The sequence below is a fragment of the Lutra lutra genome, chromosome 7 (genome assembly GCF_902655055.1).
Source record: "Lutra lutra chromosome 7, mLutLut1.2, whole genome shotgun sequence".
Taxonomy (NCBI): domain Eukaryota; kingdom Metazoa; phylum Chordata; class Mammalia; order Carnivora; family Mustelidae; genus Lutra; species Lutra lutra.
In genome coordinates this window covers 133,506,314-133,751,750 of record NC_062284.1, presented here as the reverse complement: position 1 = coordinate 133,751,750, position 245,437 = coordinate 133,506,314, and the positions used below count along the sequence as shown (strand labels likewise).

Genomic DNA, 245,437 nt, shown 5'->3' with positions numbered 1-245,437 from the left:
AGGGTGCATGCGATCACCGCCCAGTCCTGGGCCCCCTGGGAGGGAGTTGCTCAACCAGTGTTTGGTGAGTAAGTGATGTAACGGGTGGATTAGGGGTCCGCAGGAGGGGATTTCCACGCAGGATCACATAAACAGGCCCGGGTGGGGACATGTTTTAACTAAGAGCAAACATTTACCAATTTTGCCTTTGTTTACAAGGCTGTGCTGGGGAAGACCACTTGGCCTTATCTGCTTAGAGACCCCGTATTTATAAATAGGTGGTCAGAGTGGAATCCAAACAGAATTCCTCCCCCCAGCACGCTTGTGACCTTGAGAAATACATGGGTTTGTCCCGAGTCAGTGTCACCACGTTGAATGTGGAAGGAATAAAGGATAGTACTGTTCTTAATACGTTTCCTTAACCTTCATTTTTTTAAATTTAAATTCAATTAACCAACATACAGTACCTCACTAGTTTCAGATGTAGTGTTCAATGACTCATCAGTTTCATACGACACCCGGTGCCCATCCCATCACCAGTTACCTCATCGCCCCCCAGCTCCCCTCCGGCAGCCCTCAGTCTCCTTCCCAGAGTCAAGGGTCTCTCCTGGTTTGTCTCCCTCTCTGATTTCTTCCCATTCAGTTTTCCCTGTGGTCCAATGCGCTCTTTCTTATATTCCATATATGATGAACTGTCATTTAACCAAGAAAAGCCCTCGAGAAAACTACGTGCCCCATATAGCCAGTACCATTGGGCACTTACTAACAATGCGCCTCCCACGCTATACTGAGCCCGTCACAAGCACTGTCCCCCAGGTCATCCTCATGCCACCTCCTTTCATGGTGAGAAAATGCAAGCTTGGAGACCACAAGTAGCAGCCCCACACTCACCCACAAGAAAGCAGAAGATGTGCCCTGCCCAGAGCCTCCACTTCTCCCCTCCAGGATGGAGGCACCTTGCAGACCTGTTTCTGTCAAACTGGGTCACCTCTCTGGGCCTCTGTTTTCTCCTCTGTAAAATGCAGAGTCTGACAATATTCCTCACATTTTCTAACTAAAACTGGACAGGGGAACACGAGACCATGAGAGCCTAGGACCCATCCCACGGTGGCTGTCCCAGGCAGAAATGTTTGGAGTTGGAAAAAACAGAGAGAGAGAGAGAGAGAGAGAGAAAGAGAAAACATTTAATTTTAGGATGCCTGAATGTCTCAGTGGGTTAAGCCTCTGCCTTCTGCTCAGGTCATGATCTCAGGGTCCTAGAACTAAGTCCCCCATCCGGCTCCCTGCTCAGGGGGGAGTCTGCTTCTCCCTCTTCTCCCTGTTCATGATCTCTCTTGTTATCTCTGTTGCTATCTCTGTCTCTCTCAAATAAATAAAATCTTAAGGAAGATTTTATTTACTCAGTTGAGAGAAAGAGAGCATGAGAAGAGGGAGGAGCAGAGGTAGAAGCAGGGAGCCAGACGTGGGACTCCATCCCAAGACTCTGGGATCATGACCTGAGCTGGAGCCAGACACCTGACCTACTGAGCCACCTGCGTGTCCCCACCATCTGAAGCACTTTCACATGTACGATGCAGTGGTGTTCAACACATTTATAACGTTGTGCGGCTCTCATCAGCACAGATCTTCAGGACTGACTCCCCCCTCCTGCCTCCCCGTGCCCTGATAACCCCCATTCCGCTTCCTGTCTCTATGTATTAGACTGTCCCAGGGACCTCCCATCAGTGGAATCATGCATAATATGTCTGTTTGTGTCTGGTTTATTTCTCTGAGCACAATGTTCTCAGGGTTCATCCATGCTATTGTAGGTTTGTTTTATTATAAAAATAACCACAGCACCATCATAAACCAATATGAAATACATTTCACCCCAACCCCCAACATAGCATACTCCCAATTTCAAAGTGGATGTTCCCCAAATCTGTGCCTTGTGTATTCTGTGTCTTTCAGTGTCCCCAAGACCACATGCCCCACTCTGAGAAACACTTCCTTCCCCACTCAGGCCACCTATGTGGCCACCTCACAGCTGGGCTTGAGGGTCTGTGCTGAGTGGAGGCCTGTGTGTGTGTGTACACAAAAGCACACCACCCCTCATCTCTCTGCTGTCCTCCTTTGTTTTCAGCCCCTAGAGTTGTTGATTCTTGGAAATTCTCCATTTTAGCATTTAAAAAAATTTTACATTAATCCATTTTCTTCCTTTTAAAAAGGAAGAAACAGCCATGCAGGCAAGTTAACTTCCAGACCTGTCCCAGCCAGTGAATGGAGATGCCAGACTCCAGTCCGGGGGTTGGACTCACAGACTCATGCCTTCTCCATCCCCACCGTCTCCCATGCTCCGACACTCATGCCCCCCCCACCCCACGGAATTCAGCAGGCCCCTGGGCATCTGTCACTGCCATTAACATTGTGTTAATGTTGGGAACCCCATTGGTAGTTGCATCATGTTTCATTTTCACGGGTCTCCAATCCATCACAATTATGCAATTATGAAATTCAGAGGGCTCGGAAAACTGAAAGGTCTCTCCTAAGTTTGTAAGTCCGGGCCTGAACTGGCGTGAGGCTATGTAGAGTCTTAATTTAGCCTGTTTAGGTGAATATTAGTGTGTTTGGCTGTAAAGCTCTAATAGGGTGTGGTTTTGTTGTTGCTTTCGGTCGTTAGGTTTGATTAAAGAGGGCTTCCAACCCGAATGTTTATAGCAGCAATGTCCACAATAGCCAAACTATGGAAAGAACCTAGATGTCCATCAACAGATGAATGGATAAAGAAGATGTGGTATATATATATATACAATGGAATACTCTGCAGCCATCAAAAGAAATGAAATCCTGCCATTTGCGGCGATGTGGATGGAACTAGAGGGTATTATGCTTAGCGAAATAAGTCAATTGGAGAAAGACAACTATCATATGATCTCCCTGATATAAAGAGGTGGAGATGCAAGGTGGGGGGTTTGGGGGGTAGGAAAAGAATAAATGAAACAAGATGGGATCAGGAGGGAGACAAACCATAAGAGACTCTTAATCTTACAAAACAAACTGAGGGTTGCTGGGGGTAGGGGGGTCGGGAGAGGGCGGTGGGGTTCTGGACATTGGGGAGGAGGGTATGTGCTATGGTGAGTGCTGTGAAGTGAGTAAACCTGGCGATTCACAGACCTGTACCCCTGGGGCTAATAATACATTTTATGTTTACAAAAAAAATTAAAAATTTAAAAAAAAAAAAAAGGGCTTCCAGACATCCTGGAGGTCATGGTATCACATGCAGTTTAGGAACTTCTAAGAGCTGAAAAATGTTCAATCCTCCAAGAGTATTGAGCTCCAAGAGTTTCTAATAAGGAATTGGGACCTAGATATGTATCATAGGATTATAGTTATATAAAGGCTATAAAAATAAAAAGCCTAGACCTGGTTTTATGTGCTCCCATTGCGTGGGGTCTGTGCCAGGGACCTCTGATCAGTGGTGTTATACTTGAAAATAGGGTCAGGATAACAGGTCCACAAATTACAGAATTTAGAGAAGCCCCCCCACAAAGTTAGTAGAATATCCCTCTTTGTTTAACTTGAGCGTTGGGGAGTCCATTTCTGAATTGAGAGATGCTGGTCCTCTGACTTTCTGGGTGATGTTTCTAGGCTTTCGGTGAAAGGCACAGACCCTCCTCGGTTTCCCGGCTGAGAATTATCCAAATCCACAGGCTGAAGCAGCAGAGGAGATAAGTAGCGCCCTGGGAGAGTGGCGGAGAGAGACCAAGAGGAAGGGCTCTACAAGCCTTGGCAGCTGGTCTGTGGGGGTCCCCATCCAGGGCCCCTCTCTGGCAGCTGGCGGGGACAGCAGCCACAGAGCAGGAGATGCTGAGCCAGATGGGCAGGGTCTGCAACGAGGGCACGAGGACTTGCCCTCTGTCACTCTTGATCATTGATTGGGACCCCCAGGCCACCCGCACTCAGCTACTCTGGAGGCCAGGGCCCCCACCCTGAGCTGAGAGGGACCCTCTAGGCTGGTCCCATACACCACACTGAGCTTTGTGGGGGCCTGAGCCCCAAATCCTTCTCCCGCTCAGGAATTGGAGGGTGGGAGAGGGGGCGCTCCTCATACCTGCCCCCCAATGTCTTCAGGAGTTCAAGCAGTTAATTTCCACAAAGGGTAATGTAGCCCGATCCCTACAGTGTATGTGCATGTGTGTGCATATACGTGTGTGTGTGTGTGTGTTCCTGGGTGGAAGGAAAGGGATGAGCTCTCAGGGTGGAGCTGCTGGGTGGGAGGCAATCAGGACAGGTTTTCTGGAAAGCCCCCCTTCTTGCATCTGTGTACCTGCTGTCTGGACTCTGCTCTCCCACCCTATCTCTAGTTTCCTCAGCTGGGCTCCCCCTCCCTCCTGATGCCCTGTCCCAGGATCTGGATTGAGAATGGGGCAGATAGGGTGGGTCCATGTCCGGCCTGATGGCACTGAAGGACACCCCAGGACCTGTTCTTTCTGGACAGCCCTCATGTTGCAGGAAGGGTCGGGCGGTGGGGGGGCCTCTAATTCTGTCCCAGCTTTGAGGATAAACCTCCCCTCCAAAGGCCAGCTAGCGTATCTTATGACAGCCTCGTCAGACATACTGAGCATTGGACTTCTCACTCTGGCGGTTTTGCTTGGTGTTTAAAGGTCCCGACTTGGATATAGCAGCAAGAGAGGCAGGGGAAGAGATTAGTGTGGGAGCTGGAAGCACAGTGTCAAGTTGAGGGGCAGACTGGGAAGGAGCCTTCAGCACCCCCGCTCCCACCTTCCCCCAACTTTGACTCTATCAAGGGAAATGGATATATGTGTGGGCGGGTGAGAAAAAAGTAGAGCGAGAAAAATGGAGAAATCCTCAGATGGGAGGTGTTCTTTTTCTTTTAGATTCCTAGTGGGCTGTGGCATAGTGGAAATATTTGAATATTTGTAAGATTGTTTTGTTTTCTTCTAAATTCACTCGCAGTGCTCCCATGCAACTAGAATGTGACCTCCCCAAGGGCAGCACGGTGTGGGTGTTGGAGTCATGGCTTGGGAGAGCTGACTGCGTCTCTTCCCAGCTCTGTGGCTTGTGACTTCTCGTTGGCGGCTTGAAAACAGGCGTGGAGTATTTATACCATGGAAATGGACACCTGCTTTTCCCCTCCAGAGAGCCGGTTGGTAAACGTTTAGCAGCACTGGACAGGTCTGGCCCCAGCTTCCAGCAGCATAGACCCTCCAATGTTCAAGGAATGACTAAACAACCACCAGAAAGAGAAGAAAGAAGAGAAGCAGCGCCCTCTAAATTCATTTCAACAAAGGCCGTGCGGCGGGTGCTGCAGGGAGATGGCGGACGTCTGGGGGTCACCCAGCATCTGAACGAGGTTCCCATCTGGGGAACCTGCCAGTTCTTGTTTCTCAGGTGGTGGTGGTCAGGGTGCAGGCATATTCCTGGTGGGCTTGGCATCTACAAGCAGCCTTCAGGCCTTTTCCCCGGGGTGATCTGGGTTAGTGTAACCTGCATGAAGGTGGTGGGGCCGCAGTCGTGTGTCCAGCAGGACGGCCCTAACCAGAACTGTCCCTGGGCCATGGTCTATGATGCTGGAAGGGACTTCAGCCCTTGTCTGTGCCTGATTCTCTAGCCTTCCCGTCAATTCCATGAGCTCTCATGTCCTTACTCTAGCCAACTCTTCTGTGTAAGTGAACCACGTCTTTTTCTGGGGATTGCAACCACGATGCCTGTGTGTCAGGTCAGATTAGATGTGCGAGACATCTACCAGGGGAAACGCTGCGAAGATAAGCAGGTGGGAGCAGGAACAGAGCCGGCCTCCAGAACGTGATGCAGCCCGGATGTGTGGCGACAGGACACTGTCACCAGCCGAGCTTCCTACACCATGCTTCCTTGAGGGACACCCTCACAGCTGTCACCAGCCTCCGGTACAGGGCTCAAGGGCGGTAGGGGGACAGATCCCTGACTCTGCAAAGTGCACAGCTGAGACGAGAGAGACAAAGGTATTACCACAGCAGTTCCAGAGCGCAGACCCCGCACAACGGAGCTCAGGGGCAGGCGGAAGGGAGGGCTTCCTAGAAGTGGCGCATGCAGGGAGCCCTGGGACTCTTGGGGTTTTACTTTCTCCTTTCCCTCTCCAGTTTTCCATCCCAACCCAGCCTTACAAAAAGATTTGGCTCCTTGTTTCTAGGTGGGGGTCCCCTGATCTGCCATCTGCAGAGATAATCTGGGTACACTGGATCCAGACTGCCCGGAGAGCGCACGGGGCGGAAGGAACTCACTCCTATGGGCGCTTACTAGGGGCTTTAGAGAAGCCACTGACTTCCCTCTACACTCCAGTGAGCAAACTGACGCTTGAGGTGACATGACTTTCCCAGGTATGTCTGGCCCCTGCCCCCGGGCTACTCAGCCCCCCAGGTGGAAGGGAGTATCTGGTGCCCGTGGGAGGGGAATTTAGAATGAAAGGGAAGGTCTCCCACTTTTTCCTGGAATCTTCTTTCGACATCACCATTTTTTTAAATATATACACTGATCATGCCCACCAGTTTTTGTGGGTTTTTTTTAAAAAAGATAGATTTATTTATTTATTTATTTATTTGACACACACAGAGAGAGAGAGATCACAAAGAGGCAGAGAGACAGGCAGAGAGAGAGGAGAAGCAGACTCCCTGCTGAGCAGAGAGCCCGATGAGGGTTATGCTGCCTCGATCTCTGAGCAGAAGGCAGAGGCTTAACCCACTGAGCCACCCAGGTGCCCCTTTAGCCACCAGTTTTTGATGAACCATTATGTGCTGGGCCCTGAATTCACCATGTCCCTCTCGGGGAGCGGAACTGAGGCTTGGAGCTAGGGACTACTTGCCCAAGCCAGTAACCGTTGGGGCCTCACTAGGGGGTCCAAGCACTGTGTGTGGGCTCTGCCTCCCCACACTCAGGGTCTCCTTTGCAGCTAGGGTGGGGAGAAGCAATCACGGGCTTGGGTGTCTGAGAAGGGATCACTGAGGAAAATCACGAAGAGGCCAGGAAGGAAGGTGGTGTCTCAGCTACTCAGCCCAGAGCCGGAGAAGTGGCTTCCTCCTCCTTTATGGAGACCTTTGACCACGCTCAGAAAATTCCTGGCTGATGGGGGCAGGGAGTGGGGCTTCTTGAATGGAAGAAACTGTTTTCCTCTTCTAGACAGGCTTTGGGTAATTCCACTCCTTTTCTCTGCCAAGCTTATCTTTGCCTAAGAATTCACACCAGTCCCCAGGGGCCCCCTGCTTACACAGCTGCTCCCGCTTCTCTTTTCATTGATGGGTAAGAAATGGGACAGATTTAAAATGTTTATGGTTTAATAAGCATTTGTCTGAATACCAGTGACAGCCTAGAGAAATGACTTACAGGAGCTGGGGGGTCTGAACAAGGGTTGGGCCTCTCACTCATGACTTATCTCTGTCCCCAGTGGAGGCCTCGGGGGAAGAAATGACCAGGGGCCCGGGATAAGCAAAGGCCTGAAGGTTTAAGAGGGTAAGGGAAAGGGACCCGCCTTGTGAACTTCCCACCTCCCATGTGGCCCAGGGCCAACGCTATTTTCAATTTCAAAAAAAATTGAAAGGTAGGTGATTTTCAATTTCAAAAAAGGGGTGGCAGGCAAGAAATGCCTTTGTTGAGAAAAAGGACAACTAGGAAAGGAAATTAAATTTATCACATTTCTTAAGCCCCTACCTTGATCTTCCCTAGCGCCCTAGGCACAGGTGACCGGGAGGCAAGATTTATCTTCTGCTGACAGCTGAGTGGAGAGACTCGGATTCCCACAGGGCATGGCACCACGATAAACCACTGCAGACAGGGACAGAGACTGAGGGAGCCCGCTGGGCACCAGCTTCGCCTGCCATGGTGCGGGGAAGGCTTCTAGAAGAGCTGACGTTTGGCCAGGGTCTTGAGGGGTGAGTAGGAGTCTGCAAGGGAGAACGGGCTTCCAGAGTGCGTTCTCCGCAGTGGGGAAAGCTGGCTAGGAGGGTAGGATGCAGCAGTGCATGCGTGGAGAAACTCAGCCGTGCCTGAAATCCAGGCTGACCTTGGAGATACTGCAGGTGTGGCTCCAAACTGCCACAATAAAGTGAATATTGCAATAAAGTGAGTCGAATTTTTGGTTCCCCGCTGCATATAAAACTTACGTTTACAGTATACTGTAGTCTATTAAGTGTGTGATAGCATGACTGAAAAACCAATTATTATTATTTGGGGGGGGGTAAACTGTATGCCCAGGATGCAGCTCAAACTCACAACCTCTAAGATCAAAAGTCACATATTGGGGACGCCTGGGTGGCTTAGTTGGTTAAGCGGCTGCCTTCGGCTCAGGTCATGATCCTGGCATCCTGGGATCGAGTCCCACATCGGGCTCCTTGCTTGGCAGGGAGCCTGCTTCTCCTCTGCCTCTGCCTCCCACTCTGTCTGCCTGTGCTTGCTCTCTCGCTCTCTCTGACAAATAAATAAATAAAATCTTAAAAAAAAAAAAAGTCACATGTTGTACTCACTGAGCCAGCCAGGTGACCCTAAAAAACCAGTTTCTCGAATTAAAAAAAGTACCTTATTGCTGAAAAATGCTAACCCTTATCCGAGCTTTCAGTACGTCATAATCACTGATCACCATGAAAATTTTTGAAATATTGCAAGAATTACCAATATACGACACAGAGACACGAAGCGAACAAACGCTGTTGGAAGAATGGATGCCCACAGACTTGCTCCAGGCGGAGTCGCCACAAACCTTCAGTCTGCAAAAAAAAAAAAAAAAAAAAAAAAGCGATTTATCTGCAAAGCGGAATAAAGCAAACGGCAAACAAGTCCCAAAACAAAGAACCCCAGGAAGGTAGGATAGAGTGAGGTCTGCCTGCACGAAATCCGAGGTTGGAGGAGGAGCAGACGGCAGGACGCGGAGGTGTGTTGTGAGGAAGACGGGGCATGGAGGGGCGACGATCCAGAGGTGGGGGCTTAGCACAGAGGAAACGGGCCCGGGTGGGCGACTGCTGCCCGCCCAAGAGCGGAAACAGAGTGGAGGGCAAGCCAAGCCCTGGCACCGACCCAAGGGGATGCGGCACCGGTCCCTGTGGGGGACCCTCCTCTGGGACTGGGGATGCGGTCTGCGGGGCCGGGCGGGGGGAGATGGGGCGGGGAGGCGGCCAGCGGGCGGCAGGGAAAGTCCAGCCTCCGCAGGCGTTCCTCGCCGTCCGGCCAACCTCCCCTTCCCGGGGCGGCACCGACGGAGCGGCACTGCGGGCCCTGCGCGCTCGGAGACAGGTACGAGAGCGGAGGGACAGGGACCCGGCGGCAGGGGCGGCTCGGCCCGGGGCTGCTGCGGCAGAGCCGCGTCGGAGGAAGGGGCGGGGGGGGGGACCCCCGAGGAGACCCCGCCTCTGGCTGTCGGCCAGGTCACCGCACCGCACCGCGCGCGCTCGGGCGGGGCTGGGAGGTCACCGGCCGGCAGGAGAGGCGGGGAGCCCCGGGGCCTCGTGCTGGGCAGCCGGGCGCGACCCGGGGCCCCGCGCCCACGCCGCCCGCCCCCTCGGCCGTTGCCTCGGCGGGACGCCGTTCCCGCGCCGCCCAGGTACGCGGCTCGCAGGCCGAGCGCGCCCCTCCCCGAGGTGCCGCCAGGGCCAGCACGTGCCCGGTCGCCCCGGCGCCTCGCGTGGGAAGCGCACCTTCCGCCTTCCGGGACTGCACCGGCCGCGTTCCCGGGCCGGGGGCGGGTGGGCCGCACCCCGAGCGAGGAGTGCGGGTCGCGGGCGCCTCCTCGCGACCGAAGCCCGGAAGATTCCTGAGTAGGGGGCGGCCGGGGAAGGGCGTCGCGCTGGCCTCGGGCGTCCGGGTGTCCGCGGGGGGCGGTGGGGGGCTGCGCAGGGACCCCGGGCGCGGGTCCTGGGCTGACCTCCCGGCGAGGAGGCGCAGACCCGCCCGGCCGCGGAGCTCTGGTCAGGCCGCGCCGTGTTCCTCGGGGACACAACGTGAGAGGAGCCCACCCTGCCGGCCGGGGAAGCGGGGGGCGCAGCGGGCCGGGCCCTCAGGGAGCCGTGGGAGCCCCCGGGAGTAGTCCGATGTCCGAGCCGCAGGGCTGGCCCTCGTGTCACACGGGGTCTTTTTTCTGTTTTTCTCCCAAGTGAATTGAAATAACCTTCTGGCTTTCGCGACCTTGGGATTGCAGCTGCGGGTCTCGATCTGGTGCGGTTGCAGCCGTGGTGGTAGAACTGGGCAGCAATCACAAGCCTTCTCTTCTGTCTTAAGTCTCTCCCTTGGCTCTGCTCACCTCCCTCCCTAAAGTCTCCTCTAGAGAAGCAACCCTTGTCGTTCATCTTGTCCTAGAACAAGACTCGCAGAGCCGCGCGGGCCTCCGTCCCGCACGCTGCTCTTACAGGAGCTGCGGGCTCAGGCGGCACTCCTGTCAACCACCCCCCCTTCGCCCCCGCCCCTAGTCCCAGGAACCTCTGATTTGTTTGTGAAAGTAATGGCTAAATGAATCACTGTTTGTGCTAAATTAACGAAGCATGTACGTCGCTAAATGTGCCAGATTAAATTTTGCTGAACTTGGCTTAGGTATGCTGCTTTGTCCTTGTAAAATGAAGTCATTTTATACTTGAATAATGAATAACATTGGTAGAATTACAGATTTTAAATTTTTACATGCAAGTCAGTACTTGTTTAATGTTTTGTACTGAAGGAGCATATTACTTATGTCATTCTCCAGTAGTGACATGTACGCGCATGTAGATACATACTGTGCAGACAGAACCCAGCACACTGCACACACACACACACACACACACACACTCCTTGCACACTCACTCCACACTGCACACATACACTGTGCACACCCACATGCTACACACACTTCCTTTCACCCATGTCCTCCAGAGTCACCCACAGCCTGCACACTCAGAAACCACAACGCATGCACACACACACACACACACACACACACACACACTGGTTACAGAACCAGCTTGTGGAGCTTTTCTTGTGCAGAGAAATGCTGGCTTGGGCTTAAGGTAGGATACAGTTGACATCTTTTTTTTTTTTTTTTTTCAGATTTTATTTATTTGAGAGAGAGAGAGAGAGAGAGATCACAAGTAGGCAGAGAGGCAGGCAGAGAGAGAGAGGGGAGGGGAGGAAGCAGGCTCCCTGCTGAGCAGAGAGCCCGAGGTGGGGCTCGATCCCAGGACCTGGGATCATGACCTGAGCTGAAGGCAGAGGCCTTAACCCACTGAGCCACCCAGGCGCCCCCTACCGTTGACGTCTTTAAAGCTTTTGAGTTTTTTGTTTTGTTTTGTTTTTTTGTCAGAGAGAGGGAGAGCGAGCGAGCACAGGCAGACAGAATGGCAGGCAGAGGCAGAGGGAGAAGCAGGCTCCCCACCAAGCAAGGAGCCCGATGTGGGACTCGATCCCAGGACGCTGGGATCACGACCTGAGCCGAAGGCAGCTGCTTAACCAACTGAGCCACCCAGGCGTCCCAAAGCTTTTGAGTTTTAACGGCATCTTGGGAGAGTTTCTTTTAAAAAATATATATTAACGGGCGCATGTGTTAAGCAGCTGTCTTCTGCTCAGGTCATGATCCATCCTGGAGTCCTGGGATAGAGCCCCAAGCAGGACTCCCTGCGTAGCGGGTCATCTGCTCCCTCTCCCTGCCATGCCCCCTGCTTGTGCTCAAATAAATAAAATTTTTAAAAAATATATTTTATTTATTTATTTGACAGCGAGAGATAGAGACAGACAGACAGAAAGAGCAGAGGGAGTCAAGGAGAGGGAAAGCAGGCTTCCCGCTGAGCAGGGAGCCCAATGCGGAGCTCCATCCCAGGATCCTGCGATCATGACTTGAGCCGAAGGCAGACGCTTAACGACTGAGCCAGGGCGACTAACACAGGCGCCCCTAAATAAAATCTTCTAAAAAATAACAAATTAAAAAAAAAATTTAAAAACCCCACAAATTGTGCTTAAAAACAACAGGTATAATGGCTTTTTTAAAAAGTGAATCTCTTGCTAAATTAAAACCCTTGAGACTGATTGCTTTGATTCTGAACCTGGCCTTCAACAAGTGTTCTTTTTTTTTAAATTTTTTATTTGACAGAGAGAAATCATAAGTAGTCAGAGAGGCAGGCAGAGAGAGAGGAGGAAGCAGGCTCCCTGCTGAGCAGAAAGCCCGATGCGGGGCTTGAACCCAGGACCTGGGATCATGACCTGAGCCGAAGGCAGCGGCTTAACCCACTGAGCCACCTAGGCGCCCCTCAACAAGTGTTTTTAATGGCCCCCTTTCTTTCCCTTTTCAAATCCTGAAAGAAGGTACTCGTGAACATTTAGAAGCCGGTAGTAGACGGGCCTCTTCTCCCGCACCTGAGTGCCATGGCCTCTCGTCCTCTGCGGCTCTGCAGTCTCCTGTGGGCAACGGGGAGGAAGGGACGCGCCCCTGCCCGCGAACCCGCGGACCGGGCCCTGCCCCGCCCCCTCCAATCCCGCCCTTTCCCGCAGGCAGAGATGCGGCTGCTCCTGCTCGTGTCCCTGCTGCTGGCCCCGGCGCCCAGGTCCTGGGTGAGTGCGGCCCTGCTCACAGCTCTGCCTGGGCCCCCAGCTGGAGTGCAAGCGGGGGGAGGAGGGGGATATGGGTGGTGGGGCGCAGGCCCTCAGCTGGGAGGACGCCCTGGGGTTTAGGACGCCACAGCTTGGAGCCCCCTCTCCCAGTCGCGACCTCCTGTGGGAAGCTGGGGTAAAGGCAAGTCCTGCGACCCCCAGCTCTTTCAAAAAGGGGTGCAACCTGAAGCTGTCTGACCAAGGGGCCCAGAGCAGCCCTCCCGGCTGCAGGGCGCAGCACTGGCAACTTCCCCCCACCGTCCTCCTTCAGAAGGTGCTGGGTGCACCCTAATGCCGGGACTCCCCACTCCCCGTGTTGTCTTCCAAGAAGGAAGGAAGGGGAGGGGGCAGTGCTGGCTCCAGCCAAGGTGCAGGGCGACCCGCCGGTTACTCTGCAGATGAAATGAGTCAAGGGGTGCAAAAATGCCCTGAGTCCTCTTAGGGGCTTTCTGCCTTAGAAACACCTGAGTGACCCCCTCCCACCTCTTCCCGCCCACAGCATGTGAGCTGGGGGCTGCGGGGGATGCTGAGCTCTCCTCCGCAGCTCTGCAGCTTCCTGTCGCTGTCTCTGGCTGGGGTGGGGACAGATCCCCCCCCCACCCCCAGGGTCCCTTCTGGGTGCCGACAGTGGTGAGGGAGGCAGAAAGTGCAGATGCAAACCCAGGCTGGTCAGGGTTGGTTTCCTCTGCCTCTACTCCCACCCCCTTACCCCCCCTCTCACACCCCTGTGCAGGGCAGCCCTGGGAACAGCACAGCAAGCAAGAGGGTCCCTGAGTTGCCTTGCGGTGCGGTGCGGGGGGGCAGCTCATGGTTGGGGTAATTATGGGGAAACAAAACATGCCTGATGCGAAATGTGCTTTCTTTCCTCAGCCCGTGTGGAGGGAATCTGGCCGGCTGGCTCGCTCCCCCCATCCTGCCCGCTGGTACCCCTCCCCGCAAACAAGTGGCTAGCTGCCTCAGGGGTGCTGGGTGCAGGAGGCCAGGGTGGTTTGTAAGGCTCTCGGCTCCTTGTGCTGAGAGGGGCGCCTGGTGTTTGCTCTGGGGGAGAGAATCCAGGCTCCCAAGCGGAGATAGGGGGATGTTTTTAGGTAGGGGCCCTCTGAGTACCAACTCACACCTCTGAGGGTGTCTTTTCCTCCAGGCTCCCAAGGTGAGACGGCAGAGTGACACCTGGGGAACCTGGGGTCCCTGGAGCTCCTGCAGCCGGACCTGCGGAGTGGGCATCAGCGTCAGGGAGCGCCCCTGCTTCTCCCAGAGGTAGGGGGGCTGGGCGGGGCCAGCCTGGACGGGGTTGCGGGGGGTGGTGGGGTGGGGACAGGCTGCTCAGGGGTAGCTGGGTCCTGCCACGGCACTGGCAGAACCCATGGAGCCGTGGGTTTGCTGTGGGAGCAGCGTGCCTGGAGTATTGAAATCGAATACACTCTGATTCTGACAGTCAGCCTTGTTTTAGGGGAGCTAGAGCTGATCCTGCTGCCCCCAGCCCCGAGTCCCTAGCTCCCAGTGCTACGTCTGGCATGTGGCAGGTGCAGTAAACTCTTGGCAAACCAGTGAACAATCTTCAATTCCTAACATGCAGAGTTTCTCTACCTTCGGTCTCTGTTGAGTATAGACGTCTCCCCCTTCAAGGGAAGTTTTAAGCCCCTGCTATGTGCCCTGCGCTCTGACACGTGCTAGTGAAGGCTGGGGCACAAGCAACGTGGGGGTGACCTTTGTCAGTGGTTTGAACTCGGTCTTCCTGAGCACCTCGTGGGAGGAGGACGAGCCTCGAGCTCTTACTCCAGGCATCATGTGCTCCCTAAACTGCAGAATGACCTTGGGGGGGGGGTATATATTACATCTTACTTTCTCTCCAAAGGCCAAAGTTGGGTCTTCTCTGGAAGTTTGCTTTAAGAGGCAAGGTAGCCCCAAGTTAGAGGACCTCCGGGATACGCTTCTGAGTCTAGCTTTAGTCTAGTATAGACACAGGGCTCACCGCGTCTGCCTGAGGGGATCTGTGTGTGCAGGTCCCCCTCCTCTGCCCCGAGTGGCCTGCAGGAGAGCCCGAGGAGGAGGAAGGGGTGTTGGTTCACGGGGTTCAAGTCTTCCTGGTGTTCTTGTCTTCAGGAGAGATGGGGGCTCCAGCTGCGTGGGCCCTGCCCAGAGCCACCGCTCTTGCCACACCGAGGTAAAGCCTGCAGGAGTGGGGACCCCAGCTTCCGGGACCCCCTCCCTTCCTCCCCTCCCAGTTCCAGGGGCATCCTCCTGCAGGTGCACAGTCTGGGCTGCGGGAAGCCCCTTGCTCCCCTCCCACCCAAAATGACAGCCTCCTCTCCAGCAGCCCAAAGCCCCTGCAGGGGAGTGCTCAGGAGGCCTGGGGGCCCACACCCCCAGTCCTGAGCTGCTGGGGTAAAGGGAATGGTTGGTGGGGACCAGTCACACCACCCCAGGTGCAGTGGGGTAGGCGGACCCCTGTGGAGGCCCCACACGTCCCTTCCCTGCAGAGCTGCCCGGCGGGTGCCAGGGACTTCCGGGCGGAGCAGTGCTCCCAGTTCGACAGCCAGGACTTCCAGGGAAGCTGGTACAAGTGGCTGCCGTACTACGGAGGTGAGTGGAGGTCCCAGCGCCCGCACCCCTGCTGCCGCGCCCAGCTGCTCCAGATCTCTTCTGCACGCTGACTTTCCACGGCGTGGTGCTTACCACCATATTACAGACGCTCTGTCAAATGCATTTTAAAAAACTCACAGGACCCCCCCAGCCGGTGCTCATCGCGACACAACGGGGTCGGGGGCCGGTGTCATTTTGAGTCTCTCCATCCTTCTATACATTTTCAAACAAGGCCACTAGGCCGTGTCTGTGCCACTTGGAGCCCTGCTCTCTCTGGCCTGCTCCGGAGGCGTTCCTTGTTCCTCGTGCTGCAGAGGCCATGGGGAATTAGGGTGCCGGTCAGGGCAGGCCAGGTGGGGGCCAACTGAAGGTCAGGGCTGCCGGGGGCTTGGTACAGCAAGAGTCCATTTACTCAGGATCCGTGGGGCCCACGGGCTTGCTCTGAGTGGCTTTGAGGAGGGTGGTTAATTTTTAGAGCAATATAGTTTAAGGAAAAAACCCGTGTATGTAACTAAAGCACTTCAGATGTGTCAGAAGATTCCTTGGGCTCCTCCTTCTGAGTAATAATGGTCACTGCTCATTGCCAGTGACTCCTGAGGAGTATGGCATCTGGCTGCATGACCATTTATATTCTGTGTGTGCTGCTGCATGGGGAACGGGGTCTTGGCTGGAGGGTGGCCCCAGGGGAGTCTGCGGCATTCACTGCTCCTCCTGGATAATTTGAATGTATCCATATTTAAAAAAAAAATTTATGGGCGCCTGGGTGGCTCAGTGGGTTAAGCCGCTGCCTTCGGCTCAGGTCATGGTCTCAGGGTCCTGGGATCGAGTCCCGCATCGGGCTCTCTGCTCAGCAGGGAGCCTGCTTCCCTCTCGATCTCGATCTCTCTCTCTCTCTCTCTCTGCCTGCCTTTCTGTCTACTTGTGATCTCTCTCTGTCAAATAAATAAATAAAATCTCTTTAAAAAAAAAATTTATGTATTTGACAGAGATCACAAGTAGGCAGAGAGGCAAGCAGAGAGAGAGAGAGTGGGGGAAGCAGGCTCCCCGCTGAGCAGAGAGCCCGATGCGGGGCTCGATCCCAGGACCCTGGGATCATGACCTGAGCTGAAGGCAGAGGCTTAACTCACTGAGCCACCCAGGCACTGCCATCCACATTTTGTAAAAGATTTATTTATTTGAGAGGGAGCGATCATGCAAGAAGAGGGAAGGAGGGAGGGAGAGAGAGAATTCCAAGCAGACGCTATGCCCCGCGTGGAGCCCTGCTTGGGGCTCAATCCCACAACCTGAGATCACAATCTGAGCTGAAATTGAGTTAGATGCTCAACCGACTATACCCCCCATGTGCCCTAAATACACCCCTGTAGAAGAACCAGAACACAGAGGAAAGGGTCACAGAGGGATGCCTTCTCTGAGGTGCAGGTGACTGCGTTCCTAGTAGGACTTTTGGCTGTTTAAACAATGTGTGTATAATATTTAGATGGCTATAAAGATGAAAACTCCTAAGTGACCTTGACCCCACGCCTCTCCTAGGATTTGGCCTAGCATTCCATCTAGCCCTTTTCACATTTTTGTCTCTATAAACACATACATATTTGTAATTATTACATAGTCCCATTCTGCATTGTGTGGGAGAAGCGTCTCCCCATGTAACCGTATGGTCCAGTATGTTACAGCACAGCCCACCTGCCTGCTGGTCTATTAGGAACTGACTTTGAGGAGCGGATTGGTTTTTTTTTGTTTTTTTTTTTTTAAAGATTTTATTTATTTATTTGACAGAGAGATCACAAGTAGATGGAGAGGCAGGCAGAGAGAGAGAGAGAGAGGGAAGCAGGCTCCCTGCTGAGCAGAGAGCCCGATGTGGGACTCGATCCCAGGACCCTGAGATCATGACCTGAGCCGAAGGCAGCGGCTTAACCCACTGAGCCACCCAGGCGCCCCCGAGGAGCGGATTGTTAACACATGGGCTGATTATAAGGCTGCCACAGACCTCTCCAAGGGGCTAGCTTTTTCCCTATCCTGGGATTTTTCTTCCACTTGATCCCCAGGGAGGCTGCGGTTTTGTAAACGTTTCCAGCGGGGGTGGGGTGGAGTGGGATACTCTCCCACTGGGAGAGCCCATGCAAGGGCTTTCTCTCCGCACGCCCCACCCCACGTGTGTCCTTCTGGCCCCGCCCACCCTTCACTGTGCCCAGGAGAGGACTTGCTGCTTGCTTGGGATCTCAGTTTCCCCCTCTGTCTGCCTCAGCCCCGAACAAGTGCGAGCTGAACTGCATTCCCAAGGGGGAGAACTTCTACTTCAAGCACAGGGAGGCTGTCGTGGATGGGACACCCTGTGAGCCTGGCACACGGGACGTCTGTGTGGATGGCAGCTGCAGGGTGCGTGGTGCTCCTGTCCCCCGTCCCCTGCGGGCTGGCCTGGGGCGTATTGTGGGATGTCTCCCTGCCCTGCACCAGAGGCTCACAGGAGCTTAATGTCTTCTCACGGGCAGCTTTGAGGTGTCTTTGCATCACAGATGCCCTGTGACCTTCTCCCCTTTGCCCTTTGCGACCAGGCACCCCAACAGGAGCACCCCTCTGGGTGGCAAGTTATAGAAACCCCATGAAAACTGACAAAGGGGAAGAAAGCCCTCCAGGGCTGGGCTGGCTGGCTGCAGGGGCTGGAAATGTCTCCTCACCTCTGGGCTTTTCTCTCCTCTGGGTCTGCGCTGGGATCCTGGGAGGTATGCAGAGGGCCAGCAGCAGCTCCCAGCTCTAGCTGGAAAGGGCACCCACTTCTCAGGGATCCCAGCGACCCAGAGTTGCCCCGGATTTGTCTGGGCTGGGGGATTCCTGCGAACGACTTACTTGGAGCATGGCATGGAACCCACTGACTTGCCCCACGTTCACTGTTGGGGAGTCTGTCCAACCTGGGAGGGGGAGGGCCCCAAACGAAAATGTATTGTTGCCAGAGAAGGGGAGACGGGTGCTGAGCTGGGGGAAGGGGTAAACTGTCAGCCACAGGCCAGATCACTTGGCCTTAGTGGGCAATGAATAGCTACTGCCCCCCACCCCCCGATCTGAGCAGTGATTTGGGTTCAAATCTTCATGTGTCCGTGACCTCTGGGGTCTTTCTTCTCCTCTTCGTCTCTGCCTGGTAGGTCGTGGGCTGTGACTACAATCTCGACTCCTCAAAGGAGGAGGACAAGTGTCTGCAGTGTGGGGGTGACGGCAGGACCTGCTACCCCGTCACAGGCACCTTTGATGCCAATGACCTCAGCAGAGGTGGGGGTTGTGGGGGGCGGGGGCCACAGGCAGTTGCTATCGCCTGTCCCTTCCTTGCCTGACTTCCGCTCCAGCTGAGTCACCCTGGTGGCCCTGCAGGCGTCCGATCTGGCCCTCAGGTCACGCCTTAGGGTGGAGGTCCAAGCCTTTCCCTGGAACCTGTGGGCTTGGGCTAGTAAGGACCTCTGCCTCCTCACCCAGTGCAGGCTCACACTGCCAACGCTAGGTACCCCTCCTCACCCCTTCTCCCTGGCCCTCAGCTGTCCCCTCCCCCTTCCCAGTCAGGCCTGCCACTATCCCTGACCCTGGCTATGCTGCCAGGGGCGTGGGTGGTCCCAGAGTGTCTCTGCCCCCGCAGGCTACAACCAGATCCTCATCATTCCCGCGGGGGCCACCAGCATCCGTGTGGAGGAGGTGGCGGCCAGCAGGAATTTCCTGGGTGAGTGCGGACTGGGGTGAGTCTGGGTTGGGGTGAGTCTGGGAGGTGGCCGTGGGGTGGGTCCCTCCGCGGCAGCTGACCTGGGGCTCACACGTGCGCAGCGGTGAAGAGCCTGCGGGGAGAATACTTCCTCAATGGGCACTGGACCATCGGGGACGCCTGGGCCCTGCCCGCGGCCAGCACCGTCCTGCACTACGAGCGCGGGGCCGAGGGGGACCTGGCCCCTGAGCGGCTCCACGCTCGCGGCCCCACCTCCGAGCCCCTGGTCATTGAGGTGAGAGGCTGGTGGGCGGCAGGGGTGGGGGCACTCGGGAGGCCAGGCTGAGGGGGGCGGGTCCCAGGGGGGGCCCGGCCTCAGCAAGGACCCTCCCGCACAGCTCCTCAGCCAGGAGCCCAACCCCGGTGTGCGCTACGAGTACCACCTGCCCCTGGGCAGCTCCCGGTCGGGCTTCCGCTGGAGCCACGGCTCATGGAGTGACTGCAGTGCCGAGTGCGGGGGAGGTGAGCCATCTGCATGTCCTGGGAGCCACGTGGGGTCACCCAGGGCTCAGGGAATCCACAAAGGGTCCCCCTCCACGCACCCTCCAAGCTCAGAGAACCAGAGAAGGCTTCCTGGAGGTGGTGGTATCTCAGAGGACACTGTATTCCTTGGGCAGCAGAGGCTCAGCCCTGAGTGGATGACCAGGGGTTAGAGCAGGGCACCAGCACCTGCACATAACACCTCTCAAGCCTCAGTTTCCTCCTCTGTAAATTGGGGATAATGATGGCATTTATCCTAGGAGGTCATCTAAGGCTTGATCAAGATGACACTTGGAATGCATGCAGAACAGTACCCAGCCCAGAGATTGCCTTTGGTGACTGTTGACTGATCACCTGCCCTTGATGGGCGGGCCTCTGCAGGTCACCAGTCCCGCTCGGTGTTCTGCACCACTGACAACGAGGTCTACCCTGACCACATGTGCCAGCATCAGCTGCGGCCGGCCGACCGCCGCCCCTGCAGCACTCACCCCTGCCCGCAGACCAAGCGGTGAGGCCCTTGCCAGCGCCCCCACAGTGGGGCCCAAGCACTTGGGTGGGTAGGCACTGGGGTCTCCTAGGCTACTCTAGGTGTTGAGCAAACAGGTGGGTGTCCAGGGCTCCCTACAGCTGGGGCAGAGTGGGGAGGGTGGGGAGGAGGCAGCTGTCACTGTGGGAAGCAGCGGGGGGCGGCGCATGAGCGTGAGGTCCAGGGCTATTGTGTCCACCCATGTGTGCCCACACAGGGCCCAGAGCGTCCAGGCTGGTGGTGGGCAAGTGGGGGGAAGGTACTGGAAGCCCTGTCCGAGCCAGCAGGGGACTTGGCTCGACAGATGCCAGGAAGTGGGCCAGGGGGCCTGTGGGCATCAGCAATGCCTTTGTTCATGCACGAAGGACCGCTTACCTGCACCGGCCCAGAGCGTGGCACCTTGCCGGGGCCCAGCGTGCACGCAGGAACAGGTAATCTGCAGGCCGCAGGTTCCCTGCTGGGCTGGTGCAGTCCTTCCGCCCTCACGGCCTCGGTGGCAGCTGGCCTTGCAGGATGGTGGTGGGCTCGGCTTTGCACGGTGCCGCTGGGGCTGTCCTTTCCTCCCGTGCCCCAGGGCCGCTCTGGGAGATGCTCCCAACAAGAGCAGACACAGAGGCAATGGAGTCTGGCTGGGGATGACAGGGGCCCTGGTGAGGAGGGCAGGAAAGCTAAGAGGGGGGCAGCCAGGCTCTGTGTTGTAGGGACCAGTGCTTGGTGGCGAGAGATGGCAGGCAGAGCGGGCGCTTGGCCTTTTATGCAGAACTTTCTACCCCCGCACCTGTGCAGGCCCAGATGTTAGCATGGGCCAGGCTTGGGGGATCCCTAGCACACTCCTGTGTGTGACAGCTGGGGCTCCCTTGGACCTGGACTCTAGCCCCTGCTGCTGGGCCAGCCTTACCGGATTCCTCTCCCCACCAGCTGGAAGACGGGGCCCTGGTCGCCCTGCTCGGCCTCCTGTGGCGGCGGCTCCCAGTTCCGCTCTGTCTACTGCGTCTCATCTGATGGGGCAGGCAGCCAGGAGGCCACCGGGGAGGAGGAGTGTGCAGGCCAGCCTGGGAAGCCCCCTGCCACCCGGGCTTGCAACCTGCGGCGCTGTGCAGCCTGGAGAGCGGAGCCCTGGGGAGAGGTGAGCCTCTGCCCGGCAGGGTGGGGACCGAATCAGGCATGAGTGGGGTCTATGGGCTGGGGCCGCAGCAGAGCTGGGCAGGGAGGCTTGGCCTCCGCTAGGGAGGTAAAGGGACCTGCTAGGTGGCCTTGGAAGCTGTTGCCAGGGCTGGGACTAGGAGCAGGTGTTTGGACTCTCCCTCCTTCTCCAGGATTCCAGGCAGGGTGGGATAGACTTTGTCTTGCCACGAAGAAGCAGCCGGGCACCTTGCTGGGGGTGGAGGGGCGAGGGAGGAGCTGGCACCGTCTAGGGCTGCTGGTCTCTGCTTCCAGCACCTACATATGTTCAAGTCTCGAACAGGGGAATGTGGAAAATGTCCCTAAGCTTGGTGACCGCAGGCGTGGTGTAGGCTATATGACCTCAGAAGAGGGGTTCAGCTTCTCTGAGCCTAGGAGCTGGACGTGGGCCGGGGGTGCGGGGGGGGTCCGGCTGTCTGACCTGGCATGGCCCCTCTGGGCCGGGGAGGACAAGCAAGCTCCCGCCAACAGCCTGGTCCTTGTAGTGCTCTGTCAGCTGCGGTGCCGGGGTCCGGAGGCGAAGCGTCACCTGCCGCAGTGATGAGGGGTCTCTGCTCCACGCCGCAGCATGCCCCGTGGAGGACCGCCCCCCCATCACAGAGCCCTGTGTGCGTGAAGACTGTCCCCCCATCCATGACCAGGCCTGGCGTGTAGGCGCCTGGGGTCTGGTGAGTGCTCCTCTTCCCCGCCTCCTCCCTGCCACCCGGTCCTGGTCCTTTGGGTCTCTGACAGGCGGCTGGACACGTGACCTCCCGGGGTCTGGCCTGCCTCCCAGGCATCTTCCCCCTCCCTCTCTTCCTTGTGGGGACCCCCAACCCCGGGGTCTTGCTCCTTTTCTGAGCCTGTCCTTTCTTCCCCCGCCCACTGCACGGGTCCTAGTGTTCCAAGAGCTGCAGCGCGGGGACCCGGAGACGCCAGGTCATCTGTACCCTCGGGCCTCCCAGCCACTGTGGGAACCTGCAGCTGTCCAAGCCCAGGGAGGCCGAGCCCTGTAACACACAGCCCTGCCATCTGCGTCCAGGTAAGAGCAGGGACGCCGGCCAGTCTCCCCATGCCACGGCCATCGTGCCTGGCTTGTCTGGCCTCCTAGCTAGCGGCTCCTGGAGGGCCAGGTCCTTGACTTCCTCCTTGCTATTGACACCCCCCTGGCCCCCCCAGAGCTTAGCATGAGTGGGGTATTCAGTAAACGTTCACCGAATGACTGAGTGAGTACGCCCCGCTCCTGTCCTTGTCTTCCCCTTCTCACCCCCATCCCTGCTGGCAAGAAGATGCCCCAGGCCTGAGGAGCTGCAGGGGGAAGGGCCCAGAGGCCGGTACTTGCTTGGTGTGAGGTTGTGATATTGAGGAAAAACATGGGATGCAGCTCAGCTCAGGGGGCGAGTGGGGTTGGCGGCCTCCTGCTACCACAGGGAGGTGTGTCTGGCCCGGATGTGCTCCTGCTGGGGGCCCCCCCGTGAGCCAAGCTGGTGAAGCTCCAAGGGAAGCACAGGGCACGGTGGCTAAGAACCAGGGGCTTGGACTTGACAGCGAACCTAAGTTTAAATCTCTGCTCCATTGCTGACCAGTGGTGTGGCCCCGCGGCAAGCGCCTCTCCTCCTTGATTGTCGGTTTGCCCATCTGTACAATGGGGTTAATAGTGCTTTTCAGGCCAGACTGAATTGTAAAATAAACTTAATGGTTATTTTTAATAAAATAATCTAGGTATCGTGGAAAATTTGGAGAAATTAAGAAAGCAGCATAGAGACAAGTGAAATGGCCCTGATCCCTGCTTTAGTGGGAACATTAGTTAGCGTGCTGCTGGATCATGTGAGCGGGCTTCCGTATGCGCTTTTCCCCCTTAAAGCCACTTGGTGTGTGAACATTCTCTAGCCCCGTGATTCCTCTACAGAAGTCCATGATGGGCGGGAAGGTAGAATTTAGGTGGTTTCTAGGGTTCCTGGGTGGCTCAGTTGGTGAGGCATCTGACTCTTGATCTCAGCTCGGGTCTTGATTTCAGGGTCCTGAGTTCAAGCCCAGAGTTGGGCTCTGTGCTCCGTGTGGAGCCTACTTTTAAAAAGAAAGAAAAAAAGAAAAGAATTACACTGAAGGGGCTGCCTGGCTGGCTCAGTCAGAAGAGCGTGTGACTCTTGATCTTGGGGTGGTGAGTTGGAGCCCCATGTCAGGTGTAGAGATTGCTTGAAAATGTTTCTAAAATTTAAATAATGTTTTATTTAACCTTAAATATTTTTAACATATAATCAGTATAAAAATTATTGAATAGGCTATTTTATATTCTTTTTTCACATGATTAAAATATCTTCTGAATTGAATATATTTATTGTTCAGAGCATTTCTTAATTCAGATGCAGAATTTCAGTGGCATGCTTGATCTATATTTAGATTTTATAGGATGTGCAGTTGGAAAAGTAGATTCATACACCCAAGTTGTTCCCAACATACTGAAGCATCTTCTAGTAAATGAATTGTCGGTTTTTAAGTTTAAAATTAAATTAATTCTAATGAGAATAAATGTAAAACGTGGTTTCTCAGTCACTCTGGTCACATTTCAAGTACTCAGTTGCTCTGACTCAGGCCAGCAGGGACCCCCGAACCCGCCCTCAGCCAGGATGGGGGGGTGGTGGCCAGAGTTCTGTCCAGGGGCTGGTGCTCTTAGGGCTGGGGACCTCGGGCTGGGCTGCAGATCAAATTGTCTGATAGGGGGCGCCTGGGTGGCTCAGTGGGTTAAAGCCTCTGCCTTCTGCTCAGTCATGATCCCAGGGTCCTGGGATCGAGCCCCGCATCGGGCTCTCTGCTACACTGGGAGCCTGCTTCCCTTCCTCTCTCTCTCTGTGTGCCTCTTTGCCTACTTGTGGTCTCTGTCTATCAAATAAATAAATAAAATCTTTAAAAAAAAAACAAAAAAACACAAATTGTCTGATAGGCCCAGGGGAGCCCCTGAAAGCTTTGGAGTTCAACAGTGACAGGGTGAAAAGATCTTGAGGAGGACAGACAGGCACCTGCCTGAGGGCCAGACTGAAGGGGAGGCAGTTGGAGCGGGAGCCTGCTGGGGAGCAGGGCTGCAGAAATCCAAGGGCCCCCAAAAGCCGTGAAAACGAAGGGTCAGGCACTCGCCCAGCAGACCCTGGTGCCTAGAGAGTGCGTGGGAAGCGGAGCAGGACTGGAAGCCCGAGAAGGTGGAAGGGAAGAGTCCCAGGAGGGGAAGCTAGGAGCATATTCCCAGGCTGCTGGGGACTGGGACTGCAGTGCTGGAGGTGGGCTGTGTGGCAGGAGATGGCGGAACAGGGGAGGGAATGGGCCTCTGCCTTGTCCCAAGGTTTGGCCTGGGCCGGAGAGGCAGTGAAATGAAAACAGATTTTACCGTTTATCTACTAGACTTTTCCAACCCTAAATTATTATTTTTTTTTTAAAGATTTTTATTTAATTATTTGACAGAGAGATCACAGGCAGGCAGAGAGGCAGGCAGAGAGAGAGGAGGAAGCAGGCTCCCCGCTGAGCAGAGAGCCCGATGCGGGGCTCGATCCCAGGACTCTGAGATCATGACCTGAGCTGAAGGCAGTGGCTTAACCCACTGAGCCACCCAGGCGCCCCCCTAAATTATTTTTTAAATATTCCCTGGGGACTGGCAAGATATAGTCCAGAGGGGGATGGAATTTTTAAATTTATTTGAGAGAGCGCATGAGAAAGCATCAGTGGGGGATAGGGAGAGGGGGGAAGCAGGCTCCCTGCTGAGCAGGGAGCCTGATGCGGGACTGGAGATCATGACCTGAGCCGAAAGCAGACACTTAACCCACTGAGCCACCCAGGCGCCCCTTCACTTCTTTTACATAACTTTCCTCCGTTATGTAGTAGTGTGCTCATTGTGGAAAATTTGAAATGTGTTAACAAATAGAAGGGACGCCCCTGCCACACGCTGCCTTCCCCATCCCCCCCAGGTGCTCAGAACAATGAGCATTTTGGGGCATAGCCTGTTATACATCATTATAAAAATTCCTGTCGTCCGTAGTTTTTTGCATTTTTTTTCTCCATTTTATGATGAAAAATCTTTTTAGTAACTTTGAAGTGGTTAAATATCATAGACCATAAAATTCACCTATTCTAATGGTAACTCATGATTTTTAGTAAGCTTACCAAGTTGGACAATAAGATGGTGAAAAAAAATTTTTTTTTCACATTTCTGAGCAGCCCCTAATCTGATTCCCCAAACTGGGAAGACAGGCCTGCTCGTTTGTGTTAACTGCACTGGAATTAAACAGAGTGTCACATTAATTGCAGATTACAATATAGTGACTCAGCGATTCTGTACTCATCATGACAAGTGGATCTTAATCCCCTTCACCTATTCTCCACCCACCACCCCTCTGGTAACCACCAGTGTGTTCTCTATAGCGGAGAGTCTGTGAGAGTCTGGTTTTTGTTTGTTTTTTCTTTGTTGGGTTTGTTTCTTTTCTTTCTTTTTTTTTTAAGATTTTATTTATTTATTTGACAGAGATCACAAGTAGGCAGAGAGGCAGGCAGAGAGAGAGGGGGAAGCAGGCTCCCTGCTGAGCAGAGAGCCTAACGCAGGGCTCGATCCCAGGACCCTGAGACCATGACCCTAGCCCCGGGTTTGTTTCTTATATTCCACATATGAGTGAACTCATTCAGTGTTTGTCTTTGACTCAATTTGCTTGGCATGAAACCTTCTAGATCTGTCTGTGTTGCACGTGGCAAGATTTCATTCTTTTTCATGGCTGAGTAATATTCCTCCGTGGTGTGTGTGTGTGTGTGTGTGTGTGTGTGTGTGTGTTTACACACACCACTTTGTCTTTATCCATTCATCTATAGATAGACACTTAGGCTGCTTCCATATCTTGTCTATTGTACATAAAGCTGGTAGGGACATAGAGATGCACATATTTTCTTGAATTAGTGTTTTCGTATTCTTCGGGTAAATAGTAGTGGAATCATGGTGTTACGTGGTAATTCTACTTTTAATATTTTGAGGCAGGATGGTGAAAAATCTTGAACATACAGAACAGTTGAAGAACTGCGTAGTAAGCAACCACATATCCACACCTAAATTCTACAATGACTGTTTCGTTATATGTGCTTTTTTTAAAAGTTAGTAGTTTTTAAGAGTTTTTATTTATTTATTTGACAGAGAGAGACACAAAGATCACAAGTAGGCAGAGAGGCAGGCTGAGAGAGAGGGGGAAGCAGGCTCCCTGCTGAGCAGAGAGCCCGATGCGGGGCTCCATCCCAGGACCCTGAGATCATGACCTAAGCTGAAGGCAGAGGCTTTAACCCACTGAGCTACCCAGGCCCCCCTTTATTTTTTAAAAGATTTTTAAGTAATCTCTACACCCAGCATGGGGCTCAAACTTATGACCCCAAGATCAAGAGTCACATGCTTTCCTGATCAAGCCAGCCAGGCAGTCCACTTTGCCCATTTCCTTAATTGGATGGCTTGTCTTTTCATCAGTTCTATCTATACATATCCTTTTTTGTTTTATGTAGTTGGGATCAAACATAGATACGAATTTTATATCTGGCTTTTCTTTTTGCTGAATTTTCTTTTAGCTTTTTTAAGTAACTAAAGACTCTTGAAACTTGGGAAGGGTGTTTTATGGACTCATAGTTTGTTCTCACTTCCGCTGTCCCGGGAGCCCTGCCTGAGCAGTGGGGTGGGGGCACATGGAGGATGAGGTGGCCACTGCTCAGGCCTGATTGCCTGCTCCCTGCAGAAGTCCCCAGCGTGGAGGACGTGCTCACTGGCCCCAGGGATCCCCGGATGTCTTTGGGCCCTCAGGTGGCCGCCAACCCAGGTGAGCCGCTCAGTGGACGCCCCCGGCCCAGAGCCCGGGAGCTGGAGGTTGAAGGTAGGGCAGGTGGTTTGGGGGGGGCTGGAGAAGGCAGGTCAGGTGTGGACAGATGCAGGTGAGCAGCCAGGTGGCGACCTCACGCGTCTTTTCCTTCTTCCTTCTAGATTCCAGAGACCAGTGGTGGCTCCCCCAGGAGCAAACCTTAGTGCAGGGTAATTCCAGCGGAGCCCAGGGCCTCCACCTGCCAGGCCTAGCCCCCTCTCTGCCACAGTCCCTGCACCAGCAGCCACTGCGGTCTGGCTTGGCACCCCAAGACTGCAGACACAGCCCCTATGGGTGCTGTCCTGATGGCCACACCGCGTCTCTTGGGCCGCAGTGGCAGGGCTGCCCAGGAGCCTCGTGTCAGCAGAGCAGGTAGCGACCTCTTCCCAGTCGGCTAGGGAGGCGGTTTGCAGAGCTCCGAACGGGACTCTGCAGGTGTCTCCCCGCTACCCTGCTTGTGCCTCTTGGAGACTCAGCTTCCTGTGGCTGATCTTCCTGATGTGCAGAGTGGGGGTAAAAATCTCTGCTCTCACTACAGAAGTCGGCCTGAGCTCTGGGAAGGCGCTTGGGATAGAATTCTAGCGTTCAGATCCAAACCAGTCTACCAGTCTCTCGGGGCGTGGGGTGCTGAGCGCCCAGACTTTGGGGCCAGCAGCCTGGGGGCAGGGCGGGATCCCCTGCTCAGCCACTTACCAGCCGTGTTCTGGTGATGGGGGCAAGTTCCTTAACTTCTCTGATCTTGGCTTCCTCTGCTGAGAGGTGGGGACAATGACAGCCACCGGCTAGGGTCCTGAGCCCGGAAGGTGCCCCGAGACGTGCCTCCTTCCCCTTCCGTTCCCACTCCCGGCCAGCGGTGCTGAAGCAAGTGGTGGGCTCCTCTGCTGTGATCTTGTAAAACCTCCCTGGGGACTTGCTCTGTGGGCAGGCTTAGCGAGCTTCCGCCTCTGTGTTGGGGGGCAAGGCTGGAGTCAAGGACCCGTCAGGTATCAGGGCGACGGCTCTGCCTACTCAGTTCCTGCTGCCTCCCAGGTGGTTGGCGGACATGGCAGAGCCTCGGCAGGCAGAATGGTCTGCCCTGTGTGTGGGGACACGCTGTCTCCCGCTCGGGTCCTTGACTACTCAGCCCCCAGCACGGGGAGCCTCAAAGCCTGGGTCCTGGGATGCTGGTCGCTTGGGGCCCTGGAAGGGTTGGGGACAGGGGTGGGTGGTGAGGAGACAAGTGTGTGATGCCTGTCTAGGTACGGGTGCTGCCCTGATGGGGTGTCTGTGGCTGAGGGGCCCCAGCACGCAGGCTGCGCAGGGTCTTACAGCAGTGACAACACCGGGAGAAGGCCGGGGTCAAGAGCGGTGGCTTCTTTGGTAAGTGTCTGGTTCACACGATGGGGCTGGGATCCAGCCCCCAAGCCTGCTCAGGGCCACTATGATCCAGGCTCTCTGTAACTTGGGCTTTGGAGAAAGGAGGTCCCTGAAGGCTGCTGGCCAACAGGGCCTCCGAGATGGGCCTGGGCTGAAGAGTGTGTGTGTGTGTGTGTGTGTGTGTGCGTGCTCACGTGCCTTTATCTGACCTTCCCCTGGCCTCTCATCTCCCCTGAGGCTCTGCATCAAGGCTCATAATTCTGTCCCTCTCTCTTCCTGTCCTCCTTCCCCAGGCAGCCTAGAGTCCCTAGCAAGAGCCAGACCTATCCCCAACATCCCAACTCTAGGCTTCCTCCCCAGGGCCCCAAGACCCACCAGCCCCGGGCTCAGCAGAATGAGCCCAGTGAGTGCCGGGGCTCCCAGTTTGGCTGCTGCTATGACAACGTGGCCTCTGCTGCTGGTCCTCTTGGGGAAGGCTGCGTGGGCCAGCCCAGCTATGGTGAGTGGGTGTCCCTCCATCCTTCCTGGTGATACGCTCTGGTCCCCCTCGGCCCCCACACCTCTGCAGAGCCCCACCTGGAGCTTCCTACTAGCTCAGGGATTCATTCATTTCTTCAGATATTTGCTGATCACTTACTAGGTGCTGGGTCAGAGAACAGTGCCACGTTGTTCTTGTTTCCCGCAGTTTGCCCTTGAGACCACCTGCGAGCTTGTGAGAGTCGGGGAGAGCTGTAGGCAGGGCCCCCACAGAGAAGGAGGCTCGTCCTCTCCCGGCCCCCGCCCCGTGGGGCTCCGCCCCCTCTAGAGGCAGAGGTGGAATGGTGGTCAGTGCCAGGATGGACAGGGGTGTTGCACCCGGCCTGGGATGAGCCCTGGAGGGAGGTCACTGAGGCTGACCACGGACCGTGTGGGCGGCACTGCCAGGGACTGTCACCAGGACTTCAAAAGCCAGATGGGCTGGTGGTCAGGGTCTGCGGGAGGCTGGGCCCCTGGGTGGGCTTCAAGCAGGAGCCAGCCATGGTCACGCAGGGAAGTGGAGTGGGCTCTGCTGGGGAGGTGGGCGGGTGGAGCAGGCAGGTGCGGGCAGCCGCGGTGGGTTCGAGGCCAGTGAGGGGTCCAGGAGCAAAGGTGGGCCCGCACTGGGCGTCTTCACAGATGTTCCCGGGAGCTGAGGGCTGGGTTCTTCTCGTGAGCTCAGCACGTCAAGGCCAAGCCCTTGGGCTGCTCGGTGCATGCGCTCTGGTGCCCCGGGTCAGGCATGGGGAGGTGAGGGGCATGAGGGGGCCAGTCCAGGTTGCTCACGGCCCTGGCCTTCTGGAGGGCTCTAGTTCTGTGGGTGGAGCCCAGTAGGTCTGGGCCGGGAGCAGACTGGGCCAGGTGAGGAGCCCGGGCAGGGGTGTAGACATGTTCGGTGAGCTGGGAAGGGCCTGGCTCCGAAGTCCGAGGCAGAGGGGATGGGGGGCCCTTGTGGGCGGGGCTCTGCTGGGCCACGTCCGCGGCTTGGTGACACTCACCCTTCTGGCCCCTCAGCCTACCCTGTGCGGTGCCTGCTGCCCAGCGCCCATGGCTCCTGCGTGGACTGGGCGGCCCGCTGGTACTTCGTCCCCTCTGTGGGCCGGTGTAACCGGTTCTGGTACGGCGGGTGCCACGGCAACGGCAATAACTTCGCCTCCGAGGAGGAGTGCATGAGCCGCTGCCGGGGGCCTCCGGCCGGGGCCCGCGGAGATGGTGGGGGCAGCGGTCCCTGGGGCCAGCAAGAAGCCACATGGCAGAGGACGGGGGCCACGGTCCAGACGAAGCCCTTGCCTTCCGGTGGCGTCTCGTGGCGAGACCGAGAGCCTGGGCCGAGGGAGGAGTCCCACGCGCAGGCCTTTGGAGAGCGGCCCTGGCGCGGGGAGCTGGGGGCCAGCGCCCCTGGCCTGGGCGGAGATGCCGGGCGACCAGCGCCGCCTTCCCGCAGCTCTTCCTACAGGTGAGCCCCCCCCGCCAGGGCTGCACCTGTCGGAGCTAACACCCTGAGGTCAGCAGCCCCCCTCCCCCCACCTCAAGTCCTCCAGACAGCCCTGCGGGGAGGGCCTCGTTCCTTCGTTGCACACATGGGGAAGCTGCCTTTGGAGACGGGAGACTTGCCAGCAGATGGTGGTGCCATCTCGGTCAGACCTCGCTCCTACCCCAGGCCTGTGTAGTCGGAAAAGCTTGCAGGCTTCATGGCCTCCGGCGAGTCCTCCAACTTCTCTAAGCCCCCGTTTCCTGACGTGTGAAATGGCGATGTTCTCTGAGGTTCACTGTGGGTTCCAGTCTTGGGACTGTGTCATGAGAGCTTTGGGGAGAGTAAAAACCAAATAAGTAAAACTTTACATTCCAAAGGGGTCAAGCATGTCGTTTAGTTCCCCACACGGACCTGGCATGAGGGATCTCTCTGGGCCCCTCCATGCCCTGGGCTTTGCGCCCACCCTGCAGCTGTCACAGGACCAGGCTGAGGTAGCAACGTCCAAGGGCATGAGGGGTGGATGGAGACGAGCATTCCTGAGGCCACTGGCCTCCCGGGAGATCCCCTGACTCCGACAGTGCTGGAGACAGGACGGATGCCAAGCCTCTGGGGTGGGAACTGATGGAGGGGAGTCCCCGGTCGTGCACTGAAGCCAGCAGCACAGGTCCTCCCCTCCGCCCTCCCCAGGGTCAGCTTGGCCGGCCAGGAGCCATCCCTGGTACAGGCGGCCCCGGGGCAGTTGGTGCAGCTCACCTGCCGAGGTGATGACAGCTCCCTGGAGCCCCATGGCCAGTGGCAGAAAGACGGGCAGCCCGTCTCCTCCGACAGGTGTGTGTGTGGCAGCCCCCAATGTCCCCTGGGGTGGGAGGGTGCAAGCAGGGCTCCAGTCCCCTCCTGTAGGAGCAGGGGGGACCTCAGGCGGGCTGGGCTCGTTGTCGTCAGAAGCCAGAGCTCAGACCCCCACCTCCTCACTCAGGCACAAGCTGCAGCCGGATGGCTCCCTGGTCATCAGTCCCCTGCGGGCAGAGGACGCTGGCATCTACAGCTGTGGTGGCAGCAGGCCGGGTGGTGACTCTCAGAAGATCCAGCTTCGTGTCATAGGTCTGTCCTGCGCCCCACCCGCAGGGGATTCCCATGGGCCCCAGGCGGGAGGCCGCGGCTGGGAGGGCCTGAGCCAGGGTGCGCCCGCTCTGGAGTGGCCCTTCCTGCCGGCAGGGACCCTGTGCTCCAGTTGGGCCCAGGTGGAGGTCTCGCCCTTCGGGGCACTCATTTTTCCACATGTCCCCGGCCAGCTTCATGCCCCTTCCCCTTCCTTCCACCACATTCTCCGCATAGCTCACCTCTTCTGGCCCCCTGACAGGGGGTGATGTGGCCGTGCTGTCTGAGGCTGAGCCAAGGCACTTCCCTCGGACCAGGGACCCAGCTCAGCGCCACAGTCCTTGGGACTCCAGCCTAGTGGGGGACAGGGGGGGCCCAGGGGCCGTCTCCTCCTTGCAACCTCGGCCCACGACCAGGTAACTCCAGCAGTGCTGTCCTGCTCTGGGCCTACCCCACTTGGAGGCCCAGGGGTGATGGGGGGTCTTCGTGGTGAAAGGAGGGGGTGGGGTGGGGCACAGGGGTCTGCTCGGTGAGGATGAGAGAAATGAGGGGGAGCCCTCCGCCCCTCCCCAAACAGGTGAGGGGGATCTAAGGCCCAGGACCCAGGGGCTGAGGGAGGGGAAGTTCACCAGGAACTAGAGGGTCTGCAAGGCCTTGAAGGAAGTTTGTAGAAGGGTTGCAGAGGGCTGGAGGGCCCAAGTCAAGGACGGAGTAGCAGAGGTGCAGGGCAGGGAGGTGACAGTCAAGATTCTGGGGCAGGGGTGGGGGCAGGCGGCGGGGAAGGCAGGAAAGTCCCAGGAGGTTGTGGTGGCGTCCTGACCCGAATGAAGCAGCTGTCAGGAAGCTGAGTCTGGAAGGAGAGAAGGGGGCCTCGGGCTTGTGCAAAGGGTTCCCCTCATTGCTGTGGGGGGTGTGTTCTGCAGGCTGCTTCTGGACAGGAACCAGCCCGGGGTGGTGGACGCCCAACCAGGCCAGCGGGCCCGGCTGACCTGCCGTGCTGAGGGCTTCCCGCCCCCCGCCATTGAGTGGCAGAGAGATGGGCAGCCCCTCTCTTCCCCCAGGTTTGTGTTCAGCTCCTCTCTTAGTCCTCCTGTCCCACCACCAGCCCCTGACCCCGTGCAGACCGTGGGGGAGGGAGTTGCCAGGCGCCACCTCTGTCAGTCCTGAGCAGGACCCAGTGGCTCATGAGAGATGCTGCGGGGCTGCAGTGCTCCTGGGGCCAACTGACATTTGGGTTTCTGGGTCTTTCCAGTGATGAGTGGGCAGGAGTAATGGGCCGGCTAAGGAGGGGTGATGGCTGAGGGACAGAACAGAGACAGACTCATTTCTGGCTGTAATCACAACAGCTGACATGTACCCGTTATGAGCACAAGGCTTGTTCTCCGTGGTCCCCTCTGCCCAAGAGCCACCCTGAGGTAGGCGCGTTCTTATCCCTGTTTTACACACGGGCGCTTACCACCACAAAGCTCCTAAGGGGCAGAACCAAGATTTGGGCCTACTGAATGAGTACAGTGAGAACCACAAAACCACGCCAGAATTATTTCGTATCCGGAAGCTTGAAAGGATTTTTCAATTGCCAGGCTTCAAAGTTGGGCACCTCCAAGTACATGAGAGTGCCAGCAGCTGGAGGACCTCAGGGCCTAAGGTCAGATGGCCCTTTGCTCAGACCCCACGGAATAGTAGGGTCCACTCGGCCCTTCCCCAGGGAAAGGAAGACCCTGCCAGCCCCCTCGGGATGGAGCCACCTGACTATGCTTTGTCCCTAGACACCAGCTGCAGCCCGATGGCTCTCTGGTCATCAGCCACGTGACTGTGGAAGACAGTGGCTTCTATGCCTGTGTTGCTTTCAACGGGCAGGACCGAGACCAGAGATGGGTCCAGCTCAGAGTTCTGGGTAAGGTGGCAGTCCTGAGCGGAAGGGTGAGTGGGGCTAGTGACCTCTGAGGTCAGGTGGCGCAGGTGGGACAGGATTAGCGAGTGGCTGACCGTGCTTCCCCCTTGGGCCTAGGGGAGCTGACCATCGCAGAGCTGCCCTCCACTATGATGGTGCCAGAGGGGGACACGGCCAGGCTGCTGTGTGTGGTGACAGGAGAAAGTGTGAACATCAGATGGTCCAGGTAAGGCTCTAGTCCACACTGGCCTGGCCCTCAGACCCATACTCCTGAGGCTGTCCAGCCCAGGAGGTGGCCCAGCTTTTGCAGGGATAATGCGGTTCCCACCCTTCATTCTTCACCTCCTGCCTCCGGTGGCGGGGGGCCGCAGCACCCTCTTCCTGACTGCGAGGCCCCGTAGGACCGGTCTCTCTTGGTTGGGCTACACCAGGATTTCTCAACCTCGGCACTATTGATATTTCAGGCTGGATAATTTTTTCTTTAAGATTTTACTTGAGAGTGAGTGAGCGGGTATCTAAGTCTTGTGGGGTGGAGAAGGAGAGGGAGAAGCAGACTCCCCGCTGAGCAGGAAGCTGGGTGTGGGGCTCAGTCCCAGAAGCCCGGGATCATGACCTGAGCCAAAGGCGGCCGCTTAACCCGCTGAGGCACCCCGGTGTCCCGACTGGATAATTCCTGATTGTCAGGGCTGTGTTGTGGATTGTGAGGTGTTTGGCCGCATCCAGGCCATCTACCCACTTGATGCCAGCAGGACTCCCTCCCGTCAAGACAAAGGACGATGTCTAGAGACTGCTCCTGATGTCCTCTGGGTGGCGCACTCTGCCCCTGGGGTTGAGAACCCTGGGCTAGACTCAACTTTGTGGAGACTTCAGGGTGTTTTACTCCACGTTAGTTTCTCTTTTATTCATTCCCTCAGCAAACGTTTTTTTGCCCCCTTCCTCCTTGCCATGTGTCAGGAATTGCCCAGGCTCTGGGGCTCTTGGTGTGCTCTGAGCCCCCCCAGACACCCCCAGGTAGGAGAGGGCCCAGTGTCCGCTGAGCTCTAGAGATCAGCCCTCGGTGCTATCAGTGCATGGAGGATGGGGCTGCCTCCTCTCTGGAGCCATCAAGGAAGGGGGGCCACACACGTGACTTTGTCTGGGCCCTGAAGGCTGAGGAGGGAGGGGAAGGCTGTTCCTGAACAAGCCTCAGAGGTGGGTGTTGGAGATGATGTCAGGCTGGGAAGGGGCCTGTGCAGCCGGGAGCCTCTGTAGACTTCGAGAATCTGTGCTCCATGCAGGCCTGCCCTGACCGGGTCTGGCCTTCGCTGCTTCTAGCAGGCCTCTATCTTCTTCTTTGCTTCTCTTTGGTCTTCCTAGCAGCAAACATGTCCAGGATTCCCCTCTTCAAAGCAAAATGCTCTGACCCCCATGTACCCTCAGACTCTGGCCTCTTCTGGAGTCTCCCCGTCACAGCACGGCTTTTCGGACTGGTGGTCTCCACCTGCTCACCTCCCGACTCACCGCAGCTCACATCACCCCCGCTTCAGGGACACTGCCCTGTGTCTGACAAATCTCAGCCCCCACGTGACCTGCTCTTCCGCGACCGCTTGCACTTCCCGACATGCTCCCTCTCCTCAGCTCCGGGAAACTCCTGTCCTCTGGCCTTCGTCCTCTTTCTTTGGTCACTGCTTCCGTTTTCCTGGCTGGCTCATCTCACACCAATCCCTCAGAGGCTGGTGCACCTCAGGGGCTGTCCGTGGTTCTTGATCTAACTTCACCTTGGGTAACATTTTTGGCACATGGCTTCCTGGGTCATGCGGTGCTGATACACTGTCTGGGTCTAGACCCCAAATCCATCACCTCCTGGTATCTCACGGGCACCCGAAATGCAAAATAGTGGAAAAGAGCCTTCACCATTCAGCCCTCTTCCCCACTCCAGATCTCCCCGTGGTGGAGAGGCGCCACTATTACCCAGCAACCCAAGCCCCGAACCTCTGTCATCCTTCATCTCTTTGCCCCCCACCTCACAAATCAGACCCTCCCCCATGTATGCACGTCTGCCGTGGCCACTTCCCGGCTCTCTGCTTTCAGGTTTGTCCTTGACCCAGGAAGCGAGCCTTTCCAAGGACAGATACTTGGTCCGTCCTGCTTAGCTCACACATACCCCCCCCATTCCCCGCAGGGTCCAGGCCACAGTCCTGTTGAGGCTGTGCCCACTTCCCTCCCTGCTCTGACCATGGCCACCCCTTGAGCTTGTGAGTCCCCTTGTTCTCCCTTTCACCAGCCGGCTGCTCCTCCTCCTCCTCAGGTCAGGGCTCAGCTAGGTCATCCTCAGGGAAAACCCCCTAAACACCTGTACCCTAGCCCCGTGCCCTCAAGACAGGGAGTGCTTATGTCCCTCACTGAGCACAGGGCCTGGCCTCATGGCTGCTTAAAAGAACTTAAAAAAAAAAAAAAAAAACTTACTTGAGAGAGAGAGAGATCACAAGGAGGCAGAGAGGCAGGCAGGGAGAGAGGAGGAAGCAGGCTCCCTGCTGAGCAGGGAGCCCGATGCGGGGCTCGATCCCAGGACTCTGAGACCATGACCTGAGCCAAAGGCAGAGGCTTAAGCTAACTGGGCCACCCACATGCCCCTTAAAAGACCTTTGTTGATGAAAAGTGAGAGCAGGGTTCCTTTGTGGATCAAGAGGCAGATTCACAATAACTTAGATCAGCGTGCTCAGTTAGAGTGAGTTCACCTCACTTTTGAGTGACTTTGCTTTGAGAATGTTCTTTTTGGCACCCTGACCCATCTGTTTCTTGAGGTGAGGGTCATCTGTCCACAACGATTACCTCCTCCCTTTGTCTCCTCCTGGGCCCTGGCCGTCTCTCCCAGCGTCCTCTCCCCCACCAGGAATGGACTGCCGGTGCGGGCCGACGGGCATCGCGTCTACCAGTCCCCAGATGGCACCCTGCTGATCCACAACCTGCAGGCCAGAGACGAGGGCTCGTACACGTGCAGCGCCTACCGTGGAAGCCAGGCAGTGAGCCGCAGCACCGACGTGAGGGTGGTCCCGCCGGGTAAGGGGCTTACGCCAGGGCCTTGCTCGTTCCTGAGTTGGGTTTGTGCTGCACGGGGCGGGGAGGGCAGGCTCTGTGGTCTGGGGGACCCTAGCAAGAGTCCTGGCTCACTCTGCCAGTTCCTGGGAGCGTCACCTGTGGCAAGGGGCTCAACCTTCCTGAGCCTCCCTCCTCCCCGGTGCAGCAGGCAACCTCACCGCCTGGGAGAGCTGTGGCGAGGGTGAAAGAGATGTGCAGAGGGAGGCATCTGGTAACAACAGGTGATGTCAAATATCACTCAGACTTACCGATTCCGAGAAAATAGGATTGACTGGAATTTCATTATAGTACTTAAGGCGGAGAGGCTGTTAAATGCGTCCATTCTAATCAGTGCGGCAAAAAATGGTCCTAAGATTGAAAAGTGCCTTTATGGCTCTTTGACCATGTAACCCAGAAAGGGCAGGGATTAGTGTCCCCATCTTACAAATGAGGCAGATATCCAGAGACCGTATGTGGCGTTTCTGTAAGCCATACAGCAAACGAGGGGCTAAGCTGGGACTAGATCCTAGTCCTCATATTTACTATTCTTTTCCTTAAATGATTATACCAGTAACTGGCAGAATTTTACTTGCATTATTCAGCAGTTTGTGTTCTCCAGCTCTTGCTCAGAGTTGAATATTAGTGCACCTAAGGCCCATGTTGTAAAGTGGTGTCATATCACTAAGAAAAAAATGCTGCTCCCTCCATTCAGTGACACAGTGCTGAGACACCATCCATGCAGATGCAGTCCAATTTGAGAGGTGTTAAAATGGGAAAATCAGCACATCTCAAAATCGGTAAGGTAGACTGTGGTTTAATGTTGGATTCACAAAGGCTGTAAGGTTAAGTCAGAGGGCCAGGGGAAGGGGAAGGCCTGCCCTCCGCCTAGCCTGCCCTTTCATGGGTCCTTGGTCTGGACCCATGGACTGACCAGCAGGGCAGAGCCCCAGGCTGAGCCGCCAGCTCTCGTGAGGCCTGAAGCGGACTTTTCAGGAGGGCCTCTCCAGTGCTGTCTGCCTGGATGCTCACAGCAGTCAGGGCCCCCGCACCGCCCCGGGAGAGCTGCTCCCACCCTGGGGTTCTGAGGCTGCTATGCTGCAGGTGGGGAGTGGCCAGCGCTAGAGGCTGAAAGTCCGAGGTAGAAACGTTGCTTAGTGAATCAGACTGACATGCAGGCTTCCAGTTCCTGAGCTGCTTAGGACAGCCCCTGGGACAGCGCTAGGTGCTCAGGCTTGGTGACGCAGTGCAGGGGCGCAGGAAGGCCTGACCTTCACTAAAGTGCTAGACCGCCGGGGCCGGCTTTCTCTCCTCCCTGCCCAGCAGATTGATCTCTTGTCTACAAACCAACCGGACTTAACGAGACCCGAGGCAAGCTGGAACGCAGACTAGTGTGAGAAAGAGCAGTCAGAGGACCCAAGTGTTCGTGTTTGTGACTCACTGCAGACACGTCTACATGGGAAATTATAATCAGAAACCCATCTGACAGCAAAGTGTGGTGGGGCGTCTGCTGATGTGTGGTCGCGCGCTGCAGTGTCTGGCTTGGGCTGCCTCCTGGACAGGACACCTTTCTGCTGGGGGAGTGTTGCTTCTCTCCTATTTTGCAGGCACCTTTCTTGACTAGAAGCTGTCTCGCCCCTCTCTCTCTATTCATTTTGTTGATTATGCTTTCTGTAGGGTCTCACTGCTTGAGGCCGCCTCCCTGTGCCCGATCCGTGGTCTGGTGGCATACTGGAATTAGCGTGAGTGTCCAGGTAGCAGGGCTTGAGTTAGTCACGCTCTGGTGTAAGGGACACGCTTCTGTTGAGGATTTCTCAACCTTCTTGCCTAGAAGACCGGGGTGAGAAACAGAAAACACCGGAGGGAAAAAACAGAGGCTCGTTCCTTTTCTGAAGGAGAGGGAGTGGGGCTAGCACAGCACAGTTCAGCACTCAAATTCTAGCCACAGTCACTGTGTGCCCAAGGAGCTGTTCCTGTCTCCACTCAGGCAGAGAGCTGGAGTCACTGGCCCAAAGTCACCCCGCTGGGAAGCAGGAAAGCCAGGACCGAGCTCAGGCTTTCTGGCTCCAGAGCTGCTGTGTTTCCTCACCGTGCTGGGCACCGACCCTCGGGCCCTTGACAGGCCCCAGGGCTGCAACTGCTGAGAGCAAGTCGATACCAAAGTTACTGATTTCTTTTTTTAATGTATAAATGACTTGATACTTATATAAATGTGGGTACGATTGACTCCTGAGGAACGTCTGTGCAGTCAAATCCACGTAAAACTTTAACCCCCCAAAACTTTACTAACAGCCTGTTGGCTAAAGCCCTACTGGTAAGTTAGCACGGACTGTATCTGTATTACATACTGTGTCCCCAGCGAAGTAAGCTAGACGAATGTTAAAATCCTAAGGAAAATACATTTACAGTATTGTACAGTATTTAGTGAAAAAAAAAAATGTGGACCCGCACAATTCAAACCCATTGTTTAAAGGCGGGCTTAGTACTGTCATTATACTGATATCCCAGATCTGTATAGAATCAGGTACTGAGACCACCCAGGTATGATCTTCTTGTGTTCTGGGAGAAAGCAGGGGGAGAGGAGATGGAGATCAGCCCTATGAGGTCTGACTTTAGGGAAGGTGCTATTCAGGCCTAACCCAGCTGAGTCAGAAGAGCCCCTTCCAGAAAGAAAACGGAAATTAACCAGATGAGGCCACTTCAGTCCCAAGATGAAGCAGTGGGATAAAACTCAGAATTTTTTTCACTTTTTTTTCGCTGACCCTGAGATTGAGAGTCCTACAGCCCTAACTCGCCAGGCGCCTCTCTCACGAGGGTTTTTAAGGCACCGAAGCTCCTAGCACATTCAGAGGGGGGCAGCAGTGTTAGAAACATGGCTCCTAAGGCTGTTCTCTTCATCACCTTGCCTAAGAGCTCGCTGGCCCTCTCTGAGCGAAGTGGGAGAACTGGGAAGATGGGGAACGAAGTGAGGAGATAAACTGGGGCTGCAGAAGCCACAAACTCTTTGAGGTTAGAGGGAATCAGCAACGAGAGAAAGGAGACAGCTCTAGCCCAACTCGATTTTACTTAGGGCGGATGCCCCATCTTTCCTTGCCAATCCAAGGGCGAAGGCAATTGTCATCCAGCTCTGCAGGTCACAAGCTCGAGGGCAGGGAGTTAACTTCGAGGGATGAGTCATCACGTGGAGTCAAGGTTTGAGAGTCTGTCCTGGGCTGAGGCTGCAGGACCCCAGCCTGTCCCGTGAGGCCCACAGCCGGGGGCTACACAGAGGTGTTAGTACAGAGCGACTGTGCTTTTTGGAAACCTGGCATTCCTACTGTTGCTTTCCTTTTAAGGCAAAGAAAGGGCAGGTGGGACTTCTCAGCCTCCACAGCTTCCTTACCCCTCTCTCCCCCGTTGTTTCCTTCCGCAGCGCTGCCCGGCCAGCCCGGGGCCCTCGGCAGGGAGTGTGTGGACCAGCCCGAGCTCGCCAACTGTGAGCTGATCCTGAAGGCCCAGCTCTGCGGCAACGAGTATTACTCCAGCTTCTGCTGCGCCAGCTGCTCCCGCTTCCAGCCTCCCGCTCAGCCTGTCTGGCAGCAGGGATGAAGGCTGGCCGCGGGCCCGGTCCCGAAGCAGCCCTCGGCCTGTGGCCTCCGGCTGGCAAAGGGATCGGTCCTTTAGAGAAGGGGCCCTTTCAGGCCACCCGCCTGGCCAGCACCCACCTGGCGCTCCGCCGCCACAGGCAGCTGTCAAGAGGCATCTGCTTGGAGAAGACCACCCTTTCCGGCCTCCTCCCTCATTTCTGTTCCACAGGATCCGTTCACTGGGTTCTAAAGCAAGTTACCAGGGTTCTCAATTCATTGAAAGCTGGGTGGGGAGGTTGGAAGGGTTTCGAAGGTACCATATATCTCCCGGGCACACTAACTCCTGCCGGGTCAGGCCATTTCTCTTTGCTAGAACGCCCTCGCACATAGGGTCCGCTGCTCGGGTTGCGCTCACCCTTCTGGGCGGGCAGCTTCAACCCCCCGTGCGGACAGTTAACAGCGCGCTTGTGAGCGCTCCTGCCAAGGTGCAGCATGGCACATGCGGTCGGGACGGGGATGGGGTGAAGGAGCAGCAGCTGGTGCCGTCAGCATGGCCGAACTGGGGGAGCAGCGCCTTACTTTCCTTCGGAAAGATCCCCCTCCGGAGGCCGACGCGCAGAGCCTGGCTGTGAGGGTCCCCTCACCCTGCATCGAGCTGACCCGCTCTGCGCAGTGACCAGCGGGGAGCCCCTCCTCCCCCAGCAGGAATCTGTGAGGCAGAACCAGACCATTAAAAACTGGCACTGGCAGGGCAGGGGAGAGAAGAAGGGGAAGGCAACGTATGAACAACAAAGTGGTTTCAGAAATGGCTGGAGGCGGCAGAAGTCGCCTCCGTCTCTCAGAACCTCCCGTTCCTCGCTGCTGCTAGACGAGAGGCCTGGATTCAGCGAGCTTCCAGGTCCCTTAACACTTTAATCGTCTACACATCCTCCTGAGGACCGGCTGGACCTGACAGGTTACTCCCGGACATAGGAAAGGCAGGCATTACAGGGAAAGCTGACTTTTAATACCACCACACTGGCTGGAAAAGAGAAACTGCATCATGGGTGAGTGACACTTCTTGGTCTACCTCTCAGTCAACACAGGAAACGTGGATTAGGGGCAGAGGCATTTTTTTTCTTTCCGCTTAAAAAAAAAAAAAAAAAAAACAGAGGAGGATCCCCTTTCATTTACCATGGCTAGTTTTGCTATACAAACTGGAAACTAAGGGCTACTTTCTTGGACTCCCCAGTTCTCCCCAATTGGCAACATCATTCAGAAGTTAAGTTCGAGGGTAGCTAGCTCTTCTTAGAACTAGTCACAGAGTACTAGGCTAAGGTTATAGCAAAGAGTAACACTAACAAGCTGGACCAGTGGCTCTCAACCCTCTTCCATATTGGGAGCTTTTTTTTTGGTTAAAAAAAAACAACAAAAAACTTGGGGGTCCCCCCACCACCACTCTGGTTTATTGGCCTGGAGTAGGGACCAGGGTGAGGAGTAGGGACCAGGGTGAGGATTCAAAAAGCTCCTCAGGTGATTGTAGTATGTTTCCAAGGCTGCGACTCACCACTCCAGCAGGGCCTTTCAGGTGAACCTTGTTCCAGGGTATTTTCTGATGACTAGGCTGGGGGTGGAGAGGGTGGGGCTGAGATTCTGTACCTCTACTCAGCTCCTAGGTGCAGTCCAAGCTCCTGTTTCAGAACACAATCTGAGCAGCAAGAGTCTGACATCAGAGATATGCTTAGATCAACCAAAGCCTAAAGTATAAACACAAAAGTGAATTTTAAGAATATTCCAGTCCTGGGGCGCCTGGGTGGCTCAGTTGGTTGAGCGACTGCCTTCGGCTCAGGTCATGATCCCGGACTTCCAGGATCGAGTCCTGCATCGGGCTCCCAGCTCCTTGGGGAGTCTGCTTCTCCCTCTGACCTTCTCCTCTCTCATGCTCTCTCTCACTCATTCTCTCTCAAATAAATAAATAAAATCTTAAAAAAAAAAAAAAGAATATTCCAGTCCTGATGGACAAAACAGATGAAGGGGATTAATCCAGAGGTACAATCTTCCAGTTGGGAGTCACAGAGAGGAAAAGTCTAACGCAGGGAATATGGTCAATAATACTGTAACAGCACGTGTGGTGACAGATGGTGATCACACTTGGTGAGGCTGTGTGATGTACGAACTGCTGGATTGGTATGTTGTGCACCTGAAACTAACACTGTGTGCCAATTACACTTCAGTAAAAAAAGTACACTAGTCCCAATACAGGGTCTTCTAGCCACCAAACCAGAGTTCTGTAGCAGCCGCTGAAGAGCAGAACAGACCACAAAGAACTAAAAGGCAACATATTTGCTGATAAAGAAAAGGGGAAAGACCAGCCCTTCATGGGCAAAAGCTTCTACCACGAACATTTATTTTTGTTAAAGCAGATTATAAATTCTCATCAGTACAAATATATATAACTTACATTTGATTGTAAGGCCAACGTTCAAAAGTAAAAATGAGATGGGATCTCATGTTGTTACCAGAGGTCAAGAGGCCGCAGCTGGCAACGGATGCTCACCACAGGTTTGGGGGGCGGGGGTGACGCACACATGGCTAATGAAACTACAGTCTCCATCCCCACGAAACTCCTGGGGACAAAACGTAAAGGACAAAACAAAACCCACCAAGACCCACATGACAAACCAACACAGTAACCTGCGCTCCCGTCAATGGACGTGATTATGTCATTGTCACCTTAGTGTTAAGTAGAGGACTAACATCACCTGCAGCGGTATGGAAAAGAAAATACATATTCTCTATAGAGTGTACTTAGATTGAGTCCATTAAAATAATGACATTAGAATTTCACCACAGGTTCAAGACCAGGACAATACTGCTCTTTCATTTCTTTAAGACTACAACCTAGTGACTGGATTGGTCATACGCGTGCTGGCTGCTGCACTGTGCTACTTACAATGAATGACACCAAGTAAGCTAGGATCCCATCTGTACCTCCCCACCTTTCCTCTCTCCGCTTCGATAGGCATCACTGATAAATCAATCTTATGTACAATTTCTTACAGCTAACCCTTTTACCTTTGGCAAGATTACTTACAACTCATACAACTTTTTAATATTGAGAACTATTTAAAATATTCTAAATGCATAAAAATAAAGATTTTGGCTTTTTTTGATATATATTTATAATATTTATTCTTACTCAAAGTGGAAGCTCAACTTTGCCCCTAAAATATAGCTCTGTTGGGCAGCTGCTGATATGCCCTCCTGGGAATTCTGGTGGCACAGCCTGCCTCTCGTCCCCAGCCCAAGCACAGGCCACCATGTTCTTGACCTGACAGGCCAGTACTGAGAGGCGGCACGTGAATGGCCTGAAAAACAAAGGGAGATTGTTTTGCTTCCCGTTGTGTTTTATATTCCAGTAAATGTGCTTTGAATACAAATTCCTGTTCAGATACTTCTGCCTCTCTGTTGCCAGAGATTTGTAAGGGGCTGAGGGAGAAAGAAGGGGACAGAGGGCAACATTTCTTTGACTTCTTTAGCCTAACTGCAAGACAACTCTTCTCTAGGAATGTTTTTTCAATTTTTTAAAAAAATCACCTTTCCTAGCACACTCTGCCTGGACATGCTCCTTGGGACCTTTGGGATTAGTGAAAAGTATACTGATTGGGAACACAAAGTTCCCTTTGCTCCTTTGACCTCTGCCCCTGCCCTTGCCTAAGTACAGACAAATACGTAAGCCAGAGAGACGGCTTAAAGTTCAATTTCAAACGTCTTCTGTAAATCGCTGGAGAAAGGATTGGTGGGAGAGGGGTTAGTGCGCTGCTTGGACTTGCTTTCTAGTGCAGCCCACTGGGCTTCAAAAGGATCCACGGGGCAGGTGCCCGCAGGAACCTCTGCGTGCTTATCTCCGGAGGCCAACCTGCCTTCGTCTACACCATTGAAAGCTGCAGAACCATTGAGATGCTGAGCAGGCGGCTTAAAGAAGGGACTGGCAGTAGCACCGCTCGTCTCATACTGAGGGAATGTCTGCTGCTTGACCAGGCTGGGAGACTGATGGGGGTGGGTAGCCTGAGGGTGGCCTGCAGTGCCAAACACGTTGGCTACCATCTGGGAGGGAGTGATGCCCACCACAGGCACATTAGGGGCTGGATAGGGCATCCCATTGGCCACAGGATAGGACTGGGCAGGGACAAAGGCTGGCTGCAGGGGTGGGCCCACACCCACTGGCACGGGCTGAGAGGTGAGGAATGCATGCCCTTGGAAAGGCGGCGCCGGCTGGGTCATGGCAGTGGGTGGAGGAGGCTGGAGAACTGGCTGCAGCGCAGCGGCGGAGGCCTGGGGCTGCTGAGCCCGGACGCTCTTGGACACCTCTTCTAACCAGCGGTCAGCTTCAGAGGGTGTGCGTCTGTGACCAGCCTGGAAGAGACCTGGAGATGCAGCACCAGAAGACTGACCCCACTCGGTCCCTGGGAACAAACATGATGGAGAGAGACAAAAGAATCAATCTTTAGGGGCTTCTTTCCTTACCTGGTAACCTTGGTTACCTGACTGATCCTAACATGTGGATACTTCGTGGTTCTGGCCGGTGGGAGAAAAGTCTCTTTAACCAGGTGAGGAGGTATTGTTTTAGGACAAAGGGAACGTGTCAGACCATGCTGCTGTCTCAGCCATGCAGAGGAGCTGTCTAGATTGGGCTCGACTGCATGCAACGAAGGCAACTGGCTGGAATCAGAAACGCTTTCCTACTGTTGCACTTACTCCATGGCCCAGAGACCAGCTTGCACATGCTCTACAGGGCCCAAGGCGATTCATCTTCTGCTCTAACAGAATAAAAATAACCAGTGACTTGGCCATATGCCTCATGGCCCCTGTCTCACTTCAAGACACGTTATCCTTCAGGTGAACTTCATTACTATTTAAAATTTGTTCTAAAAAAAAAATTTGTTCTGATTTTAGAGTTAACAAATGTTCACTATAGGAAAACTGGGAAGTACAGAAAAGCAAAAATGAAGTACTTCTGGCAGCCCTTTCTATAGGCCTGCCACCATAAGAAGTGGGGTTCCCAATTGCTACAGGCATGTCCACACATACCCAAATTCAGTGGTTGCCTCAGGGTAGGGCACAGGAATCTGTATTTTATGAAAGCTCTAGGGGTTGGGTCTATTTCGAAGCCCTAAGAACTACTGAATCTAATCTCTGGAGTTTGTCTCCTTCAACATCTATTTCTGGGGGGATCATACTGTTCCTGAAAGGATTCCTCCCTGGTTCCCACTCAGGTAAATGGCTGATTCCTGAACAGGTGTCACTCATCTGATCCCAGAATCCTCTCCACCATCCATGGCCACCTTACCCGAATGTGTGGCTGCAATTCCCTTGTTAGCAGCATCAGGGGCATGGGCCCAAGGGTTGGTTTCACGCACAGGCATTGCTACGGGTGCTAGAGCGGTATGGGCTGGCTTAGCAGCAAGCACATGGAAGGCTGAGTCAGTGCCATTAGCTATAATGGGAGCAGACAACATCGATGGAGTTAATTCATGCAGGGTGGACGGGCGACCCCCCGGGAGCTGGGTCAGTCAGGCCAATGTGTGATACTGGTGGAACAGATAAGACAGAAAAGTTGATGTTGCGATAACCATGCCATCTTGCAATGGATACACAAACCTTTTGGCGAGAGGGAATTAGAAGTTGTAATTAAGATAGCTATACTGGGGGGCGCCTGGGTGGCTCAGTGGGTTAAGCCACTGCCTTCGGCTCAGGTCATGATCTCAGGGTCCTGGGATCGAGCCCCACATCCGGCTCTCTGCTCAGCAGGGAGCCTGCTTCCTCCTCTCTCTCTACCTGCCTCTCTGCCTGCTTGTGATCTCTGTCTGTCAAATAAATAAATAAAATCTTTAAAAAAAAAAAAAAAGATAGCTACACTGGGGGCACCTGGGTGGCTCAGTGGGTTAAGCCTCTGCCTTCGGCTCAGGTCATGATCTCAGGGTCCTGGGATCGAGTCCCGCATGGGGGGGGTTCTCTACTCAGCAGGGGGCCTGCTTCCCCCTCCCCTCTGCCTGCCTCTCTGCTTACTTGTGATCTCTCTCTCTCTGTCAAATAAATAAATAAAATCTTTAAAAAAATAAAAAATAAAATAAAATAGCTACACTGATTAAAAAAAAAAAAGTCAATGACCGTTCTAGGAAAATATGTGTACAGGGGGAGAGGGAATGAAACCTAGAAAACAATTTCCAATTAAGCTGAACAAAGCTGCTTTGTCTAACAAGCAGCAAAAATCTATTCCAGATATAGCTTGGCCTCTGGTATACTGATGTAGATAAAGCATTTCCTTCTCCTACCACTCTTCCAAAAGTTCAAATGATGCCAACAATAACAATGGGTTAAATATAATGATCCCTTATGATCATTAATATACTTCATTAACATTACTTGAGAATGCATCATCCTATCTAATTCTCTCAAAAACCCCCTAAGGCTCGTATACTCATGCTATAAATGAGAAATCAAACTTGGTATATGTTTTCATTTGGTTAATAAATTTGTAATTCCCTACAGAATTAATCTCATCTCTCTTTTTTGAAGATTTCCCCCCTCAGTAATTGTCATAATATCTCAGAGTACTATTATTCTTTCCTCTCTATTAAAATCTCTTAACCTTTGCCCCTTTACTCCAGATATCTTTTCCAAGAGTTTCTGTTCCTTAGCCCAGCTCTCTATCATATTTAATACAGAGCAGACAAGCAGGCACTGTTCCCTGCCCTTTGCTTTTAATCACTCCCTCTTTAAGACCAGGCAACCATGCTTACAGCATTGGTACTATTTACCCCAGGGCTTGTCTGAAAGACTAGCTCATCCACAGACCGGTAGTTCCTTAAAGGCAGGGAAAGGACTATGTTCTATTCAGTTCTGTATATCCCACTGTAAACAGGCACAGAGGCAGCAGAATGTTAACAGGTAGGATATTCAGAGAGACCTGGGTTTGAATCCTGGCTGCGCAATTTGGGCAATTTACACAATCTCTCTGAGCCTCATTTTCCTTATCTGTAATGCTTACCTCAAAGGGTTGTTGTGGAGATTAAATGAGGTGAGAAAATGCATGAGTCTTTACCAAGATGTGGCAGCCACAGTGCTAATAAGCGCTCAACAAATTGTGCCTACTATAGGTATTATAAATATTTGTTATATGAAATGAAAAGCCATTTGGTGCGCATGATTATAATGGACTTTTTTTTTCCTTTTGTTATTAAAAAGAGACTCTGAAGGAAAGCATGTAGTAGCTTCCTCTGGTAGGAACAAGGTACTGTCTCCAACAGCAAAACTTCTTCTGGGGGCACTTGGGTGGCTCCATGGGTTAAAGCCTCTGCCTTCAGCTCGGGTCATGGTCTCAGGGTCCTGGGATCGAGGCCTGTGTAGGGTTCTCTGCTCATCAGGGAGCCTGCTTCTCCCTCTCTCTTTGCCTGCCTCTCTGCCTACTTGTGATCTGTCAAATAAATAAATAAAATCTTAAAAAAAAAACCAAAAAACTTCTGAGCTCTTTCTCAAAAGAAATAAAGAAATGGTGATTATAAGAGTTCAAATTCTAAAAGTCTGTAATTTAAATTATATATAGACTCTTTGCGGACTTCAGAGTCAAAACCAGCTATTAACTCGGCATCTATGAAAACAACTTTTAGTAACTCTTCAATGCCTTTACAAAGGCAAATTTTAGGACACTTCTTATAGAAGATGAACTAAAGAGCCAGAAGAAGTGCCTTTTTCTTTAACAGCCTCTTGTGACAGGAGGAAGATGAGGTGAATCCAGGGCTTCTCAGCCTTGGCACCACTGACCACTTGGGCCAGATGACTGATTTCCTTGTCACAAGGGCAGCTATCGGGCACACTGAAGGATGTTTAGTACCATCCTCAGCCTCTATGCAGATGACAGTAGCAACCACCCCTTCCAGGTTGTCACACCCAAAAATGTCACCAGTGAATGCCAAATCTTCACTGAAGGGAGTAAATTCGCCCCGGATTGAGAACTACTCTGCTAAGAACGCATACGCTGTGCGGCGCCTGAGTGGCTCAGTTGGTTAAGCGTCTGCCTTCTGCTCGGGTCAAGATCCTGGGGTTCTGGGACTGAGCCCCGCATCAGGCTTCTTGCTCAGCGGGGAGCCTGCTTCTCCATCTGCTGCCACTCCTCCTGCTTGTGCTCTCTGACAAATAAATAAAATCTTTAAAAAAATTAAAAAAAAAAAAGGTATACACTGGAACCAACTCTGATGACAGCTGCTTCTAGAGAGCTAGCTGGAAACGCTCTTAATGGTTAAGTGGCAAATAAAGCAGGGTGTGGGGGACTACAAAAGCTCCTAACAGAAGGGGATCAAAGATGACAGGTACATGCAGAATGATGAATGCAGACATTTTAGGAAACAGGACTGGGACAGAGAACAAAGACATTGTGGAACAGGGAAATTAAGGCATCTGAGACATCATCAGACAGGGAAATTAATGGGTCTGACCAGCTCTTGGGAAGCTCAGGGTGCCAACCAGCAGTCAGTGAGCTGTGCCATAGAAGTACAAGCTTCAAGGAGAACTGAGCAGGCCAAGAGGGTACCAACCAACCTTGAAAGGCAGGAGACTGCGGTGCTATCACGGTCCCTGGTTTGGTCATTGGGGCAGATGAGAAGGGATCCTCGGAGGGTGTGCTGAAGGCATTGGTGATCTGTGAGCACAGGGAGCTGATACTCTCTGCCTCTCCTTCTACTTCTGGCACTGCAAGGCAAACAAAAAATGGCTCCAGATAGCAAAACTGAATAATTCTAAAATAGAACAGTATGACACTAGGTGGCATTTTTATAATGCATCCCTTATTTGTGAAAGAAAAGTATCAACCGTCAAGTGGGACTATAAAAACAGCTTTAAAAATTGATATAAAGGGGAGCCTGGGTGGCTCAGTGGGTTAAAGCCTCTGCCTTCGGCTTGGGTCATGGTCTCAGGGTCAGGGGATCAAGCCCCGCATCAGGCTCTCTGCTTGGTGGGGAGCCTGCTTCCCCCCGCTTCTCTGCCTGCCTCTCTGCCTACTTGTGATCTCTGTCAAATAAATAAATAAAATCTTCAAAAAATTTGATATAAAATGTCAACAATTCATGTACTAAGGACTATCTTCCTCCCTGCCAATCCCCAGACTTCTTTATATCCTTTCCTGTGTGAAAGTACTTAGAACTTGGTGTTCTCTTTTTCTGCCAGTTAGATCTTTCTGGAAGACATCTCCAACCTGTTTTTCTCCCAACTAGTTCCCAAGGTCTGGGTACAGTTCTAGAGCCACTTAGTAACTCTATCAGGAAATGGGTTAAAGTCAGGGGCAGCAGTGCAGCTCTTTTTCTCTGTAAGAAGCTACGACCGTGTCATCACTCTTTTTCCCAAAGTTGCAAGTATAGGGGCACCTGGATGGCTCAGTCGGTTAAATGTCCAACTCTTGGTTTCAGCTCATGATCTCAGGGATGTGAGACTGAGCCCTGCATCAGGCTCCATGCTGGGCGTGGAACCTGCTCAAGATTCTCTCTCTCCCTCTCTCTTTAACCCCTTCTCCCACCTCCCCACCCCCTGCTCTAAAAACAAAAACAAAAAACACCAAAGTAGCAAGTATATGAACTGTGATAACATGAAAAAGCAAACTGGGGTTCAGGACTCCAGAGGCTTCATTCTTAATAATGGCTCTGGGATACTTCTACATCACTGGAGAAGCTGATAATATGTGAACCTTTCTTTCACTCAGCTATGAAAAAAAAGAATGCTTTTTGTTTCCCATCTGCTTCAGAGGAGAACTGAAGACAAGGTCCTGAAAGCATCTGGAGTTTCTGTGTTTACAGGAGCTGAGAGCTGGAAAGACCCTCAGTAATCATCTAGTCCAACTGTTGGGTAGGTCTAGTTTCAACAGTCAAAAAAAACTGAACTCTCTGAACTTTTATATATCACCAGTGGGAGTGTCTTAGGGAAACACCTTCCTTATATCCTGTTATGGCACTGGCTCAACATGTCTCAGAGCAAAGTTAAAAAGAGCCCAAAAAAGCACTGACCAGATCTGACACTTTAGCTCCGGATCTTATGATGAGGATAGAGCTACCAGGGCTGGCTCAGCTGTACAGGGGCCACACAAAGGCCTGTGTGGCAGTTCTGAAAGGTAATGGATATGTGTGAGCAAGCCCACTGTCTCTGATGAACAACAGATTTTCGATTTAAACAGGAAACCCGTTTAGAGTTTCCTCTGTATGGAGCCAACGAGCCACAAAGACAATGAGCACTTATCCATTTCTTCTGGTACATCTGACAGTAATACCATTTGAAGAGATGTGTTTCCAAAGCCTTTTAAATTAATTCTCTGTTGGGTCCCAAATGGTAGAGTAAGAACGGAAACTCGAGACCCTTGATGTTTGGAAGTAGGTTGGCTGAGAGGTAGTGTACTTCCATCAGGACAAACTACAAGCCTTGCAGCTCGGTCCACGAACTCCCATCATGGCTCTGTCACCTATCTGTTAAAGAGAAATGAACAATTCACGTCTCCCTGCATGAACCTTAGTGATCTCCTAGGGGGTAATGACACAAGATACATATAACCAGCAACCAGGTTCAGAGTGAGAGTGGTGGCTAGCCTGACTGGATTAGTGTCTCCACCGGAAGTGATGATAACGCTTCTGTGCTGGAGCACCGGTGAGTGAGGCAGATGCTGCATTACCTGCATTTTTTATGGGGAAATCAGTCTTCCTCTGCATAGTGGAAGGCAACTCGTTGATGCGCAGGGAGAGCTGGCGTTTAAAGGGTGACATCTTCTGGCTAAGAGCAGGAAATCCTCGGAAAGAGCCTTGGCGAGCAAGTTGTTCAATGGGTGCGTGGCGGCGTGGGATGGCATGAGGATTGTTCGTCTCCAGGGAGGCAGTGGCATCCGAAGTGGGAGAGGTGGGAGAGGACGGGGATGGGGCAGTATTGCCAGGGGCCACTGATGAACCAACAACTGTCTTATCTGTTTCAGCTCAAGAAAGTCAAGAGAAAGAGGACCTTAGCAGTCTTCAAATAATTCCAGCTTATACAGTGGAGGAACTCCAAACCCTCCTAGGTCCTTTTACCCAACTCCTTCCCAATGTATCTCTTAAAGGACAGGTTAAAAGCAGCGCTCAGATCTCCTACATCTCAGACAAATAAAAGGTTTAATATCCTACTACATGTCATGGCATACCTACTAAGACACAAATATTAGATCTTTGATTCTCATGCAGGGATTCATAACTTAAGACTTGAAGACTGACCAAGATTAAAAACAAAACAAAACAAAAATAACCCAGCACCTATGAACTCCTATGTGAGGTCCTTTAAAGAATGATGATTCATAGTTTTCAATGCTTGTTCACTTGCTTTTTGGGGGAGAGAGGACTCTGGGAGTGCCAGGGACAGAAAGGTCCAAGCAAGTGTTAGTTAGATTAGATGTTAAAGAATGTCATAAAGCAGTCTTTTTAAAATCATAAATAATGTGCATCTGTGGCTCATCAGAATAAAAGCATACAAGAGTAAAATTTTAAACTGGATTACACCTAAATACATAACCATCTCCACGTGAGCACCAGCTGAGTCCCATTCTGGTGGTGGTGAATCTCTGTCTGCCTCTGCCCATAATCCTCTAGACGCTAGGACTCAACCACTTCAGCAGGTGCTATGTTTACTGAGGAGGAGTATTTGGTGTTATTAAAGAATACGCTCCTAGTCTGAAAAATCACTGAAGCCCACTAAATAATAGCTATACATACTAAATTTTCTGTTAAGAATAGCATGGTGTTTTTTATTCTTTGGTATCTGGTGCAAATGTAATGTTCATAAGACATTTTAAAAAATCATAATCAAGAATTTAATTTCAAATAAAAATATATATATATTTTCTGGCTTAAGAATTAGAGTTGTTTGAGTCAGTAGTAGACTAATGGTATTCTCTATGATGGCTGGTTTAGAACTAAACAGAGTAAAAAATGAGCAAGTTTTTATTAATGTAATATTTAAACTGAATGGTTTAATTCCTCGTCGGTTTCAACTCTAGCTGTACACAAGAATGCGCAGCATTTTTCCTAAGCCCTATCACTTAGTTCTACAATACACTCAAATCCGACTTCGGACAACAGACTCCTGAATAACTTGCACAGGCATTTCTGCTATGCTGCCATGTGTACCTGAAAAAAATTCACCAACTCTGCAAAAATCACACACTAAAGTTAACAGAAGCTTTGGGAAGAAGATAGGTTAGCTTCTCAAAATCTATAGACTTTTTTCACTAAAGCACTAAAACACAGCTATCATCTAATACGAAGTGCACGGCTGTGAACTCTCTGCCCGCCCTGCACCCAACATCATCATCAGCAGGCCCCTTGTAGCCTGAACCTGGAACCTGCACTTCCTCCTTCAAGATGTAGGTCGTTGGTAGCATTTGCTTCTCAGAGAGATCAGATGCATCACAATTAGAAGTCTGTCCTAGGATGTGGATTTCCCCAATTTTGTTTTTAAACAGGGGGGGTAACAGAAGGTTTAAAAAACTTTTTTAGAGTTATAGTACTGGTAACTACAAATTAGCCTGAACCACAAATAAGTCTGTTTGTACACAAGGCAAAATGTTAGGGACTCCAGCTTAAAATTATAATTTAATATATAATTTAATATATCACTGTGGCAAATTAAATGAATAAATTATCCTAAGTAATGCTTATGATACTTCATTGTAGTGGGCACTGTGCTTTTGTGAGCAGCCCCTGAGACCTCCTTATCAGCCAGGCTCCCTCAACGTAGCTTCTTCAAATGTCCTCTCAGCCTCCTCCCCAGCTTCCGGTAATGGAAACAGTGAACACCTCAGAAGCCACAAAACAAGCCACTCTAATGGAAAGGCCTTTGTTTAGGTTTTCAGCTTTGTTCTGAAGGTCTTCATATATTACTAAGAGTTCTCTCTGACTGTGAGAAAGCTTACTTACCCCTGTGAGCTTCCAAATGTTAACTTGCATAAATGCAAATTGTAGCAGAACCGACTGTACCTTTCTTGGCGTCTTGGATTTGTTTCATAATCTCCTCTCTTTCTGCTTGTTCGGTGGCTGTTGTAACGCGGAATGATCCTTCTCTTGTAAAAGTGGTCCGACTGGCATCAAAAGTAGCAGTCACTCCACATTCCTTCTCCCTCTTCTGCTTCCGTTCTAAACAGGCTGCAAAAGCACAGCCTACTGCATGACTCAATCTTTCACCCTGTACGTAACAAAAGGTTTAAAAAACTTTTTTAGAGTTACAGTACCAACAACTACAAATTAGCCTGGACCACAAATAAGTCTACTTTTCACACATGGCAAAATGGAAACTCCAGCTTAAAAATTGTAATTTAACATACCAATATGGCAAATTAAATGAATAAATTATCTAAGGTCATGCTTATGATACTTTACTGTGGTGGGCACTGTGCTTTTGTGTGCTGCCCCAGAGACCTCCTTATCAGTCAGGCCCCCTCTGTCACTCATGTTAGCTCTGGCCATCAGCTTAGGAGACACTATTCAAGGTCTGAAGCCCTAAGTCCTGACACAATCCTGCATTTGCCATTTAGGGGAACAGTGGTAATAGGTACCAAGCATTTCTAAAAAACTACTGGAAAGGCAGGGTAAGTTTCAGGAGGCTAAACAGACTGTCGACAGGATGTAAACTTAAAACTTTGGCTAACTAAATACAACTCCAGAGATGACTCAGGAATTATGAAAAGGAAAGCTTAGCTTTCTCAGTCTGCCCTTTCCGAATACTCCCTCCCTAAGCACCCTTCCCCATTCTAGGCCCTCATCACTTTGATGCTTTCCCCCTTACCTTCCCTATCTTCCAGCTCTCTCTTACCTCAACTCTCCCTCCCACTCCCACACAGGCAGAAGTTAAAGGAGGATTTCGTCCACACTCCCTACTTATAAAGGAATTAAATAAATAAAATTGATTTGTTCGTGTGTGGGAAGAGAGGAGAGCTTATACAAACTAAATATCGTTTTAAAGATAAACTGGATAACCTAGAGTAAATTAATAAACTCAATGGATTATTTTTATCAGGGTTATCTGTATTTTAAACCACATATCTAATTGTGGAATAAAAAAATTAGAGATGATACAGTAACTGCTAGTATCACTAACAGTGAAAAAAGGTATTTGAGAACAGGGAACCCTCTGTGGAATTTTCAAAATCACACAATATAGGCAGCTACTCCTACATTTGGTTCTGAGCAACTTCCTGCATTTTACATGCCAGTATCAGATACAATAGGAAGTCATGTATGAAATGCCTTTTGTCACACGATTATAAACTGTAAGATTTCACATAACTGCCTACTAAGAACGGACAGTTACTTTTTACTCATCCACATGAGTTTCCATCTAACTTCTTAGGAGGATGATATTAAGAGTACAGCACTGAAGCATGAAATAGGAGAGCACTGAAAAAATTTCAGAACCTGTCTGCATCTGAATAGCTCTATTTTAAGAATAGAGCTACAGCCCAAAGAAGATTACTTCTCCTAGGCCTAGGGCAGAAGTTCTTGAACAGAGACCCTCTCCAAGCCCCTGCATCTGCAATCCACCGAATTTTGAAAAACTCTGAGGGTGGGGCCTAACAAACTATTTTATTTTTTTGAAGATTTTATTTATTTGTCAGAGAGAGAGACAGAGAGCAAGCGCACACACAAGCAAGGGGAGTGGCAGGGCAGAGGGAGAAGTAGGCTCCCAGATGAGCAAGGAGCCCAGTGTGGGACTCAATCCCAGAGCCCTGGGATCATGACCTGAGCTGAAGGCAGATGCATAACCGACCGAGCCACCATGACATGCACCCAGACATCCCAGCTAACACAGTTTTATTTTGTTTTGTTTTAAAGATTTTATTTATTTATTTGACAGACAGAGATCACAGGTAGGCAGAGAGGCAGGCAGAGAGAGACGAGGAAGCAGGCTCCCCACTGAGCAGAGAGCCCAATGCGGGGCTTGATCCCAGGATTCTGGGATCATGACCTGAGCCGAAGGCAGAGGCTTTAACCCACTGAGCCACCCAGGCGCCCCGAAAACACTGTTTTAACAAGCCCTCCAGGTGATCCTGATACAGGATAACCACTGGCCAAGGAGATTCAAACAGCCTGAAGGACCAGGATTTGACAATAAAACAGTGTTTTAATTAATGTAAGGGAACTCTTTGGATTTTGTGTAGTAATAGCAAAATACATTGCTTTGTGACTTACTGAAGTCACAGAAGAAGAAAGTGTAGTTTATTTATTTCAACTTATTCTCAAAGCACTGTGTCAAACAAAGGAGGAACATTTGACAATATTAGCCACCATTTTTAGGGCAAGTGACCCTGTGAAAAACTCTATACTAAAAGTACTTTTATTAACTTAGTCTTCACAACTGTTATCTCCATTTTATGAAAGTGGAAAGTAAGGCTTTAAGAATATTAAATGACTTGCCACAAATCCCACAGTTACTAAGAACCAGAACTAGACCTGAAACCCAGATCTGAGTCAGAGCCTGGACTCTTAATAGTTTATATCACTGTCTCCAAGAGCTTTTTCTTTTTTTTTTAAATTTTATTTATTTGAGAGAGAGAGCGAGAGCGCTCGAGCAAGCCACATGAGCAGGGGAAAGGGCAGTAAGAGGGAGAAGCAGACTCCCGCATGCGCAGGAAGCCTGATGCAGGGCTCCAACACAGGACCCTGAGATCATGACTTGAGCTGAATATCAGATGCTTAATCAACTGAGTCACCCAGGTGGCCCTCTCCAAGAGCTTTGAAAAACATTTTGGAGGGGCACATTGGGCTCTCTGCTCAGCAGGGTGCCTGCTTCCCTGCCCACCGCCCCCAACCACCCCCGGCCTGTTTGTGATCTCTCTCTCTCTCTCTCTGTGTCAAATAAATAAATAAATAAAAGAAAAACATTTCGGTGAATTTTACAGTATGGCCACCTCTTTCCTTTCAGATAAACCCTGGAAAGAATTTACTGAGTTGTAGCCTTCAGGAATGGCTATACTGCCTTATTCAGTGTGGACTTTAAAAAACTCAGTAATTATAATGATAAACTCAATGCTCTACTCTAGTAAGATCATCATTATCTAAGAGATTTGTCTTTTGTCAGAATTTTGGGTACTTTATGTGAAAGATGATAGGTTAATTCTTTTTTTTTTAAGATTTATTTGACAGAGAGAGTGAGAGGGCACAAGTACGGGGAACAGCAGAAGGAGAGGGAGAAGCAGGCTCCCCACTGAGTAGTGAGCTCAATGCAGGATCATGACCTGAGCCGAAGGCAGATGCTTAACCATCTGAATCATGCAGGCACCCCTAATTATTCTTTTTTTTAAGAAGACTTTATTTATTTGAAGGGGGAGGCAACAGAGGAGAGAGAGAGAGAAGCAGACTCCCCACTGAGCAGGGAGCCCGACGATGGGCTATCATAACCTGAGGCGAAAGCAGATGCTTAACCAACTGAGCCACCTAGGCACCCTCAATTTCCCCCTATTTTTAATCAAAACTAGAAGTTTCTACTATGCAACAATTTCTGCAAAGTTCACCACACCGTAATTTCAGTATGTCCTTTTTTTTTTTTAAATAATCTCTACCCAACATGGGGCTTGAACTCATGACCCTGAGATCAAGAGTCACATATGCCGCAAACTGAGCCAGCTAGGCACCCCAGCGTTTCTATTTTTTAATTAACTGAAAATATATCTCAACTCAGTTCATTCATTTGTAGTAGAATTCCTCTGCAAATAAATTTATAAGCACCTTAATGCCAATGTCTTGTTTTTGTTTTGTTAGATTTTTAATAATTTTTTGAGAGATGCCTGGGTGGCTCAGTCAGTTAAGTGTCTGCTTCAGCTCAGGCCATGATCCTGGGGTCCCGGGATCGAATCCGGCATTGGGCTTCTTGCTCAGTGGGGAGTCTGCTTCTCCCTCTGCCTGCAGCTCCCCCTGCTTGTGCTGTCTCTCTCTGACAAAAATAAATCAAACTGTTAAAAAAAAAATTTATTTGAGAGACAGAGAAAGTGAGAAGAGAGAACAGGGTGAGGGACGGAGGGAGAAGCAGACTTCCTACTGAGCAGGAAGCCCAAAGCGGGGCTCAATCCCAGGATTCTGGGATCATGACCGGAGCCGAAGGCAGATGTCCAACCAACTGAGCCACCTAGGCATCCCTAATGCTAATATCTTCTACCTAGATGTATTAGCAAACAAAACCATGTAAGAATCTTGAAAATAGTTCTTTTTTTATTATACTGTTAGCCAGAATATAGTACATCATTAGTTTTCGATGTAGGGTTCAACAATTCATTAGTTGCAGATAACACCCAGTGCTCATCACAACACATGCTCTCCTTAATACCCATCACCCCAGTTCTAATAATTAAAAATTTCAAGTAAAGTTTAGCAGCCACCATCACCGGAGCACTTTTACTTTCCTTTAATGACCTTGGCTCTCAGCTAATCATCTTGCTCTGTGAGCTAAATGAAAGCAGGCTCGTTTAGGCACTTCCAAGTGCTGTAAGAGCAGGTACTTATAAAAAAACGTAGTGGGAATTGCTTAGCTGAGCCAACCCAGAGTGAGTTTGGCTAGCTGAGGCTAGTCATGATGAAGTCTACACTGCTGGACTCACCGTGTCCTTGACAGCCATGAAGCAATGACAGATCCAGCGCCGAGTGGTGCCATCACGGCATATGTAAGAGAATGCTCTATCAAAGTTCCTATCTGGGGCACAGAAAGAAACTTTTTCTATTGTCTGGTCAACTATGAGGTCCTGGAAAAAGGGAAACACAAAGAAATAGAGGATTTACCAGGTTATTCAAGGTTCTCAGAATAAACACGGATGCTCATTTCACAATATAGAGTCTCTAAAACTAAAGCATCAAAACTATGAAATAGTGATCTGAGGCCAGCAGTCTGAATACTAAGAATTTGATGAAGAAGAGATCCCAAGAGGTACTCTGCTCAGATGCCTTTCTCACTTCATCTTTGTTCTAAAACAGATGCTTGCTGATTTTAGTTTTATCACGTACATTGTATGTTCAATTTGAATATATGTAAATCAATAAACTCCATCCAATTCCCATATAGTTTGTATTAACTTAGTGATCATTTGATTTTGAGTATGACTTTGTATACTTGCTGAATGGCATTGTATCTACACAGTATAAACATTACACAAAATGTTTTTTTAAAATCTTGAGGCTCTTCTTTGTGAATCTCCCATAGCCCAGAATCCCTAGATGCTGAGGTGGGGCTACAAATGCTAAAACAAATGATTTTTTAAAAATGGCTTTTATAAATCATCACTATGAGAATTTATGTTGCTCCACAAACTTGCCAGCCAATTTTTAAAAATTCTGCAACTCTGGTGGCTCATTATGATTTTATTTTTCATAACCTTGATTATTATGAATTTCCTCTTTAGCAATGTAATTCTTCAAGTCTTTTGGATTGTCTGTCATTTTTCTTATTGACATGTGTGAGTTCTTTATATATTCTAAATATGAGCCCTTTATAGATTATACACACTGCAAAACTTCTTTTCCATTCATGATGGGTCCAAGGGTGAAAAGCCACCAATTACTATTATCACTAAAGTGGGAAGAACCAAACTAATTAATGCCAGTGCTATACATAGCCACCAGGGGGCAATATCACCTATGAACTGGTATAAAACAAAAACTGCCTCCATGTACAACACATTTCATCCAAAACACTAAAGAAAAGTATATAAGTTCTTAACAATAAGCTAATTAAGATGATCACGGTTTCCAATAATAGTAATAATGTACATTTAAGACTATCACTTCTTCTGAACTTAAAAAAAAGGGGGGGCCTCATATGAAGGGCAAAAGAACAACTGCAACTGTATTAATAGTTATACCTAAAATGTATCAGATAAGTTATCCATCAAAATTGCTCTTTAGCTGCCAGACTGTCTCCCTTTCAGTGACATATGAAGTTTTTTGAAAAATTGCCTGCTTGTTAAAATTTCTCCAGACTTTAGGTCTCTTAGGAAATTTAAATTAATGATCCAATGTGCTTATATAAGACTTAATGCTCTCTAATGTCAGAGTCTATGTCTCCGTTCTTCTTCAGGCATGTAGGATCACTTTCTTTCAAATGCAAAATGCCATCTCTGATATAAGATATTGTGCAGATTCTAAGTAAGTGTTAACCAAATGAACCATTTGCTAGTCCTTAAGATTTTGCTTAAATTGGCTTTTTAAAGTTAAACAGTAGGTTAATCATTTCAAATATCATTTTCTAAGAATATAGTTCCCTTTATTAAGGAACAAGAAGAAATTTCAGATGTGGTCTTTTTTTTAAACTTTGGTAAAAGGTCCATTACATTTTACATCAAATTTGTGGGAGTAAACATTTTCTTAAAATGTGTAAGAACAAAATCCTAACATTAAATGCAAATGTTTACTACACTAAACATGCTGTTACATAGAGCAAAATGTTGTGAGAATTCTGTTTTTCATAAGGTTAAATGAGTAACTGAATTTATTTTAGGAAAACTAGTATCTCCAAAGACTCTGGACAAAGTGGAAGGATACAGAGTGACTACAGCAGCTTCACGGCATTATATCTGATCATTAGGGATTTTAAAAAAATGAACAGTAACATTCACGCTTATAAAATTTTTACCTTAGTTTTCTCATCCACAACTCTCAGTCCATCTGCTGATACCCACAGGACTGCCTTAACTGCTTTCTTTCCAGTCTTTTAAAGAGAAAACAAAAAGGAAGGGGGGGAGGGGGACACAAACATACATAACATTAAAAAAAAAAAGGTCATCTTCCATAGAAAACATTGATTTCTGCCTTCCAAAAGTCACAAGTACAGATGGAGTCCAAGTTCAGGAGGGGTGCCCAAAGCCAGATACTCAAACCAAACTGTAGAAACATTCAGGAAAAAACAAGCCAAAGCCATTATTTTAGAAACACAATGCAAAACAATAAGATAAAATTAAGTAAAGGGGAAAGACAGGTGGACTCAAAACCAAGATATCACATTCCATAAAGGGCAAAGAATTCATAAGTAGATTCTTCACCCCTTTAAAAAGTCAACCAAGAAAACCAAGAGTCAGATAAATATTAAATACATAAGGAGTTACACCACAAGTAGCTTCTACAAATGTATTTACTGTAAAAAGTAATAGGTCTAAACTGAGATGTTGACCTATCCTTTGACTCATAATATATATAGCAGAACCCGCGGTCATCTGAAATTTTCATGTTAAACACCCAAGAAGTCTTCATTATTCCTTTAACAATCTTTAAAGACCATTATTTCTTCTGTCAGGATTAACACAGAACTCGGTTAGTTTTTAATTTGATATTAAATGCATGGAGACATTCTGTGGACATAGGAGGATTAAAAAACTTTAAAAATACTATTATTATTACATGAATTCTTACTGGCTGAGAAAAGACTTCTTTTGGCACACAAGAATCATGTGAGAGTAAGCTGATGTACGCTTCCTCCTGTGACGGAATGAAAATGGGAGAGTGGGACTTCGTAATAGTAATTTAACAGCTTCCTGTCTCTTCAACGGCTTTAAGGATACAAGCAAAATAAAGGCTAAGAATAGGTATCAGATTATAAAAAATATAAATCAAAAGGAATCTGGTAGTAAAACTGCAGCAGCAGCCTGTAGAAGGGACAGAAGGGGATAAAGAAATATCTACCACTCTCCTCTGTATGTGTCCAAGCCCAGTGTTCCTCCATATTTGTTTAAATGAACTGCGTACTCCCCTCCAGGCTCATCATCCACCATCACCAGGCATTTGATAAGAGCCTATTACATGCCAAGCAGTGAAAACTGTCCACTGAAAGGCAACATTTTGATAAACAAAAAATAAATAATATAATACAGTAGTAAGTGTTATAGTAGAGCTGCAAACAATGTATGATGTCAGAAAGGAGGCATGGTCAAATCTAACTGTGGAATCAGGAAGGTTATTCAAAGGAGAAGATCAAAGTAAGTACTGAAATAATTTTTCTAGATGCACAAGGTAGGAGTAGGGGGGTAGGGAAGTGACAGGTAGTGGATATGATAGGCAGCAGCGGCAGCAGCAGCAGCATAGGACATGGAAGCAAGCAACGTGGCAAACCTGCACTCCATAAATACTTCAGTATGACTCGAGAGTAGGATGGGTGAATAAAGGAGTAGTGGGAGGAAAGGCTAGTCACGGAGGGCCATGTATGCTTACTGAAGAATTCTATCTGAATTTTTTTGGCAATTAGGAGCTGATAAACGAATTTTTAAATGCATATTTAAAACATCACTGTGGCAGCAGTGTAGATGGACTGGAAAAAGGCTGACAGGAGGCAGAACGACCACAATACGATTCGAGATGATAGAAAATGAGGGTTAAGCTCTCTTCATTGAGAAAAGGATAGAAATGAGAGAGTTTTAAATGGAAAACACAAGGGAGAAGTCAGAAAATGCCTCTCAGATTCCTGGCTTGAGTAATTAGGTAGAGAAAGTACTACAACTAAGAGAACAGAAGAAATGCAAAAGTAAGTTTAAGGGGATAAGAGTAAGAGTTCGGTTTTACATAAACAAAGTTTGGAATGTCTACACAATATCCAGGCAGAGATGTGTAACAAGTAACTGGATACACAGATCTGAAGCTCAGCAGAGAATTCTAAGATGGAATTTTAGTTCTGGGAAACACCAATCATGGGAGTAGTAAGAAGACCAAGGGCAGGAGAGTTTATCAACAAATAACTGGGAGAAGATGAGTCTTTGAAATATTAGAAAAGGAAAAACCAGAAAGACAGGAGAACGGAGAGACTAGGGTTATTGAAACTAAGGGAGAGGGGTTTCAAGAAGTAGTGGGGGTCCAAAATGTCAAATGTTTCAAAGCAATCAAGTAAGAAATGATGTGCAATGTGTCCACTGGATTTAGCAATGAAGATGTGGTAGAGTGATAAAGCTTGTAATGGTTAATCTTATGTGTCAAATTGGCTAGGCTACGATTGCACAGGTTTTTGTTTGTTTTTGTCAAACAGTAGTCCAGATGTTGCTTTGAAAATATTTTGTAGATGTGATTAACATTTATAATCAGTTGACTTTATTTTATTTATTTAATTATTATTTATTTTTTGTCAGAGAGAGTGAGCACAGGCAGACAGAGTGGCAGGCAGAGGCAGAGGGAGAAGCAGGCCTCCCGCTAAGCAAGGAGCCCGGTGCGGGACCCGATCCCAGGACGCTGGGATCACGACCCGAGCCGAAGGCAGCCGCCCAACCAACTGAGCCACCCAGGCGTCCCCAGTTGACTTTAGATAAAGGAGATTACCCTTGATAATATGGGTGGGCTTTGTCTAATCTGTCGAAGACTTTAAGGTTAAAAACAGGTTTTCCTAAGAAGAAATTCTGCCTCAAGTCTCTGACATAGAAATTCTGCCTGAGCTTCTAGACTGCTCGCTGGCCCTACAGATTTCAGACTTGCCAGCCCCAATAATTGCATGAGCCAATTCTTAAGTCCCTCCCTCTCTCTATATGTATAGACAGATACCTAAATGTATACATATACATATGTGTGTATGTGTATACACACAAACACACACATGCACATAAAGAGAGAAACAGATGGTGGTTCTGACTAATACAGAAGTGTAAGTCAGACTAGGACAAGTTGAAAAGTAAAAGGCAGGAAGTGTCTGTAAATATTACTCTCTTTAAAAAAGCTTTCCTAAGCTTTTGGGCAGCAAAAGAAACCATCAACATAATGAAAGGGCAACCTACTGAATGGGAGAAGGTATGTGCAAATGATAATATCTGATAAGGGGTTAATATCCAAAATACATGAAAAGAATTTATACAGCTCAACACCAAAAAACCCAAATAATCTGATTAGAAATGAGCTGAGGGCTTGAAAAGACACTTTTCTAAAGAAGACATACAGATGGCCAAAAGACACATAAAAAGATGATCCACATCACTAATTATCAGGGAGATGCAAATCAAAACCACAACGAGATATCACCTTAGACCTGTCAGAATGGCCAGAATCAAAAAGACAAAAAGTAACAAGTGTTGCTGAGGAGGTAGAGAAAAAGGAACTCTCATGCACTGTTGGTGGGAATGTAAACTGGTGCAGCCACTGTGGAAAGTAGCATGGCAGTTCCTCAAAAAATTAAGAATAGAACTATCATAAGATCCAGCAATTCCACTACAGGGTATTTACCCAAAGAAAATGAAAACACTAATTTGAAAAGATACATGCAGCCCCATGTTTATTACAGCATTATCTGTAATAGCCAAGACATGAAAGCAGCCCGTGTCCATCAATAGATGAATGGATAAAGAAGAGGTAAGATATACACACACAATGGAATGTTACTTTGCCACAAAAAACAACGAGGTCTTGTTATTTGTGACAACATGGATAGACCTACAGGGTATTTTGCTAAGTGAAATAAGTCAGATAGAGAAAGACAAATACTATATGATTTCCTTGTATGTGGAATTTCAAAAACAAAACAAATGGCAGAAACAGATCCATAAATTCAGAAAACAAACTGATGATCAACAGAGGGGAAGAGGATGAGGGTCTGGACAAAACGGGTAAATAGGAGTGGGAGATACAGGCTTCCGGTTATGGAATGAGTCACAGGAGAAAAGGAGCAGCGCAGGGAATATAGTCAATGGTACTCTAACAGCGCAGTAACAGATTGTAGCTATGCCTGTGGTGAGCACAGCTTAACGTAGAGATTTGCTGAACCACTGTGATGCATACCTGAAACTCATTAGCACTGTGTGTCAGCTATAATTCAATGAAACACAATTTAAAAGTTGAAAAAAAAAGTTATAAAAAGGTGCTGGGACCCAGCAGCCACACAGTAGTGGGTACCTTTACAGAACAGGTCCGAGTGGGGCTCAGGCAGTCACCTTTGGCTTTTGCACCCAACCAGATGATTTGCCTTCAGACTCTGAGCCTTCAAAGCACTCCACTTGATTTTCTTTTAAGATTTTATTTTTAAGTAATCTCTACACCCAACGTGGGGCTCAAAACCCACAACCCCCGAGATCAAGAGTCGCACCCTCCACTGACAGAGCCTGCCAGGTGTGCCACACTTCCCTTGATCTTTATCTGTATTGGTCCAGGGTCCTGAGTCAAGAAAGCTTATAAGGCAGCTTTGACTAAAGATGACTTCCTTATTTGGTTAAGAAATTCTCCTTTCAAAAAGACATGAAGAAACAGTATCACAAAGATTATTACTTTGACAAATGGAGAATAAATCTGTAGATGAAAATAAGGAAAAGGCATCTCAGATGCAAACAGCTGAGACTGCTTTTAAAAGGAACCTTAGTCTTTTTATTTATTTGACAGAGAGAGATCACAAGTAGACGGAGAGGCAGGCAGAGAGAGAGAGAGAGGGAAGCAGGCTCCCCGCTGAGCAAAGAGCCCGATGTGGGACTCGATCCCAGGACCCTGAGATCATGACCTGAGCCGAAGGCAGTGGCTTAACCCACTGAGCCACCCAGGCGCCCCTAAAAGGAACCTTAGTCTTTTAAAGGATATAGAAGCAGCAAAGAAGTGTTTCCAGACCAAGACTGACCCGATTCCACCACCAGAGGTGGTTTCTCTTGAGACTCTTCACTGGGCATCAAAAGAGTATATTCTCAAATGGGATCAGTTTCTTTTAGGAAGAGCACCATATCCTACTGGTGCTGAAAATGAAAATGACACAGAAAGTACCATTCAAGATGAGGCGCAGTGGTAACTTCTTCACACACTCCTTCAAAAAACCTATTTAGTACAGTTGAATATTAAAGAATATGCAGGTCATTTCAGGAACTTTAAGAATCAAAAGGCTCATACTGTCCCATTACCTCAAGGACAATGAAGATTGGAGAATCTACTGACAAGTCTCAGGTCAGACTTTGAGACTCTGAGACCCACTACTACTTCATGGTCATGAATTTGCTTTCTTCCAAACCTATGGAAGTGTTAAGAGCGAATACTGAAAGGTAGACTATTTACTAAATAAGTCACTAAATGAAAAAAACTATGATAAAAAATAAGTTTTTCTGGGTGCCTGGGTGGCTCAGTGGGTTAAGCCTCTGCCTTCGGCTCAGGTCATGATCTCGGGGTCCTGGGATCAAGTCCCGCATCGGGCTCTCTGCTCAGCAGGGAACCTGCTTCCCTTCCTCTCTCTCTGCCTGCCTCTCTGCCTACTTGTGATCTCTGTCAAATAAATAAATAAAATCTTAAAAAAAAATAAGTTTTTCTACAAAAAGGAGAGCCATAGGGCAATGGGGGACAGGCAGAGGATCAAGGGAAATCTTTAAGAATTATGATAAACTAGCATGATATACTAGAGACAGAATGGGCTTTGGTGTAAGATAAGCAGTCTGAATTCAGTGCCACTGTTCATAAGCTAAGCAAGTTGTGGAGCCCTCTGAGCTTCCAGTTCTTCATCTGTAAAGTATCTGTAGGACTGGTAAAAGGATCAGAGATACATTCAGTACTTGAAATTGAAAGAGGGTAATAAGGAACTGGTAGCCATTTATCATCAACAGTAACTTTAAAAAAGTTCTAAAAACTTCTCCCAACAAAGTAAAGCTTCTTGAAAGACACACTTTGAACAAGAACAGATCATGCTTACATGATGAGTGAGAAAAGCCAGTAGAGAACGGAGACTGAAGGCCCGAGAAGGAGAAAGTCCTCTAGGAGGTGGGATGGGATGGGATGGGGCTAGAATACACGTTTTGGACAGGAAGAGGGATGTCCTTTCCGTGAAATGGAGTGATAGAGTGAAGCTGAGTAAAATGACACAGATTTGTAAAGGAGTGAGTGGCAAGTTGAGGAAGTTCACGCTGGAGACATAAATTCATCTGCAAAGGAGAGATTACCTACTTTACTTTGCTGGGGAGAGGACGGTCGACAGGCACAGTGAGATGGTCAACACGTATGAGAGCAATACAGGGGCAGCAGAGCAGAGTAACTCAGAGCATCAACTCTGGAACCAGGCTGTTGTCTAGGTTTGAATTCTGGTTCTGCCACTTACTAGTATGACCAAGGGCACATTACTTCCCTAAGCTTCAATTTCCACACCTATGTAATGATGTTAACTTCACATACCTCATGGGATTATTATGAGAATAAAAGAAGCTGATACATGTAAAAGGTTTAGAACTAGGGAGGTCATATAATGTACTGTCCAAACTGGATCCTCTGGAAGTGAAAGGGGGCACTATTAAAACCCAGAAACAGGTGTTATACTGGGACTACTTCAGACAATTTGGGGCTGTAGTTACCCCACCGCCAAGAGCAACTGCCCATATTTAAACAACTCCCATGCAGCACTGAGTGTTTTGCTACAAGGGAACCTCCACGATGGCCGGGTTTCCCACCTTTATTGCTCACTGCTGGATCCTCAGAGCTTAGAACAATGCCTGCACAGCACAGGAGTTTAAGAAACATTTCTTGAAGGAATATATTTGCCAAATATCTATTGTAGGGGATACAGGACAGTTGATCAGTGACACAGAAGACTGCCAAATGGCACTGAAGATCCTGGTAAGGAACTGAAATTCGCAGCTTCATCAATCTATTCTATTCGTTGTGCAACTGCTGCCTGCGGAGTTCAGCGTCTGAGGCAACGGACGGGACTAATTCCAGACTTGGGAGAACGAAAATGGGGGGGAGGGGAGGTTATTTGATTATTGATTCATTTTAAAAAGTTTTTATTTAAGTAATGTCTACATCTAATGTGGGGCTCGACTCATGACCCCGAGATCAAGAGTTGCAGGCTCACCTGACTGAGCCAGCCAAGTGCACTTCAAAGGTCATTTCTGAATGGAACTGTTCCGCGTTCAGTCTCCTTACCATATACAGCCAAACAGACATCTTCTTGGTCCAATTATATAGTTATGAAAACATCTTTGCTTTTTGAGGTATATCTACATGATAAAATTTTTTTTTTAAGAATTTTTTTTTTAAGATTTTTTTTTTAAAATTTATTTGACAGATCACAAGTAGGCAGAGAGGCAGGCAGAGAGAGAGAGGAGGAGGCAGGCTCCCTGCTGAGCGGAGAGCCCAAATTCGGGACTCGATCCCAGGACCCTGGGATCATGACCTGAGCTGAACGCAGAGGCTTTAACTACTGAGCCACCCAGGCGCCCCAATCTACATGATAAATTTTATGGTGTTGTACTGATGTACCACTGAGGCACTGTATTTGTCATATTTCATGGCCTTTGATTTTCTAACTGGGGGAAGAAAACAGATAATACGAATTCTTCTTGCTTTTGTTCCTACTTTGGGGGCTGATTCTCGGATGTCACAATAGTCGGCCACAATATAGTTACTTCCAACAGGTATTGAGACATTAACACTCAAAGATACCTGCAGTTAAATTCAATTCAGACTTCATCATACAAATTCTACAGTAGCAATGCTCCTTCCTGTTTGTGCCTTTACAGTCTTTCATTCCAATCACATCAACTGAGGTTCTTAAGCACTTTTCAGAAAATTATAAAAGTCATAGAAGATGAAAGTTTTTGCCTTTGTTTACCTTAAAACTATCTATTTAAGCCAATATCTTAGGAAATAAGTTGAAGCTAACAAAAAGACTGAAATATAAAGCTAACCCAGAGTAAGTATGAAATACAGGATTTAGGTACATCTTAGTGACACAAATACCTCTTTACAAAAAAAGACTGCATAATACTTCAGAAACTAATAAAATGTAGTAGCTAGGGTAATGTAGATGTGAGACATGAAGAATTATTTCATCACTTGTTCCAACACTTTTTTAAAAAAAGATTTTATTTATTTATTTGACAGAGAGAGAGCAAGAGAGGGAACACAACCAAGGGGAGTGTGAGAGGGAGAAGCAGGTTTCCCGCTGAGCAGGGAGCCCAATGGGGGGCTTGATCCCAGGACTCTGGAATTCTCCCCTGAGCCAAAGGCAGACGCTTAATGGCTGAGCCACCCAGGTGCCCCAACACTTTCTATTTTAAAAGTAATTTCATGGTTGGGGTGCGTGGGTGGCTCAGTGGGTTAAGCCTCTGCCTCCGGCTCAGGTCATGATCTCAGGGTCCTTGGATCGAGCCCCTCATCGGGCTCTCTGCTCAGCAGGAAGCCTGCTTCCCCCTCATCTGTACCTGCCTCTGCCTACTTGTGATCTCTCTCTGTCAAATAAATAAATAAAATCTTTAAAAAAAGAAAGTAATTTTTCGGTTATAGATAGAATTCACACTGACTAGTTAATTATGAAAAACATACTTTTAAAACAAAAAGGAAACCGCTTATTCTTCAAGGAAAGAAGACAGAGTTAACATGGACAGAACTTCAATAACTTCGAATTTAAACTGGTAGAATCTGAAAAGGATCAGGCTAACCTATGAGTGAAAGAGGATAAATGTCCAATATAACTTAGCTAGTAGCCACTCAACTTTCTATATATCCAACTTAGAATTTTAAAATTAACATCTGCCATAAACATCTCTTATTTTGGGTAGACAAAAACCAATATAGAAATCAATCAGGCTCTGACACTGGAGAAAATGATAGCAGGTAGTGGATCTATTACAAATTGCTGAATTAGTAAACTTGTACTTGCAAGTAAGAGAAATGCACAGCTAATCTTCAAATGAAAACACCAGTGAAGAAACATAAAATGGTTGCAAAAATGACACAGGAACAGTAACTTTAGCTCAGTACACTGAAAGATCACTTTCCCTTAAGTATAAAAGGTATTCGCAATAAAAGGCAATTGAAATAATTACAATAAAGAATCTGATCTACCTACCTATCTCCAGAGTTTTGTTTTTGTTATTTAAAGTAGATCCTGGGCGCCTGGGTGGCTCAGTTGGTTAAGTGACTGCCTTCAGCTCAGGTCATGATCCTGGAGTCCCAGGATCGAGTCCCACATCAGGCTCCCAGCTCCATGGGGAGTCTGCTTCTCCCTCTGACCTTCTCCTCGCTCATGCTCTCTCTCTCACTGTCTCTCTCTTCTCTCAAATAAATAAATAAAATGTTTTTTAAAAAAAAAAAAAAAAAAAAAAAAATAAAGTAGATCCTGCTTAAATCAGAAATTGGCAGACCTTTTTCTATGAGGGACAAGATATCAAACATTTAAAGCTTTGCAAGTTATAAGTCTATGTTACAACTACTCAACTCTGCCATTGTAGCACAAAAGCAGACAGACAATATATAAACAAATGGACATAGCTTTGTTCCAGTAAAGCTTCAGTTACAAAAACAGTGGGCCATAGTTTGCCAATTTTGGATGTAAATCTTCAAATCCCTGGAAAGTGAACATTAATTAAATTTTTTTGGAAAGACAATTTATTATATTGAAATAACAGACCCATTTGAAATTATGCCCTGAATTATTCTTTTTCTTCCTTCCCTCCTTCCTTCTTCTTTCCCTCTTTTTTCTCCTCCTCCTTCCCCTCCTCCTTCTCCTCCTTTTTTTTTTTTTAAAGATTTTATTTATTTATTTGACAGACAGAGATCACAAGTAGGCAGAGAGGCAGCCAGAGAGAGAGGAAGGGAAGCAGGCTCCCCGCTAAGCAGAGAGCCCGACGCGGGGCTCGATCCCAGGACCCCGGGATCATGACCCAAGCCAAAGGCAGAGGCTTTAACCCACTGAGCCACCTAGGCACCCCTCCTCCTCCTTTTTTTAAACAAATGTGCTTATATGCTATCTAATGTTTTAAACTGCAACTCAGGGGGCTCCTGGGTGGCTCAGTTGGTTAGGTGTCTCCTTGATTTCAGCTCAGGTCATCATCTCAGGGTTGTGAGATGGAGCCCTGCCTCAGGCTCTGTGCTGGGCATGGAGTCTGCTTAAGATTCTTTCTCTTTCTCCCTCCCTTTGCCCCTCCTCCTCCCCTCCTTTAATTTATGAAAATAAATTTTAAAAATAAATAAACCACAACTAGATCTCAATGCTTTTCAACTCCAAAGTCCTTTAAGTCCCAAGATCACCAATGAGATACGAATGTGCAATTAACATAAATAGAAGTGATATCTGAGGGCAAGATAATTCTGTTGGGCATAAGACAGATAAGAGCAAAAGGTTAAGCAGCTGTTCTAATGCTTAAACCTAAGCAAGAAATGCTATAAAGACATATGGGAAGCATAGTATGGCATAACTCTGAAATGTTAAGAAGCAACTGCAGCAAACAGACCAATATGGGCAGGAGAGGCGAGCAAGTTGCTCTTTCTGAGCAATAGTGATCTGCCATTCTATGGTGCAAAGTTCTTTCTGTACAAACCAAAATGATTTTCAAGTGTACCCAATGTGTGAGGAATCACTGGTCAATCTTTCTGTCACACCCACACACAGAGATTACCCAGTCACTACAGAGTAAAGAGATAATGACACACTAACAGGCAACATGAGACGGTGCACCTTATAATAAATGAACAAGAAGCTTCTTTTCTTTCACAGGAAAATTGGCTTCCTTTCTTTTTTAATCTCAATAGGACCTTCAAGTCTATCAGTTGATATTTGAATTTCTGAGCAGAATCATGTAAGGAACAAATTTTGTTTTTTAATTCCCAGATACAGTGAATACTCCCTAAAGAACAAAGCAGCAAAGGGAAAGAAACACAAATTCACCCGTATTTGAGACTGGCATTATCTCTAATGGCCGCTTCGTTAACACTACAGTAACCGTTTAATCTGGGACACTAAGATACACTATATTTCCTGCACTCTAAGTAAGAGGAGACTTGAAAGGCTTTCAGGAAAAAAATAAGATTGGTAGCAAATGGCATGAAAGATGAAGCAAACAGCAAAGGAATGATTTCTGGAGGTAATTCAGCTCTTCTGGTTTGCTGCATCACTTTTAGTCGAGGGGAGAGGGGAACCCAGGGATTATTCTAATATAAAGTTCGTATTTCAAATATACATAATAGTAGACATGAAAATTCCACAGGTTTCTCAAGCTCAACCTGTCCACAATCAAATTCGTCATACCCCTCCTCACAATGAAGGGTTCCCCGATCCTCTTGGTCAATCATACCCAAAAGTTGGGTCATATCTTCTGATTTTTTTCTATATATCCCTAGTTTGACTGAATGAATGAGTAGGTGCATATTTTTCTCTCATCCCAGTGGTCCTGTGAATGCTGTTCCTTCTGCCTAAAATGCAGGTCTCCTCTGATTTAGTTTAACTAGAAGTCACTGCTTTGTGTCTCAGCCTTAGGTGTCACCTCCTCCTAGAAGCCTTCATCATAACCTCTCACATTCATTCTTTGCTGCTTTGGTAATACCTGTTCCTGTCACATGATTTGGTAAGCATTTCTTTACCTGTCTGGTTCCTCCCACTACTGGGTGAACTTGAAAGCAGTGCATCTGTCATTCATTCATTTGTTCATTCACTAACCCAAATATTTTGGAGTAGCTACTATGGAACTCATATCATTTTAGGCACTGAAGATTCAGCAGTGAAAATAGGTGAAGATTTCAATCATAAGAGAGTCTATGTTTCAGTAAAGAAAGAGATGAATAAGTAAACTGTATGGTATGACAAATGTTGATAAGCCTTATCAGAGAAAAATAAGGCAGGGAAGAGGAATACTGAGTGTGTATATATGGAGGAAGGTGGTATTCGGAATTTGAAATAGGGTTCTCAGTGAATGTTTCATTCTCAGTGAATGCCTCACTGAGAATGGGGCTTTTGAACCAAGAATGAAAAGAGATGAAGTGAGCCGGGCATGTAACTGGATGATGTGTGCTCCAGACTAGCGGCTACAGCAAGTGCAAAGGGCAGAAGCATACCTAGTGTGCTCAAGGAATAGCAAGGAGGCTAGTGTGGCTGCAACTGACAAAGTGAGAGCAGAAGCTAGGAAAAGAGACAGAGGGAATTCATGTACAATAGCCGATAGGACCCAAAGACGTCGGCTTTTATTCTGAGTAGAGCAGGAAGCTAATGGAGGATCTGGGGCAGTGGAGCAATATAATCAGCCCTTTGTCTTAAAAAGATCACTCAGGCTGATATCTTGAGAACAGATGGTAGGAGGGACAACAATGAAAGCAGGGGAAGTAGAACACCACTGCAATGACTCAGATGAGAGGAGAAGCTGGCTTGGACCAGAGCAACAGTGTGGCAGCAGTGAGACAGGAACTACTGATGGGATATGGATACAGGGTATAACACAAAGGAGTCAAAATTAGATCCAGGATTTTCGGCTAGAGCACAGGTATAGAGTTGCTCTACACTGAGATGGGGAAGACTGGGGAGAGTAGTCTGGGAGGGACAGATTAGGAATTTGTTTTGTGACATGTGAGTGTGAGTTGCCTGGTGTAAAGTGTTTAATGATGATGATGATGATACCTAAGACTGAGCCGCTATGGCAGGCTACTTTGCACACTTTGCTTATATTTACTTATTTAATATTCACAATAATCACATGCAGTGGGTATTAGTATTATTCTTTTTTTAATAGGTGGGGAAAAGTAGGTAGCTGAGCCAAGATTAAATGCAAGCACCTGACTCCCTAGAGTCTAAGCCCTTAACCTATGCTATACTGCTTCTGTGACAGAAATACCACGATGGAGGTCAGAGAAGATGCCTGAAGAAGTTTCAGTCATCAGAATAGCGATGGTACTTAAATCCATGACACTGGATGACATAATCAAGAGAGACATGTAGGTAGAGAAGAGTCCACAGACTGGGAAGTAGGCAGCAATATGAGGGAAAACCAAGACCATGATCTCTGAACTCCAAATGAACAGTGTTTCATAGCAGGAGAGGAATGGACTACGACAAATTTGCTAACAGGTCAGGTAAGGAGGCAGTAGGATCCTTGGAATAATGATACAGAAGAAAACTTAGTAAGAACAGCTTTGGTGGAGTGGTGCAGGTAAAAGCCTAATTAAATAGGTTTAACAGCGGAAGGGGGTGTAGAAACTGAGGCACCAAGAAACTTTTTTTTTTTTTTTTTTAAGAGGATCTGTTTTGATTCACCATAGAAAGAAAAACTGAAATGAAAAAGTGTGTGGGGGGCACTGCTGGAGTAAGGAGGAGCTGGAGTAAGAAGAGTCTAGTGGAGGAGTTGGCCTCGGCTGGGAGCACAGACAGTTCATCCCTTGCACACGAGGGGAAACAGAGCATACGGGCACGGACACAGACGGATGTGGTGGCAGCACAGGCAAGGGTTTTCTTCTGATTGATTCTAGTTTTTCAGTGAAGTAGGAAGCAAGGTCATCAGCCGAAAGAGAGAACAGAGTAAAAAAAATTCTGAAAACTTAAGGAAAAAGGAGGGGGTGTCAAATAGTTATCTAAAAATGAGATATTAAATGAGTTAAAAAAAAATGAAGATTGCCTTGCTCCTCCTTATATCTGGATAGCCTAGCACAGTCCCTAGTTTGTTTGAGACACTAAGACTTGTGCTTGAGAACCACTGTTTTTTATTTTCCAGGTTTTTAAAGATTTATTTATTTGAGAGATTGCCCGAGAGAGCACATGAGTGGGAGGGCACAGGGGAGAGAGAGAGAATCTCAAGCAGACTACGTGCTGAGCAAGGAGCCTAACGTGGGGCTCAATCTCACAACCCTGAGATCAAGATCTGAGCTGAGTTCAAGAGTCAAATGCTTAAGTGACTGAGCCATCCTGGTGCCCCATTCCCCCCCTTTAAAGAAAAGGATCCAGAATGAAGGTAAGCACAAAGTATGATTTGTTATAGAGAAGAAAATCTGGGAAATATAAAACAGAAAGTAGACGTGAGTACACGTATTTAAGAGCAGTCATAAATATCACATAATGTTTACTCTTTAGAATTAGGTAAAAACACTATAACCACACATTACTTTTCAACCATGCATTCTCTAAAACATAACCATTTCTAATGATGCCATTTGACAACTGAGAAAGTGTAAGAACATGAGAAAAATATATTTGGCAGTACATTAACAGGATCCGCTAGAACAGATATATTTTTGGTGATTTTTATAGAGTTAAAGCCCCCCCCCCCCCCCCCCCCCCCCCGCCGCTCCTCAAAGTGACATAATAGCTCAGAGAAGAATTCACAAACTCAAATGCCTTCAGGATTTACAGCAGGTAACAAAATGAGTGAAACCGGCTGAGGTAAGGACAACAGGGAGTTGCAGGGATTGTGCCAAACGGGCAACTGAAGGGTGCAGTGGCTACTCAGCAGAAGCTACTGTTGCCACATAGAAAGCATTCTATTTTGCCAGATCTTCTAATTCTTAAGATAGATACTCTACTTTTTATGTGAAAACTTTCAGTATTTGAAATTTTGGCAACTAATTCAAATTTATAAACTGTGCTCAGGGCATACAAAACATGTTTGTGGGAAGCATTCAGGCCCCTGAGCTACCGGGTGTACTTCTGAATGACAGAACATCAATATGGAGTAGGTGAAAAACGGCACCAACTTTCAGAAAAACTTGGTTTCGGGGTAGACGCTGCCCATTACTACTAACTGGGTGACCTTTCGGAGCTTGTTTATTCATTTGTAAAATGTAGTTTCATGAACTCTCCTGTTTAATTCATTGAGTGGTTATGAGTGGCAAGATTACAAAGTAGGTCAAAGCGTATCATAAAGCTCTGTGTACATATAAGCAAACAGCTGTGAGATAGTGGAAAATATATATTGGTCTCTGCTCCTGGTTCTGGGCACAAAGCTTCTGAAAACCTTATAATTTCCTAATTTCCCAAGTGAGAAGAGCACTGTGAGCATCCCTTGTTTTAATATTTGGTTTTTGACTCCATTCTGGACACAGAGCTCCTAAAACCCTGTAAATACCCAAGTGATAAGAGCATCTTATGTGATGCTCAAGTGATAGGAACATCTTTTGTTCGATGAGACAACTCTGGGTAGGCTCCTAGATAAGTACTGGTCATCAGAACAGAACAAGCCATGATTAAAGGCTCGGGTTTTTTGGCCCCACCTCACACTCCAGCCTTCAGAGAGGGAGAGGGGCTAGTAATGGAATTTATAATTGGCCATGCCTATGTGAGGAAGCCTCAATAAAACACCAACAGTACAAGGTTCAGAGAGCTTCCAAGTTGGTGAACACATCATACCAGGAAAGTGTCATACTCCCTCTCCACAGGGACAGAAACTCCTGTGCCTGGAATCCTCCCAGACCTCACACTACGTAGCTCTAGCTTTGGCTATTCTGTTTCTGTTATCGCATATTTTAAATAAACTAGTAAACATAAGTGTTTCCCTAAGTTTTGTGAACTGCTCTAGCAAATTAAACCTGAAGAGGAGGTTGTGGGAGCCTCCAATTTGTAGCCAAACTGGACAGAAGCTGTATGTAACCTGGAGACCTATAACTTATGACTGGCATCTAAAGTAGGGTGGGGGGCGCCTGGGTGGCTCAGTGGGTTAAGCCGCTGCCTTCAGCTCAGGTCATGATCTCGGGGTCCTGGGATCGAGTCCCGCATCGGGCTCTCTGCTCAGCAGGGAGCCTGCTTCCCTTCCTCTCTCTCTCTGCCTGCCTCTCTGCCTACTTGTGATCTCTCTCTCTGTCAAATAAATAAATAAATAAATAAATAAATCTTTAAAGTAGGGTGGGAGCAGTCTTATGGGACTGAGCCCTTAACTCGTGGGCTCAGACTCTCTCTAGGAAGACAGTGTCAGAACAGAGTTAAATTGTGGGAAAACTAGCTGATGTCACAAAAAATTGCTTGGTATCAGGAAAAAAAATAGCTCTACACATTTGGAGACCACAAATGAAGTATTTTGTATGAATAGTAAACACACAGGAGAAAGACTCACAGGAGGTAGACTGAATTGAATTTTTCCAGTATGATGGCTTTAAAGAGGCCTAATAGGGTAGGCTAAGAACATTTCATATCTCTGTATTAGATCAGTTCCTCATAAAATGTAAATACAGATCACTTAGCTCATGGAGTTCTTCAAATATCTTAAAATTATAACATCTTTTTCAAGTGTTAAGTGTCATGTAATTACTTGGTTAATCAAGTATTTGCTTGGTATGGCCAAACGCACTAATGAACCTGTATATAGTACTTCCTAAAAAGCTGAGTACCTTCTTGGCTCTCCTAACAATGGTGAGCAATTTAACGGAGCTAGCTTGGAAAAAGTTGTTTCAGGTTTTCAGGGTTTTTCCCTGCTTTAAGGGGAAAAGCTTACAATGGGCTAAACAGTAACAGTTCTGTAACAGACTCGGGTTCATCTGTTCCCTATTGTGAACGCTTGTGCAGACACTCCTCTCATTAAATGGTGACGCAGGAATAGAGAAGTGACTGGCTGGTCAGGTTCAGGAAATAACGTAGGAAAGCGAGGAAGCAGTCCTCCTAGCCATGATTTATAAATTCAAATTCAGAGCTTAAAATCCTTCCATCTACCTACTTTTGTACAAATATGTTTAATGGAAACACCTCTTGATAACTGTTGTTCTCTTTATCCTGGACCATTAAATGATACATGAGGGGAAGGCTAAGAAAGTTTCAAAATTTATGGGAAACTATCCTGGTTAAAAACTCCCTATAATCATATTGTAGTAACTTTGTATGGTTACAGATGGTAAGTACACTTATCATAGTGAGTGTCTCATAATGTAATTAATTATAAAATCACTATCTCATACATTTGAAACTAATACACGTCAACTATATTTTAATTAAAAAAAATAAACTTCTACCATATACTGTTCTATGAGATTCTTCATTTTCAGCTTTCGTTAAATCACAACTGGCCTGGCAAGTTTGACAAACCAAGTCTCTTTGACCAGCCTATTTCCTGTAGCTTAATGTGGAAATGAGCTGAACGATGGCAACTTGAAAGATTTAAAAGGCTCCATTTTAAAAAGTTTTTCAAAAAAAATAAAAGTTTTTCATTTAAAAGCACATTTCTGGTAAGATTATGGGTAATGCTCTTTTCCTGTTGGTTTTCCAAACTCTCAAAATGACTTACTATAATTTTAAAAATTTTATGTTAGAATAAACCTGCCATAAAAAGAATTCTCCTCCCAATAACAAAAGAATTCTGACAGTCACATTTGCTCATAGATGTTATAATGAGATTGTTCAGCATCATTTCCCCCCTTTCTTTAAAGTTTTTTTTTTTTTTAAGGTTTTAGTTATTTATGTGACAGTGAGAGAGCATGCACACACATAAGCAGGGGGAGCAGCAGGCAGAGGGAGAGGGAGAAGCAGTCCCCTGCTAAGCAAGGAGCCTGACACAGGGCTCGCCAATCCCAGGACCGAATCGGACCTGAGCCAAAGGCAGATGTTTAATCGAATGAGCCACCCAGGTGCCACTCCCCGCACACCTTTTTAAAAGTTTTTATTTAAATTCCAGTTAGTTAACATACAGTGTAATATTAGTTTCAGGTGTACAATTTAGTGACTCAACACCTCCATATGACACCCAGTGCTCATCTGCTTAGCATCTTTTATGAGAGTAAAACTCAGTAGTGTGATTTAGGTATCTCCAAATTAATAAAATGCTAGTTTGAACTACTGAAAAAGACTCCTTAAGACCTTAATAAAGAAGTAAGTTGACTAGAGATAAAATCCGAAATTAAATTATTACCCTCAAAGAAGAAAGTAAAATGAGTTTATAGGAAGCTATTTATTAACATCTTCTAAGGTTAAATCTTTTATTTTTTTTAAGTTTTTTTTTTCAAGTAATCTATATACCCAGTGACGGGCTTAATCCATAAACCAAGATCAAGAGTCACATACTCCACTGACAGAACCAGCCAGGCACCCAAGCAAAGTTAAATCTTTTAAACTTCGGTTGTAACTAATATGAAAACAGAGTAATTATATAGCACAGTGATTAAAAATGTGAGCTCTGGAGTCCAATTATCTGGGCCCAAATTTTAGCTTCTTAACTTACTCTGTGAACTTGGGCAGGTCACTTCCATAAACTTTAGTTTCCTCATTGTAAAACAGGGAGAATAATTATTTCAGCATTATTTTAAGGATTAAGTGAGAGGATTCCTGATTTTCTTTTTTAGGCCATATAAATTTATGTTGCAAAATACAGTGAAACAGCTAAGAAGCACAGTGTGACCTAGTTCGGCTATGCTGTAGGTGAACCATGACTCCACTCTGTATAGCAATAAATATTGCCACTTTGGGGTTGATTTCAAAATGAGAGCTACCTTTGTTCCCTAACACCATGTTATAAGTTCTTAATAAGTCTTCTTTTGGTATGTTTTTTCTATAAATTATATCAATATTTTCTATAATCTAGTCTTCTATACGAGGTCTACACAAGGTTGTTTTTACTAAAGTAGAGATGTTAAAAACTGATCACTTGGAATCTACTTTAAACTGTATAATAATTAGTGATGTGAAATTGCTTTGAGAAATTCTATTTGGGGGGCACCTGAGTGGCTCAGTGGGTTAAGCCTCTGCCTTCAGCTCAGGTCATGATCTCAGGGTCCTGGGATCAGGGTACCCCACATCGGGCTCTCTGCTTGGTGGGGAGCCTGCTTCCCCCTCTCTCTCTGGCTGTCTCTCTGCCTACTTGTGATCTCTCTCTGTCAAATAAATAAAAAATTTAAAAAAAATCTTAAAAAAAAATTCTATTTGGGAAAGAATATACAGCTACCAAAGAAACTTCCTCAACAATTCTACTGAGTATTTATACAACTGACCCTTAAACACACTGCCCTGTCAAATCTACATGTATCTTAATTTTTTATAACTACAGTACAGAACTGTAAATTTATTTTTTTCTTAAGATTTTCTTAATAACATTTTCCTTTCTCTGGATTACTTTATCGTAAATACAGTATGTAAAATATATAACATACAAAATATGTGTTGATCAACTGTTTACGTTATTGGTAAGGTCAACAGTAGGCTATTAGAGTTAAGTTCCTGGGGAGTAAAAAAAATCATACAGCACTTTTTGACTGCAGAGAGGGTTGGAGGCCCTGACCCCAGGCACTGTTCAGGGTTAACCGTAATGATGCAAATGTCTATAGGATTAATTCTTTCTAGATATGGACCTGTTAATTTAACTCAAACTCAAATGTCTACTAGAAATTTTATTGTGACATGTGGGTAAATTATATGACTCTCTATTTCAGATTGACAGCAGTAACTGAATCAAGCTACTCAATCTAAAGTCTCTTCAAATTTGTTTATAAACAAATCAGGTGGGCTATATGAACACATAAAAACCAGTCACAACTAAAATATTTACTTGAGAATAAAATGGAAACTATTTGATCTTTAAAACAAAATTTCAAAGTAACAAAACCACCCAGTAAAAAAACAAAAAACCCAGAAAACCAAAAAATGATGGGATTTTTTTTTTTTTTTTTTAATTTTTTTATTTTTTTCAGCATAACAGTATTCATTATTTTTGCACCACACCCAGTGCTCCATGCAATCCGTGCCCTCTACAATACCCACCACCTGGTGCCCCCAACCTCCCACCCCCCACCCCTTCAAAATTCTCAGATCGTTTTTCAGAGTCCATAGTCTCTCATGGTTTACCTCCCCTTCCAATTTCCCTCAACTCCCTTCTCCTCTCCATCTCCTCTTGTCCTCCATGCTATTTGTTATGCTCCACAAATAAGTGAAACCATATGATAATTGACTCTCTCTGCTTGACTTATTTCACTAATGATGGGATTTTTATATTCACATTAACTCTTAGTAATTTATACCCAATGACAGTAGTGTTTTCTTATACTGTTAAATCTGAATTATTTCCTAGCACTTACTTAAACAATGATAAATTCTGACAAAAATGTTAGAAATGTGTTTACCTATTTATATATATATTCTTAATTCTAAGGAAATAGGAACATTAAATAACAAATACTTGAAAAGCATGTACAGAAGGAATATCCCATATGTTGACAGATTATTTGGTAGACAACTAATTAAGATAGTTTTTTTTAGATTAGCAGCCCAGACTAAAAATGACAGAATCCCCAAAGATAAATTTCTGTACTTTCACTCACTTCACCCGAAATTTAATTTAGACTGGAAAAAAGCATTTGCAATGTAAAATTTGAATGTAAAATTTGAGGTACATTCAATTTCCACTTGAACTTATTAACATTTTCTCCCATTTCTGTCAATATTGAGCACTAAGTAAAACCCACTTGTTAAAAAATCCAGCTAATATGAACAGCTTTGCAAGATCAAATTAAACACCTAGCCTTGTGGAAATAATACTTTTTCAACCTATTTGCTTTCTTTACTGGACTTTAGTATAAACAGACACACAGTTAATATCATAGATAGCAACTTTCCAATTAATTTCCATATATAGTCAAATCAATTCCTGTATTATAAAGAAACAAATGTCTATTTGTACTATACTGGGGGTGTAACTCCTTATAAAGCAAGCACGAATGTGGCATCAAACTTACTTTTCCAAAGAAGCCTTTGAAGAACTTCCTTTCCTGGAGGAACAGGGGGACAAGTCGAGCGCTATTATTGTATGGGCTAAATGTCCCAGGGTTTCACACCAATAAGCACATACAGAAGTTGGGTAAAGGGCAAAGTAGGAGAAGGGGAGGGAGTGAGAGTTTTAAAGAGTTATCCATACCAGGAGTGACAGGGAAAAAGGAAGGGTGCATGAAAATGCAGGGAGACATACTGTATGGCCTAAGAATCCATAGGAAGAGAAGAAATCAGAACCTATATCCATGCAGAGCAACTAGTTAGTTTAGTATTCTCTATTTACTTCTGAAACAGAGATTATCCAAATTTGGCAGCAGAGAAAAAGATTAAGACATACTGGTTTGGGGGTGCCTGGGTGGCTCAGTGGGTTAAAGCCTCTGCCTTTGGCTCAGGTCATGATCCCAGGGTCCTGGGATCCAGCCCCGCATCGGGCTCTCTGCTCAGCAGGGAGCCTGCTTCTCCCTCTCTCTCTGCCTGCCTCTCTGCCTACTTGTGATCTCTCTCTCTCTGTCAAATAAATAAATAAAATCTTTAAAAAAAAAAAAAAGACATACTGGTTTGGTGAGATTTGTATTTTAAATTTCCTAATAGTGAGTAGTAAGTACATTTTTCAATTTCCATATACATCTTTCAACTTAAAAATCAGTGGTCTATGGGCGCCTGGGTGGCTCAGTGGGTTAAGCCGCTGCCTTCGGCTCAGGTCATGATCTCAGGGTCCTGGGATCGAGGCCCGCATCGGGCTCTCTGCTCAGCAGGGAGCCTGCTTCCCTCTCTCTCTCTCTCTGCCTGCCTCTCCGTCTACTTGTGATCTCTCTCTGTCAAATAAATAAATAAAATCTTTAAAAAAAAAAAAAAATCAGTGGTCTACTATATGGAAGTCATCAACTTAAAAAAAAGTCCACATTTGGATAACAGCATAATCACATAAAAATGCAATACATAAAATTAAATTATGAGTGTGCAGCAAGAATCTTTGTCAGACTTTTTCTTACCAAGTTCAAGATGTCACTTAGAGAATCTTTACTCATCCATTGGGATCAATTTGTAAGTATGAATATGTGTGGGCTGATCAATGCCACAACAATCATGGGGAAATAACAGATATGTTCTATTCTAAACAGAGAATACATTGTCTTTAAAGAACACAAAGGTAATGCTTTCACTGTAGGTGAAAAAAAATATATCTGTGGACCACAACTGAAATTTTTAAAACAGGCTTTTGTTTTCTTTTAAAATGATACTGTTTTAGAATAATGAAACTTGCATTGACAATTATAAGTATGTAACTCTGAAACTATGTAGATAAGAGAGACATCATCTCTGGTTCCAGTACCAATTTTTAAGCTTGTAGAAATTTTGAAAGTTGGCCACCATTTAAGATCAGAAGAACTTATATGAAGTAGATGGGTTCTAACCCAAGCTATCTTGACTTTATATTTCCTAATTTGGGTTGAACTATTTAAGCCTTTAGTTTTTATAATCAGTTTTTAATGTTGGATAAATGCCCAGAAAAAGACAAATGTACTGAAATTTTACTCTCTCGGACAATTTATAAACTCATTCACTACTCTCAAACACTGAAGAGTTTGTTTCCTATGTTACAAACAGCATCAAATATTTCCAAAAAATGTTTTGAATTTAAGCTGGAAAAACAATAAATAAAACAACAAAAAATAAGACTAAGTTTACTTCTACTGCCAAGTTTGGTGACCCTAGTTTTGTTAGATTGTGAGTGACCATCAGCTTTTAAAGATACAGCCAAAGATAAAAGATTCGCCATTCTTGAGGGAGAGGGAGGTGAGGGAAAGAGATCTGTTAATATTTAGTTCGGCTCCCATAAAATCTCTTGTTAAACATGTAGTATGCCCTCTTTTCTTCAAAGACCTCAGTTGTTAATGAAAAAAGTTGACGTGCAAAATGCATTAAAAGATAGTTATTAGAGAATATTAGTGCTTTTTTCTAAAAAAAAAAAAACAAGTTATGATTCTTTTACCTGCTAAAACAAGAACATATATTAAAGCAAATATATCAAATAGTGAATAAAAAAACAACATATTAGAAACTGTCAGTATAATGGAACTAGTCTAAAACCAAGACAGAGAGGGAAAGACATTTAGAGACAATGGGAAGAAAAGACCTTTAAAAGGAAAGAACATCTTGGACCAGTGTCAGCAAGATAACCAAAGGCCCGATACACCTTTTACAAAATAGACTAATAAATGATGTTACTACTCACCCTTCAACTATGTCAATAAAGGCACTGAAAATGGGCAATAGTTGTTTCTGCCATTTATCGTATATGATCTAAGTCCTAAAGTGGCTAATTTGTGCACGTATGTCACAAAACAAATGAGTTGAAAATAGCTGTAATTAACTTCATCATACAAAGTAAAAAGAATTTAAACATTTATGCTCTGAGAAGCAGGTTTAAAACTTAATCTTAAAAAAAGATGATCTTGGGGCACCTGGGTGGCTCAGTGGTTTAAAGCCTCTGCCTTCAGCTCAGGTCATGATCTCAGCGTCCTGGGATCGAGCCCCGCATTGGGCTCTCTGCTCAGCGGAGAGCCTGCTTCCTCCTCTCTCTCTCTCTCTCTCTCTGCCTGCCTCTCTGCCTACTTGTGATCTCTGTCTGTCAAATGAATAAATAAAATCTTAAAAAAAAAAGAAAAAAAGATGATCCTCTTTAGTTTTATCTTTTCATTTGAGAATATTAATTATGCAGGTAACTTCTAGTTGATGTTAAAGTGATCCTAAATTGTAAGGGATTACTTTGAGGATAAATAAGAACTATATTTGCAAATTATCCGGCTTCTTCAATTATTTGCAAATTTAAAAAGCTCCAGAATGTCACATTTTTAGTTCAAACATCATTCAAGTGATAGGTTTAAGATGTTTGTTTTGCTACTTAACTTGTACATCTGAGCTATGTAATTATTTAATTTAAAACTCTGGCATTCAAATTAGCTCCATAAACATGTTATTTCTTCTTTAATCTGTAAGCCTGTACACTTCCACATTTGCTTCCATTTATTTGAAACTCTAAGGAAGAAGACATAGATTTTGGCACAATATAAGCATCTGGTACAGCAGATTATAAATGTCAGATGAATGTTTGGTAAGGGTGGGGAGGCAATTAGAAATTTCTTCATAGTGAAAATATGAAAAGACAAAAATCGAAAATATTTGTGGACTAATATGGTCTGAGAAGAACAACATCCTGAAGACGTCCGACTTTCTGGAAACTTCTCAGTATAGCATTAGAAAGAGTATTTATAGGAGGAAGTTTCATTGGGTACAATAAACAGGAAATTGACCCCAAAATTCAATCTTATTTTTTAAATACATGTTTATCTACGTGAAACTATGCACAACATTTGCCCCAAGTCTCTTGGATAGCATTAGTCTGAAAAATTTTAAATAACTTCTTGAATGAAAAGTTCAGAAGTGGTCAATTTCCCCTCAGTGTTCAAAAGTTTAAGTATGTCCAGAAAAGCAATCAACATACTTATAAAACTTCGTATTAGTCATAAATGACCACATGGAAGTATGAACCATTTAGAGATAAACAAAAGGCTTTCATAAACTTTAAGACATTAAATGTAAGATAGGGTTATGATAATTGTTATGAGATTTGATTTGACCATATTGAGGACTGAATTGTTTTCTGTATATTCTAGAAATAATTTCTGAGTGGCTACTATGTGCCAGACACTGTTCCAGGCATAGGTATAATTTGTTAAATGGCAATTTGGTTTCTATTTCTGGTGAAAAACAAACTTCTTAAATTTTTTTTTATCTAAACAGTCCTACATCTCAAGTAGGACTTGAGATGTTTATAGTTTATAATCTTCATGATCAAAAAAAAAAAGGTAAAAAAATTCACTCAATTAAAAAATTCTTCTTTTTAAAGTTTATTTTAATTCCTACACCCAACGTGGGGCTCGAACCCATGACCCAGATCAAGAGTCACATGCATTTCTGACTGAGCCAGCCAGGTGCCCCTAAAAAAAAATTAGTTTTAAAACTAAATAGTGAATAGTGGCTATCTCTGTGATTACAAAAAATTTTATGTACTATTTTTACTCATTTGTATTTTACACAATGAACTTATACAATCTATATAATGAAGAGATGCTTCTAATTAAATGTAGGCTAAAAAAAACTAGTTAAGAGGATTCACTGCTCATTAAACTAAAATACCATTTCTTAATGTCTTCTGGGCAAATTAAAATCATCCCTAGTTTTCCCTTATTTAGACAGTGAACATGAAGCCATGCTCTGAATTAGAAGACTTTCTAAAGCTCATTCCACAATGACCATCTATCTGCAAGTTATGTAAGTTAAAATATTTTGGTAACTATTTGTAGTTTGTTTCAGGTCTATTTAATCTATTCACTGATTTGCCTGTTGTTTTCAGTAATTAGTATTATGATGTTTAAATATTCTTTAATGACTAGTAGGACAAATCATTGTATTACTTTAAAAATTTTCCAAGCTAAACTTACTCTTTTAGTGAAATTGGAATTATTCTGTTAAAGAAGAGATTGAATTTATGTTTCTTGGAAAATTACATTGTCCGAGGGTGTATTTAACTGGAGAATATATTCAGATAGACATGACAAGTCTATAAATTATAGCTTCACATACCATAACAGATGAAAGTAAGTCCCCTTAACATTAATGATGATTAGAATAGGAAGGGCTTCAATCATTTAAGAATTTAAATGACCATAATCTGAGGTAAATGGTATGTATGTATGTATAGGCAGTATACCATATGTCTACATATTGGGGGTTCTTTTTTGTTCCTTGCATACTATAATCAGTTATTTCTCTCCTCCTTTCCCTTTTACAACAGATTCACAGACATTTGTTCCAAAATATAATACACTTCTCTAAATTGGTTGCTTCTTTAATCTTGTATCTTTTATAATGAGGGATTATGGATGAGAGATCATATAAAATATACCAAGCAGAAAGGTTTTGATAAGCAAATTGAGGGGGGGAAAAAAAAGCACTCATTAGTAGCCAAACTTGTGGCAGCCTACCATACCAGCAAACCCAAAGCAAACAAGTATTTATGCTGTCTGGGGCAAGGGCATGCAGAAGTAATGGTTAAAGCTTTCACAGCAAAGAGTTTGGAAAAAGGCCACACATTGGAGAGAAGGAAGGTTGTGAAGAGGATTGTCAGAGTTTATAAGACATTTCAAACCTATCCAAAATATGATATTAACACTTCTATGTGAACCTTTGTGAACTCTGAATCCATTCTCTCCTTTTATTAAATACACAAGGATGTGCCTGGGATTTAGTCTAAGGTATAACAGGCAAAGAAAATATTATTCATCCTGGAAAAGGACTCTCCATTTCAAGTATGCTGAAGTTTGTGAAAAAGGCAGGGGAAAGACACTGCTTATGTTAGAGGGGTGTACAGAAGGAATCTGGAGAGTAGTAGTCAAGATAGTAAGTCCTGCCCCAACTGTAAGCCTCACTAGCCATCATCACAGATAACTCTACCTTCCACTGTTTCTTAGAGTAAATTTAACATCAGCAATTTATAACCCAGTTATCACAGTTAGGTTAAGACACTAACTGTAACAGTTTTCTCTTGGTTTTAGAACATTATTCACCTGTAAGATTTCATACCACTTGTTTCACATGGGTTCTGAATCCAAAGTACCTTTTGGATAATGTCTGGCCTAAACCGACGAAGTTGGTCTTTATAATTTACGCCTTTGGACAGATAGCATGAGATGCTCTTTACCAGAGCCCACATCTTTTGCCTTAGGAGAAACACTGATCTTACTGGATAGTGAATCACTAAAATTTACTGAACAAAATCTCTTCACAAAATATTTCAGTATATAGATCAACAGTGGCGACCATCAAATACATACAGCTTTCAATCTTTTCACAGCATCTTCGCAGATGTGCATTCCTCTTGACTCATCAACTTCTACATGGCCAAGGTACTGCAGAAAAGAAGAAAAAAGGGTTACTGCTATGCATATTGAGTAGCTACTATATGGTAGGTATTAGTTGGAAGAAAACTGAATATTAAAATTTCTGCACTCAAGAAACTGCCACTGTATAAGTTAAGATGCTACTTTATTTACCCTCAGTGTCCTCATAAGAATGAAATTCAGAATAAATGTCTCAAAAATTGTTATAGAGAAGTGAAAAAGTAATGGTAGGCACTAAACGTTACCTAAATTTATTGGATCTGAAGATAACAACAGCCTGTGTTAGACACAGTTACTGTATCTCTGAACACAAAAATAATCCTAAAACAAAATGTATACATATGTAAATATATATACACACATACTGAAAAAGGCACAAATAAAAATAAGTTATTCAAAGGCTGAAGAGATCACATATCCTTTTATGGGGAGCACATAAGAGCAGGGCAGAGAACTAAAAAGACAAATTTTAAGAAGACAATACATTTAAAAGATGTGTAGAATTTGAAGAGGCAAAAACTGAAAGGCTGGGAAACCATTTTAGGTAGAAAGAATTTAAGAAAAGTTATAGGTGTGGAATAGCGTAACTATCTATCAGCAAGTACTCCTGTCTGGCTAGGATTTGAGATATGTACAGCTGGGGAATCTGAACGCTGGAATGAGTCTCTACTTAATTCTAGAGTCAATAGAGAGATAATCAAGTTTATTTTTTTTTCCAAGACAGCAAAGCAATTCAAATTATACCTTTGTATGGGAATAGCCTTGGGAAAGATAAAGACAGGATGGTGAAAATATTACCAAAATGCTCTCTTTTAAAAAGGAAATTTGATCTGGTTCTGGGTACAACTGAGTAGACTCAATCTTCCCTGTCCCACCTATTGAATGAAACCATAAAACAGAACAGAACATATTTCAAGTCCCTTTTGTAAGAGCAGAAAAGTTGTCTGAGAAGAATACAAGGACTCAAGGTATTTCTGAACTGGCAAGGAGTTTACCTCCCACTCTCCTGCTCCATTTTCCCCCTTCCCCTTTCTGATACTTCCAACTTGGACTTAATACAGCCAGAAATCCAAAACTGTGTGCTGTCGCAAAGAAAGAATTCTAGAAAAAGCACTCTAGCTGTGGCTCAAGGATCAAATAAGGAAATGCCTTATCTTCAGAGAGAGTACAGGAATCTCTCTCCCTTTTACTTATCTCTTATTTTTCTTCTCACAGCCCAGCTCCCAAAGCTATCCTGTACTGGTGGTAGCAGTGGAAAGCTGCAAGAGCCTGAGAGCAGAACTTTCCTCTTGGTATAGTGAAATTGTGATTCCAGGAAGATGAACCCACGCCCTTTCTGCTTCTTTCCCCTCGCTGTATATCTCCCATCATTTGGCCCTGCGTGGATGTGAAATGGTGCGAACTCATGGGAGAGTAGAATAACTAGAGCCCCAGGACACACAGGCATAGAGAGTTTAAGTAACTTGCCCTAGGTCATTCAGCTAGTGAAAACTCAAACCCAAGTGGCCTGACCCAGAACACTCTTAAAATGCATACATGGAATCTTTAACTTTTACTCAAATCTTTCCAATACTGAGTAAGTGCATAAAACCCATGAATTAAAATAAATTTAGGAAAGTACTCAATTTCAGGTAACAAAATACTTGAGGAATCAATCATAACGATCATAAACTAAGACCAAAATATCTAAAGAATTGTAAGAGCTGTAATTCTGAATGAATATTATATAAACAGGAAGAATGCTCACTTTTTAGTGAATCAAATAATGTACTATATATATAGTTCTAAGTTGAAAGAATATAATCTTTCTGAATAACATGAAATCCAATCTGATTTCATGGGCAAATCTGAATAACATGAAATCCAATAAGATAAATATTTACATATTCTATTTTGGATTCTCAAATGCAATGAATTTGGCTACAAATTTTACACTTTCTATCTAGATCCACATTTAGTTACATTCTTTGGTTTTACAGATGATGTACAGTGGTAAAGTAATGTTTTCTCAAATTCAATACCACTGAATCCATTATGGATACTGAGTATACATAAGAACCTCAAATTTTAGAAAATTTCTAAACTACTACATTAAAAATAATAATGTTTCATATCAATAAGAAAGGATGCTGATAGCAAATTTTCATCAGTGTACCTCTGTCTGGCTCACTACAGGATAGCTTTAACACAGATTCCATACTTAGTCATCTTTGCTTATTTTTTTCCTATTAAATTAGAAAAATACTAACTCAAAATTTAGGCTAACAGAAATGTCAAGTGTTTGGTAGTTCTGTCAACTAGTTCTAGATTTTCAGATTGATTTCACACTCAAGAAATAACAGAGTACTCCCTCACTGAGGCTGGTTCTTAAAAGTCAGATGCTACAGTGACAGGAATATCACACTAAAATTATTATTATTATTTTTTAGGATTTTATTTATTTATTTCTCAGAGAGAGAGAGAGAGTACAAGCTGAGGAAACAGCAGGCAGAGGGAGAAGCAGGCTCCCCGCTGAGCAAGGAGGCTGATGTGGGACTTGATCCCAGGCCCTGGGATCATGACCTAAGCCAAAGACAGGCACTTAACTGACTGAGACACTCAGGCATCCCTACACTCAAATTCTGGAAAGCTCTATTTTTCAGCTTAGAAGACAATGATGAATGGATGTTTCAATACCTCTCTGGATGAATTAAGCTCTAAAAACGATTTCTTTATGTTTTGTTGATATCTGGCCTTTTTCAAATACCAAAAATATATTCTTAATTTCCTGGTCCAACAAGTAAGGAAAATAAAGCAGTGGAAAATAGTAAAACCTACACCACTGTTCTGACATCTTAAGAAATTCTGACATCTCATTCTTAGCAACTTGTTTTATATACTATTAAATTCTTTTAGTCTGTTGTTTTTTTAACTCTATCCTTAATCACTGACTTGAAATGCCAAATACATATTATTAAAAGTTACATTATCCTGGACATTCTATTTTGTTTTACTGTTACTCCTATTTTGACTTATTATAGTTTAAGACTCTTTTAATATGGGGGAGGGGCAAGATGGCAGAGGAGTAGGAGATCTAAATTTCGTCTGGCCCCAGGAATTCAACTAGTTATCAAACCATTCTGAACACCTAAAAACTCAACAGGAGATCAAAGAATAGCAGCAATTCTACGAACAGAAAAGCAACTACTTTCTGGAAGACAGGACATGTAGAGTAGTGAATCCTAGGCGATATACGGGAAGATAGACCATGGGGGCTGGGGGAGGAGGGAGTCTCCATCAGCCAGCTCCCGGCAAGTGAGTGGCAGAGCACAAAATCAGAACTTTTAGAAGTCTGCTCCATAGAATGAACATCACTCCAGAGGCTAAATGGGGAGTGGAATCCTCACTGGGACAGTGGGGGTCTCAGGTCCCTTGGGGCAACGGAAAGACAGGGGGTACCTGAGTGTGGCAGAGCTCTCAGGTATTGGAGCAGGGAAGCTGGCTGCAAAGACAGAGTTGAGGAGTGGGCTCTCAGCTTGGGGTTTTCATAAATCATGATCCACAGCACAACTAGGTCACTACTCTTCAATCAAGGACCCAACAAGTGACAGATCCAGGGAGACTCCCCTTCCTCCCCCTGGAGGAGCAGAATGGGAGTACACTGCAGGAATCTGCTGGGTTTGGACATTCCAAACGGGGTTGTGTGCCAGAGACAGAAACGCTCGGTCACAGTACAGGTGAGCACAGAGTCAGCCGGAGACCAGGGAAACAGGACTGATGGACTGCTTTTCTCTAAGGTCTCACTGAGGAGTGGGGCCCAAGCTCTCAGCTCCTCTGGGGCTGGATACTGGGAGGCTGCCATTTTCATTCCCATCCTCCAAAGTTATATGCAAAGCTTTCAGGAAACAAAAGCTACCAAGAGCAAACCCGAACCTGAACAGATTACTTAGTCTGGCCCCTGGCAAGGGTGGTGCAATTCTACCTCAGGGAAGGACATTTGAGAATCACTGCAACAGGCCTAACCCCTGGAAGATCAGCAAGAACATCCAGCCATGACCAAGTTTACTGATCAATGAGAACACAAAACTCCAGTGCTAGAATACAGCACACAGAATTTTTGGCTTTTTCCCCATGATTCTTCAGTCTTTCAAAATTAATTTTTTGAATTTTTAAAACTTTTTTTCCTATTTAAAAAAAAATTTTTATTGGGCAAAGTATGTGCTATAATGGTGAGTGCTGTGAAGTGTGTAAACCTGGCAATTCAGAGACCTGTACCCCTGGGGCTAATAATACATTATATGTGAATAAAAAAATAAATTTTTTTCTTCTTTCATTTTTTAACCAACATCTTATTAATTCCTTTTTTAAAATCTTTTTAAATTTTCATTTTCATAGTCATATTCTACCCCTTGATTGTATTTAACCTTATTTTTTGTGTATATATAAGTTTTTCTTTCTTTAAAATTTTGGGATACAGTTTTTTTTTAAGATTTTTAAAAAATTTATTTATTTGATAGAGAGAGAGATCATAAGTAGGCAGAGAGGCAGGCAGAGGGGGAGAGGGAAGCAGGTTCCCCACTGAGCAGAGAGCCCGATGCGGGGCTTGATCCCAGGACCCTGAGATCATGACCTAAGCCAAAGGCAGAGGCTTAACCCACTGAGCCACCGAGGCACCCCGGGATACAGTTTCTTCTAACAGACCAAAATATACCCTAAATCTAGTGTATGGTTTGTTCTAGTTTGCTGCCTGATCACGTTCTCCTTTTCTTAAAATTTTTTTCTTTTTTTCAACCAACTTCTTATCAATTCCTTTTTAAAAATATTTTTAAATTTTCATATTTATAGTCATAGTTCATCCATTCAGTGTATTTACCCTTATTCGTGTGTGTGTGTGTGCGTGTGTGTGTGCGCACATACGCACACGTATGATTTTCTTTCTTTAAAATTTTGGGAGGCAGTTTATTCTAACAGACCAAAATATAACCAAAATCTAGAGTATGGCTCTATTCTGTTTACCACCCTGATCATTCATATATATACATATATTTTCCCCCCTATATTTTCCCCCCAATTTTGGATCTCTTCTGATTTGGTTAGTGTGTGTTTTTCTGGGGTCATTGTTACCTTTTCAGCATTTTGTTCTCTCATTCATCTATTCTTCTCTGGACAAAATGACAAAAGGGAGAGACTCACCTCAAAAAAAAAAAAAGAACAAGTGGCAGTACTGACTGCCAGGGACCTAATCAACATGGACATTAGTAAGATGTTGGAACTAGTGTTCAGAATGACGATTATTATAAAGATACTAGCACGGCTTGGAAAAAAGCACAGAAGATATTAGAGAATCCCTTTTTGGAGAAATAAAAGAACTAAAATCTAACCAAGTTGAAATAAAAAAGGCTATCAATGAGGTGCAATTAAAAAAAGAGAGACTCAAAAAAAAAAAAAAAAAAGAGAGACTCCAACTGCTGGGATAAATGAGGCAGAAGAGAGAATCAGTGATACAGAAGACCAAATGATGGACAATAAAGAAGCTGAGAAAAAGAGAAACAAACTACTGGATCATAAGGGGAGAATTTAAGAGATAAGTGATACCATAAGACAAAACAACATTAGAATAATTGGGATCCCAGAAGCAGAAGAAAGAGAGAGGCAGAAGGTATACTGGAGCAAATTATAGCAGAGAACTTCCCTAATTTGGGGATGGAAACAGGCATCAAAACCCAGGAGGCACAGAGAACCCCCCTCAAAATCAATAAAAATAGGTCAACAACCTGTCATCTAATAGTAAAACTTATGTCTCAGAGATAAAGAGAAAATCCTGAAAGCAGCTCGGGGGACAAGAAGTCTGTAACCTACAACAACAGAAATATTAGATTAGCAACAGACCTATCACAGAGACCTGGCAGGCCAGAAAGGACTGGGATGATATGTTCAGAGCACTAAATGAGAAAAATACGCAGCCAAGAATACTATATCCAGCTAGGCTGTCATTGAAAATAGAAGGAGAAATAAAAATCTTCCAGGACAAACAAAAACTAAAAAAATTTGCAAACACCAGCCCTATAGGAAATACTGAAAGGGGTCCTCTAAGCAAAGAGAGAGCCTAAAAGTAACATAGACCAGAAAGGAACAGAGACAATATACAGTAACAGTCACCTTACAGGCAATACAATAGCACTAAAATCGTAGCTTTCAACAGTTACCCCCCCTCAATGTAAATGGGCTAAATGCCCCAATCAAAAGATACAGGGTATCAAGTTAGATTAAAAAAAAAAACAAAAACAAGACTCATCAATATGCTGTCTGCAAGAGACTCACTTTAGACCCAAAGACACCTTCCGGTTTAAAGTGAGGGGGTGGAAAACCATTTAGATGCTAATGGACAGCAAAAGAAAGCTGGGGTCGCAATCCTTATCAGACAAATTAGATTTTAAACCAAAGACTGTAACAAGAGAGGAGGAAGGACACTATATCCTACTTAAAGGGTCTATCCAACAAGATGATCTAACAATTTTAAATATTTATGCCCCTAACATGGGAGCAGCCAATTATAGAAGCCAATTAATAACAAAATCAAAGAAATACATCCACAATAATACAATAATAGTAGGGGACTTTAACATCCCCCTCATTGAAATGGGCAGATCATCTAAGCAAAAGATCAACAAGGGAATAAGGGCTTTAAATGACATACTGGATCAGATGGACTTCACAGATATATTCAGAACATTGCATCACAAACCAACATAATAAACATTCTTCTCTAGTGCACATGGAACATTCTCCAGAATAGATCACATCCTGGGACACAAATCAGGTCTCAACTGGTACCAAAAGAATGGTATCATTCCCTGCACATTTCCGGACCACAATGCTTTGAAATTAGAATTCAATGACAAGACAAAAGTTGAAAAGAACTCAAATACATGGAGGCTAAAGAGCATCCTACTAAAGAATGAATGGGTCAACCAGAAAGTTAAAGAAGAATTTTTAAAATTCATGGAAACAAATGAAAATGAAAACACAACTTTTCAAAACCTTTGAGATACAGCAAAGGTGGTCTGAAGAGGAAAAGTATATAGCAATACAAGCCTTTCTCAAGAAACAAGAAAGGTCCCATGTACACAACCTAACCCTATAACCAAAGGCATTGGAGAAAGAACAGCAAAGAAAGTCTAAACCCAGCATAAAAGAAATAATAAAGATCAGAGCTGAAATCAATGAAATAGAAACCAAAAGAACAGCTGAACAGATCAACCAAAGCAGGAGGTGGTTCCTTGAAAAAATGAGTAAGATTGATAAACCCTTGGCCAGACTTATCAAAAAGAAAAGAGAAAGGACCCAAATTAATAAAATCATGAAAGAAAGAGGAGAGATCACAACCAATACCAAAGAAATACAAACAATTATAAAAACATACTATGAGCAACTATATACCAGCAAATCTGACAACCTGGAAGAAATGGATGAATTCCTAGAGATGCATAAACTACCAAAACTGAACCAGGAAGAAACAGAAAACCTGAGCAGACTCATAACCAGTAAGGAAATTGAAGCAGTAATCAAAAATCTCCCAACAAACAAAAACCCAGGGCCAGATGGCTTCCCAGGGGAATTCTACCAAACATTTAAGGAAGAATTAATACCCATTTTCCCGAAACTGTTTCAAAAAATAGAAATGGAAGGAAAACTTCCAAACTCATTTTATGAGGCCAGCAGTACCTTGATCCCAAAACCACACAAACACCCCATCAAACAGGAGAATTACAGACCACTATCCCTGATGAACATGGATGCAAAAATTCTCACCAGAAAACTAGCCAACAGGATCCAATAGTACATTAAAAGGATTATTCACCATGACCAAGTGGGATTTATTGCTGGGCTGCAAGGTTGGTTCAATATCCGCAAATTAATCAATGTGACACAATACATTAATAAAAAAATAACAAGAACCATATGATACTCTCAATAGATGCAGAAAAAGCATTTGACAAAGTACAGCATCCTTTCTTGATCAAAACTCTTCACAGTGTAGGTAGATAGGGTACATACTTCAATATCATAAAAGTCATCTATGAAAAACCTACAAGTATCATTCTCAATGGGGAAAAACTGAGAGCTTTTCAATCCTAAGGTCAGGAACTCGGCAGGGATGTCCACTATCATCACTGCTATTCAACATAGTACTAGAAGTCCTAATTTCAGCAATCAGACGACAACAACAACAAAATAAAAAGCATCCGAACTGGTAAAGAAAAAAAATCAAACTCTCTGTAGATGATATGATACTTTATGCGGAAAACCCAAAAGACTTCACCCCAAAATTGCTAGAACTCATCCAGGAATTCAGTAAAGTGTCATGATATAAAATCAAAGCACAGAAATCAGTTGCATTTCTATACACCAACAACAAGATGGAAGAAAGAGAAATTAAGGATTTGATCCTATTTACAACTGCTCCCCAAACCATAAGATACCTAGGAATAAATCTAACCAAAGAGGCAAAGAATCTGTACTCAGACAACTATAGAATATTCGTGAAAGAAATTGAGGAAGACACAAAGAAATGGAAAAACGTTCCATGCTGATGGACTGGAAGAATAAATATTGTGAAAAGATCTATGCTACCTAGAGTAATCTATACATTTAATGCAATCCCTATCAAAATACCATCAACTTTTTTCCAAAAAATGGAACAAATAATCCTAAAATTTGTATGGAACCAGAAAAGACCCTGAATAGCCAGAGGAATGTTAAAAAAGAAAACCAAAACTGGTAGCATCACAATTCCGGACTTAAAGCTCTGTTATAAAGCTATAATCATTAAGACAGTATGGTACTGGCACAAAAACAGAAACAGATCAATGGAACAGAATAGAGAGCCCAGAAATAGACCCTCAACTCTATGGTCAACTAATCTTCAACAAAGCAGGAAAGAATGTCCAATGGAAAAAAGTCTCTTCAGCAAATGGTTTTGGGAATATTGGATGGCCACATGCTGATGAATGAAACTGGACCATTTCCTTACATCATACACAAAAATAGACACAAAATGGATGAAAGACCTCAATGTGAGACAGGAATCCATCAAAATCCCTGGGGAGAACACAGGCAACAACTTCTTCAACCTTAGCTATAGCAACTTCTTCCTAGAAACATCACCAAAGGCAAGGGAAGCAAGGGCAAAAATAAACTACTGGGACTTCACCAAGATCAAATGCTTTTGCACAGCAAAGGAAACAGTCAACAAAACCAAAAGACAACCGACAGAATGGGAGAAGATATTCACAAATGACATTATCAGATAAAGGCCTAGTAACCAAAATCTATAAAGAACTTCTCAAACTCAACACCCAAAGAACAAATAATCCAATCAAGAAATGGGCACAGGACATGAACAGACATTTCTGCAAAGAAGACATCCAGATGGCCAACAGACACATGAAAAAGTGCTCCACATCACTCGGCATCAGGGAAATACAAATCAAAACAACAATGAGATAGGACCTCACACCAGTCAGAATGGCTAAAATTAACAAGTCAGGAAACGACAGACGTTGACAAGGACGCAGAGAAAGGGGAACCCTCCTACACTGTTGGTGGGAATGCAAGCTGGTGCAGCCACTCTGATAAACAGTATAGAGGTTCCTTAAAAAGTTGAAAATAGAGCTACCCTATGACGCAGAATCTCACTACTGGGTATTTACCCCAAAGATACAAATGTAGTTATCCGAAGGGGCACATGCACCCAAATGTTTATAGCAGCAACGTCCACAATAGCCAAATTATGGAAAGGCCTAGATGTCTATCAAGAGATGAATGAATAAAGAAGATGTGGGGTATATAACAATGGAATATTATGCAGCCAACAAAAAACGAAATCTTGCAATTTGTAACGATGTGGATGGAACTAAAGGGTATTAAATTAAGTGAAGTAAGTCAATCAGAGAGAGACAATTATCATGTCTCACTGATATGAGGCATCTGAGAAACAAGAAAGAGGATCATAGGAGAAGGGAGGGAAAAATAAAACAAGACAAAACCAGAGAGGGAGAGAAACCATAAGAGACTCTTAATCTCAGGAAACAAACTAAGGGTTGCTAGAGTGGAGGGGGGTGGAGGGATGGGGAGGCTGGGTGATGGACACTGGGAAGGGTATGTGCTATGGTGAGTGCTATGAATTGTGTAAGACTGATGAATCACAGACCTGTACCCCTGAAACTAATAATACATTATATGTTAATAAAATAATTAATATAAATAAATAAAGTAAGTTTTATTATGTTTTGGCATGATCGTTTTAATTTTTCTCCCATAGAATTTTCTTGGTTATTTCCTGTCTTTAATCTTTGATATCAACTTTGGAATAATTCTGTTCAATTCCTGTCTAAAATACCCTTGGTGTTTTTGAGATTTTATTTATTTATTTGTGAGAGAGCAAGTGAGGGCACACAAGTGGGATGGAGGGATAGAGGGATAGGGAGAAGCAGACTCCTCACTGAGCAGGGAGCCTGACTCAGGGCTCAATCCCAGGACCCTGGGATCATGACATGAGCCAAAGGAAGACACTTAACCAATTGAGCCACTCAGGTGCCCCAAACCTTTGGTGTTTTAATTAAGATTGCCTTAAGTTCACTAGCTGAGAAAAACTGATAATACTGACCTATTCCATCTACAGTATTTATTCAAGTCTTTTGTCTCTGAAGTTTTATGGTAGCCTTCAAATACACTCTTGTACATTTCCTTCTAGATTAGCAAGTATATTCCATAGCATTGCACTGTTTAACATTCCCATCAAAATGTATGAGGGTTTCAATTTCCCCACATGCTCACCAGCACTTCATTTTCTTTCTCTTTCTAAATTATACCATCCTCCTAACAGGTGTAAAGTAGTTATCTTGTGTTTTTGATTTGTATGCTCCTAATCTATCTTTTCACATGCTAATTGGCCAATTGTGTATCTTTTTTGGGGAAACATCAATTTACACCCTTTGCTCATTTCTTTTCATTTTACCTATTTATATTTTATTTTTTAAGTTTTTATTTAAATTCTGTTTAATTTTATTTATTGTTTATTTAATTGTTTATTTAAATTCTATTAAATTAAAAATTTAATATTTTTAATTTAATTTAATATTTTTAATTTTAATTTAATATTTAAATTTAATATTTTTAATTTAATTTAATTTATATTAAATTAAAAAATTAAATTCTATTTAAATTTATTTAAATTCTGTAAAGTTTTATTTACATTTAAATATTTAAATAAAATGTTAAATTTTATTTAAATTAAATTTATTTAAATTTATTTAAATTTAATTTAAATATTTAAGTAATGTCATATCACTTTCAGTTGTAAAATATAGTGATGCAACACTTCTATACATCACCCACTGCTCATCACAAGAAATGCATTCCTTAATCCCCATCACCCATTTAGCCCACCCCCCACCCACCTCTCCTCAGATAACCATCTGTTTGTTCTGTATAGTTAAGAGTTTGTTTCTTAGTTTGTCTCTTTTTTCCCTTTGCTTCTTAGATTCCACATTTAAGTGAAATTATATGGCATTTGTCTTTCCTTATTTCACTTAGCATTATACTCTCTAGCTTCCCGTTATTGCAAATGGCAAGATTTCATTATTTTTTATGACTGAGTAATATTCCATTGTATATACATACCACATCTTCTTCTTTTTTTTTTTTTTTAAGATTTTATTCATTTATTTGACAGAGAGAGATCACAAGTAGACGGAGAGGCAGGCAGAGAGAGAGAGAGGGAAGCAGGCTCCCTGCTTAGCAGAGAGCCCAATGCAGGACTCGATCCCAGGACCCTGAGATCATGACCTGAGCCGAAGGCAGCGGCTTAACCCACGGAGCCACCCAGGCGCTCCCATACCACATCTTCTTTAACAATTCATCAATCGTTGGACACCTGGGCTGCTTCCATAATTTGAATATTGTAGATAATGCTGCTATAAACATCAGGGTGCATATATGCCTCTGGATTTGTATTTCTGTATTCTTTTGGTAAATACCTAGTAGTGCAATTGCTGGATCACAGGGTAATTCTATTTTTAACTTTCTGAGGAACCTCCATACTGTTTTCCAGAATGGCTGCATCTGTTTACATTCCCACCAACCCTGCAAGAGGGTTCCCTTATCTCTGCAACTTTGCCAACACCCGTCATTTCTTGTGTTGTTGATTTTAGCCATTCTGACAGGTGTGAGATAACACTGTAGTTTGGATTTGATGTGCATTTCCCTGATAATAAGTTATGCTAGTCACCTTTTCACGTGTCTGTTAGCCATCTGTATGTCTTCTTTGGAAAAACGTCCATTCAGGTCTACTACCCATTTTTTAATTAGGTAATTTGTTTCTTGGGTTTTGAGTTTCTTAAGTTCTTTTTTTTTTTTTAAGATTTTATTTATTTATTTGACAGAGAGAGAAAGATCACAAGTAGGCAGAGAGCAAGAGGGGAAGCAGGCTCCCTCCTGAGCAGAGAGCCCGATGCAGGGCTCGATCCCAGGACCTTGAGATCATGACCCAAGCCCAAGGCAGAGGTTTAACCCACTGAGCCACTGAGCCACCCAGGCACCCCTTTAAGTTCTTTTTAGATTTTGAATACTAACCCTTTGTCAGATATGTCTTTTGCAAATATCTTCTCCCATTCCATAGGTTGCCTTTTAGTTTTGTTGACTGTTTCCTTTGTTGTGCAGAAGGTTTTTATTTTGATGTAGTCCCAATAGTTCATTTTGTTTTTGTTTTCTTTGCCTCAGGAGACCTACCTAGAAAGAATTTGCTATGACCAATTTCAAAGAAGTTACCACCTGTGTTCTCTTCTGGAATTTTACGGTTTCAGGTCTCACATTTAGGTCTTTAATGCATTTTGAATTTATTTTTGTATATGGTATAAGAAAGTGGTCAGTTTCATTCTTCTGCATGTTGCTGTCCAGTTTATTCAACACCATTTGTTGAAGAGATTGTCTTTTCCCCATTGGATATTCTTTCCTGCTTTGTTGAAGATTAATTGACTATATAGCTATGGGTTCATTTCTGGGTTTTCTATTCTGTTCCATTGATCTATGATCTATTTTTATGCCAGCATCATACTGTTTTGATTACTACAGCTTTGTAATATAACTTGAAGTCTGGAATTGTGAGGCCTCCAACTTTGTTTTTCTTTTTAAAGATTGCCTTGGGTATTTGGGGTCTACTGTGGTTTCATATAAGTTTCAGGACTGGTTGTTCTAGCTCTGTGAAAAATGCTGCTGGTATTTTGATAGAGATTGCATTAAATGTATAGACTGTTTGGGTACTACAGACATTTTAACAATATTTGTTCTTTCAGCCCATAAGCATGAAATGTCTTTCCATTTCCTTGTATTGTCTTCAATTTCTTTCATCAGTATTTTATAATTTTCAGAGTACCAGTCTTTCATCTCTCTGGTTAGGTTTATTCCTAGGTATTGATTTAAATGAAATCCTCGGGGCGCCTGGGTGGCTCAGTGGGTTAAAGCCTCTGCCTTTGGCTCAGGTCATGGTCCCAGGATCCTGGGATCGAGCCCCACATCGGGCTCTCTGCTCAGCAGGGAGCCTGCTTCCCCCTCTCTCTCTGCCTGTCTCTCTGCCTGCTTGTGATCTCTGTCTGTCAAAATAAATAAATAAAATCTTAAAAAAAAAAATAAATGAAATCCTCTACCTCTCTCCTCCTGGAGCTCTCATTAGGCCTGTTAGTACTATGGGCCTTTTTAATTTGTTCAAAGGCTTCCTCATCTCTTTTTTGGATCTTCTCTTTATCACCTTGTGCTGCACCCTCGGTAACTTCATCAAATCTATCTCCAGTTTACCACCTCTCTTTTCAACAAGTCTAATCTGCTAAACTGAATCTACCCACTAAATTCAGTCATAGTAACAGTATTTTTCATTTTCAGAAGCTTAGATTTGATTCTTTGTCAGATCTATCTATTCCTTCTTTTTCACTGTCTTATTTTTGCCTTATGGTTTGAATTAATTAATGATTTTATATATACATATTTTATAGTGTCCTCTATAGTCTATTAATTCAAGTTCTTACAGTGCTAATCTTCTTGTCCTTTATTGTATAATCCTTATTATAACTGCTGATCACTTCCACATATGATTTATAACTTTCTTTTTTATTTTTATTTATTTTTATTTTTTTTTAAAGATTTTATTTACTTATTTGACAGAGAGAAATCACAAGTAGGCAGCGAGGCAGGCAGAGAGAGAGGAGGAAGCAGGCTCCCCGCTGAGCAGAAAGCCTGATGCGGGGCTTGAACCCAGGACCTGGGATCATGACCTGAGCCGAAGGCAGCAGCTTAACCCACTGAGCCACCCAGGCGCCCCATAACTTTCTTTTTTAAATTGTAAATTCATCTTTACTGAAGCTCAACTTTTCTGGAAAAAAATCATGCCTTCTGGATTATACAGTGGTTTTACATTTGCTTCTAAAAGGTACCACAGGAGTATTTGTAGCCTAAGACCTACTGTATATTAATCTCAGGATTCTTACACCATGCAGGTTATAGCATATAAAGTCCAGATCAATGGTTTCAATTTTTGGTGGGAGACACCTCTTTTTCACCCAGGGTGTGAGCAGAGGCAAGCATCTATTTTTTTTTTTTTTTCATTTTTGTTTTCGGGTTTTGTTTTGTTTTGTTTTTTGCTTTTTCTTCTAGTTCTCTATTTCACTGATTATAAATCCCACTGAAGGTTCTGGTTCTACAATGGGTTCTTAGTTCTAATGCTCTGCTTTTTATGAGTCTGGACCTATAGAATGAATGTTAAAACATCAGGCTCCATGCTCTGGGTGGAGTCTGCTTGACATTCTCTCTCCCTCTCCTTCTGCCCCTCATGCTTGTACTGTCTCTCTCAAATAAATAAATAAATAATAAAATGAGAAAGTAGGCTTTTAGGGTCTCAGAGTTACCTTTAGTTGCTGAGATACGAATATAGGTTTCAAAGTGTTTACAAGGGATTTTATTCCATCATTTTGATCAATTCAACTGGTCACTTATGGGTATTTATGCCAACAAAAAAAAAAAGGTGGGGGAGACTTAATGGAAAAGACAGAACAAAAATATCTCCTATATAGACTGCATAATCTATTTTGGAATGTGGAGATGGAAATCAGTGCTGTGCCTTCCTAGATGATGAGAAAAACATGCCCACTGAAATAAACATTATTAAAGAAGTCTCTTTTCTCTTCTGAGACACTATCTCACTGAAGAATTGCAGCTGATTTATGCTTTAATGGCTAAAATATTTGACACCAGGACTTCTTTTGTCTGTATGTCTTTTCCAAACTCCCTCTGAGTAAGGGACTTTCATTCACAAAAATGGACTTTAGAAAAATTAGTGTGTGGAATTTCATTCTTGGATGAATTAAGTCATTTTTCCTTTTCTTGAAAAGAATTATTTGAAAAGTAGACTTCCCCCCTTGTTTTGGTAATGTAGGCCATGAGAAGAAATGCACAGCTCTGATGTGAGCAAACATACAGTCAACAGTTCCCAACACTGGCAAAAAAATGACATCATAATCAATTTGTAAGGTATAAGGCATATTATCAGATATACATAACCTGTATTATATTCCAAATACAGGATGCAGATGTGTAGAACATGATATCAAAATTTGTTTGGGTTCTTTAATTAAAGAGGAGTAGTTAAGTCAAATTATAACAGATTACTTTTATGTATAAATTTCGAGTACGATTACATTGAACGAGTATATGTATTATACTAAGTATATGTATTAAATCTAATCACAGGAGTTTAAAGTTAGAAAGAACTTAAGGAGACTCAAAACCTTCACCTTTCAAATATGGCACTGGTATCAAAAAAGTTAAGTGATTTACACAAGGTCATGTAACTAGTAAATTAATAGAGCCAGGAATAGACCTTTGATCTTTTCACTCCTAGATCTTTCTTCTTTCAACTATCTATCTTCTTTTTACTATCTCACATTACTTCTGCAACTCTCCTATTTAAGTAATGGTTTATAATTTACTGGTCTTACATACATTAACAATGTTATTAAAAAAAAAAAGTTGATCAAATGAACAGTCAACCATTTTGGTAACGTTGCTTATGGCTCAATATTTCCCTCATAAATGAAATTACCCTAACTTTCTAGTTAAACTGTACCACTGCTAACCAAGCAGTAGATATGGGGATTTTGCTTTATAGAAATATTATAGCTGATAAGTGAAGAAAGGATGACAGAATTAAAGTATCACCATTCTGCAACGCTTAATAAATTAAACCTGATCAGGTGTCTAAAAACCAACTCACAAGAATTACAGGAAACAGATAAACATGTTAAAAAGAATGAATTTTTGGCATTTTCAATTTGCTGAAGAGTGAAGAATTAGAATTCCGGACCAACCAGAGGAATAGGTTCCAGTGAACACTAAAGTATCTCAGCTTAAACACACAAAAAGAACGTCCCCATACCAGAAGTAAACCAGAAGTAGAGTCTTGCTAAAAGTGTAATCCAGCCTCAGCTCATTTAACACAAAATCTAGCAAAGACAAAATGAGAAAGCAAAATTACAGTCCATTCTGACTCAAAAGCATAGATGTGAAATTTCTGAACAAAATATTACCAAAGAGAACCTAGAAATATACTAAATAAACTCAACTTGATCAGTATCTGTCTAAAATGAGTTGAGGGGCGCCTGGGTGGCTCAGTGGGTTAAGCCGCTGCCTTCGGCTCAGGTCATGATCTCAGGGTCCTGGGATCGAGTCCCGCATCGGGCTCTCTGCTCAGCAGGGAGCCTGCTCCCTCCTCTCTCTCCGCCTGCCTCTCTCTCTGCTTGTGATCTCTCTCAAATAAATAAATAAAATCTTTAAAAAAAAAAAATAAATAAAATAAAATGAGTTGAATTTATTCCAGGAATGTTAAGGTTAGCTGACTATTCAAAAAATCACAAGTATAATTTACCAACAGAATTAAAGATAAAATTTATGTAATCATCTCAAAATTTAGTTTCCATTCATAATTTTAATAATTTTTAAACCAAGAACAGAAGGGAACTTGTTTAATCTGATAAACTGTGGTAAGACTGAGAATAAGGCAAGAATTCTTTTTATCACCAATTCTACCCAAAGTTATAAACATCAGTCTCTGACCAATGCAATGAAGGACATACATACATACATATATACATAAAAGTATAAAGATTAGAATGTAAGAAATACAACATTATTCATAGATTATATAACTGTATTAGTAGAAAACCCAAAAGAAAACACAAATAAATTACTAGAATAAATGAGTTTAGCAAGGAAACTAGATACAATTTTAACATACAAAAGTCATCTGTAAAAAATTAAAAATAAAAAGTCAATTGTAGGGACGCCTGGGTGGCTCAGTTGGTTGGACGACTGCCTTCGGCTCAGGTCATGATCCTGGAGTGCCGGGATCGAGTCCCGCATCGGGCTCCCGGCTCCGCGGGGAGTCTGCTTCTCTCTCTGACCTTCTCCTAGCTCATGCTCTCTCTCACTGTCTCTCTCTCAAATAAATAATAAATAAAATCTTTAAAAAAAAAAAAAAAAAGTCAATTGTATCATTTTGTAATATATACAAATACCAAATCATTATGTTGTATACTTGAAACTAATATAATGTCATATGTCAATTATATCTCAATTTTTGAAAAGTCAATTTTATTTCTATAACAGCAATAAGCAGAAAATGAAATTTTAAAGTTACCGTTTATAATAGAATCAAAATTAAATGCTCGTATTATCCTTCATTCACGAATCTACTCTACTACCAACAGTCTTCCCCAAAATAATATATGGCAAGTCTACCCTTCCAACTGCTCAGATCAAAAATCTTTGCACTATCCTTGACTTCTCTCTCTTGATTGACATTCACAACTTAATCCATCAATAAATACTATCAGCTCTATCTACAAAATACATCCAGAATCTGACCCCTTCTTACCACTTCTATTACCATCACCCTGATGGAAATCATCATCATCTTTCATGTCTGGATTTTCACAACAGCTACTTAACTGATCTCTCTGCTTCCACCCTTGCTCTTCTCTACAGCTGATTCTCAGCACAAGAATCAGAGTAATCATTTAAAAATATAATTTATAGGGGCACGGGGGTGGCTCAGTGGGTTAAAGCCTCTGCCTTCAGCTCGGGTCATGATCCGAGGGTCCTGGGATCAAGCCCCACATCGGGCTCTCTGCTCAGCGGGGAGCATGCTTCCTCCCCCCTCTCTCTCTCTGCCCGCCTCTCTGCCTACTTATGATCTCTGTCTGTCAACTGAATAAATAGAGTCTTTAAAAATTTTTTTTTAAAAATAATTTATATAAAGTCATTCCCCTGCTCAAAATTCTCCAATGGCTTCCCATTTCACTCTAAATAAAAGCCAAAGTCCTTAAAATAATCTGTAAGGCCCTATACCAGTGGTTTCGCAACGGGGAGTGTTTAAGAAATATATGGAGGCATTTCTGGTAACAATAACTTGGAAAATTACTTGTAGGTAGTATGCATAGAGGATATTCTGCTTCTTGTAGGACATTTGAATGTGCTACTAGACACTTAGAATGAATTAAAAACTTGTCATTATTTAGATTGGACTCTAACTCCATTATATAAATATACACACACAATTAGGGTTAGGGTTAAATTAATAGTTCCCTTCGTATGTTAGGGGTGGGAGGTGGAAAAAAGGAGGTAGATAATTCTTTTACATATTACGGTATTTCTTCTACACGAATTAGTCTTTTTATATTTTTAGTTTTTGGGGGGAGGCAGTTTTGGTCATTTACATAACCCAAAGGTATTACCAATTTTATCCGTATTTTCAAGTTTATTTGCATAGAATCTTAATTTTAAAAATTCCATTAGTATCTGTATTTTCCCATTTTACTTTTTATTCTGTGCATTTGTGATACTGTGATCTGCAAGAAATATAGATTTGGTCATTCAGATGACCACAACATATTTCTCATATATATTTGCTCTTTGTCCAGTTTCTGACTGACAGTTCCCCCAATTCTTGGAATTTCCTGAGTATTAGAAGTGATAAAAGTGTCTTTTGTTATGTAAAGGGGCAACTTTGGGAAAGCATTTAAGGGAGGCAGCTGGTTGCCTGGAGGACCAAATAGTGATTAAAGGCGTGGGTTCCGGTGTGGCTCAGTGGGTCAAAGCCTCTGCCTTCAGTTTGGGTCCTGATCCCAGAGTCCTGGGATTGCCCTGCATCGGGCTCTCTGCTCTGTGAGGAGCCTGCTTCTCCCTCTCTCTCTCTGCCTGCCTCTCTCCTTACTTGTGATCTTTGTCTGTCAAATAAATAAAATCTAAAAAAAAAAGGGGGGGGGGGCTTGGATCTGCCAGTCCCACCTCCTAACCTCTGGAGAGAGAAGAGGGACTGAAGATTCAGTCAATGATTTAGTCAATTATGACTATGTAAAGATGCCTCCAAAAGACAGTTTTTGGCCTTTCTTTTTGAAGAGCTTACCTACTTGGGGAATCAGAACACTTCCACGTGCCACCCAGCCAGGCCCCAAGCTCCATGAGGGCAGAAGCAACTTTGTTCAGGACTTCATCCTATGTATTTCTCTCTCTTTTTAAAAAAGGTTTTATTTACTTATTTGTTACAGAGAGAGAACACAAGCAGGGGGAGCACGAGGCAGAAGGAGAAGCAGGCAGAGGGAAAAGCAGGCTCCCTGCTGAGCAGGGAGCCCAAGGCAGGACTCAATCCCAGGACCCTGGGATCATGAACTGAGCAGAAGGCAGATGCTTAACTGACTGAGCCACCCAGGGGTCCCCCATGTATCTCTTTATCTCACCATTGATTCATACACTTTATCATGTACTTTCATAAATTGTTAAATATTAAGTGTTCCCCCTGAGTTCTGTGAGCTGGCTCTAGCAAATTAATTAAACCTAAGGAGATCAATGGATCTCTAATCTGTAACCATTATTCAGAAACATAGGTAACAAACAATCTAGGCCTTGTGACTGGTATCTGAAGTATGGGGTGGGGGGCAAGGGGAAAGTGTTATAGGCCTGAACCCTAAAACTGAGGAATCTGATGCTATCTGCAGGTAAGACAGTGTCACAACTAGGTTGAATTCTCACTCTGCTGATGTCCAAGAATTGCTTGGTGTTACTGTTCTAATGGCCAACCCCCACAAAATCTGTTATTAAAATACTATCTCTTGCAACTTCTAGCACAATGGCAATCCTTATCTTTTAAAAAACATTGGGCCCCAGAACAACTTGGCAGAACATTTAATCAGCAATGTTAGTCCAGGAGGTAAACATATGCAATTCTAGCATTCATATGCTCAGTTCTCCATTTGGTCTACCCTATTTGTACATACTAGCACACTTCCATGTGTTTAGGATTTATAACTAAATATAAATAGTTTATATTTAGGGGCGCCTGGGTGGCTCACTGGGTTAAGCCTCTGCCTTCGTCTCAAGTCGTGATCTCAGGGTGCTGCGATCGAGCCTCGCATCAGGCCCTCTGCTCAGCAGGGAGCCTACTTCCTCCTCTCTCTCTGCCTACTTGTGATCTCTCTCTCTGTCAAATAAATAAATAAACAAAATCTTTTAAAAAATAGTTTATATTTATATAAATTTATATATAATTTTATATATTTATATATGTATATAAATATTTATATGATTTATATTTATATAAATTAAATATAAATATAAATAAAAACTAAACATAAACTAGGTTTAGGATTATAACCTTAAATGGGTTATTATATTATTATAACCTTAAATGGGATAAGAAGTCCTTCCATCTCTACAGTGAGTTAAAGTAGATCAACTTATAAGCAATACTAATAAGCATGAATTCTGTATCCAGTCCCTTAAGTCTCTATCCTTCCAAATTTAAAGATACTATGAAATCCACAATCTAACCAATAGAAGGTCCATTTTAGCATTCCATATATGTTCTACATAATCAGAGAATTAAGATTTTAATTACAAATCAAAGGATCGATAAACTGGCTTAGATTCCACTAATTTATTTTAACAACCAAAAAAAAATTTTTTTTTAAAGATTTTATTTATTTATTTGTCAGAGAGAGAGCGAGCACAAGCAGGGGGAGTGGCAGGCAGAGGGAGAAGGAGGCTCCTAACAGAGGAAGGAGCCCAATGCGGGACTTGATTCTAGGACCCTGGGATCATGACCTGAGATGAAGGCAGATGTTTAACTGACTGAGCCACCAAGGCATCCCAACAATGAAAATTAATACTAGCATCTTAAAATATAATGTTAGTAAGCAATTACAAGTAGTATATTACTTTAATTGATGAAGCATACTGTTTTAATCAGAAGGTCTCACAATTTTTGATCATAGGACCCATTACACTGAAGACTCCAAAGCACTTTTGTTTGGTCAGTTATATAATTTTACTATATTAGAAATTAAAACTAAGAATCTCACTTTTAAAAATTGAATTCATTGAAAAATGATAATAAACCCCACTACATGTTAACAAAAATGACATTTAAAATTTCTTTTTAGTTTATTTAAGTAATCTCTATACCTAACATAGGGCTCAAACTTATGACCCTGAGATCAAGAGTCATATGCTCCACCAACTGAGCCAGCCAGGCACCTCCATTTTTTAACTTTTAAAAGTTTTTATTTTTTTAAAATTTTAGTTCCAATGTAGTTAACTACAGTGTTATATTATCTTCTACTTTTTGAATATAGGGGATATTACGTTCAAGTTTTAATGTCCTTGTCTACTAATTCTAGCATTGGTTATTTCTGGGCCTATGTCTCTTTGATTTTTCTCCTTATTATAGGTTATATTTTTCTGCTGCTTTGCATGACTGGTAATTTTGAAGTGGATGCCAGACATTGCAAGTTTAACCTTTTTGGGTGCTGATACTATTGTATTCCTATTAAATATTCATGACCTTTGTTCTGGGATACATTTAGGCATTTTGATAATTCTAAGGCTTGATTTTAAGCTTTGTTAGGTGGAGTCAGAGCAGATTTTAGTCTAGGGCAAATTTTTATCCACAATGTAAATCTTTCTAAGCACTTTCCACAATGTCCCATGAATTAAAGTGATGCAGGCAGGTCAGGTCCGAAGACCCAGAGGGAGGTCCCGGAGGACCAGCCAAGAGGGTCCTTGGCTTCTGGAAGAATGGAAATCAGAGACAAGCCAGCAAGAAGTGAAAGCAGAGTTTACTGAAGATACATACATAGAGAAGGATACAGAGTATCTGGAAGACTTGTAAAGGAAAAGAGCATGAATCTCCCATTAATGACATTTTTAGTGAAAAATAACTGTATTTTCCAAAGTGAAACAATTTTGAGAGAAGAGTGGCATTGTTTCACATTTTTGCAAATCTCTCTAATATCTGGCTTAACAGAAAACTGGATTCTGAAATTTGCATCTACATTCAATCTGTCAGAATATGTTGTTCTGAAGTATATAAAGAAACAACGGGTAGGGCACTTGTGTAGGTCAGTCGGTTAGGCATTTGCCTTCAGCTCAGTTCATGATCCCAGAATCCTGGGACAGAGCCCCAGGTCAGACTCCCTGCTCAGCGGGGAGTCCGCTTCTTCCTTTCCCTCTGCCCCTCCCCCTTACTTGTGTGTGAGTGCTCCCTCTCACACTTTCTCATGCTTTATTCAAATAAATAAATAAAATTAAAAAAAAAAAAGCAAAACAAAACTATGGCTTCACACAGGTATATAGTTGGAACTGAAAGTATATCAGGATCCCACAAAAGATTTTGGGGACCTCACTTTGCGAACCACTACATTAATCTTTACAGGTAATATTTGACTTCTAACATCAAAATTCCTCCTCTATTATCCTAGCAGAATTGCAAGACAAGCTTTGAAACCCACTTTAATCACTACTGTAATACTAAATTATTATACTTACATAGGCACCAGTATAATTTATTATTTTTTTAAAAAATATTTTTAAGATTTATTTATTTGACAGACAGAAATCACAAGGAGGCAGAGAGGCAGACAGAGAGAGAGGAAGCAGGCTCCCCGCTCAGCAGAGAGCCCGATGTGGGGCTCGATCCCAGGACCCTGGAATCATGACCTGAGCCGAAGGCAGAGGCTTAACCCACTGAGCCACCCAGGCGCCCCCACCAAAAGTTTTCTTGTGAGCTTTGTAATACTTCCCTTCCACCCCTTCCCATACTCATACAACTTGGTCAAACAAACTTCTTGAAGTCGTAATCTCTAGATTTGTCATCTTCCTCTTTATTTTGCACCCATTCACTCCTCAATCTAACTCCCATCCTCATGACTCCCCGTAAGTGCTATCATCAAAGTCACCAAGACTTTCAGATTTTTAATCTAATGAAGTTTCATTTCTTTCTTGATCTCTTCATAGCATTTGACCACTTTCTCTTTCCTTGAAACCTTGCCTTCTGAGACCTCTCATTCTTATTCTCCTTTGAAGATACACATTTCACTGCCTATCCCTTCTACATTTGTCCTAGGCCTTCCCCTCCTCTTACTTCCTCTAGGCAATCTCACTTACTCATGACTTCAGTGATAAGTTATACATAGTCAACCCTCATTATTTAAGGATTCCATATTTGCAAACGTACCTACTTACTAGAATTTATTTGTAATCTCAAAATCAAAACTCACGGTGCTTGTGGTAAGTGGGGATCTGCATGCACACATCTCATTGGCACTTCAAAAGGAATTCATCTTCTCTACTCTCAAACATGTTCTTCCTCAGTGAGCATGCCCACCACCACCCTCCTAGTTGTCTACTTGGGTAAGTTTTTATGCCAACTCATTAGGTTCAGAATTCAGTGGTTCCTAAGGCAAGGGCAGATAAGACATTATTTGCCCAGCTATACTTGAGTGAGGAAATTTATCTATTTTTAGGCTACCAAAAATAATTTCAGGTTCTGGGGCGCCTGGGTGGCTCAGTTGGTTGAGCAGCTGCCTTCGGCTCAGGTCATGATTCCAGGCTCCTGGGATCGAGCCCCGCATCGGGCTCCCTGCTTAGCGGAGAGCCTGTTTCTCTCTCTCCCTCTGCCTGCCGCTCTGCTTACTTGTGCTCTCTATCTCTCTGTCAAATAAATAAATAAAATCTTTAAAAAAATAATAATAATTTCAGGTTCTGATTCTCCTAGCCAACCATGTGTCACTTGTATATGTGTGTGGGGTGGGAAGGAAAGGCAGATAAAGGATGGGGAGCCACAACATAGCAGAGAGGATGAATGTCTTGTAGAAAGGCTTACAAGAGGGCATTTGGAGAAGACTATACAAAAAACACCCTAAATAAGCTCCCCAGCCTGCATAACATGTAAATCTTACATCTTATATTTTTATCTCTAAAGTACATCCCATCAACTGTTTATTATGATAAATGACTGCAGCACTGAATGATATTGAATCTTACTAGTCTCACACAAAATACTTAAAAGCTGGGGTGCCTGGGTGCCTCAGACAGTTAAAATGTCTGCCTTCAGCTCAGCTCATGATCCCAGGGTCCTAGAATCAAGTTCTACAGGGAGCCTGCTTCTCCCCACCTCCACTTGTGCTCTCTTCGTGTCAAAATAAATAAAATCTTAAAAAAAAAATACTTAAAAGCTATATATTTCACAGCCAATTGAAAGTGCTTCAATTAACTTTACTTCAATTATTTCAATACTATAATACCAGCCTTTCAGAATCCTGTGAATGAGGTTTCTAAAACATACATATATGCTTATTACAAATATGATACGTGCTCATGAGAAATATCACTAGTTCCAAAAGATATACATTGAAAAATAAAAAGATCCCAAATCCTTCATTCCCATTCTATAATGCAGATTTACTTGTGTCTTCTTACAGATATTTCTTACATATATAAGCAGATATCTATATACCTGCTTTTCCTTGCTTTTCTTTTTAACTATAAACAGAATCATATTATATACATTGTCCTATGCCTTGCCTTTATGACCTACTAATACATTAAAGTTATCTTCCTATGTGAACATATCACAGAATATTTTTTCAATGTATCCTATGTCAATGATCATCACCTCCATCAGTTTGGGACAAAAAACTAGGTGTCATCCTTAACACCATTCCGTCCATTTCCAATTCTTGTTGGCTTTATCTCTTAATTATCTCTCAATTTACTTCATTTCTTTTCTTCTCCACAGTTATCACCCTAGTTCAGAGTAAACATTATCTCTCCTTTGGATTCCTGTAATAATCTCTCACCAAACTCTTCACATCCACTATGGACTACCTCCAAATAACACCACACCCAGAGTCCCAGTTTGGGAAGATGAAAAGTTCTGGAGATGGATGGTGTTGATGACTGCACAACAATATGAATGTCATTAATATTACTGTACTGTACACATAGAAATGGTTAAAATGGTAAATTTTATGTTGTGTATTTTACCACAATAAAATAAATAATGAAAAAAAAAAAAAACCACACCACGTAGTAGTTTCCTATTAAAGTTCCAAATCCTTAACATGGCCTATTAGGCCACACCCTACTTCTTTCCAGGTTCATCTCATAAACTTCTTAAACTACAGCCTTCCCTTTTTAAAAAGCATTTATCTCAGTCTAAAATCATATTTTTTAAAATTATTTTTAAAAAAAATTTTTTTTAATTTATTTGACAGAGAGAGAGAGAGAGATCACAAGTAGGCAGAGCAGCAGGCAGAGAGAGAGGAGGAAGCTGGCTCCCTGATGAGCAGAGAGCCTGATGCCGGGCTCAATCCCAGGACTCTGAGACCATGACTCAAGCCAAAGGCAGAGGCTTAACCCACTGAGCCACTCAGGTGCCCCTAAAATCACATATTATTAAAGCAAATACCTAATTTAAGTCTGTACTCCCATGGGGAGACTATAAACTCTACAAGAGCAAGAAGTGTCTTTTTGTTCAGCACTTAGCATATGCCCAGCACACAGCAGATATTAAAACATTTTTACCAAATGTATGAATATAGGTATACCTTATTCCTTTTTTAAGAGTAGCAAAGAATTCCACTTAATGGATTTCATAATTTCTTTCTTTTTTTTTTCAAAGTTTATGGAGTGATACAGTACAAAGTACAAAGTTTATGGAGTGATACAGTATAAAGCTGCCAAAGAGGGAAGGGACCTGAGAGGGCTGCCCTGGATGTCATAATTTCTTAAGCGACTCCCAGAATGATGGGCATTTAACTTGTTTCCAGATTTTTGCTATCATATTTTTAAGACTTTATTTATTTGACAGAGAGAGAGAGATAGTGAGAGAGGGGGAATGGGAGGAGAATCAGGCTTCCCCCTCATCAGAGAGCCTGAGGCGGGGCTCAATCCCAGGATCCCAGGACCCCAGGACCATGACCTGAGCCAAAGGCAGATGCTTAATGACTGAGCCATTTAGGCGCCCCAGGTTTTTGCAATCAAACAATGCTAATGACCATTTGTGCCAGTGTATCTATGAATGTACTTAAATGTAATTCTTCTTTGTTTGTCTCAAGTTTTTATTTAAATTCCAGTTAGTTAACATATAGTGTAATACTGGTTTCAGGAATAGAATTAGTGATTCATCACTGATATATAATACCCAGTGCTCATTACAAGTGCCCTCCTTAATCCCCATCACCCAGTTAGCCCACCTCCCCAGGCACACCTCTCCTCCATCAACCCTCAGTTTGTTCTCTATAATTAAGAATCTCTTATGGTTTGCCTCCTACTATTTTTTAAAGATTATTATTTTTTTTTTAATTAATCTCCATACCCAGTATAGGGCTTGAACTCACAATCTGCAAGAGTCACACGCTCTTCTGACTGACCCCACCAGGGGCCCCTTAAATGTAAGTCCCTTCTTTCTTTCTTTCTTTCTTTCTTTCTTTCTTTCTTTCTTTCTTTCTTTCTTTCTCTCTCTCTCTCTCTCTCTCTCTTTCTTTTTTTTTTTAAGTAAGCTCCATGCCGAGCACGGAGCCCAGCGCAGGACTTGAAGTCATGACCCTAAAGTTAAGACCTGAGCTGAGATTAGCAGTTCAGATTAGAAGATCAGATCTGAGATTAGCAGATCAGATGCTTAACTGACTGAGCCACCCAAGTCCCCCTAAACGTAGTTCTTAAATGTAAAATTTCTGACCAAATGAAAAGTGCATTTAAAATTTTAACTGAGGGACACCTGGGTGGTTCAGTGGGTTAAGCATCTGCCTTCAGCTCACGTCATGATCCCAGGCCCCTGGATGGAGTCTCACATCAGGCTCCTTGCTCTCTGGGGAGCCTGCTTCTCCCTCTGCCTGGTGTCCCCCGCCACCCCTCAACCCCCCACTCATGCTCACTCTTTCTCTCTCTCCAACAAATAAATAAATAAATCTTTAAAACAAAATGTAAACCCCAAGTTTTAAAAATTAAATAAAATTTTAATTGATATTTTCATATTGCCCTAAGAGGTTATAACTTATACTCTAAGTAATCAACAATGTGTAAGAGTACCCATTTCCACAATACTCAACTTGTACAATCAAAATGAGCCTACTCTTTGGGATGAGGTTGGGGAGATAGTAGAGAACATGTTAGTATTTATGTATGAGGGGTTTTTAAATATTTTAATATCATAACCAAAATTTTAAATTAAAATATTTAAGTTTTTTATTCCTATAAAAGAAGAACAGCAAATGAGTTAAGTAGACAAAGCTCAGTGATTAGGAAAATGCTTAGTTATTGACAGACTGTGGGAAAATTTGTGTATTTTATTTTATTTATTTATTTTTAAAGGTTTTTTTTTTTTTTTTTTTTTTTTTTTGATAGGTGGAGATCACAAGTAGGCAGAGAGGCAGGTAGAGAGAGACGAGGAAGCAGGCTCCCCACTGAGCAGAGAGTGCAATGCGGGACTCGATCCCAGGACCCTGGGATCATGACCTGAGCCGAAGGCAGAGGCTTTAACCCACTGAGCCACCCAGGCGTCCCTAAATTTGTGTATTTTAAAAACCATGTATTCACGTGGCACTGGGTGGTGCAGTTGGATGGGCATCTGAATCTTGGTTTTGGCTCAGGTCATGATCCCATGGTTGTGGGACTGAGCCCCTGTGTTGGGCTCCTTGATCAGCATGGAATGTGCTTGAAATTCTCTCTCTCCCTCTGCCCTTCCATGTGCACATGCACTCGCATTTTCTCATAAATAAATAAATCTTAAAAAAACAACATGTATTTACTTAACCTGTAGATTCTACAAATCTCTTTTCCTGTCATACAAAATTTTTCCCTTTCTGAGGCAGTACAAGGAGAAAAATCACAGTAAGAATACTCATACATAAGAGTATGTAGAAAGTAGGGGAAAATGTTAATATTTTATATTAGAGTAAATTTTTTCTTGAAGACATTAACATTTTGGTCTAGTACCTTGTATGTTTTTGCGCCCATACTTAACACATCTCATAGAATGCTTATATATTTATAAATTGCTTCTTCTCACTGAACAGTGTAGCATGTACATTTCTTTTGTGACTTTAAATGTTACCCCTTTTCTCCAGAGTGTCAAGAAGTAGCAAGAAAAAACACCTACATGGCACCCCCTTCTTTACATCTTCACTATGGTTCTTAACTTCTTTGAGCTTCCATTTTCTGATCTGACAAATGAAGGCATTAGTTTAAATGCCCTCTGTACAGCAAACAGTTAAAAGATTAGAGAGAAAATCTCTTTTAACTCTATTAAGATTTTCTAAAACATACCAGGCCTGTATTTAAGAAAATAGATTCCTGTTCCCTCTGCCCTACCACTTAGTAAGCCCATTACTCAAAATAATTTGATTCTTGATAATTTGGAATTTTTAGATATTTCAGGATCAGTTTCTCATCAGAAGTGATCTTATTTGTAGTGATTCCAGATTATATATCAGAAATTCTTATTTAAAATATAGAGAGAAAAAAAACCACTAATATTTTTCTTATTAATTCTACTTTGAAGCAGGAAATGAAGGGATTAGTTTTTACAGGGTTTCCTTTTAATGGTCCTAATCAATGGGATTTCACATATAATAGGCTGTCAATTCTTTTCCATGTCTAGAATTACAGAAACACGAGCTCTTACCTTAACTGGGAAGCTACATTTTCCAGTACGAACCCCTTCTTCATCTGTCTGCCACTGATGTGGACGACTGGCCTCTGGAACATAAACATCTTTCTTTCTCCTAAAACTTTGCCGTAGTTTGTTCATTTTAACTTTTACAACCTGTAGACAGAGTTAAAGAAATATGAAAAAGAGGTTATTACCTCTCATATATTTTAACTTTGGATTACCATGCTGATATAAAACTAATGTCCCAAATGAAACATTTTGGTTTAACAGAAAATGAACAACTAGTAGCCCTCCTATTAGATTAACTCTAAGCTCAAATAAATCATTTTGTTTTTCAAAAACCCCCACAAAACTATAATAGTTCTTATAAAACTACAATAACCTCTAAGTTTTGGAAAAGATGTTATTCAAAGAACTTTCAAGCATTTTAATTGTAATAATCCAATGAGTGTTCCTACTGACCTACCCCTCAAGTCCATTCTATTTTCTGAATAAGGAAATCTGTACATGTAGGCCAAATTACAGACTGCTGACAATGTCTGAAAACATTCATACTTTAGGAAAAAAAATTCCTAAACACTAAAATTTAGGGACCTTTTGGCTTAGTATTAGAAAACATTAAACAAACCAGGGACTATAGCCTGAATATAAAACATCTTTATAAAAAGGAAGCAAATAAAGTTTCTTTTAAACATAAAGAAGAGGGGCGCCTGGGTGGCTCAGTCAGTTAAGTGGTCTGCCTTTGGCTCAGGTCATGATCCCAGGGTCCTGGGATCCAGACCCATGTCAGGTTCCCTGCTCAGTAGGGTGTCTGCTTCTCCCTCTGCTTCTCCCCTGGCTTGTGCTCACTTGCTCTCTCAAGTAAGCAAGTAAGTAAATAAACAAATCTTAAAAAAAAAAAACCATAAACATAAAGAAGAAAAAGTTCTACTAGGATTAATTTATTCTAAGGAAAAAATTCCTTGCAAGTAGTATAACATCAGAATATACCTTCATATCTATAATCATTACAGAATGAAAGTGAACTAACAGCTTTCAGTTATAAAGGTATAAGTCTTACCATTAATACTGTAAATTAAAAGGTATTGAACTATCGTCTATTTTTGTTTTTGTTACTGGAAGAGGTAACTCTCTAATGCTTTCAAAGGTACAGAAGAAATCACAAATCTACAGGGAAGGAAAACCTAACTGATAAGAAACAACAGAACATTCAAGAACCAATGAATAAACATAATGAATGCGTCCCTTTGCAGAGCAGATCTCAAAATCTGAAACCAATACCTCTAGTTTTCTGTTAAGGAGCACAGCATTGTTCATTCCTTCCTTGAGGGGATTTTACCACCTCAACAAGCCTAAGACAGATCTTAACTTTTAAAAATGATGTGACAAAGCTATATACAGGAAACATCCTCTCTATTAGGAATGTTAAAAAGCAAGGGATTAAACATTAATTCCCACAGGACACCAATCAAAGACTTAAAAAACAAAGTTTGCATTCTGATGAAAATCATTTTGTATCTTAAAATGCATAATGTCACACAAGAACTATTACTAAATTAGCTAGTTTATACAGACAACCCAATCCTACCACACATCGTCTTAAAAGGTAAAAATTCTATCAAACAAATGGAAAGGAAAAAACCCTGGATTTTCTAAAAATGAATTTATTCTCAAATTGAAATTGATTTATAAAGTATATGAAATAGATAAATAATCAAATGACTGGACAAAAGGTAGTCCATTCCTTTCCCTTTAAGTAGATCACTCATTCCTAAACTATCTTAAGAGTCTATCTTACTCTAATAGATTTGAAAAAAAAATTCCATACCCTTCCCTGATAATACATCCTGTTATTACTTCTTCATATACATTTGAAAAACATATACAAACATAAATATAAAGAAATAAAAAAGCACCTATATCCTTGCTCAAGTTGGCACTCTAAGAATCTTGGGGCAAAAAGCCAATGAGATTCCTTTCTTCTTAACTTCTTTCTCTTTGTAGGGGGACAGCCCTACTAAGAGTCATCCCTGAATTCACTCTTTCTCTGACTAATAACTCTACTGCTCTTGCCTCCTTAGTATATCTTGAATTCATTCCCCCACCCACATCAGTTCTACTATCCTCAGACATTTTTGTGTAAATTACTACAAAAGTCAATTACTTAATGGTTGCTTTGCTTCTAAGAAAGGTTCATTCTAATCTGTTCGCTTGACTACTGCCAAAATGCTTTCTAAAACATAAATCTGACCATGGAATTGTTCAGCTTAAAATCCTTCACTCGCTTCACAACACTTTCAAGGTCAAGTCCAAATTTCTAAGCTTGGCAAAACACAGTCCCTTTTCATCTGGTTTCATTCACCAATCCCCAATCACATGCTAAGCTCCAGCCATACTAAACTACTTACAGGTCTCCAAACAAGGCATGCCCTCTTCTGAGCCTATTTATATGTTCCTCTCTCCCTAGAAAGATCTTTCCCTATTTGCCTCTGGTTAAAGTCTACTCATCTTTCAAGTAAACTTGGGAGTCTACAGGGAAACTAGCATTTTTTCTGACAAGTTCCTAGCTGGTCTGGGTTAGGTCCTTTCATTTCATAGGACGTCCATTAATATCTTCTGCTTTTACTGTACTCATCAAACCTTACAGCAATTTTCTATTTCCTTAATAGTAAACTGTATCTCATTTAAATACTACCCCGCATTTTAACACAGGACCTCTCATATTTATGGCACACTATGAATTTGAAGAAATAAAAGACAACATAGATCCCCATCATATTTAGATAATATTTAATAGGTAGGATGAATGTAGACATACAAGGCCAAAGAGAATCACTGGTGTTGGAAGGAGACTACAGATGTACTGGAAGTCCAGGATCACATTGACAAAGGAACAACCTGGACAACTTCCCTTAAAGGAAGCCATACAACCTCTGTCTAAATAGTTTTAGTACATTTACTTGCTCTCTGGGCAGCTATTTATTGTGGCACATTCTACTGACCAATAAGACAACAGAGTAGAAGTGCCAACTGACTTGACATCTAAGTATCTTGTGACTTTCAGTATCAATATGGTTACCAGCATTTCCACAAAGAGTATTACGTATCCGTGATTTTCAAACTATGCTTTAAGTAGCCCTAGGATTTCCACAGAGGAGGACCACTGGCTGGAGAAAAAGAGAAGGCTAGATACAACATACGAGGGACTTCAGGTCCCTGTCACAGCTTCATACAAACTCCATTTTATCTGATTCATATATTGGGATTCCATTTTTTTTTAAAGATTTTATTTAACAGAGAGAGAAATCACAAGTAGGAAGAGAGGCAGGCAGAGACAGAGGGGGAAGCAGGCTCCCCACCGAGCAGAGAGCCTGATGTGGGGCTCCATCCCAGGACCCTGAAATCATGACCTGAGCCAAAGGCAGAGGCTTAACCCACTGAGCCACCCAGGTGCCCCAGGATTCCATATATGTTTAAGGAAAGGGTTTGGTGGCCAAAAATTTTTTGAAAATGAGTGATATAATCACAATAATTCTAAAATGAACTTGATAAAATGAAAATACTAATGATAATATCTTGCTTGCTTCTTTTTTTTTAAGATTTTATTTATTTATTTGACAGAGAGAGAGAGATCACAAGTTGGCAGAGAGAGGCAGAGAGAGGAAGGGAAGCAGGCTCCCTGCCTAGCAGAGAGCCCGATGTGGGGCTCGATCCCAGGACTCTGGGATCATGACCTGAGCTGAAGGCAGAGGCTTTAACCCACTTAGCCACCCAGGCGCCCCTTGCTTGCTACTTCTTAATGGGTAATTACCAATGGCCTGTAAATAATCTAGTAATTAAGGTAAGAATTAACACATCAAGGGAGAGACCAAACATTCTGTTTTCAAGTAATATATATATATATATATATAATGATTTTGCTCACAAAGACAAAAGAGGTAACAACCAAAAAAAAAAAAAAGAAAGAAAGAAAACATGTTAATTCAAAGTGACATTTACTTCAGACCCTCAATAAAGTTAAACTTCACTCCCAAATAAAAAAGAAAGAAAGAAAGAAAAGAAAAGAAAATCACAGCCCCTGAGAAAGTCCTGGTTGAACACAGGTAAAGAATATATTTTTGCCAGTTTAAAAACTGAGAACAAAAAATCTTACTTTGTCCTACAAAAAAAAGAAGGAAAAAAAAAAGAAATGAAATGAAATCCCCATTCTGCTAGCTAGATAATAGGCAAATTCAAAAAATCTTTCCACAGTTCTCATACTACTAAACTGCTCTGCAAATTTTAGAGATTTTTTTTTTTTTTAACAGAGAGAGAGAGAGAGATCACAAGCAGGCAGAGAGGCAGACAGAGGGGGAGGCGGAAGCAGGTTTCCTGCTGAGCAGAGAGCCCGATGCAGGGCTTGATCCCAGGACCCTGAGATCATGACCTGAGCCGAAGGCAGCGGCTTAACCCACTGAGCCACCCAGGCGCCCCCTGCTCTGCAAATTTTAACACCATGACTCCAGCTCGCCTCTGTACACTTCTTTCCTCCTTGCCTCTCCTTACCCCAAAATCTCTATGCCTCTGGTTTATCTTCTTCATCTCTGTTGCTACTGATACCTCTGAGGGCTTCCTCTACTCTCTCCCACCCACCGAGTGTACTTCCCAAATACCAGTCCTCCGTCTGTACTCTCCGGTTTACACGATCACCCTTGGTGAAATAATTCAAACTATTACTCCAAAGTGACGATTTCCCAATAATACTTCTAAATCTTGCTCTTGTATTTAAATTTCTCTATCTGGGTGCATTGGTATTGCCTCAAATACTTCAACTTAAAGTTAAATCATCACCTCTTATCTCCCCTTATCCTCCCTTTCTGACCCAAGTTGTTTGGGTTAGTAAAAACAGAACTTACTATGTCCTGAGTCCTACTGCAGATGCTAGTGGATACAGAAATGAATAGGACAACTTGCCTTTAGGTGGCTCTCTCCCCTCATAAAAGGTGATTTCTGCACAATATGGTGAATGTAATAACAGCATTATATATAGTATGTTCTCGAAGCACAGTCTAGGTTCAGAAAACATTTCCTATAGGAGATATCGACCAACTTAACTTTTTAAAAGACAAATGAAAATTAGCCACGTACAGTTAAGAAGGAAAAGATATTTCAGATGGAGGCGACAGTATCAACAAATGCATAGATGCAGGAAATCAAATGTCAGACAGCAATGCAAAAAGAGTGCAAACAAGATCAGGTGCCAATTTTATCCTACAGACAACCAGAAGCCACTAAAAGTTTTTTTTTTTTTTAAGATTTTATTTATTTGACAGAGAGAAATCACAAGTAAGCAGAGAGGCAGGCAGAGAGAGAGGAGGAAGCAGGCTCCCCGCTGAGCAGTAAGCCCGATGTGGGGCTCGAACCCAGGACCTGGGATCATGACCTGAGCCGAAGGCAGCGGCTTAACCCACTGAGCCACCCAGGCGCCCCGCCACTAAAAGGTGACACACATCAGTGTCAGAGTTGCAATAGAGTTACATTACTTTGGTGGCAGTATGGAAAACAAATCTGGGGACAAAAGACTACAGAGGAGTTATAAGGCATTTTAAATAATCTAGGCAAGTTATGATGAAAGCTTGAACTAGGGCAGTGGTAATGGTGTCGGTAGAAAAAGGCGACTAAAAAAAAGGGTGGGGGGGGGGACTAAAGAAAAGCTTAAAACTAAGAGTAGCAGAGAGAATTAAGTCAATATGATATAACTGTGCCCCAGGAAACTGTTTTTGCCCAGGATGGTAAGACTAAACCAGTAATTAGCTTTACTGTTTGCCTCAAGAAATTCTTACAAATAAGCTTATCTGAGCAAAGAGTGTGTGCATCGGGGCAAAGAGCTCTCCTGACAGGGTAACAAATTACTTCAACAGCCTTTTTTTATTATGTCCACTAATTCCAAATACCATGTCACATACTTTGCCCACCCCAACCAGTTCCCCATCTTGAAGGAAGTGCTTTAAACCTTATGAATCCCAATCTTAGAACCATAGAAATACCCTTTCCTAACTTCCCCTACCAAGACTCTGTCAAAGTTGTGCTTTCCCTTGTTGAAGTAAGTTTAATAACCTCAGCTTTGCTGAATCAACAGGATTCTCTTTGTGGGAAAAGTCAACAGCAGGAATTGGTGACTGACTATAGAAGGTGGGGAAGAGAAAGAAATCCAAATGTGACTCCTAAGTTTTAGGCCTCAGTGAACTGAACTGTTGAATTTGAGGGGCTTGTTAATAGGGCTTTGAAATAGAGATGTGTGTAAGCCTTGACGCTCAGAGGAGAGGTCAGAGCAACCATATTCAATCATTGTAGGTGAAAACGTTTCCTGTAATGATCTCTTTATTTTCCTCTTCTTTCCTAATAGGAGTTAGGATACAGTAATTAGAATTAAACCCAGAATACTCAAAAATGATAAACAGAGGTGTACACACCACCTAACTGGCTGGTATGTACTAATACAGCCATACATTCTAGATGGTAAACAGTCACTATGCTGAGCTCCTCTCCCAGGATCCACCACTGGATCTTCCACAACTCAAGAACTAATAGGTTAACACCTGGTTTAACAGAGTACTAAGGCCACTGAAGGTTATGATTGGTCAGCAACAGTGCAAGTCAAGATTCCAAAAGACCCATCTCTCTCAGGCACAGTTGCTGGCTCCCTTTAGGGTCCCCAGAGGGTTGCCCTAGTGGAGGAAAATGCAGTAGCCCTCCATTCTGTCCACCAAGTTGGCCCCCATCTCTACATGTTCCCCCATGAGATCAGGAACATACCTGTTAGAGGAGACAGCACCTTAAGCAGTGACACTAGCTCCCCAGTAGTCAAACAGACCAACCAGTTCTTCATTAAGAATGAATAAAACAGGAGCGCTTGGGGGGCTCAGTGGGTTAGAGCCTCTGCCTTCGGCTCAGGTCATGATACCAGGATCCTGGGATCGAGCCCCACATCGGGCTCTCTGCTCAGCAGGGAGCCTGCTTCCCTTCCTCTCTCTCTGCCTGCATCTCTGCCTACTTGTGATCTCTGCCTGTCAAATAAATAAATAAATAAATAAATAAATAAATCTTCAAAAAAAAAAAAAAAAATAAAACAGCAAGATCCAATCATATGCTGCCTATAATTAACCCACTTTAAACATAAAGACACAAACAGGCTGAAAGTAAAAGGACAGAAGACAGTACGCCACATTAATACCAGTCAAAATAAAGCTGGAATGGCTATATATTCCCTTCTCAATAATCAATAGAAATATCAGCAGAATAAGCAAAAATCAGCAATGATGTAAACAGCAAAACTTGAACAACAGTATCAATCAACATGACCTGACCGACACTTATAGAATTCTTCTCTTCAATGGTAACAGAAATACACATTCTTCTCAAGTGCATATGGAATGTTTACAAACATAGACCACATTCTGGGCCATAAAACAAACTGCAAATTCAAAAGGGTTCAAACCATACAAAGTATGATCTCTGACCACAATAAAATTAAATCACCAAATATATGGAAACTACACTTCAAAATAGCCCATGGGTAAAAGTACAAATCAAAAGGGAATTCAGAAAGTATTTTGAACTAAATGAAAACACAATATATAAAAATTTACAGGATGCCACAAAAGCACTACCTATTTATGACACTAAACCAGTGGTTCTCAATCAGGGACAATCACTGCCCCTGAGGACACATTTGGCAATATCTCGTGTTATTATTGGTTGTTGCCAGGGGTGCTATTGGCATCTAGTGGGTATTGACCAGGGATTCTCCTGCATGTCCTATAATGTACAGGACAACCCTCACAACAAAACATTATTCAGCTTAAAATGTAAATAGTGCCACTACGGAGAAACTCTGCACTAAATGTCCGTATTTTTTTTTTTTTAAAAAGATCTTACTTAAATCCATGTTCTCAGCTTCCACCTATAGAAACTAAAGGGGCAAAGAAATGCAAACAAAGTAAGCAGAAAAAAAGGAACTAGTAGAGATCAGAACAGAAAGCAGTAAAGTAGGAAAACAAAGACCAAGAAAAAGAAACCAAAAGCTGATTCTTTCAGAAGATTAATAAAACTGATAAACCTGTAGCTGCACTAATGGGGGAAAGACACAAATGACTGATATCAAGAATGAAAGATGTATCACCAGTAGAGATTCCAGAGATATGAAAAAGGATAATAAAGGAATATTATGAACAAGTTTATGCTAATAAACTCATGGACAACATGGAAAAATGCTTTCCAAGACCCAAACTACCATAGCTTACTCAAGAAGAAACAGATAACCTAAACACCTACACCTATTAATGAAATTGAGTTTATAGTTTAAAATCTTTCCACAGGGCGCCTAGGTGGCTCAGTGGGTTAAGCCTCTGCCTTCGGCTCAGGTCATGATCTCAGGGTTCTGGGATCGAGCCCCGCATCAGGCTCTCTGTTCTGCAGTGAGCCTGCTTTCTCCTCTCTCTGCCTGCCTCTCTGCCTGCTTGTGATCTCTCTCTCTCTGTCAAATAAATAAAATCTTAAAAAAAAAAAATCTTTCCACAAAGACAACTCCTAGGCTAAATGCATTCATTGCTGAATTCTCCTAAACATCTAAGAAATACCAATTCTATACAAACTCTTCCCAGAAAGTTGAAGAGGGAATATTTTTAAATTCCTCTATCAGGCTAACATTACTCTGATACCCAAACCAAACAAAAACATTATTTAAAAAGTAAGCTAGAGACAAGTATCTTTCATGAGTATATATGCAACAATTCTAAACAAAAATTTAGCAAATCAAACCAAACATTAAAAGGCTAATACATCAAGACCACATGGAGTTTTTCTAAGAAATGCAGTTAGCTAATATTCAAAAAGCCATGTAATTCACCTTATTAGCAAAATTTAAATGTCCCTATCAATATTTAACTTTACAGCTATATCTTTCCTTCTTTGAATTCAAAGATTATATACTAAACTGAGATTTTTAAAAAAGAGTTAAAGTCAACTAAGTTTAAGCGTATTTTTTCCTACATAATATATATATATATATGTGTGTGTGTGCGTGTGTGCGCATGTGTGTATATATATTTTTTTTCAGAGAGAGTTAAGATCTAGCCCTGATGTTTTTTTGTGTGAATTCCAGTCTTATACTTTCAACTCCAACTCAAGATGTCTCTAAATCAAATTTATCTTCCTTTCAAACAAGCTCTTCCTCTTCCTGAATTTTCCTACTTCTACATAGCATTTTTACATCGCTCAAAGCTTTAAAATGACGACAAACTCTAGGTTCATCTCTGACACTTTTCCATAAGTCTTCTATACCTAGTCCATCAATCGACGCTACTGGATGACAGTATCAGTATCTCTAGCATTCAGTCATCCCTTTCTATTCCTAACAGCCTTGGTTAAACAAACAAACAAACAAACAAACATCACTTCATCCATGAACTTTGCAACAACCCCTGGACTCCAAGCTCTCTTTCCTCTAATCTTCCTACATGGTTGTGCCAGATCAGTATTCTTAAAACTCATCCTTGATCCTGTTCAAAAACTGTTGAAGATTCTACAATTCAATTTGTGACTCTGGCATTCAGGAGCCTCTACAATCCGAACCCAACCTTCTTCTGGCCTCATTTCCCACCTCCCTATAAAATCCTACGAAAATCAAGCCTTTCAAATATGCTGTGGCCTTTTCATTTCTCTTTGTTTCTTCACACTGTATTTTCTAATTTTAATATTTTACTTTTGTCTTCTTTCAACTAAAATTCTACACCATTGTATGATAATGAAACTTGCTTTGGGGGATGCCTGTGTGGTTCAGTCATTAAGCATCTGCCTTTGGCTCAGGTCATGATCCCAGGGTCCTGGGATCGAGCCCCTCATCAGGCTCCCTGCTCAGCAAGAAGCCCGCTTCTCCTTCTCTCACTCCCCCTGCATGTGTTCCCTCTCTTGCTGTGTCTCTCTCTGTCAAATGGATAAATAAATCTTAAAAATAAATAAAAATAAAGAGAAGTTTTCTGACAGCTCTTTAAAAAGAAAGAAAGAAAAAAACTTGCTTTTGAAGTAATTTTACCAAATAATAAATGTTACTTGTAAAGAGCACAAAAAACCCCGAGAAGTCCAAAGAATGAAATACAAATGGCCTATAATCCCACTAAGCAGAAAAAACTTCCAGTGACACTGGAATTTCTTCTTTGTTCTTTTCTACACATATACTTTTATTTTTTTCTTTTTATTAAAAAGGAATTGGGGTGCCTGGCTGGCACAGACAGTAGTACATGCAATTCTTGATCTCAGGGTTGTAAGTTCGAGTTCCAGGTTGGGTGTAGAGATTACTCAAAAATGAAGTCTTTAGGGGCACCTGGGTGGCTCAGTGGGTTAAGCCTCTGCCTTTGGCTCAGGTCATGATCCCAGGGTTCTGGGATCAAGCCCCGCATCAGGCTCTCTGCTTGGCAAGGAGCCTGCTTCCTCCTCTCTCTCTCTCTGCCTGCCTCTCTGCCTACTTGTGATCTCTGTTCAATAAATAAATAAAATCTTTAAAAAAAAATTAAAAAAAAAAAATGAAGTCTTTAAGGGATACCTGGGTGGCTTGGGCAGTTAAGGGTATGCCTTGGTTCAGGTCATGATCCCAGGGTCCTGGGATGGAGCCCCATGTCATCTTGGGGGGCAGGTGCCGCTCAGCAGGGAGTCTGCTTCCCCTTCTCCCTCTGCCCTCCTCCCATTTGTGCTTTCTCTCTCAGTCTCAAATAAATAAACTCTTTTAAAAAAAATTAAGTCTTTAAGAATAAGTAAATAAAAAAGTGATCACATAGTATCTTACTCTAAGCAAGGCCAATTTGAAAGTTTTTCTGTCCTTTTCAGAGCAGCATGCTTTTAGATCTAATAATTCAGAAAAATAAGATTTATATGCTTTTATTAAAATCAAAACTTCATATTTGAAAAGAGAGAAAAGGTTTCATATTTCTTTAAAGACAAGATTTGTTTCACTCAGCACCTAATACAGGCATTTGCTCATGTAAATTTTAATTTATATATAAAAAGCCTCAAATATTTTCATTAAAATGTATTCAATAGGTATTTATTGACTACCTACCATGCCATGAAACAATAAACAATATAGAACAAAAACCCTGCCTCTATGAAGGAGATAGACAGAAAATAAATAGGTAAATTATTTACACTAGTGTGCTAGTGGTAAGATCAAATGATAAATTTTCATTTACTCATTGATTATTTCACTCTTTGCAAGTTTGCAAACCAGGTGTTAAACACAGCCTTTATTAAAAAAGCATATAAGTGTATAACTAAATAAATTATTTTAAAACAAAGGCAATAAATACTAAAAACTCATCACTTCCTAATCATTTTACTATGTTTTATTATATATGCTGCTTTGAAATTATTTATGATTTTTGTATCTGTATGGTGGAAGAGCTATGTAATGCTGAGCTACTGTACATCTGTCCACAACATCATATTCACAGACTTCCATGCTGGTGGCTCGAAGTCGGCCATGGTGGCAGTATTTATACCATAGAACTTGGCAAAAATTACCAATCATATCTTGAGTATTTTTTGATGGTTTAGATCTAAGAAAATGTTTCTGGAGAAAATGTTGACTAAATTAAAAAATGTGTGCTATCTATAACCATCACGTTATGAATAGCACAAAAAAATTGAGAACATAGTCTTCTAGTACTAGAAAACTATTATCCAATTCCGTAAAGAAGTTTCTCACCCGACTGACACATCAGTGAAATGCTGATGCACATCTTCATTGTTTCACTTCCCCTTACTCATTACCATAAACGGAAATACCAACCATCATACCTACACTCAGAGAACTAGTAGTGGAACACTTAGTAGCACACCACTGACTTGTATGTGAGAAAATGCTAAATGTTATGCAGAAAAAGATGAACAGGATAAAGAGGGGAATTAGAAGTGCTGGAGGCAGGGATAAAGTTTTAAGAAAGTAATATATGGGGCACCTGGATGGCTCAGCTGGTTAAGCACTGCCTTTGACTCAGGTCGTGATCCTGGAGTTCTAGGATGGAGTCCCGCATTGGGCTCCCAACTCCATGGGGAGTCTGCTTCTCCCTCTGACCTCCCCCTCATGCTCTCTCTGTGTGTGTCTCTCTCTCTTAAATAAATAAATAAAATCTTAAAAAATATATATATACACAAATATATATATATGAGCAAAGAATTGAAGGAGGTAAAAAAGGGAGCATCCAAGTAGGATGAGAATTCCAGAAAAAGAAAATCAGTGCAATTTTTTGAGGGGGTGGCTTGCCTAGAGTATCTGACAAACAGAAAGTTAGTCAGTGTGTCCAGTGCAAAATGAAACAATAGACTAGGAGAGATGAGACCAGATGGGCATAGGGCAAAGTCATACAGGGTCTTGCAGGCTAAACACTTTGATTTTTTCTTCTGAGAGAAATAGGAAGCCATTGAAAGGTTCTAAATAGAACTTATGCTTAGTGTTTGGCTGCTACAAGGCAGGGGGTTGTGGGGAGTAGGGAAAGAAAAAATGAAATAAGATGGGATCGGGAGGGAGACAAACCATAAAAGACCCTTAATCTCACAAAACAAACTGAGGGTTGCTGGGAGGGTGGAGGGTTATGGACAGGGTGGCTGGGTGATTGACAATGGGGAGGGTATGTGCTATGGCGAGTGCTGTGAAATGTGTAAGACTGATGATTCACAGACCTGTACCCTTGAGGGCAAATAATACATTATATGTTAATAAAAATAATTAAAAAAAAAGAATGGACTAAAGATTTCCTTTTTGATTTTGTGGTTGACCCATTCATTGTTTATAGCATGTTATTTAGACTTCCCTTATTTGTGCTCTTTCCAGAGTTTTTTTTCCTGGTCATTGATTTCTAGTTTCATACCATTCTGGTCAGAAAAGACGCATGATAGGATTTCAGTTTTTGTTAATCTGTTGAAATTTGTTTGGGGGCCTAACATGATCTGCTCTAGAGATGTTCCAGGCACTTGAAAAGAATGTGTATTCCACTGCTTTTGCATGGTATGTTGTGAATATATCTGTTAGATCCATCTAGTCCAATGTGTTGTTAAAGTCACTGGGCACCTGGCTGGCTCAGTCAGTAGAGCGTGTCTCTCGATCTCAGAGTTTTAGGTTCAAGCCTCACTCACATTGGGTGTAGAAATTACTTAAAAAAAAAAAAAAAAGTCTAAAAAATAAAAAGAACAAAAACTCCCCAAAAACAAAGCTACTGTTTCTTATTGATTTTCTATCTGGATGATCTATTCATAGATTTAAGCGGGGTATAAAATTCCCCTATCATTGTCTTACTGTCAATTTCCTTCTGTGTATCTGTTAACTGCTGCTTTTTGTATTTAGGTGCTCCCAAGTGAGTGTACAAATGTTTACAATTGTTATATCCTTTTGCTGGACTGTTCCCTTTCTGATGACACAGTGTCCTTTGTATATTGTTACATTCTTTGTTTTAAATTATATGTTGCTTATGTAAGTATTGCAACTGGGCTTTCTTTGCACTTCTATTTGCCTTGTAAATGTTTTGTCACCCCTTCACTTTCAATCTGCATGTCTTTAAGTCTCAAGTGAGTCTTGCAGGTAAACTGGTACAGCCACTGTGGAAAGAGTATGGAGTTTCCTTAAGACTTTTAAAATAGAATTACCATATGATCTAATAATGCCACTGCTAAGTATTTACCCAAAGAAAATGAAAACACTAATTCAAAAAAGATACCTGCGCCCTTATGCTTATTGCAGCATTATTTACAATAGCCAAGACAGGGAAGCAACCCAAGTGTCCATGAACAGATGAATGGATAAAGATGTGGTATATTCTACAATGGAATACTACTCAGTCATTAAAAAAAGAATGAAATCTTACCATTTGCAACAACATGGACCCTACAGGACATAAAGCTAAATGAAGTAAGTCAGTCAGAAACATGAATACCATATGATCTCACTCATATGTGAGATTTAAGAAACAAAACAAATGAAGAAAAAAGATTTCAAACAAAAAAACCCAGACTCTGTTAAGTGTATAAACCTGGTGTTTCACAGACCTGTACCCCTGGGGCTAATAATCCATCCATATACATCCAATAAAAAATTAAAAAAACAAAAACCCCAGACTCTTAAATACAGAGAGCAAACCAGTGGCTGCCAGAGGAGAGGTGGTGGGGGGATGTGAAACAGATAAAGGAATTAAGAATACATTTATCATGGGATAAGTCAGTTGAGGTTGAACGTCTGATTCTTAGATTCAGCTCAGGTCACAGTCTCGGGGTGGTGGGACTGAGCCCTGCCTTAGACTCAGAGGTCAGTGAGGAATTTGCTTGGGATTCTCTCCCTCTCCTTTTCTCTCTCTCTCTCCCTCAAATAAATCTTAAAAAAAAAAAAAAAAAAGAGCACACTTAACATAATGAGCAATGAGTACTGTATGGAATTGCCAAGTCAGTATACTGTACACCTGAAACTAATCTAACACTATATGCTAATTATACTTGAATAAAACGTGTTTTGGAACTAGATCGAGGTGGTGGCTGTACAACACTGCGAATGTGCTAAATACCACGGAATTGTTCACTTAAAAAACGAAGAAGAAGAATGGGTTGATGAGAACAAGAATGAAAGCAGGGAGACAATTAGAGGCTACTATTAAGTAATCCTGTAGATGACGGTGAACTGGATCCTGATGGTTAAGAGTAGAAGTGCTCCTGAATCCTATTTCTGTAACAGCTCTAGAAAATGCACTATTCACTAATAAAATCTGTTGAAATCACATTGGGACTATTTCAATGGGAGAGAGGTGTATGAGATTCCATTATTAATGCTGAAAAAGACAAATTTTCTAAAACAAAGTAACAGATCAACTGTTTCAAATAGGAAATCTTATCTACAATGATCAAAAAATCAGGTGAACTGTCATACTTTTTAATGGTAATTAAGCTCATGCTTGACAAATTTCTTCAACACTGTCTATGTATAGAGTATATGAAGGATTGCATGCACATACAGGTATTTGCTCTACACAGGAAAGAAAAAAGAACAAGAAGAGATATTAAATACCAGGTACCCACTGTGCGAATGGTACCAATGTAGTAGTTTCATGTGCAAGCTTACAGATAGTTGAGATAACTGTCCTTGGGGCACCTGGGTGGCTCAGTTGGTTAAGCATCCAACTCTCGATCTCACCTCAGGTCTTGATCTTAGGGTTGTGAGTTCAAGTACCATGTTGGGTGCCACTGGGCATGGAGCCCACTTAAAAAAAAATAAAAAAGGAAAACAAATAGGAAATAACTGTCCCTAACCACGGGAAGATCGCATTAAAGGAAGAGACAAATTAATTATAGGATCAGCTCCTAAATGCTTCCTAAAGACATCACAAATAAAAAACTGCAAAAATAAAACTCCAAATAAAAGAAAGCCTTCTAAGAAAAACTTAACTGACAAACAAAGGTTTATCTGACTTGTTATATTCAACAACAAAGGAGGTTAAAATTCCTAGAAGAATCATCTTCTATGGCCAGTGAAGTCATATAAGGCACAACACTATTATGTCTTAAAACAAACAAAATTCTCTAATATAGAACAAGGAACAATAATTGTTTCACATGGTGAGCCACAAGCTGGAAATGGTCTTATCTATTGGAAAAATGTAATAAAATTTAAAAGACCAAGAATTAATGGACAAAAGGTATACTTTCTAACAATGGTTTATCAACATGGCATACATGTAGTTAGCTTTATGGTTATACAATTGGATTATTTTAATATAAAAAAGTTTTAATAAAAGCTATTGAGCACTAACTCTATAATAATGCAAGAGTTTTTCTATAATGGTTATTTACATTGGAATGAACTAAATAGTAAGACTGCAAAAGCCTCACTTTTTTAAAGTATGGACTAAGGATTCTGGAAACTATATTTTATACATATATCCCAACCAAGACACTAACCTAACAAAAGAATTTCCTCTAATCTGTAAATGTTTACAAAAGATCATCTACCTGAAAATGAAAGACATGCCACAAATTAGGAGAATATTTGCCATTATAAACAAATTATTAGTATCCTGACATTTAAAGACTTCTAAAAAATAATAAGCAAAATCGAATTATCAGTTTAAAATAGAGTAAAAATGGAAAATGAGCAAAATATATTATATTTTACATACAAAGCTACAGAAATAACCAATGAATACATGAAGAAAATGCCCCACCTCCACAGTACTCAGGAAGATGCCAATTAACACACCTTATGTCATCTTACCGCTTTCAGCTTAGCAAATATTAAAGAATTTAACAGTAAGATATGAGGCAACAGGCATTCATTCTTATTCCCTTAATAGGAGCATAAACTGCGGCAACCATTTTGAAAAGTAATTTGGCACTGTACAGGCAAGTTGAAGACACACATGCCCTCACGACTCAGCAATTCCACTTCTAGGTATACATTCCTGAGAAACTCTTAGACATATACACAGAAAGGCGTACAACATATCTGTGTAGCATTGTTTATGGTTAATAACAGTACAAGAACATTAACACTGGAATCTAATTATACATTCACGTAAGAAATACAGAATATTCACACACTGAAATACTACCCAGAAGTAAAAATGATACCTCAATAAAAAATAAATCTCAGGGGTATCTGGGTGGCTCAGTCGGTTAAGGGTCTGCCTTCAACTAGGTAATGATCCCAGGGTCCTAGGACTGAGCCTGGAGTCAGGCTCCCTGCTCAACAGGGAGTCTGCTTCTCCCTTTCTCTCTGCCTTCCTCCTGCTTGTTCTGTCTCTTTCTCTGTGTCAAATAAATAAAATCTTTTAAAAAAATAATTAAGAGAAAAAGAAGTAAAAATGAATGATTTATAGCATATATCATGGATGTCTCTCACAATGTTGAAGAAGGGAAGAAAACTGTTTATGTTATGATTCCTTTATATAGATACTAACAACACTCAGACAATACTGCCTCTGTACACTATGTACTTTGCATACAATGACTACTTTAATCCTTGTATCAGCCCTATCAGGTAAATTTTATTTTTTTTTATTTTTTTTTATTTATTTATTTTAGACAGAGAAACAGACAGAAATAGAGATACAGAGAGAGAGAGATGGGAGAGACAGAGGCTGAGGGATAAGCAGACTCCCTGCTGAGCACAGAGCCTGACATGGGGTTGGATCACACAACCCTGAGATCATGACCTGAGCCAAAAACCAAGAGTTGGACACTCAACCAACTGAGCCACCCAGATGCGCCAGGTAAATTCTACTTTTAATCTCTATTTCATACAGAAAGAAACAGCCATGGAGAAGTAATATGCCCTAATCACATGATGGCATAACCACCTGTCATGAGACTATGACATTACACTATCTCTCAAAAATATGCAGAACTAAACAACACCTAGGGATACATACATAATTACCAAAACAATAAAGAAAATACAAACATAATTAGGGGCAGTGTTACTGAGGGAAAAGAAAGGGGAACAACATAATTGGGAAAGGTTCACATGGGACTTCAAAGTTTTAATAATGTTCTAATTCTTTTTTTCCCCTTAATTCCAGTAATAGTTAACATACAGTATTATATGAGTTTCTGGTATTACAATACAGTGATTCAACAGTTCTACACATTACTCAGTTCTTATCATGATAAGTATACTCTTAATCCCCTTCTCCTATTTCACCCATCTCCCCACCTATCTTCCCTCTGGTAACCACCAGCTTGATCTCTATAGAGAAATCTATGTTTTTGTCTTTTTTAAAAAAATTTTTAAAAGATTTTATTTATTTATTCGACAGAGTTCACAAGTAGGCAGAGAAGCAGGCAGAGAGAGGAGGGTGCTGAGCAGAGAGCCCAATGTGGGGCTCGATCCCAGGACCCCGGGACCATGGGCCGAGCCGAAGGCAGAGGCCTTAACCCACTGAGCCACCCAGGTGCCCCTTGTCTCTTTTTTAATATGTTCACTTCTTACGTTTCTTAAATTCCACGAGTGAGATCATATGGTATTTGTCTTTCTCTGATGGACTTATTTCACTTAGCTTTATACCCTCTAAATCCATACATGTTGTTACAAATGACAAGATTCCATTTGTTTTCCTGGCTGAGTAATATTCCATTGTAGAAAACATTACAGCTTCTTCCATTCATCTATCAATGGACACTTGGGCTGCTTCCATAATTATAGATAATGCTGCAATAAAGACAGGGCTGAATGTATCCTTCTGAATTAGTGTTTTTATATTCTTTGGGTAGTAAATACCTAACAGTCCAATTGCTGGATCATCAGGTAATTCTATATTTGACTTTCTGAGGAACTTCCATACTGTTTTCCAAAGTGGCTACACCAGTTCACATTCCCACCAACACTGCAAAAGGGTTCCCTTTTCCCCACATCCTTGCCAACACCTATTGTTCCTTATGTTGTTGATTTTAACCAGTCTGACAGGTGTGAGGTGATCTCTCCTTTGTGATTTTTGATTTGCATTTCCCTCATGATGAGTGACACTGATCATCCTTTCCTGTGTTTGTTGGCCATCTGTGTATCTTCGACGAAGAAATGTCTGTTTATGTCTTCTGTCCATTTTTAACTGGATTATTTGTTTTTTGGAGTATTGAGTTATATACATTCATTTTTTAAATATTTTATTTATTCATTTGTGAGAAAGAGAGAGAGCGCGCACGCATACAAGCAAGCAGAGTGGCAGGCAGAGGCGGAGAGAGCAGCAGGCTCCCTGCTGAGCAAGAAGCCTGATACGGGACTTGATCCCAGCACCCTGGGATCATGACCTGAGCCGAAGGCAGCGGCTTAACCAACTAAGCCACCCAGGTGTCCCTATATATGGTTTTTTTAAAAAAAGAGATTTATTTATTTGAGAGAGAGAGCGCATGTGCGTGTGCACGAGTGGGAGGAGGGACAGAAGGAGGAGAAAATCCTTAAGCAGACTCCCTGCTGAGCATGGAGCCTGACACGGGGCTCAATCCCAGGACCCCAAGATCATGACCTGAGCCTCTATCAAGAGTCAGATACTCAACCGACTGAGCCACTCAGCTAGCTCCCCATGGATTTTCTATTCTGTTCCACTGATCTATGTGTCTCACTTTTGTGCCAGACAATACCATTTTTATTAATACAGCTTTGCAGCATATCTTGAAGTCTGGGTTTGTGCTACTTCCAGTTTTGTTCTTCCTCTTCAAAGCTGCTTTGGCTATTCAGGGTCTTTTGTGGTTCCATACAAATTTTAGGATTATTTGTTCTAGCTCTGTGAAAAATGCTGTTGGTATTTTGATAGGGATTGCATCAAATCTGTACGTTGCTTTGGGTAGTATGGCCATTTTAACAATATTTGTTCCTCTACTCTGTAAGCATGGAATGTCTATCTATTGCATTGTGTCATCTTCAGTTTCTTTCATCGGTGTATTATAGTTTTCAGAGTACCAATCTTTCACCTTCTTGGTTAACTTATTTCTAGGTATTTTATTATTTTTGGTATAATTCTAAATGGGACTGTTTTCTTATTCTCTCTTTCTGCTGCTTCATTATTAGTGTATAGATATGCAAAGGACTTCTATATATTGATTTTGTATCCCATTACCTTACCGAATTCGTTTATCAGTTCTAGTTTTTTGGTGGAATCTTTATGGTTTTCTATACATAGAATCACGTCATCTGCAGAGTGGAAGTTTTACTTCTTCCTTACCAATGTGGATGCCTTTTATTTCTTCTTCTTGACTTGTTGTGGCTGGGACTTCCAATATTATGTTGAATAAAAGTGGTGAGAGTGGACATCCTTGTCTTGTTCCTGATCTTAAGGGAAAAGCTCTCAGTTTTTCACCACAGAGTATTATGCCAGATCTGGGTTTTAGCATATATGGCCTCTTATATGCTGAGGTGTGTTCCCTCTAAACCTGCTTTATTGAGGGTTTTTGTCATGAATGGATGTTGTGCTTTGTCAAATGCTTTTTCTGCATCTATTAAAATGATGGGCTTTTTTTTTTTTAAAGATTTTATCCATTGATTTGACAGAGAGAGAGATCACAAGTAGGCGGAGAGGCAGGCAGAGAGAGAAGGGGAAGCAGGCTCCCTGCTGAGCAGAGAGCCCGATGCGGGCCTCGATCCCAGGCTCCTGAGATCATGACCTGAGCTGAAGGCAGAGGCTTAACCCACTAGGCCACCCAGGCGCCCGGTCATGGTTTTTTTTATCCTTTCACTTGTTGATGTGAAGTATCATGTAGATTGATTTGTAGATACTGAAGCACTCCTGCATCCCAGGAATAAATCCCACTTGATCATGGTGAATGATTTTTTTCACGTACTGTTGGATTTGCTAATATTTTGTTGAGGATTATTGCATCTCTGTTCATGAGAGATACTGGCCTGTAGTGCTCCCCACCCCACCCCTTTTGTAGTGTCTTTATCTGGTTTTGGTATCAATAATGTTGGCTTCACAGAATGAATGTGGAAGCTTTCCCTCCTCTTCTGTGTTGTGGAATAGTTTGAGAAGAATAGGTAGTAATTCTTCTTTAACTGTTTAGTAGAATTCACCTGTGAAGTTGTCTGGTCCTAGACCTTTTTTTTCCTTGGGACTATTTTATTACTGATTCAATTTCATTGCTGGTAATTGGTCTGTTCAAACTTTCTATTTCTTCCTGATTCACTATTGGGAGATTATATGTATCTAGGAATTTATCCATTTCTTCTAGACTTCCAATTTGTTTGCATATAATTTTTCAGAATATTCTCTTATAGTCCTTTGTATTTCTGTATTACTGTTATTTCTCCTCTTCAATTTCTGATTCTGTTTAAGTCCTCCAACTCTTTTTGGTGAGTCTGGCTGAAGGTTTATAAATTTTGTTGATCTTTCTGAAGAACCAGCTCCTGGTTTCATTGATCTGCTCTGGTTTGTTTTGTTTTTTTGTTTGTTTGTTTTTTAGCTTCTATTTCATTCATTTTTGCTCTAATCTTTATTATTTCCTTCCTTCTACTGGTTTTGAGTTTCATTTGTTCTTTTTCTAGCTCTTTAAGGTGTAAGGTTAGGTTGTTTGAAATTCTTCTTGCTTCCTGAGGTAGACCTATATTCCTATAAACTTCCCTCTTAAAACAACTTTTGCTGTGTCGTGAAGATTTTTGACCATTGTGTTTTTGTTTTCATTTATCTCCATGTATTTGTCATTTCCTCCTTGACTTCCTGGTTGGCCCATTCAGTGTTTAGTAGCATGTTATTTAACCTTCATGCATCTGTATTGTTTTCCAGATATTTTTATTTATTTATTTATTTTTGGTGGTTGATTTCTAGTTTCATAACACTGTGGTCAGAAAAGATGCCTAGTATGACTTCAGCTTTTTCAATTTGTTCGGACTTGTTTTGTGGCCTACTATGTGATATATTCTGTAGAATGTTCCATGTATGTGTACTTCAAAAGATGTGTATTCTGTTCTTTTAGGATAGAATGTTCTGAAAATGTCAGTTCCATCTGGTCCAATGCATCATTCAAGCCACAATTTCCTTAATGACTTTCTGATTGGATGACCTATCCATTGATTTAAGTTGGGTGTTAAAGTCCCCTATTACCATATGACTATCGATTACTTCCCTTATATTTGCTATTAGCTTTATATACCTGAGTGCTCTCATCATAAATACTTACAATTGTTATATCTTCTTCCTGGATTATTCCTTTTATGCTTATGTAGTGTCCTTCCTTGTCTCTTGTTACATTCTTTGTGTTAAAGTCCATTTTGTCCAACATAAATATTGCTACCCTGGCTTTCTTTTCATTTCTGTTTTCATGACAAACTCTTTCCTATCTCTTTCCTTCCAATTTGCATGTGTTCTTTAGGTCTGAAATGAGTCTCCTATAGGCAGCATATAATTGGGTCTTGCTTTTTTGTGCATTCCGTCACCCTATGTCTTTGAGTGTTTGGTCCCTTTAAATTCCAAGTAATTACTGGTAGCTATGTACTTATTGCCATTTTGTTACTTATTTTATGGTTCCTTTTGTAGTTCTTCTCTGTTCCTTTCTTCTCTTGCTCTCTTATGATTTGCTGGCTTTCTTTAGCTATATACTTGGATTCCTTTCTCTTTATAACCATTAGGTTTGTATATAACCTCTTAGGCACATAGCAGTCTATATTAAGTTGATGGTCACTTAAGTTTAAACCCATTCTTTACTACCCACCATGCTTTAGGTAAATGGTGTCATACTACATCCTTTTATTTTGTGAATTCCTTGACTGATTTTCATAGATACACTTAATATCACTGCTTTGGTGCTTCCTACTTTTCTTAATCCTGTTTATGGTCTTTCCTTTCCACTTAAAGATTCCCATTTAATATTTCTTGTAGGGCTGGTTTAGTGATCATGGATTCCTTTAACTTTTGTTTGGGAAACTCTCTCTATTTCTGTTCTAGTCTTGCTAGAAAGAGTGTTCTTTGCTGTTTTTTTCTTTTTTTTAATTTAAATTCAATTAGCCAATATATAGTAAATCATTGTTTTAGATGTAGACTTTAATAACTCATCAGTTGCATATAACACCCAGTGTTCATCACATCATGTGCCCTCCTTAATGCCCATCGCCCAATTACCCCATTCCCCCACCCACTCCCACTCAGGTTACCCTCAGTTTGTTTCCTGTAGTTATGAGTCTCTCATGGTTTGTCTCCCTCCCTGATGACATCCCTTTCAGTTTTTCCTCCTTTCCCCTATGATCCTCTGCACTGTTTCTTATATTCCACATGAGAGAAACCATGTAATTGTCTTTCTCTGACTGACCTGTTTTGCTCAGTGTAATACCTCCAGCAGTTCCATCCACATCAATGTAAATGGTAAGTATTCGTCCTTTCTGATGGCTGAGTAATATTCCATTGTGTGAGTGAGTGTGTGCGCGCGCGCGCGCGCGTGTGTGTGTGTGTGTGTGTGTGTGTACCACATCTTCTTTATCCATTCATCTGTTGATGGACATCTTGGTTCTTTCCATTGTTTGGCTATTGTGGACATTGCTGCTATAAACTCTGGGTGCATGTGCCCCTCTGGATCACTACATTTGTATCTCTGGGGTAAATACCTAGTACTACAATGCTGGGTCATAAAGGAGCTCTATTTTCAACTTTTTGAGGAACCTCTGTATGTACTGTTTTCCAGAGTAGCCAAACCAGTCTGCATTCCCACAAAGAGCATAAGAGGATTCGCCTTTCTCCACATCCTTGCCAACATTTGTTGCTTCGTGACTTGCTAATTTTAGCCATTCTGACTGGTCTGAGATGGTGTCTCATTATGGTTTGATTTCTATTTCCCTGATGCCAAGAGATGCTGAGCATTTTTTAATGTGTCTGTTGGTCATTTGTATGTCTGTTCATAGACATACGAGGAGACAGAGGAGAAATGTCTGTTCATGTCTTCTGCCCATTTCCTGACTGGATTGTTTTTTAGGTGTTGAGTTTGATAAGTTCTTTATACATCTTGGATACTAGCCCCCCTTATTATAAAAGATTTATTTATTTGAGAGAGAGAGAGCACACACACATGAGTGGGAGGAGAAGGAGAAGCAGGCCCTCCATGAGCAGGGAGCCCCATGCAGGGATCAATCCCAGGACCCTGGCATCACAACCTGAGCCAAAGGCACATGCTCAAGCAACAAAGCCACCCAGGTGCTGCCAATACTAATCCTTCATCTGATATATCATTTGCAAATATCTTTATCCATTTAATAGGTTGACTTTTAGTTTTGTTGACTGTTTCCTTTGCTGTGCAGAAGCTTTTTATCTTGATGAAGTCCCAAGAGTTCATTTTTGCTTTGTTTCCCTTGACTTTGGAGACTAGTCTGGCAAGAAGCTGCTGTAGCTGAGGTTGAAGAGGTTGCTGCTTGTGTTCTCCTCTAGGATTTTGATGGATTCCTGTCTCACATTTAGGTCTTTCATCTATTCTGAGTTCATATTTGTGTACGGTTTAAGAAAATGGTACAGTTTCATTCATATCCAATTTTCCCAGCACCAGTTGTTGAAGAGACTGTCCTTTTCCTTTTTAAAAGATTATTTATTTATTTATTTGACAGAGAGAGAGAGAGAGAGAGAGAGATCACAAGTTGGCAGAGAGAGGGGGAAGCAGGCTCCCTGCTGAGCAGAGAGCTCGACGTGGGACTGGACCCCAGGACTCTGAGATCATGACCTGAGCCAAAGGCAGAAGCTTAATCCCTGAGCCACCCAGGTGCCCCTAGACTGTCCTTTTTCCATTCTATAGTCTTTCCAGCTTTGTCGAACGAAGATTAGTTGACCCTATACAGAGGTGAAGGTCCATTTCTGGATTCTCTATTCTGTTCCACTGGCTATTTTTTTCCTTTCAGCACTTTGAATATATCATGCCACTCTCTTCTGCTCTGCAAAGTTTCTGATGAAAAATCAGTTGATGGCCTTATGCAGTTTCCCTTTTACCTGGGTGTGTTTTCTCTTCCTGCTTTTAAAATTCTCCCCTTATCACTACTTATTGCCATTTTAATTACTATGTGTCTTGATGTAGACCTCCTTGTGTTGATTTTGTCGGGGGCTCTCTGTACCTCCTGGATCTGGATTTCTATTTCTTTTCCCAGATTTGGGGAGTCATCAGCTATTATTTCTTCAAATACAATTTCTGTCCCCCTTTCTCTTTCTTTTCTTTCTGGGATCCCAATAATGAAAATGTTAAGTAATGTTCTAATCTTAAACTGAATAGCAGATGCACAAGTTTTCATTTCATTATGCTGTATACCCTACATTATATTCTTTTGGATATATCAACTATTTTATAATTTTAATTAGGTGGAAAGCAAGTCATGTTAAATCCTTTCTGAAACTGATGATGGGGTGGCAAGTATAGAAATATAAATACATACACACACATAATTAAGAGATATCTAACAAAGAGTAAGAAAATAAATCACTGGGATGTCTGGGTGGCAAAGCTGGTTAAGCAACCGAATCTTCGTCTCAGCTTAGATCATGATCTGAGGGTTGTGAGCCCCACACTGGAGCTCCACTCAGCATGGAGTCTGATTCAGATTCTCTCCCTCTTTGCCATTCCCACTTGTGCTCTCTTTCTCTTTCTCAAATATATAAATAAATCTTTTTTTTTTTTAAGATTTTATTTATTTATTTGACAGAGAGAGATCACAAGCAGGCAGAGAGGCAGGCAGAGAGACAGGAGGAAGCAGGCTCCCTGCTGAGCAGAGAGCCCGATGCGGGACTCGATCCCAGGACTCTGAGATCATGACCTGAGCCGAAGGCAGCGGCTTAACCCACTGAGCCACCCAGGCGCCCCAATCTTTTTTTTTTTTTAAGATTTTATTTATTTATTTGACAGACAGAGACCACAAGTAGGCAGAGAGGCAGTCAGAGAGAGAAAGAAGCAGGCACCCCGCTGAGCAGAGAGCCCGATGTGGGGCTTGTCCCAGGACCCCGGGATCACGACCTGAGCCGAAGGCAGAGGCCTCAACCCACTGAGCCACTCAGGCGCCCCTATATAAATAAATCTTAAAAAAAAAAAAAAAAAAAAGAAAGAAAAATCACATGTAGTTATAAAAGTTAAGTCTCACTTTGTTAAAAAGAAGAAAGTCATTGATATTTAGTCCCTCCTAAATTGTATTTGTTTGCTTTTCTTTGCTCCATAGTCACAACTAAACCTCTAACTTTAGGCCTCTCTCATATATAAATTAAAAGGAAGAGTGGACAAGATAGGAGTATGCTTTAGAAAGTTGACTATGAAGAAAAGAACAACCCAAAACTACAGCACTAATTTGACATACATTAAGAGGTATAAAAGAGGGGCGCCTGGGTGGCTCAGTGGGTTAGGCCGCTGCCTTCGGCTCAGGTCATGATCTCAGGGTCCTGGGATCGAGTCCCGCATCGGGCTCTTTGCTCAGTAGGGAGCCTGCTTCCCTCTCTCCCTCTCCGCCTGCCTCTTTGACTACTTGTGATCTCTCTCTGTCAAATAAATAAATAAAATCTTAAAAAAAAAAAAAAAGAGGTATAAAAGACACAGGAAACTTGACCTGACATTTAAGATTGTTTCCTTGGGGGCGCCTGGGTGGCTCAGTGGGTTAGGGCCTCGGCCTTCAGCTCAGGTCATGGTCCTGGAGTCCTGGATCGAGCCCCACATCGGGCTGTCTGCTCAGCAGGGAGCCTGCTTCCCTTCCTCTCTCTCTGCCTGCCTCTCTGCCTACTTGTGATCTTTCTCTCTGTCAAATAAATAAATAAAATCTTTAAAAAAAAAAAAAAAAAAAAAAAAAAAAAAAAAGATTGTTTCCTTGTAAGAAAAACAAACAAAAGAAGAAAGTTAGCCAAAATGGCAAAATTACTCTAATTTTTACAACACTGTTAATTAGCTCCAAATGTAACAATATACACTAAAATATAAAACTATGGGTACCATTTTGAACCCCTGAAAAGAAAAATAGTGAAATCATTAGCTAAACTTCTTTTTTCAGGAGACTCTAATCTCACAGGGTTATTCCAAAGATATTCCAAAGAGAGCACTAAAAGTAGAAATCACATAAATTCAAAATTATCTTGGGCATACCTTATATCATCCATAAAGTTTAGCACTATCTTATAATAAATCCAACACAACCGGGGATTTTTTTATAGTATGGAACAGTTTGCTATTTTCAACTGAACACAGTTGAAGTAGCTGGCTTATGTTTAGGAGCTATGCCATGAGAGAAGCATCTACCTAGCACTAGAACCACATGGCATGTTCATCCTATCAGAGGCACAAAAACGCTATAGAGAAGAAACTCACTGAGCATACCAGCAAAGAGAATCTAAATTCAAATTTAATTTAATTGCTTTTAACTATTTTACTATTCTCTGAACAAAGATGGTTGAATGTGAATATATACAATTTTACTGTATTATTCCTCATATTTGTATTCCAGAATTCTACAAGGAAAGTTATGAGGAAAAAAAATGCATTGACTGTCCATCTGCCAAAAACACTTTTGGTTCAGTCACTAAAATTAAAAGCTAAAAATTCCTTATTAAACCACCACTACCTTAAAGCATCAAGTATTTCATTTTTAAACTTTCTTTCTTTGATTTCTATTTCTTATGATGTGTAACATGCTTTCAAGTTATAAATAACATTTAGGATGAAGAAAAAATCTTTTTTCAAAAAAAATTTAAAGATTTTATTTATTTGAGAGAGAGAGCACAAATTAGAGAGTGAGTGAGTGAGTGAGAGAGAGAGAAAGAAAGCATGCATGAGCACGGGGGAGGGGTAGAGGGACAGGGAGAAGCAGAATCCCCACCGAGCAGGAAGCCCAACATGGGGCTCAATCCGAGGACTCCAGGATCATGACCTGAGCCCAAGGCAGATGCTTAACCAAGTGAACCACCCAGTCACCCCCAAAATCCTTTTATTTCATCAAGTAAGTTAAAAAAAATTTTTTTTAAGGAATCCTAGACTCCATGGCCAAAGCATTCAACAGGAGGTCATCTACTCAATCTCCTATTCAATCAATAAATCCTAAGAATTCTGGATTACATTAAATATTAGTCTAACCAGCATAATTTGCCTAAAAGGAAACAATTTATAACCTATTAAGTTGCATCAGTGGCTCAGTGTTCCACTTAAGTGCTGAGCCAAATGAACAGCAACGAAGTACAGCTTCGTCACCAACAGTAAAATAAAAACGCCCAAGACTAAACTTACAGGATTAATAAAATTCATTTAAAAGCTCTGTTTTGTGATAAAATTTAATTTACAAACAGATTCATGGAAAGGCAGAAAGAACAAACAGCTGGTTTGTTTTTCTTTTTAAACCTACTTCCCAAAAGAGACATTTACTTAGTTCCTATATATACATACGTGTTGGTGAATTTGACATTTGTTTATATTCTAGTTCAACTTTTTTTTAGTAGGCTATTTATATTTGGGTAACCTGAATACCATATTGCCTTACTGCAAAAAACTGCTATCTACGGCATTTAAAAAGAAAAATTTTTAAAGCAGATTATTCTAATTTCTCAATAGCTAAAACTAAAAACTGTTTTGCTTTTTATTAGCTGTCACACCAGAGGTTTAAAACCAAAAATTAATCTTAGCTGTCCTAAAGATTGGTATTTGAGAAGGGAACACTGTCACAGTTTGAATGTCGAAACTCCCCAGTCACATACTCTCAAGCCCTGATTGCCATTCAGACCATGTGTTCTTGACCAGGGCATCAGGCATCCTACATGCTCCTCAGCTTCAGCAATGCCCTAAGATTATGTACAGATCTGAATGTGCATGTGTCTGTGCACTTTCTGGGGCCAGATTGTTTCACTTTCATCAGAATCCCAAAGGATAAGGGAACTACCCAAAATTTAAGAACAGTGGATTAAAACAGTATTTCGTGATCCTTATCTATCATCTGACTTTAATTCTCAGTTTCTGCCTTCCTCATGCTAACCTTCCCACTCATCTTGTCCACAAAATTCTTCCACTGGTTTTGATATATGGGTTCTTTATTCACTCTTGAAAGATAGTAAAGGGAAAACTAGAGCTTCATAAAATGAGGAAAGAACCTGTCTACTTAAAACTGCAGTCAAAGGTGGTTTCAAAAACTAAACCTGTAATATTTAAAAAACATTTTTAAATAAAGCTATTTCTTCTGGAGCACCTGGGTGGCTCACTCATTAAGTGGCTGCCTTCGGCTCAGGTCATGATCCCAGGATGCTGGGATCAAGCCCCACATCAGGCTCCCTGCTCAGCGGGAAGCCTGCCTCTCCCTCTCCCACTCTCCATTCTGTGTTCCTGCTCTGGCACGTTGCTCTCTCTTTCTGTAAAATAAATAAATAAAATTTAAAAAAAAAAGCTACTCTTCTGAAAACTTTGTCTTTCAGTTAGTTACACAACTAATTTTATATCTCAGTTGATCTCTTGCCTTTCAATTGAGAAAACAAGTGGTAAACTGAATTTGCAATTCAGCTACACTCACGTTTACCTTTTAAGGCATGTTAAGACCTAACATAAAAATACATACAACCAAAAAATAATAATAATATCATCATCCCTAAAACCCCACAATACAAATACACATGACTGACTTCACGAAGACAGTGTCCTTTCAAGAATTAAAGCTTTACTTATAAAACAAAATGGTTTTCCGCTGATACAAAAAGGACTGATTTAGCAAGGAACATCCTGATGAAAAAGGGCAGAATTGCTGAGAATGCTATCCTACTTTTACACTGACTTCCCTCCTCTAAGCATCTGTTAAGTGTGGGATGAGAAAAAGGTGCTGGAATCTGGAGAGGCAGACTAGAATAAAAATATATTTGGTTCCAAGAATTTAAAAGAGAGAGACAGAAATGTCACTGGAAAAATTACAGAAGTAAGAAGGTTAAAAACAGCTCTGCTCCCCTTTAACTGACAAAAAATTTCACATAATATCTACAAACATCATCTCTTCAATTCTTTAACCCTCTGGGATCTGACTATTCCCTTTCCCTCACAATCCTCTCCCCTTATCCAAGACATTAACACAAGAGTTGTAAAACATTATCTTAAATTGGTCTACTGCTCTTCATCTCCATCATCAGAACCACAGTTCAAAACAACTTTGCCTCTTTTTAATTTTTTTAAGATTTTATTTATTTATTTGACAGAGAGAGAGATCACAAGTAGGCAGAGAGGCAGGCAGAGAGAGGGGGGGATGCAGGCTCCCTGCTGAGCAGAGAGCCTGATGTAGGGCTTGATCCTAGGACTCCAAGAACATGACCCGAGCTGAAGGCAGACGCTTAACCTACTGAACCACCCAGGCGCCCCAACAACTTTGCCTCTTACCTGACTAGTATAAGCCTCTTTCTGATCAACTGTGCACAAAGCAGCCAGTGTAATCTTCAAAAATGTAAAATGGACCATAGCACTGCATAATAGTGCCAAGGTTTTCTAATGCATCTTCGAATTAAATCCAAACTCTCAGCATCTGAGAAGTCAGTATGGCAGAATAATTCACATTGCCCAAGAAAAAGTGGCTGGAACTGTACCTAGTACACCCCAAATGCTGAGTAAATGTTAGCATATTAAGGTACCGTTCCTGCCTGCCTCTCTTACCTTGAGGTGACACTCTCCACAACTCTGAGTCTTTCAGTTAAATAAAAGCTATTCACTTTGGGCCTGCTATTTCCTTGTCTGAAATGCGTTTCTCTCAGTGCTTTCAACAACTGCTGTCTTTCACTAGTATATATCAAGTCTCATCTTCTCGTTGATGAAGCCTTCTTTCTTCCTCTTTCTAAATGCCACTCTCTGTTATTCTGTATTGTACTACTCTTTTTATTTCCTTCACAGTGTCTGTATTTTGTAATTTTTTTTGTTTCATTGGTTAAACTCTCAAACATCACCAGATGAATAAGCACAGATCCAATGAATTCTCTAACTTACTTAATGTAGGAAACACTGGATTCTGTTCTTTCTATCCAAAATGTAGGTTTTTAATTCCTCTTACCAACAAGCTAAAAAAATTGATCACTAATATAAATATGTCACAGCCCATGCTATGATTCATTATACGTACATACTTCTCTTAATTGTTAATTAAATAAAACCCTGTGTCCAACAACATATTATGCTAGGTGCTGGAACAACAGGAACCAGAATGAGAAACTAAAGATTATTTCCACTCTTTTTTACTTATTTATTTGAAAGAGAGAGCAGTGAGTAAGAACACGAGTCAGGTGGGGGAGAAGCAGAGGGAGAGGGGGAAGCAGGCTCCCCACTGAGCCAGGAGCCTGCTGTGGGACTTGATCCGCAGGACTCTGGCGATCATGACCTAAGCCAAAGTCAGACACTTACTAGGCTGAGCCACCCAGGTACCCACACCCTTAAGGTCTTGAATGATGTAAGCATAGGATGGGAAAGACAAAAAAGAGGAGATTTCAAGTAGGGGGTGGGGTGGGATGAAGAGTCATGATATACATGTAAAAATGTCTATTTCACCAAAAGTAAGATACTAGAGATTGCAGGATATGTTGTACTAAGAGAAAAATGCTGCCAAAATTATTAGTAATTGTTCCTTAATTGTGAAATATTACCAGTAATAAGATGCATACCAATATGGGTCCTAGTTTCAGAGATATTAAAGTCTAAGGAAAAGAGGAAGAGGAGAAGAGAGAAGAGGAGAAGGAAAAGAAAGGGGAGGAAAGGGAAGAAAAATGACCATTCAGTTATTAATGTAAAATCAGTCTTCTAGGAATCTCAGTAAGTCTCAGTGATACGGAATATTGGTTTTTCACTAAAGTTTGTGATCAGGAAGGGAAGAAAAAGTCCCTCAAAAGAGTGTTCACAGAGCAACTCATACTTTCTTATTGTTTTCATTTGCCTTACATATTTTTGCCTTTCCCTTTATTTTTAGCTTTTCTAAATCATTTTGTACATCTCTTTTACACAGCACAAAGCTGGCTCTTGCTTTGTGATTCAAATGAAAATCCTGGGTTTTTTGAAAGGTGTTATATACAACAAGAAGAAATCTTTTAAAATCCATGTATTTCAAAACTCCTAATTGACTTGTGGATCACAGGTCATGACTTAAAAAAGCAAGTATAACTAAAAGTTATAATAGCAAATTAAAAACCTTAAATACATATAGTTAAAAATAATTAGGGGCGCCTGGGTCGTTCAAGTCAGATAAGTGTCTAACTCTTGATTTCAGCTCAGGTCATGATCTAGGGGTCATGGGATTGATCAGACTCTGCACTGAGCATGGAGCCTGGTTGGGATTTTCTCTCTCTCTCCCCCTCACTCCCGCCTTTGTCCCTCCCCTCTAAAAAATAGTAATAATAATGAAAATATGCCACTTCAAACCTGATGAACCACTTATAAATGTATAGCTTTAGGGGCTCCTGGGTGGTTCAGTGGGTTAAAGCCTCGGCCTTCGGCTCAGTTCATGATCTCAGGGTCCTGGGATCGAGTCCCACATCAGGCTCTCTGCTCAGCAGGGACCTTGCTTCCCCCGCTCTCTCTGCCTGCCTCTCTGCCTACCTGTGATCTCTCTGTCAAATAAGTAAATTAAATCTTTTTAAAAAATTTATAACTTTAAATACTTACATTAGAGGGGTGCCTGGGTGGCTCAGTTGATATTGTGTCTGGCTCTTGGTTTCAGCTTAGGTCACAATCTCAGGTGATGGGATCAAGCCCTGCATCAGACTCCATGCTCCACATAGAGTCTGTTAGTACCTCCCACCTACTCCTTCCACTGGCTTGCTCTCTCTCTCTCTCAAATGAATAAATAAAATCTTTTTTAAAAAATGCTTATGTTAAGACAAACCATAAGTGACTCTTAATCTCACAAAACAAACTGAGGGTTGATGGGGGGAGGGGGATGGGAGAGGGGGGTGGGGTTATGGATATTGGGGAGGGTATGTGCTATGGTGAGTGCTGTGAAGTGTGTAAACCTGGCGATTCGCAGACCTGTACCCCTGGGGATAAAAATATATGTTTATAAAGCTGTAAAAAAAAAAAAAAAAAAAGAAAGAAAAAAGAAAGGATGAATACCCAAGTTTTGTAGCAACATGGACGGGACTGGAAGAGATTGTGCTGAGTGAAATAAGTCAAGCAGAGAGAGTCAATTATCATAGGGTTTCACTTATTTGTGGAGCATAACAAATAGCATGGAGGACAAGGGGAGATGGAGAGGAGAAGGGAGTTGAGGGAAATTGGAAGGGGAGGTGAACCATGAGAGACTATGGACTCTGAAAAACGATCTGAGAATTTTGAAGGGGTGGGGGGTGGGAGGTTGGGGGCACCAGGTGGTGGGTATTGTAGAGGGCACGGATTGCATGGACCACTGGGTGTGGTGCAAAAATAATGAATACTGTTATGCTGAAAAAATAAAAAAAAATTATAAAAAAAAATGCTTATGTTAGAAAAAAGCCTAATAATTGGTGAGTTAAGCATCTACCTGAAAGAAATCAGAAAAAGAAAAAACTCCAAGAAATTTGAATAAAATTCCACTTCCAATAACATTTTAGGCTAGATTATTTACCCAATTCTTCACTGAAAACAGTTAAAAGTGATGGATAAAATTTTATTTCAAAAAGCACTGAAGAGGGGCGCCTGGGTGGCTCAGTGGGTTAAGCCGCTGCCTTCGGCTCAGGTCATGATCCCAGGTCCTGGGTTCAAGCCCCGCATTGGGCTTTCTGCTCAGCAGGGAGCCTGCTTCCTCCTCTCTCTCTGCCTGCCTCTCTGCCTACTTGTGATTTCTCTCTGTCAAATAAATAAATAAAATCTTTAAAAAAAAAAAAAAAAAAAAAAAAAAAAGCACTGAAGAGCTGACAAGATCATAAAGGAATTACCAGACCAAAATCTATGAGAAGGCAGAAACTCAAAGAGATAAGTGGCATAACAACATAGTTTTTATCTTGTATACATCTGCCTAATCACCAAGTTAAGCTTTAATTTTTATAATCTCTTCGGAGAGAACAGAAACCAAAGAATAAGACCCACCCCAAATGGAAAATCTAACAAGAGACCCTTCTCCATAAAGCTGGGACCACCCCCCCCCCCCGCAAAAGTTTCATACTCAGGAAAAGAGTGAACAGTAAAAGTAAACCCAGTCCACTCCTTCATTACCAAAGGACAAGGAAACTGGTCTTCCTGATGTAGAAGAGAACAAAGAATTCCTAAGAGGCTGTAAAGAAAAGCGGAACCACACACATATTTGCAATCCAAAGTCACCCCATTAGGGTGGTCCAAAACTTCAAAGGATAAATTCAGTCACCGAATTGCAGTAAATACCTTGAGCTATCTGGGGGGGAAAAACTAAAGGTATATCCTCTTGAAGCAATGTGCTTCCTTTTGGGCCTCAAAGAAGAACCACTAATATTTTTTCCAGGGAAAATAAGCAATTCACAGTAAAAGTCTCACACAGGATAAATAAAAAGAAATCTACATCTAGGCACAGCATATGAAACTTCAGAAAAACCAAAAAATAAAAGAGTTCAAAAACAGCAAGTTTTGTAAAACAAAACAAAACAAAAGACACATTCACTTAAGTTAACAATTATTAGGCAGCTGATTTATCAATAGCAACAATGGAAACCAAGAGAGAGTGGAATTATCTCTTACAATGACCACAAAAATACTGCCAGCCCAAAATTTTATACCTAATGGAATATCTATCAAAAAAAGTGACAGACACACACACACACACACAAAAAGACATAGATTTCAGACAAAATAGCTGAGAGTTTACTACAGAAAATCTCACTAAAGAGAATTCTAAAGAAAAAAAATCTCCAAAAAGAAAGAAGTGATCCAGATGGAAAAATCTGAAATCCCTGGAGGAATCAAGAGGACACAAAGTTGAAACTGACATCAAATTCAGAGGCTCATCGTCACAATTTTCCGCCTTGTAGACTGAAGAGTAGAAAAGTCAGATGACAACAAGAGGAAAGGAAGACTTAAAGGAAAAAGAAAGAATGAATGTCCTGGTAGCACTATAAGCCCCTGGGTCCAGCTAGTCTCAAAGCCTACTGAAATCCTGTCCTTGGAAAATATGAGATATCCTAATGTTAGATTCTGCTTTTCATTTAAGAAGTGTGTAAAGGAGGGGCGCCAGAGTGGCTCAGTGGGTTAAAGCCTCTGCCTTCAGCTCAGGTCATGATCTCAGGGTCCTGGGATGGAGCCCCGCATCGGGCTCTCTGCTCAGCAGGGAGCCTGCTTCCCTCTCTCTCTCTCTCTCTCTGCCTGCCTCTCTGCCTACCTGTGATCTCTGTCTATCAAATAAATAAATAATCTTAAAAAAAAAAAAAAGAAGTGTGTAATGGAGAAAAGCCAAAAATTAATGAAAAAGAAAACACATAACAGAGAAAATCAGAGTCAAGCACTGGTTTTTGATAAAGCTAAGAAAATATATAAACCCTCTAATAAGACTGATGAAGGAAAACAGAAGTCACAAAAAATATTAGGAATAAAAAAGAGAGAAATACTAAGCAGAAATTTAAATGATAAGAATGAACAACTTTATGCCAAATATGGACAAAAATGGTGGATTCCTAAAAAAGAAAACTTTTTTTCTAAGAATTGCCCTAACTAGAAACAGAAATTTTAAGTAAAAACTATTTAGAAAACTGAATACATACCTCCTCAAAAACTACTAAGCCCACACACTCCCCTCAAAATACTAAGCCCAGACAGTTGAACAGAAGTTCAACCAAACTTTCAAGAAACAGATCATTCTAGTCTTATATAAACCTTTAGAGGAGGGAGGGAACAGAGCAGAATAGTTCCCAACTCATTCTTTGAGGTGGTATAATCTGAATACCAAAATCAAACAAAGATAACATAAGAAATAAAATTATGGGCCAATATCATCCATGAACTTAGATATAAAAATCCTAAATGAAATACTAATAAACTAAATCCACTTGTATATGAAAAAAGACCATCATATTAAGCTGGGTTCATTCCTGCAATGCAATGGTAATTCAACAATAGAAAAACCTATAAATGTCATTCACCACCTTAACAGAATAAGGAAGGACAACCATATGATCTTCTCACGAGTATAGAAAAAGTGTCTGATAAAATTTATTACTTGTTCTTCACAAACAAAAAACATCTCAGCCAACTAGCAACAGAAATGTCTTTAACCCACAGAGTATCTATCAAAAATCGACACCAAACACTATTCTAATAGTGAAACATAAGAAGTTTCTAAAAATTAACTGTAACATAAGAATGCCCACTATTAACACCTGTATTAAATATTGTACTGGAAGTCCTAATTAGCACAGTAAGGAAAAAAAAAAGAGAGAGAGAGAGAGAATATGTAACTATTGGAAAGAAAGACACAATCTTCATGCAAAGTATTTTAATAAAATAATTTGATAAGACAACTGAATATAGATCTGTATTATATACCAAAAAAGCTTACATCAACAAATAGAAATGGAAAGGAAAAAGAGGAAAAATATACTATTTGTAATAAGGTATCTAATAATTCAAAGAAACATGAGAGAGATTTACGAAAAAAAGAAATAAACTTTACTGAGAGATATTTTTAAATATTTAAATAACTAGAAAGACATACCATGTTCAAGGATAGGAAGACTCAGTATCATGAAATAAAGAGAATTAAATGCATGTGTATATTTAAAGTTACAAAAATCTTTTTTAAAAAAAGTTACAGAGATCTTAGGCTCATATACAAGGCAAGTCCCATTTTATTTATTTATTTTTTAAACATTTTATTTATTTACTTGAGAGAGAAACACAGAGTGAGCACAAGCAGGGAAAGGGGCAGAGGGAGAGGGACAAGTGGGCTCCCTGCTCATAGGGCTCAATCCCAGGACCCCAAGATCATGACCTGAGCCAAAACCAGATGCTTAAGTGACTGAGCCACCCAGGTGCCCTATAAGGCAAGTCCCATTTTAAAATTATAGCTTTGGAAAAAATAAATAAATAAATAAAATTTAAAAATAAAATTATAGCTTTGGAATATTTGCATAACTTGACTCAAATTACTACCATTTATGGGTATTTTTACAATTGGTATGAACTTCTTAGTCACTAATCACAGATATTTTAACTAAATTGTAGTAACAGTGGATATGGCACTTCAGAATTCTTATTGTTGGAATAAAAAAATATGAGTAAAGAGCATATGATCAGTACACTACTGAGTTCTAGCTGAATGTGCTGTGGCCCCCTTGGTTCAAAGAACAATAAGTGTGCACATTCAACACAATATAAGTTCTGATAACCATTCATGCAAGTGATGAAATGTTCCTAACATTTTACATAACACTTAAGGTTTTGGTTCTTGGTAATTATATGTGAACACTGCTGAAGTATCTCCTTAAAAACCACCTAAAAATGTAAACATTTATTCTGAATATAAATTGCATCTATAAGAGGAAAACAGACAAAACACATTCATAATACAATGATCATATAGGGCTCAGAAGGTATCTACATGGACCTATTCATAGTCCCTATTCGTAAAATACACTTCTCATGTAAGGTCCATAAGCAGTTATCCAGTTTGCTCTACCATAGATCTGAAATTGATCAAATGTATGATTTTCCTTAGGTCTAACTTATTCAAATTTAATTTTGGTTTATATGAATTTGGGGCTATCTTATATTGCTGCTTAAACTTTCCTTATTCAACTTTATAACAGAATTAGAAGTAATGATCATTTGTTTTACTAACTGCTAGGAGATGATAATACCAGTAGCTAACATTTACTGAATGCTTACTGCATGCCAGGCATTGTTATAAGGGCTTTTGTACATATTAAATAATTTAATCTTCACAACAACTTTACCAGATGGATCATACTGCTTACACCATTTTACAGGTAGGAAAACTGAGGTACAGAAAAAGTTAAGTTACTTTTCCAATGTCACACAAGTAAGTGGAAAAGCTTAGGGATTCACACCCAGGAGGTCTGTCTCCAGAGCCCAGACCCTCAATTACTATGTTACACCTCTTTTCACAATATTTAAATGATACATAAAATTATCATGGACAAATACTCACCATTAAAAAAATTATCAGTAACAGTTAAACAGTTAAGCAATATTAATAGCAGTACAACTTATCATAGGTTGATATTTAACAGGTATTTCAAAGTTTCATGGCTATAGTTAAGAGTTTTGAAGTTGGACAGACCTGGCTCTGAATCTTGGCTGTGCCCTTTACAAGCTGTGTGACTTTGGACAAGTTTCGTAACTTCACCAAGCCTCAGTTTCCTCATCTGTAAAATGAGAATAATAAACATCTCACAAAATTGTTGTTAGTAACATAATTACCGCTACATCGCACTGATAGAGTAATTCCAAACACAGCACAGGTATATAAAATACAAAGCGGAGGTCCTCAATTTCCCCCAGAAAACAGGACTTTATTCTAATGATATAAGAAAGAGGACCACTCCAAGTTACTGTAGAAACTATAAAATCCACACACTAATGTAGAATCACAATCTCCTCTAATTCATAACAAGTAATTCCCCTAGATTCAAGTCAAATGCCTAAGAGGTAAAATACTGAATCTCTGAAATACAAAATACTGGGCGCCTGGGTGGCTCAGTGGGTTAAGCCGCTGCCTTCGGCTCAGGTCATGATCTCAGGGTCCTGGGATCGAGGCCCGCATCGGGCTCTCTGCTCAGCGGGGAGCCTGCTTCCCTCTCTCTCTCTCTCTCTGCCTGCCTCTCCGTCTACTTGTGATCTCTCTCTGTCAAATAAATAAATAAAATCTTTAAAAAAAAAAAAAAGAAAGAAAGAAATACAAAATACTGTATACACACAAAGAAAGAGACAAACAGAACAGACATCATTGTTTGCTGACAACTCCCACAAATTCCATTACACACATATCCTTTCTAACACTGGTAGTAAGTACTCAAGGGGCCCAAAACATGAAGAGTTGTGTCAACAAGGAGTGATGCCTAGCAATGGTAGAAAGGAATTTTTATAAGGAAAAAAAAAAGAGACATGTCATCAAAGCAGGGTAGAACTATTGTTACCACCAAGGAATGACTACTCCATTTTAACTAGCATTTCACTGGTCAAACAGCTTAAATTGTTACTGTTGCTGACTTTAGAATCTCAATTAAATAATTTTATAATTAATAAACACATTTCTATCAATATCTGCATTTACCAATAAATTATCTATAACACTATCTATTTGTTATATGGTTAGGTGTTTATTTAAAGGGTTTTTTTAAATAATACAATGTAAAAACCTTTTTTATTTTTTTATTTTTCATTATTACTTTTTTATTCACAATCCTGTTTATTGCAATATTATTTACAATAGCCAAGATACAGAAGCAAGCTAAGTGTCATCAACAGACGAATGGATAAGAAAGAGGTGGGGTGTGTTTCTGTGTGTATCTGTGTGTGTGTATACATAAACAGAATACTATTCAGCCATAAAAAAGGATGAGATCGTGCCATTTGAGACAACATGGATGGACTTAGAGGGTATTATACTAAGTGAAATAAGTCAGACTGAGAAAAAAATGCTATATGATTTTACTTATGTGTAATCTAAAAATAAATGAATAGACAAACAAAAACAGAATCAGATCTATAAATCCAGAGAACAAACTGATGGTTGCCAGAGAGGAGGAAGGTAGGGAGTTGAGCAAAATGGTTGAAGGGGAGTGGGAAATACAGGCTTTTGGATATTGAATGAATAAATCATGGGACTAAAAGGCACAGCATAAGGAATATAGTCAATGGTAATATAATAGTGTTGTATGGTGACAGTTGGTAGCTACACTTGTGAGCATAGCATAATGTGCTATACTGCACACCTAAAACTAATATAACATTGTGTAGTAACTATACCCAAATTTTCTTAAATCCCCAAAAGTATGAAAAAATACCTTTAAATAACCTTTATTTCATGAATTTCTAGAACAAAGAAAAACTATAAGCAATGTATTTGAATATGCCTCATTATTTTTAGAACCCTGATAAAAACGTTTTTTTTTTTTAAAGGAATGATAGGAATATTTTACATAGACCCTACAGAATAATTTTGTTAGCAGCTCATTGATACTAATATCAAGGTGAGTATTTATGATTGTCACCAATCTATTAAGAATTATACTAAGTATTAAAATAACTTATTACATAAAATTAAAATGAGTGTGTGTGTCATTGTAGCTCAAAGATTTAATAAAGAACTTCCATTCCCTAAAATATTCCCTTGTAACAAAAATAACTGCAAAAATGCCAACAGACACATGTAAAGATTCTCATCATCACTAATCCTCAGGAAATTCAAATCAAAATCACAATGAGATATCACCTCACACCAGGGGTCAGATGGCTAAAATCAACAACACAAAGAACAGCAGGTGAGGATGTGGAGAAAAAGGAACCCTTGTGCACTGTTGATGGAACTGCAAACTGGTGTAGCCACTGTGTAAAACAGTTACACAGGTTCCTCAAAAAGTTAAAAAAAGAACTATCCTATAATCCAGCAACTGCGCTACTGGGTATTTACCCAAAGAACACAAAAACACTAATTCAAAGAAATAGTGTCACTCTTTTTTTTTTTTTTTTAAATAAAGACACTCTTATGTTTAGAGCTGCATTATTTACAATAGCCAAGAAATGGAAGCAGCCCAAGTGCCCAATGACTGATGAACAAAGAAAGATGTAGTACATATATACAGTGGACTATTACTCAGCCATAAAAAAGAATGAAATCTTGCCATTTGCAACAACACGGATAGAGCTGGACAGTATAATGCTAAGTAAAATATACGTCAGTCAGAGAAAGACAAATACTGTATGATTCTACTCATATGTGGAATTTAAGAAACAAATGAGCAAAGTGGTAAAAGAAAAGACACACACACACACACACACACACACACACGACTTGTTGTGATGACCACCAAGTGATGTATGGAACTGCTGAATCACTAAATTGTACATATCAAACTAACATTACATTGTATGTTAACTAACTGGAATTTAAATAAAAACTTTCAAAATATAAACAAAAAAATTATAAAAATAGTCTTCAAATTTTCTTTCTTTTTTTATTTATTTATTTTACAGAGAGAGAGAGACATGGCAAGAGATGAAACACAAGCAGGGGAGCAGCAGAGGGAGAGGGAGAAGCAGGCTTCCCGCTGAGCAGGGAGCCCGACGTTGGGCTCAATCCCAGGACCCTGGGATCATGACCTGAGCTGAAGGCAGATGTTTAACAAGTGGCCCACCAAAGCACCCCTGGTCTTCAAATTTTCTTAATAAATTTATTAAAGTGTTTGTCTGGAACATGCCAGTCTGATTTTTTAAAAGATTTTATTTATTTATTTGACAGAGACACAGCAAGAGAGGGAATACAAGAAGGGGGAGTGGGAGAGGGAAAAAGCGGACTTCCCGATGAGCAGGCAGCCCAAAGTAGGGCTCAATCCTAGGACCCTGGGATCATGACCTGAGCCAAAAGCAGACACTTAACAAGACTGAGCTACCCAGGTGCCCCTGGCAATCTGATTTTTGCAAAGCATGCTTTTTAAAGAAAACTTATTAGTTATACAGGAAATATTTAGGAAGTCCTTTAAAAAACCTACTGTACACATGTCGAAGGAAATGAATATAGGATAGTGAGGTGCTCAATGAAGTTACTTGGTCATGACAGAATTCCAAACAAAAAATCAGGTCCTTTTGCTCTGTATCTTAACAGTTCGAAATTTCTTGACTTAATCAGCATTTCCTTCACTACTTTACTTCTTTAAGTGATGAGAATAATTTTTGTACTTTTTTAAAATTCTATAAATAACTAGGAGCGCCTGGGTGGCTCAGTCATTAAGCGTCTGCTTTCGGCTCAGGTCATGATCTCAGAATCCTGGGATCGAGCCCCACTTTGGGCTCCCTGCTCAGTGGGAAACCTGCTTCTCCTTCTCCCACTGCCCTTGCTTACGTTCCCTCTCTCCCTCTGTCAAATAAAATCTTTTTTAAAAATTCTATAAATAACTAGTAAAATCAAGTTGTTCAAAGATGACTATAACTTAGGAATTTTTAGGTGACTTTTTATCTTTATATAACTTCCAAATACCATCAATTATTTACATTTTACCCCACGTGCTTTGCCATTCTCTCTCTCACACCTTTCTCCCTGAACCATGTCAGTGAGTTGCAGACATTGTACCATTTTAGCACTCCATGTTTCTATGTATCTTTCTAGTAAGGCAGATAGATAACCACAGTAAAGCTAACCAAATCAGTATTGTATCAATGTTAAAATTTCTGTTACATAACGAGAGTCCATACTCAAATGCCACTGACTGATTTTATGTCCTTTAAAGCTGTTGATTTCCCCAGTCCAGAATCTAATCAGGATCATGCATTGCATTTAGTGGTAATGTCTCCTTAAGAATCCTATCATAAGGGGCGCCTGGGTGGCTCGGTGGGTTAAAGCCTCCGCCTTTGGCTCAGGTCATGATTCCAGGGTTCTGGGATCAATCGGGCTCTCTGCTCAGCGAGGAGCCTGCTTCCTCTTCTCTCTCTCTACCTGCCTCTCTGCCTACTTGTTATCTCTGTCCGTCAAATAAATAAATAAAATCTTAAAAGAATCCTATCATAAGGAACAGTTCTTCAGTCTATGCCTTTTAAGACTAAGATTTTTAAAGAACACAGACCAACTATTTTGTAGAACATCCCTCAACTTACGTTTGTTTGATGATCTCTCATTTTTAAATTCAAGTTATGCATTTTTTACAGGAATGTCACAAAGTAACAATGGTCCTTCGCACACCTATCCAAAGCTACAAGAGGTTAGTGTGCTCTATTATCAGTGATGCTAACTTTGATTACTTGGTTAAAAGTATCCCCACAAATTTTTCCACTGTAAAGTTACTGTTTTCTCTTTGTAATAAGATACTATTTTGTAAATTATCAAGGCTATGTAAATATCATACTCCTCATCAAACTTTCACCCAGTAGCTTGGTACCTGCAAATTATTCTTATGTGAAAGCACTATTTAAATCATTCTGAAGTGGTCATTTTCTAATTCCAAGAGTTCTACATTTATTTGCAATTTTAAGGAAGAACTTTCCCTTCTGCCCCATTAAGTTATTTACTCAATCTTAGATAGAAAAGAGTAAAGAAAGAAAGAAAATAGTTTTAAAATTGTCAATTTATACCATCACAAAATACCTGCCTACAAACTAGGGTTATGTGTTTATAGTTCTTTTTATCTTGAGTCTGAAAATATATACTATGCCCCAAAGTTACCTGGGTTATCTTCAGTGTGGTTACATTATTCATTTGAAACACAGGTTCATTTGTTTTCTGTTTATATTTTAGATTTTATCTTCACCTTGATTGTATTTTCCACTTTTAAGTATCTACAACATCAGCATGATAATGTTCTCTGATGTTCTAAACTGATGGTATATACACTGCTACCAGCCATTCTCTCTCAACCAGAGCTTGTAATAATAGAGCTTGATAGTTTGGGAAGTATATTTCCCATAAGAAATGAGCCCTTCTGTGGCCAACTCCAGGTATCCATCATCACCCACTCAGACCCAGCTGGTTTCTGGGAATTACTGTTTCTAGATATTGAAAGAAAGATAAAATAAAATGGGTGAACCCTACTCCAGCAATCTTACACAGATCATTACCTGTAAAATAGTTTTTAATCTGTGATACTTACAGAAACTCCACAGAGTGGAAGAGGACAGGAGCCAATGGACAGAACTCTAAGTCCTTGTCCTGGCTTATTAGAGCTGCTGTGCTTGTACTGAGATTTTGCTCATTCAGCTCACTTAGCAAATATTTACTGAGTATCTATGCTGTCCCAGGCAATGCTCTAGGTGCTTCAGTGAAAAAAGCTTTTGTGGGACTTTAATTCTAATAAGTAAATTATATCATTAGTTAAAAGGTAAAAGTTATGGGAAAAATTTCAGTAAGATAAAGGCATTAAATATCAGGAAGGGGGAAAAGGAACATAGTTCCCACTATTAGGGTGTTCAGTTTAGGTCTGAGAAAGGAAACCTTTCTTTTATATAAATAATTCTTTAAGTCTGAAAGTCACTAGAAGAGAAGAAGAGCAGCCCAATTTTCCACTCAGCAGTAACCCTTTGTCTACAGGTCAGGGAGAGGCCATCAGAAAGACACGAAACTTTTTCCCTCCTTCTTTCTCAGGACCTTATGCCAAAATCCAGGAATGTTTTGGTTGGTTTCCTCAATCCAGCTCCTCTACTTTGTAAATAACTGAATATTTCTCCTAGACTCTGACAAACTCAGAAATATTAAATTTTAATTTTTCTTCAACTAATTTGCTGGGAAATAGTATAGGCAGTATCAAGGCTGGTAACCACTCTTTTAGACCTTTAAACTACATTAACTTGAATGAAGAATCAATCCAAGACATGGACAGGGTAAATAATTGGCTCAAGGTTACACAGTGTACAAATGGGAAAGCTGGGATTATAACTCAGATAGTTTGTGCCATTACCTGTGCACATTAAATTGATTCTCAAAATATCTTTATATAAGGTGCTTTAAATTCTACATCATAGATTTAGCCAATTTGGCCCATAGAGGAAAAAAATTGTTTTTCAATTCTGTCATCCAACATATACCCTATTTTTCAAAGCTTTAACTGAATATTTGATCAGCATGTTATGAGGGAGCCAATTATTAATAGAAATGTGATGAAAAATATTAGCAAACTGAACCCGACAATGTATAAAATAAAATTATACACCACGACCAAGTGGGATTTATCTCAGGAATGCAAGGCTGATTCAACATTCAAAAATCACTTAATGTAATTATCAAACTAACAAGTTAAAAAAGAAAAATCACATGATCATATCAATAGATACAGAAAAAGCATCTGACATATGCAAATTCATCCATGATAAAAACTCTTCAGCAAATTAGGAATACAGGGGAATTTCTCAATCCACAAAAACCTACAGCTAACAGTGTACTGAATGGTGAGAACCTAGAAGACCTCCTGGTAAGATCAAGAACGTGGCAAAGATGTCTCCTCTTACCACTCCTTTTTAACATTATATTGGAAGCCCAGGTTAATGAAAAAAGACAAGAAAAGGAAATAAAATGTATACATACTAGGAAGGAAGAAATAAAACTGTCTTTGTTCACAGATGACATGATCATATAAGCAGAAAATCCAAAAGAATAAAAAAAAAAAGAACTTATGGAACTAATAAGCAATTACAGCAATGCTGCAGCATACAAGGTTAATACGCAAAAGTCAATCAATCTCCTATAAACCAGCAATGAACAAGTGGAATTTGAAATTTAAAACAACAAATTTATATGACTACCTTAAAAAATTAAACACTTAGATATAATTTAGGGCAACTTAACAAAATATGTATTTTATATATATATATATATATATATATATATATATATGGAAAACTATAAAACTCTGATGAATAAAATTAAAGATAAACTAAATTAATGTAAAAATATTCCATGTTCATGGATGGGAAGATTGTCAATATATTGATTCTTCCTTACCTGAGCTATAAATTCAATACAATTCCAATCAAAATTCCAGCAAATTATTTTGTGGATATGATAAACTTATTAAAAATTTAAAGCCCATGTCAACTATAATCAAATAAAAATATTTAAAAGTAATAAAAATAAAATTTAAAGCACACATACAGTTAACTGATCTTTCATATAAAACAGAAAGGTGATACAATGGTGAAAATAGTCTTTTTTAACAAATGATACTAGGACAACTAGAAAAAAAAATTTAGAAATAGACTTTACACCCTTCTCCAAAAATTAACTCAAAATGGATCCTAACTATAAGCTATATACTATATATAAACTATAACTATAGTTTATAAACTATAAACTCAAAATGGATCCTAACTATAAAATGCAAAACTATGAAATTACTAGAAAAAAACAGGAAGAAACCTAGATAACTTAGGCATAATAATGACTTTTTAAATGCAAGACCAAAGGGATGATCTGTGAAAGAAATAACTGAGGAGCTGGACTTCCTTAAAATTAAAATTAAAACTACTCAGCATAAGGCACTGTCAAGAGAATGAGAACACAAGCCACAGAATGGAAGAAAATATTTGCAAAAGACACATCTGATAAAGGTCTATTATCTAAATATACAAAGAACTCTTAATACTTAGGAATAAGAAAACAACTTGATTTAAAAGTGGGTAAAAGACTTGACAGATATCTCAACAAAGATATACAGGTGGCAAATCAAGATATAAAAAGATGTTCAACATCATATGTCATTCAGGAACCACAAATCACAAATAAGACACTACTACACACCTATTATTAGAATGCCCAAAATCCAGAACACTGACAACACCAAATTCTGGCAAGGATGTGGAGCAACAGTAACTTTCACTTTTTCTTGATGAGAATGCAAAATGGTACCACCACTCTGAAAGACAGTTGGGCAGTTCCTTAAAAACTAAACATACTCTTACCATATGATCCAGCAATCTTCTTCCTTGGTATTTATCCAAAGGAGTTGAATACTTGCATCCACAGAAAACCTGCACATGGTTATTTGTATCAGCTTAATTTATAACTGCCAAAACTTGAAAGCAACCAAGAAGTCCTTCAGTAGGTAAATGAATAAACTGTGACACATCTAGAGAATGGAATAATATTTAGCACTAAAAAGAAAAGAGCTACCAAAAGAAAAGACACATGGAAAACTTTAAGAGAAAAGGCTACATATTGTATGATTCCCACTCTATGGCATTCTGGAAAAAGCAAAACTTTAGAGACAGTAAAAAGACTGCCAGTGGTTGGCTGCCAAAGGCTAGAGGGTTTTGAAAGACATACAGACAGAACACAGATTTTAGGACATTGAAACTATTCTGTATAATATTGTTATGTTAGCTAGAGGTCATCATATATTTGTCAAAACTCACAGAATATGTAACACAAAGAGTGAACCCTAGCAAAAACTGTGGACTTTGGGTATTAATAATATGTCACCATAAGTTCATTGACTGTAACAAATGTACCACTCCAGTGGCCTATGTTAATAGTCAGGGAGGTTGTGCATATGTGGGGGGCAGAGGGAATATGTACTCTGTACTTTCTGCTTAATTTTGCTATAATGTAGAAATGCTCTTAAAAGTAGTTTAAAAAAAAAGTGGTCAGATCCAAATAAGTACTTATAATAGGCCAAAAAAAACTTCTCTCCAGGATCAAGTAGGTAATGGAATCATATGTTTGCCCTTTATACACTGCATATTACCCTGTTATTAACTCACCTACCTGAAGTATCAAACAACCCACATTTCTAAATCTTACCCAAAAAATGTCTCAAAAGACCGACTGCCTACCAGACAAAATGGCGCCCATGTCAGATGCCAAGCTCAGTATGGCGTCTGGTTAAGACTCTCTCTCCCTCTGCCACTCATACCCCCTGCTCCTTCTCTCTAAAATAAATAAATAAATAAATAAATAAATAAATGTTTTTTAAAAAACCATTGTGATTTGAATCAGAAAACACGTGTTCATTTATTCAAAAAATTATGTATGGAGAAGCAATTATAAGACAGATACTCTTCTAGACTATGGAGATAAGACCGAGAACGAACCGAAGTCTCTACCCTCCTGTTGGGTGTATTTTGTTTGGGGAGACTGAAAAAATAATAAAGAAACAAATATATAATATGTTGTATATGAAGAAAATTGGGGTAACAGGAAGGAAAGTGATGGGGTAGGTGAAAAAGAGGACACATTCTTTTAAATAAAGAGGTAATTCCCTCTTTGCTATTTAGGTCATATTTGAGCAGACAGATCTGTATTAGGTAGTGACAGGGAAAACCCAAGTAGACAGGTGGAAGAAAGCACTCTGGGTCAAAGGAACACCAAGTGCACAAGTACTGAGGCAAAACTATACCTAGTGTGTCAGAGGAATAGAAAGTCAATGATGAAGCTATAGCTTCCTAAGTAAAGGGAGAATAAGAAAAGAGGTCAGAAAGGAAGCCAACTGCTTCATACGGTTTCACAAGATATTGTGAGGAAAGAAATCAGGAGTGTGGTTGTTTAGCTTGATAAAATGTAAACGTTTGGGGCGCCTGGGTGGCTCAGTCGTTAAGTGTCTGCCTTCCACTCTGGTCATGATCCCAGAGTCCTGGGATGGAGCCCTGCATTGGGCTCGCAGCTCAGTGGGGAGCCTGTTTCTCCCTTAGCCTCTCCCTCTGGCTTGTATTCCCTCTCTCACTATCTCTCTCCCTGTCAAATAAATAAATAAAATCTTTAAAATAAATAAATACATAAATAAAAATAAAATGTAAGCATTTATGAATAAGATAGCAATATATCAAATTTACTTTTGAAAACAGCTAGCTCCAAGTCTACCATACATTACATTCATCTTTAAATAGTCCTAATATTCAAGTCTGGAAGTAGTAACTCCACTGCTTTTTTAGTTCTTATATCATTTACTGCCCTTTACATATTATAACTATTGATGTATGTCATGTCCTATAGAATTTAGGCAACTTGAAAGCAGAATTCATGGTTTATAGTTGTTTAATAGTAAAAAGAGCCACCATTTATTGAGCAAATTTATCAGTTAGCTCATTTAATCCTTCTATTATCACTTCCACTAGTATTTAGCACATGAGAAAATTCGGGTTCAGAAATATTAAATAACTGATGCAAAATTATATAGCTAATTAGTAGGGTAACATTTTAGCTCAGGTTTGTCTGACTCTAGAGCCAATGTTCCATGTTGTCTTTAATCAACATCAGTATCTCATTTAGGACCTTGTTTGCAAAAGACACCTAATATATTTGTACTGCATAAATAACTAAAATAAGTAATTCTGTCTAGGGACAGAGGATGAATTAGAGTCAAACAAGTAACACATCAGAATAGAAAAAAATGGGGAAAAACATTAAAAAATACTTAATAAGGTTTATAAAGAGCTCGGTATAATTTTGTGCTTGCCTATCAGTCCAAGTACACTCGCCTTCTTCGATACCTTAAACCCACTATGCCCTTTTTCATCTTAAAGTCTCTTTAATCCATAGTTTAAACATCTTACTTTCCCCTAAGTTAATTCTACTCATCCTTCACAGCTCTGCTCAAATATTATTCCTCCAGGTAACTGTCCTTGACCACCACCTCCCTCACCCGAACTGAATCTCTATAATAAGCAGGTAACAACCTGTACTTCTCTTTTACAGTTTAACACAATATAAATAAAGGTGTAGTTAATACCTCTCTTCTCGGCAAAAATAAAAGCTACATGAGGGCAGGGTCCTCAACTGTCAAATTCATTTTTCAAGTTCATGCCCTCTTGTCAAGTTCAAGTTCATGCCCTCTTTTGCAATGATCAATGTATGTTTAAAATTGTTTAATACTGCTTTATTATTATAAGTTATTCTATAATACATTATTTAATAATAGACATTCATTACAAATTATTATACAGTGAATTGTATCTGACCAATTCTCCTGGCAAGAAAAACAAAATGGGATTAAAAAACAAAAAATAAAAACCCAGAAAGGTTTGTTAGAAGGCAGGATGTTAGAAGCCAAAACACCAAAGAAAAAGGAGATGCAGAGTTAAGCCTGCCGTTCTCCATTACTTTTTCCTCTTGAGGCAACTAGCTGCTTACTAGACCTGTTGGCAGTCTCACAGAGTTGCAAAGACAGAAATTAGAGCTCAGGGCTTATCAAGACAGCAGGATTTGAGGGGTTGAAATTCCACAGAAAGGGCAACCAGAGAGAAATGAGGCTGGACATTCTGTACTGCATTTGCCCCTAGGGTATTTATTGAATCCTAACCTGTGCGAGAAGCAAGAGGCCAAAAAAAGGAAAAGAAGCCTATTTTAAAGCAAAAAAAGGTAAGCAGAACTTTGGGTAGCTCACAGTGTTGGGAAAAAAAATTATACTTCAGAGCCTGCCAAGAAGGACAAGCTCTGGCAAATACCCCAGGATTCCATTTGATACCTCTGAAGGACAAAACTCTCAGAGTAAGGGGAAACTGGACTTAAAGCAGCCCTTAGGAAGTCTAAAACAAAGCCTCAAGTCATCTCAAGCCTGTACTGAATCAAGGTCATTTGCTCCTACTTTTAACTACCACTACAAGAAAATTAAATCCTCTCTAGAGAACATTATCATCATCAAGATCCTCTATCATTTTTAATATACGCTGTCTGATAATTCATTTTAAAAATTATCAGGAATGCCAGGAGAAGGACCAAATGACTGAGAGCCAAGAGAAAAAGCAGACATTAAGAAAAGATCAAAAGGGAATCCAGATAGTTTAATTATCAGACACAGACTTTAAAATACCTGTGATTAGGAGCACCTGGGTGGCTCAGTTGGTTAAGCATCTGCCTTCAGCTTGGGTCATGATCTCCACATCAAGCCCCCTGCTCATCGGGGAATCTTTTGCCCTCTCCCTTTGCCCTCCCCCCCCCATCAGCTCTCTCTCTCAAATAAATGGATAAAAGCATTAAAAAATAAATAAAAGTGATTAAAATCTTTGAGAAAATAGATGACAAGATGAGAATTTCACCAGACAACAGAAACCTATAAAAACAAAAAATAATTGAAATTTTAGAACTAAAAAAATATGTAAATATAAAATTAATAGAAAAACAGATGCTTATAATAGCAGATTAGACACTAAACTAGAAAACTGTCAGTAGGGGTGCCTGGTGGCTCAGCTGGTTAAGGATCTGCCTTCGGCTCAGGTCATGATCCTAGGCTCCTGCGATCAGGCCCCACGTCACATTCTCTGTTCTATGGGGAGCCTGCTTCTCCCCCTGCCTGCCGTTCCTCCTGCTTGTGCACACTTGCTCTCTCTGTGTCAAATAAATAAGATGTTAAAAAAGAAAAACCTTAATAGAAATCAGTCAACAGAAAATACCCACATGAAGGACAAAAACAAAAAGAGATGGAAAATAGAGAAAAGCACACTAGAGACACACAGGATGCAGAGAAAGATGTAACATACAGCTCTCCTGAATCCCAGCAGGAGTAAGTGAAAAAGTGGGATAGAAACAATATTTTATTTTTTTAAATTATTTTTATTAATATATAATGTATTATTTGCCCCAGGGATACAGGTCTATGAATCATCAGGCTTACACATTTCACAGCACTCACCACAGCACATACCTTCCCCAATGTCCATAACCCAACCACCCTCTCCCTACCCCCACCCCCAGCAACCCTCAATTTCTTTTGTGAGATTAAGAGTCTTTTATGGTTTGTCTCTGTCCCAATCCCATTTTGTTTCATTTTTTTCCTTTCAGAAAAAATATTTTAAATATATTCCAAACCTAATGAAAGATAGGAAGCTACAGATTCAAAAGGGTCTATGGAATTCAAGGAACTTAAACACAAAGAAAATCACCTGGAAGAATTATTTAAAACTGATGAAAACCAAAGATACCGCTTCTCTAATAACAACAACAACAACAAAGGAATCAGAAGACAATGGGATATACTGTTTGACTGACTGATTGATTTTATTTTATTTTTTCAGTGTTCCAAGATTCACTGTTTATGTACCAATGTGATATATTTAAAATGCTGTAAGAAAATAACTGCCAAGCTGAAATTCTATGCCCAATAAAAATATCCTTCAGAAAGCTTCCAAATTCATTCTATGAAGCCAGCATTACTCTGATACCAAAACCTGATAAAGGCACTACAAAAAGAAGAAAACTACAGGCCAATGTCTCTCATGAACACAGACCCAATATACCTCAACAAAGTTTAGCAAATCTAATGACACATGAAAAAAATCCAACCAAATCCAACAATACATGAAAAAAAAAATCATTCACCATGATCAAGTGGGATTTATTCCTGGGATGCAGGGTGCTTCAATATCCACAAATCAATCAACATGATACTTCACATCAACAAGAGAAAGGGTAAAAAAAAACTATGATCATTTCAATAGATGCAGAAAAAGCATTTGACAAAGCACAACATCCATTCATGACAAAAACCCTCAATAAAGCAGGTTTAGAGGGAACACACCTCAGCATATAAGAGGCCATATATGCTAAAACCCAGATCTGGCATCATACTCTATGGTGAAAAACTGAGAGCTTTTCCCATAAGATCAGGAACAAGACAAGGATGTCCACTCTCACCACTTTTATTCAACATAGTATTGGAAGTCCCAGCCACAACAATGAGCCAAGAAGAAATAAAAGGCATCCACATTGGTAAGGAAGAAGTAAAACTTTCACTCTTTGCAGATGACATGATTCTATGTATAGAAAACCATAAAGATTCCACCAAAAGACTATTAGAACTGATAAATGAATTTGGTAAGGTAATGGGATACAGAATCAATATACAGAAGTCCTTTGCATATCTATACACTAATAATGAAGCAGCAGAGAGAATAAGAAAACAGTCCCATTTAGAATTATACCAAAAATAATAAAATACCTAGGAATAAGTTAACCAAGGAGGTGAAAGATCGGTACTCTGAAAACTTTTAATATACTGACGAAAGAAACTGAAGATGACATAATCCAATGGAAAGATATTCCATGCTCATGCATTAGAAGAACAAATATTGTTAAAATGGCCATATTATCTGGGGTATCTGGCTGGCTCACTCAGTAGAGCATGCAATTCTTAATCTCAGGGTTCTGAGTTGGAGCTCCATTGTTGGGTGTAGAGATTACATAAAAATAAAGTTTTAAAGAAAAATGGCCATACTACTCAAAGCAACCTACAGATTTGATGCAATCCCTATCAAAATACCAACAGCATTTTTCACAGAACTAGAACAAATAATCCTAAAATTTGTATGGAACCACAAAAGACCCAGAACAGCCAAAGCAGTCTTGAAGAGGAAGAACAAAACTGGAGGAATCACAATTCTAGACTTCAAGTTATATTAAAAAGCTGTGGTAATCACAACAGTATGGTATTGGCACAAAAGAAGACACACAGATCAATACAACAGAACAGAAAACCCAGAAATAAATCCACAATTATATGATCAAATAATCTTTGACAAAGCAGGAACATCCAAAGGAAGGACAGTCTCTTCAACAAATGGCAGTGGGAAAACTGGACAACTACAAGCAAAAGAATGAAACTGGACCACTTTTTCACACCATACACAAAAATAAACTCAAAATGGATTAAGGACCTAATGTGACACCTGAAACCATAAAAATCCTAGAAGAGAACACAGGCAGCAATTTCTCTGACATTGGATGTAGCAACATTTTTTTTTTATACATCTCCTGAGCCAAGGGAAACAAAGGCAAAAATAAATTACTGGGGGGTGCTTGGGTGACTCAGTCAGTTAAGACCTGCCTCCCACTCAGGTCATGATCCCAGGGTCCTGGAATGGAGCCCTGTGTCAGGCTCCCTGCTTAGCAGGGAGTTTGCTCTCCCTCTGCCCTGCCCCCTGCTCATGCTCACTCTCTCTCTCTCAAATAAAGTCTTTTCAAAAATTTTTAAAAAAATAAACTATTGGGACTACATCAAAATAAAAACTTCTACACAGCAAAAGAAACAATCAACAAAACTAAAAGACAACTTCCCAAATCAGAGAAGATACTTGGAAATGACATATCTAATGAAGGATTAGTATCCAAAATATATAAAGAATATATACAACTCAACACCCAAAAAGCAAATAATCCAATTTAAAATTGTGCAGAAGTCATGAAGAGACATTTCTCCAAAGACACACAGATGGCCAACAAAAACATGAAAAGGTTCTCAACATCACCCAACATCAGGTTATAATGCTAAGTGAGGTAAGTCAGTCAGAGAATAACAAATACCATATGATTTCACTCATATTTGGAATTTAAGAAACAACAGAAACCAACAAAGAGACAAACAAACAAACAACAAAACAGACTCTTAACTACAGAGAAACAAATGGATGGTTATCAGAAGGGAGGATGGGTAAAATACATGAAGGGGATTAAGAGTACTCTTACTGTGGGGGCACCTGGGTGGCTCAGTGGGTTAAGCCTCTGCCTTTGGTTTGGGTCATGATCTCAGGGTCCTGGAATCGAGCCCCGCATCGGGCTCTCTGCTCAGCAGGGAGCCTGATTCCCCCCCACCCCTCAGCCCCGCCTGCCTCTCTGCCTCCTTGTGATCTCTCTCTCTCTCTCTGTCAAATAAGTAAATAAAATCTTTTTTTTTTTTTTAAAGAGTACTCTTGGGCACCTGGGTGGCTCAGTGGGTTAGGCCGCTGCCTTCGGCTCAGGTCATGATCTCAGGGCCCTGGGATCGAGTCCCGCATCGGGCTCTCTGCTCGGCAGGGAGCCTGCTTCCCTCCCTCTCTCTGCCTGCCTCTCTGTCTACTTGTGATCTCTCTCTGTCAAATAAATAAATAAATAAATAATCTAAAAAAAAAAAAAAAAGAGTACTCTTACTATAGACTGTTGAATCACTATGTTGTAAAACTGAAACAAATATAACACTGCATCTTGACTATACTGGAATTTTTAAAAATATGTTTAAGTGTAAGAATATTACATTTGGATAAAATTCTCTGAGGAAAGGAGAATGAAAATACTCCTGGGGGCCTGGGGGCTCAGCTGGTTAGGTGTCTGCCTTCCACTCAGGTCATGATCTCAAGGCCCGGGGGATTGAGCCCTGCATTGGACTCTCTGCTCAGGAGGGAGTCTGCTGCTCCCTTTTCCTCTGTGCCCTCTCTCTCTCTCTCAAATAAATAAATAAAATCTTTTTTTTTTAAAGAAGAGTTTAATAAGAAAGTGGGAAAAATTAAAATTTCTCTGTTCTCTAAAATTAAAATTTCTCTGTTCTCTAAAATTTTAGAAAAAAAATCCCTGGGGTGCCAGGGTGGCTCAGTGGGTTAAGCATCTGCCTTTGGCTCAGGTCATGATCGCTGGGCCCTTGGATCAACCCCCACATCGGGCTCCCTGCTCAGCGGAGAGTCTGCTTCTCCTTCTCCCTCTCCCTGCTGCTCTGCCTACTTGTGCTCTCTATCACCCTGTCATATAAATAAATAAAATCTTAAAAAAAAAAAAACCTTCAAAAATGAAGGCAAAATAAAAATGCTTTCAGACAAAAACAGAACATTCACTACCAGCAGATTCACACTAAAAGGAATTATCTATGAAGTAAGGAAATAACCTCAGATGGAAGCATGATAACATAGGAAAGAATCAAGAATACGCAAAAGAGCAAACACGTGAGTAAAGTTAAACAATTATGGATTTAAAACAATAAAATAAAAACAAAGCAAAAACAAACATTTGATCTTAGCCAAAAGGCTAAATGATAAAAGCAAAAACAAACAAGACAAAAATGATAAATATAATGAAAGTCAATAAGGCCCTTGTGTTATCCAAAAATAACAGCAGTAAACTTTTTGCAAAAATACCCACAATAATTCCTTCATTCCTTTTGCACACTCCTCTATAACATGACTTTACTACTCTTCCTATTGGGAGGTGGAATCTATTTCTTTCCCTCTTGCATGTGGACTCGGCCATATGACTTGCTTTGGCCAATGGGTGTCAACACAGCGGAGACTGGAAAAGTGCTTGCATATTGGACTTTGTCCTCTCCTGTACTCTTAGAACTTTAAGCCAACACCTGAATGAATCTGCCTCTTGGAAAGGCCATATGGAGAACAAATTTCCCAATCCTACCCTGGACAAAAGCTTGCCAACATGTAAGTGAGGCTCTTTGGCCCAGCCAGACCACCAACAGACCAGAGAGATCAATATAGCCCTAGCCAAACTAACAATCCAGAGTCACGAGCTATTAAATTATTTATTTAAGCCACTAAGCTTTTTGTGAAGCAAAAACTAGCTGAGTACAGAACTAATACATGCAAGTGGATCAGTGGTTCTCAAATAAGGTTGATTTTATTCCCCAGGGGACTTTTGGTAATATCTGGAAACATTTTTGATTGTCAAAACTGGGTGAATGTTACTGACGTCTAGTGACTAGAGGCCAAGGATGTTGCAAAACATCCTACAAGGCCTCCAAAACAAAAAATTATCTGGTCCAAAATGTCAACAGTGCCAAGGCTGGGAAACCCTGAAAGCATGACAGAATGTGGCAGCCTTTAGAACAATCCTATCCAACAGAACTTTTTTCAATGATGAAAATGTTCTGTATCTATGCTACCCAATATGGTATTACTAGCCACATTTGGCAAGTAAGCCCTTGAAATGTGGCCAGTTTGAGAGAAGAATTAGTGTCTTTATTTTACTCCCTTTTAATTAATTTAAGTAGCCACATATGCTAGTGGTTTCTGTACTGGACGACACAGCTCTAAAATTAGGATGCTAGTGATACTGAGAGTAGTAAAAATTAGATTGGGTAACAATGGAAAAAATTAGTTTGATAAAGTTAAGGCCCATAGTCACTTGCTACAAATAAAAATTCCAAACATTCTTTTTTTGTTTCAATATCTATAAAATCCCAAATGTATTACATTGATAAAACTGAAAAAACATTTTTTAAAGATTATTTATTTGAGAGACAGAGGGGGAAAGAGTATGAGCAGCGGGGAAGAAGAGAGGGAGAGGGAGCACAACATGAGGCTTGACCCCAGGACCTTGGGATCATGATCTGAGCTGAAGGCAGACACTTAACCAACTGAGCCACCCAGGTGCCCCTGGTTTTTTGTTTTTTGTTTTTAAAGTTTTTTTTTTTTTAAAGATTTTATTTATTTATTTGACAGAGAGAGATCACAAGCAGACAGAGAGGCAGGCAGAGAGAGAGAGAGAGAGAGGGAAGCAGGCTCCCTGCTGAGCAGAGAGCCCGATGCAGGACTCGATCCCAGGACCCTGAGATCATGACCTGAGCCGAAGGCAGCGGCTTAACCCACTGAGCCACCCAGGCGCCCCTGTTTTTAAAGTTTAAAGTGATTTAAGAAGAACTGCTGCATTTTAGAGGCCTCCAAATTGTACCAGATGAATAGCTTTTAATCAAACAATTTCAGGTAATTAAATATTCACTTACCACATTACTTACTTCCCTGCAGCAGTTCACCATCCTTTCTTACCCTCTTGTCTATCGACCCCCACCCCATCCACCACAAGAGAAGAAAAGAAGTTGATCCAATGCTGGTACAATTCCATAGATTTTTTTTTTTTTTTCAACTTGTTACCATTAAGTAGGTCAGTTTTCTGCTGTAGTGGGTGTTTTGGCAATAGGTTTTCTTACTAGAATACCGTGGCTACTCTGCCTAGTAAGCGCATACCACAAAGGAAAAAAGATTCTGAATAACTCCTAAGGAAAGAACAGGCTGACTGAGTCCTAACTGAATACCACCAGGAAATTCTGACAGAAAAGAAAATGAAACAGAAAGAAAAATTCCAATTCAAACTTTTTTCTATGTTAGGAAGTCTAAAGATTTTAAAGGCCCTCACAACCCACAAAGATTTTGTTGAGACTCTAATATGTACTCAACCCAATGCTAACCAGTGAGATTATAAATCAAAGAAAAGGTAATAAAGGACACCCAATCTATCAGATGTTTTAAGAATTCTAATAGAAGCAACCTTACCATAAAAACTAAAATTCTGGGGTGCCTGGGTGGCTCAGTGAGTTAAACCGCTGCCTTCGGCTCAGGTCATGATCTCAGGGTCCTGGGATCGAGTCCCGCATCGGGCTCTCTGCTCGGCAGGAAGCCTGCTTCCCTTCCTCTCTCTCTGCCTACTTGTGATCTCTCTCTGTCAAATAAATAAATAAAATCTTTAAAAAAAAAAAAAAAAACTAAAATTCTGGAAAACCTCTCCCTTATAAGATATAATTTCCTTGTGAAGAAATATTTTTTAAGTCAGAAATGAGACTTTCAATGATTATATTACAGAAGAAGAAAATTTGGTAGAAGATTACTAGAACAAGTGATTTATACAGAATTTATCCTCCCTCCCTTCCTCTCCTCCCTCCCTCTCTTTCTTTCTCTTTTCCTCTCTTTCCTTCTTTCTTTTTAAGAATTTATTTATTCAGGGTGCCTGGGTGGCTCAGTTGCTTAAGCTCCTCCCTTGGGCTCAGGTCGTGATCTCGGGTTCCTGGGATTGAGTCCCACATCAGGCTCCCCCTGCTCTGTGGGGAACCTGCTTCTCCCTCTCCCTCTGCCTGCTACTGCCCCTGTTTGTGCTCTCTCTCTGTCAAATGAACAAATAAAATCTTTAAAAAACAATTTATTTGTTCACTTGTGGGGGAAGGTGCATGCATACACATAAGCAGGGGTAAGGGCAAAGGGAGAGGAAGAAACAGACTCTGCTGAGCAGGGAGCCTGATGTGGGGCTCAATCCCGGGACTGTGCGATCATAACCCGAGCCAAAGGCAGATGCTTAACGACTGGGTCACTATATTAACAGAGACACACTGCTTATGTGTATCACCTTCATTTATAGGCTTACATGCCAAAAATGACCAGAAATTAACTACGTTTTATCTACTTACCAACAAAAATGAAAACCAAATTATGAAAACCCATAAAACATAACTCATGTTATAAAGGCATAACATGTGAAGGTATTTTAAAAACAAACAAAAAAGGCAAATGACAATGACATGTGATAAGAGGAGGAATATAGGGGCACCTGGGTGGCTCAGTGGGGTCCTGGGATCGAGCCCCGCATTGGGCTCTCTACTCTGCAGAAAGCCTTCTTCCTCCTCTCTCTCTCTCTCTGCCTGCCTCTCTGCCTACTTGTGATCTCTGTCAAATAAATAAATAAAATCTTAAAAAAAAAAAAAAGAGGAGGAGGAATATAAACCCATAATACAAATATTGGGTCCACCAATTCTATTTCTAGGAATTATACTAAGAGCATAATATAAGTATACAAAAATGAATGTGAAAAAACATTCACCGTAGCACCATTTATAACCGTAAAAATTATAAGCTTAAATGCTTAAAAAAAAAAAAAAAGTGGGGGGGGAAGTGGTTGAATAAATTATGGCACATCTCCTATGGCTTACAATGTAGCTTTGAAAATTATGAAGTTCTGGGACACCTGGGTAGCTCAGTAGGTTCAGCTCAGGTCATGAACCTGAGACCAAGTGCCGCACTGGGCTCCTTTCTCAGTGGGGAGCCTGCTTCTCCGTGGGCCTGCTGCTCCCCCTGTTTGTGCCCTCTCTCTCTCTCTGACAAATAAATAAAATCTTAAAAAAGAAAAAGAAAAGAAAAGAAAGAAAATTTTTAAGTGCTAAAACAAGCCTCTCCTTCGAGAACACATTAGAAATTGGGATAAAGGGCAAATGTGGTTTGAAAAAACATTCTAAAGTTATCATTGCTTTGATTTGCTTTTAGAAGTAGTTTATTTTGAAATGTCATTAAACATGAAAGTAGAATGAGATTTTTGTGTTTATCAAAGGAATTTTTTAAATGATATCTACTCAAACATCAAAAATCACACCCTTTTTTGAAGCCTTCCCCAAGCCAAGCCAAGCCAAGTTAGAAGCTTCCAAGATTACTCTTTCAGTATCTTTTGTTACTGGAGCCATTACCCTGTACTGGCTGTCTTCTTTATGGAGGACAAAGACTAGGTCTTAAGCAGTTTTGTACTCCTGATACTTGTAACAGATCCCTTCACAAAGTAGACCCTCTATAAAATGCCTTGAGTATCTACATTCAAACTCTACTTTTCCACTTATTTGATAGACAACCTTAGTCCACCTTAGACAAACCTCTCTCAGCCTCAGTTCTCTTTTTAGCAACAATGGGAACCATGACCTATTTTACAGCATTGTGTGAAGGATTAAAGACCTGTGTATAAAACATATTTGACCTGACTGGTATATAGATGGCATGCAAATAATGCTACTTTGTATCATTAAATGAATGATTTAATGTATTATAAAAAAAAATCAGAGGGGTATTTGGGTGGCTCAGTCAGGTAAGTGTCTGACTTTGGATCATAATCTTAGGGTCCTGGGATCGAGCCCCACACAACTCCCTCTCAGCGCAGAGTCTGCTTCTCCCTCTGCCTCTGCCCCTCCCCCCACTCATGCTCACATGCACTCTCTCAAATAAATGTAATCTTAAAAAAAAATTTAGAGAAACTCATCTACTTAAAGAGAACATTTCAGATGAATGAAAGGTACAGACCATAATCTTGCAGAAATTTAAATTTTAAAAAATTGTTTCCAGGGGCATTGTTAGGGAAGGTAATAAAACCAGTAATTATTCCAAAGGTAAAGGGTTGTCTTCTCTATTTCAGACAGCTGTGAGTACTGGTAATATAGATCAGTGCTTCTCAAATTTCAGCATACATCAGACTCACCAAGAAGGCTTGTTAAAGCACAGAATGCTGGTTTCAGACTCAGTATATCTGGGAAGAGGCCCCAAAATTTACATTGCTAATATCTCCCAGATGGTGCTGATGATACTGGCCCAGGGACCACACTCTGAGGATTATTTATACAGGTAATTCAGCAATCAAGTCCAAAGTCTTTCCCAGGAATTTTTTTCTGACACTATGAGGAAGATTACCTCTCTTTTACTATGACTGCAGTTATAAAACCAACATAAACTAGAGCTGCTTCCAGCCTTCTTCCTTGACTACATAAAGAAAGCTACCTGTCCCAGAAGGAAAAGAGGTAAAGAAAAACAGAGCTGAGAAATAAGGAATAAAAGTGAAAGTCCCTGACAGTCATTTGAGCCCCTAAATCTCTACAAAATCAGACTTAACTTTGAATTACTCAATTACTTGGGCCAATAATACTTTTCCCCTTTAAACTGGGTTTCTGTCCCCCGCAACTATTAGAGCCCTAACTAAAACTGTGGGGAGGAGAAGGGATGGAAGAGATGAAGGCACAAAGTTCTAATACTAATAATCACAGTTGTTTAGGATACTACTTTAAAGTGAAATAGCAAATATTCAGATGAGTTTATACTCTGGCTCTAAACAAATTGTTTGTTTGTTTGTTTGTTGAGATTTATTTATTTATTTGAGAGAATCCTAAGGCGATTCCATGCAGAGTGCAGAGCCTGATGTGGAGCTCGATCCCAGGACCCCAAGATCATGACCTGACCAGGTATCAAGAGTCAGACCTTACACCAACTGAGCTACACCCAGGTGCCCCTAACCTTATAGTTTGAAAGAAGCTACCACAGTTGATGGGTTTCTTGGAAACTCATGTCCTCACTATAATTGGTGACCAAAACCCTTTGCGTAGGTTTACACTTAAATTTCAATGGGTACGGGAGGAAATGAGACAGTTGTGCCTAAATCAGTACCTAACTTCATTTAACTTTATTAGCTATAATTTAGTGAGTATGATCTCTAACTCTAGCCATACAGTGTCATAATTTATTTTGCCTGTATCAACAATTAAAATGTGTGATTTATTTCTCCATTCACTTATTCTCTAGTACATAAAGATACCATGATAAATATGTCCAGGAGGTGAAAAGAAGTTCACAAGGCAAACAACCAAACTTAGGAGCCATCCATCTACACTGGGATGACAATTAAAGCCAAGAAACTGGAGAGTCTGCCAAGGAGCTGTTCTGCAAAGATCCTCAACTTGGTTCACAGATGAGTTTTGGCAGGGTGGGGTGGGGGAGAAGGGTGACCTACAAAGTCCCCAGCATTCAGTCAAGTTTAATGGACAGGTGCATGTTTCTAATAAGAGGGGGTCATGGCTTATATCAAATTCTGAAAGGAGGACAAGACCCAAAAAAGGAAATATCAAGGAGAGAGCTACAAGGCTTACATTCAAGCAGCGGGCTGGCTCAGTTGTTGAGTGTCAGACTCTTGATTTTGCCTCAGGTCATGATCTCAGGACCAGATCATTCAGCAGGGAGTCAGCTTGAAATTCTTTCCCTCTGCCCCACCCGCTGCTTGCACACACTCTCAAAAAAATAAATAAATCTTAAAAAAAAAAAAAGGAATATTTGCTGTTAAGAGAAATCAAAAAGCATCTATCAGTTACTAGGTACCTATGAGAGAATTATGCTGTGCACGTTACATATCATGTTGCATTTAATTCTGATAATAATCCTGTGAGAGAGGTAACAGTAGCTCAATTTTACAGATAAGAAAGCTGCGGCACAAAGAAATCAGATGACTTGACCAAGGCTAAGTCGCTCTCCAAACTACCACACTGGACTGGAAGGTAAGATGAAACAACAAAGAACCGGGGGCTCTCATTTCAACTCCAATGTTCATCTTTCCTTCAGAGCAGAATCTCTGAGAACTAACTGTTCAGGTCAAGAACATAAACTTTGGAGTCATCACTTCAAACAAAATTAGTTAATTTACTTAAATTAAGACACTAAATTGCTAAATAATCAAATCATTTCTGAGGTTGTATAATCTGGAATCTTGGCAATTTGGCAGACCCTATTAATGCCGTCACAAAATTAAGTTTGGACTCCAAAGCATTCATTCTAGGGAAAAAAGAAGTCCCTTAAGGATGAAGGTTGGGATAAGCACCAGTTTTAGTGTTTGTAACCATTCTTCAATAAAAGTTCAAAATGAAAAAATTGGAGCACCAATAAACAGGGCCAATGAAATATGGCAAAGCTGCTTAAATTAGCCTTCTTTTCACCAATACTTATGAATTCTGGCTCCTAGCCTAACAAAAATCTTTAAGATATTTACCACTTATTGTCTGTATAAACCAAGAAGAGTCACAAGTTCTTACTGGGATCTTTTGCCCCTTCTAACAGCTTAGCAACGTTAGTAGCAACTTTCACAGCAAGGAGCTCTTAATATATTTTAAAGTGGTGTTTCAGAACCATGTAACATGCCGAAGGGAAGAAGCATGGGTTAATCATTCACAGGGGGAGTATACAGGTAGAGCCACCAAGATGCTTAGATGTCTTCTACAAGCAAGGCAAAGTGGTTTTGAGGTGTTTGTTTGTTTGCTATTATTTGTTTTTTTTATGTCTCAACTATCCTCTTCTTAAAAGTAGAAATAACATTAAAATACTTTACTGTGGAAGATAATGCTGGTGAAATGAGTTCTAGCATAGATAAATGGATACAGATGCAGCTAGAAAAGAAGGTATTTAATATAGCTGTTTTTGTCTACATGGAACTAGAACCTAAAATGAAAGTGATGTAGACTTCATGTGGGAATAAAAATTAGTACAGCCTTTTTTGAATACAACTTGGCAATATCCACCTAAACACATTTAAATGAACATATGTCTAGGAATTTATCACATAGAAATCATCAGACAAATCTGATCATTTATGGTATATCTATACCACTGGTTCTCAAGCTTTAGCATACATCAGAATCACCCACAGAGCTTGCAGGACCATAGACTACTGGGCCCCAACAGAAGAGTTTCTGATTCTGTAGGTCTGGATAGAGGCCAAGAATTTGCATTTCTAAAGTTTTCCACGTAACACTGACACTGCTCCTCCAAGGACCACACTAAGAACCACTGACCTATATAACAGACTTCTAAGAAGCCATTAAAAAGGAAGTAGATCTCTTCTTACTGATATAATGTATAAATGCAATAGTGTGCCAAAAAACTGGCTCTGGATAGAATTAGGCAGAGAGAAGGAAGCCCTGGTTTACACCATTACCAGTTTCCGTGGTGTAACTACCCCCACCATTGCTAACATCAAGTGACCAATGATTTGGGCTTGCATAATTCTGTAATTACTGGTTCTGGTGAGCCAGTGCACACCATCTAGAAAAAACATCTAAAAAGATTAAGGTATAATTGTAATAGCAGTTATCTTTGAGTAGGATTATAGGAATTTTATTTTCTTTATGGTTTTCTATGCTTTCTCAACTGTTTTACAACAAACATTTTTACTTTTATAATATAAAGCTAGTAACATTTTAAAAATTAAAAGGAAGTTATCAATTTAGATGAGTTCTTTATAGCTGAAATTTAGCAACCAATCCCACTATCAGAAGAGACAAGGGTATTTAAATACAGGTCTATCCACCATTTCACTATTCTTTGTTAACTAGGCCTTGACAGAGTAAGAAAAGATAGAATAAAGGCTAACTGGGAAGTCTTTAAACTCTGGCCCTGGAACATGGAGGGCTAGACGTTGTCTTTATAAAATGAAGCGTGAACAGCCGCCCTAGAATCCAAGCGGAAAATAAATGGAGACAGCCTGCAACTTGCTATTACAAATCCAGTTTCACAAAGGGAGCAGGAGCATAATCCCTCTAGCCTTGCCTCAACAAAATGTAGGCTTAGGCTTGATTAACAGTTCACCAAAGCACCGTTAATGAGAAAAAAAAATAGCATGTATGTCCCACAATATAAGATTAAATAACTTAAGGCCATAAAATGAAATTATATGCACCCATTACATGGTAATGTAGATACATTTCCAATAACACAGGAAAATGGTCATAAACCATTGTGAAATGAAAAGTGTACATTACAAAAAACAGCATACACAGGCATGTGATCTTATTAACAAATATATATATTTGTGTGTATATGAATTTGTATATTATGAATCTTAACAGCCAATGTTAATAGCCATTATCACTGGATTAGAATATTACAGAGGATCTTAATTTTTTTTTAAATCTACAACAAAATACAAAACAACAAGAAAAAAAGTAGAGACAATTTTTAAAAATATCTACAATATGCATTATTTGGGTAATATTTTTAGTCAATATGCAGGGGAAACCCAAATGGTTTCAATAAATAGATGCCAAGGGGCGCCTGGGGGGCTCAGCAGGTTAAGCCTCTGCCTCCGGCTCAGGTCATGATCTCAGGATCCTGCGATCAAGCCCCCCATCGGGCTCTCTGCTCAGCGGGGAGCCTGCTTCCCTTCTTCTCTCTCCCTGCCTGCCTCTCTGCCTACTTGTGATCTCTGTCTGTCAAATAAATAAAATATTTTTTAAAATAAATAAATAAATAGATGCCAAATCTCACTCTCAAATCACAAAAATGTAAACTAAAACAAAACACTACTTGGGGTGCCTCAGTGGGTGGCTCAGGCCGTTAAGCATCTGATTCTTGATTTTTGGCTCAGGCTGTGATCTCAGGATCTGGGGATCAAGCCCTGCGCCAGGCTCCATGCTCAGTGTGAAGTTTGCTTGGAATTCTCTCTCTCCCTCTCCCTCAGTCTCTCCTCTCCCAACTCATGCTCTCTCCCTCTCTCTCTCTCTCTCTCTCTAAAATAAAGAAAGGAAAAGAAAAGAAAAACAAAACACTACATTATGCCCATTAGATTGACAAGGCTAAAAAGATGGGTAAGACCGAATGCTGGTGAGGATTTAAGGAAATAGAAACCCTAAAATACTACTGGTAGGAGCATAAACTGGGCAACAGCTCTGAAAAACAATCTGGCAATATTAAGTGAAATTAAGTATGTATACAGACCAGTAATTCCTTTCCTCAGTATATACCACAGGGAAACCACTGCATAATTCAATAGGGAATACGTATAAGAAAATACATAACAGTACTATTTGTGTTAGCAGTTTCTAAGCCACACCTAAAGATTCATTAAAGAAACAAGTAAATAAAATGTAAAAATCCACACAGAATGGATTATTATACAACAGTCAGTAGTTACACACTAGATTTTAAACATGTTTGAATCTTGGAGTACATGGGTGGCTCAAGTCATTTAAGTGTCCAACTCTTGATCTCAGCCCAGGTCTTGAGCTCAGGGTTGTGAGTTCAAGCCCTGCACTGGGTTCCACACTGGGAGTGGAGGCTACTAACTAACTAACTAACTAAATAAATAAATAAGCAAGTTTAAATCTTAAGATCGTGTTGAGCAAAAAAGAATAAGCAAGATTCACAACACAATACCATTATGCCAACGTCCTAAAATTCAAGTCCAGTTTTGTATTACATAACCAAAAGCTCACCTTCGCAACTAAATTTAAAGTTTTTTGTCGTGGTACCTGGTTGGCTCAGTCGGTGGAGCATGCGACTCTTGATCTCAGGGTTATAAATTCAAGCCCTACATTAGGTGTACAGATGACTTAAAAATAAACACTTTATTAAAAAAAAAAAAGTCTTGGGACGCCTGGGTGGCTCAGTTGGTTGGACGACTGCCTTCGGCTCGGGTCTTGATCCTGGAGTCCCGGGATCGAGTCCCAGGATCGAGTCCCGTATCGGGCTCCCAGCTCCACCGGGAGTCTGCTTCTCTCTGACCTTCTCCTCACTCATGCTCTCTCTCACTGTCTCTCTCTCAAATAAATAAAATCTTTAAAAAAAATAAAAATTTAAAAAAAATTTTTTTTAAAGTCTTGTTTTTCACAGTAACACTATCTGGTTTCTGCAGCTGATTTTTTGGAACAGATGAAAAATTTTCACTACTAATCAACAGTATTCTTTAATTGCAAATAAAGTAAACCTCAAATAAATTTCTAAAGTAAATTCAATGACTGATTCCCTACCTATTATATGGATCCCAAATTACAGAAATAATAACTAAAAACAGCAGGAACAGATGCTTTTTACTGAGAGCTTACATGGTGCCACACTGTACATATATAATCTTTAATCCTTCAAACAATCCTAAGAGATAAACACTGCACCTTAATAAACTATCTCAGAGAGATTACATGATGTGCCTAAGACCATACATTTACTATGTAGTGACACTAGGAATCAAGTCTGTTGACTATGAAGTCCATGTTCTTCTACTCTAGCACATCTACTCACCAAACAATTATAATATCTCCTTGTCACCCCACCAATGCAGCAGGCACTATATTAAGTACTTTACATAAATTATCTCCTTCCTACTTCCCAAGTACCCTAAAAGTCAGGTATTATTAACGCCATTTCACATATGAGAAAACAGATGCTTACATATTCAAAAACCTGCCCAAGGTCCCAAAATTCAAGATGAAGTTTATCCTGCATAACCAAAAGGCTCACCTTCACAACTAAATTTGAAATTCCTTTTGTTGGGGCGCCTGGGTGGCTCAGTGGGTTAAGCCTCTGCCTTCGGCTCAGGTCATGGTCTCAGGGTCCTGGGATCAAGCCCCGCATTGGGCTCTCTGCTCAGCAGGGAACCTGCTTCCCTTCCTCTCTCTCTCTGCCTGCCTCTCTGCCTACTTGTGATCTCTGTCTGTCAAATAAATAAAAATAAAATCTTAAAAAAAAAAATTCCTTTTGTTTCCTCCAGTACCCAGTAAGATGTTACTATGTAACTGTAAAGCACCTATGTGGGGAATACAATACTGATGTCAAAAGAACTTCTGAAGTAAAATTAATGCAATCATGTAATTGTGACAGATGCTGTTAACTGGCTGCCAAAAAGCCATTCGTAAATCCTTCCTTCCTCCTTGTACCTCACTATAGAGACCAAAAGGCTACTTACAGTTAGAAGTAACCATAGGACCCAATTTTGGTCCAGGAGACATTAAAAGTAACTTTCTAGAAACAGTAATAGGAAAGCTTTTGCTTGGTCTGGACCTTTTGCCTTTCTCCTTAAATGTGGGTAGAAGACTGATCTTAGGACCATGAAGGCCAAGCAAATCACAAAGATACGGGCCCCAATATTGTTGAGCCACTGAAGCAACATGAGCAACTGCCTCATTCCAGACTTATGTAAGAAAAACAGACCTTTCTTTGTTTAAGCCTCGTAGCCAGGTTTTCAATTACTTTCCAGTTGGATACAATCCTTACATATCACCATTATCAAAAACTACCACAACTATAACTGTACTTTCCTAATAACTAAAGCCAAAGTTACATGCTAGTCCTAAATCAGTGTGACAAAATGATAATCTCTTGATAAGAACTATTCTAAGTATCTGCTCAGACAACTGTAGGAAGTGTGAGGTGGGGAAAGAGTGACAGAAAACAAGAATACAGAATCAGGAGGCTCCCTGGGCTTTGAATTGCACACATGGTAGGAGCTCAGATACTCAAAACTATCACCAAGAGTACATCATCAGGAGGGTCATCTCCTCAAACAATAACTTAAGCCTTCAAAACAAAAGCCCTGGAACATTATGACTAATGTCTCCCCTCCCCCATTCATACTGCTAGTATTCTTAGGTATGATAATGGTATTAGAGTTATATAGAAAAATAATCTTTTACTAAATGTTTATTCAAGTATAATGTCCTTTTTTTATTTTTGGAAGATAAAACTAACTACTTAGGGGCGAAGTATGCTGATGCCTGCAATGTGCTTTCAAGTGGTTCACAGACAAAAGAATATGCACATATTAGAATATATAAATATATATATAGGCCAAGTATGGTAAAACATTTAAGTTACTGAATTATCACTCAGATATACAGATGTTCAATGTACTATTCCTTCAACATTCTTTTTTTTTTTTTAAGATTTTATTTATTTATTTGACAGAAAGAGATCACAAGTAGGCAGAGAGGCAGGCAGAGAGAGAGTGGGAAGCAGGCTCCCCACTAAACAGAATGCCTGATGCGGGGCTCAATCCCAGGACCCCAAGATCATGACCTGAACCGAAGACAGAGGCCTAACCCACTGAGCCATTCAGGAGCCCCTTCCTTCAACATTCTTGTATATTTGAAATGTTTATAACAAAAGTTGGTGTTAATGTTAGTTTCCTTGCTTGAGTTATTATGCTATAATTATGTAGAACATAACCACTGGGGGAAACTGGGTAAAAGTCACACTAGACCTATCTTCTTTTCCAACTTCCTATGAATCTAAAACTATAGAAAAATAAAATGTTAAAACAAAAGTTTTGGGAAGACTTCCCATTTGGTAATAAAGTAAACAAACACCTCCATTTATCTCTCAATGAACTAAACTATAAAACGTGGATGGAATGCATGAACAACTATTTGAAGACTCTGAAAAGTAAATATTACAGACGGATCTGGGAAGAGCACCAGAATTCAAAGTATCACTGAACTAGATATGAGTTTACCATTTTTTCCCTCTAGTACTTCCCAGCCTAGATATAACATAATCCAAAACTTGTAAGTAAGCACTATGAGACCCAGGTGAAAAGAAAGAAAGAAGTCCTCTAGCCCTGGCTCAAAGCTAGGAAGAGAACTTCTAAAGCTCAGAAAAAGATGGGGCACCTAGGTGGCTCAGTTAAGTGTCTGCCTCTGGCTCTGGACATGATCCCAAGGTCCAGAGATGGAGCCCACATCAGGATCCCTGCTGAGCAAGGAGCCTGCTTCTCCCTCTCCCTCTGCCTGCTGCTCTCCCTGCTTGTGTGTGCTCTCTCTGACTCTAGCTCTCTCTCTGTCAAAAGCTTTAATAAAAATAAATAAATAAAGCTCAGAAAAAGAGGAGTGAATCCCTTGAGAATTTTCTCTCTCTTTCTCCCCATCCTCTCATGTTCCAGTTCTCCAAGGTCTTCTGTGGTGGGTACAGCAGCAGCAAGAGCATCTGAAAACTGAAAGCCTCCGGGGGTGAAAATTCCAAGGTGAAAACTTCAAGTGGGCAGACAAAACTTTTTTTTTTTCCTTTTCTCTATGTCCTCAGGGAAATGACTCCATAAAGTTCTTTATGAACTCTTGAGCTCACCCTCAACCTGTGTAGGTATGGACCTAAAGTAATTAACAAAAAATTTGGAAACTGAGATAATGGGTAGCCCTCCATCCAGAAGGCCCCACCCACAAGGCTACTATACTACCCTTTCACTCATACAAGTACTGGATGAATAAGACCCCTTCTTTGTCCTCAAGGAGTAGCAGTCTAGGAAAGGAAGCAGACATACTAATAACTGCAATTTTAGTTTGAGAGCTGCTACAATAAAGATGCATACCACATACACAGTTAGTGCAGAAAATAAAGCAATTAAATTGACTTGGATAAGCCAGGGAGCACTTCAGAGAAGTGCTTTAGCTGGAGTTTAAATGATATATCATAGTACCTTTAAAAGGCAAGGTGGGCAAGGAACAGCATTCTAGGCAATGGAAAGAGTTGGCCAAAACTCAAAGGCAGAACATTATGTATTAAAGGAAATACAAGGAATTTGGTGAGAATAATCTAAAAGGCAACACTGAGCTATAAGACTGAAACGTAGCCAGAAAACAGATAGGAAGTACGGGTCTATTAAGGTACAGCTCCTCAAACATCACATTAAGAAATTCACCTTTTTTCAGTAATTTTCAGTAATTAATCATAAATGGTACAATCAGACCTGTGACTAAGGATAATTCTAGTTGTTTTCTGTTTTCTGACTATTCTGGATTAGAACAGTAACCTCCAAACTTTTTTGATCCTGTACCTATTACTAAAAAAATATGAATATATCCCTCAATATATGTATATATTATATTTAGATGTATTATATTAAACATATGTATATATTAAATATACAAAGGAGAAAATGTTTAAATGATGAGATCGTGGCACCTGAGTGGCATAATCTGTTAAGCATCTAATTCTTGGTTTCAGCTCAGGTCACATCTCAGGGTTGTAAGATTGAGCCCTCGCACAGGGCTCCACACTCCACACAGTCTGCTTGATATTCTCTCTCCCTCTCCCTTTACCCCTCCAGCTTATACTCTCTCTCTAAAATAAATAAAATTCTTTAAAAATGATGAGATTGGGGCGCCTGGGTGGCTCAGTGGGTTAAAGCCTCTGCCTTCGGCTCAGGTCATGATCCCAGGGTCCTGGGATCGAGCCCCACATCAGGCTCTCTGCTCAGTGGGGAGCCTGCTTCTCTTCCTCTCTCTCTGCCTGCCTCTCTGCCTACTTGTGATCTCTGTCTGTCAAATAAATAAATATTAAAAAATTAAAATTAAAAAAATAATAAAATAAAAAATAAAATACAAATGATGAGATGATAAATATAATAAAAGCCAATACAAATACCCATCAATGAATTAATTTTTTAAATTGGTATTGAGGGGTGCCTGGCTGGCTCAGTCAGTAGAGCAGGTGACTATTGATCTCAGGGTTATAAGTTCAAGCTCCACACTAAGTACAGAGATGACCTAAAAATAAAATCTTTTAAAAATACATAAATAAAATTAGGTAAAACTAAACAATAAAATACTTAATAATAAAAAGGAACACTGCTGGAGTGTCTATGTGGCTCAATTGGTTAGGTATCTGACTCCTGATTTCAGCTCAGGTCATGATCTCAGGCTTCATGCTGTGTGTGGAACCTGCTTAAGATTCTCTCTCTCCCTCTCCTTCACCCCCCTCTTTCCTTCTCTCTACCAAAAAAAAAAAAAAAAAAGAAGAAGAAGGAGGAGGAAATTCTGGCATGTACTGTATCAAATGTCCTTGAAGACATCACACTCAGTGAAATAAGCCAGTCACAAAAAGACAATTCTGTATGATTCCATTTATATGTGGTACCTACAGTAGTCAAATTCATAGACAGAAATAGAATCCTGGTTACCAGGGGTTAGAGGGAGGGGAGAATAAAAGAAGTGTTATTTAATACGTTTAGAGTTTCAGTTCTACAAGATGAAAAGTTCTGGAGATTGGCTGTTCAACAATGTGAATACACTTATTAATATTACTGAACTATACACTAAAAAACAGTTAATATGGTAAATTTTATGCTATGCCAATCACTTCCTTACCATAAATTTTAAACACTTTTGTTAAACGTTTCAAACATAAAAGGTGTTATATTTTTTAATAACAGGGGTGGGAAGTTCAAGAGAATAAAGTCACACAACTTCTCTTTTGCCAAAAATCTGTACAAGCATGAGCTGAATGCCATTTTTCAACAGAGAGTCATCATAATTTTAGAAATCAGAATAAGTAGGATAACCACTAATCCCAAAGAAATATAATTTCTGGGGCGCCTGGGTGGCTCAGTCATTAAGCATTTGCCTTTGGCTCAGGTCAGGATCCCACAGTCCTGGGATCAAGTCCTACATCGGGCTCCCTGCTCAGCAGGAAACCTGCTTCTCTCTCTCCCACTCCCCCGACTGAGTTCCCTCTCTCACTGTGTCTCTCTCTGTAAAATAAATATGATCTTTAAAAAAAGAAGAAAAATCTAATTTCTGCCTTTCACAATTATTCAAAAATATTTTTTGTATTTTAAAAGAATATTTACATAGTCATTCACCTTTTTAAAGATTTTATTTGAGAGAGAGCAAGCTGGTGGGGAGGCAGAGGGAGAGGGAGAAGCAGACTCTCAGCTGAGCAGGAAGCCCAATGTATGGCTCCACCCCAGGATCCTGAGATCATGACCAGAGCCAAGGCAGGCGCCCAACTGACTGAGCCATCCAGGTGCCCCAATAATCATTCATCTTCAGAAGAGAACCTCATCATTTATCTCCTTCCATGAATTGAACAGAGTGCCACAGAGTAAACACCAGCATATTTACAATTTCCATAGGGTATTCTAGAAGTTTTTAATATTGTTTGTTTTAGCTTCAGACAGAAAGCAGTATTTCACTCACTCAAGGGATTTTTATCCCCTCAGGCATAGGCCTGCAGAATGGAGGAAAGATAAACCTAGAAAAGATGTTATCAGAAACTTACCTACTCAGATTTCTTAAAAGCAAAAGTGGGCTTTAAAAATTCTTAAAACAAAAAAAGAAGGCAAGTTAATACTTGCAGGCTATACATATACATTTTTGTATATATATGCACACATTTGTTGTTGTTATTTAAGACACAATATTTTAGGGGCGCCTGGGTGGCTCAGTGGGTTAAAGCCTCTGCCATCAGCTCAGGTCATGATCCCAGAGTCCTGGGATCGAGCCCCACGTGGGGCTCTCTGCTCAGCAGGGAGCCTGCTTCCTACTCTCTCTCTCTGCCTGCCTCCCTGCCTACTTGTGGTCTCTGTCTGTCAAATAAATAAAATCTTAAAAAAAAAAAAGACACAATATTTTATACTACTCATTATTCCCGATTTATGTCTACTAGAAAACATGTTTTTAAATGAAAAAAAAAAAATTAAAACAGCTTTCCCAGTTATCATACCTTTGAACCAAAATACAGTGTTTCACAAACTCAGTCAATTCGGATTATTCACAGTTAAGAGCAAACTTCTGAGATTACCTCTAATGTCACAAAAGCCGGTTCAGTCATTTTCCACCATAAGGTATCTGTGAGTAGCTGGGAAATAGAACTGAATCATCTCTGCCGTATTAGGCTCAAATCTAGACAGCAAGAAAATCTTTCTGGCCCTAAAAGATAATGAGTGTGTGTGTGTGTACACACATATATACTGGTATATATGAATTATAATGTGTATGTGTGTGTACACACACATATACACATATATATTGGTATATATGAATTATAAAGTGTGTGTGTGTGTGTGTGTGTGTGCGTGTATACACACATATATACTGGTATATATGATTATAGCTTATTTCCCACATAAAGTGAATGGATCAACATCTCTATGTAATACTTAGAGGATTACCTAAAAATATTATCCCATTATATTCAGAAATTAAGTACTAGCTATATTCAAAACTGCCAAAGGCAATTCATGCAACTGGTGAGTAAATGTGATCAATAATACAACCAAATGGGGCATCTGGGTGGCTCAGTCAGTTAAGCAACTGACTCTTGATTTCAACTCAAGTCATGATCTCAGGGTCTTGAGACTGAGATCCAAATCCGGCTCCCTGCTCAGCAGGAGTCTGCCTGAGATTCTCTCCCTCTCCCTCTGCTCCTTCCCCACTAGTACTCTCTCTCTCTCAAATAAGTAAGTCTTTATAAAAACTAATAACACAACCAAATATTCTACAACTTGGCAAATTTTCTCGTTCCACTGAAATTTTAAGCTATTTACCAGAAATTTAGCAGATAAAATTGTACAATCCTAAAAAAGATTACATAGGTTTCCTTAAAAGAAGTAGATAGACAAAACAAACTTGATGCATAGAGTAACAATGACACCATTTTCTCAAATCTATCATACCAGAAAGCAGTTTCCCAAATAATCCTCCAATTGTTAAAATTTAAAAAAGTAGCCATTACGGGACTGGAAGAGATTATGCTGAGTGAAATAAGTCAAGCAGAGAGAGTCAATTATCATATGGTTTCACTTATTTGTGGAGCATAACAAATAGCATGGAGGACAAGGGGAGATGGAGAGGAGAAGGGAGTTGAGGGAAATTGGAAGGGGAGGTGAACCATGAGAGACTATGGACTCTGAAAAACGATCTGAGAATTTTGAAGGGGTGGAGGGTGGGAGGTTGGGGGCACCAGGTGGTGGGTATTGTAGAGGGCACGGATTGCATGGAGCACTGGGTGTGGTGCAAAAATAATGAATACTGTTATGCTGAAAAAAAATAAAAAAATTAAAAAAAAAAAAAAGTAGCCATTAAACTAAAATAAAAGCATTTTTTCAAAAACAAAAAATCCGAACTACAAATCTTATTTTGCACCTTGTTTATAAATTTTTGTCTCCATTTCTCAGTTTGCTGCTTCATTGATACAAAAGAAAGTTCAAAATCTATTTCTCCTCTTCCTGTTTAGGCATCTTATTTTTAGCATCATACTCTACTTAGGAAAAGCACACAAAATCCTACTGAACTTATACACCATTATTTTCTGTCAACAGTCCATTTTTACATATTACACACATTATTTATACTCTTATCTTAAAAGTAATACAAACTGTGGCACATCATATTTGCCAAAGATGGCTACAATGGCAGATTCCATCCCATATGCCCTTCTTCTAATCAGATGCTAATACTCCTCCCTTGAAGTGGTGTGGTCTGTATCTTCCCCCTTCTTTGAACCTAGGTGGACCTTTAGGACTACCTCAACCGACAGAAAAGAGCAGAGTACTACTATGTGACTTCCAAAACAAAGTCAAATATGCCATGCAACTTCATCTTGCTCTCCTGGGATGCTCTTTCTTGGAACCTAGCCACCACGCTGTGAGGAAGCCAAGCAACCAAAAGGAGAGGTCATGTGTAGGTGTTGTGGCTAACAGCCCAGGCTTAGGCCCCTACCAAAAGCTAGCATTAACCACCAGACATATGTATGAGTGTGCCAAGCCTTCGAACAATTCCAGTGCCCCACCATCAAGCTGCCCCCACCCTTCCAGCTACTTCATCTTAGGCCACATATTAACCGAGACAAGCTGTTCCCACTAAGCAGGTCTTGCCCAAATTACAAGTACCTGAGCAAAATAAATGACTGGTAAGTTTTAAACTACTAGTTAGGGGTGGTTTATTATGTAACAATAGGTAACTAACACAAGCTCATAAATATAATTTGAAAATACACAAAAAGAGAAAGAAGAAAAATTTTAATTACCCTAAGTTTCACCACTGTTAGCATTTTGACACATATTTTACCATCAAGAAAATATTTTGCTGCACTCAATTAATATTCCAAATGCTTTGTTTTTACCAGGATAAAGGGCTAATTTTTAAAGACAGTCAACTGTTTTCATCTAACAAGAAACAGGAAAAACATTAGCATTCATTCTACTTATCTTTACTGTCTCTTTCACATACCTGTCCTTAGTGAGGTGTCTGAGGATGGCTTGTACACCAATATTCCAATCTATGGATGTGAATCAAGATCGTAGGTTGGAACAGGGGCCACACTGGACCTCCTCCCTAGAAGAAGTTGCTGAAGCTCCAAATCTGAAATTTTTAAGGAAAGAAAATGCTAAATATAAAACATTTCTTTTTTTTTAAGATTTTATTTCAGAGAGACAGAGTGTGTGTGTGCGTGAGAGAGCAAGAGCAGGGGGAAGGGGCAGAGGGAGAGAGAAAAGCAGACTTTCTACTGAACACAGAGCTGTATACGGGGCTTGATCCCAGAACCCCAAGATTATGACCTAAGCTGAAGTCAGACACTTAACCAACTGAGCCACCCAGGCACCCTCAAACATTTCCTTTCAATCATTTATAACTCCATCTTTACAACTGAATGGGGGCTGGTAGAATGGGTTAAGATTACATGTAAGTAATGCACAGGTTTCACTGAAAGTGGAATTGGGTAACGTGGATTCAAGTCCCAGCTCTACTTCTTCCTAGATATATGATCTTACATAAGGAACAAATTCTGTAAGTCTAAGTGTCATCATGTGATGAAGACTAAGGTGACTGGACCAAAATTTTGGGCGAGCAGTCAGTTCTAAACTGGGTTCTAAACTCAGTTATTCTGCCTTGCTGTAAGAACTTTGATACTTTTCTGAGCTCAGATATATCATCTCTAAAGAAAGAGGGTTGCATTAGATAATGGTTCCTGAAATCTAATGTTTAAAAAGATGCCAGCCACGACCGAAAGTGGGTGTAGAGTTACAAACTGTGCTTACTCTCAGACTGTCCTTCCTACTTTTTTCTGGTATCAAAATAGCTTCTTTTATGAGACAATGTGATAGACAGTACTAATTGTTTTATAAATAAAGAGTCAAAATCAAAAGCTGTAGCCCTATGTAAGCACCATAGAATTCTTTTTAGAAATTCTTGTGTCTCTATGATTTCCATGAGCTCTAAAATCCCCTCTAACATTCTGTGTATCCATCTGCTACTCAACTAGTTATTTTTTAGGTACCCAGTATGTGACAGGCACTCTACTAGTTGGTGGGGGAGCCCCAAAATAAATAAGATTAGTACCCACTCTAAAAAAAAAATCTCCCAATCTAATATGAAATTTATATACATAAATCCCAAAGACAATATAACAGGTTAAGTTTTCTAATGGAGGTGCTTTACACCTTTTAAGAGGTAAAATAGTGGAAGGATTTTTAAATTAAGTAGAATTTTATTTTTTTATTTATTTTTATTTTTTATTTTTTAAAGATTTTATTTACTTATTTGACAGAGATACAGCAAGAGAGGGAACACAAGCAGGGGGAGTGGGAGATGGAGAAGTAGGCTTCTTGCCAAGCAGGGAGCCCGATGCAGGGCTCGATTCCAGGACCCCAGGATCCTGACCTGAGACAAAGGCAGACGCTTCATGACTGAGCCACCCCGGCGCCCCTTTTTCTATTTTTTTTTAAAGATTTTTTCTTTTTAAGTAATCTCTACACACTACATGGAACTTGAACTCACAACTCTGAGATCAAGAGTTGCACACTCCACCAACTGAGATGGCCAGGGGCCTCAAATTAAGTAGGATTTTAAAGTGAGTTTTATAGTTGTATGAGGAATTACTTAACCTCTTTAAATTTCAATTTCCTGATATGCAAAACAGGAATGATTACAGAAAACACAGAGTTGCAGTAAAAAGATAAGATGCTCAAAACAAAGGCCAATCCACCCAAAAGGTTGGCTTACACACTTTCCAGAAGACAAATTGAAAATATATCATGTAGGGACGCCTGGGTGGCTCAGTTGGTTAAGCAGCTGCCTTCGGCTCAGGTCATGATCCCAGCGTCCTGGGATCGAGTCCCACATCGGGCTCCTTGATCATCAGGGAGCCTGCTTCTCCTCTGCATCTGCCTGCCATTCTGTCTGTCTGTGCTCGCTCTCTCTCCCTCTCTCTCTCTGACAAATAAATAAATAAAATCTTTAAAAAAAAAAAAAAAAGAAAAAGAAAATATATCATGTAGGCATGCCTGGGTGGCTCGGTGGGTTAGGTGTCTGCCTTTGGCTGAGATTATGATCTCTAGGTCCTGGGGTTGAGCCCCATGTTGGACTCCCAGCTCAGTGAAGAATTTCCTTCTTCTACCTTTGCCTCTCCTCCTGCTAATGCTCTCTCTGTATCTCTCTGTGTCTTAAATGAATAAATAAAATATATTTTAAAAATTAAAATACAAGGGTCTCCTGGGTGGCTCAGTCATTAAGCATCTGCCTTTGGCTCAGGTCATGATCCCAGGGTCCTGGGATTGAGCCCTGTATCAGGCTCCCTGCTCAGCAGGAACCCTGCTTCTCCCTCTCCCACTCCCCCTGCTTGTGTTCCTTCTCTCACTGTCTCTGTCTCATAAATATATAAAATCTTTAAAAAAAATTAAAAAACAATAAAATAAAAAGCAAAATAAATTCACCAGACAATGCAATAGTGTGGTCCTGAATACGAAGAGTACCAGCCCCAACATTAATTAAGCACTTACTATGTGCCAAAAACTCTTCTAAGCACTTTCCATGGATTATCTCACTTAATTCTGACAAGAACCCTTATAAAATGAATTTATATGATCATTTTTTAATAAAGTTGGACACAGAAAAGTCAAGTTACATCCAATATCATAAAACTACTAAGAGACAGGGTTAGGATTTTTAAAAAAAGAAAAAGCAAAAATTCAGCAGCATGACTCCAAAGCCCCCCCCACTTTTTTTTGAAGATTTTATTTATTTATTTGACAGACAGATATCACAAGTAGGCAGAGAGGCAGGCACAGAGAGAGGGTGAGGCAGGCTCCCTGTCGAGCAGAGAACCCGATGCGGGGCTCAATCCTAGGATCCCGGGATCACAACCTGAGCAGAGGCTTTAACCCACTGAACCACCCAGGCGCCCCAAAGCCCCCTTTTTTATTTTTATTTTTATTTAACTAAACAACTTTACAAAAAAAAAAAAAAAGATTTTACCAGAACTAGGAGTATTTGCTTCTAATGATTTTTTTTTAACACAACAAGGAATCTTTTACTATGTGCACTAAACACAAATACATAATATAGTCCCTCCCCATGAAGGACCTACATACCAATGTGATGGTATTATTAATAAGTGGTAACATGAATAAGTAATATCCTAACTTTATTTTATTATTTTTTTAAAAGATTTTATTTATTTATTTGGGAGAAAGAGACAGAGATAGCAACAAGTGGGGAGGAGAGGGAGAAGCAGGCTCCCTACTGAGCAGGAAGCCTGAGGCAGGGCTCCATCCCAGAACCCTGGGATCATGACCTGAGCCAAAGGCAAATACTCAACCGACTGAGCCAACCAGATGCCCTTTTTATTATTATTATTATTATTTTTTTATTTAAATGGGCATGGGGCTTGAACTCACAACCCTGAGATTAAGACCTAAGCTGAAATCAAGAGTCAGATTCTTTTTTTTTTTTTAAGATTTTATTTATTTATTTGACAGACAGAGATCACAAGTAGGCAGAGAGGCAGGCAGAGAGAGAGGAAGGGAAGCAGGCTCCCTGCCGAGCAGAGAGCCCGATGCGGGACTCGATCCCAGGACCCTCATGACCTGAGCCGAAGGCAGCGGCTCAACCCACTGAGCCACCCAGGCGCCCAAGAGTCAGATTCTTAACCGACTAATTTTATTCTTTTAAATTTAATTATCTCAATGTTAGGCTTATCTGCAATTTCTTTTTTCATTTACTTTAATTCCAGGTATTACTATCTTGAGTTTTCAGAATATACAGGAAACGCTTATGCAGTCCTAAAGGAAAAATCAATTTAAAAATGGAAGATAATAGAAACTTAGAAACTTATTTATATGGAAATTTACATTCAAATAATCACATTTTTTAAAAACTCCACAGAATAAGAACATCTGAGGGGTACCTGGGTGGTCAGTTAAGTGTCTGCCCTCAGCAGAGGTCATGATCCCGGAGTCCTGGGATCAAGGCCACATCAGGCTCCTGGGCCTGCTTCTCCCTCTGCCTGCTGCTTCCCTTGCTTGTGCTCACTTGCTCTCGTTTTTGCTCTGACAAATAAGCAAATAAAATCTTAAAAAAAAAAAAAATAAGAACAGCTGAATTATATTTCCAATACACGCTCTAAAAAATTTTAGATGTAACTTGCAAAATGTATTTTTAGCCAACAATGTGCTTCATTTCCTTTCTTCATTGGCCTGATTCTAGAACAGACTATAATGTCACTCTGATGTTTTACTTGAGCTTTAACAGTTGTGTTAAAAGAGAACTAAATACAAAAAAAAACCCAAAAACAAACAAAAAAAGAACCTTACAGAGAAATAACAATATACGTAACATAATAAATGCTGTCCAAATATACAGAAATTGAATTGTTAATAAAGAGAACACTTGACATGTATTTGATTATAATGAGCCATTAGAATTAAAATAGTCATATTCTGTCCATGATTACACTTCACATCTTTCTGCATCCATAACAACACAATAACCTAAAATTCTCCGTACTATACTGTAACTATTTTCAAGGAAGCCAATATTCCAGTAACACTAATCAAGGGGTCATAATAATATGAAGATTCACAGTAATTTTCCCAATATCTTCATGTTGGAGGAGGCCAGATGCTATATTAAAAGGGAAATATGAACATGGATTATTTCTAAAATTGTACCAGAAAGGGGGGAAAAAGTTTAAATTTCTTTTTTTTTTTTTTAAAGATTTTATTTATTTGAGAGAGAAAGAAAGAGAACAAGCAGGGAGGAGAGGGAGACAGGCTCCGCCCGATGTAGGGCTCGATCCCAGGACCCTGAAATCATGACCTGGGCCAAAACCAGACGCTTAACCAACTGAGCCACCCAGGTACCCCAAAAGTTTAAATTTCTTAAAAACACAAATGGAAACACTAGCACTGTGAATTCACAGCACTAAATAAAAGGCTGCTGGTTCCAAGACTGGTTTGCCAAATTTTTCCCTACAGATAAATGTTCAATACCCACTGAACATTTTATACCACTCCAAAATTAAGAGTCTTGCTAATTCTATGAAGTAAAATGAACTCCCAGCTTGATTTATGTTCCAAGTAGCTGTCCCGAGAGGAACAGATCGGAGAAAGGCAACTTAAGCACAACAGTTAAGTTTTATTCAGACCTGGAAAACAAAGAAATCTGACATACTTCCCACACAGAATGTGCCTATGGGGAAAAAAAAAAAACAAAAAAAACCTATATTTTCTATTTAAAAAAAGGAATTAGGGGCACCTGGGTGGTTCAGTAGGTTAAACCTCTGCCTTCGCTCAGGTCATGATCTCAGGGTCCTGGAATCAAGCCCCGCATTGGGCTCTCTACTCAGCAGGGAGCCTGCTTCACCTCCAACCCCGCCTGCCTCTCTACCTACTTGTGATCTCCCTCTGTCAAATAAATAAAATCTTTTTTAAAATTTTTTTAAAAATTAAAAAATTTTAAAAAGCATTTATTTTTACATTTTTTAACTACAAGAACTATGCCAATTAGAGTAATTATAAAAAGGGGAGGAAACTTTTCCAAATACAAATAAATCCTCCTAGTCAAAACTTAACTCATAAATTGTTTACCTAACTAGATATTTACTTTCATCATACCTGAAGATCTTCATCTCTTTCACTTCCTAGAATCTTTTCAAATGTTTTAGACCCACTCACCATCCAATCTCAGTTCTGAATGCCATTCAAAAAGCAGGTGATTACCTCCTTAATACCCCCTCTTAAAATATGGCCATTAACATCTCTTATAATTTCATTTCACCAAAGCCAAGTGTGGTGTGCTACTCACAACTCCAAGCCTGTGTTCCATAGCTCCAAACCATTCTTCTTAAAATGGTAGAACACTATTCTTTTCTCTTAATTATATACAAACTCCTTGCTACTCAAAATGTGTTTCACAGACTTGTACCATCTCAGGTCTTACCTTAGATCCACTGAACAGAATCTGCATTTTAACAAGCACCTCAGGTGATTCATACACAGAAAATTTTGAGAGTCACTGTCCTAATTCACTCATTCAGGGTCGCTTTCCTCCTACTTTACAGTTCCTGAATTACAATTTGGCATATAAGGAATCAGACCCTTTTTCTTTTGAACATATTAAGACCTACCAAAATGAAGTGAGGAATCTTTAAATAAGATCACACTTTCTTCACAAGCTTCTTTTCATAAATAACTGTAAGTTCTATGAAGCCGGAGATTTCAATATACCCTCAAGACCAAAACACTGCCAGGTGAATATTTATAGAAGGTACAGAATAGATACCAGATGATCCCTAAAGTCCTCTGACTTTTAAATCTCTGGTTCTTGCATTTGCTATGTAAGCAAAATTCTATCTAAGAAAAGGAAGCCAAAATATGAGATCATCTAAATGTACAAAATAAAATATACGCCACTTTAAATGACTTGGTCAAGGTCACTAGGCAGGTTCACTATTAAGTTCATAAGGCTCAAAAACATTTTTTCATATCATTACATATGTTTTTTAAGTTTTAATTTATTCATTTTAAGTAACAGTCAAACCCAAGGGCAGGGCTCAAACTCATGACCCTGAGATCAAAACTCATGCTCTTTCAACTGAGCCAACCAGGTACCCCAATATCATATCATTATTACTGTATTTTATTATTATATTTTAGGTCAAATGACAATACTTCCTCTACATTCACACTATCATCCAAGTAGCTAGGCAAATGCAAATGTCCAGAAAAATTATACACTCAGAGCTTAAAGAAGCCTAAAATGTACACACTGCTGTAAAGAGTCTGTAAATAAAAACTGAAGATCACATGGTATGATTAGTTTCTTCTATGCCAGAAGATATAAGTGCTTCCAATCTTTATTGCACTTACGTTGAAACAGGAAAGAAATGAAAAGGAAAGAAAAGAATAAAAGTACAGAAAAGACAAAAAAAAATCAGGGACCACATATGGCAACAAGATAGAGAAAAGAACAGAGGTTAACAGTAATCACAAGTCTCAAAGAATGTGATTTAGGGACTTAGAAAAGGCAAAAGCAACTACAAAAGCAAAGAGCAGAATAACAACTGCAGCATCCATTTCAGAAACTTCCAATGATGACAGTGCGAGAAATTCTGAGAGGCACCTAGGAGGCTCAGTTGGTTAAATGTCTGCTTTTGGCTCAGGTCGACCATTACCCAGGGTCCTACCCAGTAATGAGCCTACTTCTCCCTCTCCTGCTCCTCCTTCTTGTGTTCTCTCTCCCTCTAATCAAAGAAACAAATAAAAATCTTTAAAAAGCAAAAAAATCTGGGTGCCTGGGTGGCTCAGTGGGTTAAAGCCTCTGCCTTCCGGCTCAGGTCATGATCTCAGGGTCCTGGGATCGAGCCCCACATCGGGCTCTGCTCAGCAGGGAGCCTGCTTCCTCCTCTCTCTCTGCCTGCCTCTCTGCCTACTTGTGATCTCTGACTGTCAAATAAATAAATAAATAAAATCTCTTAAAAATAAAAATAAATTTTAAAAAAATAATAAAATAAAAAAAAATTTTAAATGGGGCACCTGGGTGGCTCAGTCAGTTGGGCTGAGGTCATGATCCCAGGGTCCTGGGACAGAGCCCCACATCTGGCTCCCCACTCAGCGGGAAGCCTGCTTCTCCCTTTCCCTCTGCTGCTCCCCCTGCTTGTGAGCTCTTTCTCTCTCTCTCTCTCTCTCACTGTCTCTGTCAAATAAATAAATAAATAAAATCTTCAAAAAATTTTTTAATAAAAAATAAAAAGAAATCTTGAGAACAAGTAAATTTTAGAATATCTCTGGGCTGAGATACCTGTCTAGCTCAGGTGGTATAGCATGTGACTCTTGATCTGAGAGTCATGAGTTCAAGCCCCACAGTAGACTTAAAGACTACTTTAAAAAAAAAAAAAAAAAAAAAGGCTGTTTAATGTATCATTTCTCTCACCTACCATATCCTACATATCTGAATTAATAAGGAACAAGGAAATACATCCCTAACCCTTAGAAATCAATAAAAAGCAAATCAGGTTCTAGCATGAGTCTAGAAAAGTTTTCATTGTTCTCTATGAAGATTTTCACTAAAAATAAAAATGGTTAGAAGCACCTGGGTGGCTCAGTTGGTTAAGTGACTCTTGGCTTTGGTTCAAGTCATGGTCTCAGGGTCATGAGATCGAGCCCCTCTCCCCTGGTTGGGCTATGCACCCAGCACAGAGTCTGCTTGAGACTCTTTCCCTCTCCCAATGAACTTCCCCCTTCCCAGCCCCACTCACACTCCCTCATGCTCTCTCTCAAATAAACAAATAAAATCTTTTAAAAATTAAAGATTAAAATAAAGTTTTGATTCCTCACCTTCCTTCTACCCCTCATTTTCCCTACCTATATTAGATTTATCCAAAACATCGATGTAATCAGTTCATGCAGAGGTTTCTATTTCTAAAAAACATTTCCTAGAAATCTATTATATACAAAAAAAATTACATGAAGGTTGAATCACGGTGGGAAAGAATACCAGAACAAGGGACCTAAACAGATACAATAAAGGACTATAAAAATGTAAAGCACCTAGGGGTGCCTGACACTCAGTTGGAAGAGCATGCAACTCTCAAGCTAGGGGTCAAGTATGAGGCCTCAATTGGGTGCAGAGATCACTAAAAATAAATAAACTTTTTAAAAACAAAACATCTACACTGCAAAAGCCATGTGAAAGAAAGCTAAGACACAAATGACAATTAGGAAAATATCTACAATACAAAAAGGAGATTTAATACTCTTAACATGTAAGAAGTTCTGCATGGGCAGATATACATGAAAATACAGCTTACAAAAGAAGAAATAAAAGCATAAGCACAAGATGTTAAACTTCAGTAGTAATCAAAGAGATGCAAATCATTTTTTTAAGGTTTTATTTATTTATTTGAGAGAGAGAGAGAGAGTGTGAATGAACAAGAAAGAGAAAGGAGCAGAGGTAGAGGCGGAGGTGGAGTGAGAAGCAGATTCCCCACTAGGCAGGGAGCCTGACATATAAGAATGGAGCCCAGAACCCTAAGATCATGACCTGAGCCCAAGGCAGACACTAACAGACTGAGCCACCCAGGCACCCCAAAGAGATGCAAACTATTATCATTATTATTTCAGACTGACAAATACTAAAAATATCAGTAAGAGCCATTGTTCCCCAAGGTATATGGAATCTAGCACTCCTATTCACTACTGCTGAGATTATATCTAACAACAGTTTATCATTATAAAAGCTCTCAGGAAAATAACCACACTTCAAAATATGCCCATCCTTTGACCCAAGAGCCCCACTTCTAAAAAATGTATTCTAAGTAAACAGATGTGTACAAGCATATATGGACATAAGAGCTATTACATATGCTCAATACACAGCAGATGTTCAGTAGATCTCTGATGAATAAATACTATTGTTGAATGATGAATCACAGTATTGTTTATAATAGCAAAACTATTACCATTACAGAATGTCTACAAATAAACCATGATATATTCATACTTTAAAATCTTACACAGCCATTAAAAATGATAACACAGTTCTATAATTATTAATTAGAAATACATCTATAATAAGTTATAGATGTTTAAAAAGAATAGTAAAATGTATGGTGGTTCCTCAGAAAAAATAAACATGGAATTACCATATGATCTAGCAATTCCATTTCTGGGTATATACCCAACAGAACTGAAAGCAGGTACTTAGATATCTGAACACCAAAGTTCATCGCAGCATTATTTATAATAGCCAGAAGATGAAGACAACCTAAATGTCCATTGACAGATTAACAGATAAACAAAATATAGCATATACATATAATGGAATATTAGCCTTAAAAAGCAGTGTTTTCACACATGCTACGACACGGAGGAACCTTGAAAACATTATGCTAAATGAAATAAAACCAGATACAAAAGAACAAATACTATATGATTTCCTGTCTTCGAGATACTCAAAGTAGTCAAATTCATAGAGAGAGAAAGTAGAATGCTGGCTGCCACAGGCTGGGAGGAGGGGAGAATGAGGAGTTACTGTTTAATGTGTACAGTTTCTGTTTGGAAAGATAAAGTTCTAGAGATAGATAGTAATTATGGTTGCACAACAATGTGAATGTACTGAATGCTACTGAACTGTACATTCTTAAATGATTAAAACAGAAAAAAAATGGTTAAAACAGTAAATTTTGGGTGCCTGGGTGGCTCAGTGGGTTAAGCCTCTAACTTTAACTCGGGTCATGATCTCAGGGGCCTGGGATCAAGCCCCGCATCAGGCTCCCTGCTCAGCAGGGAGCCTGCGTCCCCTCTCTCTCTGCCTGCCTCTCTGCCTACTTGTGATTTCTCTCTCTAGCAAATAAATAAATATTTAAAAAAATTTTTTAAAAACCAGTAAATTTTATGTTATTATATACTTTACTACAATAAAAAAAAATTAGAGGGGCACCTGGTTGGCTCAGTCTGTTAAGCATCTGCCTTTGGCTCAGGTCATGATCTAAAGGTACTGGGATGGAAGCCTAATCAGGCTCCCCAGCTCAGCGGGGAGCCTGCTTTTCCCTACCCCCCAACCCCCGCTCATGCTCCTGCTCATGCTCTCTCCCCCAAATAAATAAATAAAATCTTTAGGAAAATGAAATTAAATTTAAAAATTGTAACAAGGGGGCGCCTGGGTGGCTCAGTGGGTTGAGCCGCTGCCTTCGGCTCAGGTCATGATCCCAGGTCCTGGGTTCGAGCCCCACATCGGGCTTTCTGCTCAGCAGGGAGCCTGCTTCCTCCTCTCTCTCTGCCTGCCTCTCTGCCTACTTGTGGTTTCTCTCTGTCAAATAAATAAATAAAATCTTGAAAAAAAATAAATAAATAAAAATAAAAATTGTAACAATAGGGGCGCCTGGGTGGCTCAGTGGGTTAAGCCGCTGCCTTCGGCTCAGGTCATGATCTCAGAGTCCTGGGATCGAGCCCCGCATTGGGCTCTCTGCTTAGCAGGGAGCCTGCTTCCTCCTCTCTCTCTGCCTGCCTCTCTGCCTGCTTGTGATCTCTCTGTCAAATAAATAAATAAAATCTTTAAAAAAAAAATTGTAACAATAACCATAACACATCTTCTAGACTGGAGAAAACCTTTGTGTTTATTATTTTTGAGTCCTATGTTCATAAAAAGTGAAATTTAAAAAATTGCATTACTTTGGTTATTCCTGTTTCCAGTCCTATTCAGCACTCCCTACACAAGTCATCAGGAATAGTACCAAATGTATGCCAGTCAGAATGGATAAAATCACCATCACAAGAAAAAACATGTGTTGGAGACAATATGGAGAAAAAGGAACCCTTGGTGCACTGCTGGTAGGAATGCAAACTAGTGTAGCCACTCTGGAAAATAGCATGGAGGTTCCTCAAAAAATTAAAAAAAGAACTACTCTATTATCCAGCAATCCCACTAGTGGGTATTTACCCAAAGAAAAGAAGAACACTAACTCAAAAACACTTCTATGTCTACGTTTATAGCAGCATTATTTACAACAGCCAAGATACAGAAGCAACCCAAGTGTCCGTCAATTGTTGAATGGATAAAAAAAAAAGACACACACAGAATACTATTCAGCCACAGAAAAGAACGAAATGTTGCCATTTGCAACAACATGAATGGAGCTGGAGAGTATAATGCTAAACGAAATAAATCACTCAGAGAAAAACAAATACCATGATTTCACTCATATCTGGAATCTAAGAAATAATACAAAAGAGCAAAGGGGAAAAAAAGAGAGAAGGGGGCAAACCAAGAAACAGAGTCTTAGTAAGAGAGAACAAACTGATGGTTACCAGACGGGAAGGGAGAGGGAGATGGGTTAAATAGATGATGGGGATTAAGGAGTGCACTTATCTAGAGGAGCACAGAGTGTTGTGTGGAACTGCTGAATCACTATAATGTACACCTGAAACTAACATAATGCTGTAGGTGAACTGGATTTAAAAGAAAATCCTGTATTAAAAAATAGCACCAAATGTAAATATTCTTCCTCTGAGGTTCAAAGCACAGCTCTGTAAATTACAGTTTGCATACATATTCTAAACAGACACCAAGACAGAGTTAAAACATATAGCTTCTGTGTTTTTTACTAACTACTTAAGATGAAAGTCAAGTTCCTATGTAAATTAACTCTCATACTCTTCAGCAAAAAATTGAAGCTATCTAAAATATAGCAAAGTGGGGCGCTTGGGTGGCTCAGTGGGTTAAGGCCTCTGCCTTCAGCTCAGGTCATGATCCCAGGGTCCTGGGATCGAGCCCCACATCGGGCTCTCTGCTCAGCAGGGAGCCTGCTTCCCCGCCTATCTCTGTCAAATAAATAAATAAAATTAAAAAAATAATAATAAAAATAAAATAAAATAAAATATAGCAAAGTAAAGAACCCAAGTAAGAGGAAATATCTCAAATATCTAATATGGACATTAGAAAGTCACCAGAGGGGCACCTGGGTGGCTCAGTGGGTTAAACCCTCTGCTTTCGGCTCAGGTCATGATCCCAGGGTCCTGGGATCGAGCCCCACATCGGGCTCTCTGCTCAGCAGGGAGCCTGTTTCCTCCTCTCTCTCTCTGCCTGCCTCTACCTACTTGTAGTCTCTATCAAATAAATAAATAAAATCTTAAAAAAAAAAAAAAAAGAAAGTCACCAGAAAACTGAAGAATAAACTACTGAGATCTGGGCCTTTGAGAAGTCAGTAAGAGGAGGAGCCAAGTCTGATATGAAAGTGAACAAAGCACACATCAAGAACAGAAAGCTCCAACCAATCCTATCTCACCCCTCACATTCTCTGAGAACGGTGGGACTCTTGCATAACTCAAAATATCTGGTTAGGGCATACTTAGGGAATTCATCCCACAAAGGAATGGCAGGTACTTAGGGGATGAACCCAAATCCAGTCCTAGCTGAATCTTTACTGAGCTCAAGAAACCAGGTGTTTCCAGGTGTAGGAGCAGTGTTCTGCTTAGCCAGGTGCACTCTCACCTCATGAGATGTTGCCCTCTGGCACCCTCTGTAAGCAAAGGGAAGTCAGGTCAACAACACACTGCTCTCCACAAGAGACCAAGGTAACTATTTTAAACATTTAGGTCACAATTAGCACTTAGAAATAAAATGGAAAGGATGAGTGCACCATGTCTGTTAAGGATGAATATCGATCTACTGATCCTCATTTTTCTTTCAACTCTATGCATGCATGGGAGGGTCACCATCAAAAATGTTTAAAATTTGGGGCATATGGGTGGCTCAGTTCTTTAAGCATCTGCCTTTGGCTTGGGTCATGATCCCAGGTTCCTGGTATCAAGCCCTCTGTGGGGCTCCCTGCTAAGTGGGGAGTCTGCCTGTCCCTCCCCTCTGCTCATGCTTTTTATCTCTAACAAATAAAAAAAATCTTTTTAAAAAATGTTTAAAGGGGTACCCAGATGGCTCAATCGGTTAAGTATCCACCTTGGGCTCACATCCTGATCTCAACGGTTTGGGAACAGAGCCCTGCATCGAGCTCCCTGCTCAGTGGGGAGCCTGCTTCTCCCTCTGCCCTTCCCTCCCCCACTCGTGCTCTCTCTCTCTCCCTCTCAAATAAATAAAATCTTTAAAAACTAAAAATTAAAAATTAAAAAATGTTTAAAATTCACTGTTGTAGGGAAATATTTGTACATGTGCACCTAAAGATAAGCAAGAATATCTCTGTAATACCAACAAAATGGAAAAAAACAATGTCCATCTTTTTTTTTTTTTAAACAATGTCTATCTTTAGGAGAAAAGATAAACTGTGGTACAGTCATATACTAACACATATACCTGAAAAAATAAATAACAGTTACACATATTGATATAGGTGAATCTTAAAAACATAATATTGATTAGCCAAAGCAAATAAATATATGTAGTAAAACAAAACAAGAATATGTGTATACTATGATTCCATTTTTACAGCTAAAAAAGAAGCAATACTAAATAATAATTTTTTGAAATATATACAAATGTGGTAAACTTAAGGAAGGAAATAAACAAACAAACCAAAACAAAAATTCCGAACAGTTTTATCCCTGGTAGAGAGACAGGTGAACGGAAATCAAGGAGAAACATACCATCAATACTGGTAATGTTCTATTCCTTAACCTGGGTGATGAGTTCACAGGTATTGGTTTTATCATATGCTTCATTACTTACATACACAACACCATATTCTTGTCTGAGTATCATATACTTCATAATGGGAAGGGAAAACAAAAGGAAAGAGGACAGACATAACATAGATCAACATCAACATCCTATCTCTCTTGAAAGGCAAGGTAGATTTCCATTAAATACAGGCTCCATCCAGAAACTTCACTAAAATAAAATTTTTTTGTTTCAAGAGCACAAACTGGGGTGCCTGGGTGGCTCAGTCAGTTGCATGTCTGACTCTTGGCTCAGGTCATAATCTCAGGGTCATGAGACTGAACGATCGAACACCCCCTACCCTGGCTCCGTGCTCACCTGGGCTCTGTGCTCAGCCTCAGCTCAGAGTCAGCTTGGGATTCCTCTCTCTGCCTCCCTGCCCCTCCTCCTACTCACGTGGCATGTACTCTCCCAATAAATAAATAAAATCTTTAAAAAATAAAAGAAGAAGAAGAGCACAAACCTGAAATGAGATGCAAGTAGGTAATTTATCTATCCTCAGTTTTCAAAACTTAAGATAATGCCTAATATAATATAAAAGAAAGAAAAGTAACTTAATACATTGTAATACTGAAATGTTCAGGTATAACCATCCCAGCATTCATTATAAGGAAACTGACACTTGCACACATACACAGAAATGCCGTGCACATGACATCTACAAATGTAGAAACAATTGAGTTGTATTAGAGAATCAGATGCCAAAAGGGTCAATGCCATTGGTAATGATTTTCCAAAAACAGTTAACAACCCTCGTTAAAGTTCTGAAGAAAACAAAGTATAATCTGCCCTCCGTTTACTAAGCAGTTCCATTCCTAGAAAATTTAGTGTCTATTAAAACCATGCAAAAAATTACTGTGTTTAAATGTATAACAGAATTAGCATTAAGTAAGTACAAACAGGTTTTTCACCTACAAGAGCTGGGAAAAAGTTCAAAAATCATGCAGAACTGTCTCAGACATTGTGGAATGTATGGCATTCCTGGTTTCTGTTCATTGAATGCCAGTGCTGCACCTACCCCACCCTAATCATTGTGGCAACCAAAAGTGCACCTTCAAAGATTCAAAGATTCATAGGGGTCCTGACCCCACTGAGAACCAGTGACTTCCAGAGAGGCTAAGTCCCAGTGTGGTTTCCAGACAGCCTTTATTTTCACAACACCATAAAGCTAAAGGAAATGATAAAGCCTACCCAATTTCTAACTTTGGCAAAGACGAGTGGAGCCTGGTTGGCTCAGTTCTTGGGGTCATGAGTTTGGGCCCCACATTAGGTAGAGAAATTACTTAAATAAAAACTTAAAAGAAAAAAAGAATTCCTCATTCAGTGAAGAAATTTATTATTAGAGAAAGTATAAAGGCAGATTAAAACCCAAGGATCAAAAATAAATAAATATATATTAAAATAAAATAAATAAAAAAATAAAACCCAAGAATCCTCACCTCCAAAGAAAGTGACACATTAAGCCAAATTTTGCCAATTTTTTCACCCATCTGAAAGCAATCTTTGAGGACAGTGTTATTTTTGCAAAATACAACAAAGGTGCCAATTGAAAAATACTGTAATATTCAAAAAGTATGTTACAGTTTACAAAGCATACTTAATTTTAATCTTTATAATAATTCTATTAAGACAGATATCATTTTTTTTTTAGTATTACTTGAAGGAGAACAATCTCAAAAAAATTCAAAGTCACAGAGCTGGTGGTAAACTGAGAGACAGGACTTTAAGCCCTCTGATTTCAAATCCTATGTTCTTTCCATCAAACTATACTGCTTCACAAGGATTCAATATAGCAATACAGATTTAAAAAAAACTCTTCAGGTACATCTGGGTGGCTCAGTCAGTCAAGCGGCTGACTTCAGCACAAGTTATGCTCCCCAAAGTCCTGGGATCCAGCCCCACACAGGGCTCCCTGCTTCTCCCTCTGCCTCTGCTGCTCCCCCTGCTTGTGTTCTCTCTCTTATTCACTCTCTCCCTCTCAAATAAATAAATCTTAACAAAACAAAACAAAAAAACTCAGCCAATATAAGAGAAATGTTAATGGCAAAAGAGCAACATAAAGTATCCTGAGCTATTCTGAGTACAGCGGACTACCTAGAGTAGCTATTTCTCAATACGAGAATTTTTTTAGTACTTTTTTTTTTTTTAAGTAATCTCTATACCCAACATGGACCTTGAATTTACAACCCCAAGATCAAGAGTTGTATGCTCTACAGACGGAGCCAGGCAGGCAGCCCAGAATAAAGGTAAGATCTTAGCAATTACCATGACATACAGTATCTAATTACTTTCCAATATCAAAGATTCTGGATCAGGGTGCCTGAGTGGCGTCCTCTGAGCCTGGCATCAGGCTCCCTGCTGAGCAGGAATCCTGCTTCTACCTCTCACAGCCCCCCTGCTTGTGTTCCCTCTCTCGATGTTTCTCTCCCTGTCAAATAAATACTGTAAATAATTTATCTCTAAAAAAAAAACTCTGGATCATAATTTTATTCAATCTTCTACTTAATCCAACATTCCAGTAATCTCACTATAGATTCTGACAGTTAAAAAATTAACAGTCTTTTTTAAAATCTTTCCATGTGAGGGTACCTGGATGACTCAGTAGGTTAGGTGACCAACTTGATTTTGGCTCAGGTCATGATCTCAGGGTCCTGGGATCCAGCCCCATATCTGGCTTTGCACTCAGCAGGGAGTCCACTGGAGGATTCTCTCTCCCTCTCCCTCTGCCCCTCCCCACACCATGCACCTTCTCTCTCTCTCTCTCTCTCTCAAATAAATAAATAATCTTTAAAAAAAAAAAAAAAGGAAACAAAACCCTTTCCATTTGGAAAGGAATGCATAACCATTAAGAACTTCATAAAAAATGGTGCCTGAGTGGCTCAGTCATTAAGCATCTGCCTTTAGCCCAGGTCATGACCCCAGAGTCCTGGGATGGAGCCCAGCATTGAGCTCCCTGCTCAGTGGCATGCCTGCTTCTTCTCTCCCACCCCCCTGCTTGTGTTCCCTCTCTCGGTGTGTCTCTGTCAAATAAATAAATAAAATCTTAAAAAAAAAAAAAAAGAATTTCATAAAATCTCAGTTTAGCCAAAGTGTCTCTAACGTAGTCCCTCGATTAGTCCTCTCAGAAAAAGTTCTCTAAAGTTTGAGAAATACAACATGAGAAGATGGCATATTGAATTAGTTCTCATTCATGTAGATTAACTTTAAAACTCTAAATGGTGGGGCGCCTGAGTGGCTCAGTGGGTTAAGCCTCTGCCTTCGGCTCAGGTCATGATCTCGGGGTCCTGGGATCGAGCCCCACATCGGGCTCTCTGCTCAGTGGGGAGCCTGCTTCCCCCTCTCTCTCTGCCTGTCTCTCTGACTACTTGCGATCTCTGTCTCTGTCTCTCTCTCTCTCTCTGTGTCTCTCTCTCTGCACCAAATAAATAAATAAAATCTTTAAAAAAGAAAAAAAACTCTAAATGGTGCTGTGCTATGCTTCTTAATTGATAATACACTTCCATAGTTACAAACATCCATATCCACACAACAGTTTATAAGACAAGACAAAAATAAAAGCAAGGGCATACACTCAGAGCTTCATGTAAGAGGAAAAGGAAGTAGTATGTCTTATTATTTCAGCTGAAGAAATAAGGAAGTAAGATCATTTATCAGCAAGCACAATCTTCTTAGACACATCTCCAAAGGGCAGAATAATATACCAAGGTTTCCCTAAAGAAGAGTGGACAATAATCTACATGACTCATCCCTCCACTAATTTGAACACAAAACTCAAGAAGAAGGAATAATTTGACATTTCTATTTTAAAAGAAAAAAATTTTTTTCCATTTATACTTCTAAATTCACGGGTAAAGTTTGACTGCAGTGAAGACTTTGGGAGTTACAACATGAAAGTATATCAGTTATAAACTATACACACAAGCTGCAAGTCTTATGTATTTTTTTAAATTTTATTTTTATTTTTAAGTAACGCGGGGCTCAAGCTCACAAACTTGAGATCAAGAGTTGCATGCTCTACAGACTGAGTCAGTCAGCACCCCGTCTTATAATATTTTATCCCTCCTTTTTGTTCCTCTTTCCCAAAGAGGAACTTTACTCAGTCATAACTATGGATGTCTAAGCCAAAATCTCTACTTGAAACAAGACCTTATTTTCTCCTTCATGTACAGTTACTTCCCTTTTCCAGGCTTGAAATTCAATCCATTACAACTTCTATAATCTCTGTGATATCTATATCTAATGCACTGACTTTTTCATTAGTAACTAATAGAAAGTGTATGCAATAGAGCTTAAAAGAATTATCAATCACCGGGCGCCTGGGTGGCTCAGTGGGTTAAAGCCTCTACCTTCAGCTCAGGTCATGATCCCAGGGTTCTGGGATCAAGTCCCACATCGGGCTCTCTGCTCAGCAGGGAGCCTGCTTCTCCGTCTCTCTCTGCCTGCCTCTCTGCCTACTTGTGATTGCTGTCTGTCAAATAAATAAAATCTTAAAAAGAAAAAGAATTATCAATCACCTAAATATTTCTAAAATGTTACCACAAATACAAAGAACTAAACACTTCAGCACTTTATTATATTGAAAAAAATTATAATTCATCTTGAAAAACCTCCAATTCAAAGTTGCTAAGACACAGATTAAAATTAGATTTAAAGATATCACCCAAAAGCCCAAAAAATGCACCATAATCCCCAGATACATTTGCAAAAATTTCAAATACTGACTGACAGCTGTTTTAGGGTTATTACATATTATATATATTATATACAGATATCTTTATCTATATAGATACAGGTATATCTGTCTAAATAAGAAACCAATACGGAATTATAGGATTATAGGAGTCACACAGAACATAACAGCTGCCATATATACAGCACTTACTATATGTGAGGCATTGTTCATAGAATTCAGATACAAGAGTGTATATAACCTCATTTCATCAGCACAAAATACAAGAGGTAAGGGCTATAATTCCAATTTTAAAGATGAGAAACTGTAACTTTGAAAGATCAAAAAGGCTTCTAGTTGGCACAGTAAGTTTATCCAAGAAAAATATGCAAATGTGTCAAATACATAAATAAATAATGTATAACTAGCTCAAAAAATAATACACATATCTCTCGAGAAGTGACAGGGAACATTACTACAAAATGGTAAGCAATGATGAAGCCAAAAGCCCACAAGGGTCCTTGTCCAAAAATAACCACCTGGGAGTTTGGCTTCCCTGGGGAAAAGGGACTGAAAGTCTTCCATACAAGTAAGACAAAGGATTTCTCAGAGCTAGGACTCAAGTAGCGTGCCATATAAAGAAAACAACTTGGGGGGGGTGCCTGGGTGGCTCAGTGGATTGAGGCCTCTGCCTTCAGCTCAGGTCATGATCCCAGGGTCCTGGGATCAAGCCCCGCATCGGGCTCTCTGTTCAGCGGGGAGCCTGCTTCCTCCTCTCTCTCTGCCTGCCTCTCTGCCTGCTTGTGATCTGTCTGTCAAATAAAGAAAAAAAAAAAAAAAAAAAAAAAAAAAAACAACTTGGGGCACCTGGCTGGCTCAGTCAGTGGAGCATGTGACTCTCAATCTCAGGGTTCTGAGTTCAAGCCCCAAGTTGGCTGTAGAGCTTACTTAAAAATAAGAAATTTAGGGATGTCTGGGTGGCAGAGTTGACCGAGCATCCAACTCTTGGTTTCAGCTCAGGTTATGATCTCAGGGTCATGAGACAGAGCCCTGTGTCAGGCTCTGTGCTCAGCTCGGAGTCTGCTTGAGACTCTCTCTCCTGCTCCCTCTGCCCCTTCCCCACAGCGTACATTCACCATCAGTCTTTCTCTCTCAAATAAACAAATCTTTAAAAAAATAAAATAAAATCTTTGAAGAAAAGAAAACAACTTGCCAACTCTACCTAGGACTACGGTTCATAGTAAATAACTTCCACAAAGGTTGCAAGACACACACACAGTTTCAAAATCAAGAAAGTAACCAGGATAAGCAAGCAGTTCACTCTGAAACTGGTTGGGCAACATTCACACTGGCACCAGTATCTCTGAGGGGCAGGAGCTCTAAGCCTGGCTCTAAAACTAGGGTCCAGAGGCAAGGATAAAACTTATACTACAAGGAGAGAGAAGAACACAGAGGGACAGGGAAAGTTTCCTGGGTCTCAGTAATATTTAATATATCTGTAAAGGGGGTAATATTCAAAATATATAAAGAATGTATACAAGTCAACACCAAAAAGACCCCAAATGTTCTGGTTAAAATAGGCAAAGGACCTAAATAGGCATTTTTCCAAAGAAGACATATAAATGACCAATAGACACATGAAAACATGCTCAACATTACTAATCACCAGATCAGTAATCAGCTCATTCCATAAGGTAACCAGAAAAAAACCTACCATTCTTAAACCTTTCCTACCTTCCCAACAAACCAAAAGCACAATGAGGTACCACCTCACATTAGTCAGAATGGCTATTATCAAAAAGAAAAGAAATAACAAGTGTTGACTGAGGATGTGGAGAAAAGTGAACCCTCATGTACTGATGGTAGGAATGTAAGTTGGTTTAACCTCTGTAGAAAACAGTATGAAGATTCCTCAAAAAATTAAAAACACAAATACTATATGATCCAGTAATTCCACTACTGGGTATTTACCCCCACACACACCCAAAACAAAAACAAAGACAAACCCCTCAGTATTATTCAAAAAGATATGGGGTACCTGGGTGGCTCGGGGGTTAAGCCTCTGCCTTCGGCTCAGGTCATAATCTCAGGGTCCTGGGATCAAGCCCCACATCAGGCTCTCTGCTCAGTGGGGAGCCTGCTTCCCCCTCTCTCTCTGCCTGCCTCTCTGCCTACTTGCACTCTCTCTCCCTCTGTCATATAAATAAATAAAATCTTTATACACACACACACACACACACACACACCCGTGTTCAATGCGGCATTATTTACAACAGCCAAGACACAGAAACAACCTCAGTGTCCATCAAAAGATGAATGGATAACGAAGATGGTGGTGTACACACACACATGAATATTACTCAGCCATAAAAAAGAATGAGGTTTTGCATTTGCAACAACATGGATAGACCCAGAGGGTATTACGCTAAGTGAAATAAATCAGACATTAAAAGACAGTCGCCACATGATTTCACTTATATCTAAAAAACAAAACAAAACAGAAACAGGCTTATAAATACAGAGAAGAAATTAGTGGTTGCCAGGAAAGGGCGGGGGGCAAATAGGTGAAGGGGATTAAGAGGCACAAACTTCCAGTTATAAAATAGAAGTCACAGAGATGAAAAGTACAGCATAGGGAATATAGTTCATAACAGCCTTGCATGGCCACAGACGGTAACTACACTTAAATGACGCGCACCGCATAATGTCCAGAATTGTTGAATCACTGCACTGTGCACCTGAAACTCATATAACATTGTATGTCAACTGTACTTCAATAACAAAAACTTACAGAAAAAATAGAAAAATAAAAAATAGAAAATAAAATTGTACTTTCCATAAAAAACTATGTAGAAGACAACTAAATCTGCTATTGTATCTAAATGACACTCCAGTCTCCATTTCCTAAATGTATAACTATTAAGCCTTTCTGGTGCTTCCTCACACCCCTGGTATTTATAAGATAAATCCTCATTCCTTAAGGTAACCAGAAAAAACCTACTATTCTTAAACACTTCCTACCTTCCGAACAAACCAAGAATCATGATAATCTGAAAAGACTGGGGTTTTTCTTAAGTTTTTATTTATTTATTTAGTAATCTCTACATCCAACATGGGGCTTGCACTCACATGCCCAAGCACACTCCTCTGAGTCAGCCAGGCGCCCCAGCAAAAGGTTGATTTTTTAAAATGCAATAAAGTTACAAAAACCTATTTCTAACTGGTAACCTCTGACAATTCCAAAACTTAAGCATCCATTTCCCACACCTAAAGAAAAGTCTTTATAACTAAATTTGTTGATTATGCCTAAGCAAACTTTAAGTGATGCAGGATCTCTCAAATTTAGCCTTCCTATTTATCAACTTGACACAGTCCTATTATCAACCAGACACAGGACTTTCCTACCACTAGGAAGGGAGTGGTTTCCAGCTTTAGGATGACACAATTAAAGAGTTCCAAATAGGAATTAAAAATATTCTCTAGAAGGAATAACTCAGAATAAAAAGTGTGTTTTAGTAAAACAAGGATCAAATTAGTAATCCATCACTTAAATTCTAGACCTATCTCTGCTAACAACTAGCTGTGCAACTTTGGCTAACCTAACCGAGACTTTAGGTTCTTTTTTTTTTAAGATTTTATTTATTTATTTGTCAGAGACAGAGCAGAAGCAGGGGGAGTGGCAGGCAGAGGGAGAAGCAAGTACCCTGCCAAGGAAGAAGCCAGATGCACAAGACTCCATCCCAGGACCCTGGATCATAACCTGAGCAAAGGCAAGACACCTAACTGACTGAGACACCCAAGTGTCCCTCTTTTTCTCTACTAATGCTAACATTGTAACATTCTTTTAAACATATGATAGCAACGTTTGCTACACATAGACAAATTCAGCATTTACACATTTCTAGAGTTTCAAACAACTTTATAAATGCTAATGATGCTTGTCTACCACTCCTGCTCCCCCAAAAGCCACATAAGTAGAATCTAAAAACAAACATTTTGAGACAGTTTTCCAAAATACTTTTTAATATGGTAACATATGCTAGAACTTTAATTAAGATAGAACTTACAAACACTGAAATTCACTTTTTCTTTAAAGATTTACTTATTCGAGAGCTCACTCACTCACGTGTGCGTACATGAGGGAGAGGAACAGAAGGAGAGGGAGAAACTCAAGCTGCTGCTAAGCACAAAGCCCCACTCAGGACTCAATCTGATGACCCTGAGATCACGACCTGAGCCGAAATTAAGAGTCAGACACCCAACCTACTGTGCCATTCAGGCATCCCTGAAATTCACTTTTAAGTGTACATTTCTGAGTTTGAAAAATACATAGAGTCACCACAATCAAGATATACAACAGATACAGGCAATATAGAATACCCAAAAAAATTCTCTCATGCCCTCCCTTCCTGCCAACCACTGGTCAGTTTTCTGTCCTTTTAGTTTCATTTATTCCAAAGAGTGTAAAAATGATCTGAGTCTGGCTTCTTTCACTGAGCATAATGCATCACTATCCGCCCATGCTGCTGCATGCGCTGCCAAATGGTAGTCTACTGTATGGAGGTTCACAGTTGCCATAAATGTGAATTTGTCTCCAGTCTGGGGCATTAGCACAGATGAAGTTTTCGTTTCACTTGAGTAAATACCTATTAAATCTATTAGATCATTACAATAAGTGTGTGTTTAACTGTATGTGAGAACCAGCCAAACTCTTTTCCAAAAGACTGTACCAATAATAAGAGTTTTTTAATGGTTTTAAAGAAAAATAAGTTTTGATCTTATGTCACCAATTTCATAGAAAGATCCTAAATAGAACCAGGTATTTTTCAGACAAAATTATTTTCCTGTGTCCTATATATAGAAAGTTAACAAAGGAAGTCAATTTGATAAATATTCACATTTATCAAATAGAAAAAGATTTTTTAATAGACTTTAAAATGCCTTGTTTTAAATCACACTCCTAAGCTCTATAGGTCAGAGACTGTGTGTGTTTAAATCAATTTGGCTAAAATGTGGATTTAAACTGTCTATTTAGGGGCACCTGGATGACTCAGTTGAGTGACTGACTCTCGGTTTCAGCTCAGGCCAGGATCTCAGGGTTGTGAGACCGAGCCCCCTGTGGGACTTTGCACTCAGTGGGAATCTCCTTCCCTCCCTCTTCCTCTGCCCCTTAAGCCCCAGGGCACACAAGTATGTACTTGCTCTCTCTCAAGTAGTCCTAAAAGGCGGGGGGGGGGGGGGGGGGGGGGGGGGGGGGGGGGGGGGGGGCAATTTAAAATTTAAAAACTGTCTATTCAGAATGGGGAGATTCTACGGGGCACCTGAGTGGCTCAGCCGGTTAAGTGTCTGCCTTCGGCTCAGGTCATGATCCCAGGGTCCTGGGATGGAGCCCTGTGTTGGGGGAATCCCTACTCAGCAGGGAGCCTGCTCCCTCCTCTCCCTCTGCTGTTTCCCTGCTTGTGCTTTCACTCTCTCTCACTCATGCTCTTTCTCCTTTAAATAAATAAAATCTTTGGAAAAAAAAATAGAATGGGAGATACCAAGCGGCTAAGTCTATACAAATTCTGGTTATTTGGGACATAAATGAGAAAGAAGACATATAATAAAAGATTTGATCTTTCCAACTCACTTGTTCAACAGTCCCTCAGAAATAATTTGTGGTTCTTAATGAAACTACCTACTTATGAAACCCTCCACTTTCTTCCTATCATTCCCCTAGTTTCACTTGTCTTTTTTATCCAGTACTGATTTCACAGTTCATCAATATAATCAATCACTCCTTGCACTATATTTACTGTTGCCCATGTCCCTCTCCTTCACACTCTCCTAGCAAAACTCCAGTTAATCTTCTCCATGACCACGACAGAACAACAGAATATTGAAGAAAATCACATAACCGGTCAAACTGATTATTGTCATAAATTCACAACGAAAAACCTCAACCACAACAATATTACTCTAAAAGCTCCCTGTTGTGGCTGTCTTATAACTTTTCCTCAATCCTTAAACATTTCACCCACCTCTCCATTTCTCCCACTACTTAATTTACAATACCTTCATTAAGAAAACAGAAGCCATCAATGAAAGCTCCCTATTTTTTCCACAACCAAATCTGTAACATCCCTCCCAAACTGAACCAGTCATCTTCTTCTCCACTGCTTTAAAATGAATAAGCATCTCTGATTATTATTTTTTTAAGATTTTTTTTATTTTGATAGAGAGAGTGAGAGCAAACGAGAGAGTGAGAGCAGGGAGAGGGGCAGAGCGAGAGAAGCAGAATCCCAAGCAGACTCCACACTGAGCTCAGAGCCCAAAATGGGGCTCGATCCCAAGACCCTGAAATCATGACCTGAGCCAAAACCAAGAGTTGGATGCTTAACTGACTGAACCACCCATGCGCCCCTGATTCCTATTAAATGACCACTGAAGTTTGCCCTTTGTATTCCCTCTTTCACTTAGAGGTTTCTTTCCTTCCATAATTTACTCTCTCCTAGATCATCAAATCTTTCCTCCTCTACAAGATCATTCTCATTATCATGTAAACATGTACCATTACCTCCCATATTTACATATTTGTAGAGCATCCCATTATTCCCTACACAGCTATGCTCCACCTCCTCCCCCATTTGTTACCCTTTAGAGCCTCATTCCTCAAAAATTATCAGTTCTCACAGTCTCTAATTCTCAACTTTCCATTTACTATTCAACCTGTTCCAAACTGGTCTACCTCCACAAGCTCATTGAAACTGCCCCTTGAACAGACAGCACACCTAAAGGAATAAATGAAGAGAGCTTAATGGAGAGACTATTTACAAAAGTGTGGTCAGATTAAAGTAACATATATAGAGAGCAATCAAGAAAAAAAAAAAAAGAAGCTATTACCTTCTGTAAACTACTAGAAGGTACAAGGCATACAAGTTTCACCTCTCTGAAGCCTGAAGTTATCAAAACCAGAAAAACCTATGGCGGTGGAAAAGGTACCCTGCAGCTACAGGTAAAAGGCATGCAGTTTTTACCTACACTGGAGCCACATAGGGAAGAGGAAAGGGAATAAATACCCTAATCTCTTTTTCCTTCCACTGTCCAATCTCCTGCCAATTGTATCTCCACTGGCTGTACACAACACGAAGCTAGAAGGAAAAGAAGCCTGGGTAATATAAACCATAGAGGTTAGCCTTCTGAAGCACAAATCAGAGAAGAAAAGGGCAAAAATATATCTGGAGAAAGATACAGAGATGATCAACACATTATCGTCAGTAATTTCTATTTTGATAAATCACACTGGCACTGTTTCTCTCTCTCTTCTCTTGGGCTTCCATGACATGACAAATCCTGGTTTCTCTCGACATAAACTCCATTCCCCTCCTCACTAGAAGGAATATTTGGAGTTCCTCTGAGCTCAGTACCAGACAGCCGATCTTACCCTTTCCTCATGTCTCTCACTACCATCTATATAATGACAATTTCCAGAGTCGCCTCTCCTTAAGTTCCAGCCTCCCATATCCCAACACTATCATTTAGATGTCACTTGGAAATTCACAGATCCCAAACAATGATTCTCATCCTCTTAATAAGTTCTTTTCCTAGGCCTCTTATATCTTAATACCAAGCCAGAAACTTGGTAATAAGTTTTGATTCCTTTGATTTCTTTTTCTCTTTCACATCTAATCCATCAGTAAATCTTGAAAATTCTATCACTAAAATATATCTGAATTCATCCACTTCTGTCTCTACTTTCAACACTCTTCTAAATTGCTCTTCCTGCTTTCTCTTCTGCTTCTCCCTAAAACCTAAGTATCAGATAATAGCCATGATAATCTTTTAAAAATGTGTATCATCGGGACGCCTGGGTGGCTCAGTTGGTTGGACAACTGCCTTCGGCTCAGGTCATGATCCCGGGGTCCCGGGATCGAGTCCCACATCGGGCTCCCAGCTCCATGGGGAGTCTGCTTCTCCCTCTGACCTTCTCCTCGCTCATGCTCTCTCTCACTGTCTCTCTCTCAAATAAATAAATAAAATCGTTAAAAAAAAAAAATGTGTATCATGCTCTCACTCTTGATTTCACCTCAGGTCATGATTCCAGGGTCTTGAGATTGAGACCTGAATCAGGCTCCCCACTCAGCAGACAGTCTGCTTCCTCTGCCCCTCCCCAGCTCACTCAGCTCTCTCTTTCTCTAAAATAAATAAATCTTTAAAATGTATTACCATATTTATCTTATCCTCTGCTTAAAATCCTTCAGTGGGGGGGCACCTGGGTAGCTCAGTCAGTTAAGTGGCTGCCTTCCGCTCAGGTAATGAGCCCAGGGTCCTGGGATCGAGCTCCACATCCGGCTCCCTGCTCAGTGGAGAGCCTGCTTCTCCCTCTCCCTCTGTCTGCTGCTCTATTTGTGCTCTCTATTTCTCTGTCAAATAAATAAACAAATAAATCTTTTTAAAAAAAATCCTTCAATGGAACCCCATTTAGAACAAAATCCAAATCTATAGCAACCTACAAGGCACTTCATGACTGACCTCTTTATACCTATCTAAGCTCATCCTAAAAGGTACTTTCCCTCACACTCACTAAGCTATAGTCTTACTTCAGTACCTCAAAAATCAAGCTCTTTCTTTACTTTTCCCACAAGAACAAAATACCTCCAGCTCTGTGCACTGTGGTTCCTTCTAATTCTTCATACCAATTCAAATGTCAACCTTAAATGTGGACTTTGCCAACAAGATCAAAACTGGTTCCCCTGGGGCGCCTGGGTGGCTCAGTGGGTTAAAGCCTCTGCCTTCGGCTCAGGTCATGATCCCAGGGTCCTGGGATCAAGACCCACATCGGGCTCCCTGCTCAGCAGGGAGCCTGCTTCCCTTCCTCTCTCTCCGCCTGCCTCTCCGACCACTTGTGACCTCTGTCAAATAAATAAAATCTTAAAAAAAAAAAAAAAAAAAGATCATCAAGTCCAAACCATCACCTCATAAAAGAAAAACAAAGACCCAGAGAAGTTAAAACATTTAGCCAAATCACAGAGTATGGCCACTCAGGAATTAAATTCGTATCACATGATTTCTTCATTCAAGAATTTCCAGGGATGCCTGGGTAGCTCAGTTGGTTAAGCGTCTGCCTTTGGTTCAGGTCATAATATTGAGCCCCATTTCAGCGGGGAGCCTGCTTCTCCCTTTCCTCCCTGCTGGAGCTCACTCTCAAATAATTTTTTTTTTTTTTTTTTTTTTACATCTTAAAAAAAAAAAAAAAAGAATTTACATTCTTGGGATACCTGGCTGACTCAGTCAGAAAAGCTTGTGGCTCTTGATCTCAGGGTCATGAATTCAAGCCCCATTTTGGGTTCAGAGATTACTAAAATAAACTTTTTAAAAATTTTTCTAAAAATTTACATTCTCGGGCACCTGGGTGGCTCAGTGGGTTAAAGCCTCTGCCTTCGGCTCGGGTCATGATCCCAGGGTTCTGCGATCGAGCCCCACATTGGGCTCTCTGCCCAGCAGGGAGCCTGCTTCCCTCTCTCTCTGCCTGCCTCTCTATCTCTGTGAAATAAATAAATAAAATCTTTAAAAAAAAAATCTTTAAAAATTTACATTCTCTTATTCAATACATAAAAAATGCCTCCCATCTACCCCAATTTCTTTAAGTCACCCACGATATCAACAATGCCAAGTCAGAAGTGGAAGAAGACAAAAATGGAGTGGCAAAATAAAAAGCCAATATATACTTTCACTTCCTTCCATCCTCAAACCTTCTTTCAAAAGAAATTGACCAAAAAAATCTATGGGCATCTGGCTGGATCAGTCAGTAGAGCCTGAAACTCTTGACCTCGGGGTCGTTAAGTGCGAGTCCCATACTGGGTTCGGAAATTACTTAAAAATAAAATCTTAAAAAAAAAAATCCAGCCCTACCCTCAAAGATTAATCTTATGTAAATCCAAACTAAAGACAAAGAAGAGTTCCATGGTTTCAGTATGCAGGAGATTCAGGAAGAAAAGAATTTTAGGAACTGTGATTCTTGTATCAGCACATCAAAAATATCTATGAATATCATATATTTAGGGAGCGCTGTTATTCAGCCAAAATTTCTCAGGCACAAGCTCCATCAACCTCATATCTCGCTCAGTTTGTTTCCAGAGGATGTTAAACATTTACATTTAGAGATTTTCACAGAGACCAGTTAAACAAACAAGGCTAAAGACTGTCTGAAAGTAGTTGCTCCAATTCCAAAGGCTCGATTAAGGTATAGACAGACATGACATCTCTAGAAAAGCACTCAATCTCAGGTTACTAGGGCTATTCACCATCTGTTAATTCAGATGAAACTTTCCTTCCATAAATCACCCCCCTGGGATACATGCAGGAGTACTGATAGTGAAGTGAAGGAGACTTGTAGAGAACCTATTTGAAAACGTGAACCTATCTGCAAAACTGAGATCCCAATTTACACTATGACCACCAGTACCACAGAAGGATATGCTCTATAAAGAACATAAAATTGACTGTATTAAATCACCTAAGCACTGAAGGGTAAGAATATGACCTCTGGAGCCAGACTACTTATGTTTGAGTCTACCATTTGCCCTATGATTTTGGGTAAATGCTTAATCTCTTACCTAAAATTTCTCAACAGGAGTATAAGGATAATAATGACAGGGGCACCTGGATGGCTCAGTCAGTTAACGCCTTGGGCTGGAGTCATGATCCTGGGGTCCTGGGATGGAGCACCTGCTCCTTCCTCTCCCTCTGCCCCTCCCCGCCAACTTGAGCTCACACACACATGCACACTCTCTCTCAATAAATATTTAATAATAATAATAAAGATCATAATACCTACCCTCACAGGAGTTATTGTGAGAATTAAATGAGTTGCCTATAAAGCACTTAGAACAATGCCTGGAATACAGCATCAGCTGCTGCTAGTGTTACTACTACCACCTAATCCCATTACTAGACTATCAGTTCTCTTAAGTGGCTCAAATACAAGCTAGTGCCCTAGCCAGATCATGCAATTTTAATGTTCCTGAATCAATGATTCAATATACCACATTCAAACAACAGCTCTACAAAACACAGCCTCAAGTCTTCCTTTTAAATCATTTACTTAGCAAACAAAATTCTCACAAGTATTAATCAACAGCAAAATTTACTTGTCTCCAAGAAATCTATGAATTATATCACTATGATATGGAACTTCTGAAAAATCTTACACTTGAAATGAATCTTTTTTTTTTTTTTGAAATGAATCTTTTTCATTTTATTTTTAATTACAAATTAACGGTGCCTGGGTGGCTCAGTCATTAAGTGTCTGCCTTAGGCTCAGGTCATGATTCCAGAGTCCTGGGATGGAGCCCTACATCCAGCTCCCTGCTCAGCCGGAAGCCTGCCTTTTTCCCTCTCCTGCTCTCCCTGCTTGTGCTCTTTCTCTGTCAAATAAATAAATAAAATCTTTAGGAAAAAAAAAAAATTAAACTCTGACCTTACAGATCAGATTAATAAGTCTAGATCCATATATAGTAATAAAACATACTGAACCTTTTATTAATATATTTACTATTAATCTGCTAATCTGCTCTTGTAAAGATTTTAATAAAAAAAAGAATAAATGTTCAACATCTTTAGTTATCTGAAAAATGCAAATAAAAATCATTCTAAGACATCATTTTATACCCACTAGACTGGCAAAAAAAAAAAAAATCAAAGAAATTAACAACTCAGGTGGTGGCAATGATAGGCAGCAACCGGACCTCATACACCGCTAGTGGATAATCATTTGGCAATTTCTTACAGTTAAACATAAATCTACCCTGTGATGCAACAATTCCACTCTTAGGTAGTCGACCAAAAGAAATGAAACATATGTTCACAAAAAGACCTGTACAAGAATGTTAATAGCACCCTTATTCCTAACAGACAAAAACTGGAAATAACACAAATGTCTATCAACAGGACAACAGAAAAACAAAGTGTGGTTTTCATAAAATGGAATACTGTGCGACCTAGGAAGTTATCTGTTGTCTATACTAATGATTTGAATTACTTAACGAGGATGTCTATTTTCAAGTTCTGTCTCATTTTAAAATGTATTTTAATCCATCGTTGAAGATCATTTTTATTCTGAAAATAACCTTTTTTGTTTAGTAACTCACTTGAGTTTTTTTTGCCACAAGATAAAACTTCTGAGAAATTTTTTAGTCAGTGCTTTTAAGCAGCAAATGACACCTGGCTGACTCAGACGGTAGAGCATGCAAGCCTTGATCTCGGGGACTGTGAGTTCAAGCCCTACACAGGGTGTAGAGATTGCTCAAAAATAAAAATCTTGGCGCACCTGGGTGGCTCAGTAGGTTAAAGCCCCTGCCTTCTGCTCAGGTCATGATCCCAGGATCCTGGGATGGAGCCCCACATCGGGCTCTCTGCTCAGCAGGGAGCCTGCTTCCCTTCCTCTCTCTCTGCCTACTTGTGATCTCTGTCAAATAAATAAATAAAATCTTTTAAAAAGTAAAAATAAAAATAAAAATTTAAAAATTTAAAAACTTTTTAAAAAAAAAGGTCATTGCGGAGGGTATGTGCTATGGTGAGTGCTGTGAAATGTGTAAGCTTGATGATTCACAGACCTGTACCCCTAAGGTAAATAATACATTATATGTTAATAAAAATAATTTAAAAAAAAAAAAAAGAAAAACAAAAAATTTAATTTAATTTAATTTAAAAAGAGAGAGAGAGAGAGGGACAAATAAATCTCAGGGTTTTATTAAGCAATTCTACTTTTATTAAGTGAAACTCTTAAATGTATGTGTACATGTATTTTTTTTTTCTTATGTTTTCTTGGTACATGTTTCTCCTGAGTGTTCCCTCCAGAAATCATCCATGTAGATATAAAAAAGAAGACTCACTTAAAATGGCTACTTCATAGGAAACCATGTCTTAAGGAGATACAAATTGGACTTGAGGTAAATTGAATACTTAAACTGTGGTCTAGGGATGGTTTAAATGGCATTGTGTTTAAAAGGGCATACAATTGCTCTATTTCCTTAACAAAAAAATATACAAAACAAAGTGAATCTCAAAAATATGTTAAAGACAAGAAGCCAGATAAAGAGTACATATTCCATTTATATGAAATTCAAGAACAGACAAAATCAGAAAGCAGTGGCAGGGAGGGAGGGCAAAACAAAATTGAAAGAGGGGTGCTTGGGTGGCTCAGTGGGTTAAGCCTCTGCCTTCGGCTCAGGTCACGATCTCAGGGTCCTGGAATGGAGCCCCACCTTGGGGGACTGGGGGGGGGGGGTCTGTGCTCAGCAGGGAGCCTGCTTCCCCCTCTCTCTCTGCCTGCCTCTCTGCCTACTTGTGATCTCTGTCAAATAAATAAATAAAATCTTTAAAAAAAAATTGAAAGGGACATTACTGTTCAGCAGGAAGTCTGTCTCTCTCCCTCTCTTTACTCCTCCCCACTGCTCATTCTCTCCTTAAATAAATAAAATCTAAAGAAAAAAGACAGGTACATTAAACTTTTTGCTGATCATTTATGTAAATTAAGTCACAGCTCTGAATATTATCCATCCCTAAATTCCACATAAAAATTAGAGACCACTCAGGGTGCCTGGGTGGCTCAGTGGGTTAAGCCTCTGCCTTCAGCTCAGGTCATGATCCCAGGGTCCTGGGATTGAGCCCCACATCGGGCTCTCTGCCCGGCAGGGAGGCTGCTTCCCTCCCCATCTCTCTGCCTGCCTCTCTGCCTACTTGTGATCTCTCTCTTTTTCAAATAAATAAAATCTTAAAAAAAAAAAATTAGAGACCATTCAAAAAGAAAAAGAAAAAGAAAATCGGCAAAGAACAGGAATATAACTTCACTTAAAGGAAATATTTAAAGGTTAATGATAATATTTAAAATGTTCCACTAATGATAAAATAAAAATTTCAGAAACCAGTTACTATTTTCTCCCTATCAAATTAGCAAATATTTTTAAATGATAACACTGCTGGCAAGGGTATATATCTCAACCTCATACACCGTTAATGGAAACATAAATTTGTACAACCTTTCTAGAAAAGAATTATGCAGTTTTGCTCTCTTAAGAACCCTCAGAAATGTATACCTTGACTTGATAATTCCACTTATAGAAATCTATCTTAACATTATAGAAATGTGGACAAAGATCTGTGTTTAGCAATATTCAATGATGTTTTGTCTATAATAATTGGAAATTAATAATCTGAATGTGAAACTATGGAAATCCCTTGTATAAATGACGATATATACTTTAATGGAATATTCCTCAGCTGTTTTCAACTGTTTCAAATAATTATAATGCTATTAAAATGTATGTTTAAAAAAAAAGGCAGGTTCCAGGGGTGCCTAGGTGGTTTAGTCAGTTAAGTGACCATCTCCTGGTCTTGGTCTCAGAGTCATGGGTTCAAGCTCTGCATTGAGCTCGATGCCCAGTGTGGAGCCTTAAAAAAAAAAAACAAAAACAAAAAAAACCCCGGAAGTTCCAAAATTATGTGTTCAAGAAAAATCTGCATGAGGAAAAAATAGATAATAAATGTTAATGTCATTAAAAAAATAATGAAGGGTCAGAGCACCTGGGTGGCTTACTGGGTTGAGTGCCCAGCTCTTGATTTCAGCTCTGGTCATGCTCTGGGTGGTGGGATCAAACCCTGCCTTGAGCCTTTCATCGGGCTGCACCCTCAGAGTAGAGTTAACCTGCGATTCACTCTCTCCCTCTGCCCTTTCCCTCACTCACGTGTATGAATGTACATACACTCTCTCACAAAATAAATAAATAAAAGCTTTTTAAAAAGAATGAAGGGTCAATATCATAGAAACTATGATTATATTTCAGTGTCTGGGCTTTCTTGTAAAAGCACAAGTGATATCCCACACTAACTACATCTACTGGGAGCGGGGGGAGACCAAAAGAGTAAGAAGCTTCATTGAAGGAACACATCATTAGTATTATTTCAGATACAAATAGCCAACTTATCAAAGGAAGTCAAAATCCTTCAAGGTATGTTAACAAATCTATAAGAAAAGGTTACAGAATTCAATATAATGCAAATATAAACCAATCATGTTTAATTTGAATTAGAGAAAATAATTAGGTGATTTCATTATTTTGCATAGGACTAAACTCAGGCACAGCCAGAATCAAGCCAGCAACCTGCCTTCCCAGGAAATTAGTTCTTACTTGGCAAAGTCCTGCCCTCATATTCTAAAAGAGCAGAACTCCACAAAGAGAAATGAAACACACAAAATTCAAATACCATGTAAAAGATGTATACTCTTCCCTTTGTTCCTAAGAACTCCAAAAAGAAAATATAATGCCTACTAAAACATGTGGAAAAAGAGCTCAATTTAGAGTTAAATGTTTTTTTTTTTTTTAAAGATTTACTTGAGGCACCTGGGTGGCTCAGTTGGTTAAGCGACTGCGTTCAGCCCAGGTCATGATCCCAGAGTCCCTGCTTCTTCCTTTCCCCTTCTCATACTGCCTCTCTATCTTTTATTCTCTCTCTCTCAAATAACAAAATCTTTTCAAAAAATAAAATTAAAAAGACTTACTTGAAAAAGAGAGAGAGAGAGAAGGGGAGGCAGAGGGAGAGATAGAATCTCAAGCAGACTCTCCACTGAGCTCAGAGCCCCAACCCAAGGCTGGATCTTACAACCCATGAGATCAGGACCTGAGTGGAAGTTAAGAGTTGGTTACTTAACCAACTGAGCCATCCAGAAGCCCCAGTTAAATGTTCTTTAAACAAAGAATCAGTTTAGGGGCACCTGGGTGGCTCAGTGGGTTAAGCCTCTGCCTTTGGCTCAGGTCATGATCTCAGAGTCCTGGGATCGAGCCCTGCATCAGGCTCTCTACTCAGCCGGGAGCCTGTTTCCCCCTTCTTTCTGCCTGCCTCCTCTGCCTACTTGTGATCTCTCTGTCAAATAAATAAATAAAAATCTTAAAAAAAAAATCAGTTTATCTGAAAATGCTAAGTAAATCACACAAACTGTAAAAGAATTACATTTATATTTTAAATGAAAAGGAAAATACCATGCTATTTCTCAACTTCAACTAAGATTACATAGGAAAGAAAACTATGATATTAGTTATACTAATTCTTGATTTTGAATTTACCAAAGTTAATTAAAATCCTTAAAATTTTTCCTCTATAATGTTTTTAATCATCACCATAGAACATTTCCTTGAATTTCCAATTTAAATAAGGCCTTAGTATTTTATTTTCCCTCAGGAAAAGGCTATGTGCTTAATTCAAAAGTGTCTTCTTTAGATAAAAAGGTACTAGGCTAGATGAGTTAAAGAGGGGAGGGGTAGGGGCACCTAGGTGGCTCAGTGGGTTAAAAGCCTCTGCCTTTGGCTCAGGTCATGATCCCAGGGTCCTGGGATTGAGCCCCACATCAGGCTCTCTGCTCCGCGGGGAGCCTGCTTTCTCCTCTCTCTCTCTGCCTGCCTCTCTGCCTACTTGTGATCTCTATCTGTCAAGTAAATAAATAAAATCTTAAAAAAAAAAAAAAAAAAGAGGGGAGGGGTTCCTGGGTGGCTCAGTCAGTTAAGCCTCTGACCCTCGATTTCAGTTCAAGTCCTGATCTCCGGGGTCCCCAGGATCAAGCCCCCATGTGTGTCATCCCCACTCAGCAGGCAGTCAGCTAGAGATTCTCTCTCTCTGCTCATGCTTGCACACGTGCTTTTTCCCTCTAAAATAAATACATCTTGGGATGCCTGGGTGGTTCGGTTGGTTAAGCTTCTACCTTCAGCTCAGGTCACAATCCCAGAGTCTTACGATCAACCCCTGCATCAGGCACCTTGATCATTGGTGAGCCTTCTCCTCTTTCTGCCTGCTCTGCAGGTAGCTCTCCCTGCTTGCGTGTGCACTCTCTCTCACACACAAATAAGTAAATTATTTTAAAAATAGAGTAAATCTTAAGAAAAAAAAAAAAAAGAGGGAGGGAGGGAGGGAGAGTAGGGGGGGAAAGGGGGAGGGGAAAGAAGGGGTATAATAGAAACTACTATTCCCTTAAGTAAGATGTTTAAAAATCTGACCCTGATTTCCATTAAAGGTCCAACACTGAAGCTTCTATAGAACTATGGACACAAGGGTGCACTGTCAGGAGAAAAATGACACCTGAACTTCATTCAATGTCCAAGTATGAAACAATGTAAGGATGAAATTATACAATCATATATTTAGATCAGTGGATTCATTTATAAACCATTCCCGCAACTCCTAAATGCTTCCCTTGGCACCACGACCCCAACTGCCACACTAGACCAAAAGGCCAACAAACTGCTACTTGGAAGAATTAGTAACAAAGCAGAATAGTTTATTAAACTTTTGTAACAAAGGTCCCTGGCTGGTTCAGTCAGAAGAGCATGTGACTCTTGTTCTTGGGGTCATGAGTTAGAGCCCCATGTTGGGTATAGAGATTACAAATAAATAGATAAATACACTTTCAAAGAAAGGAAGGAAGGAAGGAAAGGAAAGGAACGGAACAGAATGGAAAGAAAAGGAAAGGAGAGGAAGGAAAAGGAAGGAAGAAAGAAATTAGTTGCAAATCCAGTATCTATAAGGGACTTGTGTCCAGAATGTATATTTTTACAACTCAAACTACATAATAATAGGCAAATAACCCCATTTTTTAATTGGGCAAGGGATCCAAAAAACATTTCTCCAAAGAAGATAAACAGGCAATAAACCCATGAAAAAATTCTCATTAGCCATCAGGGAAATTCAAAGGAATACCACCACGAGTTGTCCCTTCACGTCTACTAGGATAGCTATAATAAAAAACCAAAAGTAGTAACAAGTGTAGGTGAGGATGTGGAATGCTCTCTAGAATGCTCACTGCCTCTCTTGGTGGAAATATAAAATGGCATATATAGCTGCTTTGGAAAACTGAGTTACCATATAAACCAGCAATTCTACTACTACTAGAGATACACCCAAAAAAATAAAGGGACCCCTGGATGGCTTGGTCGGTTAGGCCACTGACCCTTGGTTTCCACCAGGGTTATGATCTCATGGGTCGCAGGATGGAGCCCCAGTCAGGCTTTGCACTCGGTGGGGAGTGGGCTTAGGGTTCTCTCTTTCTGCCTCCCGCGTGTGCGAGCTTGCTCTCTCTCTCAAATAAATAAATCTTAAAAAAAAATGAAAACACATGTCCATATAAAAACTGGTACAGGGGCGCCTGGGTGGCTCAGTGAGTTAAAGCCTCTGCCTTCGGCACAGGTCGTGATCCCAGGGTCCTGGGATTGAGCCCCGCATCGGGCTTTCTGCTCAGCAGGGAGCCTGTTTCCCCTTCTCTCTCTGCCTGCCTGTCAAATAAATAAATAAAATCTTAAAAAAAAAAAAAAAAAAAACTTGTACAGGAATGTTCATAGCAGCTTTGTGTGAACAACCAAAAACTGGAAAAAATCCAATGTCTATCAACAAGAGATTTTTTAAATTGTGATATAACTATATATTGGAATACTACTCCACAATAAAAAGGAATAAACTCCTGATGCACAAAAGAACATGGATAAATCTCAAATAAATTAGGTTGAGTGAAAGAAGCCAGACCTCCCTATCAAAAAAAGTACATACTACAATTATCTTTACATAAAATTCTAGAAAATGCAGATAATCTATGACAGATTAGTGGTTACCTCTAAGGGTGGAAAGGGAGAGATAGCTTATAAACATGCACAAGGAAACCTTTAGAATGGTTAAGTATGTTCCTTATCTTGATTGTGGTGGATAAACAGGTAAAAACCCATCAAACCATATACCTAAAACATCTGCAATTTCATTGTATGTCAATTATACCTGAATAAAGCTACCCAAAAGAGAGGAAAAAGAATGCATACACCATGTTGGGGGAAACAGAAGTATAGTAGGGTTTCTAAAATGGCACATTTGGGTAAGGAAAAGACAGAAAAAGTAGGCTAAGAGCTTTTAAGGATGAACCTTTTTAAAAGTCAAAATAGTAAAAAAAATAATAATAAAATAATTTTTTAAAGTCAAAATAGTATCTAATCCCTATATGATAATAGCTGAATATTCAATATCCACTGACAGAGCAAATAGTCAAAATAACCAAAGCTTCTATGAATTCAGTCTAACCTTCAAAATAAAAAATTTAATTCACCTCAACATTTATATAATATAGATAACATATGCATATATATATAAAAGTAGTAAGTTCTAAGTATATATATTTTTTAAGTATAATTATATTTTTAGAATTACTACTTTTGTCTACTACTGACTACTTTTTGTCAGATAACATTTGATGAGCAAATGAATTAACTGTACAAAACATCCACCCCAATTCAAAGATTTGCAGATTGAGAACTGCCACACTATGTTAAGGATACTCAATGCCACGGAGACTCGATACTTAAACACTAGCTTAAAAAAACCCCGAAGTCAAATCTAATGAAAAATTTATCTAACAGGTTCCACAGCTATGCTTCATAACCCAAAAGAATTTAGGAATTAGTTATAACATTGCTAATCTGGGTGTAAATAATTAAGAATTTTACTGTGACTTAAAGGCAAAAAATATAACTGAATTAAAAGAAAGATCCAGGGGCGCCTGGGTGGCTCAGTGCGTTAAGCCGCTGCCTTCAGCTCAGGTCATGATCTCAGAGTCCTGGGATCGAGCCCTGCATCGGGCTCTCTGCTCGGCAGGGAGCCTGCTTCCTCCTCTCTCTCTGCCTGCCTCTCTGCCTACTTGTGATCTCTCTGTCAAATAAATAAATAAAATCTTAAAAAAAAAAAAAAGAAAGATCCAAGTTATTCAACAGATGGGACTAAAAATAAGACAATAGAGTCAAGAACTCAAGATTGAAGTTTAAGTCTCTGAAGTCAACCTAATATTAGATTTCTCTGTGTTGCTGGCTTCCCTGACTTTGCCTTTATTCAGGAGCCAAGCAGTTTTCCACAGCTTTCAATCCTTCTTCCTCCCTAAATAACTGGAAAAGAATCTGATAATCATTTTCCTAATTAACTATATGTACCTTACTATAAACAAGTTACCACAATTAAAATTTTGCTATCTAATCAGAGAACTCAGGACTTTGATCCTGATTAGAACAGAAGGAATCAGCCAGGGAGGAGAAACAGAGATTTGGTGGTGAGAAGGGCAAGTCACTGAACACTAATTATTAATACACCAGCTCCTTGGTAACCCATTTAGATGACAGGGGGTCTCTTCCCACTGCTTAATCCCAGACTTCACTGGAAAGGACAAGTGGTATGGTTTGGCCTAGGGACAATTGCTAGGGACCTATTCGGAAGAGCTACAAAAGCAGAGACAAGTGTCGAGCCTTCTAATTCCACATGGTCCTGCCCAGGCTCCTATCCTCTAGGACTAGCAATTCTCAGTCTATTCACTTGCATTCTGACCTGCTTTCCCGAGTGGAAGATAACAAAGGAAGAGTCATGACAAGCAGTGGAAACTGCAGAGAACAAAAAATATGTCCATGGGAGAATGCTGCAAATAGGATCATCCTCCTTTACATATGTCACTCTAGGAAAACTGCCAAGAGTGGCTCACTACTCTAGACATACTTCCTACAGATCCTCCAGACTCCTCCTTAAACACATGTCCGTATTCTCCTCATTCTTCCTTAGTTTCAATCCTTCTTTTGCCCCAAGATTTCCAACTGTGGATATTTTACATTCTCAAAAATACATAGCAGTATCATAAGGACATCCTACTTATCAGAACCAGTGTCTCACATCTGAACAAGTATCCTAAGGCATTATATAGTATTTCTAACTTTAATAATGAAATTTCCAATAGGTTGTATTACTGAAAAAAATTCTCTTGGCAAACAAAAGGATTTATTTTAATGTCAAGATTAAAAAAAAATAAGATAGCAAAATTCTTTTTGAATATTTAAGGAGTACAACTGTTTCCATTCTCTTTAGCCCTATCAAAGAACCATGTATCAGAGTTCAGAAACTGGGAGAATTCAAGAGCCGTTCTGTGGAAATCAAAATCTATCAAACACAACAGACATTGTGGCAAGCCCAAAATAAAATGCTGGTTTTCAAGTACTCTATTAAATAAACAACTTTTTTTTAAGGTGATACGTTTACCAAGGGACTTTTCCTGATAAAAGTAGTTCTCTCAGCAAACTGAAAACCAGACATGTTTCTCTACTTTTAGGAACTAGATTTTTCAGGCACCAAAGTTTCCATTAGGGTTTACTGTATAAAGGCTAGAAGCAGAGAGAGCAGATCGGAAGCTATTAATAAAAGAGGAGAAAACGCTACTGAAATAGAAAATAAATTTAATTAACTAGTGTTAATTGAACTTCTACTTTTTAAAATAATTTACTTGAATTTTCTTTGATATATGAAATTAAGTCTCACTAAATTGTACAGTCTGGAACATAAAGTTTCTTTGGGATTTAAAAACCACCATTCATTCAACTACAGATTAACAAATCTCACTGTAAAGTAAGTTGAGCAATCAGAGCTATTCATAGATAAGTGTGATTAAATTATGGGTGAATAATAAGTCGACTGAATAAAGTCCATTTATTAAGAAGCAAGTAATAAAACTGGTCAAATGTTCGCAAAGAATGAACTTTCATATTTTCCCACACTCAATTATTAAGATTTTACATTCCATCAGTCAGTAAAAAACTGAATGATCTCTACAAATGTGCCCACCAACTGCACAGTGACTTACAGAACGACCATTTTGGTGGTAGGAATACTCCATGTAATGCAAAGCAAGGAATTCAAAAGCTTTCATCCTTGGAAACTTTGTCATAAAAATCAGTAATTTTATTCTGTGAAAAGACTGCTTATGTTTTTCAAATATGTAATGATTTTATGTTTTGTATTCTTCAAAACAAAAATTGAAATTTTAATGAAACATAAAAATCTGAGAGAAATTATTTTTGAGAGACAAATTATGTTAAAAAATCCTAATGTGGGTGGCTCAGAAAATTAAGCATCTGCCTTCGGCTCAGGTTATGATCCCAGGGGCCTGGGGATCCAGCCCCGATTCAGGCTCCTTGTTCAGCAAGGGTCTGCTTTTCCCTCTCCCCCGCCCCTTCGCTCGTGTACTCTCTCTCCCTCACTCTCTCCTCTCTCTCTCAAATAATTTTTTTTTAAATCCTAATGCAAAGCTACACCAAGAGTTTCTTTACAATTTCATAAAACATTAATGAAAGGGTTACATAAATCCCTTGGATTAAAAATTTTAAGAACTGCGAGAATCTCTGGTTTCTATACTGCTTTCTCAGTCCTTATATCCACAAAAACTAACATAAATCAACTCTTCCTAAATATAAACCATCTAGGTTTTTATAGAAGAAAAATCAAACCAAAGACAGCATAGAAAATACATAGATATTCTTTTTTTTTTTTTTTAAGATTTTATTTATTTATTTGACAGACAGAGATCACAAGCAGGCAGAGAGGCAGGCAGAGAGAGAGGAGGAAGCAGGCTCCCTGCCAAGCAGAGAGCCCGATGCGGGGCTCGATCCCAGGACCCTGAGATCATGACCTGAGCCCAAGGCAGCGGCTTAACCCACTGAGCCACCCAGGCGCCCCAGAAAATACATATATATTCTTAATACAGCTTTAAAAAGTTACTGTAGATTACACTTAAATCCCTCAAACAAGTTAAATTTACAACATATGCCACATACAGTTCAATCTCAAGGGAGAAAAACATCAAAACAAAAGCTCCTGCTTAATAAACAATTTACTTTACTTTGTAGTTAGGCCTCTATCCCAGGTGCATTTTACTGTGGATTATTACCACTTTCTTCGCTCTTCAGAAACCTAGAAATCTAAAATACCAAAGTATATCTGATTCCCTTAAAAATGCTTCTATATTATATGTTTTGTATTAATGTAAGGCCACGAGAAGCTTTAAATAACTTTCACTCTTTTAAAAAGGAAACACTCCTTTGCTTTTCTCCTTTGGAACGGGTCTTACTTGTTTTTTTGCTTATTTTCTATACATGAACGCTTCTCAAACCAGTCCATTTCAGCATTAGTTGTTTACTTCCAACATGTCTATGTATACTTGGGTTTTTTACAAACAGTGCTTTACAGTACAGTGGTATAAAAAGAAAGGATAAACAAGAAGGCATAAGTGAAACAAAGGTGTACCACATCTAAGAAACACCACTCGATTTCATTTCTCTGCCTCACATTTCCTTAAGTCCTCATACCAAAGATTCTCAGTATCTAAAAAGAGGCACAACACAGTATGTGATAAAGCAAACATAAGAGAAACCGAATCAGAAGAAGAAATGTAATAGAATGTCTCCACCGGAGACAAATTACCAAAAAAAAAGAAAAATAAAGACATAAATAATAAACCCAGTCCTAAAGACCCCCTCCTGAAGGGTCATTTTTGCTGCATTGCATGGCTCAAAACAGTTTTTTAAACTCTTCTGCCTGTAAGAAGTACATTTTACATTGTGACCTAGAACACACACATATGAGAAAAATGTCCCAAATAATACTTTTCCTTACCAAGGAAACTGCAATTCTGTTCTATTTCACTTTATTTTCAAGCCACGGTAACCCATTAACTTGATTTTATAAATTACTAATAAATCATGATCCACAGTTTGAAAAACACAGGCTTCTCAGAGGGTATCCCTTATATTTGGATCATTTTGGCAATCTGCCTCTACTTGTCTCTAGCAGGAGACACAGATATTTTAAGGTTGCTACATTATTATTGTTTTCATGGAAGCAACTGGTTTTTAAAGTGTCATCCTCTGACCAACATAAGCATCACCTGAGATAAATGCAAATTCGCAGGACCCACTCCAAACTTACTGAATTAGAAACTCTGGAGGGGGCCAGCAGTCCGTATTTTAGCAAGCCCAAAATGTTTCTGGTGCAAACTAAAGTTTGAGAACCACAGCATAAAAAATCCCTGGTCTTTTTCCTCTATTTAACAATCCAGTCAGTAAGTACCCAGGGCTCACTCTGTGGCAGCCACTATTCTCAAAGTTCTACAAATATTAACTCATGTGAAAAAACAACCCTATGAAATAGAGACTATTATTATCCCTATTATACAGACGAGGAAACTTGCACAGAGAGGTTAAACTGTCCACACTGTGGTGGAACCTGAATTCAAATTTTTTTGTAATTTGGCCAGGGTATGTCCATCCTTTCATGACTCCCCTCTTTCTGATCAAGTCCCCCGTTTTACTCCCTTAGTTTCAGCTACTCCTCTCCTTTTCCCTTTCAAATTCACCATTCTGTCAACGTCCTCATTTTCTAATCACTGGTGTCATTCTAAAACACTTTTTTTTTTTCCCTAAAGCACTGGAACGCAAGCCACTAAACCCTTTTAGGAGCTTTTTCTCTTACATCTTAGTATACGAAGCCAAAGTTCCTTCTATTTCTTTAGTCCTTAAAATCTACTAATGGCCACACTGCTAATTTCTCCTACCTACTATTCTGGCCAGTTTCTACAAGACCACCACTCTCTTCCTGACCAACTTTCTCGCTCCCTCCAACTACGCCCTATCTACTACGCGCTTCCTACAAGGAAATTATTTCTCCCCGCCCACCCCTGTGTCATTTTGCTTGACTTCTCTCCAACTGAGACAACTTCCACTCCCCAGTCGACCCCTCACCCTAGTATAGAATCCGAGCTACTCCTCGAGGATCCCTGATCCCCCGCGGATCGTCAGACCAGGAGCTCCCAGTCCAGTCTTGGGTATCCCATTCCAGACCAGCAGTGGGGGCAGGGCGCCCCGGTTCAACCCCAGCTGTTCAAGGTCTCCACAGGTCCCACCCTCCTAAAACCCGCGCCTCCTGACTCCCCCGGGAGCCCTCCACCCTCCGACAGTTGCCCTCCTCAAGAGGGTCCCCAGCAACTCCCCCCCCAACCCGCCTTTCCTCGACCCCCTCGCTCGGACCCGGGCCGCTCACTGTCACTCCGAACCCTGACCGCCCTCGGTCTCCGGCTCCCTCAGACCCCGGCCACTCCCAGTTTCCTGGCCCCCCAGCGCTCCTCGCTCGGGCCGCTCCTGGGATTCCCGGGTTCCTCTGCTCCCTCACACCCAAGCTGTGATGGGTGCGTAATCCCAAGTCACCCGGTCCTCGGACCAGGTCGTTGCCAGTCACCCCGAGTCACCCCCCCACCCCGGGACCCCGTCCGCTCCCGTCTCCCGAGGGGTTTTACCCCTCACACACCGGCCGCCGCTCAGTGCCCCAGACCCAAGCAGCGGGACGTCCCAAGAGATCTCCAGACCAGAAACACTAGGGTCCGGCCCCAGCCTATCTTGCCAACCCGAACTCCGCCGCCGGGAACCGGGCCATTCTCCCACCAGCCCAGTCAGCGCGAACTCGCCGCAGCCGCCGCCGCCCTGGCCCCGGCCCGACCCGGCTCACAGTCCAAGGCCCCTTCTTCTGGCCTCCGCCTCCGGAGCACCGAGGTGGAGTTTCCGCCCCGCGACGGCCCCCAGACCCCAAGCCCGCGATACCGGCACTCACCTGACGCTGCCCCCAACCAACTCCAGCGCCAGTGCCTCTACCTCGGCCGCCAGTAGCCACCAAGCGCCACCACCTCCCCCATGACAACAGGCCCACCCCATTTCATACTTTCTACCTCTCCATTGGATAGTGGGGAGGCGGCTTTCTGCCCTGACTGGCTGAGCGCAGCCGTCCGTCATAGCTTCCTCACCGCCCTTTTTCCGGGACCCGGTATTAGCCCTCGTTCGGACCTGGAGAGCCCAGGACCAAGCTTTAGTTGTCATTGGTTGATGGTTGGGCAGTCCGAAGTTATGATAGGCTTCCAAAAGCGTCTGTTAAGTCAACTGGCAAGGGATGTGATGGTCATGGTTGGTTCAAGCTTGGGCACAGTTTGGTTGCGCAGTAGAAAGCAAGGAAGGGGCAGACGCTCACAGCCGAGGTTACCCGGGAGGGGTTAACTCTTTGTTGTAGAATTCACGCTGTATACCCATCCCTTTCGCCAGTTTCCTTCCTATAAAGAGAAGTTTATCACTGCTAGTTTATAGGGTAGTACTTAACAAAATACCAACATCAGAGATTGTGTTTAAGGCGTGTTTTCCAACTCCTTGGGAGGAAAGCACTTACACACATAAAAATTTCTTCTTCTTCAAAGTCCCAAATGCACTCAGTTTCCTTGAAGTTCTTTCCAGAAGTCTCCATGCTAAAGGGCAAAGCACAACCGTTTATTTAGCAGAAATCAGTCGCTTCTGTTGCCAGTAAAACGTCGTTAATAAACTGGAGTGGCATGTTGAGCGTTCTCTAGGTTCCAGACTCACCCCTAGCTGGCTCCTGTCAAGGGACCAAGCAGCCACCATCGGCAAGTTGGGACTAAACGGACCACATCTATCCTTGTGATGCTCTGGAAATAAGAATTCAGTTCCTCCCACCTTCTCCCAACTTGATTTTTATGTTCAGCAGTTCTTAAATAGCCATACTAGATGTGTGTCAGATACTTGAAAAGCTTGTCTTTTTAAAATTTCCCCCAACCTCTCCTCTTCCTAACAGTCTAAATTAGGACCATTGGATGAATTGCAGCCCTTTTCTTACATTGGCACAATGCACAAGAATAAATGATTGCATTTTTTATTCATTTGGGTACAAGTCACAGTACACATTTTTGAGAAATCTGGTGTTGCTATAAAAACTCTTGTGCTCCTAGAAATATATCCATCATTAGATTTTGCTTTTCTTTTTCATTTCCACCCACTTTTCCTGCTCCTAAATAATAAAATGCTGGCCTGATTACTCTTTAAATGTCTAAGTCAGATTTAAATGTACCTTCCTTACAACTCTACTTATAATGCACAAACCCATGGACCATGAAACATACCCAGGGATGGATTGGGACAGTTAAAGAGGTACCTCGTCACAAGCATTACCTTATGGTTGGGAACTTCCTATGGAACTGAGAATCTGGACTTTAGAAATTTTGTGCTTTGCCCCTTTGTTCTTCCTGCTAACTCTTTGTCCCACATCTCTTCTATTCACTCTTCTGTCCTTTGCAGAGCAAGCTACAAATAGTCTAAAATTGCACTGTTATCCAGGGGGGGAAAATTGTCTATTTTCTAGCTTATATTTTTAGTCAAGTTTGAATAAACCACCTATCACCAAACTAAGCAGAAATTATTCCCCAGTAACTATAACAATAAGGTGTCTTTTCCTGGTTATTTTCCGGAACTTTCCTCCCCCTTCCTTCATCCTCACCTTCCAATTTAGAAATAACCTCCCCTTCAATTCAGTGACTCATAAAAAGCCTGTAAAAGGAAAGTGGAAAAGACAAAATAACTTCAGAGATGTCTGAATCATTCAGTTAAAGGAAAGATCAGACATTGACCATGATAAGGTGGAAGCCAAGACATAAGGCAAGCCTGAGCTAACATCCATAACAAATGAAGTAACATGCAAATGTGAAGATTCCCCAATGAGAAGGAAGTATCAATATGTCCTTTACACAGCCTTTTCATATATTACCAGTTTTCTTCTCTCTAGTCTTGGCAGTATGCCCTACCTACCAATTTTAGAGCAAGTTAGAAGGCAATTAATGTCCTGGCAGATAGGAAACAATTACATCATAGGAGGGCATGGGCATTATTATGGTGCTTTGGGTAATAATGGCTCTTGTACAATCACGGTGACTTGGTGCCATAGAGAATATAGAATTATGCCAGTCTCACTAAGAAGACTTGCCATCAAGTTCAGGAACTCAACAAAATCACAAAACTAGGAATACTGCCACAAAGGTCAGCTATTCATTCTAGCCCATACACTGAAAAAAAAAAAGCCTTCATAAATGTTTTCACTCATACGTACATATATACACTTCTACCGCTACCATTCCCTGTGAAAATCAGATAAGAAATGTAAAACAAATATCTTCAACCCAGGAAGAAGAGAAAAAAAAAAAATCTTCAAGAAGGGAGGTTTTAAGGAACATTCTTTGATCCACCAAAAAAGCTATTTATTGTGTTATTAAAGTCCGTGCAGGAGGCGCCTGGGTGGCTTAGTTGGTTATGCATCTGCCTTTAGCTCAGGTCATGATCCCAGGGTCCTGAGATTGAGCTCCACATCAGGGCTCTCTGCTCAGCGGAGAGCCTATTTCTCCGTCTCCCTCTGCCTAGTGCTCCCCCTGCTTGTGCTCGCTCTCTCTCTGTCAAAAAATAAATAAAAGCTTTAAAAAATAAAATAATAAAATAAATAAATAAAATTTTGATTTTGCACACACAAAAAGACCTTCTAAAGTAATTCAGCCAGCCAGACTCTCTTTTCTTTCTGGTGCTATGTCTTCACTACTCTTAAGACCCCACTTTAGAAAGCAAGAGCACTGGAGTTCGAGCGTCTGCTTCTTTGTGTTGTGAGGCTCACAGTGGAGGTGGTGCCGATGATATCTGCTCAGAGACACTTGAGCAAGACCAGGATAGCAGGTATATTAAAGGCAAAAACAGACTTTATAAATCCTGATTAAGTAGACAATGAAGGACTTGGAGTGATGTCCTGATGTCTAAGGAGTGGCACAATTTGCCCTGGGCTCCAGTGCATGCTGACATTACTTTCTGCCCTCTTTTCCTCACATCACTTTTCCAAGGGGGCAGAATCCTGGTTTCCTTTCATTGCTCTTTTAGTCCAAGGGGCAATCTCACAAGGGAAAATCTCTTTTCTGGGGGGGTTTTGGGTTTCTCCCACCCCTTCCTTGGATTCTACACACAATTCCAAATGGATTAGAGAAATAAACATCTGGTAGAGAAGAAAAGCATTCAGATAGCAGACAAGTGCAGGAGTTGCCTGCTTCTAGTAGTTGGAAGCAAGCCAAAGTATTTGATAAGAGATAGTTCCCTGAATTAGGGATCCCTGAAGATGGAGACTGACAGGGATGAAGGGATTAGAGAGGGGGGGTTGCAGTGGGGGTTAGGGGAAAGCCAGCAGAGAAGAGAGTAAGGAAAGCTAGACAGAGCCAACAGGCCACAGACTGCGGAGCTGGCTTAGAGTCCTACCCCCCACCACCCTGCTGTGGACTTTATACCAGGTTACACAATTACACCAACAGAGTGCAGCCTCTGTCGCTGGCTCAAAGAACCATGTCTGAACTTTACCCTATGGGATCTTTGCTCTACTGCCACCTGGAAGTCCTCCCTGAGCTCCAAACCTTCTGCTCTGGCATCAGGGCCAAGCTGACAAGATCTATGCAGCCAACCGACAAGAGTATCTTCATTTGATTTTATAAAGGTGACCACTGGCATGAAGGTCTGGAAACTGAAAAGAAAGGGAAACTGTCCAGAAGATGTTTTCACCCTCTCAAACTGGAGAGATACCAACACAGAGAAATGCCAAGCTACTATCCATGCTGGAACAAAGCACTGTGGTTTCAAAGTTCAAGGCTTCTTCCATGGATGGGAAAAGATTAAAAAAAAAAAAAAAGTGAATTTGGTGTTCTCTCAGACAAAACCATTTGCTTTCCAATGCTAGAACTCATAAGATTTTTTTTTCAAGATTTTTATTTATTTATTTGTGAGAGAGAGAGGGAGAGAGAGAGAGGTGGGGTAGGGGCAGAAGGGGAGGAGAGGGAAAGAACCTCGAGGAGACTCCACAGTGAGCACGGAGTCCGACACATGACTCAGTCTCGCAACCCTGAGATCAGGACCTGAGCTGAAACCAAGAGTTGGATGTTTAACTGACTAAGCCACCCAGGCGCCCCCATATGATTTTTAAATAGCACACCAGACCTCTTCATTATGTAATGCGTGCATTTTCATCCTCAAGAAAAATTTGTATACCCCTTTACCCACCTTGCATTTTAGAGATAAGATAGCTTGAGTGCTTATAAAATGGATGGGCCACCTCTCTTAGCTCTGCCTTTATGCTGTTGAATGGAGCCCCCGGTTACTATCACTAGATCTGTGGGTGGACCAGCCATTCTTCCGCAGCAGGGAGTGGGCTTTTGAGCACCATTTAAACTTTTGTCCATCCCTGTTCTACACACAAAGAGTTTCCTGGAAACATGGCTACACTCCAAAGATTTCAGAGAGTAGAATGCCTTCCAGAACTCCACTTTTCCAATCTCTTAGAATTACGTAAGAAAGTAGATTTGAGCTAAGACTCTTTTTTTAAAAAAAGATTTTATTTATTTGACAGATAGAGATCATAAGTAGGCAGAGAGGCAGGCAGAGAGAGGGGGAAGCAGGCTCCCCACCGAGCAGAGAGCCTGATGTGGGGCTCCATCCCAGGACCCTGAAATCATGACCTGAGCCAAAGGCAGAAGCTTAACCCACTGAGCCACCCAGGCACCCCGGAGCTAAGACTCTTGAACCTAAATGTGTTCAAATCCTGGCTCTGCCATTTTTATGAGCTGTGTGATTTTGGGAAATTTGATCCATGTTCCCCAAGCATCAGTTTCTTCATCTACAAAATGGGATGTGTTAGTTATCTTTTGCTGCATGACAAGTTATCCCCAATTTAGTAACTTAAATCAACATTTATTATCTCCATTTCTGTGGGTCAGAAATTCTGATGCCCCTTAACTGAGTCTTCTGGCTCTGAGTGTCTTGCAAGGCTGCAGTGATCTGAAGTCTCCGTCGGGATGGATCTGTCCTCAGCTGGCTCACGTCATTGTTGGCAGAAGTCAGTAGCTCCTAGGCTTGAGGCTAAGGCCTTAGGTCCTCATGAGCCTCCGTGCCTTGTCATGAAGGTCTCTCCATAAAGCATCTCAAAACACGGCATTTTATGTCATTAGAGTAAGCAAGCAAGAGGGCAAGAGGGAGGGCCACGGAGAGAGACTGCTAGCAAGACAGAAGTCATTGTCTTTTGTAATCTAATCACAAAACTGATATCCCATCACTTTGCCACATTCTATTATGCAAGAATATAAATACCAAGAGGAGGCTCATTGGGTCCACTTTAGAATTAGCATACCTTAGAGGTGCCGGGGTGGCTCAGTTGACTAAGCCTCTGACTCTGAATTTCAGCTCAGGTCATGATTTCAGGCTGGTGATATCAGGGTTGTGAGATGGAACCCTCCTGTTGGGCTCCCGCTGGGCATGGAGCCTGCTTAGAGTTTTCTCTCTCCTTCTCCCTCTGCCCCTCCCCAGCCTCTAAACAACAACAACAACAACAACAAAAGAATTAGCCTACCTTAGGAAATAATAATACTTCTCTGTTGGTTTCATTTAAAGATTAAATGAGAGGGGGTGCCTAGGTGGCTCTGTCGGTTAAGGGTCTGCCTACAGCTCTGGTAATGATCCCAGAGTCCTGGGATCAAGCTCCACATTGGGCTCCCTGCTCAGCAGGGAGCTTCTCCTTCTCCCTCTGCCCCAGCCACCTACTTGTGCATGCAGTCTATCCCTCTCTCTCTCTCTCAAATAAATAAAATCCTTTTAAAAAATAAAGATTAAATGAGAGAATGTGTCCAATTCAGGGCCTGGCATATATTTTATAACTGGCATATGTAATAACTATTATTACTATTAATATAACAATACATATAGTAATGTAATAGAATGATTGATTTTCTCCTTTCTAGCTATTAGAGCAAAGGCTTTATGAAGAATAAATGAGATAATCTACATAAGTCAGGAAGTACTGAGCACATAATATGTACTCAGTAGCCATTAGTTGTTATTAACTTCACATGAGTGTGTGATAACTGGTTTCCTCTTCAAGCTACTGGATATGCTATGATTATGGTAACTTTTCCAGGATGGATTTATTTTCAAATATTTTGTCTTCTTTATCTATGTGTACCCTACACTTGCCAGACCGTAATGCTGGATTTGGGGTTCATAAAATATGGCCAACAAAGCTGAACTCCAGCCTAATTTCCTGCCTGCTCTATGCTAAGAAATGTATCCTCAAAATCAGCAAGATGGGCTAATCATGGCTCAACTCCTCTATGCAGAAGTCTGAGTCTGGCTCCATGGAAGTTCCAGAGAGGGGGTAGTGTTCCCGGAATGAGCAGGGACTTGGCTGTATGGACTTTGTCCCTTTCAAAAAAAAAAAAAAAAAAAAGCTGGTCACTGTGCGGTCTGCTAAGTCAGTCCTTAGCTGAAGATAAGAGAAAGGGGATCTCATACACTCTCTGTACTTGAGGTAGGACCCCCAAGAGGACTGGGATTGGGAGCAATAAGAACCAAGAGACTAAAAGAAGAGCAGTTTTGCAACATGAAAGTGGGAGGAAGATGGGCACCTGGTTGGATGAGTCCAAAGAGCGTGCAGCCATTTGTCTCAGGGTCATGAGTTCGAACCCCATGTTGGGAGAGGAGATTACTTAAGACAAAATTTTAATAATACTAATTAAAAAAAAGAAAGTGGGAGGAAGAGAGTCCAGTTTGCAATGTGAAAGAAATAGCGCTAGGAGGTTGGAGTGAGCCAGCAGGGCTGGGTCAAAGCTGGCTTCCTTATAAGGAAAGAGGATATGGAGGGTTGGCCTGTGGCCAGAGAAAAGGAGGAACTATAATCAAGGAAACCCCATTATTTTGGCTTTGAATCATTTCTCAGGGTTCACTCATGATTATATGAGGAAAATGGGGGGGGGGGGGTCCTAGAGTATAAATAATCTTTAAATCAGTAACACTATAGAAAGACAAAGTTCCCAAGGCACCACTCATCTGATCTCATCTTTTTAGGCCAGGGGTATCTGTTCCAAATCACAGTCTCTCCCCCCAACCCCTTTCCCTCTTGCCCGGTAAGTGTACATGTTCTTTGCTTCTGTCCGTGTTCCCATGAGGAAGAAAAAACAATCCTCCCAAGGAAATGCCTTAGGATCCTTTAGACTGGAACTGTTTCTTGAGCAACGATCACCTTCTCAGCCATTACTGCTGTGGTGCTAGGCCGTTAGAGCTCAATAAATACAGGTGATGACAGTTTACACCTCAGCCTTCACATCAAATCACCTGTGTCGCCATGATTTAAACAGGCCCGAGGTGTTTCGGAGATGCTCTAGCTCCGGACCCTTTGACCCCTGACACGTCCGCAGACATTGCCAGATTTGCGCAGGGAAATATTCAAAGCAGAAGTTGCTGGGAAAGTTCTGTGAGGTTCGAGGAGAGGTGTGTAGCAATATCAAGTTCCCCTTCCTGTGACTGTTGTCTTCTCTCCTTCTAACTCTGTGTTTCCTCTGTGTTTGAGAAAGAGGAGACTTGCCAGTTTTGAGAACTTTCAGTAGCCAGAGAAAACCTCTGCTGGCTCCTCTGCGGGATGGCCAATTTTAGAAAGGAAAGAAGGGGTGGGGAGGTGAGGACTTGCCCCCAGGAAGCCTGACTGCACAATGGGGATGGTGTCTTTATTTACTCAGCCCTTTCCTACAGGCAGCCAGAACAGCGGCCATTTCATTTTGCACTCAGGAAGTGTATTCAGTGGTAGGCTTTCTCTCTTTTCCTGTTAGTTTCCTGCAAGAGGACATCAGTGTCTTCTCAGGGCAGCAGCTGATAAGAATGATGTTGTTGTTCAGGAGGAGACAGACAAACATATTTCCCGTCTCAGACCCAGACCCTTCCAAGGGCACAGAGAACTGGGCTTGGGTGTGGAAACTGAAGAACCCAAAGGGCACGCCTATTTCCCTGGTGCCGTCTTCCTCCCTGACGCACTCTCTCTAGTAGGTCACAATAATAACATCCTCCATTTGTATGGAATTTCACACTTTTCCAAGGTAGTGTCCCATTGTACAGAAGCAGCGCTGGGCACGCTGAATTTGGCACGGCCTCGGAGTTACCTTCCAGGGTTAACATGAGGAGGCAACTTTGGGTATAACATTAGGTTCTGGGGAAATTATACAAATAGTGTAGAAGTTTACCCTCAGTTGGATTCCATGACTAGTCCCTACTTACCTTCCAGATCTCACCTTCGAAGTTACTACTACAGGGAAACCTTCTGACACCACCTTTCCCAGCCACACTGAATTGGGGTGCCCCCATCACACACACTACCCTTCCACATTTGATTCACACAGCCCACGTGTAAATTTGCTTAGTGCCTCGCCCTTCTGTAGCATGTCATTGTGATACCAAGAACCACATCCATGCTGCTCCTAGCTGCCGAGCGCAGGGCCTGGCCCACAGTAGTTTTCCAAATATTTAGTGAATGAATGAGTCAGGAGTCGTCTCGAGGAGCAGCCTCGCCACCCTACACCATCATTTATTCTGGGGTGGTGCTCTGGGAATTATAAAAAAGGCATGTGCTAATTATCATGTAACGATCACTAGTGGTTACAGTAATTAGTAGGGTAAAGCACAGGCTAAATAAGGCCCTCCACCAATGGATATGGGCCCATCCCCGCACCCTGAATTTGAAATCCCACTGCCTGTCTCTGTTGGACTTCCCTAGACGGAATTGCTCCTTTTGGGGAAATTCTGTCCAGAGTTGCCAACACTGGGGACAGGGAGAGCTCAGTTTCCTCTGAGTCAGTGAAACCATTCTGGTTTGGATATTAAATTAAAATACGGGGCCAATGGCGGCCCTCAGACTGTGAGACGGATTTCCCTTCAAAGGTCTGCACTGAGTCATCCCTCCTCTGAATTATAAACAAACAAACAAACAAACAAACCACTAACTCCCTCAGGATAAGTGATAGAAGCAAAAATTCTTCCCTTGGAGGCCAACATTCATGACCTCAGCTCCTTCCCTGAGAACAAGAGGGCAAGCTGAGAGAAAAGAAAAAAAGACTTTTCCTTCCCCTTCCTTCCTTCCTCACAAGCTCTGGGCCTGTGGATTCCTGTTGCTAAGGGGAGGTGAGGCTGGAGCTAGGGAAAGAGGAAGAATAAGCTGAGGACAGGGTACTTCGGTATTTCCATGGCTCGGCGGCTGTGGGGGGAGGGGCAAACTGGGAGGAAGGGTGACAAGACATGAAGAATTCCTGTAGGTTCTTCAACAGTTCTTGCATCCCAGACAACCAAGGCACAGCCCAGTTGCCAGGACACCAGGGAACCAGAAATGCAGTCAGTGGGAGGGAACAACAGCAAAGCAGCAGGCAGATCTGACACACAGGCCCTAAGGGAGCCCCACAAACTGCTTAAGACTGAGGGTAGCCAAGAGGAGGAGGCACTGTGAGACCTTGAATCAGGAGGCCCACATGCTATTTTCAGCCCAGTCATCCATCTACAGGAGGACCTTAAGTGAAAGATGCATGTCAGAGATGTGGCTTAGTCAACTGCCCAGGGGATGGGCAGATGTTTGTGAAATGCCGCGAAATCTCTAGATGAAAAGAATTGCCAGGAAAAGTTATTATGTTGAGTGTTCCATCATATGCAAGGAAGCCAGAGCATCTTTGGGCTCCTGTACTGGAATCAGAGGCCACAGTGTTTTCATCTGGGGTGGACCTAGGGATCTACTTCCTAACAAGCTTAGCTGAGAACAGGGTCATTGTTGCAGTTCACAAGGAATACAACCAGAAATCTCATCTCTGGAGTATTAGAAATTTCCAACCAAACTCTAATACTTTTTCTGCGCAGATGGATCCTGGCCAGGCTTCACTTGCCTAGAGGGGTGTGCAAGCTATGACCTGATCGTGCTTCTCCCTCTCTATATTTCTCCCAAACTCTCTTCCTCCTCTCTTTCTCTTTTTCACATGTACATAAGGCCACTTAAAAACATTGACTCAGGGGCGCCTGGGTGGCTCAGTGGGTTAAAGCCTCTGCCTTCTGCTCAGGTCATGATCCCAGGGTCCTGGGATCAAGCCCTGCATCGGGCTCTCTGCTCAGCGAGGAGCCTGCTTCCCTCTCTCTCTCTCTCTGCCTGCCTCTCTGCCTACTTGTGATCCCTGTCTATCAAATTAAAAAAAAAAGAAAAGAAAAGAAATATTGACTCATCAAGGAACAGTTGGAGATTCCAAAATGATCACCCCAATTGTGGCTCTCCATCTCCAACCACTCAGCCTTTTTGTTTTAAAAGAAGTGGTTAAATCAGAACCCTTTTCTTTTCATTTGGCAGGTATGTGACCCTGGTAGTCTTCTCTTACTCAACACCTTGTATACTTTCCTATAAATACTTCCACCCCACTCCCTTCTCTGGTTTCTTTTCTGCAAACCATCCAGATTGTCATTCCAAAGGGATGTTAGTCATTGAGCAATAAAAGCAGTAAATAAGAAAAAAAAAAAATAAAATAAAAATAAATAAATAAATAAATAAATAAAAGCAGTAAAAGTATATTCCCCTTCCTGATCTCTTCCAAGTTAGCAGGCTGTCTAGACTCATAATAAGACTTTAACCCAAATCTACAACAAGTACTTACCTGTCCTGTCTGACCTAAGCAGCAGCCACCCCAGGTCACAATTATCACAGGAACAGATATTATTTTTCTGTTATTGCACAAAGTGGACAAAGGTTGTCTAGCTGATGCAGAACGCATCACTTGGTAAAGCCGGAGCAGCTTGTAAACAAACAAACAAACAAACAAACAATCACAAGCACGGGCATGTGACTGGTAGGCCTGCTTGAGAGGGAAAACTGAGCCAAATCTACAGTATCACAAAGAGCATGGGCAAGGTCAACATGGACTCATCTCTGAAATCCACAGATTTTAGTATTTCAATGTCATTTACAAACTTCCAGTGGAAATAGGCTTAGTACTGATAAAAAGGAATATAACTTTACATTGTAAA

The 245,437-nt window shown here is 41.6% G+C and overlaps 2 protein-coding genes and 1 pseudogene across 13 annotated transcripts; 2 read left to right on the top strand and 1 right to left on the bottom strand.

The window, feature by feature from the left end:
* Window positions 1-8,949: 8,949 nt before the first annotated feature.
* Window positions 8,950-41,731, top strand: PAPLN (papilin, proteoglycan like sulfated glycoprotein). 5 transcript variants are annotated; one of them, XM_047739249.1, is made up of 28 exons: window positions 8,952-9,234; window positions 12,451-12,510; window positions 13,691-13,806; window positions 14,653-14,713; window positions 15,030-15,132; window positions 17,378-17,508; window positions 18,270-18,393; window positions 18,752-18,832; window positions 18,934-19,106; window positions 19,210-19,333; window positions 19,733-19,859; window positions 20,243-20,308; window positions 20,796-21,003; window positions 21,545-21,727; window positions 21,939-22,080; window positions 26,783-26,863; window positions 27,025-27,274; window positions 28,141-28,261; window positions 28,619-28,757; window positions 29,789-30,230; window positions 30,936-31,076; window positions 31,225-31,349; window positions 31,609-31,762; window positions 32,270-32,407; window positions 33,113-33,240; window positions 33,355-33,463; window positions 36,092-36,276; window positions 39,704-41,731. In XM_047739249.1, exons 1-28 carry the CDS (start codon window positions 9,100-9,102, stop codon window positions 39,877-39,879), a joined length of 4,023 nt encoding a protein of 1,340 aa, XP_047595205.1. In that variant the 5' UTR covers window positions 8,952-9,099; the 3' UTR covers window positions 39,880-41,731. The 5 variants fall into 5 exon arrangements, with proteins under 5 accessions (XP_047595210.1, XP_047595205.1, XP_047595208.1 ...); XM_047739250.1 differs by having other exon boundaries at window positions 8,954-9,234; window positions 36,110-36,276; XM_047739252.1 differs by lacking the exon at window positions 20,243-20,308 and having other exon boundaries at window positions 8,953-9,234.
* A 493-nt stretch (window positions 41,732-42,224) lies between these two features.
* NUMB (NUMB endocytic adaptor protein) lies at window positions 42,225-234,439 on the bottom strand. 8 transcript variants are annotated; one of them, XM_047739255.1, is made up of 13 exons: window positions 234,339-234,439; window positions 189,992-190,123; window positions 152,854-152,938; window positions 115,218-115,358; window positions 86,108-86,182; window positions 80,177-80,209; window positions 59,505-59,579; window positions 57,481-57,621; window positions 52,871-53,075; window positions 50,545-50,838; window positions 48,435-48,584; window positions 45,187-45,333; window positions 42,225-44,302 (listed from the first exon to the last, which is right to left on the bottom strand). In XM_047739255.1, the coding sequence occupies exons 4-13, from the start codon at window positions 115,341-115,343 to the stop codon at window positions 43,587-43,589; spliced, it is 1,962 nt and encodes a 653-aa protein (XP_047595211.1). In that variant the 5' UTR covers window positions 115,344-115,358; window positions 152,854-152,938; window positions 189,992-190,123; window positions 234,339-234,439; the 3' UTR covers window positions 42,225-43,586. The 8 variants fall into 8 exon arrangements, with proteins under 8 accessions (XP_047595211.1, XP_047595212.1, XP_047595215.1 ...); XM_047739256.1 differs by lacking the exon at window positions 234,339-234,439 and adding an exon at window positions 161,172-161,240; XM_047739259.1 differs by lacking the exon at window positions 234,339-234,439 and having other exon boundaries at window positions 50,545-50,829.
* Window positions 63,951-64,595, top strand: LOC125103766 (uncharacterized protein C3orf14-like; annotated as a pseudogene).
* Window positions 234,440-245,437: the final 10,998 nt, after the last annotated feature.

Bases quoted from the DNA above. Each gene is read 5' to 3' on its own strand.
- PAPLN (XM_047739249.1), top strand. From the start codon at position 9,100: ATGGGGCGGGGAGGCGGCCAGCGGGCGGCAGGGAAAGTCCAGCCTCCG. The intron at 15,133-17,377 runs GTGAGTGGAGGT...TGTCTGCCTCAG, and splicing joins GTGGCTGCCGTACTACGGAG to CCCCGAACAAGTGCGAGCTG. The intron at 21,004-21,544 runs GTGAGCCTCTGC...TGGTCCTTGTAG, and splicing joins GAGCGGAGCCCTGGGGAGAG to TGCTCTGTCAGCTGCGGTGC.
- NUMB (XM_047739255.1), bottom strand. From the start codon at position 115,343: ATGAACAAACTACGGCAAAGTTTTAGGAGAAAGAAAGATGTTTATGTT. The intron at 86,183-115,217 runs GTAAGAGCTCGT...TCTTTTCTGCAG, and splicing joins AATGTAGCTTCCCAGTTAAG to TACCTTGGCCATGTAGAAGT. The intron at 57,622-59,504 runs GTAAAAATTTTA...CCCTTTTTCCAG, and splicing joins TTGTGGATGAGAAAACTAAG to GACCTCATAGTTGACCAGAC.